This window comes from Corvus kubaryi, unplaced genomic scaffold, assembly GCF_017639235.1.
Source record: "Corvus kubaryi isolate FWS band 111438036 unplaced genomic scaffold, C.kubaryi_AGA036_p1.0 138, whole genome shotgun sequence".
Taxonomy (NCBI): domain Eukaryota; kingdom Metazoa; phylum Chordata; class Aves; order Passeriformes; family Corvidae; genus Corvus; species Corvus kubaryi.
This window is the reverse complement of record NW_024580672.1, coordinates 20279712-20564931: the sequence shown is the minus strand read 5'-3', so window position 1 is coordinate 20564931 and position 285220 is coordinate 20279712. Positions and strand designations below refer to the sequence as shown.

Here is a 285220-nt window from a genome sequence, read left to right as displayed (position 1 = left end):
GCTGTCCTGGGACCAGGCCGCAGTGCGCCCACCGGCCCCGCCGGACGCCGCCCGCCTCTACAGGGACCCCAGGCTGGCTCTGGACGGGCAGCGGATGCGTGGCAGAGATGTTTCCCCGGCGTGGTACGGCACGGAGCCCCCCGGCCCCCGGTACGCAGCAGAGCCACCCGCCTTCCCCAGCAGGCCGGGCTACAGCGATGGGGCAGAGCGGGCTCCCGAGGCGGCAGCGGCCAGGCAAGCTGCCCCCACCTGCCTGGTGGTGGATCCCACCACCAGCACCGGCACCAGCTACGGGCCAGGCAGGGAGAGCACCGGCGCTAAGGGTCCCTACGACAGCTACGAGGTGACGGGGGCGACTCCTTCCCACCCGCCGGTGCCCCCCACCTTTCCTGGGCCGGAGGGCAAGAGGAGCTTCGACCCCGAGTTTGTGGCTCTGCTGCGTGCGGAGGGCGTCTCGGAGAGCACCTTCGCTGCCCTGCTGCAGCAGGGCTTCGACTCCCCGAACCTGCTGGCCATGATGGAGGAGAACGACATCAAGTCGGTGGCGCCCAATCTGGGGCAGGCCCGCGTGCTGTCCCGCATCGCCCACAACTACAAGGCAGAGATGCAGCTGCAGAGGCAGGAGCGCAGGAGCGGGGCGCTGCGCCCCAGGACCCGCTCCAACAGCTTCAGCCACCGCAGCGAGCTCCCGGCAGAGTACGGGGTGCCCACCGTGGACGGCCCCGGCGCATCGCAGCACCCGCCGCCGCTGCAGCCGCTGTCCCCGAGAGGCGTCGAGATGCACCGCCGGCCATCCAGCGCCCCGACTCAGCACCTGCTGGAGACCACCACCTACCCAGCCCCCGCGGGGGCTCCTGCGGGGCCGCACTTCCTCCCCGGTTCGGGATACAATACCCCCCTGCCTTGCAGCACGCACCCGCGTCCCGCCTCTGCCTACTCTGCTCCGGTCGGCTTGCCCATGACGGCGGCCAACCCGCACGCCAGCCCCAAGACGGCGTACCCCACCACCTACACCGTGCCCATGGAGCTGATGAAGAGGGAGCGGACAGCGGCGGCGTCACCGGCACCCAGCCCCCACGGCAGCCCCCAGCTCCTCCGCCGGCCGGGAGCACCGGGGGACGGCGGCCTGGCACCCAGCGGACCCGCCTTCCCTGCCCAGCTCTCCCCGTACCCGAAGCTCAGCAGGCGCACGGGGCCCCCCGTCATCGTCTCCACCATGGCATCGCCTGAACCAAGTAATTACTGAAGGGGCTTAGTCCATGCAGTAGTTTAGAACCACCTTGTTGTTGCTTAACTTACCCCTCAAAAAACCCACCGTCAAGTGTCATTGGGGGTTCATGCCTAAATATTAAGACGCTGTCCTACTTAGAAAAGGAGGTGAAGGGGATTTCTGTGCAGGGCTGTGCCGGCCATATGGAGCTAAAGATGCTGGTTCTCGCTCTGTGGTTAAATTCCAAATATTTTATTTGTTTAGCCAACTTCAGTTAAACATGAGCGGTATCTCAGATAATGCTTCCAGGGTTAATCTTGCCGTTCCCGTTGTTTGTAGAGAACAGGAGATTAGACGCTGTGCTGGCTGAGCAATTAGGACTACAGGGTTTGCTGCAGATTGACTTTTTACCGCTGTTATCAGGCACAAATGTGTTCCTCCGAGGAAATGGTTAGCATTGTTTTGACTAAATTCATCAGATAGTTAATGGTGTTATTCGAGAATCGACTTACCTTTGGCCATTACCTAAGGCTTTTCTTCTTATTATTAATTTGCTGTTTTATCAGGCATACAAAATAAACCCCTTCATTTCCTTCTCGAGATGCCTGTAAGTGAAGCGATAGAGCTGTTAAAGTAATAGGGCTGTGCTTAAAACTAAAAGCCTGTCATTAAGCACTGGAACAATAAAAATGAATGGTGGCTCCTAGGCTTCCCTTCCCCTTCTAGAAACGCTCAGGCCCTTGGCTGTTTAGACGAAAAGCTGAACAATCCAAGCCGGCTCTGCTCCTCTGCTTTGGAGATGTATGTTGATGGTAGCACTCAGAGCCTGACAGAAAATTAACCCCAAAACCACCTGGAAAAGTATAAGAGAATTCATCGAATGCATTCGTTTGTGGTGTGGAAAGACACCCCTTGAAATGTTTTTGCCGGTAGTGACTCTGTGAGCAGGGAGTTTTCTCCCTGTGCAGCTCAGCTGAACTCCCATGCAAACAATTGCCGAACAATGTGCTGTACCAGCACACACACACAAAGCTTTAATGAGAGGGATACCATTTATAGGCATCGAGACGGTGCCAAGCTGGTGATGCCATTCCAGAGGAATCTAAATAAAGAATGATTTTGTGAGTGGAAATGATAAAGTTGTCAAAATGCAGACACTTGGCACACCCCTTTCCCTGCCATACCATAATTACACAGCTAGGAAGTAAGCGCCGGTCCTTTCACGCTTATGAGTCCTTTATGTAGCTGGTGTAATGTATTGATTTCTAAAAAATGCTTCAGTATTAGGCAGCATGTTCTGTGTTGACATGGATCAGATGCTAAAGTAGTACATCCAGGCAGTATTTTTAAATAAATGCAGCTAAAAAGATGAACTGGCATAATGTGGGGAACACAAATATGTTCATTTATTTGCGCTATGTCTGATTGAGCGGTCGGTGCCGACACAGCGAAAGCTCTGGGCTGAAGGACCTCCAGAGCACAGGGATTGAGAGTAATCTCCTCCACCATGGGAAACAGATCCCTCCTTGCCTGTGTCTTGTTTATTAACTGCAAACCTTGTTCTCTAAAAATCTTTAGATTATCCCTTCCCTCCACCAGAATTACTGGTTTACAGCAAGAAGAAGCCAGCAGCATTTCTGTGCTGTTGAGCTCTTTCTTGCTACTCAACCCTCTTTTTTTTCTTCTTTTGCCTACGACCATCTCATTTGCATGAGGATGACATTTGTTGCTCCAGTAATTTCATCTGATAATGGCCAGCTTGCAAAGCGGATCTGAAAACATATTCCTTAATTATGTGTTGCCAAGCAACGAGAGGGTTTGGCCATAATCACAGAAAGATTATCTTCTCATTGAAGGCCCTGAAAGGTTTAGCTGAAGTAGGACCTGTAAAATTGTCTTCATTTTTATTTATTTCCCCTTTTTCCTTTCCAAATAGCCTGAGAGGTTTTCTTCCTGTTAAACTAAATTTTAAAAGTAGAAGCCGACGTAGAAGGGTACGGATTAAAAATGAAAAAGTGCGGTGGTTTGTAGATGTTTGAGCTTTGTTGAGCAGGAGTGTTCACACTTACCCACGAGGGGATAAGCTGAGGTTAGAAATATGTTAAGATGTTTTAAAGCTTTGAGTGGATGGCAGAAACTTGACTAAATCCAGAGAAATTGTATTTGCCAGCAGGAAGAGCCAGGATTCGTTTTTAGGAGCAATGAGCCTTCTCCTGGCTGTAGCTTTGGCTGTGGATACTCAAGTCACAAGGTGAAAGCAAATTCAGTATTAAACTCCATCTCCAAATGGCTGCAAATATTTTCTGTTGGTGTAGGTTAATGTCTTCCCAGTCAGCAGAGGTTTATAAAGTGCATGTTACAGCCCAGTCATGTTTTGAAGCTTGTTATATGGATAAGACCTTAAAACAGGTAATTCTGGGTTTTTTTTAAGTCTTGTTGAGCTATGCATTGTAGTCTTTCTGCAGTGAGTTTTTCCTAAATATCCCATTTGTCATTTTGTGCTGAGTTTGACACTCCGTGTGCGTTCTGCACAGCTGTGTTCACTTTGGAGTTCAGGCAGAGGGCTTGCAGGAGGAAGGTGTCTTCTCCTGCCTGGTATTCCTGATGGTAGAGGCAGGATCCTGGGCAGGGATACAGGCACGTGCCACATGTTTATGGACATGGTCAGATAAGGGAAAACGAGGAATGAGATTTAGTGCTGCAACTGCTTTGCTTTTCATAAAATAATTATTAAGAAGTTAGATAAATTGCCCTTCCTGGGAGTTGCAGGGTTGTGTGAAGAGAAGGTGGTGAATGAGCAGCTTAAACCCTTTGCTGTGCTGGTAAAGTGACGTCTCCAGAGATGAGCCGGCTTCCCATGCCAGGAGCTCCCCTGCCACAGTTCTGGCAAAGCTGCTGCTCTCTGTGTCATTGAGACCTTGTCAGGAATAGCTGACAGGAATGCTCCTGCAGCCATCCACAGGATCACCAGTAGTGAGCACACCAAGTCAACTCAGTGGTGAGCAGGAAGAAAGCCCTGCAAGATCTGAGAGACAAACACATGTCAATAGGAGGGCTGAGCCAGAGCGGGTTTGTGGCCAGCCCCGTGCTGAGCTGGGAGGGAGTGCAGGGAAATAAATAGTCCAGGTCAGCAAAGCTGGTTAGGGCAGGCAGCATCTCACGGTCACTGATCACATTGCTGCAGCTCCGCCTCCAAATTTTGCAACTTCGATTCATGATGTTTGCTAGTATTTTTATTAGATTACTTAATTTACTTTTTCTTTTTGATCCAATGTTTTAGTAGTAAAGCAGTTGGCAGATGAGAAGTCTTGTATTTTTGTAGCTAGCCTGGACTTCTCCCAAACAGGGGCTGGTCCAGATTTCTGTTTCTGATGCTGTATTAGGGAGCTTAAATGGGAAATGGTGATTCATTGCAAATACGTGTCTTGGGTAGTTTTTCAAGCTCTTGTTTACACATGAAGATATGAAAGTGAATTATCACAAAAGGGGAGATGCTTCCCGCAGGGATGAGGAGCAGCGCTGCCCTGTAAAGTCAGGTGGGTATCATCAGGAAGCAAGAGAAAAATTACTTGGCTGTGAGATTTGGTTGAAAGCCTGACCTTTTCATGGGCAGGGAAAGCCAGGCTGAAGGCAGCTGCCCTCCTTGGACAAGTTGTTCTCTCCAGAGTGAAGGGAACTCACCCTCTCTCTTTTATCAGCTTAGAGCGCAGCTAGAAATGCTTTTCACTGATTAGCTCAGCTCTGCTTGTGCTCTTTAACACCTCGTTGTGATGCCTTTTATTGGTATTTTCTCCCCTGTGACAGATAAAAACTGCCTTAACCACACGTAATTGCAGGCTGAAACTCTTCACATGGGCAACCCCCACAGAGGAAAGGGCATAGGCAGGAACAAAAGCCTTGATGGCTGTTAAAGGATGGTTAAAAGATCCCATCAAAGATGGTTAAAAGAGCGACATTTGCCCACTCTTTTAAACTATTAATTCTTTTAACCTAATTAAAGCTATATTGCCATAACTTTCTATGGGTGGGGTTTAGCAGGATATTTCCTACACAATATAAATTTCCTGAGCATTTGTTGATGTTGTATTCTTTGCCCAGTACAGTGGAGAGCTCAGAAATCGACTTCAGGTTTTCTTGCCTGTGTTTTCTGTACAAACTACAGCACAGAATCACAACGTGTCCATGTAAGGCCGCTCAATTAACAATCTGGGCTGAAACAGCACCAAGGGAAGCTCCGTGCACTGAATAAATCTGATTTAATTTGCACATTGACCTGACAGACCATAGCATGTCCTTGGAGCCATTCCCAGCTAGTGTGTCAGTCCAGGTAAACGCTGCACTGCGCTCATTAACAAAAACGCCAAAAATGGAGTAATGTTTTTAACTGGGATCATAAGTTCCATACAAAAATACAGTTTGAAATAAGCAGATGGATCTTTCTCGTGTCTGCTGTCCCAATGGTCACAGCATCAAGACATTAATGATAAGGGAAGTACCTGGGAAACTCCCAGTGATTTTGGGAATGCCTTTGAAAGGCTCAGAAGGACCAACCTCAGCTGAGCATGTGAGTGGGTGGATCTTAAAATGGAAGGGACCCCAACTGCCCACCTTAGTAGGGTGAGTGGCTGAAGAACAAAATGTGCAAGAGATGTGCTGCTGACTATCGTGGCCAATGTGCACGTACAGTTCATTGGTGGCAGAGAATATGCTTTTAAAACACTTATTTGAAGGCTAAAATATGCTTTTTATAATGGTTTTATCAAAAGCAATATAAAGTGTCAAAGTCATTCCAGTTGCAATTCATTGACTTTAGTGCCATGGCAATAAAAATGAATTTGGCCTGTCAAAGGAGAATGTGTTGTCAGATGCACAAGTGTTGTCATCTTCAATTTACACTTTCCTTTCACCCTGTGTCTCTGGTTCTCTAGCATTGTTAGGACTCTCATATATCCAGATCATTCTCTGACTATATTTACTGACATTTTTTTAGCTTTCTCATAAGTAGTTTCCATAGCTACAAACTTTGTGTTCACAGAGGGGAAAAAAAAAATTTAAAGGTTTCTTCTTATTATTGTATTAAACATTTTTTATATTTCTTCTCCTTGTCATTCTCATATCATCACACTGCAGCCCAGTTTAATGAAAATGCTGCACAACTGAATTGCCTGTTATTTTTAAAAGCAAAGTAGGTGCTGAGCTGAATCCTTGAAAAGCAGGAGACTAACATCATTAAGCCACTGATGTAGAATAGATGTTGCAGACGTAGGACTGGTATTAGTAAGGTTTATAGATGGCAACTGGCAGGCAAGCTTTTGACTTTTACACCTAAATAAAACCTGACGTTAACAGCATTTGGCTGGCTTTTGGTAAAGAAAGGTAATCTTTAATCTCTTTTGTCTGCTGTTGGTAGTGTTTTGTTAAAGATGAAGTGTTACTTCTGGGAGTGGGACGAGCGTGGGTTGTTTTTCCAATATTTAGTTCTGCCTCTCCAGTAGGGAGGTGCTGGGCAGCCATGCCCCAGACAGGGCAGCCTGGGGGAAGGTTTTGGGCAGAGGTGTTGGGCAGCAGTGCTGGGCAGCCATGCCCTGGGCAGGACAGCCCTGGGGAAGGGTTTGGGCAGAGGTGTTGGGCAGCAGTGCTGGGTATCCATGCCCTGGGCAGGGCAGCCCTTGGGGAAGGGTTTGTGCAGAGGTGTTGGGCAGCAGTGCTGGAGCAGCTCTGTTCAGGGAAACAGGAGGCTACAAGTGGCCAGCACCATGTCCAGCACCTTGCCTTGTGCACCCACAATCCAATTAGCTGCTCCAGAGCAGATGGAGCAGATTAGTGCCCGGCTTTCCTTCCTCGACCCTCTCCCCTGGTGCAGGGGGTGTCCGGCCAACAATCGGCTTAACCGTGGGGTCCCGTGGCACAGCGTGGCACAGCCCCCACCCTGCCCGTGCAGGGCCTCCCACTGCCCCTCGGCATCCCCCAGCCTGGTGGCTCCACTTCCTTGGTAGTTTGGAAGCCCTTCACCTGAATTTGCCAGGCATACATTCCTTTTTTCGTTTGCAAAGAGTATGTGCAACATGGCCACCAGATGTGTGAGCTGTGCTCCGCTTTGGAACAGCCGCAGTGGGTCAGGGGTGGAGGACTGTGGTCCTTTCCCACCTGCAGCATTCCCTCCTGGAATCTCAGCCAGCAAATGTTGGGTGGCCAAGGGAGATGATGGCCCCTCGCCTCATCTTGTAAATGAAAGCAGTGTCAGGCAAGGAGAGGCTGGGAGAAGTGACACCACAGGACAGTTCCTGCCCTTCCCAAAAGTGTTACAGTCCCTGGGAAAAGGGTGGTTTAGGCTCTGTAATCTGACACATAAGCATGTTGTCACAATAAGAAGGAAACCAGCAGGGCTTATCTGCTGGTGGAGATCCTTGGTAAATACTGGTATGAACAGCCAAGATGGCATTCTCATGTTTTATTTATATATGCAGATATGTATAGACATGAAAATGGGGAGGAAAAAAATCTCAAAAATATAATCAGTGTCTCAGTCATTATCCATTTGGATCAGTGCTTCTTCAGTCTTCATTGTTTGCCAGAAGTGTCTTGTTTTGGTTATCGAGCAATTTATTATTTCCTAGCTTGGCAAGGAAACAAGCAGACGTGATTTTGTTTAGACAGCAAACACAGTGATAAGAAATAATTTAGGATATACTTTCCATGAAAAAACGTAGAAAAAGAGGGTCAGAACTGAGGTGTCATGGAAACATTTGGCATGTGTTTTCCAGATGTGAGGTTGGTATCTCCAGGTGGGTTCCCTCCATCCAGGGAGCATCAGGAGGTGTAGGGTGGTGGGATGCCAGAACCTGGCGATACCCCCCTAACTCTCCTGCTGGTCTTCTTAACCTTAACACGTTTCCTGACACTTGTGCTAAACACTGCAAATCCCTGAGCGATTTCAAGCTGCCTCCTACACATTCCCTTACTGACCCTATAGATTATCAGCCTTTTCTTAGGATGGCCCAGTCTCTTATTGGAGTCTGTTATGTGCAGAGTGAAAAGAAACAGGAATGGAGATGTCACCTGCATTTATTTTGTTCTCTTCCCTCTTCTGAGTGCCTTGTTAGAAAGGTTTAAATGAATATTGAAAAAGTACAGTAGTTCATGCAAGTGCATATATTTCGTTTTGTTGATGCAAGGAATCTTGATTAATATTATGAAGGATAAAAGAGAGGATTCAGTGTGGACAGCAGAGAGCTTGTCAGTATCTAGACCATCCTGCTGGGACACTGAAGTCGTCAGGAATGCTGAAATGCATCTTTAGTTATCCCACCTGGCCAGCAGTTCCTGTAATCTCCTACTGAGCTTTCCCTGCCTCTGAATTCTTCCTCATGTCGAGTGGACCTGCATGACAGTGGGAGCTGTTATCCTATCACCTGAAACATTTGGCTTAAGAGTCTTAAATTTCCATTTCATTCTTGTCTGCAGCGAATGTGGTCTTGTTTCATCTGCAGTCAGGGCTAGAAGGTCCCCAGACCAGGATTACTAATAACTAATAACATCAGGGCAATGCCAAACAACCTGTCATGCTCTGCAGTGGAAGTTTTCCCCTCAGGGCTCATTTTTATTCAGCAGGGAAGGTGTTCTCTGTATTTGCTGTTCATCCTGAAAGCCCAGGCTCCCTCGGAGCAGTGTGGCATCTCCCATGCCGTGCTCTGGCCGGAGGGAGAGCCAGGGGATCATCCACCTGGTGTGAGATAAGCAAGATACAGAGATGCATCCCATGAACCAGCAGCCCCATGCTCTGGCTCATCACTTCTTTTTCACTCCAGTTTTGTGTTTCTGAAGCTTGCATGAAAAAGGCCAACAAAATTATTATTTCTAATTTTTGTAGAATACCGTTCTGGAGGAGCAATTTCCAAAGTAGGGCAGTGAGTCAAGTTCACTTGAAAAATGGTGATTTTGTCATTGATTTCAATAGGAGAAGGATTTTTACTCTCTCGTGCAAAAGGAACCCGCTCTACATCACTGACTTTTATTGCATTTCTTAAAATTAGATCTACAAACCCAGTGGTTTCCTAAGCAGGAGAAGCTGTAGGTTTCATGCATTGGAAGCCTGTGGATTATTAAAAATAATAGGATAGATTTGTCAAATGGATAATGAGTAGGTTTCTTTCTCTGTTTTTCAGTGTTTTAATGAGTGCAGGAAATGTTTGCTATTTATTTGCTTCAGGTTTTACCAAGGAGCTTTGGAGATAATTGTCAAATTTCCAAGTGTGTATCAATATTTCATGAAGCTCTGTTTTCCCTCTGTACATTCACAAGTTGGGTCGTTAGCACTGGGACTGATATTAACAGGCTGAAGTAAGGCATGAAGAGGAATTCCACCAAACACTTGCAAGTTTGAAAACTTCTGAAACAAAATTCTAGTCAGGTCTTCTGGGTAAAATAAATATCGGTGATATTGCTTGGTTTCACATGTTAAATCTGTCAGAGAATTTCTTGTTTGATCTCAGTTTCTGTGGTTTATGGACCTGATCCAGAGAACACCAGGGCATTGTGTGTGTGTTCTGTGTGTTTGGCCTCACGCCCAGCACTTACCACAAATTGGGGTGTACCTTACAGAGATAGGATATCCATCCACGTCATCTTTTGGAAAAAAGCAAATTCCACCTTTCCTACTACCAGCAAATTAAATTGTGTTGAATTATTAAAGCTCGAATTACTTTTAGACGTGGTACCAGTCAGCACTTATGCTGACTATTTAGTTTGCTGTTGACTATTCAGTTTTGGGTTATTTTTGCATGGTCTTTGAGGTGCAGAACTGGCTGTGTGTTAACAACTTCTGTTCTGCTTTGGACATTTAAAAGAGGTTATGTTTTGCATACAGTTGAATGTTTCCTTTTTCTTAATTTCTGACATTTTTATGTAAAACCATCATATACCTGTTCTCATTCTGTTTAGGCAACTTACCCCAATTTTGGTTTGCTCAGCCTAAAACTCTGGTGTCAGGCTGGCTACTGCTCCTATTCATGATCTAGCCCAACTAGCTCAGTGCGAGGCTCTCAAGACAAAAAATAACTCAGGAAATTAAAATTACTCATAGATACAGACCCATTATGCTCTACTGTAGAGAGGGTGCGAAATTAATTGATAAATTAATGTGGCTTTTTGACCATTCTAAATGGTTGACATAACTGCTTCACCAGGCACAGCTGAGTGGTAGCTGGGAAAGAGCAAAAACTGAGACTTTAAACTTGATTGAACTACACGAAGTCTGGAGCGTTAATGTGGAAAATCTGAGCTGGAAGGTGGATGGAAGGAGCATCCAGGGCTTCTGAAACAGAAAAGTGCTTCAGAGTTACAAGTGATCAAAGCAAAAGGGGACCAAGGGTGCTTCTCTTGAGAGGGAAGGATGGACTTCTGCGGGATGTTTGACAGAGGGGTTTGAAGATCCTTGGAACTAGCAGATGTCAGAACTGGCCTGTCCATCAGTATTTTGGGATCATTTTAGGATTTGTGACACTATGGGCTGCAATGAAGCGAAGGAGGTCACTTGTGAACACAAACAGCAGCGTTAATCATGGTTAGCAGTTCAGGAAGAGACAGAGAAATGGCAGTCATGTAATATTGACACAACAGGAGTGTGTGGAGATAATGAATTCAGTCACAGCTCGGTATGACAAAGTTCCAGACTGTAAACAGAAATATTTGTCAGAGGGGAGACAGTGCTCAGGGTGAAAAACAGGTGCTTTGCTAAGTAAAAATCACCTTGTAAAGGATTTGCAGCTGTGAGGGGTTTGTAATAGAAATCCAGAGCAGATCCATTTGACTGCCTTGTCCTTCTAGGAGGGAGTTTGGAAAGTTGGAAGTTAATACGTCTTGTAACTTGTGCTTAGCTCTGAAACGGAGCTTTTCTCATGTGGTATTTCTTTTGTGGTAGTAGATGAGCTTTGTCCTGGGAAATGCAGAGGGAAGTCCCATCCTACCATAGCTTTTGGTACAGGAGGGGGACTGCCTGAGCAGAGGCTGGGGACAGCACAGCCACGGTGTTGTGTCCTCAGCAGAGGTGGCACCAGGGAGAGGAGTGGTGCTGAGGAAAGCAAACCTGACCAGTTGTCCCCATCCACGTGCTCTCCTCCTTGTGCAGCCGGCTGAGGCAGGGAGAGGGGGGTTGGATCAGCAGAGAGGGAGACTGGCCTTTCTCAGGGGAGAAGGCAAATACATCGGCACAGACTTGTGGAAAGCAGATCTCTCAGAAGGGCTGGGAGAAGCAGCACTGGCTCCTACAAGGCTTGGTGCTCAGAGGTTCTGCACTGTGCAGTCACGTTGTGCAGGCGGTTCAGCCTACGGGAACTTGCAGAGCACATGTGAGAGCCAAAGGAGAAGCTCCACTCTTCTCCCAGGGGACAACGAACTGTTCTGCTCCAGGAAGGAAGAGGGATCAGATCCAGTAAAGAAGAGCACTGCTGCTCTAACTCCTCCTGCAAAGCCTCTCGCACTCCTCCCAGAGCCCTCAGGCTCCAGAGCTGCAGCTGGACTCAACAAGACAAGAATTTGCAATGCAATTCCTATCCAGGTTTTGGTGGTTTTTTGGTTTGGTCATTGATTGCCTGTGCCAGGTGCCAGGAGGACACAATTCCTCTATGTGATGCCACTTGGGAGGATCTGGCCTTACTCTGCATAATTTCCTGGGAAATCTCCAATTTCCTTTACTCCCACTCTAGGAAGTTATTAGGCACATTGAGTTAATATGCCTTTTACCTGTTTGTTTAATCTGCTCATAAGGCACTTAGAGCCCCACGGTTCTTTGAAGAAGCACATACTAAGGGGTGCTGGACAGCCCGGGCTGCACACACTGCTGCCAGCAGGCAGGGCTGGAAACTGCGCCACTGAGACAAAGGGAGCAGCTTTCCTCCAGCACAAACACATCTGGAGAAGTGGGAAAGGAAGGAAGAAGGCAGGAGAGCAGAAGGAAGAGGAAAATACTGGAATCAGTAACTGTAATCCAACCAAAATACTGTGGCAGGACAGAGGGTGCCCTAAAGGTGGCCAGTTTCTAGGAAAGCATTCCATGCTTGGGAAAAATGGTGCTGGTAACAGTCACCAAATGTTTGTGTTCCAAATTTTTTGTACACTTCTCCTCTGAAGCTGGCGCAGTTACACGCTTTGTTTGTTTGCCTCTAGCTCCTACCCTTTGTGGAGTTAGAAATACTCTGACTCAAGTCCTTCCAAATACAGCAGTGCCATGCTTGGTAAGTGGGTCATGAGCCCTGAGCAAAGATTTTCAATCAGAATTTGGCAAAATAGCAATTTAAAATTCCTTTCAAAAAAACTCTTGGTTCAAAGGTTTTGCATTAAGGTTAATTTTCTGGTAAACTGTGTGTGACCTGTGCTTTGATGCTTTTTATTAAGCCATGTGGAGCTCCTGGGTGTCAGTGTAAGGCAATTTTGGCAATCCCCTGGAGTGATACCCATATTCTCCTGTCAAGTTTGGGATGATTCTCATCTCCTGCCTGGAAGTGGATCATGAGGGTGTGCTCTGAGATCTCTTTTTGGAGCCACACTCTGAAAACTCAGCCTTACTGCTGCCATTGCTCTGTGGTCACCTGTCTGCAGCCCACAGCTCTGCTCCTCAGCCTCCCTCACATCTGAAACTCATGTTTTGTTTCACTGTGTGGCTGGTTTGAAGCAGGAAAACCTGAACCCCCCATGCTCAGTCAGATGGGGGCTCCTATCACCCCGAGGAGCTTGCGCAGCCCTGGGAGGCCACAGCTTCATGTTCAATTACAGTGAGAGCGTCTCAAGTGTGCCCCTGGAAACAGTCCATGACCCCTGTTTCTCCTTGGCCGGAGTCCTGTGCTGAGGAGGGGCATCAGCATGTTGGTTTTCTGTTGCAGCCGAGGAGTGTTTTCCTCTGCCTTTGCCTTCCCAGTCTCCCCAGACGTTGTCTCTTCCCCAGGAGCGCTGTTTTGGCACCAGACATTGAATTTCTGTAGCGGGATGTTCAGTTGTCTCAGCACAACAGGTATCAGCTTCTTTCTGATCACAGGTGTCAGGTGCTGGTCAGATTGACAGATCCACATGTGACCAGTGCAGGGAAAAGCTGCAGTTTCTCTGCCTGTTGTTTTCTTCCCTTTTCTGTGCAGCCTCTCTGTCCCTGTGCTGGTTTGAGAGATGTGCACACTCTGAAATGTCTCTTCTTAGAGAGTTTGTTGTGCTTGGGATCTGGTCTGCTGTTTAAAAAAGCTACACAGCCTTCCTGGTTAGTATTTTCCATCACCAAACAGAGCAGAGGCTGAGAAGACCACCCACCACTGCTGCTGTACTGACAGGGATTCTTGGATGCTGTTGAGGATGGGCTGACTGATGCTGTCAGAACGTGCCAGTCCTCCCGTGGACCACGTTGGGTGGTTACAGCCCACCCTGTGAAATGCAGAGCTGCAATGGGGATGTCCAGGGGAGACAGTGACAGCTCATCACAACTAGGCAGCAGTTCTGTATTTGACATCTTGAGGTCAAAAACTGTCAGTTCCTTATTTTTTATGGTGTCTTAAATCGCCTGGAGAGTGTTTTGAGCTTTGTCAAAATGAATTAATTAAGGCCAAGTCATATTGCTTGTGCTGCTCTGATTCAGCAGCAGGACTGTGCTTGATTTTCAGCTTAATAATTACAAGTGGTTTTGGAGGATCTGAGGGCCTGATAGAGCCCGTTTGTGTTTCCTCCAGAGCTACATGTGCTACAGTTTTTACTTGCTCTTTGCCTTGGCAGTCTGCAGCATTGTTTTCCTCCTCCTTAGGAACACAGCCAATTTTCTAATTAAGGAAATCACTCTGCAGCCATTGTCGCTGTTCATTTGAGTTCTTTGTCCATACCAAAGTTTCCATCCCCCCAAAAGATTTGAAGTCACTCCTTACTACAGCTGGAGGAGGACAGGAATTTTGGCTCAGGGTAGGCTCTTCCTCTAACTCTGTTAAGAACCAGGCATCAAACACCACTGTGGGCAGCACACTCACTTCATAAGAGCTTCAAATCCACCTCTGGCTATGACAAATACTGCTGAGGTTATTTTTCTATTGGATTCTTACAGAAAAAAAAAATAGTTGTGAGAAATAAGTATCACTTTGTGCTGGGCTTTACTGGTTACTGGGCTTTGAGCCTAAAAGGATTTAAAAGTCATCATGCTCTAAGGGAAAGTTGTAGCAAGAAAGAGGAGGTGGAGGGTTGCTCCAGCCAGCTGTTGTGATTTGGGAAAAGGCTTGTCCTGACTGATGGAAAGGAGACTGGGACTGAGACGGAGAGGCAGCCAGGGCTGGCACAGCTACGCCCAGTGGGATTAGGACCAAATTAGAAACTCAGTTTGCAGGGCTTTATCATTTCCTTTATATTGTTGACATTAATAAATGCAAATCTTTATCTTTCAGTTGTTATCCTCCCTTGTATCTTTTGTTAATGAGCATTGTCCCCAGTTCAGGCTGCACTGATAACTGGATGGAGAGGATGGAGACATTCATGTGCTGGGGGTGTGAGGAAAGGATGTGGGCACTTCTCAGTGTCTGTGTGCCAGCTCCTCCTGTCAGCCTGCAGTTGGACAAGAGTCCTGGAGACAATGCCATGTTAATGCAGCACAGTGCTTTTGGTATTTCACAGTGCAGCACAATAACTTTTTTTCTCATTTTGTTTCTGAAGTACGTGAAATTCAGAACATATGCACCGTGTCAGGGCTGCTCTTGCTAGTCAACGCAAAGAAAATGCTCAGATCAGGCCTGGTTGGTCACGCAGAGGGAACTGTTGAACGGAAAGACGGTGGATTTAGATTGAATACTGGGGAGAAGTTCATTACTGTGAGGATGGTGAGGAAGCTGTGGCTGCCCCATCCCTGGAAGTGTTCAAAGCCAGGCTGGACAGGGCTTGGAGCAACCTGGTCTAGGGGAAGGTGTCCCTCAGGGTGCTGGAACTGGATGAGCATTAAGGTCCCTTCCAATCCAAGCCATTTTGTGATTCTGTGGCTCTTGCACAATTTGGCTTCACAGTGGAGGCCACGGTGGCCTGGTGCTCAGCTGGGGTTGGGCTCTCCATCCCAGTTGATGTGCTTTCCATCCCAGATAGGTCCCATATGGAAGGGAGCTCTCTACTAGCCAAAATAAAGACGCTCAGCAATCTGCCAGAGCCGATTAAAGCATATAGTCTGTTACAGGCAGAAAGAAATACAAATTGGGGTAGAGGATACAAAATACATTTGCAAGGCATCTGAGCCTGATGCTAAGACATTCTTTCTCTCAATGTTGTTGTTGCCAATAGCTTCTCTTGTGCTCAGACCAAAACTATTTAGGGTGGAACATTTGCTCCCTACTTTCTAGCAAGCCTGGTCGCAGGAATGAAGAATGGATTCTTTTAGTGGCCACAGCTGGTTTGAATGATCCCCACACTGAACCCATTGACTCCAGGCACTCCTCATGTGAATCACAAGGAAGTAGCAACTGGGATTTTGTTTTTGTGCCTGACAGGGGCAGAAACAGCGGAGCAGTCACAAGTCGATTGCTCGAACCCGGGCACATGCCAGGGATGTCCCCTGCACACTCTGTACCTCATCCTGGCAGCAGGCAGCGTTCACCAGCTCACTGAAGTCAGGAGGCAGAGGAGGGTGAGATGTGTTGCTGTCTGGGTGTCTGTGCTGCATCCTCACCCACACCTCCTGCAGGGCCCCCAGAGAGCGCAACGTGGCTGCACTTGGTGCAGATCCATCATGTTCAGTCAGTGAGAGCTGGAAGAGGAGTTCTTCACTAATTGTGACCCTTGCATTACAAACAAAACAAAAATAGTTACGAAACCCTTCAGTGTCAGTTGGCAAGACCTTGAGCAAGGCACTGAGATGGATCTGCACCTTTCTCAAGGTCTGGTTCTTCTGAGCAGCAACAAAATAGCTTGTTTTGGTAAACTTGGGGAATAATTTCCACATCCTGTGACAAATCTATGTCTCTTCTTATAGGGGATGATCTCTGTGTTGGTTTTTAAGCTGAAGGAGAGTCAGTTTAGATTAGATACTGGGAAGAAATTCTTTCCTGTGAGGGTGGTGAGGCCTTGCCCGTAGAAGACGGGGCTTGGAGCAGCCTGGGACAGTGCAAGGTGTCCCTGCCCATGGCAGGGGTGGCACTGGAGGGATTTAAGGTCCCTTCTAACCCAAACCATTCTAGAATTCGGTGATTTTATGTTGAGAGCAACTTCTAACATGTTTCTGCAGAAGAATCTCTTTCCTTTTTGCTTCCAAAGGATGAGGGCTTGAGGGAGACAAATTTTGTCTACTTGCAGAGAGAGGACAGCAGGTCAAGGAAGGCAACTCGTGTTGGGCTGAGAATTACGGAGAGATTTGGGAAGACTCTTGCTAAAAGTAATGCCACCAAATAGAAGGGGGTTTGATGGTAATTAAAAAGCCACCTCTGTATTCTTAAGTATTCTTAGGAAAGTCAGCTGGCCATGTGCTCTGTTTTTTGGGTTTTTTTCCCAATATTGGGTTTTTCTTTGTATTACCAAAGGTATTAATTAAAAGGAATAGATTACACTGAGTACTGTACAATTATCTCTTGGGTATTTGTGGAATGAACGATGAAAACTGTGTGAAATTGTACAGTGCTTATTTAGCTGGGTGTCTTGATGAGCACCATGTCTTACTTCCCCTCTTTGCCACGTCGCCTGAACCTGTTGACTACAGCCAGCAGGGTGGTTTTGTGTCAGTGGCAGCTCTTGGGGGAGCTTTGGGACCCCCTCAGACAGAGGCACAGTGTAGGATTGTCATTGCTGCAGGAGCCGCTGGAGTTTTCTCAACACTCAGTTTCATTTGGTTTGTTTTGTAATCTGTATGATCTAATCAAGTGTATAAACCTGTAGACAGGGGTGGGATGCATCAGCATCCTTCTTTGCCAACTGCTTTCTGCTGCAAGGCAGGAAATTTTGTCAACTTTCTGAAATTTCTGTGCAAGACTCCTTTCCCTCTCTTCCCCTATCTTATTCCCAACAAAGAAATTAAACCTGATCAGTTCATTTTCCCGTTCCTCACTTTGGTGGGTTTGTGGCACAATTTTAAGACTAAATAAATTACCTGAGACTCACCATACAGTCTATAACTACAGCTCTTGGGCTGATAGGTGATGGGATTCATTGAACCAATAAAATATAGAAAATGGTTAGAGGAGAAGAGCTTACTGCAGTGATGTTGTTCAGTGTGATTTACAGTTTTATAACTGTAGGCAAATGTAAAATATTTTTCACTATCTTGGGTATACATTATTAGATAAACCTATATCCTGTGCTCACCTACATCAGCACTGTGATGGTGAAGAGACATAAAAATGAAGATATTTTCAGCCCATTAGAGTTAACGTGGTTTCAAGAGCAGTCAGTTTCTCTACAGTTTGGATTTTATTTGTCTCTCAGTGTGCTGAGGAGCCTGCAGGAAATGCCTCCCAGCAGCTGTGGGAGCTGCACTGTAGCAATCCTTGGCATGCACAAGAAAATATGACACCTTAAATATGAACACTATTGACCAAAACACCAGTTCATGGAAAACGGAGAGAAAATACGAATCTCTGCAGGAATTCTTTGTTGAGCATCCTGAGCTGCCTCCTTTAGCTCTTGTTGCATTGCTGAGGTTGCCCCTGTGAGAAGAGCCATGAAGGGCAAGGACAGGGCAGCTTCAGGAGGTCCTTAAAGCCCCTCGCTGTGACCAAAGGTGTGGTGGACTTTGACGCCTCCTGGGCCACAGCCAGGAGCTGGGACAAGCTGGGGCTCCAGTGCTACAGCCCCTTCCCAAGGGATTGGGAGGGCAGGAAGGCAGGAGACACCCCTGGAGCTCCAGGGTGATGGTCAGACCCCTGTGCGTGGGGGAGAGGTGGGTGTTGGACTGCTGGAGCACAGGAATAGCTCATCATTCTTGGAACTGAAAAATAAGAATCTGCCAGTGTGTTATCTGGATTAATGAAGATGAAATGTGCTGTATGAATACATCGGGAGCGTGATCGTGCCGTTACCCCTTGGGCTACTCTGGCTCACAAGGAGAAAAGGTTGATTTGTGTTTGTAGATGATTTTGCTTGCTCTGCCAGTGCTCATTTTTGTTTTAGTACGAAAGCCAGGGAGTGTGTATTTCTTTTGCTCAAAGATGGAGCAGATTAGCAAAGATTTTTCTAGATTATCATCGTTTAAATAGCTCTGGTTTAAGATAAATGTTTCAACTACAATTACTTATTAGTGATACTATTTTAAACACTGATGATAAATTAGGGGGGTTATAAGCTCTATTATTCAAGGATCTGTGCAATATTTGGACACTGAACATGGTTTTCCATAAACCAGAAGGCGCTGGCGTGCAGCTGACCTGGCTGAGGGCTGGGGTGGGAGAGGGGGAGATGAAGCAGCTTCGGGGGTAGGATTTACAAAATGATGAGAGTTTAACCTTGCTTTGACTCCAGCCCACCCTGGGCACAGAGGAAAACCCCATGAGGAAACCCTTGGTGGGGTGAGCATCGCTTGTGCTGACAGATGGAAGGTCACAGGGTGAGGGGGCACTTTGGTGTCACAACGTTGGTGACGGTTTTCAGTCAGCGTTGCCCGGTCCCCTGTTTTAATTTAAGATGTGAAATGTGTGGTTGGGGATTATCACTAATCCACAGAATGTTTTAGGGTCAGGGATGAGAAAAAATGTTAGGTATGTTCTCACCCATTCCTAGTGCATGCTGTCCAGCCAGGCCCCAGGAACAGCCTGGCTGGACAAATCTGGAGGGGTTTGCTTCAGCTTCCAGAGCTTTGAGAAAGCTGGAATGGTGAGGTGGGGTGACCAGAGGCACCTCAGCTTCCTCCTAGGTCCTTCCTCAGAGCTTCTGTCCACTGTACCAAAAGAAATCACATCCTCAATGTCATTTGAGAATTTTTGGAAGAGCTTTGGCTGGTTCCAGCCCTGTTTGGGTCCACAGGCTCTTGTCCAGACCTACAGCCCGTGTTTTGCAGCCAGGCAGGAATGTGAGTGGCCAGGAAAAGCCTGATAAAGAGGGAAAATAGAGAATGGGAAAGTTAATAATTGAACTTTTTGCTATCTTTATTCAGCTTGGAAAGCTGAAGCCAGACAAGGTTTGCAGGGGGAGATAATATCTTTTTATTAGAGCAACTTGTATAGTTAGGAAAAACCCCACATGCTTCTGGGACCACATGCTTTTCCTCAGTTCTCCGCAACTGCACATTGCATTAAAAATAAAATTAATTTAATTTTCAAAAGGTTCAGCGGATATTTGAAAGAATTGAATTTAAAAGCAACTTACAAAAAAAAAAAAAATCTCATTTGGTTTAATTTGATTTGAACATTTCAAAAAAGATTTAATAGCCCTGAATTACAAAAGACTTTTTTTCTGGCTTGAAGTTTATTCATAGGAACATGACATCTGTGTACCAAAGGGCTGCCCAGGACAGTGGTGGAGTCCCCATCCCTAGAGGGGTTTAAGAGCCATGTGGCACTTGGGGACATGGGTCAGTGGTGGTCTTGGCAGTGCTGGGGGAATGGTTGGACTCTATGATGTTCGAGGTCTTTTCCAACCTAAATGACTCAATGATTCTATGAAGTCAAAATTTCTACATTTAGCCTCATTTTGTGCACCTGAGAATCTCCATACCTATGGTTACGCTCTCATTTCTTCCTGAAATACCTGCAAGGCCCCTTTGCACCTTCAGGATGCCCTCAGCACACAGGAGTTACTGATGAGCAGCCGGTGGGGCTCTAAGGAGGTGCAAAGTCAGAAGGGTTAAGAAGGGTGAGTTTTAATATACAGACTTTCCTGCTCTGACCACCACTTTTTTTCCCCTCAGTCTAAAAAAAACGTGATTAAATGATAATATTCTAAGATGTGGGAGTTTGTAAATAATCCGTGTATTGTTATTAATCAAGGTAATTTCTCTGTTCCAGGAGATAAGACATGATTATTAATAACATTTCCAGTGAGAGGTTTTGCTTGCTCACCCTGGCCTCATGAAATCTCCAGCCTACAATCCAGTTCTGTGTAGTCTCCTTTTTTCATTTCTGAGTGAGGGTTTTTTAGGTTTGGGTTTTGGGGTTTTTTTTTTTGATAGCCTTCTACATCATCCAGCACACCAATTTAAAATTCCCTCAATCCAGCTTAGTCTCAGCTGTATTAATGCATGGCTCAAGGGCACAGATAGCTAAAAAGGGCTCTATTGTGTGGCATCTCAAAAATCTTTTTCCTGAGAAGTTGGATAAAGAGATTGAGCTTTCTCAGTGGGGGCTTTGAGTTGGTTTTATTTTTCCACAGCTGAGTGAGCAGCCTTGCAGGTGGCTCAGAGAGAAGATGTCAGGCCAGGAGATGCTGCTGGACCTCGTGTCATCCCCCATTCCTGTTGAACTTTCCAGCAGAACCTTCTCCTCTGGGAAGGTGGCTGCAAGCACAGTGTGGGATCCGTCATCATTTTCCTGATGTATCTCGGGAGACAGCTTTACAGCAATATTGAAAATAATCAAATATATTAGTTAGGGAACATGGGTTGAAGCAGGAGTGATTTTCTCTTCAATATTTTTCCTAGGATATCACCACACACAGGGCTCTGTCTTCTTAAGGCACTCATGCTTAGGAAATCCTGCCTGAGGTGCACCCAGTCTTTTTCAATATTAGTTAAACCAGAAAATACTGGGCTTCATGGAATCATTGAATGGTTTGGGTTGGAAGGGACCTTTAAAGGTCATTTAGTCCAACCCCTTGCCATGAGCAGGGATACCTTCAGCCAGGCCAGGTGGCTCTGAGCCCCATGAGGTGATCAGCCTCCCTCCTTAAACTGTTCCTTGAAGGATACAAGGGGGAGCAGATGGGGTTTGGTGGTCACTGTCAAGCCTGGAGCTTTGTTTGCTCTGTTTTTATGGTTCTGGGCTGCTTTAAGTTCAACAGGAATGTAAAGTGTGCCCTGTTTGTTTTTTTTAAAGTGCAACCATGATAAAATCCTATGATAGACCTGTAAAGCTTTAGTTGTAAAAGTAAATCAACTTTAATAGCAAGTAGGTCATAGTTAAGTGCTTTTGAATGTTAGTATTTAGGGGGTTTTTCTCACGTAGTTATAATGCAGTGCTACAGGGAAGTGAGGGTGTTTATCTTAGGGAAATGAGTGGGATTTGCAGGCATTCAGCACCTCCCAGGACCTTCCAGGTTATTCCCCTGCTCACATATTTCACCATCCTTTCTGCACTTAGAGGAATTGGTCTCAAATTCCTCAAAGAGTGATGGGAGAGCACAGAGGAGCTCCGGGTACAAACTGGGATAGAGAAAGAAATGGGTATAAAGAGAAGCAAGAAACGAGGACAAGGAGAAGCAGGAGCCGTGTGAACCTGCTGGGAACATGGCAGTACTTGGGCTTCCTGTCTGTGCTGAGGTTCCTTCATTGGACCTTCGATGTGGAAGAGGGTGGGGATGTGAGAGAGGAGAAAGTTGCCAAAGGTCTGTCGGCCCCGGCTGACACGTTCCCGATGTGGGCTGAGCGGTGGCTGTCCCGGGCTGCAGGAGGGGTGACCTTGCAGCGGGGTCGCTGAGCAGACGGTTCCAGCTGGGCTTGTGTGCTTGGCCAGCACCCAGCAGCTATTTTAGGAGGTCTTAGGAGGGACGAGGCCTTGGCAGGACCTGTGGGTTTGGAGTGAGCTCTCGGTTCTCCCTGCAGGAGCCAGCAGGCATCAGGCAGGCTGTGGAGGAGCCCCCGGCAGCACACACGGCGTGGCTCACAGGGCTGGGGACAGCCCAGGGACAGCCCAGTGCTCCTGGTGTGGCTCACAGGGCTGGGGACAGCCCGGGGACAGCCCAGGGACAGCCCAGTGCTCCTGGTGTGGCTCACAGGGCTGGGGACAGCCCAGGGACAGCCCAGTGCTTCTGGCGTGGCTCACAGGGCTGGGGACAGCCCAGGGACAGCCCAGTGCTCCTGGTGTGGCTCACAGGGCTCAGGGACAGCCCAGGGACAGCCCAGTGCTCCTGGCGTGGCTCACAGGGCTCAGGGACAGCCCATGTGCTCCTGGCTGCTTGGCACAGCACTCACTGCTCCTGGCCTTTTATCCCTCTGAATGAAGGCACTGGAGGTGTCCAGGTGGATTTAAAGGATTGGAGCCATCCCTTGCCCCAGGCCAGGGCTTCGGCTGCTCCCTGGCACATCTGCAGCACGTGCAGGAGGAGCTGAGGCAGCGGCCAGCCCTTCTTGGCACTCTGTGCTTGGCCAAAAATTGCTTTGGGGAGACTCCTAAAGTCAAGCTGGGCTCTCACTGAAGACTCCCACATTGCCCTTATGGAAAAAGCATGAGCTAAAGCCTGGGCTGGATCCTTGGTGGGGTTGTTGTCCCTTCTGGCTGTAAACAAGTGACTTGAGATGACAACAGCTATGGATGGACATGGAAATGAGGATTTATCTTCCAAAAGGCTCTCCAGGCTCCCACCCCAGCAAAGCAGTTCTGTCTCTCCAGAGACAGAAACTCCTCCAGTGCTGTGTCAACCCTCCTGTGGGATCTAAACCTCCAGCAGATCTCAGGAATGCCAGCAGCAAAGCAGAGATGCTCAGAGGGAGCCCTGTTGCTTAAAAGACTGAGAGCACTTTCTGTCCAGCATAATGGGAAAGACTAGTGTCAGTGGTTAACAGCATCATGTAATTCCTACAGGTATCTCCCAACATGGCCTTTTCTTTGTTTTCCACTCAGAATCTCTCACTATCAATGTGCAAATACAAGTTCCAACAGTGCTGGTGGCACACAGACAGCTGGTGGGATTGAATCCTTCCCGCTTCCCAAAACTGGCTCCAAGTGCTTGCTTTGATGCTTTACCTTTTTTTTTAATTTGAGGGAATTTCCAGTCTAAACCATGGGGCTGTCAGTGGTCTGTGTGTGAGATAAAGCCAGGTTTGCACCCCACAATGCTGGTGTGTTGTGGACAGCCCTGCTGCTGGTCTGGTGGGGGTCTCAGGCAGCAGAATTCCAGGCTGTCCCCATGCCGGGGCTGTCACTGCCGGTCGACAGGCTCATCTTTAGCCTTGATTTCAGTATCTCGTGTTCCAAAACGTCTTTACAGCCTCTGAATCCCTCAGGGCAATTTGAAGTTTGAACAGCCTCCTGCCCAGATGGCCGATATCAGCAGCTCTCCCCTGGCAGCAGCATCCTTCTCCTTGGGTTTATTTAATCTTTTAAATTAAAAAACCAAAAAACCAACCAAAAACCAAAACAATGAAAGCTGTCCATTTCCTGGAGCAGCTCATTCGTTTTCTACTGCTGTAGTTTTGTTTCCACTTGGATGGAAGGGAAAAAATAAATGGATAACGAGGATGGAGAGGGACCCGAAGGAGAGCTGGCACGGGGTGTTGTCCCTGGTGCATGATGCTGTATGGCTGGAATGTGTGGCTCAGAGGTGAACGTCCCACCCATGAGAAATAAAGGATATATCCTGCAGCTGAAGTGCAGCACTGGAGAGAGTGCTGGATAATATTAGGAAAGCTGCCCACTGAGCTCTACAAGTACAGTTTGTTTCCAGCACTGGGCTTAGTAGTGGAGCATACTCAGGGAGAATTCATTGGGGGTTTTTCTGTTATCTTCTCCATATTTTTTTTTTTTAATATGGCTGCAAAGCTCAGCCCTGGGCAGTGGGACAGTTTGAGGGTCCATATGGTGTCTGAATTGTAACCACCAAACAAACCCTTACTGAGCTTTTCCAATCTTTTTCCCATCCCTCTCTTACCAAAAAAAACCTATATATATATATACAGGCATCTGAGCTGCTCTGAGCAAGCAGTTTCTCTCCCAGGTGCTTCTTTTAGCTTTCTTGGTAGCATCCCTACCTCACCACCCCATATGGCCTCTCCCATCTGCTCTGCCTCTCCCATGCCCTGGCAGCTCCCACTGCCTCCCTGGTTCTGCCGTCCCATCCACCCGTGCCCTGCTCTGCACTCCCACTTCTCAGGGTCCCTGGGTCAGCACATCCCTCAGGCGCCCCTGTCTCCCATCCCCTCGTGTGACCATTAGGAGTTTCACGTTAGCTCCTCTTGAAGTCACTCCTTGGTGTTCAGTGTTCACAGACACGGATTTACCAACCCAGCAATGTGGGAATAACCCAAACACCAACATTTTGATACGTAGCAGAGGCCATACATTACCCTTCTGTTACTCTTTCCTTGCATTAACACCAGTTCCTGTTCTTGCAGCTGTATGTGCGGTGCTCCTGGGTGAGATTTAGTTCAGCCCAGAGATCATTTCATACACCAGCACTCCGGAGTTTTGCAAAGCTTGTGTTTGGCTTTCGTGCCCCAGGGCTGCATCCCTGTGGTGTCAACAGTGTATCCCAGTGCTTTAATGGGGTACACAAAAGGAGGTGTTTCTGGTGTGTGTACCTGCAGGAATTTAAAAGAGTAAGTAAATACCATGTATATTTATATTTTAACTGAGCATTTCTCTGTGGCTCACATGTCAGTAGTTCAGCTGGGGGCTGTAACCACGGTGCTTGGATCAGCTAATAAGGACATTGTTTTATATGGGAACTTCCTATGAATTTTTAAAAATACTTTCTTCAAGGAAGCCTTGAAAAGTTATCTGGAAGGGGAACTGGCCAAAATCCAGCTCTTGTGTGCTGACTGGAGGAAATGTGCTGGAGAGGTCAGGGCTTTGCACAGGCTCTTCCCAACACCAGGTACGGGTTTTTCCCTTTCCAGCAGGGCAGGATGGCCCTTACTGCGTCTCTGCCCATCTCTGGAGTTTCTCTGAAACACAGTTTCCCTCACCAGAGGGGACTGCCATGAACCTGTGGGTTTTTCCAGTGGGCTGAAAGTTGCCTCCACTTTGCCATCATCCCCCTTGCCCACAGCAGCCCTGGCTGCAAGCCTGGAGCTCCAGCATCAGTTCAAACACCTGGGTCTCGTCTCCACTGAAGGAGAAGATGTTGCAGTCTTTCCCTGGTAGGATCCTGGCAACCTCAAAGATGCTTTGCTTTTAAAATACAAAACAATCCGTGGTTATTTATAAAAAAATATATTTGATGTCACTTTCTAAACATGCTGTGTGTCTGTGTGGCTTCTGTCTGCACAGTACCAAGTGCCTCCAGAGTATTTGTGGTTAGAAAAAACAGCGAATATGTTTGGGTTTTTTTCCCCTAAGTGTGAGATAAGACTTGTGTCCTATTTCATTTTTGCATATGCATTTATTATGAGAAGCATTTGTTAGCAGGAAAATGTAAGTGAAAGAAAGAGCATCACTGGTGATGTGGTGGAGGAGGTTGGTCCTGTGGGTCCTGCAGCATCACAGTGCTTTCCCGAAGCATCTCCATCCTCACAGAATCACTCTGGCACCTTTGCCACTCAACCTTTCTGCTTGCAGGGAGTGGGGACCCCTGGAAAGCCACCTTGGGACCTTGGCTCTCCAGCTTGTAATGCAGAGGTGATGGCAGGGACAGCAAATCTGGGGATTTTCTAGTGCTTAAGCAATGGTTTATATTCAAGAGAAAAATGTACCTAAATCCCCTTGTCCTGTACTCAGACTGGATGTTAGGGAGACTGACAGGTCTTTCAAAGTCAGTGTTACAAGTCAGTACCAACTCCAGGTAATAGACCTTTGTTCTCCTTATTCCTGCCCTGTCCTCCAGTTCCAGGATTCCCCTTGGCATCCCGAAGCTCCCGACAGGGTGAGCAGGACCCTTGTCTGTAGCGGGCTGTGCGTGCCAGTGAACTGCTGCCCATTTCTCCTGGGTGTTCCCTTGGGTCGGCTCTGTGTTGTTCAGGACCCTGCAGTCTGTGGAGGGGGGGGATGATGCTGTTGGACCCAGCAGGGTGGTGATAAAATGGGGATAGAGTAACACTATGGAAAGGCAGTGCTGATGGTATTGAACGGGACTGAGGTGCAGATTTTTTTCTTATTTCTTGGGTGGGGATTGTCTGTAGCTGCTGGTGCCGCTGGCAGTGACAAAGGCTGGAAAGAGGGAAAAACAACTGCTCCAGTGACTGCTCCCAGCCATGCTCTGGAGATGGGGCATTGCCCAGGCACAGCCTGCCCTCGTTCTCTACATCCCACAGCAGCAGTGTCCTACATACTCTGACAGTGTGGGATCGGGATTACAGTTACAAAGTCATAAAATATCCTTAGGTGGAAGGGACCCACAAGGATCATCCAGCCCAGCCCCTGGCCCTGCCCAGACACCCCAACAACCCCACCCTGGGCATCCCTGGCAGCGCTGTCCCAACGCTCCTGGAGCTCTGGCAGCCTCGGGGCCGTGCCCATTCCCTGGGGAGCCTGGGCAGTGCCCAGCACCCTCTGGGGGAAGAGCCTTTCCCTGATACCCAGCCTAAACCTCCCTGACACAGCTCCAGCCATTCCCTCAAACAGTGACGTGGGGCTGCTTTCACCTATTTGGGACAAACTGAGCAGGACCAGGAGGAGACGGACGACTCCAAGAAGATGTGAATCCTGCCAGCGATCGAGTGTCATTTCTGATGCTGAAAATCAGTTGATTCACACATCAAGAAAGAATTTGGCCCTTGGTTTCTGGGTGTAGCTGAGATCAGCACAGCCTTGCTTTCCCCAGTGCTTTGTGTTTGTTTTTGAGGTGCTGCTGCTCAAGACTATCAGCCTTTTTCTGGAGCCACGCTCTGCATGGGAAGAAAGGCATGTTTCATTTTTAAGTTGAAAAAAAAAAAAAAAGCCACATACACAAAAAAAAACCCAAACAAACATAAAACGCAGCGTGGCACAGATTAAATCCATTTGAGACAACTCAAAAAAAAACCCCCGCCGTATGTGCAAGTCAATAGGAGGAGGGGAGTGGAAGGGGGGAAAGCAACTGTGACATATACAAACCCTTTAGTGTGCATAGCATAAGATTTTTTGGCTGGCACTCACATGATTTTATTCAAGGGCTGGGAAAGAACTACGATTAGTTAAAAGCTTCGGCAAAGTCTGGAGGGAGTGCTCTGAAGAGTTGGGAGCCACGCAGAGGTGACTGTAACTCCTCTCGCAATTTCAGACCATTCTTCTGGGGCTCAGGACAAAAGCCTTTTCTTTTCCCTCCGTGTTCAAAGAGACATTTGTCTTGAGATGTTGCAGCTGTGGGCCGCGGGATCGCTTGTTTGAAGATACCCCCTCGTAGACGAAAGGAGAGGCAACGCACTGAAAAGTGGTAGTATTTTATCGTGTGTGGGTTCCCCCCCTTCCTCCTCCCTCCCTACTCCTCCACTGCCATGTGTGGTTTTTAATAAGAAGAAGAATGTGGAGGCAACATTTTCCAGGCAAGGGGAAATTTCCTGTTTCTTTTCTGTTTGTTTAATAAAGTGTGTAGTTGACTGTAAAACTGTAGCTACTTGGTTGTGAGCGGGTAATTCAGGCGAGTGTCAGGATTGCTTCTTGATGCACTTTTATATACTTCAGGGCAACATGTTTAAAGCCTTTTTTCCTCTTTTTTTCCCCCTTTTTTTGTTATTATTTTAATGCTGCATGGCACAGGCAACTGAGATTAATAAGAATTAGGCAAATGGCTTCTGCTTTTGTTTCGGTGAGATAGTACCAGCCGTCTTGCGGTCACACAAAGGCTGCCATTTAGCAGGGAGCACTCCCTAATTCTCTTGGCAGGGGTGCCATTGGGATCGGATACAAGTGGGTGGCAAAGGGGAGGAGCGGCAGGAAAGGACAAGCAGGCTTTGTGTATTAAAAATGAAACAAAAGCACTTTATGCGCGGGGCTGCGTGCAACAAGCGGCGCTGCCTGTGAGCCGGGGTGGAGTTTGAGTTCTCTGTGGCTGCAAAACCTTGCTTTTCTTGCTTTTTTTTTTTTTTTCTTTCCATAAACCCTTCCTCCTCTCCCTCTTCCTTAGCAAGCTCTCCCTGCACTGCTGGCCAGGCTCTGCAGGCAGCTGAGAACACCTAAAAAAAAAAAAAAATATGTGTTGAACAATACTTGCCCCAACTTTGCAGGAACAGCTGGGGGGGTTCTCAGCAAAAATCAGCTTGAGATGGCGTGGGAGCCACCGAATCTGAGGGGCTGCTGGGACGCAGAGCTGATCCCACCCCAGCCTCGAGGAGAGCTGGTGCCCAGCTCCGCAGGGGGGTGATGCTCATGGTTTACACAGCGTTGTATCCTCGGTGGGGCGAGCCCGTGGTTCGGCAGAGTGAAAGGGGTTAATGGCTGCGATGTTTTATCGCAATTTCGGGGGGAGTGGCTGCTGTTTAATTACTTTCTGATCCGTGGCATACCTCGTTCTTAATGAAGCAGTCGCCTGCAGAACAAACGTGCTGTATGAGCCGGGCTAGCTTGGTTTTGTCAGCCCAAATGTCTCGGTTTGAATGTGTTTGTGCAGAGGTAGGAACCAGGACGGTGAGGAATGGATGCAGGGTGGTGGAAAGGCAACGGGAGAGGCAGGCGAGGAAAACAGAGCACGGTTTAAGCTGCAAACCTGCCAATGGTTTTTATTAAAATGTAATTTCCATACATTATGTGCTTCATCCTGTATTGATTTGCTTCAAAACTTTCCTTGTCGAGCTGAAATAAATTCCCTCCTGGAAGTAGGAGAAACGAGAGCAGTTCCTGTGAGTACCTCTCGGGTTACAGCCACATTCATCCTCAGTGACTGCACTTGAATGTGTGGGCAAGGGTGACGTGCCTAAGAAGCCTGTGTCATCATGCACAATTACATCCCTAATCCCAAGCAAAGACACAGATGCTGTTGCAAAAAAAAAAAAAAAAGGAAAAAAAGCTGTGTTTTGTTTGACTTTGAAAGAAGCTTATCTAAGGGCAGCATAGTAAACCTGTTATTTTGGGGCTCGGATTAAATGTCAAAGTTTCAAATAACCTGTGGTTTCATCTTCCATGTGCCACACTCACAGGAAGCCACTCCAACCTCTGTGTGCCCCCTGCTCTGCCTTGAGGATGGTCCTGGTCCCTGGTGGGCTCTGGGCTCCGAGCTTGGGGACAGGGATGGTGGCCAGCAGGGCTGGCACCACCACAGCCACCTTGCCCCTGCATCAGATTCCTTTGTATTTGCAGTTGTGGTGTGAGGCTGGCAGGTGATGCTCTAAGCCTTGGAGATCATACACATTAGTAAGCATTTAAGTCAGTGTTATAATTCACTCGCTTGTTAACCTGAGAAAATAATCTGGCTGGGTGCAGTGCTGCCCAGAGGGATTGTGTAAGCGCTCGGAGATTTGGGCATGTTTTTATTCTTGCTTATCTGCTTATCACAAGCTTCTTTCCCTTATCCAGATCGTCTCGGCACTCTAGCCTGCCTACTGACACACTTGCACTCCCATCTGGATGAAATGCATGCAAACAGAATGTACGACTTCCAGTAATGGAGACCTCAGTAGGGAAGGGGGAGGGAAGGACCTGTTCTAAAAGCACCCACCTGTAATGCTGAAAACCTTCAGTCAGGTCTGCTGGGTTGGTTGGTTCTTCATTTCTTTAGGCAGATTCAGTGAAAAAGGAATGGAAAGCCACTGAACCCACTCAATTAAACCTGCCTGTTTCCATGGAGTTATGTTTTCCCATGTAAAATGAGTGTAGCTGTGTGAGTGTAGCAGCAGTGCTGGATCCCTCCCCAGGGCCATGCTCTTGGTGCTCGCAGGTCTGGGGTTCATCACTGTGGCCAGTAGTGCCCATGTGTGTCACACCCACATCAGCTGGGGAAGGTGCCCCCACAAAATAACCCAAAACAGTCCCATGGAGTTCCCTCAGCCAAGCCCTGGGCTTGTCCCCCTCACCAGCACAACCACTGCATTTAAAGGCCAGGCAGATGTTGGCTGGTAGCCCTGGCAGGTTCTTGTGCAGAAGTGGGGTTTGGTAAGGAGAGGCTTTGCTAGGGCTGCTTGTGTGAGCATTTGGAGACTCAAACCCAGACCCTCTAGCCCCAGCCATCTCATGGTGCAGCAGCAGAAATAAAGCACCACATTGTACCCGGAGCATCTGGTCCCCTCACCTGTGCTCTGCCCAGAAACTGCCTGGGCAGGTGAGAAAGATACCTGAGATATTTTGTAGGGTCCTAATGTCATAAACATCCTTACTGAAAAGGCAGTGTAGAAATTCCCAAGTGACTTGTCCCAAAATGAACCAGTTAATCCCCAGCAGAGCAATAAATAGGATATAAAAATCAGCCTTCTGTGGCCTTTGGTGGTGATCAATTCCTTCACCTCAGCCTGGAGAACATTGGGTTTACAAAGATGAGCTTTGCTGTTCCCATGAAACTTTTAGTAGTTGTTTGTGCATCAGAGTATAATCTTCTGTGCTAAAGAGGTCTTCAGTGTCCTGCTCTTCCCATGATTTTCCAGTAATCCTACTTTCTAAGTGATTCTCTGGACTTGTCTTTCTGAGGTGGTCAGAACCGTAAAGCCATTCCCAAAAAAAAAAAGGGGGGGCAAAGCCACAGCTGTGTTCCCAGTCCCTTGGCCAGACTTCACCCCGTGTTGCTGTTACCCTGAACCTGCTGAGCAGGGTGTCAGCAGGTGCTGCTGCCCCTCACCTGGCAGGGAGCCCCGCTCAGGGCCCGCCGTGTAAAAGCCGCACTCGCTGTGCCCGCAGGTATCCGCCCGCAGATCATGAACGGCCCCATGCACCCCCGGCCCCTGGTGGCACTGCTGGACGGCAGGGACTGCACCGTGGAGATGCCCATCCTGAAGGACCTGGCGACGGTGGCGTTCTGTGATGCACAATCAACTCAGGAGATTCACGAGAAGGTACCGGCAGAGCTGGGGCGGGTGGGGGCACCGGGATCTGCCCTTGCTCTTCCACATCTTTAAAGCACCTTCCAGTGCCTCAAAGGGCTTCAAGAGAGCTGCAGAGGGGCTTTGGACAAGGTGTGGAGGGACAGGATACAGGGAGTGCCTTCCCAGTGCCAGAGGCCAGGGTTAGATGGGATACTGGGAAGGAATTCTTCCCTGTGAATGTGGTGAGGCCCTGGCACAGGGTGCCCAGAACAGCTGTGGCTGCCCCTGGATCCCTGGCAGTGTCCAAGGCCAGGTTGGACGGGGCTTGGAGCAGCCTGGGACACTGGAAGGTGTCCCTGCCTGTGTTTGGAAAAATGAGTTCTCTTCCAACCCAAACCAGTCTGATTGATTTTTGAGCAGAAAGTGTACAAAGCTGCACTAGGAGTCAATCAGCAGATAACATCAACAGAAGCCAGTGCAGATTAAAATTAATTCAGGCTGTTTTAGAAGCCAGATGTTAGTTTGGGGGAAAAAAATGTAACTTTTTATCTCTTTGCATCAGGTTTTTCACATCAATGTTATTAACGTTTCTCATGTTTTTTGAAGTCTGTGGTGCTCTTGCTGTGGCTTTGCTGACACCATCCCACCTGCAGCTGGTGGGTGTTCACAGGTGCTGGGTGCACCTCCAGCAGCTCCTCCCTCTCCAGCGGGGAGTGGAGGAGGTTTGGGAATCATTCAGGCAGATCCATGCAGTGTGGATGAGTGTTTCTGCTTGGAAGCTCAACTTCATGTAAATACTTCTCTTAAAAGTATTATTTTAGATACCTCAAATGAAGTTTGAAGTGATCAGAAGTCACTTCCAAGATCTGGGAAAGAGGAATACGAATAGCATCAGTGCTGGTCTTGGCAGATATTAAATTTGGGAGAAGGAGAATGGGAGTTTTTTGTGAGATATTGATAGATGAGCCAGGCTTGGGGAGTTTGGATGGGTCTTGGGTTTCCAGAGCACTGAGGTAGCTTGTGGCGAGCACCAGTGAAGGTCTGGATCTTCACTGAAGGGGACAAAGCCCAGCCCTGTGTGACTGTGCAGCCTCTGCAGAGCTTCTCAGGTCCCCTTGAGAACAGCCAGGAAAGGTGGATGTGAACAGTGTGGCAGGGGTTTGGACATGCACAAGGAGGTTGAGGTGTTACCAGTGTCACACAGTCCTGTTCAGAACCAACAGACACTGCTGCAACACCTAATTCCTTCCTAAAAGCAGACTTACTGCTGCTTGGAAGCAGAGGGGTTTGCAGATAACCACCTGGAAAAGGGTCCAGGTGAGAGACAGATGTGGTTTTCATCTGCCTGGTCTGCTCAGATGTAACATCATGATTTGCAGATAATTCACCAAATCCATTCCCAAAGGTGTTGGTGGGTCACAAGCCTGCTGGTTTTGGTGACACATGGCTCAGACAGCAGGTCAGCAGTGAAAGTGTCCAACTCACTGTGTCATATTCCTGGTTCCTGAGCTGCAGGTGTCCCCCCAGGGGTGCCGGCAGCTCCTGACCCCTGTGTTGTGTTGCAGGTGTTGAACAAAGCCATGGGGCCATGGTGTACCACACCATCACCCTGACCTGACCCCTGTGTTTGTTGCAGGTGTTGAATGAAGCTGTGGGGGCCATGATGTACCACACCATCACCCTGACCCGGGAGGATCTGGAGAAGTTCAAGGCCTTGCGGGTCATCGTCCGAATAGGCAGCGGCTACGACAACATCGACATCAAAGCTGCCGGGGAGCTCGGTAGGTCCCAGCTCTGCATCCTGACTCCCTCCCCTGTCCTTCCTTTAAAGCCTTTAAAACAGGCACAAGGAGCTGCTGCTCCCACGGGACCAAGCTGGCACAGCAGAGTTCCAGGCAGGACCTCCATTCAGGCCCCAAAATTACGGGTGCAGTTTACATTTTTTGCACACAGAGAATATTATGACAAGAAAACTTGACCATGAGGTGAACAAAACAGTGCAGTTTTAGAAGGCAGCTTTTGGGTTCTTAACTGTGTTAAAACTGCCCTGTCTGAATCCCTCATTCCTACGCTGTTCCGAGTTCCAGGTGCCCCCTCATACCACTGGATATTTGCATGGTTGTTCTATTTCTGGCACAGGAGAGTTGATACAGCTTTAGAAAAATTGGAGGAAGGGTGTTTTATTATATTTTGTTAGCAAGATCAATCTCTTGATCTGAGCTGGTTCTCTGAGTCATGCCCGCTCCGCTGGGAAGGCGCTGCGTTGGATGGTGGAGCAGGAATTGTGTGTTGGGTTGTTGCCACCTCCTTTGCCATCTCATCAAAGGCGCCTCAGGAACTTGAAAAAGGCTTTTAGTGTGGATTGCCAAAAATAGGGAGGTCTCGTTGTCAGACAGTGCTGGGGCCACCCAGTTTCCAAACTGGTTTGGGTGGTCACAGAGACATTTGGCTGCACACCTCCAGCTGCAGGAGCTTGATTGTATCCCTGGTTTTAGCAGCTGAGTTAAGAGCAGGTTTTACTCATCTGATCCCAAGATTCAGTCTATGGAGCAGGCCTGCAGTAGTGTTTGGGATATGTTGTATTAAAGGTTATCTCTGGGGAAGTGAAGAATAACAGCCATTCCACCTGAGCCGTTTTACAGAGATAATTGCGATAAGAGAGTCTCAAATAGTCATTCCTAAAAAAAGCAATTCTCAATATAGTGAATTGTTTTCTTTTTTCAGGAGAAGAACAGTGTCTTCTCAGTGTAATGGTTTCTTCATGTTTTTAACTCTTATTGTTATTATCCATTATAACAATGTTCTGAGGCTTTGAACATCAGGAAAGGAAAGATATAACGAATAAAGTAATGGGATACTGCAGCATAATCCTTCTTTTTATACTTGGCAAATTGGGTGGCCAAATGATGTGGTTTCGACTAGAAAATGTAATGACTCCCCACAAATGTAGCGTAAAGTTTAATTGGTATTGCTTTCCATAAGGTAGTTTTTAAACCATGCAGTCAATCAATGACCGGTGTCTGAACACAGTGCCAGGGCCACCCACTGGCTGGGCTGGGCACCAGCTTGGAACCCGTAAAAGGGTGGGATGTTGGAGTTGAACCATCTGCCTGTGGGTGTTTAAGGGGCAGAGAGTAATACCAGCTTAAGGAGCTCGTGGGAAGGGCAGCCCGGTGTCATCCCACTCCATGAGCAGGGTCCCTCAGCCAGGGGACAGGAGCTGATTTGTGTGTGGCCTCCGCAGGGATCGCCGTCTGCAACATCCCCTCAGCCGCCGTGGAGGAGACGGCCGACTCCACCGTGTGCCACGTGCTCAACCTGTACCGGCGGAACACGTGGCTGTACCAGGCGCTGCGCGAGGGCACGCGGGTGCAGAGCGTGGAGCAGATCCGGGAGGTGGCCTCCAGAGCCGCCCGCATCCGCGGAGAGACGCTCGGCCTCATCGGCTTCGGTGCGTGGGACAAGGGGGGCAGCTCCTGAGCGGGGCTCAGCACCTCTCACTGCTCTGGGAAGAACCCACAACGAGCCTTTCCAAAACCACAGAACCACTGCAGTGGATCGGTGTGAAATAGGGAGAACATCTCACATGGTTTTTTGGGGAAGGAGCTTTTTATGAGCTGGGGTTGAGTCCTTGGAGCAGCACTGGTGGTGTTCTGGAGGGACCACATCTCTAGAGGTAGTGCTGCTGTCCTCTCCCCGACAAACCCCCATCCCTGAGCCACAGCTACACCAAGCCAGCCCTTCCTGAGCCACTCTGCCCTGCACAGTGGCAGGGCTGTGTAAAACAGTCTGTCTTAAGTTCAGCCACAGCTGTAGACAGTTTTAGCCTTAGAGGTGGGATCAGCTAATTAATGCCAAAAGCTCATATGAGTGTGTTTAAATGAGGAAACAGAGGCAAGGCAAGGGAATGTCTGGGGAGCCCAGCAGGCCCCAGGGGACAGTCCTCAGGTTCTGCTGGGGGCTCAGCCTCGTGGAGACAGGGAAGTTGGGCTCAGTTAACTGCCCCTGTCCCTTCCCTTCGGCACAGGTCGCACTGCGCAGGCGGTCGCGGTCCGAGCCAAGGCCTTCGGCTTCAACGTGATCTTCTATGACCCGTACCTGCAGGACGGCATCGAGCGCTCCCTGGGCGTCCAGCGGGTCTACACCCTGCAGGACCTGCTCTACCAGAGCGACTGCGTCTCCTTGCACTGTAACCTTAACGAACACAACCACCACCTTATCAACGACTTCACGATTAAGCAGGTAATTAATTCACCTCGCGTGCACAGCCAGAGAGCTCTTTGGTGGGCAAGCCCAGGGTGCAGGAGCTGGCCACAGATCCCTCAGCTCCCACGGTGAGCCAGCACCTCCAGAATAGCTGGTTGCACCCAGGTGTGTCTCCTCACAGTGTTTAGGGGAGCAGTATCCTGACAGGTAAATGATCCCCACCCCCGTGGTGTGGAGGTGACAGCAACAGTAGGTTTAATTTGCCAACACCAACCAGAGATGGAGTTTCCATGGAAAACCCACATGCAGCGGGATGGGGATTGCTCCGGGGCTGGAGCACAAAAAGTGGGATGCTGTCCCAGCTGGAGGCAGCATCCCGGGGTGGGGGTGAGGATTGGATGGGGTCACTGCACCCAGCTGACGGTCATCCCTCTCCGGGCCGGCGGCAGATGAGGCAGGGAGCGTTCCTGGTGAACACGGCCCGCGGGGGGCTGGTGGACGAGAAGGCCTTAACTCAAGCCCTGAAGGAGGGACGGATACGAGGGGCAGCGCTCGACGTGCACGAGTCGGAGCCATTCAGGTAAAGCTCTGGCTCTCGGGGCTGGCCCTGGGGTGGTGTTGGTGTCACCGTCTGTCGTGGCAGCCACTGAGTGTCACAGCCCTTTGTCACACAGCCCCAGCACTGAGGGACAGTCCTGCTGTTGTCACCTTGCAGCAGCCATCAGTTGTAGTCCAGCACTGGGGTTATGGGTGCTCAAAGGGACACCGGGAGCTTAGAACAAGAACCCAGCCTGTGCTTAAAAGAAAACCCAAAACACTCACTGGGCCATGAGAACAAAGTCACTGCACTCAGTGTTGGGCATTTTTGCCCGCAGCCTGGGAAGGGTTGGTTGTAACTCGGAATGCAGCTTCTCTCACCACAGAAATACTTAAGGAACAAAAAGTTTGCTCCTACACAAGAGGAACCCCAGTGTCCACCTCCTCCCATCCTGGGCTGACCCACAGCTGTCCCTGTATCCCCACACTGCTGCAGACACCCCCAAACATTATTCCCACGAGAGCATTAAGCCCAGCCACTCCATGGGTTGGTTTTTCAGCCCTGTTGGCTCTTTTTGGTGCATTTTCTGAGCCTTGCACAGAAGCTGTGCTTCCTCCCCAGCACTTCTGTGGCCATTTTGGGCTGGCAGGACTGTCAGGCCAGGGAATCATGGAATGATTTGGGCTGGAAGGCATCTTAAAGGTCATCTAGTTCCAATTCTTTGCCATGGGCAGGGACACCTTCCACTAGAGTAGGTTAATCCAAGCCCCATCCAGCCTGGCCTTGGAAGGAGTGTTGCATATGCAGAGGGCAGAGCACAAGCCTTTTGCCGTTCGTCTTTTATTCGCTGCTTTAACATTGATTAATCTCTTTGCTTGTTTTCCCCTGCTCCCAGTTTTGCTCAAGGCCCATTGAAAGATGCTCCCAACCTGATCTGCACCCCGCACACAGCCTGGTACAGCGAGCAGGCGTCCCTAGAGATGAGAGAAGCTGCTGCCACTGAAATCCGACGTGCGATCACAGGTACCCGGCCCCTGGGGACGCTGGGCTTGGCTCCCTGGGTGCCTGCAACAGGAGTCAGGAGGAGCAGAGACAGGGATTCACCCTGCCTGTGTCCCAGCAGGACACTGGGAAAGGGATCTAACCCCAGTTTGCTTCCCAGTAAAAGAGCTGAGAACCCAAACGTTCCTGTTCTGTCATTTGGGGATGTTTGTGGTTGGGTGAGGGGTTTTGTGTTGTTTTTTTAATGAATAGGGCAAAGACTGGTGACTGGGGAGAACAGGACAGGGAAGCAGTAATTGCTGCCCATGTTACTGGTGCTAACCCACACAGTGGTGCAGACACAGCCACTGTGGATGTGACCTCTGCATTCCAAAACCAAATCTGATGGTGGTGGGCACAATACTCCAGCAGAAGGGTGCTTCTTTTGTCCTAAAAGCTGCCATCCTTGTGAAGGTGGAAGGCACAGCTTCATGTCTGCCTCCAAAGCAGGGGGCTCAAGGGAACAACAGCTTCCCAAGTGTTGGGAGTGAGGGTAGGAAACTGGTCTCCAACCCTGCACCTCAGGGCAGCCAAAACATCCTCCTGAAACAAGGAACATGGAATTTTTTTTCTCCCATCCTTTACACTGACAGACACAGTGAAATTATAAACACTGCAGCTTTTTAGAGGGTGATAAAGCTGGGCCCTGCCTGACACAGACTCACCTTTCTCGCCAACTGCAGGGCGCATCCCAGAAAGCCTAAGGAACTGTGTGAATAAGGAATTCTTTGTCACGACGGCTCCGTGGTCAGTAATAGACCAGCAGGCGATTCATCCCGAGCTCAATGGTGCCACGTACAGGTGAGCGGGAGAACGGGAGCACCGGGAGAACGGGAGCACCGGGAGAACGGGAGCACCGGGAGAACGGGAGCACCGGAGCCGCTGGCACGGCAGGGCTGGGATCCAGCTGGACAGGAGGGGGGACACCTGGGTACCCCGGCTGCTGTCACTCCTCCCTGAGGACCAGCACGGGCAGTCACTGATGCTGCTTGAGCCACCCACGGGTGGGTAGAGCCTCCCTTTCCAGAGCCTGCATCCCTCTGGGCTGGGAGTCACTGGACTCTGTGCTCCTGTCCCTGACCAACTGCTGTGAGCCAGGTCCACCTCGAGGGTTAATGAGCCAGGGGAAAAGCTCCAAATATAGGGCTGTAGTCAGGTGACCCAATTTCCACCTAAATCCGAGATTAAGGATTACTTACTGCTCTGTTTAGATGGCTCCAAGCATGCTGGTAGGAGACATTAGGCTCAAGGAGCTGGAGCATGGGCTCATTCAGGGTATCACCACTGCCAAAAATACTGAGCCACAAAATACCCTGCAGGGCACATCAGGTCATGTTAGGCAGGAGTTACCCAGCAGCAGAGCCCCAGGCAGCTCCTGTGCCATGCAGGCCACAGGCAGTGAATACTCCCTCTCACCAGAACGTCCAAACCTGGAAAAAGCCTTTCCCAGTCCTGCTCTTGTTCCAAAACACGTGGGCGGTGCCATCACCTGAGGACAAGCCTTGGCTTCCCAGCTTAACCTGTCTCTGCAGGGAGCTTCATCCTGGCTAAGCTGCAGCCCTGCAGCCCCTGTAAGCTGGCTCAGCTCCCCACCTTCACAGGCAGGTGAAACTCCCTTCCTCTCCTGGCTTCCCAATCTGCCTTTCCCAAAGGCAGCAGAGCCACAGGGAGGTGGGAGCTCTCAGGCCTCATGTGGCTACAGAGCTCCAGGGTTCAGCTTCAGGGTTTTGTCCTCATTTTCCCACATCACAGCTGAAGGAATTCTTATTCTCCTTTTTCAAACTCACTGTTGTTTCTTGAAATGTGTATAATTCCTCCTGCTTTTGGAATAGATGGATTAGATCTGATCCCATCTTTCAGCTGTGCTGTTCCATGAGGAAGATGCAGCTCACCTTCCACACAGGGAAAATTTACAAACCAGGTGTCAGTGTTCAAGGTATTCACACACAGGGATGCAGTCAGCACACCAGCATCTGGGGTTTCAGAGAGCATTCCAGATGGTTCCTTACCCAGTTTCCCAAAGGAGGCGGCTTCCCCCTGGCTCAGGAGGCTGTGAGAAGGCACAGAACAAGCTGCAGTCGTGCTGTAGCGGAGGATGCTTACCCAAGGCACAGCAGTTAATGGGTAACTCTGAGCTCTCCCTTGTAACTCAACAGGAAAACCAAACCTGGCTCCGGGAGGGAAGTGGAAGCTCGTTGCTGTGTTTTCTCCACAGAGGTGGTGGGAGTGATGGGTGTGTGATGAGCTCTGCTGTGACAAACCTGCCTCTCTCTGTCCCCTCTGCCAGGTATCCCCCTGGGATGGTGAGTGTGGCACCGGGAGGAATCCCAGCAGCTATGGAGGGCATCATTCCCGGAGGCATCCCCGTTACTCACAACCTTCCCACAGTGGCACATCCTTCCCAAGCTCCATCGCCCAACCAGCCCACAAAACACGGGGACAACAGGGAACATCCCAACGAGCAATAGCAGATAATTTAAAAACCATTCAATAAACTTAGGACCAAGAGACATTGGAAAAGAAGTTATACATGAACTAAAAGAGAAGAATTTGATACGAAATTTGTAATGTTGATTTTGGACAGACGCATCATTGATGTTCCAGTGTTCCCGACAAAGCGACAGCAGCCAAGACTGGGGAGGAGCCCTGGAGAAGTCACCTGCTCCCTGCAGCGCTGAAAACTAGGATGTGATACATTAATGAGCAACTTCTGTTCTTGTGTGTTGAGTTTCCTTCATCTGTGCATCAATCACATGAATAAAAATGAATTTCTTTTCCCCCCTCAATTCCTTGGGAAGGACAGGGCTCCTGCACTGTGTCCAGGCCACTGAATTAAGCCATCTTTACAGAGTTAACGTGTCAGAGGAAACCATTGGGTGGCTTCAGCCCTTTCCTTTCTCTTGCATCTGGTGACCTCTCCTAACAGGGGGCAGCAGTCCTGGCTTAGAAGTGGAAGAAAAAAAAAGCAAACACTACTCCTCCTCCTTTTTGCAGTCTCACAGGGCCAGTGCCGTTAACAGAAGTTCCTGCCAGGTCTAAGTTCCAGCCATTCCAGCCGGGATCCGTGGGCTGGGGAGGGCAGAAAGGGCTCTTGGCACTGACCACTGCCCTCCCAGGCTAAGGAAAACCAAACTGCCAGTCTCTTCTCTGCCCAATACACTGAATAAAGTAGCTGTGCATCCACCTATGCCCTGCAATGATGCAAGAAAAAATAAAAGAAAAAAAAGAAAAAAAAAAAAAAAGGAAAAAAAAAAGAAGAAAGTATTAAGTTTCACACACTATTTGTACTCAAATATATTTTCTCAGTTTTAAATCTGCAGCTATTTTATCAAGTGGAAAAAGTCTTGAGCTGGAAAGGGTTCAAGAATAATGTTGCATTTCCTTATGTCTCAGGAAACACTTTTTATGGTAACTTGTCAGACTGTCTATGAACAAAATCCACTTTTTTAGACATTGATAAAAGTCTTCTTCACGTGATATTTTATACAAGAACACTTCAAGATGTGTTATTAGATGTGACTGATTTTAACAAATCCTATTAGATTTGTATCTAGTTACATGTTATATTCATAGTCTTTTGTGAATCATCGCCTTTTTGTTTTTAAAGATGGCCTGTTTTGAGCCTTTGTATGGGTACATTCCTGTTTCTGTGACAAAAAAAAAGAAATCTTGAGCTGTCCCAAACAGACAAAAAAGAAACCAATGGCTATCAGTATGTTTTGTTTTAGTGTGTTACCGTTACTGTATTTGTTTATTGTAAAGGTGGACATTTAGCGTTCAGTGCAGTTTTCAATAAAAAGTGATAAAATTTCTATAATTTCTGAAAGGCAAGAGCTCTCGCTGCAATCTGGGGCTTTTGGAGACACTGAGAGGTAACCATAAGGTACAGAAATGTAATTCTGGTCACACTTGGCAAACATTTACAGTCCAGTGGGAAGGGAAGGTCCCTTCCAACTCAGAGTGGTCTGTGATGAAGAGATCACTGTGGGTTTCCACTAAGGTACAAAGGCAGCTACAACTCACACAACATTTTCTGTACATTCTCAAGAGCTGAAGCGTTATCAAACCACTGGAAAATAAAGCCAAAAAAATGCTCAAGAGGTGCTGGTGGCTTTGAGCTTCACTGGGCAAAAGGCGTGTTCTTGTTTCCACCCTCCTTTCCCACTGTGTCCAAGTACCACACACATGGAGTTAGATGGGGACTAAAAAAAGCTGAAACCAAAGTGTCTAAGTTACAAAACTCTGTATTTTGTTTGCTTTAAATTAAACTGAAAACTTGGTTACCAGCTCCAAACATCCAAAATAGAGATCACCTGTTACAGAGCAACCGCTCCTTGTCAGTGCTCAGCACAGCCCAGCAGTGAATTATCCGTGACCTCTGTGAGAAACTGGGATAAAACAGGTCAGATACAGGGGAGGTGTCTGGGACACACTGAAATGACCATCAAAACCATGAGGAAAACATTTAATTGTTATTAAGGTTTAGAGTTGTTCTAAAAATAAACGAGCCCTGGTACTTTGTTTCCGAATAATCCGGTACCTCCCTGCGCCACAGGATCCCCTGTGCCAGCAGTGACTCCGCACTGGGACAGTGAGGGCCGAGCTCAGAAAATGCTGGAGCTTTCATCCAACACCCAACTTCCCTTTCAGACAAAACCAAGGACAGAAGTGCCACAAGCTCAACAGGAGCAGCGACTGAGCCATCCCAAGGGTTACAAGTGCCTGCAGTAAGAACACCAGCAAAACATGCAAAGATCAGAGCTGTGGAAGCGGAAAGGGAAGAATATCATCACAACTGGGAGATGCCAAAGCACCAGGAGCTGCAGCTCTCAAGTGGAAAGTTACTGGGCAGAGAAATGGGAAATGAACAGTTGCTGCTGAAGGTTTGTGGCTGACAGAAGAGCCATGCTGCTGCTGTTGCCCTGCTCTGGGAAGGCAGACAGGGACGCTCTCCTGGGATAATCATCTCCTCCTCCAGGGAGAACTCCAGAGATGTCACTGTAGCTTAAAACAAGCAGCTTCAAGGTTAAACACTACATAAAATCTTTTTTAAATGGTATATGGGGAAGTTACTGAATAAAAGGGGGGAAAAGGAAAAGCAGCAATTAAACAAGGTCTCCAAACACACACACCAACCTAGATAATGGAGGAAATGCAACTCGGGGGGTATTTGCCATAAGCCATGCAGCAGAACTTTGGAAGAATCCAGAATTACTAAATTTTAATATATTAAAAACAAAAGAAATACAGGGATTTTCACTGAGGAAGTCATAAATAAAACCAGAAAAAAAAAACCTGACCAGCTGTAAAGGAGGTAGCAATGAAAAGCTAAGTTCTGTGCTAGGAAAGCGTGTGCTGCTGTGAGCAATATATGAGGAAAGTAACATTGAGAAACCCAATTTTTTTATGTATTTTCATGGCTGAAAGTGCAGAACTTGCTGACAAGCTGCAAGGGAGTGTGTGCAGATTAATCTCAGTGTCTGTAAACTTTCAGGTGTGTGACTGAGGAGCCACTGACATACACTGACTGCGGTGCAAGCACGAAGCCGGGGTGTTGTACCTCTTTAATCTACAGGTACAGGAGGTTTGGAATACTCTGATTCTGGAAAAGACACTTCACCAGTTCCAAAAAGGCCTGTGAAGCATGTGAACCTGAACAGACCATTCATTGTACAACACATCAGAACAAAACAATAATGATCAAGAAAGCCAAGTGATCCAAAGTACCAGGACTGTCCTGTTGGAGCAGAACTTGAGGAATTCATCGGTGCATGCGTTTGAGAACAGCTGAACTGACCACAGGGACTCCACTGCTCTGGGAAGGGCTGGGGGACAGGGGCACAATGCAGGCTGCCCATGGACAGCAGGAGAGGAGGGCAGGAGTGCTGGGCCAGCTTGGCTCAAGGTAGACTTTCACACTGGTAATTCTCCCCCCGGGACAAGGAAGCTTTGCTTCCATGAATGGAACAGCACTGCCAAAAGCACAGGGGTGGGAGGTGAAAACTCCACAGCATCCTCAGAGTAGCCCATGGACTCAGGGGCTTATCCTTGTGTCCACAGGGCAGCTGGTCGTGGGCAGGCTGGGATCTGAAGTTACAGGTCTGGCCACTGACTGAGGGCTCCTCAAGATGGTGAATTAGGACCCCCATGGTCACAGCACGACACACAAACCACTCCAGCACACGGTGCTGGCCAGCTCAGGGCATGGAAATCCTCATCCCAGCTTACCCTGCATTGAGCTCCCCTGACAGAAAAGCTTTACATCCTCAGCTAGATGAGGTATAAAAGGATTTCACTGCAAGGTAAGGACAAAAAAAGAAATCCCAATTTAGAAAGGGAGCTTGAACCAGGACTGTGTGCTCATGAAGAAGCTCTGTAGTATCTGGGGTTGGGCACTGAATTTGGGTCACTCACTCATGGCAAAGCAGCATTCATCCTTCACCTGGAAATCTGGGCTTCCACCAATCAGAGGAGCTCTAATGGCCAAAAAGGTGAAGACATAATAAACCTCAGTGGAATCTAGAACGGGAAAATTGCAAAATTAATACAGTACTTCATTATTTCTTTACTTTCGGTGTCGTCACCAAGTTTCTGTAGGAGTTGTGCACGTTTCAACACCATCTAAGCAGCATTTGGAAGAAAAAGCAGCAAGTTCCTCAGGGTTTCCATAGCTCTGAACTACATAAAAATAGGTGCTATGGGGCTTCTTTCCAAATTCTAATTAAAACAATTTCATCTACTGCAAAATTGCTTATTCAACCACCATACCATCAAAAGTGCTTTTCAAGCCAACCTGAATTGCACTGTATATGTAAAAACTGGCATTAACCTTTAGTGTTTCAGTGAGATTTTTAGATAAACTTTATCCATTACAGGTTACATGGCTAAAGTTATCAAATATAATAAAATTTCTACTGGAGAATATACTCTGAACTTACACTCTTAGGAACTTACATAAGTTTAAGTATGGCCACATCAATCAACATGCAAGAAATTCCCAGGTTTACATACTGAGAAATATATAACAGTGCTTTTAAACAACTTGAGCATAAATTCTTCTTTTTAATTAGAACTGCCAAGTGGATTCTCACTAGATTTAGTGACCAAGGAGTAACCCTTCAAAAAGGTATTTTTTCATTTGCAGCAAAGTTTGAGTGATCAAAGAATAAATGATAAAATGATATAATTTGTAACACAGCAAGGCGGAGTTTTGACAAGATTAAATTCTCAATTGTGTTCAAGTTCTCAGATTTCACACAATTTTGCTTAGTGTATACTCACAGGAATAAAATCCCTATCTTTTAGGTCACTTCTCTGAATAAATATCCTTATGTATACTGAAAGGAATCTATTAACTATTAGAAGAAAAAAAAAAGGAAAAAAAACCAAAACACCAAAAAGCTTTTTCAGGAAACAAATAATTTCACTCAATGAAAAATTTAGCTTCTTTTCCAGTTTGTTCCATAGAGTTTAGGCTTTATTATGTGGGCACAGCAATAACTAAAATATTAGTAAAATAATGAATGTATTTTTGCTTATAACTTGCTGTGGATATCTTGTGCAAACAAAAAAAACCTCTCACAATCTGACCTGGGCACTGGTGAGATTTCACAGGAAAGGGCCTTTCAGGGAAATGTGTCAGAGTATCTAAAAGGTGATGGAGAAGACCAGGTTCTACTGTAAAAGAATCTCAGAGGGAGGAGCTATCCATCCAGCTCACATGTGCTTTCAGAAGTGCCCTTAGTTGAAAAATTTCTCTGCAATAATTAAGATGCTGGTATACGTTTCCTATTACACAACCTCTTACACAACCACATGCGGTACATTTATAGACAGATTTACAGTCAGAAAGAAAAATGGGGTTGGTTTTTGTTTTTTTTTTTTTTTCTTCCATCTTGATAATAAAATTAGCTGTTTTTTGTTTCTTTTTCGTGTTTTTATACAAACTGTAGTCCAGCCCGCTTGGCTCTCTCCAGGCAGCAGGATGAGCATCCATTCTCTCCCCGTGCTGTCGGAGAATCCTTCCCGGCATGTATCCCCTAGACCTGGGTCATTCCACACCCAACTGCTACAGCACAATGCTCACTCAGGGTCACACACTCTGCGCTGCTCATTTGCACTTTATTCCCCCTCACTCATCGTCGTCATCCTCGTCCTCCTCGCCGTCCGACAGGGACGTGCAGGGCCGGATCTGGCGGTAGCGGTCGAGCCACTTCTCCACCATCTGGGTGACCAGCGGGTGGTTGCGCCGGCGGGAGCTCTTCTGCATGGCCACGAGAACCCCTCCCTCTGTCACGCAGCAGTCCAGCCACTCCCGCAGCAGCTTCTCCTGCTGCTCCTCGTTGCCTATCTTTGGGGGACAGAAAACACCGGCAGTGAGGCTTCCCCAACGCCCAGCGCCATTCCTGCTCCGAGCGCATCGCTGCACCCAGAGACTCTGAAAGCCAAACTCAACCAAAGTTTGAAGGCTCTGGAAATACGCTCCAGCTCTTCTTCCCAATTTTTCACATGTGTATTTCCAATGCAGCCTTTCTGTATTTCAGTTATTTTAAAGCAACTATTTATTTGTGGTAGGCACCATATATAAAGGGCAGGCCCTAAAAGATTCTTCTGGCTTTACAAAGACATTTTCAGGAGTCTTAAGAGTTCCTTAGATGAAATATTTTCTCTTGTAACACATAACAAATATCGTGGCTTGCTGAAGAAACACCCCTCTCTAGACCTGAAGCCCGTATTTTTCTCCTTTTATTTATAGAATGCCCACTTTCTGCAATTACTTCAGTCTTCCAGCCCTCCCTTCATCCATGCACACCCTTTACTGAAATAGTTCCATGTCTTTATCGTAGTTATTAAAAAATGAGTTGAGTTTCATTAGAATAGAAGGTGGAACATGCTGCAACTATGGGCCAATATTTGTACTGCATCTTTTAGAAAAAAAAAAAAAACCAAAAGGCAGATTTCAGTCTTTCCTTAGTGACAGAACCCTTATTTTTGTGTCCTTTTCTAGGTATGCTGATATTCAATGTTCTCAGGCACAGGATGGGATTGTTGAGGTGTCCTGTGCAGGGCCAGGAGTTGGACTGTATGATCCCTGTGGCTCACTTCCAGCTCAGGATATTCTGTGATTCTATTCTGTGATTCTGTTTCTGTGATTTACATGGACAATGAAGTTACATTCCATTTACAGAGCTGTAAATAAGCATCATATTTATGGGAAAACACCTTTCAGAATCACCTGGAATGATGGGGAAGGGAGCAGTATTAATTAACCAGAACAGCACACTCCCTGTAATTCTGTGGACACCAAAAACCCACGGGGCTACAGAGATTGCTGAGCTTCAGCAAGCAGCTGTGACAAAGCCACCACCACACACCAGGTGTTTCTTTCTTACCTCTTGAGCAGAAAGGAAGTGAATGTGCAATAATTTCCTCTCGCTGTCCACCAAGGGTAGAAAAGTAACAGTAACATCATCGTCAGTGTTCAAATTAGCACCAGCGCCTCGATTGCCATAGCCATCATTCTCCATGGCAACCAGGGCAGAGAAATGGCCCCTCGTGTAGCCCAGAGCTATGGGACTTTTCCAACAGAAACTCTGTTCCCATAACAAAGGCAAATACACACCTGTGGGGAATTAAAGCACAGGGTAAGGCTCAGAACTGGTGTTCAACAAGGAAGGATTTTGATACAAACCTTGTGGTTTTGGCTGAACTGTAACAGAAGCACATCACTTTTAAAACATATTTGGTTTGGCCTGACACTGCCACACTCTTCAGTAGAGCTAATTGTTATTAATTAACACAAATCAAGCATCTTTGCAACTGTACAAGTTTAGACACAAAAGATTAAAATCACAACCAATACATTACTACAGCCCTAAAATTTATGGTCTATAGTGCAGTGATGAACGAAAAACAAGGTTAGAAAAGCAGCCTTTTATGTTTGGTAACTCTTAAAAAAAAAAAGAAAAGAAAAAAATCAGATTCTGCATCACAGAAATAAAGGCTACAGTCAGATGTCTATTTTTACCAGAGCAAAAATTCCACCATCTGCTCACAAAACCTATTATTAAAAGAACTCACTGCACAAAATGCTACTCAGCACTGATGTAACCCATCCCAGAGAATGGGATTGCTCATATACAGTACTCACAGATTCAATTAACACACATCAATTATTCATATCAATTTAAAAAAAAAAAGGAAAAAAGCACCAAAAAGCTTTTTTACATTTTACTACTTTGCTCAGCTACAACCAACACCTGATGCCACAGATTCTGAGAGGAACTGCACTTTTTCTCCCCACCACTTTTAGCAATAAAGACAGCAATTTGCTTGAGGTCTCAAAATAAAACTGGAACTCCTTTCTTCCAGAAACATAAATAATTCTTGGTGTGTACTGCAAGACAACTTAAGCAAAGGCACAGCTCACCTTGTGACAGGTTAAAAATAGCCCCACATAAACTCAAGTGCACATGTAGCATAGCAACCCCTCTAGTACAGCTGCTGCTGCAAACACGGCGCTCCTCCAACAGCCACGGAGAGGGAAGGGCAACGCTAAAATGGGAATCGGAGGCAGGGGGTGGCTTTGGAGGTTCTACTAAAGTTTTGAGCTCATCTTTTTGTGCTGCAGTAAAAATTAGTGGGGGCTGCCAGTAAATAATTGTCCCTTTTTCCCCCCCCTTGTTTTTGAATTAGCAATCAAGAGCTACCTAAAAGTCTTGCCATTTATTTAAAATGAAGATTCACTCAAGTTTTTACCACACCACGATTTAAGGACAGATCCTTCTAATACCTTCTTAGCCCTCCCTTCCTCCTGTCCCCATCATTAAGTCTCACTCTAATGCAACATTAAACACAGAAGGTGAAGAACACGGGATAAGCCTTCACCAGAAAGTTTCAGATCTTTGCATTAAGGGAAAGAACCAAACATCCAGTCAAAATTCCAATTTACCCTGAAGATATAACATCCAGTCAAATATAAGGAAGACAGTCCCCCAATTCCTGGGAATCAGTTCTTCATGCACACAGAGCACAGCTATGTGCCCTTTCAGGACTGAAACTCATCTGGTTGCCTCCATGCCTACACTGAAATTCAGCAAGTTTTGGAAATCTTTTTTCACCATTGTTTTATCTTGTTGAAAATTCCACATTAATCATTTCCCCAAGACAGAAGGCTGTGCTACACTTTCCATTCCTCCTCAACACTGTGATGAGCTCCACAAGAAAAGAATTTCAAGCATTGCCAGGGAGAATATCTAGTGCTCTTAGGAGTTATAAAAGTCACGCTGATATAAAGTGAGAAGGTTGTGTAACAACAGTTGACATGAGCACAAGCCACAGAAAATAAAGAGTATGGGCTAACACCTATCCTGAAGCCACCCACATAGGATTTAGTGTCTCCAGCCTGACCTGATGATCACTTCCGTCAGTTACCTTTTTTTCTGTTCAATTTTAAAAGCTGCATATTTGTGCCACTAAATACATGTGGCCAGACAAGGAGGGTCTGACCAGGGTCATAGTTAGGGCCTGAGCAAACAGGTCTTCCACCACTGAAGCTTTAGTATTTAAAGAAGCATTAACAATCAGCTGGAATCTGGGAAACAAGGAGGCTGGCAATTATGGGACTCACAGCAGCTACAGCAAGGATGCCAAGCTGGAACAAGGAATCCCTGGAGAAAAAATTCTTGTCAGGGAGAGTATTTTAGGGGTGGATAAGAGGGTGCTACAAACTGAACCGTGAGGTTGAACAAGCATTAAAAAAATTCAATTCCCCATTTCTATTATAACCCACAATTACAGAGTGGTTTGGGTTGAAAGGGACCTTAAAGCCCAACCAGTTCCACCTCCTGCCATGGGCAGGGACACCTTCCACAGGACCAGGTTGTTCCAAGCCCTGGCCAACCTAGCCTTGAACACTTCCAGGGACTTTTCTGGCGGATGTGATGTTAAACAGAGGCAGGGTGCTACCCAGATACCGAGGGACACCCCAGCACTCCCCAAAGCTCCACATGCTGAGCACAGCCCACACACAGGCCCAGAGCAGGAGCCTCCTCCTGGCAGCCCACCCCACTCGGAGCTCACGGCTGTTGGGTTTCAGCTGTGCCAATGGCATTTGATTAGCACACATTAACCACAAAAATGTGGCTGGGCAGGGAGAGGAGCAATTCCAGGTACTGCGACACAGGACTCCAAGTTCACCTGTTCCCCGTGCTGTGTGTTTCCATGTATGGCTGGATGTGGCTTGTGGCAAGCAAATCTCAAGTCATAACTATTTGGCTGCCTAAATTCCTGGAAACCCATGTGCTGTAAAAGGGTGTTCCAGGCACCCTGTTTCCCTCTGGTTCACAGAGCAAGAAACCATTTCAGCACATTTAGGCTGTGTAATACTTGTCTGCCTCAATGGCCAATCTAGGAAATAAAACTATTTGCAAACCACCAAGCCTTAGAATTAAAAGCAACACAAACCTGGCAAGTCAGATTTAAGTGAAACGAGTAACTGTTCCTTCCCAGCCTTTCATCCTCAAAAAAAAAGTTAACATGTAACTAAAAAGACTACCAAACTTTTAGACTCCACAAAAAAGTAATTAATTTCCCTAGATAAAGTTTTGTTACTGCCCCAAACTTAGAAGCCAAGACTCTAAATAGTTATAAATTAACATTAACTCCACAGTTTGGGGTTTCCTATACATCATGGGTTTGCCTCCTTCCAAAGTCACCATACTTCTTTTCTTTCAAATCACAAAGATGTTTTGGGAAGCCCTCTGCTAAGCTATAAATAAAGAGTGGGTCATCATCAAGCAGGTGTACTTGAGGCCAGGAATATGAACTGTGGGCAAAACAAATGTCCCAACCCCCTGGAACACACACAGAGCCTTCCCCACGGGTTTTATTTACAGCTCAGGATGTGAAGATGCTCCCAATCCCCTCTCATATTTTATTATCTGAATAGTAAAGTATTAGCATGTAATAGAGGGGAAAGTTGCCCACAGATTTGGTTTGCAAAGCAGAAAATGCATCTTTAGAAATCTACAGATGTTAAGTCTAAGCAAAACTGGACTGAGTCATCTTCGTATTTATGTTAAGGACAGTCAGGCTGTCTTGGAGATGAGGAGAAAAAGTCAGAAAGAACCTGATCAAACTATGCAAAATTATAATACTAATGAGAAATAAGTCAGTATTCACACCACACTTGCTGTAAAGTGTAAATTACTGAAACACAGATAAATTTTAAAAACTTCCTTTAAAGTACATCATGGAATTCACTTTTACAGGCACCATGCCTACTATAAAATGAAAAACTGCAAGTTTGGAGAGATTGTTTTGTTCTTTTTAATAGCAAATGAAAATTTACCTACAACAGAATTCCATCCTTTTCCAGACAGTCCCTTCATGTCACTATTGATTTACAGCCCAACTTTGTTTAAAACTGAATTTAAAAAAACAAATGCTTACCTTGGAAGCGGGTATATCCTAATGTTTCTCCCCGAAAACTCTTGTAATATTTTACTCCATAAACTATAATTGGTCTTCTAAGAATATGTGCAAGTACAAAAATGTGTGTCTGCTCCAAACTCGCTCCAGGCTGAACCAAACACAAAGAAAGACATCAATTGAAACACAACTTACCATCCTGTGTGTTGAAATTTAAAAAAAACAGTCTTCAAGTTGAGAGAGAAAATGCTTTTAAGAGTGATAAAGCTTTAACAGGAAAAACAAAAGACTGAAAAATTATTGGAAATAAGGAAAAACATTTCTGCTTGTCAGCTGTCAGCAATAATTCTCTGTCCTATTGCCCAGATTCAATGTAATGGATTTCATTCCCCACTTAGAAGTGAAACTCTACATAATGTTAGGTCTAAAAATAATGCACTCATCTGAGGGCACTTTAAGGCAAATACCTTTTGATGATAGGAAAAGGGCACATCCAAAACAAACCTCAAAGAAATAGCACCAAAATCATGTTTATACTTTAAAAGAGGAGCTAAAAATATTCCTATAGCTGGAAGCTTATAGGAACATAAATCTCATTTTGGAGGGGAGTTATAAAACCTCAGCTTGCTGGAGTTTGAGCAGTGTAAGCCGACAGGTTTGGAGGTGTGTTTTGGGAGGTAAAAGTGCTGCAGGAGCTGGAGGCAGGATATTAAACACATGATTATCTACTAGTTTGTTCTACAGACTTCACCTTAATACCATCATTCGTTTTTTGTGTTGCACTGCTTAATAGCAAGCTCAAAAATTTTAATTTCAAATGAACCTTTCCATACTTGCAGAATAGTTTACTCAGTAATATTTTAAGATCATTGGCTTAAGAGGGATGTTCTTCCTTCATACAGGATATTCTTATTCCCCAAAACCACTTCTAGTTCTGAAATTTCTTTCAGAAATTAAAGTATCTTTTCCAAAAGCCCTCTGACAAAGGAGTTTTCTTACCTGGCTTGCAAGAGAGAGAATGAATGCCCAATCTTCCTGCCACTGTTCCTCTCGCAAGGAGAAATGTAAACCGAAGCTTTGGGAATACCATGATTCCCACTCTTTCCAGCGTGTGTAGAACCTAAGATGTTAAGGGGGAGAGAGAGAGAGTGGCAAAGGCAAAAACATTTACTCAACCACCATAATCCTGACAGCAATATTTAACCCTTGCAATCCTTTATCCCAAGAAGGGGGAAAAAAGAGAGCAAGTATCAGGAAAACTGATTTTGTTTTGGTTTTTTTTTATCTTCAGGAGACTCCATTTATTAATCCTCATTTAAGAGCCATTTAAAAAAGAAATGCAATTTCGACAGCAAACATGATCCAAGTTCCTACCAGGCTCCTGCCCAGTTTGATACTTCTTGCAATAGGGGTTTTTTTAAGTCTTATTTAGGCTTATTTAAGTGTTGATATACAGGGAACATAAGTAAGACATTCCATTTCATACAAGAGGAGTTGCTCATTCTTCTCACACAAAAAATACAGGTATTTTTCTATTTTTAACAACATCCTGAGTTAATTAACTTCAAAGTACTTGCACATCAATTTCCAACAGCCCATGGTTAAGAGGCAGAATCTGTTTTCTACCAGATTTTGGAGCAAAGGGGTGGTAATTCCATATTATATGGAGTTGTAAAGCAGTGTGGATAAGAATCAAATATGCAATGTGGGATTTAGTTTAGTTATGATATTTTATTTAACCATTTACCAAGAGAAATGACACATTAAGAAGATGATGTTTACTTTTAAAAATTTTAAACTCTATATAATCACCACACTAAGAAAAAGCCACAGCTTCATATTAGGAATCAGGATTTAGGGAACAGTGCTAAGCCAACTTTTAACAACGGTCTTTCCTGTGAAGACAAAGAAACCATTCTGAAGTTTCAGCTTATTAAAAAAGTCACTGAAATGAACTCATTTAATTAAAACTTGAGAGTGTTAGCAGACAGTGAGTGTGTGTGGATAAGATCTTTCCTATGCTTTCAGTGAAGCTGAAATCACCCTAAAATCTTGGTGTGTAGGACAGCAGCCACCAGCCAGGCTGGCTTTCCTGAGTCCATCTAAAGCCCTTGCATGGTTTAAAATTCCTATTACTAAGATGTTTAGATAGGTCTGTGCTAATTCACAGTAATATATCCACAGGGAATCTCCTGGATCTGCATTCCAGCTTTTATCCAAACACACCAATATTTCCACCTTTGCAGCTGATAAATATTTTGCCTGTTTTCTCCCATAAATCTCTAACTGAGCACTTTGTGCTGAATGAATTCATTCCCAGGTCTCCTGAAAGACATTTAATCAGATTCTGGGTGAAAGAAAAGAAAAAACAAAGCAAAACAACAACAAAAACTCCTACATCACCAGAGTGAGAGTGAAAGCCCAGAAAATTCAAGGGAAAAAAGAAAAAAAGGAAAAACACCGAACTACTCCCCAAAAGCTTGACTGATTGTGAAAGTGTTCTCCTAAAGAAATTTCTTCCCTGAGTTAGTCAGCCATACACAAGATTTTGATCTTATTTAAAGCAAACTTTTCAGGTTAACACAAGAGAACTGAATGCATCCATTAAAGAATAAAATTCTGCAAGTCAACTTAGGGCATATGCCCATTCTCCAGCAAAAGCTAATGGTGGCATACAAAAAGGGACACATCAGAACACACTTTTGTGTAAACTAAAAAAGTGTAGCTACTGAAAGGTGAGTGGAAAAGCCTCTGGGAACTTCACTATGGAGCTTTTTCCAAGTACCACATACAAGACTGTCTCTGGTAAATAGATTTCTCTTTGTTTAGCGTCTAAACAAATAGAACAAAACAAGGTCAAGTGAGTTACATGAATGTTTTCTGTCTGACTATAAAAATACCCATTTTTAAGTGTCTTTGTGGAGGCTTTGAAGAATAATTCCACTAGATAGAAGTTTAAGCAGGGATTGTATTTAAGAGCCTGTTCCAGTGACGACATTGCTTCCAATCAGCCACGTGTCCTAGCCCGCAAAATTAAATGTATCTTCTCAAATGGAATCTATACAGCAAGTATAGAATGTACAGGATGATCAATTTACAACAAAACCTGGCTAAAAGACTTATTCTAAAGACTTGTTCCTAATAAGGAACATGACTTGTTCCTTACAGACTTGATCTTTAAAGTCTGAAGACTTGTTCCTATAAAGGAACACACCAATCAGTTAAAAATTATGCTTCTAATAAGGACAAAGATTAAGCAAATTCAGAGTAAAATGAAAATTCTGTCTAGACATAAACTAAAAAGCTTAACAAGATTTAATAGCCTCTAAATGAGTGTTACATTTATATACACCAATAAGTCAACCACAGTTAACACCAACATTTTGAGAGATTTGATCCAAAGCTCAGTAGTTTGCAGCATGTTTTTGGATACCATGCTTGGTTTTGTTACCATAAAGAGCAAAACCTGTTCTGTTTTGGCCTGATGGGAGCTGCCTGTGATGCCAAGGAAACTCCTGCATGGACAAGATGCACACTCCATGCTGAACAACACCAAAGCAGTGACAGATCCTTTCAGACACTGGTTCCTGGGAGAATTGCTACTGAGACATCACTTTCTGGAATCCAGCTCCGGAGGCTAATTTGGGCAGTTCTCTCCCAATAGCACGAAATTTACTTAGAGGTACTCCTAAATTAACCTTTGTTGTTGACCTGCACAGCACTGAGGACGGGGACAGGCTCTTTCTGCAGTATGTGCTGACAGTGTTTCTCCTGTCCTTGACTACAAGAACATCAAATAAATGATCACCTGTGTCTTGGATTATCAGTCTTTATCAGCTCATCCCTTAGTCCAGGACACCCTGGAGAGCTGCTGGACAACCACTGGGGGTCCAACTAAGATCTTCCCTCTAGCAGAAGCAAACCACACTATCCAACTAAAGAAGGTTGTCAGTGCAAAGCAACCGAAGTTGTTTTACAGAATGATGAATCAATTTTATGGCCAAATGACAGAATAAGTTAAATGCCAACACTCTGTGCTTTACTGCCATTATTTTAGCAGGCAGAACAGGGATAAAAAGAGCAGTCCTGAGTAAAGCCATAACTAAGCAGATGGAATGAAAATACTGAAAAGTTTATAAGGAATAAAAAAGGCTGTCTTCTACTAACAATCTTCTGCACAGCTCCCACCAAGCAGCAAGGCATGGCACGTGCATGATTTACATTGCAAGGACACAAATTCCAGCTGCAGTAACTGTGGTTAGTGCATGCTTGACAAGTATAAAGCATTTTAGTGTTTGAAATGCCATTTGCTGAGCATCACACGCCATCCCTGCGTTCGCAGTGCCCAAGTTTCCAGTGCTCGTATTTAAAACGTAAGATTAAGATCACAGCCGGGACCACGGTGACTCGACAGCTTCGAGGAGCACAATCCCAGGGAACTGGGGAGGGGTGGCTGTGGGGTTTTGCCACTACAGCACATGGAAAAAGCTGCCCTAACTCACCAGTGGGAGCAGTCGTGTAAACTGTCGTGCAGAGCCTTGCGCAGCACGGAGTCCTTGTCGTAGATGCCCCAGGTGGCCTGGAGCACGGAGTCGAGCAGGCAGTCGCCAGCAGTGCGGTTCCAAAGTGCGTACAGCCTGCTGTCCAGGCGTGTCCCCAGCTCCAGGGACCAGTTAATGATGGGAGACTCCTCTTCCAGCTCTGCAATGGGACAGCCAGCTCTTAAACACTCCACTTACTTATCTCAGAGAATTCAGACAGAAGAATAATGGCACAGTCTCAATAATCTGCCCCTCTGCATGAATAAAAGTGCTTTCCTTCATACTACAAGGAACAGGTGAACTACACCGGCAGAAGAAATTTCTTCTTCTGTCAATAAAATAAACCAAAAGCAAACCAAACCATAGCATGACATCATTTGTTTGAGGATTGTTACTGAAATGAAAAGATTTTTTTCAGTTTTCCTTAAAAAGCTTGTGACTCAAAACTGACTTCTAAAGATTTTTAAAGCTCTACAGAGATACACTACAAACATGATTTCTACAGACTCTATTCTCCCTCTGCTGCATAAATAGACTGGAAACGTTAAAATTAAAATAGTTTTACATGGGCATGCAGTGACAGGTTAAGGGGGGATGGCATCCTACTGCCAAAGGGCAGGGTTAGATGGGATATTGGGAAGGAATTGTTCCCTTTGACAGTGGTGAGCCCTGGCACAGGCTGCCCAGACAAGCTGTGGTTGCCTCATCTGTGGAAGTTGCTGGTTTGGAGCAACCTGGTTGAGGGGAAGGTCTTTAAGGTCCCTTCCAGCTCAAACCATTCTGTGACTTTATGAATTCCAGGGTGAAGATTAACATGAAAGCATCCAATCTCTGTTTAAAACATGCTCATGGACAAAGCCACATATATAAAGACACACGTAGTTTATTTTTAGTAAGAGAAACATTCTCTGATGAAAAGCCAGGATGATCCCAGCTGTTCTCGGTGCATTTACCTTTCTGAACATCTCTGTCAAGTACTTCATCAAATAATTTTTCCTGGACTGTGGGTGGTAAATCTTCAATATCTGGAAAAACAGACAGCAAATACAAGAGTCACTTAATGCTACTGTAAAAGAGACATCACCAGCTGCTGCTCAGGAGAACTCACAGAACAGCTTTTGCCCTATCAGGTCTAACACTTCCTCTGGAAAGCTGCTGTCATGTGTGGCCCGAGGCTTTGCAGAGCTGCTGAGGGAGGTTTGCACCTCAGCCTCACTGTCACACCTTTGATGCAGAAAGGATCATCACAGCATGCATAGGGTTAAGACTGTATTTCTCTGAAGGAGAAAGCGGAGAATCACTTTGAGGTGAGAAATTTAAAGGAGTAATTTTACTTCCAACCCTATTGTATTTAGCACAGCTGCAATCCTAAGCAATGGTTTTCCACCTATCTGAATGGCTTCTTCTCTGCAGTCTATCCCAAAGGACAGATAAAGTTTGTCAAGGAATGTGTTCTTCTCCAGAATATCCACTTCCTTAATCATCTCATTCAGACCTCAATAAAATAGTTTTGAGAACCCCAAAGGTTTGCAGATAAGTTAGAAAACAAGAAATGGGAAAACTATTGAGCCATGGAAAATGCCCCCTACTGACAACCGCTCCAAGAACTTTAGAGACAGAATTTGCAACTACCTTATAAAAAAGAAGGAAAAAAAACAACGAACACTCTCACACATTCTAAAACTCAGCATGTGCCACACAGTAAATATTTGCTCCTGGCCTGCATTCCAAAAGGATAAGCAGTAAAGGGTTGCCAGGCAGAGCAGCAACCAGAGAAACTTTGCTGGTTTCAGCACAATCATGAAACTTAAACATGTGAAAGTTAAGGCAATAAATAAAATAGGAACAGGAATATCCAGCATCCCTTCAGGCACTCTAGGGGATAAGGACTGGGGCCTAAGTGGTATTTCAAGGACACAAAGATCTCTCTTAATTGCAGTGTGGTAGCTGCCAGTCCTGCTCAGATGTCCAATACCCCAGGGCTTTTAAGTCCACATTTAGGCACATGAGTTGCTACTGAAGCACATTAATGCTTGGTGCAGGCAGGGTGATGTGGGGTGGTCCTTTTTTTGTGTGATTGATTGGGGCTTTTAAAGCTAAAACTGCTTTTAGTGGCCAGCAATCAATTTAAAAGCTTTGCACTCTAACATCCATGCATTGGCTTTTCAGGAGGATCCAATCTGTTAATTTGAAAGGTTGAGTGGAAACTGGTTCCTAAACTACATTGTTTAGGTAACATCTGAACAGAACTGTGTGATTTATACTTCTATCCTTGGAAATGCTCTCTGGAGCCAAACTGCAAAAGATGTGCAATTGGCAAAGTGTGAGGAAAGTGGAAAGTCTTGATGCTTTTGAACAGTCTTATTTTCTAATTACTTAATGGCTTAATGTGTTAAAAAGCTGCACAGTGCTTTAAGATGTGTCTCTTGAGAACACTGAACAAATCCTTCAGTTCTGGAGAGAACAACATTTCTCACGTGTGTTAGGAAATCCTTCTGTTGCCCGTTTCCCTTCTCTCCCCCAAAAAGCAATGAAGTTTTAGTCTCCTACAGACACCCTGTACACCCACCCTACCTGCCTCTCATACACAACCCACAGAGTACAACTGAATACAGCACCTCAATCAGGTACCCAAGTGGTAAATATTATCCAGACTTTTTGAAGAGGAGGAGATGAGGTAACACTCAACCAAAAGGGTTCCAAATAGAATTCTTAAAATGTTTTGTAAAACACACAACGAGATCTGCTGATCGGCACAGTTTCCAGCTGCATATTTTCTTACTGCTTGTAGCATTTCTATTAAAGGAAACAGCTACTGAAGATTAAAAGTCTTCTAATAGCTCCTTGTTAATAGATAAACATTCTCTCGATCTCAGAGTACCTCAAAAGTATTCAAAAAGTGCTATTGCTACAAGCAGGTACAACGAACAGCTCTGGGTCTCAAGAGAAAGGACTGGAAGCTAAAATAGCCATGTGAAAAGTCGTACCATGGACCAGAAATGTCTGGGCTCCAATATTCACTTTAAATACAGCCTTTCCTTAGAACACACCACTTTTCTTCCATTTCTTCATGTCTAAGTAGGACAACAGATGCTCAGCTCACAGGAGCAATGCATGGATGAAAGTGTGCAAATACTGAGCAATTAAATTCAACTATTAAATCTGATCTAATAAAATAGGTCTTAATAAATAAACCTCTTAATAAACAAATTAATAAAGCTCTTAATAAATAAAACCTGCACACACATCACCACCAGAAAGTCAAAATACATTATTTTCAACTAGTGACCAAGCAATAAAATCTTCCAGCAGGAAGAAGGGTTTTGTAGCTACCTGCAGGTAACGTAAACGTCACAAGGTCAGTCAGAAAATAGCAAGCAAAGTCTCCCTTTCGCTGATGAAGAGATGCAGCAATTTCACGGCGGATTTGTTCCGTGACCTCTGGACACACCATGGCAGGAATGCACTTGGCTGCATGCTGGGATACCTGTAACACAACACAGTTACTGCACTCAGGATTATCCCATTAAATATGAAGATTTGGGAGGGATGACCACCAGCAGAGAGTACTTGGTTAGCAAGGAATGCAAGAGACCTATAAACACTGGCACTCTGAAAGATTGAAAGTTTAGTGACTCCTAATGAACTGTCTCATTTGTCATGGAAATGATAACTGGTTAAAAACATCTTTCAATCAAAGCAGTGAATTAACAGGTGACCACTCCCAGCTGAAAAAGAGATAAAAACGGGAAAGAGCTCATAATAACGGCAATCTCAAATCTCATGCACGAGCCCAGTCTAGATTTAACAAAACTTCATTACCGCAGTACTAGACAGTTTCCTACAAACAATCTTCCCAAAAACTATTAAGCTAAGATAGTTAAATTTCTACAGTTCTAGTCATCACTGGCAGCAGAAACTAGTTCAACAAGGAAGGGCAAGTGGCACAGGGATGACACCAGATGCATATTAAAAAAACACCTTTAAGACCCACATTTTCACTCATTCATATCCTAGAAAAGGAAAGTATCACTGGGGCTCAAGCACTACTAAGCATTTTCAGAAATGGCAAGATGAGTCAGTATTCCTAGGCACCGAAATAAACCAACCACAAAAGTCTCTAAGACAGTATTTCAGTAAATTAACTTGTTTTTAAACATGTAACTCCATCCACCCAGAGTTATGCAAGCAGCACAAAGCTACTGCTATTAGTCGTATATAAATATATACTCAAGGCTTTAGCTACATTTGTCTTGCTTCATCTACTCTTTTTAATTATTCAACACTGAGCATTCCATCATCTTTATGTGCTTTGCAGGCAAATAGCAGCTTTCAGAATTGCACAAGGCATCAGGGAAGGAGGCAGAATAAAAATCTTGCCCTGATCAGGTGAGGAACCAAAAGTCTGAGTTGAAGAAAACAGACAAAAAAGGATAACAGAATTATTTACAGGGCAAAGATGGAGAACAGCAAGTCACCAGAAGTGAGGTGACAGAAGGAAATGGAACATGGAAGAGCAAAACAGAAGAACCAGTCAGTTTATAAAATGGGCAAAAAATAGAAAAAATTCAGCAATTTTGCAAAGCAAGAAAATTACTTCACTCTGGAAGAGAAGCTCCCACAAAAGCCAGGAAGGCCAGACCAGGTAGACTTACTCATTAACAAACTCAGAACAAACTACGCTGGCACTGATGTCAGTGCTTTGCTTTGAGAGCATTTCCTCTCCCCCACCCAGAGCACAGGAAGCCTCACAATAGCTCACTTCCACTGCCAGTAAGGTCACAACGTGTGCCAAGACTGTTCATTAATGAGAAAACTGAACATCCTCAGGACCATCACAACAGAGTCTCTTAAAGCAAACTCACTTCTTGAGGAGAAATCCAAGGCACAAAGCAGCAATTCACATATATTCTAACAACACCACAGGTCAAAGCTGCGTGCCTCTGGCTGCACACAGTGGTGTGGTTACATAAAATGCTGCTCCCTCTCTGCAAGGGCCAGGAGAACTCACCTCAGTGAGGAGGATGGCCAGCATGTCCTGCCTCTGGAAGCGGATGGCCAGGTGCACGAGGGTGTAGCCCACGTCGAAGGCGGACGGGCGGTTCAGCAGCCGTACCTCATCTGCCGTCAGCTGCCGGGCAATGTCCCCTCCGGACGACTTGTAGGCTTCCACAGCAGCTAAATCACCTTCCACAACTCCTGAGGGCAGAGAAACAACATACAGTTCACTTTAGACAGCAAGGGAACAAGCCACCTTATTTAACAGCTCGCCTGTAGCTACCCTGTTACAGGCTGAACAGACGAAGATCAATTGCGTAGCAAGAAACTTGACAAGTTTTAATTATTTTAAGCAGAAGATTACAAAATATTTACACTTACCTCATCTCTCAGACCATTTCTATTAACCCACACTAGCTGGAAAATGTAAGAGATCAAAAGCCAGCTCAGAACTGGACCTGTGATGAAACACTGGCAGTAACATACTCACAAGCATTTCATTTGACCAGAGAGAAAGTAATTTCTTCACATGACAGAGATTAGTTTGATTGTTTTATCTTCCCTTTTATCTCAAAAACAAACTACTAGATCATAGAAATAGGATCTATTAAAAGGTTTTTGGACTAAAAGTTTTATTTTTTCCAAACAGTACAAATGATACAGAGCACAGATTTTTCTCTTCAGCTCACCATCTCTGCTACTAGTGGAACCTGAGAGTTTCACTCGGGGTACTCTATTAAAACTGAATTAAAGAGGAATTAAATACACTGTGTGTACCTTCTAAAACAAGATGGGAGGAACAATGAATGATCCTAATGTCTTCTAGAGTCCCTGGCAATCTTTGACTTCTGCACCATGCTTCATATCAAGACCACTCATGTTGAATGTATTCCTTAGCTGCAGTTATCAGAATACACTAAGAGGTGGTGCTTATGCTAACAGTATCTGTTCCAATATAAGACTTCCTAAATTTACAAATGCCTTCAAAAATATTCTATTTAAGTGCAGTGCTGAACTGAGGAAACAGAATAGTGTCCCTGAAGCCATCTTGAATGGAGAATAGAATCTCACCACTGAGAAGCAGCCCTTGTTGCAGCAGCTCAAGCAGAGAAGAGTAAGAGCACAGATGACAAATGAGAAAACCCTCTCCCTATTTTCTGCAGCTAAACCTCCTTCCCAGCTCCTGAGAGTCAGCAGTTGAGTAGAGGCCACAAGGCTGGCGATTGAGACCAAAGTCCATCTTTTACTTCATTTGCTCACCAGAACTCAAAAAAGTTGATTGAAAAGGAAAGGTCATCAGACCCAATCAGGACAATCACTCCCACTCACGACTTAAAATAAAACAAAAAAATAAAAGGAAAAAGCCACAACATTTCCTGCCCCCTCAAACAAACTCCACATCCCAAACAAGCAAAAATCCCCAACCAAAATTAAAAAAAACTCCAACACAACAAATTGAAGCGGCTGCTAGAGAGAAGCACACTAACCACTGGCTTGCTGGTTAAGCCACGATTTAGAAAAGCATTCTTAGCTCAGTGAAAAAGTATCATTTTGAATGCTGAGATTATAAAGCTTTCAGAAGAAATGCAGGGGAGAAAAATGGGATTATCAGTTCAAGACATTTCTCTACAAAGTTATCAGCTGTGCTCTGTAAGCCTCCACTGATAAAAGCTTGATTATTCAACAGTGGTCTAAAGCAGAGAAGTTCCAAAACAACAATTCAACTGCAAATTTTAGTCATACAAGACCTACCCACTCATTCCCAAGTCCTAACAGACCAGGGCAGAAGGAAAACCATACAAGACAGTATTTTTTTAGTTTGCTGCTGCATGTGTCTGTCTCCTGTAAGGAAGACAATTCCTGTTCCCTCTCCAGCACTACTGTCTCATTCAGTGCCTGCCCGTGTATTCTCCCAAGATGAGTTTTGTCTGTCCAATTTTAGTTCTTGCTCTGTAGGAGTCAGAAGTGCCAAGTGTACAACTTTATTTCCATGCAAGCACATTTTTGCCACTGATAAGGCAATTCCTCATGGCTGCTGCAATGATCATTCCAACCAAATACTCCAAACTGACTTTTTTTTTTTGCGTGTGTGTAGATATGTATGTGTACACAGATAACAAATCAGACTAATTTCTCATGACCTGCCCTCTTAAAACAAGTTATACCACAGCTTTGCCAAACCCAAGAATCCAGGAAAGAAGAAATTTGATAGAAGAGCAGGTTCTCTGCTATCTTATGATATCCTTAATTTTTTATTATTACATTAATTTAAGAGAAGCATCTTGTTAAATACTAAAAGCCACTAAGATAAAGACTAGTCACCCCTTTTTGTATTTTAACTACTCCTACTGACGCAGGAGAGATTCCGGTTACCACATCTGCACCTTCCACCACATCCCTCAATACAAACACACCCAAGACCAGTAGGTGGCCATTCTGAGAATCCAAATACCCACAATTAATTTCAAAATTCAAACAAATATCCCTAAAATGATCTTTTGGTGACAGATGGTTAGACCCAAATCACATTCCAGCAAGCCAGCCTGTCAAGCAGTACATTTTACTACAGCCTACTACTGGGAAATTCATCATTTTAATTATTCTTCTAGTCCCCCACCCTCAGTTGCTTATTATCATCCCACTCTTCATCAAACCTCAGCAACAACTGAAGTCTAAGCTGATGCTGAGGTGGTCACGTGAGGTTTGGCAATGCCTTTTTCAAGCACTAACTACTACAAGCTGCAATAAGGATCCAAATCAGTGACATGTGCTCTATGCAGCACTGCCAGTTCTGGAAGTTTATTCCCACGTCTTGCAATTCTTGACATTCCTAAAAGCCCCATGTCCTAGAATTACTAAAATTGTTATATAAGCTGTCAGTTAAAAAACTTTGCTGATGAAGTTTAAGCCAAAGATCAATTAATACATCCAAACCAGGCAAACTGCAGATGTTTTCTGGGCCTTATTTTTTAAAAAAAATTATAAATGTATTTTTAGTGGCATTTTAGGTACAGGGTTGGCATGCTACATGACACAAACTAGCACAGCTACAGCTCACTGAGAGACCGCAATGTGACTGTGTGCATGGACTGTATCTGGTCATTCTTTACTCTGTAATCAAAACAGGTAAAAATGACTCTTTATAGCAGGGGGAAGCATCAGGAAATTTGTTTGTCTAGTCCAACTCACTACTGCAGCACCAGTATTCTGTGGGCATTACAAACCTCTTTGGCCCCTCTGAGCCACAGCAAGAAAAGTCAACGTTTCTCTTTACCTGTTCTACCAAATACCTACTCCATTGGAGCCACTGCAGAAGAAAAGGGAAAATTCCTGACCATCAGGTGCCCTCCTGCTTACAGTGCCAGAGTCCATGCAAGCCAAGGCAGCAGTGAACACAAAACACAGTGATAACAGGCAGACTGTCAGAAATATGAACCAGAAAACACAAATCTTGCCCCAGAACTATGAGGTGGACTTGCCTACATGCACCGTGCCTGCAATTCTGAAATTCAGTATCACCATTTCAGAATGAGACCTGCATATGCTTCTATTGACAATAGGAGGCACATTCCTACAAAGGCTTTGATTTCTGTGAGATAAGAGTCTCCAATTCATTAAGTCTATTTAAAAAGAGCTTGAAAACCCCACTGTTTATGAAAACTATTACAGAAATATTTACTGATGTTATAATTCCCTGCATTTCACAATGCAGAAGTGCCTCATTACTTACACAAGCAGACTCCGAATCGTGTCCTGATCCAGCACTGTGCCAGTTGGATTATTCCCCACTGACACCCACTGCATTCCCCAGACTGTTAAAATGTCAAAAGGAAGAGTGGCATTTGCCTTAAGATTGTTCCCAGAACACCCGGGAGCCTCCAGGAGCTCAGCCTCTTGTGAGGGCACAGCCCTGATCAGCTTCAAGAGCAACACAAATGCAAACACATCCCAGTGACTCAGTGCCTGCTCCTGATCCACACAATCACAGCTTTCCTTGAAAGTGGCCTCCAGAAACGTCCCTTTGCTGTTGCACCTGAATACACCAGTTTTTGCATCCCCCCAAAAAAATTTTGCTTGGCCTAACGTACAAACTCTGACTATAGTCTGACATATTAAGGGAGAGAACAGAATGCCAAGTGCTTCGCCCAAGTCATGAGAAAATACAACTGCAAGTCAGAATTCTGCATTTACAGGTTCAACTCTACTCCCATTTTGCAATTCAGGCATTTCCTCTTATTGGAAGACTTTCACAGCACCAGGAGCCAAGGCTTTTCTTCTTCTAGTAAAGCCCTGCCTCTTACAGCACAAATCAGGCATTTGCAGTCTCAGGATATATTAGATGATAGAGATTAAGAAAGGTATTTTAAAAGACTAAATTAAAAAAACTATTAATCAATTATATCTCTTTGTACCATCTTGATCCTACTACAACTTTTACAGCTTCCTTCTTTATTAGATGTCAATATTACCCTCATATTAAATAAGCCAGAATTAGCTGATAAAACCAAACTATTTCAGCTTAAGGTGCTATTAAGTTTATTCTTCAGAACATGTAAATATTTATAGGGTTTAGTGCAGTTATATAAACTTGGAAAATATGCGAGATAGGCTTACAAGCATTTCTCGAAAACCAAGTCCTGTTTTCCTTAATTGCACATTTCCAGTGGCTTCAGAACAGCCAGATAGAAAAGTTCCCAAGGAAAATACTCCAGCAGCAGCCTTTATTTACTTCAGTATCTGACAGTTGTGGAGTACAGGCTGGCACAACCTGCTCAAAATGAAGTAGGCAAATTCTTTCAAGCAGAGTGATGCAGTTGTGACTATCTGGGGATTAGGGATTTCTGGGATTCAAGGAGGCTGCAATGCCACGCAACCAATGTGTTCTCCCATCCGAGCAGATTGCAAAAGGAAACACTTCATCTTAAGGAGGTACCTTGTGTGGGACAATGCTTTGAACTGCTTGGCAAGAGAAGGCAAATTTCTCCAACAACCAAGTTACACATTTTAGAAGTCAGAAGTCAAGACAGATCCTGCTATAGCATAAAACAGATGAGAGACAGAGCTCTGTGCTGCTTCTCTTCTGCTCCAGATACAACTGCAAGTGGTCTGTCATATATATGTTCTCATTTACTTGTCTAAGGACTAATCCTAAGATTGGTTTAAGTGTCAGCAAGTGAGAGGCTGATCAACTGACCCACTAAAACCTAATTCTGACACCTGTTAACAATCTCTGCTTCTTTAACACAGAGTGCTGAGGACCTGTGGCATTCTCTGGAGCTGAGTCAGCCCTCAGGCTCTTCCAGCTCTTCACCAGGGGTACATCAGGTGGCCATAAATGAAGTTTTATTGATACTAAGTGACTCACAATTTCAGCCTGGGAAGAATTTCTCCTGAAGAAAGGACTGCTTTGCAAGCAAATATGACACACCAACTGATAAAAAAAAGAGAGGGGTTGTCTGAAAAACCTTTATGGGCCTCTAACCACACCCTTCTGTTCCTTCTCCTCTTTTTTGATTTCCAGGGCCTCCCCTGTCAGTATCAGCACACAATCAATGGTAGATCACTCTCCAGGTAATGACACTGAGACAGAAACTTCTGTCTATTACGGTTTTTTTGATTCTTCAAGCTCAGCAACTTGCATCAGCTAAAAAAAAGAAATAAATACTTCCAAGAAGACATGTACCTTAAACTTGAAGCCATCCAATGCATGAGGGGATGACTATTGGCTATTCTTTTTTCCATGCAAACAGCTCTTCTCCTTACACAGGATCCATGTTGTGTGTTTTGAATGTATCATTACAGGACAAAGCAGCACAGATGTAAGAAAAACTGTTTAAAGACATCCTTATCCCTCTCCAATCTGTCAGAGGTATTCACACCCCTTGTTGCTTGCAGGGTTGTACCCTAAGAGGAGGCTGGACAGTGGAAAATCATTAAAGTCAATTATTAAAGTTAACCATCAGAGCTTCTAAGGCAAATTGAAATAACTGGTTTTAACTTGATCATTTATTCAATTATTTTTAGCATAAAATATCAGAGTGTTTAAGAAAAGCAGTCAAGAGACCAAAGTTAAAAGTGTGTTTCAGGAGATGATTTTCTGCCAAGGAATAAGGCAGGCAGTTTTCCTCAGTCTCAAAGATATACACACACAAATGTAAGGCGTTTGTGATAGGACAGATGCACAAGGCACAGATGACAACACACCAAGATTTCTTACTCAGGTGAGAGCTATGATCTTGCATCTCTGCTACCTGGCACAGCAGCCAAGTCATGCTTCCCACTATCCCGGGGGAACAGGGAAGGAGGCCAGGCTGTACAACACACAGCAGGGACTCTTCCCCTCCCAACCATCCCTACAGGCACCATCTGCCATCCCCAGCCGCAGCCAGAGTGGCAGGTCATCACCTGGCAGTGAGTAATCCATGCTGCACTTCCCTAAACACTTCAAGCCTAGACTGACACCAGCAAGGGAAGGTGCATGACCTTTCCTGGCCTCCAGCAGCTTGTTCCCACCCATACACTTCCCACTCCCTTATCACAGCACAGACAGAACCATCAAGGTTCAGCTGGACCATGGGTATGGTGAGGAGGCCAGTGTGAGCTTACTAAACCAGCAAAAAGAAACAAAACCCCCACACTCCCCACAAAAACATCCCCTAATCAAGCTTCATTTCAAACATCCCAGGAGAACAGAAAGGGGCACCTGGGACGACTCTGGGTGGCAGTGCCAGCTGAAAGCACCTTGTTTATGTCAGTGCCTTCAGGCTGCCTTTATAAATACTCAGTGAAAAGCCAGAGGCTCTGCAGGACACAGAGCAGGAGGTGCCTCTGTGTCTCCTGGAGCTGCAGGGCAGAGTGGGACACAGCCCAGCCAACTCCATACCAATGTCTGGACAGGGACTCTCCTTGCCCACAGGGCTTCTGAAGGCCTGGGTAACACATCTGACACTAGTTCAAAAAAGTAACAGGATAAAAAAAACCCTGTAGGAGAGATAAAGCAGTTGACAAAGGAAAAACTAAGCAGACATGGTGTAGGAATACTAGGAATGAACTAACAGTCCTTTTAAGGATGTACTGCAAAACAAGATTCATGACAGATTGCTCTAAATATTTTGGATTTGTTTAAGAAACATACTCTTAGCTGTTTCTTTCACAGAGCTAAGAAGAATGTGTGCCTACTTGATTTGGGAGGCACCATCCCCACAGGAAGGTCTGGCCCATGAGAGCAGTGTCCGCCCTACTGACCTGAACCAAGAGAAGAACACACTTTTCTCACAGCAGGTGATAAACACGTGGAGGAGAAAGGAAAAGGAGAAGAAATTCAGTTTACTTTTAATCTATGGGCTGTAGTTCAAGCTCAGGAGTTGAACTCATAACTCAAGAATCCCCAGCAGTGCCCTGCAGCACACACACTCTGCCAGCATCACTGTCAAATCCAGCCCTGAAGTGCCAGGAGAGGGGAAGCTCCAGGGTAACCCCCAAGCAAACTCTGGATGCCAGAGAGGTTTTACAGGCACAGCCATTCTCATCCATTTGTACTCCTTAAATCCACAGCCAGCTGGAACCAGCTTCACCAGGCCCCACAGCAACACTTGATTGTTGCACATGACACTCCCGAAGTCCCACAGGCCACCAGGACTCCCTGACAGTGCCTGCCACAGGTACCATGAGTTATAGAAAAGATAACAGAGTTTAATTTTAAATATATATCAGTTCCCTCTCCTAAGAAATGAGTCACCTTGGACTTCACATTAACCTCATCCTAGGACACGATGGTAGAAAATGCTGGTGTCATTGCAGAAACCATTTGTAATTCTTTGTAATTTAAACTGGCATTTGCAGGAAGCCAGGTTATCCGGGCACACTTACTCCAGTTTCTGCTAGGATTTTAATAAATTTTAACCACATGAATCAGTTTAAGATCTCATCTTTTTGAGAAAGAATCACTCAACAGACACATTCACTCTGAAAAAAAGCAAGCCAGTAAAAAAAACAACATTCAAGTACATTTGCTGGTGGAGTTTGAATAGGGGAATGCCACTAATCCTTCTGATTTGGAAGGAATACCCTCCATCAAGGAAACCATGCATGCTGAAAGGCAAGAGTTGCACTCATCACATTTCTTACAGCCTGGATTTGCAAGGAATGGAAGCCTTATTGACATGTTTACTTACTGAGGTGGGAAAAGTATTAATGGATGCCTGAACAGAACAAAAATAAAAAAATCCAAATACACACGCAAGCACCTTCTTAAATCTACTTGATACACATCTCTCTTCGTGTTTCAGCTAAAAAGAACAGATGTGGAAAAGAGTAGTCTGATATACGTTTTTTAATGAAACTTGACATTAAATTTAAAAAGCATTTTGTGCTGGAGTTAAGATGTGAAGAGGGAGTTCAACCAAACAGCTGTCCTAAAGTACAAGACATTTTCCTTGGTACCTTCTGACAGATAATATCTTCGAAGAGAAAAGAAAATAACCACTCTGCCAAGAATTCCTCCTACTCCTGCTCCTTTAATCTTTATTTTTAACTTCAGGGTTAACTTTAAAAGTTAACTTTTTAACATCTCTCCTACAAAAGATGGATTCAAAGCAAATGGACTCTCCACAACTGATTGAGCTTAAACTTGAAGGTTTTCAGTCTGAAGCTCCCAAATCCTAACAAGGCACCATCTGTCAGATGGAGCAGGACAACACACAAACTCTTGGTCCATCAATGTTCACAAATTTACTTGGCATGTAACATGAACTTGTCCTACTTTATAATTTTGCTTGGCTAAGGACTGACAAGTGTTCAGCTCAGCTAGAACCTCCCAAGAGCTCCAGCTGGAGAACAAACAGAACTCACTAAGTCACAGTAACCCACTTGATTTCAATGGTAAAAACAGATGCTTTGGGCAAAGTTATTCAATTGACAGTTAAATTGGTTTAAGTATGTCACACTAAGATCACCAGCAGAAATTGAGCTTCTTGCTTTAATGATTATTGGCTAAACTGGTGTACTTTTCCACCACAGACACACTACAGATACAACAACCAGAGACAAGCACAGGAGAATCCATGCAACTTCCATCAATCTTCCTAAGGTTATTCCTGTTACAGGGAGTGTTTGGGAAAATATGACATCTGTAATATGCAAAATGAAGTTCTGAGATGAAGGACTGATAATTAACAGCTTTGTTTGCTGGTTCCTGTCCCCCCATCATCCCTCTCCCCTAGGAGTATAGTAGGTGTTTGAGAAAGAAATCCGTGAAAGCTTTCAGCAAGCAGCAGTAACAATCAGCACGCAATTCCATCTGCATTCTGCCTTTCTCACAAAGATCCCTTCAAACCAAACCATTACTGCATTACAAAACTTCTATGAACACGGTTTTGAGGTTTATGTACAACTATATAGTCACAAGCAACATTAAATACTTGCAAACCCATGTTCTTAAATATAAATACAACCCTTCCCACACAGGTTAAATCAGAAAGTGTGAAATATTTTAAGTAATATTAGAATAGTCAAAAAATACCTCTTTTGAAAAACCAAAGGGAAAAAATACCCTAATATTTAATACAATTGCTATCAGAATGCAAGATAAATATTCTTGTAAGACATAGGAACAACCTCTGACAACTGACCCTCGGTATTCAATAACTTAAAAAATACTGCACAGAATTTCGGCTGTTCATTTCAGAAGAAAAAAAGCTTGTAAGGAACTGAAGGTATCAGGAAATACTGAGGCATCTCTTTCCAAAAGGAAGTGTGAATGTCTAACTATTCACAGAACACAAAAATAAACTCGAGTATTTATTAGCTTGGAGAAACCAAACACAGCATACCCACAAAAACACTTACACGTGATCAAATATGTTAAACAAAGCAGCTCCACTAATTAGTTCTTTGATTACAACAACCATGAAGTGACTTTGTGAAACATTAAGGAACAGCATGAGACATGCTAGTAGAGCCAGAGTTTCAAATGAAGTGTTTTACTCTAATAATAGTTGCGTATTTCAAGTGTTGAACCTGCTCGTATGCTGGGGCACACGATATCTGCTTCTGGGAAGCTACAGCACAAAAGTTAACTCACAAGGTCAATAACTGAAGAAAACCTTGCTCTCACATGGCTCTGTTCTTTAACAGCACTGCGAGAATTATCCAACATTTCCTTAGGAAAGCACTAAAATACAGAACAAAATTGGTATTTGAATGTTTTTTGAAGCAGCTGACTAAAAAAATACTTTCAGAAAGCCTGTAAACATTTACAACACACTATGTGTATTAATACAACATTATTACTTTCAAGGTCAGTATTACACATGCAGTTTCTTGGAGCTACATATTTTGGTGTTATTTTTAACATCTGACAGAGCATCTTGTACTGTTGCAAGCTCTACACTGTTTACAAATACTCCCAAGCTGCAGCTGCTGACTCTACAGAGCATGTCTTCCCATAGCAAAAAGAAGAGTAATTTTAATTATCCAGTAAGGGCACTTTTTACAGTACTATATGCACTCATGTTCTGTAGATTAGCTTTGTAATTTTTCCACCTTTTAACAATTACATGGAACAAGAAGATTTGGTTACAAGAATATCCATTTCTACAAAAGGTCAAAAAAGTCCAAGTACACTTGAGAGACACGTCTAACCCTGTTCAGATTATGGATGAACTTCACAGCCTCTCTTAGCAGGTGCTATTTCAGGAACCTCTACATTTGGCTTACTTTTTAAAAAGGAAATGCAGAGATAAAAAAAGCTGGTTTGAAATTAAATGCCAAGTTTCTGTTTTAATTCTTCATTCTCCCAAAATACTTAACCATGGGCTCAAGAGCAGAATGTAGCAGTAAACAACTTACCGACACAAGCATTTAGGAACAGCCAGTCAGTCTTTTTCATTCTATTTTTTATTTGCTTTAGTTTTTTGAAGTCAACTTCAAGCTCCTCCTTGCTGCCAACAGCTCCAGCCAATTCAATTCTTTGGAAGTCCATTTTCACATCAGATTCCCGTTTGGTTGTCGGTGGAGATCTTCTTTGGCTATTACCACTACTACAGCTGCCTCTCCACCGAGCCCTGTCTTGCTCATTTATGATGGAAGAAGCCTCTTCTGTGTCTGCCAGTTCTATTGCTTCAATGTTGTTGGGTCTGGGGTGGTCACATACAACACATTTCCTGGCCTTGGCCCAGTTTTCATATGTACAAACAGAACAAGTCCAGTGCTGAGCCCTTGTGTTTAGTTTATTTCTGTCATTGTATTCCTCACATGGATCCACGGAAAAAGGGACCAGTCTGGAACCGGAGCCTGAAGACTGAGGAGACTCCGTGGGACTCCTGGTCCTGCGCTGAGACAAGCACTGGGTACACCTTATAGCTCTTGGCCAGTTCAAGTACGTGCACATGTGGCACGACCATTTATTTGCACTTTCCATACTGTAGGATGATTTAACCCTTGGTCTTGCACTAGAATCTGGGCATATCAAAGGACTGCTCCCTCCTTCAGTGCTCGTAGGATCCCAGTCCCTACCGATGTCACTGGAACCACTCTTGAAAGGATCTTCTGTGATAATTGTTCCACTGGGTCTCTGGGCACGACACATGGTGCACTTGATTGCAGAAGGCCAATTCTCATATGTACAATACTCACAGGCCCATTTAATTCCACGCTCTGTCATCGTGCACTTCTTGAAATGAACTGCGGCGGGCAGAAAGCTGACGGGTCAGAACACACCATCAGTACACAGTGCCAGCAAAGGAGCTGCTCAACACAACAAATTAATGAGATTTAACCCAGTGGATATAAAAATCAGGCTGGGCAAACAGGCAGTCTATTTTTCTCGGTATTATTACAACATCTAGGGGGAGTAAAACCACTACGAAAAGGGTAAGACTTGACCTACCAGTATTTTACATGCAGAATTCAGGATTTACTAGTGCAGAAATGAGAAAAAAACCTCAGTCCTGCATTTCTGAAACTCCTCAAATTTGCACAGAGACTTCCAAACAAATTCAGAATATGCATTAAGCACTGAGAATACTGGAGAAGAGACCAATACAGCTACAGAAACAAGTTATAAATATTAAATTATTAAAATAAAACTCAGTATGAATACAGCAGTACAAGAAAAGGAACACAAAGTCTAGGTCCTGTAACATCCTGTAATAGACCTTACAGGATTTGGAAGGAAGGAGTGTATCAAGTGGGCAGTTACACAGTGAGTAAGCAGCTCTTTCAGAAAAGGAGGGTGTTGGAATTTACATAAAATGCTTATAATTTGAATTTTGTATATAATAATTTTATAAATGACTAGGTCTTGACTGGACATCACCCATATCACTAGTGTTACAAAGTGAAAATGCCACTTGAAAGCAAGCACAAGCTGTATGTGGTGGTAGGCTAAGACGGTATTTTCAAGCTACAAATTCAGATTTCAACCCAATTCCAACTCACTTTTTCTCTAATGAAGAGGGGATTCTGTCTTCATGCTGGCTCAGACCTTTTCTTCAGATTGCCAAATATGAAGGATGAGACTAAGCAGATAACTATTCCTGTAAACAAAATGAAAACAGACTCATTATAGGTTTCCTACTGGACCTGAGTAACCAGAAAGTTAATTATTAAATGCCACACCTATTCCAATCCCAATTTACTTGGTTAAACCCAGTCATGACCTGCTGAGGCCAAGAGAGACCGGTTACAATAAACCAGTATTTATAAAAAAACAGTCACCACACAAGTGGTCAATCTGCTGAAGTAAAGTAAGTAGATCCAAGCAACAAGTTCACACCAAAACATCCATGAACACTCTTACTGCAATCAGAAACCTAGGATGGGGAAGGCAGAAAAAGCTTCGTGTAGAGAGTGTAGTAGAGGGAAAGGGTGAGGCAGGTAGATAAAGGACAAATAGACAAACATACACAGCATTTCCTCCCTTACCCCAGAAGAGTTACCCAGCTTGTAAAATTCAACAAAGTGCTGGTTTTAAGAATGCAAAACTGATTAAATACAAACTCATCACATCACTGGACCGACACTTCTTGTTTATCATATTGCAACTCTCTCAGCTAACGTAACCACCCAGAGCCTAGGAAACTGAAACTTGCAAGCTGCACAACAGGATTAAATTCAAAACTAGATACATCAACCCAAAAATTAGTTAATACCTCTTCCCCAATTAGCCAGTGTTTTACAAGTTAGTACATTCTTCACTGAAATACCTTCACCCACACCTTGCTCTGCTAAGGCACAGCTAAAACGTCTACTTAAATTTGTCACCCTTATTCCTACTATCTCCTCCTGAGGACTCCAGCACAGAACATGGGTTTTTTCCAAGAGCTCAAGTGATCTATTGACCAGATCAGGTGGCTGCATGAATGAGGGCCTATCGCATGGCCAGGACAGAGGAGAGGGCAGCACTATCCTTTTCCATAGCGATCCATATTTATGCTGCATGAAAGCAGAGGAGCAATCAGGAACACAGGAAGCTCTCTCATAAAGCTCGGGTTCCACAGGACTGGTTTGAACAGCCTGCAGAGCACTTCACTCCCACCTCTACGTTATAAAACTGTGTCAGACTGAGGAATGTGCTGAAAAGGCAATTAGATTTCCTGCTGCTTCCCCTCCACCATTCCTGACAGATGTCCATGCCCATTTATAATCGGGAAAAAAGAAGTGGGATCATACTAGGCTCCCCATATCTGTGATAAAGTGAAAAATACATACATATCTACAGGAGAACATGAAATTAATTTGATTTTACTAAAGGTGACTTTACAAAGAAGACTTTTTGGGAACTTTAAGGAAAAAAGGTTTCTCTACTTTACTAAAACACCTCCTATATGAGTACACTAGACATGAGGTTTATCTACTCCATTTGGTCAAAGCTTTGCCCCCAATTCCCAAAATAGGGTTTTTAATTACTTTCTTAATAAGCTTATTCTCTCTAGCAACAGTAGAGTTTTTTTAGGAATTAATGTTTTGTAGTTAGAAACACAGGAGAGTTGAACATGGTTTTCAGAACAGAGAAGGCAGAAGAACACTGCCTGTGCACCTGCCCACTGCCACCAAGAGATTGTGCCACCAAGGACCACCAAAAGTGGCTGTCCCAATACTCCAGTGCTTGAGAATAATTCCTACTGGAGCAGAAGCTGGTGTGGCTGGAGTAGGTGATGCTTCCCATTAAATCCATAAACAGTGTGTGATGGGTATCTGTAACTGTAAATGGTTTCTTCCCTGCCCTAGTTTGTAAAGCCTTAAACAAAGCAGTTCCCACTGCAGACAAATCCCAACCCACATTTGGGATGGGGCATGAAAACAAGGCATCATCTGTTTTAGTGATATTAAGACTGGGAAAGGAGATTGGAGCTCAAGTTGTAAAGCAGCTGGCTGCAAAAACAACCTAAACACGTACTAGATACTACTTAGAAAACTAAATAGCTCAGGACATCCCACATTACAGGAAAGCTTTCATACATATCACAAGATCAGCTTTTTAGCTGCAATTATCTTCTCTGGCCCTTAGAAAGCAGATGCTCTCAGACATAATTCTTAGAGAGGCTGAGTACCTGCAGTTTTGAAAGCCTCTGAGATATGAGCTCACCACCTCCGAACACGAGGCCTCGGGTTATTATGAAGTAAAGAATATAAAAAGGCTCAATAGAGCAATGCAATCTCTCTTCCTTGACAGCTCTGCCAACACCAAGTACAGCGAGGAAATTCAGCATTGGGAGGTTTTTTACTGTTTTACTGCTTTTTACTTGGTCTGACCTCCAATTCTACCCACCACTGTACCTACCCATGGATGGGACTGGTGTCTGGCAGGAGCACAGTTAAGAGGTCAGAGACACCAGACCAATCCAATTCTGTTTTCATCAGGGACTGCAGTGACAGGACAAGGGGAAGTGGCTTCACACTGAAAGGGAGTAGATTTAGATTAGGTATTAGAAAGAAGTTGTTCCCTGTGAGGGTGGTGAGGCCCTGGCACAGGGTGCCCAGAGAAGCTGTGGCTGCCCCTGGATCCCTGGAAGTGTCCAAGGCCAGGTTGGACAGGGCTTGGAATAACGTGGGACAGTGGAAGGTGTCCCTGCCCATGGTAGGGGATTGGAACAAGATGAGCTTTAAGGTCCCTTCCAACCCAGACCAGTCTGTGATTCCATTATTTACTGGTGATAACAGCATCACCATCCAGCCACAGCAGTTTGAAGCTTATTACATTTTTTTCCAATTACTTCTTTGACTCTGTTTTCAAGTTAACTTGTTATTTTAGATTCCTCACAGAGGAGAAGCTGAATCATGGAGTGCCTCCTCTGACAGAGAAATAGCAACACAGTGACTGTGAAGTGCAGGTACATGCCTTTATGTCCAAAAAGCATGAGCAGACAAGAAATTAAAACCCACAAAACTTCAAACAAATTCCAGCTGATCAGTTTATACAGTGTGCTGAATATCTTCTGGACACACTTGTAGAGTAAATCAATGCACTGAAGAGGAAAATATATTAAGTTCTGATAAATAAGGAACAAACAAACAAAAAACCCCAAAACCTTATCAGATAACCTTTTTACTACACAAAGTCAGAAGTAAAAGGTGAACTAGAATAATCAGAAATTTGTCTTTTGCTTTGTTTCAACTTTCAAGAATATTCTTCTTTTTAGGTGCACAAGAAAACACAAAAAAAGCTCACAGAAATTGGGAAGAAACAACAAGGTTCTCAAATACCACTCTCATGACAGGATATATTACACTCCCCTCAGTATAATTATTCGCTGTGTCCAGAAGTTGTTTTTCCACTGGCTCAAACAAGGAACAATATGGAGCTCCACTTCATTAAACGATCAAGCCCTCCCTGTAAACAGACCAGATGCTGATTTAGACCAGTCTACACTGCGGATTTTTTGCTGGGATGGTGCTGGCATCTGTGCTGGCTGAAACCTTACATAATTACACTGATCAAATCAGGGTTCCCACCTCAAACTCATTTTGTTCATGTGTACAGATTTTCAAATAAAACTGCTTCTGTATTTTCAGGGGGAAAGGGAGCTCAAGGTGCCAGCTTCAGCCTTCAGTAAGGCTTGCAAGGTAAAGCAAGAATCACCCTCCTTCCTCCCATGTAGCTGCCTCTCATAGGCTGCTCCAAAAAGAAAGGCAGGCTGGTTTCTGTATTTTAAAAACACTAAAGCAACTTTTCAGATGAACAAAATAAGCAGAAGTATCTTTTTCGGAAAACGAGGGATCTCTATAACCAAATGCAGAATCTATTAATTCAGCACTTCAGGAGTACAGAAGTAAAGCCTTTCACAAATCCTAGCCTAATTTTCCAAGGTGGATATTTACTGACTTTCTTCTCTTACCTTACCAAAATTACTTACTCTACCTTCAACTATTTGCTCTTCTTTCTCAATAATTCAGTATAAGGCTCAACAGATCAGTATATTAAAAGCAGAAAGCTTGAACTTGGGCTCCTATAATCTGATGGGAACTAACAATAAGCTCTGTTGTCATCCTTGCAAATTAATTTTAATAAAATTAAGAACCCTGACCTCGTCAATGGAACAAACAGATCACATCAGCACTGAATCTGGAAGCTTTGCAATAGTATCTACACATTATAATAAAGAATGGAAAAATTATTGCAAAGCCACAACATAGAAGCATTTTCTGTATTAGCCTGAACTCACTGAAGCAAGGAATTAATAAGCAAGCATAGTCTGCCTTGGTTGTTAGGACAGTTCTTTAAAAAGGCAAGGATTCAGTCCCAAACAGAGCAGCAAAAGGGAGAAAATACTCTGTCATCTCAGCAAAAGAGCACTGAAATAATTTTCCACAAGCTGCTCTGTGAGGTGGGGGTTTTACTTCGGAAATGTTGATTTCCTTAAAGAACACCAGCTGGCTGTTTGCAGTGCAGACCGCAGGAACTGCACCCAGACTGCAGCAGCCACAGAACGCAGAAACCCCCGTCTCACCAGACACAGATTCAAGCAGGATCGGGAGGCTTTTGTCAAACTGCACCATCCTCCCATCCTCATGCCAGCAAGAGCACTGCTCCAAAATACACATGGATCACCTCTGGCTCTCCAGAGGAATGGAGCTGTTCCTCTGCTCCCTCCAACACCGGCAGCAGGGACAAGGCTCCTGCCTCAAGAGAAGCATCACCCAGTTAAGACTGGCATAAATCTCAATTCCATTAAAGACCAAATCACTCCCATGCACATCACAACACAATCTACAAACTACGGCATTAATGGTGCATGAGAAAAGAAGAACTGAAAAGATTTTAGTTATAACTGAGTAGCTATTTACAATCTAGTATGTTAAGTGACTTCTAACATTTTCTTCACTTTTGATAGTACAGATCACCAAAAATACTCCCTTATTGCAGATTTTTCGGTACGACCTGACTCACTACCTAAAACTCTTCATCTTGTAAGTGGGCAATGAGTTAAAATCCAGGAGAACTGAGCTCTCAAAAAGAAACACAGTGCAAGAAACACAGTTCTCTTAACCAAAAAAAGCAAGAAAGTAAGAATTAACTTCTGAACATATTCAGAAGTCTGTTCATTGGTGAATTCAGATGGGTTTCATTTACATAAAATTAATAAAAAATTGTTTTCATTCTGCTTTATGGATTCGTATCTCATTTCAAAGCGTCTTAAATCTACTTTATTAGGTATTTATGGTATTCAGAAAAATTACGCTGATTTTGCTTCAGCTTTCTTTTCAATATTCTATTCACACTTCCAACCCAACTGCTGACTTTTCAAAAGCAAAAGAATTTATATGCAGCTTTAATGCAAGAGGATGTCCAATTTTGCTAATGCTCTATGCAGTAAGAAGGAAAACATTTGGGAGGTTTCACATCTTTGGAGACATCTGAAATACATGATTGACAATGAACTTTATGATTAGGTCTACAGCCTAATGTAAACGGACACTTCTGCAAAAGCTGGAAACTCATCACAGAATTAACAGATATTTGAGAATAGTAAACATTTTCTCTTTCTGCTGTTTTTTTTTTTATTTGAATGTTTATCTCTTGAAGCATTTCTGTGCTCTTAGCCACTACAGTTAACCCTCTTGTGTAACTTGCACAGTGCAAGTTTGCATTTTATTCGTTACTCATCTCAAATGGGTCAAACTCCATATAGCTCTATTAAATCTGTGACTAAAAGATAGGCAAATCTTTACTGCTGAAAACAACCTATAAAAACCCCGTGGCAGCAGCTTGCAGATCAGTTCTTTTTCTTTTCAGGGTTGCTTTTTTGTTTTATTTTAACCTCAATTAAAAGTGAACGACTGTCCAGATGAGATGTTACTGCACATTAGGATGGACTAAATACGACTGACTACTTAGAAACCAACACCATTTGGGCAGATCAACAGTTACATAATGCACAGCATCTCCCACACAATACTAATCAAAACCCAAGCAAAATGACTTAAAATAATGAGCTGTGATAGAACATTTGCATAAATACAGCCACCTGCATTTAATGAATTTGCCCACGAACAGCAACAGATGAATACTGAGTTAAGATCTACAAGAACATACACAACAACAGAACTGTTAAAACTTCAGTTTTAAAAAGACACTAGCCTTGGACAAAGTACAGAAGTTGAACAAGATGTTTCTTTATAAAAAGTGAGGTCAAATACAAAAACAGTTTATCTGTGTTTAGACTGTGCCTCAAACACCAGACCCACTTTTGTTTAGCTCTCAGCCATCCTCACACACAAGGAGGAAAACCAGATGTCACGCTCTGACTGAAAACACACTGTGGAGTCAGACATCAAAACTCTGAAACACTTAAACCTGTCCAACAGCAGGAACATTACACCAAGACTCGTACATTTTCTAGTAATTATCCCCTGGACCTCCTCAATACTGGCTGACAATAAATTAGAGGAGGGCTACACACACAGTCACCATTTGGAGGAGGAAAACCACCTGCCTCCAAATGAAGCACGGACACACACACTCAGCATCCACTACTGGGCAGTTTGCTCCAAATTAATGGCAAGCCACATTCAGATACAGCTAAGGACTGCCTTCAATACATGCATTTGCAATTGGAATACATTTAAGGCAAGTCCCAGTTCAAGTGAGCCAAACAAACCACACTCATTTTATTTATCCAGTTCTTCCTAAGATCCTGGCAAGGCAGCAAAGTATCAAAAAGAGGGAAAAAGAAAAAATAGAAGCAAAAATGCTACAATCACAGCACACAAAATCCACTAGTGCGGATGCTGCTGCTTAACACAGTGCAAAGAACTAGTGTCAAATATCACAGGGAAAACAAATCCAAACTCCTTCTAGAGACAGAGTTATACCAATTTTTTTAATAACTTTTTTTTTAACCGTATGATTAGTAATCTGTATTTTGGTCATCATCCATATCTCTGAGTTAATCACTGCAGAGTACTCTGCACTGCTGGAAAGTTTCAGAGTAACAGCTCTAAAGCAGTAATAACAGGTTCTGGGGTGGGAGTAAGTTTCTACTGAAGGCAACACTGAACAACCTTCTTTTAAGTAAACCCTTTAAAAGCCATGCGGTGACAATTCTTTTTATCCCTGCCAAGCTAAACAGTAATGGAGAGGTCAAAAATAAAAAGTAAATAGCCCAGAAGCCCATCTCAGCCCTTCAGCAAGATAAAAAGAGCTTCTCAGCAGGCACAAAGTAAGGGGAAGCCTTCCCAGGTAAAACCTAAACCCACCAGCCCATCTGTCAGACATCGTCAATGATGACCAGAAGCTGTTCGGATGCCAGGACTAAACACTCCTGACTTACCAGGGCAGTGAGAACCAGTAAAAACCAAAAGTATATACTCAACACTTCTTGAATCCAAGACCTGTAGATTGAGGCTGAAATAACAGCAAGGAATAAATATGCCAGCTGGCTCTACGGGTCCCTGCTTAGATACTGGGAAGATGAATGGAGACTCAAGGAATACTTTCAAGCCCATTAGCCTGAGAGAAGCACAAGGCAAGCTCTCACCGTGCACTTACAGTCCTCACAACCACAAAAAACAACATTCTCTCATAACATAACAAAGCAAACTTCCTAATTTTGCTGGAATTATACAGAGTTATGAGATTTATGATAGAAGCTTTTCTTCCCAGATAATCAACTGTATATGCACCAAGAGCCACACAGTTTTCAAATGAGTGCACCTATAAAAGTGGGTGTAAATTCAAAGCCACAAAAGATTACCTGATCAAAATAGTTCCAATCCAGTGAGGGGGAAAAAAAAACCAAACCAAAAAACCCCCCAGATCATGCAAGCTTATTCTTCCTTCCAGAGTCACATAAATCATGGTTCTGACAGTTTTCTTTAGCTCAGGAACACCAACTCCTGAATATCTAGAAGCTACCAATAAAATCAACATACCTTACCGAAGTTTCTTAATGCCCACAAACTCCTAAGTAACCCCAACTTTCTCTGTTTTATTAAAACCAGCTTCTCAGGACCAGATGCTAAATCCAATTGAAGTCAAAGAACCACATGGAGGATTTTTAAACCTTAATGTTAGATTACAGAAGTAATGGCAAACATAACCCAAATAAAACAGCACCACATCTTGGCTTCTGGCACAGCAGAAGGGAGGAGAGGAGGAAAGGACTGCAGCCTCCTTGCTCACAAGTCACAGTTCCAGACACAAGTCCTACTTACACACCCTATTTACACTCCCCAAAGCAGACACAGGTCCATCCTTCCAGTCTCCCATTCCCTGGACAGCAGGTTACATGTCTGGTTTTCTCTTTATACCTAGTTCACAGTACTTCGAGTATTTTCAGCTCAGTTCTGAATTTAACCTTAAATGCTGTGTCTTCTCCAGCATTTTTCTTAGAAGTAGTAACTGTCCTTAATTTAAAATTTGCAAGCCATTCTCAGCAAAAAGCAATCCAACTTAGTAGTGTTGGGGAGGATGGAACAGGAAAACCTTGGAAATATGATTGCCTGACAAAAGATTTTGGGAATATGAAAACTACAGGCAACATCGAAATGAAAGCCACTTTTGAAATACCAGGTCTTAGTTACTGAACAACTAGAAAACAATGGTATGGCCACTGAAGTAATCCCCTCTTGATGAAACAATACCCTCTGCTTGCAAACAGGTCCAAGGGTCAGAGCAGACCCTACTAGCTCAGCAGAAGGGGTCCAAAGAGTAGTTTTTAGAAGTTAAGATGTAACACTCTATGGTAATATAAGGACTCTTATAGGCTGTATGTAAATGCTATAGGATTTGTATCTTGTATTAGATTGGTTAGTGACAATTAGAATATTCAGTACAGAAGATGATTTATTGTATTGTAACCAGGACTTCAGACATTCTCACTTCTGATTCTGATTCTCACTTCTCTATTCCTCTCTTCCACTTCTACTCTTACTTCCACTCTTGCTCTTACACCCTCTCTCTCTCTCTCACCTGCTTACTCTCTTGGGCCTGCTCAGAGCTGAGTCTAGCAGCTCTGAGCAGTGCCCCAATACCCACGCCCTTTACAATAAACCGACTGTGTCCCAAGACCTGCCTATAGAGATCTCCATCCGTCTCCGTCCCGACCGAACCCACCCGTAACCTACAAGTAGACATAACAAAAAGCAAACAAGCAAGCAAACAAAAAACCCAACAACAAACCACGCAGTAGTATCCTTGTCTTAAGAACATGCAGAACAGATTACATCAGGACAAACCCAAATAACCAAAGGGAAAAATGCCAACTTAATTATATCTCCTGTACAGTAGAAAATGCAAAAGGGCTGCAAATTTGGCTGCTTCCTAGGCAAGATGCTCTGCACATACCAGTCACTACCAATCTTTCCACTGTATTACCTCCCCACATTCCTTCTAAAAAACCTACTATTCCTTCTGCTTTCTTGAACCAGGGACTCCGCATCAGCCCTCTCTTGAAGACAGCTCCCTCTTCAAACATCACTGCCCTCATTCCCTGCTCCATCCCCTCCACACCTCCCTTCTCCCTGGTCTTCACCAAAGTGAGTTGCTGCATAAATGGGACATCAGCACAGGAAAAAAAGTTGTTCTGAAAAATTCCAGGTGGACACAACTCCAGTTTGACTACAGAGCTCCTCAACACCTGCCTGTGCCACAAAAGAAGGAAATGCAAAATCATAAATATTATTATAGATTAACATGTTCTCAGAACTGCTGTTGAAGTACTACAGTTCTTCTAAAGCACGTTAACTGGTAGACCCCGAAGAGGTAATTCTTAATCTTGCACTTAAGAAAGTTCCAAAAGAATTAACTACATAGAGCAGCTGTGCTCCAGCCACTGATGATGCAAAAATGAGCACAGTCACAATCCTGTGCAAGATGAAGGAATGACAGCTACACAAGAAATGCTATGAAAAGTACCAGGAAAGTGTCTGGATTCCAAATGTTTGAAATCTTAATTTGAAGACAGACATTTTCTTTTTAAGGTGTAACAAATTCCATTCAACTGACATTACAAAGTTACAATTATCTATGTCATTAAACTGATTTTACCAAACTATGCCTTCTGACAAGGGAAATGGCAAACTCTTCATCAGCTGCGTTGGAAACAAACTCTCTTTTCAATTTTCCCTTGTTTCCCTATTCATACATAGTACTATTTAAAAAAATAAAAAATTAAGAACTCTGTTACAGCTAAGCCAGCCATTTTCAGCTGCCAAACTAAAGTTTAGTTCCATTTTAGTACCAGGAGACTGGGGATCATAATTCATGCAGTTAAACTGAGGATTACTTGTTGACATCAATTTTGAACAGCCCGAAATAACCCAGTCTTCAAATTTTGGGGGGAGGAAAGGGCATGAGATTACTAAGAGAACTGGCAGTAGCAGTTTAAATGCTTTGCTGTGATTAGCAGAGAGCACATCACGACAAAGAGTGTATTGATCTGAAGTTGTGCTAGAACTGATATGCCAAAGAGAAGCTGGAAAGAGAACCATTAACACCCAAGTTAATACCACATGAAGGAGCCGGTAAATCTCGCTTTAAAGTGCCTGAGAGAACATTTGATTATTTGATTGACTGTATTAAAAATAACTCCCCATTCAATCAGTAAAGTATTTCCAACTTACACTTTTGACTTATTTACAGATCCTTCTTGCAAAGGGCACCAAAGATGGGTGGGAATTCCCATCCCTGAGGAATTTACAGGTCAGACAACATACAATGAGAATGGCCATACACAAAGCTAAAAATGTCCTCTTGACCCATTCTGAGCTGGAATTAGTCTCTAATTAAAGTCACGCTTCTGTGATGAAACCCGTTGATGCTTTTATGCCACTCAGCATTCCAATTACATTAATATTTGTAATTATACTTCTGAGAAAATGCTAATGGACACAACTCCACAAGAACAGATCACAGCCTCACCGGTGTCACCCCCACCTGCCCGTCCTTTCTCAAAGCACCACAAGGAAAGTAAAGGTAGCAACTTCTCTTTCCTTTAAGAGAACTACACTACATAATTAGAGTTGAGTTTCAAAAACCCCACGAAATGCTTTCCCATCCAAAAGCTTTATTCTCTTTGAATGCTGTGACAGACCTAAACCAGAGGTGATCTTTTACATATGACACGCCAGACTCCACATGCTGAGACACCAACTCAGCTTAGCCTTCGGAAGAAGGCCAGCAAAAGAGCTCCAGAACACCTCCTGCTGCTCACCTGTTTCCCCCTCTCTGAGTAACCACTGAAAAAGGGGGGAGAAAAAGAAATAAGCCTTATCAATCTCTTCTGTGGTCACCACAGACCAATAAGCAGACGGAAAAACGAAACTAATTACAACAGATCTCTCCTGAACTACTGTTAAAAGGTTCTGCTCACACCAGAACAAACTCTAAGAAGAGAAAGAGGGAGTTACTACACAGAAGACATCTCACCTTTCAATTTTTGCACCAACAAACGCATCAAAGGACTAACCTCACATGCCAGCTCCACCACTTGTGACACTGCAGGCAGCTGGTGAGCAGAGACTGTTCAAGCACAGCACAAAGCCCGTCAAACAACGTTTGTTTACTACATCAACCCCCAAGAATTCCAGAAAAAGTTGTCATTATTGCCATCGCTGAAAGTCACCGTGGCAGCAGAAAGTTCTCAGCAGCCGGGCTGTGCCAGCCGTGTAGGACACCCGGATTCACCTCCTCCATCATTTCTCCCACCCGCTGCTCCCAAGGGAGCGGTGACTGCTGTGGGGACAGGCTGATTCTGTCACTCCCAAGGAAGGACTCACAGACACATCCAAAGGACTCTCAGACACATCCATGACCTCCGCAGACAAGTTTATCTCATCCTGCCAGGAAGCTGCTGCAGTCTGGGACCGTGAAGGCAGACAGAGAGGCGCGGGCAGCACGGATTACCAAAGCCTGCCTCGCTCCTTAATCCAACTTTCCTAATTTTTGTTTAGACTTCGGTTCCAAAAGACGAGCTCGATTTTGAAATACTTCTCACACTGCACTTTACTTCTGATAAAGCATCGACAATACGTGATCACAGAATGAATCACAGAATGGTTTGGGCTGGAAGGGACCTTAAAGATCATCTTGTTCCAAGCCGCTGCCATGGGAAGGGGCACCTTTCACTATCCCACGGTGCTCCAAGCTCTGTCCAACCTGGCCTTGGACACTTCCAAGGATGGGACAGGCAATATCAGGGAAGTTCTGCTACCCAAAATCCACAGACACAACCCATCACTCCCATCACCTACTCCACCACCGCTTGGAGATCGACACAGGCACATCCGAACACGAACAAAATCAAACCAGGAGGGTGGGAAGAAGTGGGAGGGAGGCAGCACAGGCATGATCTCACCCAGGCACACCGAGGCACCACAGCCCGGGGTCCGGAGCAGCAGCCACCGAAGAAAAAATCCGAGTTTCCTGCCTTTGTACCGAGGCTGTGCCAGCCTGCCTTCCCTCAGCAAACCGTTCCACGCGGGACACCGATCCCAGCGGGATCCCGGGCCGCGCCAGAGGCGTCTCCTTAGAGCCCCCACGACCCTGCAGCGGGTCCCCGGCCGGCTCTGGCTCAGCTCGCCCCCGTTCCCCCCCGCGCCCCCCAGTCCCGCAGGGCTGCCCGAGGAGGGCAGTGAGCGCCCAGGGGCTTTACCTCTCCGCCGGGATCCGTCCCTGAGGAACACGCTCGGAGCACTGGGAGCCGCCTGCGCCCCGCGCCGCCCCCCCCCCCCTCCCGCGTTCCCCCCCCCCGCTCACGACATGGTCTCTCCCGAGGCGCCGCGGCTGCCGCGACCGCGGGCACTCCCACTCGGCGCGGCGGGGGGGGGGGGGAGGCTCTGCCCGCGCTCCTCTAATGGCGGCGGCCGGAGCAGCCCAAAGCAAAATAAACCCCCGCACGGCCGAGCCGCACGTCAGCGCGGCCTGCCGCCCTGCGCGCCACCCATTGGCTGGGCCCGCTCCTGCCTTCCGCCAATCGGCGGGCGGCTCTTTGCGCAGAGCGGTGATGTCATCGCTGCCGCGGGGTGTCGCGCGCAGGGTGGGCGCCAGGGGGCGCCGCCCGGCCCGGCCCCTCAGGGCGGGTCCCGGGGGACCTTCGGGAGCGGTTCCGCGCTGCCCCTTCCCGGCCCTTCCCGGCCCTTCCCGCTCCCGTTCCCAGACATCCCGCTGGACCCTTCGGCACCCTGCGGCCCTTCCCGAGCCAAACATGCGCCTCAGTCGCCGGCGGCAACGCGCGGAGCGTGTTAGTAGCAGAGAAGAGAGCATCCTCCGCATGGCTCCATATCCACCATGGTGCGGAGTACATGGACATCGGAGTTTCCTGTGGGAATAATCCCTCAAAAAACCCCCTTGTGATGGCACGTGGCCAGGCAGCAGCCGTGGAGAACGACGCTTTGTGTTCAGTGATCTCAGAATCACTGAATCACTGAGGCTGGAAAAGACCTCCGAGATACCGAGTCCAAGCTGAACCCGATCCCCACCTTGTCGCCAGCCCAGAGCCCTGAGTGTCACATCCAGTCGTTCCTTGGACAGCTCCAGGGATGGGGACTCCAAACCTCCCTGGACAGCCCCTTCCAATGTCTAATCACCCTTTCTGTGAAGAAATTCCTTATAATGTCCAACTTGAACCTCCCCTGGTTGCAGCTTCAGACTCTGTCCTCTATTTCTTATTGACTCTCAGGAAATATTTTGCCATGGAACAACTGAAGGAATTAATGGGTGGGAATCCAAAATCCACCAGGTGCCATGGTCAGGTTGACATGGTGGTGTTGGGTTATGGGACGGATTCGATCTCAGGGGTTTTTGCAATCTAAATTGATTCTGTGAAATAAATTTTCAATATTTCCTCCGCATGTGGATATCAGCTGTTGCTGACTCAAGACAGCGAATGTGTGGGATTGGGGTTCAGGATGTCCACCCTGGCCGGAAGGATGCATCCAAGCAGCAAAGCCCATTCCTCTTCTGGGAAGGAAAGACCAGCAACAACAGCTCTGCCAGCCCTTGGGTTCAGTCCTTGTGCTGGCTACACAATATTTTTTTTGCTTTCTACTCAAAAATTGCGAGTCTGCATCTTCCTTAAGCTGCCCTTGTAGGCTCACTGACAGAAAATGTGTGTTTGTCCACATCCTTGCTTTTCCCTCATGGGTTTTACATTGTTTGATACTTGATTGGTTTTTTTCCCACTGCAGTTACTACTTTTTATTTCAGGCTTTCTCAGATATTTTAGCACTTTCTTATTTCCATGGTTTCATTCCCCATTCCCAGACTCTCTTAGATAATGCCTTGGGCTTGGTGTTGCATTGGGAAACTCATCCGGGACCAGCTGGATCCATCCCTTCTCCCTCAGTCAGCATAAAAGAAAAGCACCTGAGATGTTCCAGCAGAGCAGTGCTAGAGAAAATCCCTTTGTCCAACAGGCAAACAACCAGGACTGGAGTCAGGACAAGTAAAATGTAATTACTTATGGAGACTGAAATAGAAATTTGTCTTCATTTGTAATTAAATTAGTTCCCTATAAACATCAAGAATTGTTGCAGGGGGAGGGTAATGTGATTTCTCTCTCCCAGACTAATTATTTACTAAATTCTCTTTCTGACTCCACTGAACAAGTTGGTGCATTTCTCAAAACGCAGCAGTAGAAAAAGGGGGACAGGTTTTTTTGTTTGTTTTTTTTTTTTTGTAATAAGACTTGGATAAATCATGTAAAAGAAATACTCCTTTTCCTAAGGAATTGTACCATCTCTGTGCTTAGAAATCATCCAGAAAATGTATCCCTTGCTCTTGGCATCTAGGCCAGATGATGGAAGAGCTGTTGGGGTAAATCCTAAATGCTGCCCCAATTGTACAACGGGGGAAATTTCCAGAAATAGTTGTTATAGATTAGATTGAATAAAAATATATGAAAGTACAAGGAATAGCATAGAACCATAGACTCATAGAGGGGCTTGGATTGGAAAAACATTATGACCAACTGAAAAAAAAAATTCCAAAGAATTCTATGATTCTAAGAGATTTTAATCTCTGCACAGTTGCTCTGCAGAACAGAAGCATTCTGAGTAGTGAAATGGGTCCCTGGATAGTAGTCAAAGGAGAACACATGTTAAAATTGAATTTGAAACTATTTACCAGAGCAAAAGCAAATCCTGGGCTGCATCTCCCAATTACCTGACATTTTTGATGTTGGTGACTTTATTGTTAAGGCCATGTCCTTGGCTTTAGCTCAAAAAGCTGCTGGTATCTCCTTCCAGGTTTACCTTGCGGGAGTTTGCCATTTGTTCTAGACTTAAACAATAAAATACAAGAGGAATGACCTTTCAGCAGTTTAGAACATTGATATTTGCACATATATTTTATCCAATAAGAGCTTTCAGACTTCTAATTTGGAGACAAATCAAAATCTACATGGCTTGATAGTCCAGTCCTCAATAGATTTGGTATTTGATCTTTTTTTCTTTTTTTTTTAATGTCAGAAAGATAATTCTATTTTTGTTAGAGGTAGCAGAAGTTGTAAGCAAGTACTAATTTCCTATATCCCACCCAAAATTTTCATTTCCTTTCACCAGTTTAAGGAGAAATTTTAACTCCCTAGGAAGGAATTTGGAACAGTCATACTCATTTGACAGCTAGAGCTGTTATTTTGGGAACCTTCTTTTGCAGAGCTGGATTTGCTCAGGCCTTGCAGCTCGTGTGCCTTCACACAGAGTTGTACAACTACCACACATGCCTCACAATAAACCCACGGCAGAGCCATGATATAAAAATATCATTTGCACATATATGTCTTCCAGCTTTCTTTTTTCTGCACTTCTCAAGCATCATAAATCCCTGTTCTTGTAACTCACCATCTTCCTCAACCATCCCAACTCCAATCTCCTTTCTTCCTGTTGCTCTAGAACAAGAACTGATAGTAAATCTCCTTGTCAGAGCTCACAGATTTGATAAAACCCAAGCAACTTCCACAAATGATGTGATTTTGCAGGAATATCCAGCTGAGAACCCCCTTGGTTCCCACTCCTTGTCAGCCTGGAGCTGCCCCACCAGCCTGGAACCCTTTGTGCCTGTGAGGTGTGAGCCTTGCAGGTAGCCAGCGAGGCAGGTGGCTGGGAAGTTCCCTTCTTTTTCTACAAAGAATTTATACATTTAGGATTTTTTCGGTGCAACCCTGAGTTGCAAATTGCCGCCGTCCCCTATTAAACACGAGCGCTTTGCCTTACAAGATGCCCTGATTTTTTCTGTCCTGATGCTCACTGTTAGTAAAGGCCTTTTCCCTCAACCCTCCCTGACGTTTCTGTTCTGATTCACCCTGTTAATACCCGAGCAAATGATACCCAAAGCTATAATTAGAAGGCAAGCGTTGAAACATTCCACAGGAGCGCATTTGTTACATGTAGTAGCTGGGGGGATTCAGTGACACAAAATTGTGCTTCAGGTGAGCAAAAAAAGACAAAACCCTAATTATTGTCTGCTGGCATGAAGTGATTTTGTGCTGCAGCAGAACTACCTCAGCTTGAGTGCAAAGATTACATCTAGTTAGTGATGTCTAAGTGCAGATCTTGCTCTTATGTAATTCTCTTTACCCTGGTAACTCCTTGCTCTCAGGCAGAGCGCTGGCTCCCATTAGGAGACTCATTCTCATCCAGGAGCAGGGATGTACGTGCTCACCAGATGGTTATTTCTCACTAGCTGAACTTTGAATATGCAGAACTCCCTACTCAACCAGCTCCTCGGATCCTGCGCTTGCCGTTGCTTTATCCTGTGTTTTTAGGAGCAAGGAAGGTTTGCAACACTTAGATAAAGGGCGAGGAATAGAAATGCACAAAAATCCAAAGGAAGCACAGGTTTTGGATTGAGAACAGGATGTTTTAAATGGTTCACTGATTTGTTACCAGCTTTCCAGCCTCTGAGTCAGCCTGAGCCTTCACACCCAGTAAATCCCATCTTTGTGACTCCTTTTCTCATTTTCATTTGAATCATAAAAGTATTCAACTACAGCTAGATCACTATCCCCCCATCCAGGTAAGAATGAAGTCAGAGGAGGCTAAATCACAGAAGCATGGAATGCCTTGGGAAGGAAGGGACATGAAAGAACATCCATGGAGCCAGCAAGAGACCCCTCACAGCTCTCCAAGTAGTCAGTGTGTGGAGGTGATTGTTTCAGGGACACAACAGCCAGGAAAGATAGAGAATAAACAAATCTATCTTGGAAAAACTCTGCAGAAATATGTCTAAAGTCTGTTCTGAGTTGTTACCTCCTCACTCTGAAGTATATTTCAATAGCAAAAAGAAAAAGGTTCAAAGTGGAGAGCACTTGAATTGAAAGCTTCCACATTCTCATATTTTTCTTGCTTTCTCTCTGGTTCCACATGGAGCAGAGGAAGTGGGTGAAGGAGTAAATCCGTTGAGATGGGGCTTTCCAAATGAAGGGTTTGAGCCCTGTGATTGGGGAACCTTAGAAACTTCCCTCAGCTGGGCAGACCTTGCGTAGGTGAAGGAGTCTGTGGCCAACAGAAAGGCAGCACACGTGGAGAAAAACGGGACTCTGGGAGGCAATGGGGTGGCTGTATTCCAGCACTCAGTGTGGATCTGGAGACTCCACGAGACTGCAGGAGCTGCCCATCCCAGATGGCGAGCACAGCGTGGCTGCCGCGGCTCTGAGCATGCATCAGCAGGTCTGTCACAGCGCAGGAATGCAGGGGGGAGGACAGAGAGGAGGAAAAGAGAGAGGGAACCGAGGAAAATGTGAGACAGGGTGTTAAAAACAAACAGGAAAGGAAAATAGAACAGGAAAATGCAAAGAGCTCTTTGGATGCTCTCTGAAAGTCATCAGGGATGACAGTGACAAGTCACAACGCAACTCTAAAAGGACACAGCAGCCTGAGTCCCTTCAGGGGCATGTAAGACATTTGCAAGGACTCGAGACAAAAATTCATTATAAAAATGGACTGAAGTCCATAAACTTACTGCTGTACAGAAATGCCAGGCCTAAATAGCCTGGATGGCTCTGCACAATGGCCACTGTCTTTCTTGCCCTCACCACTGACACTTTTAACAACCACCAACCCCCTGGACCCCTCCGAAATGCTTCTGGCAGCAGAAAATGAAGTGTGGGGTCAGCATAACACTTGACTCCTCCAACTCTGGCAACTGGGGCTGGAGGAGATGAAAATACCACACTATGCTGCTACTGGTTTTGATGCTGGGTTAGGCAGCCCCCTCCTCTGACTCCTGGCTTTTGTGAGCCCCCTGATGGCATCACCCCTCCCCAAACGTATAAAAGCCGTAGATGCTAAACCCAGTGGCCGTGGAGATGAGAGGCAAAAACTCAGACATTTTTCTGCTTTAGGAGAGCCCAGTACTTCTCCTGTGCAGAAGGCAGCGTTATCAGGTGGCTTTAATATGGCCCAAATTTGAGCCCAAGCTGTTAGTGGTCGGCAAAAGTGAAAATGGGATTTATTATAAATAAGGCTGTCCAGGAGCACATGAGGCAACAGAGAAGGGACGTTCTGTGTCTGGTTTGCAGAACACAGTGCATCATGCCCAGCATAATCAGCACCAGCTAATCAGATTATTTGATGAGCCAGAGGGAGCAAAATCTATCTTTGAGTTGACGTAATCCACCAATAGACTGCTTAAGGACTCTGGATATTTTCATTCTGTGTCTCAGAAGCCTTTCCCTTACCCATTTATCGAGACTTATCCTTTTTATGAGCAAATCTGGGATTAAACACAGACAGCTCAAATAAAAACCAGAACACAAACCAGGTAAGAGTGAGATTCCAACAGAGCGGTGCCAATTGCCACACTACTGGCTCAGCAGGATGGTGAAAGAATATCAGGGTACTTTAAAGCCTTTACTGGAGATCTTGGATGGTAACTCAGGAGGATAAGGAATACACAAGTCTGGAATTAAAATGGGGAAAGGACTTTTTTTCTGGAACATTGCGAAATTTTGGATGAGATTTTTGTTTTAATTCAGGCCTGGCCTGATCCATAAATTCTTGTTACTTTAATATAATTTAATATATTTTAGAAGTGTGTTCTGTAAAAAATCTGTACCTTCTCTTAGCCTTCTTCATCACAAACAGGGAGTTTCAACAACTGCATAAAAAGTAGCTTTCCATCTTTTTCTAATTTAATCTTGCAGAAAGCTGTCTAGCAGGGTACCTCATCATGCTTTGCCTTATTTACAGATACAATGAGGGGAACAGTAAAATAAATCATTTTTAAAACAGATTACTTTTCTGGAAGGACAGTTCTTTGCTTTTATTCCTAACTTTAAAAGAAAATAATGTAGTAATTATAGCTTGAGCAACTATTGTTTACTTTTATCAGGCCTCACAAAAGCTGCTGTGCCTGCCTTCCTTGTATGTTGTGTTAAAAAGATGGGTAGAAGCAGAATAAAATAATTGCAACAGAACATTGCCTGGTATCACTGTCTCCCTCCCACTGCACAAAGAGATGCTGGAGCAAAGCTGAGACATTTATTGAGCAGCAGGAGGTCATTAGCTTGTTGTCAGTCCTCTCTCCATTGACAGCTTGACGTGGCTGTCTGGTAGGTAAGCTGCACTGTAAACAGGCTTTTTGTAACACACATTTCTGCTCTCATATGAAAAATATGTTTGCTGTCTCACAAATAATCCTTGCCACCCTGAGAAATTACAGATTTTGTGTCTCAGGAACTTGTTGCTTCAGTTTCCCAACCACACGTCTCAGCTGTGTCTGAGTTTCTCTTGCCTAAGCCCTTTGAAAAAAGTTTAAGCTTCAAAAGCTTCCACTTCTATGAGACAGTCAGCTCTGGAGCTGCCCATGTCCAGGCACAGCTGTAAATTTACAGGGCTTTAACACCAAAGGACAATTTAGAGCATATATTGGAGTTGTGTACAGCTGAAATTGCTTAAATATTACAGCGACTTAGATCTTCTGTAGAGGTCAGTGTGGAAATACAGCTTTTTACCGGCTAGGCTCGTAGTTCAATGCCTTAGAAAGCCTCGGGCAGCCTAGAGAGGTAGCACGGACAATCCAGCATTTCAGTAGCTCTGAAAGCAGCAAATGGTAGCTGCAAAGCTGATACCACCAGCAGAAGCAAAGAGGGAGAAATACAGCCTTCGGTTTGCCCAATTCCTGCAATTAGAAGCTTTTGAATAGAAACAGAGACAAGACATTCGCAGAAGGGATGCAAGCCGAAGAGGGCAGGCACCCCTTGGGCCCATCTTTTATTGGGAGAAGGGGAAAGGTGAGGACTGGGGGCGGACCCGGGGTGACCGGCCAATCAGACACTGCTAAAGAGTTTGAGTTACATTTGGTTTTGCCCGCGCTTAGAACAAAGGAGTCAGGAGCACATGGCAGAGGCAAATCCTGGCTTGTCTTGGGGAGGGGGAAGGGATGCTCGGAACAGGCAGCAACAGGTCTGAGTGAGGACTGAGGATCAGAGAATTCAGGAGGATACTTAACTGAGGAGGAAACGATTGCTGCCGTAAGCCAGCCAGATCCATGTGTAATTATTTGTCTGCACATCTTATTACTGCCCAAGCACCACGACAGCAGAGAGCCTGAGTCGCTGACTTAGCTTTGCCCAATGCAATTCAGCTTAATCAATAAAACCAATTTTACAAAATTACACAAAAGGTTGAGCTCCTGCTGAAATAATCGGAAATTGGTGAAGCTGCTCAGTCTCAGGAAGGTCACATTCCTCCACTGGAGGTGGAACCTTTGAAATCCTTGGCCGGGAAGGATCCACGTTCTTTTCTTCCTGGGTATGGCTTTCACATAGGCCAGTTTCCCCAAGACTTCCTGTGGTTCCTCTCTCTGCCAAGTCAACTTTTACAGTCAAGGGGCCTGTGCAGACACCAAAGGCCCAGGGAGAAAGTCCAGATTTGGCCCTTTGCTCACAAGCCATATTTCATTGGTATAGAAAAATCGCATTACATTGGTTATATCAGGAATGTTTATCACGCAGCTGATCATAGAATCATGGAATGGTTTGGATTGGAAAGCACTTTAAAGGTCATTTGTTCCAACCCCCTGCCATGGGCAGGAACACCTTCCACTGGACAGGTTGCTCCAAGCCCCGTCCAACTTGATGCAGATGAGAGTGCAGGCTACCCATGTTGGAAGCAGAAGGCTGTTCAAATGAATGGGGCTGATCACTTGCATCAAATTAGGGAGCTTATTTCTCAAATGGAGCCCAAATCTGTTTGGATTAGAGCTTTCCAACCACTCTGCCGAAGAAACAGAAGTTCTGCCTGTTGATTTCTCTATTTTCGTTTTGCCTCTGATTCGCGAGTTCTTTTACTCGGAGTTTGCATTAAAAGGCAGAAGACGCTGAGTTGTTCTTCTAATTTGATGTTTATTAATTCTTATCTGTAGCACAGCTGTACAGAATGTGCCTCTTAAGTTAACAAGGTGGAAATGGCCTTGAGTTCTAACTTCCAAAGCCATTTAAAGTCCAAACTATCCAATCATGGAATGCCAACTAATTTATTTTTACTTATAATCCAGTAACTAATTACTCATGTTCTGCACTGCGGGTTTTTTGAACCAATACCAGAACACCCAGATTTGTGAAGAAGAAGGAGGAAAGAAGAACTAATCCACATGCAAAATCCTCCATATTGTTACTATATCCAATAAACCTAATTTTTCTACATCTCTGCATATTCCACCCCGTGATATAACTTTAATTGCACAGCAACAATCTCAGTGCTATTACATAATCTGGTAAGCCTTTCCCAAGGCCTCAGGTCAAATGCAGTGTGCTTTTGAAGATCATTGCCTGTCAGCACTAAAAGGCTGAAGTTCTCTGAACCCAGGATTCCAACACTGCCATTTCATTTTGTTGCTGTTTCTCTTATCTTGCCATCCTGGCTTTGAATTTTCGCTCTCTTATTCTAAGTACACGTCCTGCCCGATTTGCTTAATCTTCAAGAGTTTTCACGGTGTCCTCAGGCACTCAGGGAAGAGGCCAAGTGAGCTGGGCTTCCCTCAGAGCACACGGCTCCAAAGCTGAACTGTGTTCATTTCTTGGCTGTCTTCCTCTCACATCAGAGAATATTCCAAATAAAGCCTCACTGGTGTTGCTCAGAATCAAAATAGCTTCATCTTATTTAGGTTTGATAACCCCTTGAGAAAAGTCCCTTGGACCTTGGCTTCCCCTTAGAGCTGTTGACTGCCTTGGCATATGGTCCTGTTAGATCTTCTCAGTTAAACACTGTTACATCACAGCTCTGTCAGCTGTCAGTATTTTAATGTTTTTCTTGGAATGTTTGCTTCCCGTCCTAGACCTTCTGCCTCTAGAGCCAAGTGATTAAGTTAGAATCTGAGTTTTTATTTTCAAAGGAGATTTCTAATCCTCAAAGCAGCACAGAAAATCATAAAATGTCGGCTAAATAAAGGGTTCAGAAACTAAAAGCAAAGACCAAAAAAGAACCACAAATATCGGTTCCTAAATCTCATCATTAAAAAATATAATTCCAATGTTTTGGAACGAAACAAATCAGCTGGTTAATTTTTTTTTACCAAAGTTTTTGACTGCCAGTTTCAGAGTGCAGAAGGCATTTCTATTTGTGCCAATGCTGGATCAATATCCCAGCTCAGTTCAGAGGGATGAGTAGATTTGTTCTCACCCAGAGCTCACTCAGGCTGAGTCCTTACATCTAAAACTAATCATGGACTTCCTGAAATGCACCAGGAAAAATAAGGACTATTAGCATCTTGGTTCTGGGTGACATTTTGGGTAGATATGCTCTGTTTAGCTAATTTTCCTCATCTAGCAGAATACCTACATATTCCTTTTCTTTCCATACCCTCGGGCATTGCAGTTGGACTCATGGCTGCAGCAGCTCATTCCAGAGGTGACTGTGCCAGAGCTGTGCAGGCTACAATACTTTTTTGTATTTGTAGGTGTTGCCTGCAGATTTGCAGGGTTTTGGAGCTAGATGTGTATCAGATAATGCCACAAATCACAGAGGAGCAGGCTGGAAGGGACCTTAAGAATCCTGTGGCCCAGCTTTTCTTGCCCAAAGCACAGTCTAGACAAGATCTGCTCAGATCAGGGCCTTGTACCATTGAGTCTGAATCCTCCAAGGATGGAGATCCCATGGCTTCTCTGAGCTCAGTTCCAGGGTCTGACTGATGCTGGTTATTCTTTTCCTGATAGGCAATCTAAGCTTGCCCTGATCGTCTCCAAAACATGCATGCTCTGCCTCTTTTCAAACCCAAATGAAGTTTAATTGAGTTGGTTTTCCTTGAGAGATAATGTGACTAGAGAGCATGAAGTCCCAAGTTTAGTGAGATTGTGTGAATTGAAAGAGATTATGGATTAGAAACACAAGCCATTAACCTAGAACACCAAGAACAGTTTTGGCTTCTTTTTCTGCCAGCCTAATACTGGAAGGACCATGACAAAAATAATTTAATTTATATTTCTCATCCAAGTTCATAGCTAGAGCTGATTAAAGCTTCTATTTATTTTCTGCTTCAATTTTCAAAGTTCTAAAATATTTAATTCTACAAAAGAGGTAATGAAAGTAATGAAAACTACATAATGAAAACTTGCCAGAAAAATAAAAATGGTATTTAAAACAAAAAAAATCACAGAAATTGGGGCTTTTGTAATTTATCCAGAAACCCTGAAATTTGTTCTCCAAAGCCCTGTGGGATCTCCTGAAGTCTCTGGTGTCCAAGACAGGGAGCGAGGCTGGTTTGGATGTGGACCCTGAAGTGATGGGGATGCCTCATTGTGACATGGGGCTTCTCCAGAGATGCCCTGCATCAGCTCCAGGTCATCTCCTGGTCATGCTGGCAGACTGGCAGCACTTTTAGTGTAGCTCAGAAACCTGCTGGAACTCCTGAGCTTGTGCAAACCAGCTTGGTTTCAACACACCAGCATTTACCACAACGTCTGCATTTTTGTAAGCTGTCCAGCCAGCAACATTTCCCATCTAAAAGGAAGAGTTTCACTTCTCATCCAGCATCCACCTCTCCAACAGCCACTTGCCTGCGAGCTGCTCTGAGCTGTCCTCTCTTCTAAAGGCGAGGAGAAAGCAGCACCTGCAGCTCACCACACTCGAACACATCTCGGAGCATTTCACTGCATCTGAACTAGGCTAAACAAGTTACCTCCCAGGCACACTGACCCCTCTGGGGAATACAAACACCCTAGTTCAGACTACACTCACATTACGAAGACCTAATTTAGTCCTGATGTTTTGAGATGCACATACAAGCTGCTTTTTACAAGGTCACCCCCAGCAGAGACGAGGAATTTTTTATTATTAGCGTGGAGACCTTGAGTTTTGAAAAATGCTCTTGGCTTTCATCATGATCTGCATGCTGTTTTTTTCCATCTTCCTTGCATTAAATGGTCACTAGAAAAGGCTGTAATTTATGCAGCACTCCTGACAGTTACCTCAGGGGTTCTGTGCAATGAACCCCCTTCATTTTAAAGGCTCTTTTTAAATAAATGGTCTCAAAAACACTGTGCAGTTTTAAAACTGAAAAGACAAGGGAGTTTACGTGGTATAGAGGGAAACCTGTATTTGGTGACAAATTAAAACATTCGGCCACAGAAATGATGGCTAAGAGAAGATGAAGAAAGAAATGGTAAAACAACGTTAAAGGAAGATGTTTTGCTATTTAGACACATTCTGTCTCTCTCCTTGAATAGAAAATATTTTAAAGGTGAGTCCTGACCCTGATTGTCCTCAAGTGCTAATACCAAGTGCTTAGACAGGAAAATGATGTCAATCTGCCAGTCACTAATTGCCCTTCTTTGTGGTTCCCATTTCCTTGGGTGCTCTGTTTTTCTCCATGGCTGTGACAACTCCTCCCACACCAGAGGAAATATTTAGCTCCCATCTTCCTGTGGAGTAGCAATTTCCCTATTTTCATAACTTAAGCCTTCCCCACCGAGCAGCTGCAGTGTCTGCTTGAACTGTGGAGTATTTATCTTGTGGAGGTTTTTCTAAGTCCTGATCAAATTATTTGAGGGGAAAGATACCTACAACGTCCTAAAGAACAGCTGTTCCTGACAAATCAACCCCAGGAAACATTTTGTCTGTTTATCCTATGAATTGGCAGAACATGGGCTGCTGTATCCTGAAATATTCTGTCATCTCCCATTAAATAAATAGGGAACTGAACAGTTCCTAGCTACAGATCACAAATGGAAGTGGGAGGAAAGCAAACATCCAGTTTAGCTTTCACCTCAGTGCGTTGCTGGTTCCAGTTCACCTGAAGTTTCTCAAGAATATCTGTAGGAAAATAGGCAAGTACCTAGTGGGGCTTTTCTTTTACTGCACATCAATTTTTCTGAAGTGCTCACATCCTTCCTGTCTAAACTTATACATTCTAGATGGATAAAGACATCTGTAAAATAGGGAATTATTTTCCAAGCTCTGCCTGGCCAGGGGCCAAAGGAAGCTGTGTGATGTTCAATCTTACATTTATACAGTATGGCATGAAAAGGAAATGTACAGGGGAACTCTAAGGGGCTCAATCAGCCACTCCTCAGGCTGTTTTTCAATGCTGTAACACAGAAATCTTTCCCTTCAGTTAAAAAAAAATACAAATATATGTATATATGCTTTATTTTGGCACTGTGACCTTGGGGGTTGTGAGTTTGGGGTTCGGAGGCTTTTTTTCCTATAGGATTTCTAATGATTTCTAATGGGAGCAGGGATTCCTGACTCCTGCATCCATGATTTTAGCTTCAGGCAGGGCAGCAAGGACGGGCTCTGCTCTGTCAATCTGGTAATGAACAGTAATGACAGACTCTAAGCTGTCATAAGAGGATATGACCAAGCCTTGTTTGGGAATGGAGAACTCAGCCACGTCTGGTGACAGCCAGGATGACCTGAGGGAAGGGATCTGCCCACAACAAAGAGCTTTTTGCCCAGTCACAAATAAAACTGACCCCTCCACATGATGTTCCCAGCTTCTCCTCTCCCTTCAGCATCCCTTCTCTCTCCTGTTCCAGACCAGGTGGTCAAATCTGGATTAATTTTATTTTGTCCTAAACACGTTGTTAATTCTGTGTTCTCACTAGACCACAGCTTGTGGGGGGAGGGAGAATTTTAATCCTGGTAAGATTTCCCAGCCTTTACAGATTCCCACATGGAGATTGCAGCAGCCTTTGTGCAAGTGTTGGAGCTCCTGCAGGCTGTGGCATTTTGGGGAAGCAGTGGTGATGGGTGAGCCCTGAAGGAGGAGCTTTCCTGCCCAGCCTGCCCTGGGACCAGGCTCAGTCTCTTCCCTGAGCAGCATCCCCATTTTTGTTTTGGAAGTCACACTAATTACAGAGCTACTGCCTTCCTCATTTAAGCAGGCAGTTAATCCCAGTGCTGTTAAAATCCCAACATTTCCAGCTTCCCTCAGGAACACTGAGTGGCTGTTCATGGAGCAGGCTCACACCACGCTGCTTCTTCTGTGGTGACATTGGGCAAGTGGCAAACACTGCACGGTTGCTATAAATTCATATTTTGCTGCCCTCCTTCCCTAGGAGACAGGCCACGGCAGCCTGGGACAGGATCTGTGCTCCTGCTTCCTCCTGTGACAAAGGAGGTGCCACAGGAGGGCACAAGGAAAGTGAGTCATTCCTCTGATCATTAATTAATTAGTGTCCTGCTGCTCCTCCAGGCAAACCAAACAGATTACACAGGGCAAAATTGACATAAACAAGTAGAAAAATCTGCTTATAAAGGAACTTGGGAAGACATTCAGTCCCAAACCTGCCAGAGCTCCAAAGAGCAATCCAGTCTGCTCTCTTTCCAGGATGCTCTTGGGTGCTTGCATCCATTCTCCCTAAAGAAGGTGGGGTTCCCAGATTAAAGGATGCACAGAAATTACTCTGTCTGATGAGATAAGTGTTTCTGTCTCCAGCCCGAATGGGTGAAGCTTTTGGGTCTGACTAAACCAGCCGAGGTCACCACCTCCCAGGAGGTGCTCCATGGCAATCACCACATTGCCATCCCCAGGTTTCCAAGGCGCCTACCTCCCGCTGCAGAGAACTGAGGGAATCGGGACAGTATCATTCCCATGGTCAGGAGCCTCCAAGTTTGCAGAGACCACCAGGAACAGAGCACTCTGCTCTGTCCCACTTCCCTGTGCTCGAGAACTGTGTCTTTTCAAACTAACTCCAGACGGACACAGGTGCACTTTGAAAGAAAGCCACTGATAAAAGCCAGTCTCATCTGGATTTGTGCACTTGCTTGTCTCTCAGCATTCCTTGCCTTGGACAGCAAAAGCAGCCTGTCAGAATACAGCCTTCCCTGGTGTTCCCTCTGTACCCCATCCCAGAGCCACCCCAGAGGAAAAAACTCACCAGAAAAGGCAATATTACTAAAAAAAAATAAATATTCCAGTCTCTGGAAAGAGAAAAGAGAAATTTTCCAATCCCTCTGATCAGAGAAAATCTGTCTGGGGCTGGGCTCAGCCAGAGAGTCCCTGCTTCCTGCCCTCCCAGTCTCTCCCAGCTTCCCGTGCCTCTCCCCAAAGCTGCTGGGGGGGGAGGCAGAGCAGAGCCAGTAAATGATGCTCCCCAGAGCGTGGGCTGCCTGCCAGGGAGCACTGCCAGGTGCTTGCTGTTTAAATTGCTTAATATATTGTATTAAACAAAGATCGATATCAGAATCATGGGCTCCAGCCCTGTCTTGGAGCGTGAGCTTGTCCAGAGCACACAGCATCCCACCGCAGCTGTGCCAGGCACAGTCAGGGATTCATGGACCTGTCTCCTGAGGCAGATCCTGTTGGTCACTCTCCACCTTATCCCAGCCAAAGGGCTGGAGGTGTTGAGAGCACAGAGAGCTACTGCTCCTAAAGTGACCCTCTGCAAAGTCTGGGTGTGCTTTTTACTGACCTCAGCAGTGAAACAGGTAGGGCAACCCTGTGATCTCCAGCTGCCTGACGGTGGAAAGATCTCAAACCTCAGAGAAGGGTGAGGAGCCCCAGACCCACCCCACCGAGGCTGTGGGAGGTTGGTTCATTTTGGGGCTGATGGATAAAGCCACAAACTGTGCTGTTAGTCCCCATAAAGGTGAGGTCTGTCACACTTCCAAGTGCTGCGGGCTCAGGTCCAGGCTCTAATGGCTTCATTGTTGTCGGGTTACAATGGGCTGTGATAAAATCTCCAGCTCTGCAGAGCATTTCCTGGCAGGGATTCAGAGCAGCCAGCACACCTCGATTCCCGAGCTGCAGCAGAGCACCCCGTGGCCATCCACTGTCTCAGCATCCAGAGCACAGCCACCACATTCCTGTGCCATTTCCAGGTTGGCAGTAGCCACATAGCACCAAGGATGGCAAAATCTGTTCATTAATAACTTGTCCTGGGCCTCTGAGTGAAGGATGATGTGCTCTACTTGGTAAGTAAAGTGTATGAGGTCTCACAGCTACACTGGTTTATTAATTTGCCTCATTAATCTAATTTCCTACACTCTTTTGGGAAAGATTAAATGAATCATATGTGGGCATGAAAAATCAGTGCAGGGGGAAGAAACGAGGAAGTCTGGCACAAAAAAAAAAAGAAATTCAAAATTCATTAAAAAACACTGGATAAGTGTTTGTGGTGACCAGAAGCTAAATAACAAATATTTGTTATGAGGAGGAAAATTCCTCCATCCTCTGCAGATAGGTGGGAAACCCTATGGAAACCCCATGCAGGGACTGAAAATAAGCAGAATCTAAAGAGCTGTGTGAAGCTGGGAGCCACGGATTGCTGAGGGCTTCTGTGGTACACTCACATTTGTGCTTCTGTCCTTTTGTTTTCTCAAGTATAGATATGGCTTTGCAAGGTAAAAAAAACAAAATTACAACATGTGAAAATCAAAATGCTCAAACAAACCTTGTGGGTAGGTCACCACAACCCCTGGTAAGTCAGATGTGAGATAAACTTCCCTTGTTTACCCCATCAGTTATGTGTGTGCTCAAGGCCAGACAATACTTTGATATTTTCTGGAAGTCAAACTGAGGGGAAATTGTGCTTTCAGATTTTCAGTAATAAAAATTTTCCAAAGTAGCATATTTTAGCAGAAACTCTCTGAAGTACGATGGAAGCTGTTCTCTGATGAAGAGCTTAAAGACAGGTTCCAAGTCCAATTTACCTGATTTAGAGGTGGTTGAGACACTTGAGAGAGAGAGAGTTGAGTTTCAGGATTTAACCCTTGACCACTCGGAGGCATTGGGAAGACCCAGAGCAGGGCAGGGTTTTAGGGATTCTCCCAACCAGGGGTTAACCTTTGCTTTGTGTAAACGGGAATTTCTAAAAACCTCATGCAGGACATGAGGGAATAAATTTATAGGCTGAGCCTCCCTATTTCCTTGCACAAAACAGGCTCTCTTTTAGCAGTTGTTATGTTTAGCTGTTTTGCATGACTGAATTTCCATTCCCTAGCGGCACATGATGTCCCAGCTTGGAACTGCCACCAGTTTGAGACTTTAAAAGGACTGCTCTCTCCTAGACTTCAGAGATTTCAAATTATAGCTTGTCAGATAACTCCCACCCCTGGTCCAAGTGGCAGATCAGTAGTTTTTCTCCCTTTTCTCCAATGTAAACCCTTGGAACAACCCTCTGAAAAGCACCAGGTCCTGGACTGTCCCCACAGAAGGCAATTAACCCAAGACAAGGGTCAAGACCTGGTGCCACCTTCAGGATTTAATAATCCTTTCATCATTATGACACTTTGAAAGTTGTTAACTGTTTGGTTCATCTCATTTTCAGAAAGTTTCCAGCCAGGCTATCTGTCTCATCTAAATGGAGCATCACTGTCATTTCTCACTCTGATGTCTCAGAGGTCATGGACCATGTCAGCTCCTGCTGCAGAATATCTAATCCCTGAAAATAATTGAAGGGGACCTTTCTGAGACAGTCCTTTATCATCTGGAAATGTGTGCATGGGATGAAGCACTCCTCAGACCCCATATTCCAAAGCAAATGATAGAGGATTAAACAGCTCAGGTGACCAACACAGTCCTGCCAGGAACAGAGTGGGGACACGGGGACGATAAACACTCCATAAACCAGTGAAGGCTGCAGCTCCACGTTCCTCATTCCTCTGGCTGGCAGCTGGAATGATTGCCAGCATCAGCACAGGCCGTGTGGCTTCCAGTCCTGCCCTGCCACTGCTCCATGTGGTGTCCATGTCCCCTGCCATCGTGTCCCCAAAGGCTTCCTGCCACCCTGGCACCCTTCTGCTTCGCTCTCCCTTAGCTGTCCCATTTTCTCCCCCTAGGAATAAACCACATTTTTTTCCTGGAACATTTTTAAGGCTTTTGATTTGCAGAGATCAATGTTTCCCCTGCATGAAGCCAGAAGCCTGTTTAGGGGTTGGCTGTGCCAGGCAGGAATGTGTTTATTCCCAGGTGGAACCGATGGGATCCACCACCCCCTGCCTCGTGCTCGGTGTTTCTCTGCAACTGCACCAAGCTGCAGCTTGAAACGTGGGATCTGCCTGACTCTCCCAGCCTTCTGTGAGGGATTTTAGTGTTTTCTTCTGGTTCCCTGCTGAAGCAGCAGTGGGCTGGGTTGCTGGTCTGCCCAGTGAGGGGCAGGCGTGGTGCAAGGACTTGTTCAGACTACCTGTGGAATTTGGGGACAGAGGGGATTGATGAAGGGTCTCAGGGAGATGCCTGGGAACTAACAGTGCCTGGATCCCCAAAAAGGAGGTGAGCACCAGATGCCAAATTCTAATCCCTGTCCCATGGCAGTGACTCAGTGATGAGTTTTAGGGTAATTTGTTTTTCTCTCTGCTCTTACCCACATAAAGTGATAAATGGTTCACAAACAGAGATCCCAAACTGGAGAATTTTAACAGCTTCAGCAGAAGATCCAGCCCAAAGTTTGCCTCCCCTGAATACACAGCAGTGGTCAGAAGGGTCATTTCACTGCACATCCATCCTGCTTGGGCAGCCATGCATCCCTCTGCATCCATGCCTCCCTCTCCCTGTCCCTGTTCTCCTGCTGCAATAATCAGACCTTTTCCAAAGACATTTACTAGCTCTTTCCCTGTTCAAAATCCTAAAATAGTTGTCAGGAGCTATTTAAAGCCCTTCACAGCCCAGTGCAGTGTGGTTACAAACAAAACCCTTCTGGGTGAGCCCAGCCTGGCTGTTTATAAACAGGACACAAAAAGCTCAGTCACATTGCCCCAGGGGAATCTCAGGGGCTCCTGTTCATCAAGAACATGCCCGGAGATTTGCATGGCCAAGCCCATGGATCATGAACCTGCACTTTATTAATCTGCCCTGGTCAGAGCCAGAGCAGGTTTGAGTAATGCTGGGTCACCCTGGCGGCGTTTGCAGCTTAATTGGTGAAAATGCTTCACACACAGCCAGGCAGCAGCACCAGGGGAACGTGCATCCCACAGCAGCCTGCAGGGAACAGCAGTGCTGCTCCAGGCAGCTGGTCAGGATCTGGAGAGGGAACCAGGCTTTGGAACTGGAGAGAGAACAGGAAAACAGGTGGGGAAAACAAGCAAGGGGTCTGAGTGAGCCATGGAGGAATCCAGCTGTGACATGCAGTTGTTTACTCCAGAGTTCAACAGTGAAACAGGCTGCAAAACTTTTTCAGATTGGAAGGGGAATTGGAAATACAGGGAGTTTCTTGCCACAAGTACTCTACAGTGCACAAATGTCAGCAGACGTTCTTCCAAGTGGCTGTAAGGTCATCCCTATAAATAAATCATCCCAGCCTTGAGGAGCTTCCCGGGAAATATGCATGCTGGCAAATCGGATCTGAAAGAGGAGACAGGTAATGACTGCTCCTTTCAGTGCTGCAGGAACGGAGAGTTTAAGCAGGACCAACAAAAGCTCCTCCAGTTTTTCATCTCTCTGATGAATAATGCAGCACGTCCCATGAGGGGATGGGCAATGTGTTCCAACAAACTGACACCGAACACCAGCAGCGCCAGGGCTGCCTGTTCATCCACAGAATAAAAGCAGGGGTGGAACCACTCCACAGCAGTTGTGTTTGCACACTCAGGTGTGCTGGGGTGGATGATCGCTGGCTCTTTAACCAGGTATCATCCAGTGCACACCTGCAGCTTGACCTGATCCTTACCTGGATCATTACACGATGGTGAGGAAGAAGAAAGGGCACTAAATTACTGCCACCCAGCCCTGGGGCACACCCTGCAGATGGGCCATGTGTCTGCCTGGCTGAAGGACCAGCAAAGAGGCAGCTGCTTCTTTTTTCCATGTCTGGGAATTTATCTGCAAACCAAACTCGGGTACCCACGCAGGAGGTGATGTCCAAGCCACAGAAACACGAGACAAGTTCCACGGGACAAATCCCCCAGGGCTGCGTGGGCTGGGGTTGGCTGCATGGCACACTGTGCCACTGCTGAGAGTAAAAACCATCCCTGCAAAGGAAAATATAACATGTAGGCAATCATCTGATTATACGTTTTAATATTTATGCCGCACAGAGCTTACTATAAACTCCTCTGCAAGCAGAACTTTGTGTGCTGAGGAGGGCAGGCACCAGGGCTGGTGCAGGCATTGTGAGCCATGCAGGGTTTGCATGTCTTGCAATCGACTTCCATGGCCATTCCACTAAAACTCCCTGCTGTTCTTCCAGGAAATAATTGGATTTCGAAAGAATAAACCATAATTATTTTTTAAAGTACTATCACGCCATCCTTATCCTAAAGCCTCTGCTGACCTCCCAACAGCACAGATCAGATCCATGTAACACCCTTTAACCTCAACCCACTTTAAAATATTAATCCTCATGCATGGCACAGCATTATTATCCCCTTGCTGGGGCTGGGGAACGCTTGGCAGGGAGATGGGATGAGCTGCTGGTGCTGCAGCAAGCAAGGGGAAAACAGGGTGGGAGAAAGGATGTGCTGGGCAGAGCAAGCTGAGGGCTGGGGCAAGCTGAGGGCTGGGGCAGTGCTGAGCTCCACCCCAGTGCTGAACTCCACCCCAGTGCATGGGAAGCTCAGCAAAACCATTGCAAGAAGGAAATAATACCTACCCTGTTTGGGGAAAAACAGTATGTGTGTTAAAACATTCCCCTGGTAAAATTATCTGTGCCATTTTTGAGTTAAGATTAAAAAATAGCTACGTTGGAATGCAAAACAACCTCTGATTTTAATTATTTTGCTTTGGAAAATAGAAGGGATGGAGAAGGTTTCCAAGTGAGAGAGAACTGCACTAAGAGACAGAACACGTGCTTCATGATTTTTCATAAAGGGTGGAAACTGTTGATTAACCTGAAAATATGGCAGGAAAGGCTCACTGTGGACTGAAAGGGCTTTTCTCTCAAAATGCTTTGAACAGAGAATTTATGATCAATACCAGTTTAGAGTCTCTAATGGGCTCAGCTGAAAATGGGTGGCAGACACGTTCCCATCCTACGGGAGCGGTAGATGGATGAACCAACCTCCCCCCTGCCTTCCCACGTCTCATCAAGCACTGCAACCCAGAGATGTTGCCAGTAGCAACAATGAGCCTTTCACCTGTTTGAGGCTCTCTCCCCTTTGCTTGAGCTGCTCCTGGGCCCTGCTCCTGCTGCTCGTGGCGTGTCACCAGAGACTCTGGGCCTCACTCTGTCCTTGCTTTTTCATCAGGTGTGTGGCTGGAGCTCCCTGGAACCCACGGGGCTGGCATGGACCTGGATAAGGTGTCAGGGCACTGCATTTCATGGAATCACAGAAGGTTTGAGTTGGAAGGGATCTTCAAAATATCCAGTTCCACCCCCTGCCACGGGCAGGGACACCTCCCACTGTCCCAGGCTGCTCCAAGCCCCAATGTCCAGCCTGGCCTTGGACACTTCCAGGGATCCAGGGGCAGCCACAGCTGCTCTGGGCACCCTGTGCCAGGGCCTGCCCACCCTCCCAGGGAACAATTCCTTCCCATATCCCATCTAACCCTCAGTGGGAAGCCATTCCTCCTCGCCCTGTCACTCCAGGCCCTTGTCCCAAGTCCCTCTCCAGCTCTCCTGGAGCTCTTTCAGGTACTCAGACTCCAAGGTCTCCCCAGAGCCTCTTGTTCTCCAGGCTGAACACCCCCATTGTGCTCAGCATGTCTCAGTAGGAGATGTACTGTGCTATTGGGCATCCCAGTGAAGCCAAGTCCCTGATGTCAGCATACAGGGAGCCTGTATGATCAGCTACTGCACCTGCACTGGGATAGCATGGATCAGTCCATTAAAAATCAGGAGCTCCAAGAAGAGACCGAGTGAAGCTGCCCAAGGACTCGGTAGCTCATCCATCCATCTAGTCATGAAATCAGAAAGTGTCAGGTCACACTCTGGGAACAAATGTCCATTTATCTTTCATCAGGCACAAGCCAAGTTCTGTGGGGACCTTACCTTGTCCCAGCAGCCAACCTTCAGTCCTTGTGTCTTCAAACAGATCCCACTCCCTGGGCTTCAAGTACTTGCCACTGTCACTGAGCGTTCCCTGAAGATTTTATTAAAATGTAGAAAGCCACATAAAAACTGCAGCTGGCATTTTTTAACAAATAAAGGATGCTAATAGTTTAAAACATATTCTAAAAAACCCTCATTCTTTTTTACGCGTGGGTTTTCACGAGTGTGCCCCGCACTGCTGCAGCCTCCCCCCGCGGGCAGGCAGCCAAAGCCTTGCTGCCGACAGCAGTTGTCAGGGCAGTCTCTGACTGAAGTGGGGGGTAGGTCACGCAATGCTTTACAGATGGCAACCAGCACATCACATTTCCCTGGCAGATCAGCTGGCAGATGCTGCGCCGGGCTGGCAGCCATGGCCACGGTAGCCACGGTGTGTCACGGTGTCCCACAGTGTCCCATGGTGTCCCACGGTGTCCGTGGGCACCTCTGTGCACACTCCAGGGCCAGCAGCCAGCCAGCAGCCACTGCTTCTCCTCCAGGACCTCCCCTGACATCCCAGCTCTCCATCTCCCCTGTAATTTCATTATTGGTGGAACTGTTCTGTGCCTTTCCTCTGCCCCAAGTGCAGCTCTTCCAAACACTGCTTGGTTTTCTTCAAGGTGTTACTCTTGCCTAAAACATCCTGAAATATGGATTCTGAAGGAATGATAAAAGTGCAGATCTCCTCTTCCAGCACCTGTAAAAAGTTGTGCTTAACTTTAGGACTTTTCTGTTCTCTCACCTTCCCCTGAAAAGAAACCTTTTTTTTTTTTGTTATTCTGAATCCATTTTTGAAATGACAACGCTGAAAGACTTGAGTCAGTGCCTTTTGTAACTGCAACTGGAAGAAAAAAGGTAGATTAAATATCTGCAGAGAAGTTTGATGAAGCAAAAAGAGCCTCAGCACAATAGCAGGTGTCAGTCTGCACGAGTATTTCTGGAAAAGGGAAAAGCACAGGGTGTTCGAATCAGAGACGTTGATTATCATTCCCCCCCACAATGACTGTGCAGTTACAGCTGAGAATTACCCAAAGGTGTTAAAATCATTGCCAAAAACAGTAGGAATAAAAAAAATGTAAGGCAGACCAGTGGGAGGGTCCAGCTCTGCTTGCTGCAGGTCCCCAGGAGGGAAAGTCCCAGGGGGGGAGGCCCTGGTTGCCCAGAGAAGCTGTGGCTGCCCCATCTGATTTTGTAGTGCCCTCAAATCAAGCCCAACCATGAAATGGAAAAATTAAATCACAACAGTTGTACTTAATGACAAAGACATGAACAATGAAACAGAGAAAATTATATTCCAGCCAAGTAGAGAAGCCACGTGCTGTGAATTCGTGGTTACCAGGGACTCAACACTGACCCATTTCCCTTGCTGAAAAGGGACTTCTCAGATGTGATTCCCAAGGGCCAGGATGAAATAAGCTGGTGGAGTTTCTAGGACACCTAGATAAAGGGAACCACTCAGCTTTCCATGTGATGCTGGGTATTACAAAGGTGGATTTTGGGGATACAGGCTGTAACCTTCAGCTTAAGCTGAAGATCAAATCAATCCTACTGCTCTGCCTCATCTGCCGTGGTCACTCCAGCTAGAGAGGGACTCACTGCAGGACTGGGTCTGGCACTGGGAGCTCCTGGGGTCTGGAAACCACTGTTTGAGGGATGCAAGCCTGTTGAAAGCCTGGGGGTTAATTCCACACCATCAACAAACATTTGGTTTTGAAATTACCCTTCCCACAACACTGAAGGCCGAGGCTGTTTTTAAAGCCTGGCAAAAATCAATCTCCTTCCTCGGGAACATCAGCACAGAAGAAATGCCCAGGATAAGTCCCATCCCCTGTCCCCATCGATTGTACACAGAGCATCCACACAAGCTGGAGAAATGATCTCTCACTGCTTGGTATTTGTTTAGTGCTTCACTTGCTTTGAATTGCAAGTGCTTTGATAAATGCACTGAGAAGTTCCCCAGCTTCTCTGTTCCATGGGTGAACAGCTGGGTGGGAACTGCCAGAATTACAGGGTGATTTTTCACAGCAGTGCTCACTCCCTGCGAAAGACTCAATGCCTTTTCCTGCTCCTTTATCCTTGCAAACTCCCTGCTCTTCCAGTAGCAAGGCACAGATACATTATACATTTTTGGAGATGGGCTCAACAGGCAATGTTTGAATTTGGGTATAAAAGCTTGATTTAAGGATTTTTGTCCAAAATCAACAGCTCAGCAAGCAAACATTCCCTGGTAGCAACCTGCAGGAGAGCAGTTAAAAATGGGAATAGCAGCCATGGGCTTTATGCATCCATCATAGGGAAAGGCACTGTGGTAGGTCTTGCTGGGTTAAGATCCCTTAAATGTGCCAGAGCCAATAATTCACCTGGATTTGGACAATTCACAACCACATAAAACTGGCAGAGCAAGAGCAAAGCCCCCTCAGCCACCCACACCGAGCAGCCAAGGGACTGACCAGAAACCTGCTGCTAAAATAACAGCCTTAATACCACCAAAATGCCTGGATCAGGCATTTATAAGGAAAACTGCCACATCCCCCACCTCACCCTACCAGCACTTCAACAGGATGAGGAGTGTGAAGGCTCTGGAGCTCCAGGAGTGGGCACTCCTGGGAGCTTGGTCCCTTGGTCCCCCTGCTCAGACTATCTCCTCATTCTCTGTTCAGGGATTTATTGTATGGCACTTCAAAATCCAAGGCAGGATCTAGGAGTAAAAGAGCCAGAGGTCTCCCTTGCTGGAGTGAGTAGGAGTGTTCTCCATCCTCTGTCTAATCCTGTTTGCACAGAGGAGGCAGTTCCCGCTGTGCAGCTGTGACACTGTGTTGGTGCAGCTGTCTCCAATTCCATACCATGTTCCCTGTTAAAATAACTGCCCGTGGTGTCCCTGGGCTCCCTGCAGAACCCACAGTTGCATTCCTCACGTTTTCTGGGACTGCACGAGGTCCATCAGGGATGCAGCCTGCAGTGAGCGCTTCCGATACCAAAGGGAAAGGAGGGACCTGCACAGCAGCACCTGCTGAAACAAAGGTTCCATTTCTGGGGGAATCAAAACTCCCACTTTGTGTGGCTGATGCACTCATGGGCAGTTCAGCTCTCTGTTTTTCCAAGTGTCCAGGCTGTATTAAATTTAACATCCCTGTGATAAGGGTTATTATTAGCAGGTGACAGCTACTTTAATGTGCCCAAAGTCAGCAAAGCATTTGCCTTCCTGCACACCAAAACCTTGGATTATTGCACTGACAATGAGCTTTAAGGTCCACTCCAAGACAAAACATTCCATATTCTATGGTTCAAACCTCTCTACAGGTTTAAGATAAAAACTTTGCTGAACAGCAAGCAGTGCTTTCTGTGCTGCCTCTCAGCTGGGAACTCTGACTGCTCAGGCTAGAAAGTTACAGCCACAGCATTTGGGTGATACCATCCTGTTTAATGGACTTTTTCCTGTAAGTCCTGAGTATCAACGTTTTATTTAAGATGACTCCCTTTATGGCTAAAATTGGCTATTCCTTATTAATATTACAGACCACCAATGATCCCTGCTCACAGCTACAGCAGCCTCTCGCTCTTGAAAATGTGTTAAAAATCACAAACTGGCACCAAAAAAAATTGTTGGAGCAATCCCCATGGTGGAGGCTTCTGAAGGGAAAACTTTTAGCAGTACTGTTTTTCCTCCTTTGGAAAAAAAAGCCACGTTTGCCCAAAGCAGAGTGTTGAGCAGGAAAATAAATTCAGTAAAAATTTAAAAAAATATATTGCTTATAATGGAAGAATTTCAAAACACCTGTGTGTTTATTCTGACTTGTCTCTTGTGGATTTTTAAGCTTCCCTTCCTAACACCTTTTCCAATAAAGCCAGAGGAAATAAATATATGGCACATAAATCCACCTGAGGGGATCAAACAACTCTTCTATTTAATACCAGGCGAGTACTGAGAGCCCTGGTGCTGGCAGAGCCCGGAGCAGAGCACAACAGGATCTCAGGAGAGCTGGAAATAATTAATGCAAAACCCTGCAGTGACCTGGAGTGCTGCAGAGCAGCAGCCTTCCCAGCCTTGGTGGCCTTGAGCTCCTTCTGCAGAGCTCAGCAGGCACTGCTCCCTAATAAGCCTGGAAAAGGCAATAAGGGGTTTTGTTTTCTCTGGACGATGCCCAGGGAAAAGACAAGGATGTGCAAGTTAGCATCTTGTTTAAAGGTCACAAATAGGAAAAAACTACTTTCCTAGGTGGAAAAACCTGCTAGATTTCCACTGGCACACAGCCTACTGCTGGATTTACTCCTGACCCACCCACACCACGAGCTGATGCGATTGTGATGATCCCTTCTTTCCTGAAGGCCACTCTTACCAGATCTGGCTGACCTGCTTTGACATCAATCTTCATCTGCAGGACTTGTCCTGGGAAGCTGGACCTGAAATTCTCTCACAATAAGGAGAACAATCTCCTGGGCTGGAACTTCTGTAAAGTGAGGTCTCCTGAAGCTCTGCTCTTCCTGCCTTTGAAGCCTCTGTGCTTCCATCAGTGGGAATAACACCGGCCGTTCCCAGAGGGGAATCCACGTATTTTTGTTCACACCAAGGGAATCTGCTTTTTTCTTCTTTTAGAACTTCAGCCAAGATGCTGCTACACAATTTAAGGTTATTTATAGGTAAGAGTGAAGAAAACCCCGGAGTCAAAGTTTGAACATTCTTGCACTTGGTTCCATGAGGTGTGACAGGTGTAGCGGTGAGAGCTCTGCAGGAGCCCCCCCCAGGGGGACAAATGGGAATTTGAGCCACAGGAGATTCCTGTCACTGTCCTGACCATGGGCTGGGACAGCTCACAGCATCCCAGAATGGTTTGGGTTGGAAGGAACCTTAAAGACCATCTCATTCCACCCCTGCCACGGGCAGGGACACCTCCCACTGTCCCAGGTTGCTCCAAGCCCCAATGTCCAGCCTGGCCTTGGGCACTTCCAGGGATCCAGGGGCAGCCCCAGCTGCTCTGGGCACCCTGTGCCAGGGCCTGCCCACCCTCCCAGGGAACAATTCCTGCCCAATATCCCATCTAAATCTCCCCTCCTTCAGCTTAAAGCCATTCCCTGTGTCCTGTCCCTCCAGGCCCTTGTCCAAAGCCCCTCTCCAGCTCTTTTGGAGCCCCTTCAGGCACTGAAGGTGTTCAAGTACCTACCAATTTACTAATGAAACTCTAATTAAACTTCTGCTTTCTTCCCAAATCCATAAGCTACAGAAGAGAGCACTACAAAGGTACCTGCAAATACTCCCCACAAATCTAACATGACAGAGAAATGCATGTGAAACACAGCAGTTGGAGAGAAAAGAGAAAGCCAGGGGAAGATTCTCCTCAAAGGAAGCCAGAGACCAACATCTTTCAAGCTGATCCACAGACTGTTCAGAGACAGAACCATGGAAGAACCAAGAAAAGCAAGTCTGTTATCAACAAAACCTTAAAATAAACCTTGCAGCACTGAAAAAAGCAAAGTTTCAGACTGATTCTAGTTACATTCAGTGTACTCAGAAGCATCTTCCCACTTAACAGGAGTTTTATCTGTTTGCTTATCTTATCTTGATGCTACACCAACAGTAACAGCTTCTCTTTACATTTTAACTCAGGACATGTCAGAGGCAGTGAAATGTCCCCAGAGATGCGAGACATGAACTCCAAACCTGCACAGTCATGAATATGCCAAAATTAACAATGCTCACACGTCCTTCTGCCAACACGTTCCATCCCATAAGCAAAGAGAGGACTTGGAGACTCCCAAACTGTCAATCCAAGCTAATTTCAGAAATATTTGATGATGCTTCCTTTTGTAAGCATATGTGATAGTTCTAATTCATTGAGGCTTCCCATATGGTGCACTCCTGTTCTTCTTGCTATCAACAGAGGGGGAATCAGAGTAAATTTGGAAATAGAGGAAACAGCGATTCCAGGTTTCTCACAATCACCCAGAAAATATTTCATTGTACCAGGAAAACTCCCTAATTTGGAACTGAAGGGCACAGAAGCCAATTTTCAGTAGCTTTTCCTCAATGCTGCCTTCCCTGTTAGTGAGAGGACACAGCCACAGGCCCTGCTCCTGGGAATCACCAACAGGGACTGTCCAGGAGTCAGACTGGAAACCTGGTGTTCCACAGGTGTGAAACGCCACAATTCAGGATTAAAGCTGCTCCCCGTTGCCTTCTGACAGATCACAACCCAACGTTGTTTTTAACAGGACCGTCATGAAAACTGTGAAGTCTAATCAGGTGTCTTTTTGCCAGAATATTACCTGAATTAAATTAAAAAAAAAAAAAAAAAAAATATATATATATATATAAAGCCATACCCTTTGTACTTAGGAATCAGCAGTTATGGTGAATGAAAATACCTGCAGGTAGCACTGGCTGGAGGGCACAATGACACCTGTTCCACCTACATGGTGCATGGAATACCAAGCAGAGCTTTTAATATTTTTTGTTAAACAACCCCAGAATTCAAGGATCTTGTATAAACATAAGCACAGGTGTCAGGCGTGGAACACTCCCTCTGCCACATCCCTCAGTCCCACAAACAGACCAGCCTGAACAAACCACCACTTCTGAGCTGCACTTCTGTTGGTGGAAGTGAGCTCTTCCACCAGCATGGAACCTGACAAGTATTAAAACCTATGTTAGGATTAAATAAGATTTTATTGTCACATTGAACTGCTTTGTCAGAGATGTACATTTTGCAGGTTTCTGTGCAGAATAAAAATCAAGACGGTGGCTGCCAACCTGTCAATTCTGATTCCAGCACTGATTCAGAGTTCACACCTGAGCCACAGGTGCTCACAGCTGGGGACTCCACAGCAAGGTCTCTGTTTCAAGGAACTGCAACACTCCAAGACAAAAAACCATCCAGTTAAGGCTAATGAGAACAATGTAAAATAGTTAAAACCAGAGCACTAGATGTTTAAAGGTGGAAACACTCGGTAGAAGAGCGGCAATTTTAACATCTCATTTTTTCCCAAAGTTATTTTGCTTCATTTAGTACAGGTAAGGAGAGGGTAATGAACAGACTTTTGCCTATAGATATGATCCAAAAGATTAAAATTTCAGTGTGTAAATTTGAGATATTTAACATTTTTAAGCAACTGCTTTGCTGTTCTGGGTGTAAACCGAAGAAGTGGCTATTGACACCTCCAAGTGATAAATGCTGCAGATAACCTCATCTTAAAATGTGTATTTTCTCATTTACACATCAGGGATAAAGTCCAATAATACAAACTTCTTAGTGGCACAATTTCACATATTTTGGGCAACGTCAGCATACAAGCAGTATTTAAATAAAAGTAAGTGCATCCAAACATGAAATTCTCTAAATATACCACACTTCATTTATCCCAAACGGCAGTTTTCTGACAAGAGCTGTAATTCAAATTAAAATAATCATTTACATGTTTCACCCAGAGGAAAAGAGGTAATAAACCCAGGGGACTCTCCAAACAATCTTCTCCTGCCCTATCCCCTATTTATTACATAAAATAACTCATCTAGAAGCCTAAATCCAATACTCAGATGCAAATAAAAGGCAAGAAGCAGTCTCTGATGTTTGTAATTTGCAGACTCCGAAGTCCAATCATGATGGAATTTACTACTTCTGTTGGTCATTTACTCCTGTATGTGCACTTCATATTTATGCTAAAAGAACACGAGACAATAAATGAGGCTAGTGTGGCGTAAAGTCATTGTAAACCCAGTGAAACCAGAATAATTCCATTTATGACATTCATCTGGATGATTTACCAGGCATCCCACCCCCCCCAACACCCTTTACAGGAAAAAAGGCAACCATCAGTTGAAGTGAGACACATTCTGCTAGTAAAAGGGCGAACCAAACCCCTCCTCTGATGAGGGCATGCCCACAGAAGGAGGTTGACCACATCTTTTCCAATCAGGCTTCTCAGAATTATCAAAATTTCTTTGCTTGCAAAGGCCAATTTGGCTTACCATAGAAAGCTATTCTGAAGGCGGCTGATATATTTATTCCCTTTCAAAAATTAAAATTCAAGGCATGATAGTGCAAGAGGTAAGTTTTGATTTGAGAACATTATCTGTAGACTAACTGTGCTTAGTTACTACATCCCAATTTATTGTCTTAAAGAAAATATGGCAACAAAAGCTACAAGATCTCTATAAATTTCATTTTGCCTAAATTTACCAGTACATCCATGAACCTCATCAGCATTAGTACAACTTGATTATCCTAATGATTCCATTATAAAACTTGCAAAATGTATCACAAGGTGAATAAACCATCTAGTGCAAGTCTTCTACATTTTGTGTGCACAGTAATCCTGTGTAGTTCAATTCCTCCGGGTTAAATCCCCAAAATCTCTCGGTAACAATTATGAAAAAACAGTATCATGTGGATTTGTTTTGTTTTCCCCCCTATCAAATCTGAGAAGTTTGAGTGTTCCTGGAATCACCATCGGGATGTGCTGAAGGTCGTGACTCCCTTGTCTGTGAGTATTCACTGTCAGAGGACTCTGTAGGTTCAAGCAAATTCTCATAATCACTGTCTTCTGATTCGTCACCATTGTCAGCGAGTGCTCTTTGGGAAGATGGCATGGATGCTCCATTGCCAGAATATTTCAATCCTGCAGTTGTGGAAACATAACTGGAAGAACCGACTGCCTGAGGCCGAGGCATGAAGACGCTGCTCTCCAGGAGCCCGGGGCTGACAGAACTGTCTTGAGTGGTTGTGTTGAAATCCGAGTAGGGCGGGGGAGGATCGGAGACGTCGGAATCTTCAAGTGTGCAGCCTTCCACAGCAAACCCAGTGTAGGACGTTCGTGGGACAAACATGGGTTCCAAGTTATCTGTTGGCATTTGCCTGCTTAAAATTGCCTGCTGCATTCCTACAAAGCAAAGAACAGAGGGGTACTTAATGATTTCTCGGCAACGTGCTCCACATACCCGAGCTGTGACCACCTTGCCTGTCCTCTCTTCTTTCCTTCTGCTTGTCATCAAATGTTCATCCCTGGCACTGCTTTCCAACTCCAGCACTGGCTCCTGTCCTCTCAGTCTGCTCTACTCATCTTTCATACTTCTGATTTTAGGCTTATAGAATCATCAATACACTACCCCTGACCGTCACATCAAATCTTGCTTAACACTGCATCCTGCTCTTTGAGCGTGACAAACTTCCCTAAATTTAGCAGTACAGCCATGAAGCTTATCAGGATCAGCAAAGCTCAATTATCTCAGTGATCCCATGTCAAACCCAAAATGAGTCAGAAAGCAAATAAACTATGCAAGTGCAAGCGTGCTACACTTTCATGTGCACAGTCATCCTGTACAGATCATTTCCTTCAGTTCAAGCTCCCAAAAAACACAGCTACAGGATGTTTCCACAGCCTGTTGCTGTTTCCACCTCATCTTTCCTCTGTATTTTTCAGTTCCTACTCACATCAAAAAGCACCTGCATTAGGGCTCAACCTGCCTGCTCCTCTCCACCTGAGTTCTTATTCAGTAAAACTCAACTCACTTTTCATCCATGATAATTGGTATTTGACATTATATCTTAAAAAAATCACTTTGTGCTTTCTCTTCCAATGCCCCTTGTGCCAAGGGACAATCTCATATCCCCTGCAAAGAAGTCATCACGTCTTCTTCCCTGAAGTTATTATTTTAAAAACTACACCCACATAAAAAACCTAAATGATGGAATTACAGCTGCGAGTGTTGCAGGGTATCAGAACAGGAATGTGAAAGTCATCTTGAATGAGCTGATTTGGAAAATAATTTGAGGAAGACGTGCACAGGAATAGTGAATTGCAAAAGCTGCAAAATGAGGAACACTTGCATCCTTCTGCAGAAAAGAAATGTGATTTATGCAAACTATAAATATCAATATGCATGAGGTGTGCCCAGCTGTGGAGATACAGGTATGTATCATTTCACTGTTGTTAAAAATGCAACTGGAATATATCTAATTTTGAACACCACAAAAAAATATTAATTTAAAAAATAGGGAAAACTGGAGAAACTCTACCAAAAAAAAAAAAAGGGCTCATTAGAGATCTAAAACATAGGAAAGGCTGGAATAACTGGGATCAGCAGGGAAGACTGAGGAAACAATTTTATTCTTAAATATGCCTAAGAGGCTGCTGCGGAAAGGTAAGTTAGAGTACTGTACTCTAGACACAAGGAAAGACTTCCTGGCAGGAAGTTTTGTTAAGCACTGGGAGAGACTGAGGTTTTTGACTGGTTCCTAAGAGGTTATTAACCAACAAAACTGTCAGAACTGACACTGGGATGTGTAAGGAGAGGGACACAATGGGATCAGCTCTATTTACTGTAGCACCGTGTTTGTGGACAAATGCAGGGTGAAGAGCTCCTTTAACCGAGTCAGTGAGATGTCTCTTGGGAATAAAAAGAGCATATTCCCTCAAGTGGCTACGTAACAGCACTCCATTTCTGGGCCACAACAGGAGACCTGCAGTGGGAGATTTCCTGGCATCTGGGAGGTGCACAGCACTCACCAAAGGCTGGAACATCCTGCTGCATGTACAGAACTATTTCAGTGATCTGGCAACTGAAGTCTCGACTGCCTTTTATGCTGGAGTGTGTAAGTCATAACCTGTTAACCCCAAGTTTGTAAGAACACCAAGCTCTCACACAACACTCCTGCAGGAATTGGAATCAAACACTCCCTTTTCCTCACTAAAACTGAGGAAATTCTCCCAGCATTGAGCAAGTGAGAGAACAGAAGGCCAGATTCAGTAATTAACTACTCACATCTAAAAATACTGCAGAGCTCCACGCTGCATGTTTTCTTGTTTCAGCCCTCTCACATGATTATCTGCTCTGGCATGAATTCTCAGTCCAGCATTTGCATCTTCCTGGTAGTACCTAGAGCTGAGCACTGACTGCTCTTCCTCCTCCTCCTCCTCCTCCCCCAGCTTTTCCCATCTGTGCTGGGATCAGCTCCAGTCACACTAAATACCCACCTCTGCTTCCCCATAGTAGCAGTTCCCTGCCTACTTAATCTACAGCCAAGCAGGAAACAGCAGTGACTCATTTACTTCCACCTTTTAAATGGTCCTGGGCTAATCCTGGCTCTGTTACCTTATATTTCAGGTTCAGAGAAAGAAGAACTTGGGCTGACAGATCAAACTGCTCTAAAATGCTCATGTGATAACAGTACCTTGCTGCCTGGAGAAAATTAAAATACCAGTCATAGCAGCAGCAGGCCCATTGCAGAGTTTAGGGTGTTCACTCACCTAAACCATCTTTTTGTCAGACACTGCTTCAGGTAACAGGATACAAAAATAATAAAAAACATCTTGTAGCTAAAATGACAACCTTTCCTTATTTGCTTATCATTTCAAAACATGGGTAAAGAGAGGCAGTGTTTGCTGAAATACAAAGGTTTTTTTGAGTGATTTGATTATGAATTATTTGAGTTTTAATCTTACTTCCTATTTGCCTATTCTCTGCCCCTTCTCTCTACCTTCAGTCTTCCTCTGCACTCACAAATTCAGTTAGATCAGCAATGCCTCTTTGAAAAGAACCAAGTGCTTCACAAAACTTCTCTACTGCTAACCAAAGTCTCCTGAGGCCACAGGCAGTTTTTAGGAAGGAGGGACAGTGTGGCAATCAGCCAAATCTGCTCAGACAGCAAGGCTCACTGACTCAAGAAATTATGGAGCAGCAAAATAAGATGAACAACACCTACAAAGATTTACTTCAACATTGAAAAGTGGTATTTCAGTGCTAAACATCTTTACCACTAAGTCAGCAAATGGGAGTGGGAATAAAGACTTTATAAAACCATGGATAGCTCCTGGCCTGTGAGCACAGTACCCTGTTTCTTTCCTTCAAAAGGAATCTCTCCAGTATTTAGCACTTTTTTCCACTTTTCTTTTCCTACAACTGATCTTTTCCTGTGTTATTTCCAGAACTGACTTGCTCATTCTTTCTTTACAGTGTTGTCTCTTCTGTATTTTAAGCTTGCTAACACTGGATGACTCCAGCAAAAATACCTGCAACACAAACTTTCACAGCTCAGGTGTCACCCAACATAAATCCACCATATTGCCCTTCCCAATGGGATGGTTTTTTCCCATGAGTTATCAGCAATACAACAATTATTTTAACTCCACAAAACCTTTTCTCCTCACAGCATCTGCTTGTGGAAAAAAAAAAAAAGGTAATTAAAAGGCAACTTACTTATTTCTTGTTCTTTTTCATTCTTCTTTTGTGCGATTTGCCTTTTTAACTTGTTTACATCAGCTTGAAAAGATTCAACAACACGTTCACTCTTTTCTACATCTATACATACTGCCTGGGAGAAAAACATAAGATATGCTAAGATTGGGCAAAAATACAGGAAATAGTTTCAGGACAACATTAATAAAGCTACTACCAAACAAGAAGGCATTGAAGCACAAAACTAGAAGCAGGATTTAACTGTAGCAGAGGTATTCAACCTCGAGACTTGTTTTCTTTACTGCTGTTGCTGCGTTATAGGAGAAGAATTTCCAAATAATTCACCATGACAGAAGATTTGTAATAAGATCCAAAGTTGGTCAGTGTCCCATCCTAGAAGTGTTTAGGATGGATGAGACTTGCAGCAACCTGAGATAGTGGAAGGTGTCTCTGCCCATGGCAAGGGGTGGAATGAGATGAGCTTTAAGGTCCTTTCCCACCCAAACCATGCAGTGATGCTATGAAATTAAGTATTGGTCATGATCATTAACTATGATCAGTTTTGAAGAGAGCATTTCCAGGGATGGTGACTCCACCACTGTCCTGGGCAGCCTGTTCCAATGCCTGACAGTCCTCTCAGTGAAAAAATTGTTCCTAATCTCCAATCTCAACCTCCGCTGCTGCAACTTGAGGTGGTTTCCCTCTCCTCCTGCCCCTTGTTGCCTGGGTGAAGAGAGCAACAATGTCCCCCCTCAGCCTCCTTTTCTCCAGGCTAAAGAACCCCAATTCCATTTTTCCAGGCAGTAATTGAAACAACAGCAGGAGCACAAAGGATAGCCATGCTCTTGGCAAGACCAGCATTACACAATAATGCCATTAGCTAATGGATACATCTCTGAAGATAAATTTTCCTATTCCCTGAAGCTGCCATGGAAGTATCTGCCTTACCCACCTTCCAAAGGAGGTTGGAAGTGGCAACTTCCCAGTGAGAAAGAGCAGCCGCCCCCTGTGCAGGCAGGTGCAGGGGATGGTTGGAGGGATTCCTGCCTTGTTCCCTGCTTCAGGAGCCAACCAGCAGAGCTGAGCTGGAGCAGAGACATGAATCCCCCCAGGGCAGATGAAAGGGAAAGCCTGGGAACAAGCTGTGACTCCAGCACAATTAGCAGATGTGTGAGCTCCCGGGGCAGCACAGCTCCACTGCTCTTCACACAGGACAAGCTGTGAACTGACAAGCTCACAATGAGCAGAGCTGACACTCGAGGCATTTTCAGATGCTTTGGCACATTTGGAGCAGGATTCACTCATGCTCCACACAAAACGTTCACAAGTTTTAACTAACAGATGGTGCTCTGCTCATGCTCCATACCCAGAGCCAGGAGTCATTTTTAAACCTCTGCAAATCCCTACAGCCTTCACCAGGGCTTCTCTTCACTGCAAACCCTTAAAAATGACTAACACCTCCCATAAATCACTAAGTATTAAATCATTTACTTGCAAAAATTGGTATTTGTGGTGATATTCGTACCAACCACTATCACAGCAGCCACTGCAAATGCTCACATTAAAAAAAAACCTGAAACATTTAAATTCAGACTTCTTTTCCTACAGCTCCTGATAATTGTTTATGAGCTTTAAAAATCTCCATCTCCTTCACTCCTGCTTTAACCAAAGGATGAATGCAAGATGCCACATATATACAGACCAATATGGAGTAAAGGATGTTACCTGTACTTTTTCCTGAAGTGCATTATAAACCTGATATATAGCCCTGATGTCCTTCATCACTCCATCTTTGTCAAAAAAATCAGTACTAAAAATGAAAGCAAAGCAGAAATCATTAGTGAGAAAAGACAATACAGGGTTCTAGCTCATGCTGTCTTCGAATTCCTGTTAAGCAGTCTACCACTGTATTTTTAAAATGTATTTTATTACTAAATATCCTATTTTAGCAATAGTACATACAGTCATAAACCAAAATTTAGACAGCAGCATATTCAATACCAAAATTCCTTCTGTAACAATAAAATCTCATTTGAATGAGATTAAACTTGTGTCAAAATCTTTAAGCTTGTATAATTCCATTGTTAACAGCCAGAAAAGCTACTTTGAATTTATGGCATTTGATTGAAAATACTTAAGAAAAACAACAAGACTTCAATGCTTCTGAGGCAGAGTTCAAGTTTTAAACCAAGCCTGCACACGGAATTCCTTGGGGAGGTGGGTGGTGGGTGGAAATCAAGTCAGAAGCTTCCAGCCAGAAGGGCCCCAGCATGGACTGGCCACACCAACTCTGCTTTTCTGAAGAGTGCACCGAGTTCCCTTGGTTCTTCTAAAAGATCCAGTTCTAAGCAGGAAAAAAGCACACTGGGAACTGATCACTGTCCTCCAGAACTGGTGTTTTGCTGCTCAACATGCACATTTGTAGTATTCTCTGGGAGGTACAGAGTGTAGAGCTTGACAACGACTTTATTTAAAAAGGAAAAGTCCTTACCCGTGTTCCTTAATAACTTTGGCATAATTCTGAGAAGTATTTGGCACTGAAGAAACTTTGTATTCCTGTTGACTAGTGTTGCCTAGATTAGGAATAGTAAGTGACACCCTTTGATTATACCTGCAGAGAAAGTTCAGAAAGCTTTCTTAATTAATTGGAAAAAGATTCTTTACAAAAGCCTGGATATTATCCCATCCCTCTGATGATCAGAACTCATCTAATTTAAAAGCTTCTGCTTTAGGTCTGTTATAAAAGTTGATAAATATTTCAAGTTGTGTTCAAAATAAATGCAGGATCAAAAATTCCCTTAGTATAGAGCCATCTCCACACCTCCTAGAATCTTTGAAATGTGCACTCAAACATTCAGATCCACTATAAAAAAACATGGTAGTGACATCTGATGTCTCTTAAAATAGATTTTTTGTCTGATGATTTAGAGACTGAAAAGAATTTTTGCTCACCCTAATTTTAATTTATAAATTATTTGCACAAAAAAAACCCCCAAAACCTGTCATCACTAACAAACACCCCAAGAAATCACTGGACAAACACAAAGCCTTCTTTAAGTGCAATTATACAAACTCCTAAATTGTTTAAAGGATAGCAGTAAGAAGTAGAACAAAGGATGAGGATTGGTTCGTTCACAGTTTGCTTACCTTCTGTTTGGTCTAAAAAGCACATATTCTAAAGCATGGGTTGAGTTATTTGCAGTGGAAATGAAGCTGAAGAGAAGGAAGACGAGATCAGGCACTCCAAGGATGTGTGTCAGCTGTTTATGAATGATGTGCTCTCTATATGACATCTGCTGCTGAGTGTTTCTCCTAAATCTGTACCATCCAATAACGTTCTGTAATCAAATTACATCAGAAAAAACCCCACAGTGTTACCTGAGAGACACAGATTTACCTTCTGAGAATAAAGGGGCTAAAACTGTGGTATCACCATTACCCAAAAGCTTTAGGACAATGAAACAAACTGAATTCCTAGAGACTTGAGTTTGAGAGAATCAATACAGCCTTACACTTTTGGAGACCTACACTTAAATCTTTTACATTTCTTCAGGGAAATTGGACATTGTCCCCAATTTATTCTAAGCACCACAAATCCAACAACTTCTGTACAGGACAAGCCCTGGATCAAAACAAACCACCAGATTTGTGAAGGAAAGTATTTCTTCTAGTTAACTACCTTTTTTTTTTCATTTGTTTTCCAAACCCACTCTTTCTAATGCCTGCAACAGGAGGAAAAGATAGAAAACTTACTTTTCTTCTGTCTTTAAGAATCCTGTCCAAACTCTCCTCATTAACTTTGCCTGCATAGTCATAAAAGCTTGAACAAAAAGGAAGAGAGAAAGGTAGGTACACAGTTTATACACACATATTATACATAAAGTAAATAATTTATACTTTGAGTGTTCTACAAGTAGATGGCATTCTAGACAATACAAAGCAACTTCCAGAGCCTTACTTTTACCAACAGAAATGCACTGTGCAATTTTATTTTGACCAGCATTCTGTAAAACCCTGCTTTGATAATCAGAAGCCTACCAGCCTAGAAGAAATGAAAGCAGGGCCACTTTACATGCAACTCCAAATCAATTTCTTGAGCTCCAATCTTGCAGTTACACTCACATGGTTGGACCCTTGAAGCCAAAAGAGTGAGCAATAATTCAAAGTATCATGGTCTTTCCATATGGTTCCGCTTCCACAGCTGAACCCAAACCCTGACATGTCGTTATTTCTCAGGACTTAGGAATTTATAAATCTACCTATGCAGACAGGTTTAGAAATTCAAGTAGATCATACTGCATGATAAAAGGAAAAACATTTGAAAATAGATTCCTCCCTGGTCTCTTTCAAGAGCTGATATCACTAATACCTAAAGCAGTGCAGGAAAACGCTCTGGTTTAGGGGTCTAGGATCTCAGTGTTTGTGGGGTGGGGTAAAAAACCACCAAATCCTGAGCTCAGTGCTTGGCTGGTAAATAAAGGTGGAAGTATCATTTGCTTCAAGGTGTAAGTTGTTGGGAAAACCCAGACTACAACTAATGACTAACTTGAGACAGCACGTTATATTGTCACAATCTTTTCAATTCATGTTTGCAATATTTATTTATAATCCTGGTAAGCAGTGGATATCCAACTCTGTCTCTGTCTCTTGGGGTGACTTTATGATGTTGTATCCCATATCGCTATTCTATGCCCAGAAATTAATTTTGTGCCTTTCTATGCCTTTAAACTGAGCCTGAGAGGGGGGAGACAAAAAAAATAAGGAGGGCTGGTTGTAACCTGCCTTCTATCAGAGGATATTTTCCTCCAAATTTGTCCAAACCGGCACACTGTGCTTTGCAGGAATAACCAACAGCACGCTCTGGTCCTGATAAAAAGTGTATGAGCTGTGAGAGTTCCTGGTGCTGTGCAGTAAATGAATTCATCAGCTTTCCTGAGCAGCAGCACACAGTGAGATCCTGCCTGCTCCCCCCTTCCTCCATCAGCTCCAGCACTAACAACCAATTCCTTGCCTGGGGGAAGCAGGGAACGTGATCCGTTTGGATATGTACTGCACAAAGCATCCCTGGGATCCAGGAGGAGCTGACCAGACACTGGGATATTATCTCCATGTGTGGAGTCTGCAGCATTTAAATCACTGGGTTAAGAGTACCCTCTCTGTAATTATCAGCCAGCAAGTGACTGACTGCAGCTTTTCTTTTCAATGCAACCAGTGTCAATCATAATGTCTAAGCTACTGTGTCTTCTTAATTGGCTGGAAATCTCTCAAGACAAGAGAAGATTAATTGGGAATTCCTTCTCAAAAGGAGTTCTAGACAGAGCTTTAGCAGCCATCACTGTGTAACAAGTGGAGACTATACAGAAAATCTACATGTAAATAGATGGAAGCTGTTAAATAGAATATATTAGCCCCATATTTAATGTAAATTCTGGAGTTCAGGAGATCGGAAGGCAAAAATAACTAGAAAGCTGAAAATTTTACAATAATTAGTTGGTGCAGGTTGGTACCACTAAGTACAAACCAACTTGTTAACCCAGCAAGTTACCAGGGACACAGAGGATGCTGTGACCTACCAGGCCCAGGCAGAGCCAGCCTAAGACTACAATAATTTTAATTGATTTTTGACATTCATTCCCATCATCAGTGATAGGAGCTGACCTGACTGCTGCCCTACCTCTACCAGCTACACAAGATGGAAATCCAAAGAGATAGAGAAATAAACCCCTTCCAAACTACTACTAAAGCTGTAAACTCCTACTTTGATTGTCATGGCTGGTGCCATTTCTGTGTGTTTCTGTAAAACCATTAGATGAGCAAACATTGGTAGGGACATTTGAAATGCCAATATATTGCAAGGAGCTCCCTATTTTTGTATTCTGCAGCCACCACAGCAAGACAACAAAAAAAGCTTACCTAAAGAGTTTTGAACAAGGCTCATGGTTATGGATTTCTGCAACAACAAACAAACAAAGAAAAAAGTGACATATGTCCAACTGCTCCAGGCAAAGAGAAATTACAGTGGCATATCTCGCATGAACTTTCCACATCAGAGCTACTGAGCAAGAAAACATTTGTGTCAGACCGCACACTGCCCTTAATGTCTCAACAACACTTGATGACACAGCACCATACCCAGAAAACTGCCTTCACTTTATAATTTGCCCTTTTACATAGAAAAATATTTTAATAAGCAAGGCATACACTTGTTCAGATACACAGAGATTTATCTGAGCCTCAAATACACACTTTCGATACTATTTTATAGTTGCAAATTCCTCACAAAGCATTTCTGATTCTTGTTTTCTTTTTGCTACACCTTTTCACAACAGCTTACTTGCATTCATATACGTTGTTTATTACAGCAGCAATTAATAAAAAAAGGGATGAGGAAGGGAAGCACGGAAATATCATACATTGTAGTGTTTAAAGAGGCAATGCAAACAGAATCTCTAACGAGAAAAGGGGTGAAAAGCAACTTCAAAACATTTAGCTGTACTTTACAATTCTTTTATATGAAATATTAAAAAGTCAGGACAGTGTTTTTTCATTGAAAAGGTTGTAATAAATGCTAAGATGCTTATTTAATCAGCAGAGGTTGTAACATGTCAGCAGTCTCGGAGAAGAGTGAGGAAAGAGTAAAAATCCAATCTACATTATTTTTCCAACACCAAGCGTGACTTATTTTTTCAGGGGCTTGGAGAAACCTGAGACAGTGGAAGGTGTCCCTGCCCATGGCAGGGGTGGAACAAGATGGGCTTTAAGGCCCCTTCCAACCCAAGCCATCCTGGGATTCTGTGATGACGTAGCACAAATATTTCCAGTTCCTCCACCAGAATCCCACTGGAGTGTTTAGCAATAACTTAGCTCAGGCTCTGCCTCCCTGCAGTGACTCACCACCTGCTGCTCTGGCAGCCACGGGCTGCTCAGGGTTGCCATCTCAGCAGAGGCACCAGCGGATGGATCACAATTCCCAAGAACAGCAGACAGCACACATTCACATCTCAGCACATTTGGTGTCTATCAAAACAAGGCCCTGAGCACCCATTCCAGGCACACTGCCTGAGAAACTGCACAATCTCACTGGCAAGAACTCCTCAGGATGCTGCTGTTAAGAGTTACTGACTCCCTTTATTTGATATAAAATTGTGTCAACTCTAATATTTTCACACCATCATGCACGAATCTGTGGAAACAATCTGCTAACAAAGCCTGTAAGTACAATTATTCCAGCTTAGACCAATTCCTTCCAGCAAATACATTAACTGCAACAACATTCTTGATTCTTGGGTGATGGATGTTGCTAAACAGACCTTGTGTTTTGAGAAACAGGAAGCAAGAAGCCTCCTGCTCAGACCACATGAAGCAGCCAACATTCTAAATTTAAGGTTTACACATTGATTTATTTTAATATATATATCTAGTATACATGCTATGTACACACAATACTAAGAAGACACAGAAGAAGATTAAAACTCATCTGTGACAACAGTGCCACGATTGTCAATCTCGTGAGATGAACTGGGAGTCCAAGAGTTAATTCTGTTGAATAAATATTGAAGTAAAAATGGCAAACAAAAAAAAAAATATCCAGAAGGTCTCCAGGAGTGGGTAATTTCCATTTTCATAAAGTCACTGCAACCAGTAATGTGACAAAGGGGTGATCTAAAAAGGGAGCAATTTTTAACACCACAAACACCTGGTTTAGGAAACCAGGCCAAGGCATCAGGTGGTGACATCACTGCCAACAATAACCAAGATCAGTGACCACTGAAGAGCAAGGTCTAATTTAAAAACCTAAAAATGACTGGCTCTGTCAGTTTTGTCTGAACACACAGAGCCATCAGCAACACTCTGACAGTGATTGTATGCACACACAAAAAACGCTATGCCTTTATTTTCTGTAATTTAGCTCATAACTGATACTTCAATTTACCACCCATGTTCTCTTAGGAATAACCAGAACAGGAAACTACTCAACCTTCTGGAGTCCAGACCACAAAACCATCACCACTGCAAGGTGGGAAATCTCTTGAGATGTAAGGTGGTACCACTGCACATGTTCCCAGATCACCTGTTCTGTGTCAGAACAACATCTGAGAGTCAATCCAGAGCTGTTGGTGTTTTCACTGAGCTTTATGCACACCCTGCTTTGTTATCTGGGATCACATTCACAAAGCCAGGTATGGGCATGCTTGGGTATTTAGGAAGGTTTAAGTATATTTTAACAGCTGGTTATATATCCAGAAACAAAAAGGCAGCTTCTTTCAGGGCTTTCCTATTTTCTGTAAACCAAACATGCAACAGCTTCTCACTCATGTCTAAAAAAATCTCCTTCAACCAAAACTTGACAGCAAGATCTTTGATCTTCGTTCCTTTTTCACAACAGATCAGCTGTACAGAACTCGTGCTTATCAACAAATGTCTGACAAATATTCCTTGTCCAGCCCTGCTGTGACAGTTTATGTCACGAGCTCCCAGCCATCCATCCAAACCTGCTACTGAAAATCTGCCCCTTTCAGTATCAGTAAATCAAGCAATGAATTAATTTTATTTTGAGCACATGCTGTATTTAGGCAACTGTATCAAGCAGGAGATTCCCCACAGTAATTTCTCCATCATGGAATGCAGACAAATGTCTTCAGTAAATGATCTTTCCTCCATAAAAGGAGGTGCATAAAGCCCCTGTAACTTGCAAAGATCTGTTTCCTTTCCTCACATCGTAACCACAAACACACAGACACAGTGGCAAATCTGAACCTGAAAGTCTGACACCCTGTGATAGTCTCACCAGTGAAGCAATTCTTAATGAAGCCTCCTGAAAACTTGAAACCTGAGCAGTGCCTATTTCAGAACATCTCAAAGTTACATCACTTACCTATCACTTGTAGAAATTCAGTGTTGCTGATCTGTGAATCACTAATGCTAAAAGTCTCTTCTTGTCTCACCTCTCCCAGCAGAAATCCTTCCTGCAATTTTAAAAGAAAAAAAAAAAGATTAAAAATAGGAAAAAATCCACTAAATGCAGTCATTTACTGTAGCTTTCGTAGCCGTAAATTGAAACAAAGATGAAGTTTGAAAGACACATCTGAGCTGCAGTGGGTATAAACTGCCCTGAGGTTCTACCAAAGCCAATTTTCTGCTTTGCCAACATCCTTTTACAACACTACAGGGATGGGTTGTCCAAAAGGAACATTCTACACACAACTTACACAAGGCAAACACATCACAAAAGGAGGGCTCTGCCCCAGCCCCAGCTACTGGGGGAAAAGAAGGAGGCCTGAACACAATGGTGCTCTGCTCCAGCAAAGCCAAGGGAAGAGGAGTTTAAACCTGCAGGGACTTAACACAAATTTTAGTGTGGAGACTGGGCTGGAGCCCAAACAACAGAAGGGATTGTAAAACGCAGAAAGCAATTTAAAAGTAAGGTAATTTTAAGGTAAATTAATTTATTCTCTATCCCTAATCAAAATGAGGAAGGAGACTGAGCTGGAATCAGGAGGTTTTGGCACAAGGTGCAGAGAGAAAGAGCAAGCTCAGGCTAAAAAGGTGCCAACAAAACCGAGGGATTCGGCAATAGCCCGGCTCTGCACTGCGCACGTGTCCTGCGGGAGCCCCACCCCGCGGGGAACACCCCGGACACCCCGTATGCCGCCTGGGCACCCCACATCCCGGGGAACAGCCCGGACACCCCACATCCCACATCCCGAGGGGAGCACCGCAGGCACCCCACATGCCGGGGGACCTCACATCCCGCTCCGACACCCCACACCCCGCCCAGACACCCCGCATGCCGGGGGGAGCATCCCAGACACGCCACACTCCGGGAGAAGCACCCCGGGCACGCCACCCCAAGGAGCAGCCGGGACACCCCCATTCCTACCCGGGAGGAAGCAACCCGGGCACCCCAGATTCCGGGCATCCCGCGGAGCATCCCGGCCACCCCACATGCCGGACATCCCACATCCCGCGGGGAGCCGCCCGGACGCCCCACATCCCGCCCGGACACCCCACATCCCGCCCTGCTGTGTCCGTCTGGGGCCGCCCCCGCCCGCTGTGACCCGCGGCCGGGCCCCACGGGCGGCGGCGCGGCCTGGCAGCCCCGCAGCGCAGCTGCCGGCCGGGGTGCACTGTGAGGGAGCCCCGCAAGCCCGGGGCGGCGGCGGGGGGCACGTACGTGGTCGGCGCTGCTGTTGGCGCTGCAGTAGCACACGGAGCTGAAGGTGTAGCCGGAGATGGACGCCGCCATGACGGACACACCGCCGCCGCCGCCGCCAGGGCGCACGCGCGCCGGACGCCCGCCCGCTTCCGGCGGCCCCGCAGGGCATCATGGGGAGTGTAGTCCTGGGGGGAAGTGGGGTACCCATATGGGAAGGATGGGAAACTGCGAGCGAGGCTTTGGACCATTGAGTTTGGAACAGACCTCCGAGCCCATCGAGCCCAACCTGTGACCGATCCCCAGTTTGTCACCCAGCCCAAAGCACTGAGTGACACGTCCAGTGGTTCTTTGGACACCTCCAGGCGTGAGGACTCCACCACCTCCCTGGGCAGCCCCTTCCAACATTTAACAACCTTTTCTCTGAAGAAATTTCTTCTGATGTCCAACCTAAACCTCCCCTGGCCCAGCCTGAGGCCGTTCCCTCTCTCCTGTCCCTGTTCCCTGGGAGCAGAGCCCGACCCCCCCCCGGCTGCCCCCTCCTGTCAGGGACTTGTGCAGAGCCACAAGGTCCCCCCGGAGCCTCCTTTGCTCCAGCCTGAGCCCCTTTCCCAGCTCCCTCAGCCGCTCCTGAGGCTCCAGACCCTTCCCAGTTCCATTCCCTGCCCTGGACACACTCCAGCCCCTCCATGTCTGTCTTGTCGTGAGGAACATTGATGTGCTGGAGCTTGTCCAGCGGAAGCCACGAAGATGATGAGGGAGATGGAGCCCCTCTGCTCTGGGACAGGCTGGCAGAGGTGGGGGTGTTCACCTGGAGAAGGCTCCCAGGGAGACCTCAGAGCCCCTTCCAGTGCCTAAAAGGGCTCCAGGAGAGCTGGAGAGGGAATTTGGACAAGGGATGGAGTGACAGGACAAGGGGGAAAGGCTTCCCACTGACAGAGGGCAGGGGTGGACGGGATATTGGGGAGAAATTCCGGGGTTCTATGACACACACACACACCCCCCGAGCTGTACAGGAGGCAACTGTGCAGCAGTGCTGTTTACCACTCTTATTTTTTTTTATTAAAACACCTTGCAATAAAAATTTTAACAGCAATAACGTCTGCGACATTTGCAACGAATAAATACTGAAAAGAATAAACAGCTGTTTTAAATATCGCACTGACTTTCATGGAATTACGGAACGGTTTGAGTAGGAAGGGACCTTAAAGACCATTTACTTACAACCCCTGCCATGGGCAGGAGCACCTGGCACAGACCGGGTCGCTCCACGCCTCATCCAACCCGGCCTTGGACACTCCCAGGACGGGATTTTAGCTGGCCGCAGCGATCAGAACCGCAGGGATTAGAAAACACCCCGAGTTTCGCTGAGGGCCGTGCCCCCCCTCACAGCCGGATCACCGAGCCCGGGTCCTCCCGCTCGGGAGCGGCCGCGGCCGCTCCGCCCGCAGCGCTCGCTGGTTCCGGGGCGTGCCGGGCATGGCGGTGGCCGGGGACGAGCCCTTCAGCCCCTCGGTGCTGGGCACCAGAGAGCAGTGAGTGCCGGGCACGGGCCGGGCACCCGCGGTGCCCCCGGGGCGGGGACGGGCGGGACGGGGCGCGGAGCCACCCGCTGTGGGGAAGGTGGCCCTGCCCACGGCATGGGGAGTGAAAATGAGTGGTCTTAAAGGTCCCTCCCAGCGCAAACCAGTCTCTGGTTTATGTATTGTTTATCTATTTAGAGAGTCTGTGATTCTGTAAAGTGGCGCTGCTACACAGGATGCAGCCTTCTCGCCCTTTCGTAGAATCATGGGATGGTTTGGGTTCGAAGGGACCTTAAATCCCATCCAGTCCCAGCCCCTGCCGTGGGCAGGGAACACCTTCCACTGTCCCAGGCTGCTCCAAGCCCCAATGTCCAGCCTGGCCTTGGGCACTGCCAGGGATCCAGGGGCAGCCCCAGTTGCTCTGGGCACCCTGTGCCAGGGCCTGCCCACCATCCCAGGGAACAATTCCTTCCCAATATCCCGTCTAGCCCTGCCCTCTGGCAGCGGGAAGCCATTCCCCCTTGTCCTGTTATTCCATGCCCTTGTCCCCAGTCCCCCTCCAGCTCTCCTGGAGCCCTTTTAGGCCCTGGAAGGGGCTCTGAGGTCTCAGTGGAGCCTTCTCCAGGTGAACACCCCCACCTCTGCCAGCCCAGCTCCAGCCTTTGGAACATCTCCAGGCCTTCCCTGGACTCTATTCCACATGTTCATGTTCTCCCTATGCTGAGAACCAGTGCCTCACCACCCACACAGTCAGTTTCTTCCAAATATATAGCCTTAAACTATCTTTCAATTTTTCTTCCCATCCCTCTTTAATCTAAATATTTCCCAGTATTAATTAAGATATCCTCTCCTTTCTTCCCCTGCGACTCCAGCTGGGATGCTGCGTACGAAAGAGAACTGCAAACTTTTCAAGACATTGGAGATACCGGGGAAATCTGGTAAATAAAATAATTCCTGCAGGGTGTTTCTGCTGTTTCTTTACCATGAAAGACATTGCAAAACCACAGCCAGCAATTCAGTGGGTTGCTGACAAAACGATGGGGAGTTTTACCATTGAAACCAGCAGTTCCTCTCTTGCCCAATTTCACAGTGCAGATTGCTCAGCTGCACCTGGACATGTGTCACTACACAGAAATTGAGCTGATAATTGAGGTGTATGTTACTGACAAATCTGCTTTTTATCCCTGAGCTCAGGTTTAACAACACAGCAAGTTGCCCTTGCTGCTCCCTTTTTAAATATATGGATGTTTTCACCTCCCAGAGTTGGTGTTTCAGTGAATTTTAAGGCTGTGTGATTAATTTTAATCTGAACAAAGCAAACATGGAATATGAGCTATGGCAGTTGTTACCTCAGTAACAGTAGGAGGGGCTTTGCAAAAGCTGGAGAGGGTGAGTGATGAAATAAACTTGCTGTGCCTTTTGTACATTTTTTCTGATTTAATTACCTGAGCCCTTTTTCTTTCCAGGTTTGGAGAAGAAAGCATGGTGCGCATAATCAGGTGGTTGGAAAAGCACAAGGTCCCCCTTGACAGCTCTGTGCTTGACATTGGGACTGGGAACGGTGTTTTACTGGTTGAACTGGTTGGTATTTTGCAAAGTTTGTGTATTTTTTCTACAGAATCAGAGCAGTTTAAATACAGTTCTCACAGATGGCAGTGGTAATCATGGGGAGCTGTTATCTGTGTGAAGCACAAAAAGTGTCAATACTTCAGGCTTCAAAATTTGAAGTTATTTCTCTAAATCAATCAGCCTGAGAATCCCTTGTTTTAACTTTACCTTCTTGCTTCCCCACATTTAAAACTGCATTTCTTCCCATTGTCATGTAAACTCTCCCAGATAAGGAAATTAACTTGACTAATTCACAAAGTACCCTCATGTGCAAAACCAGACCCTATCTCTGCACTCAGTTGTCATAATAACACTCTTAATTGATGTAAAAAGCAGGTAAACCCAAAGGTTTTGTGTATATGACTTCAAAAGTTGTTAACACTTCTTTTAAAGAAGTGTCTGTTTCTGTCAGGGTGGGAAATCTGATCAGGTATGTTATGATATTGTTGTGCAGAAGATGTTTAGGAGTTCTAGTATTTTTTTCCTATTTTTGATTGGGTTTTTTTGGTGTAATACTGCAGGGGAGCTGGTAAAGAAAGGGGCTGTCATACAGTCCCGGCATCTGTTCTGCATTCCCCATTGGCTCCATTAGTTCCCGTAGGAATTGGAAGGACTGGAAGTCAAAGTCAGGTTTGCACTGGAATTTTCTTTAACAAGGACTTTGATTTTAAAAGACTTTAAAGCCTTTGTGGGGACTGGCTGCTTCACCACAGCACAGGAGGATTTATGTCATCAAAAGCAGAAATGTCTCATCTCACTAAGAGAAATTAGCCTAATAATGGTGATTGTTGAGTGTAATGGTAGCTCTATCATGGTTGAAATACCCAACTGAAAATTCTCACCTCTAAGACTTCAATTTTATACTGACTCCACTTACAAATGGGAAACTGATTTTTCACACTGTAATGGGAAAATGACAGCCTGATAGCTTTTAAAAACCATTAAAAACTGCTGTGAGAGCACCCTCCTCCCTTACATTAAGCACCTCACAGTACTGTGGTTGCTTTCATAGGAAATTTTCAGTCCAGTTCCCTCTTGAAAAGTTGCTTCAAACATTACATTGGTTTTTTTTGCTAAATAATTCAGGATCTCGCTTGCTTAGTTGATGTAAATGGAATTTTTTGTGTGTTAGTGCAAGGCTTGGAAATCAAGTTGGAATTCTTTTGGCAGCTACTGTAGGACTGTCCTGCCACTGAAGTTGGACTCCATCATGGGATAGAAATGGCAATACTGGAAAAAGCTCAGTCAGAGAGGGCTTTAGCAGCACCTCTCTGCAAGGGAACTACTTGAGTGGACGGTGTTCACCCAAGTGGGGGTGTCAGCCCCAAACACAGGGCAGAGCTGATAATGTTCCAAACTCCCTTCAGCTCTTCAATCTGCCTCTTCAAGAAGCAGCAGCAGGGTGCTGTAAATGCCAGCTCCAGGGCAGCAGTCCAGCTGCAGGGTGCAGTGTGGTCACGTTTGGCACAAGGGAAGGATCCCTTCCTGTCACAGTCAGGCACTACAGGTTCTGCAGCATTTGATGTTGTTTATCTCTAAACCTTCCTTCTCTGCCCCCAAGACTAGAGGAGTGAATGGGAACTCCCTGAAGTGACTCAGGCCTTTCCTTTGCAAACAGAGGAGCTGTTGTGGGAACTACTCCTCCACCCCCAAACCTTCAGCACAGGCATCTGAGGAAGCCTGCTTTGCTCCGGGGAGGAACGTGGGCAGGAGCCTGAGCAATAAATGTTCTCCATCCCATGCAAACAACAGTGTCTTTGTGTTCAGCTGCAATTAGCCCTCGGTTCAGAACAGCTGGTTAGCACTGAGCTCAGGCCTGAGGGGCTGCTGTAAGGAGGAAGGACAGTTGTGGAAACTCCTCATAGTTTTCCTGGCTGTTGAGGTGTCAGCCTTTGGAACAAGCAGGCATGCAGCTGGTTGCTTAACACCGCTTCAATCCATGTGTTTTTCCAAACCCGAGCCTCCTCCCTGTCTCTGCTGTGACAGCCTGCAGCTGGCCAGAGAATCAGAGCTCTTCCATCAGGTTTGGATCTTTCCAGACCCACTGGTACATGGGATACCCTGAGCTGATCCTTTCAGCTCCTACCTCGAGGACGTGTGTCCCTGCTCCTCTCCCACATGCCCAGCTCCAGCTGATGCCAGGAGCCCACCTGCTTTGCCAAAGGGTTGTTGGGATCTCACAGAGTTCCTTAAGCTGAGTTATCCTTATCTGCAACAAACTTAGATTAACAAAGTCTCTGTGTGCTATTATAGGTGGTGCATAACCTGCTGGAAAATTGCTGATACAGACACCTGGCAGCATGCAAATAATTGTATTCAAATAGACATTAGCATGAATAATTAGGAAAATGTATGATTTTGCAGTGGATTTCTAGTGCAATGTATTACATCTTTTGGCTCTTAAAATTTGGGTAATAAACCAAATAATTGCTCAATCTTCAGTGTTATGTGTCAGGGAGGTTTTTTTCCTTATTTTGAAGCATCTGGCATTGTGTCACATGCCCTCATCACTGAAAATTCCTGGTTTCTAAGTTACTTTTGGTGCAGATAAGAGAGCCTGTTCCCCTCCAGGGTGTTACTTTTCACAGTTGTGCTCAGTTTTCCACTTGACATAAACCAGCTTTCAGTCACCAGTTCTTTTGCTGGGGTGTTTAGGCAGAATTATTTCAGCTCTTTCAGCTATTTAGCTCTTGTAATGGTAACAGATAGAAAAATGAGTAAAAGGTGGGTTGTGTTTTTTTCCTGTTACTAAGAGGAGGAGAGATGAGATGGATTATAGCTAGGGAATGTACTGGCTGGAGAAAAACAGTTGCTAGCACACTGATTAAGATTCTCTGCTTCTGTCTAGGCAAAGTCTGGTTACCTGAATCTCACAGGTATTGATTACTCACCTTCTGCAATACAGCTTTCAGAAAAAGTAAGAGAGAAAGAAGGGATGTCTAACATTAAATTAAAGGTAAGTCTTGAGAGAAAGGTAATTGAAGAAATAGAAAGCAATTGAGCTCAAGATTAAACGAGCTAGTTGGTATTCAGATGTACTCAGTGTACTAAATGAATGATGTCTTTTGACATTCATTTGTGAGAGAACTCTAGCCAAATAAATCTATTTACAGGAAGATTTTTGGTCTTTGTTTTTTTGTTTGTAACAGTCATTAGGGCTAACATGATTTCCCTGCTTGGAGTAGGGAGCAGAGTAGTGGTTCACCAGTTGGCAAGTTGTGTATTTTAGCTGCTACATTCTGAATTTCAGACCTGAGGTAGAGGAAGAAATCCTTAAGTGATAGAATCCCTACCAGCAGCTGAACAGCAGGAAGTTTGAGAGGCCTTGCTGGAGCAGGGGTAGGAGCAGATGACCTCCAAAGGTCCCTTCCAGCCTCAGCCACGCTGTGATTCTGTGGCTGCCTGTCATTCTGAGCTCTGCTGTGGCTGTTCTACCCTCCTGCTCTGTATCTGTGTGATGCCTCTGCTCCTGTGTATCAGCTGTAAAATCTCTGTGTGGCAGGCTCTGTCTGTTCATCTGCATTTGTGCAGTGCCTGGCACATGGCAGGCATCAAAGTACAAATAATGATTTAAAGAATGAGCTTCAAGTGTGTTAGTTTGAGCTTTAGGTTACAGCAAATAGATCATCACACAGTGTCTAGAGAAGAAAGGAGCTGCCGTGGCACCGTGAGTTACCCTTCCCTGAGCACGCCCATTGTCAGGATTGAAGCTTTGTATCCTAAAGTCTTGCTATGCATTAAAGATTCAGAAGCTGCCGAGTAGAAGATTGTTCTCACAGCTGCAGACTTCTGGTTTAGGTAGAAGACTTCCTGGCACCCTCAGCTGAGCTATCAGGCTTTGACATTTGCATTGACAAGGGGACTTTTGATGCCATAAGCCTCGACCCCAGTGACGCGGTGGGGAAGCGGAAGCTGTACGTGGGATCCCTGTGCAGGGTGTTGAAACCAGAGGGCTTTTTCCTCATCACCTCTTGCAACTGGACCAAGGAGGAGCTGCTGAACGAGTTCAGAGAAGGTAAGCAGCTGAACAGAGCCCTCTGCCAACTTGGGGTTGCTGAAGGAAGGGATGAGTGAATTTTAATGTGTGTGTTAGCATATTGACTTTCCCAGATCAGGATTAGAGGAGGTAAAGTGATTATAAATGCTCCAGCCTGTCTTCCCTCTGTTTTCCTTGGGAATTACAGCTCCTGTGTTTGCCAGCGCCAGGAGAGGACAGGTTTGCTGAGGCTTTGGAGGTTGGGAATTTTGGTCTAATTACCCTGGGGAAGTGTGCGTGGCCGGCTGATACTTTTTGGGTCTTTGATTACTAGACCCAGTTCACCCTTTGATTGTACCAAAATTGGGGTAACATTGTTACCCATGGTTAGGAGAACTGACAAGTCTGTGCCCTTTTATATCACCTCCCCAGCTGCCCTTTTGATCCATCTAGGAGTTTTTTTTACACGCCAGTCAGCTCCTGAATCTCAAGCCTGAGGCTTGAAACTCAGTGTGGATCTGAAACAACCATCCCTTCTGGGGAACCAAAATTACTGGCAAGTCCTCATCTTCTTCTGCCATTAATTTGTGCAAGTCAGCCAGCTAAGATTTTTATTATCCATGGAAGAGTTTCAGCTGTATAAAGCCGTGGTGCAGTGTAACAATACAGTCCTATAAACTCACAGATTAACTGACTTGCAAGTTTTCCAGATGAATAAAGAATGGTTTGCAAAGGGTTATCCAAGAGGCGAATAAAACTACTTCCTTCTAATAAAAGCATTTCAATTTCTGTCTGGCAGGATTTGAAATTCTGGAGGAGCTGCCAACACCCAAGTTTTGCTTTGGAGGAAGAATTGGAAACAGTGTAACAGCATTGGTTTTCCAAAGGAAGAAAGTGAGGCCATCCATTTTGGACAAATTAGATTAGATGAGAAAAGTCTGAACTTTAAACCTGACAGAAAACCTCAGACACGTGTGTAAATAAATGCTTTTTGAGTGCACAGTAAAATACTATGTATGGAGCTCAAAGGGACTATAAAACATTGCCCTAGAAACATTTCAGCTTTGCATAATTCGCCCATAAATTTTGTCCTTGCTACAACCTCACTTGTTTTAGGGAAGCTGCAAGTTTGTAAGAGAGAAGGAAATCAGATGTGCTAAATACAGAGACCAACATAACTGAATGATATTTGTGTTTGAAACATAAAGATTATCTGATATTTAATTTTTGTGCTGGTAAGCAGTGACCAATAGAGGTAAAGGTATTCTACAAAGCAAAAATCTCATTTCTCTGTTGTGCAGTGGAACAGGGAACAAGCTTTTGCAATGTAAGTGCTGGATCTTTAATTTTTTTTCTTAGGTGAACATGAAGGTAGCTGTTACAGAGGGAAATGAGTATAAAACCCACTGCACTTTCAAAAAAAAGGACCAGTTGGTACTTTAAATTCAGGCTTTCAGAGGTTCTCAGACTTAGCATAATTGTGTCTCCTCTGAAGTAGCTCAGGTCTTTTCCCACAGAAGGAGTGTTTTTAAGTCCCTTGCCTGAGTGAGTTCATGCCTGGTCAGTTCCTTTCCCTGATCTCATGAATACATAAAGGTGTGATGTGACATATGCCTCCTTCATTATTAACCTGCTATATATTAATGTCTTTAGACTCACAATGACCAGAAGTTTTCCAGGGAATTTCTCAGGATGGATTTTAGCTGCATAAATCCAAAAGAATTCAAAGCATAACTATCCATTCCTTGTTCCTTTTTTTTTAAATATATATATATAGAGTAAACTTTTGTGTGCAATCCTTTTGCTCAATTTTGTTGCCTTCATTTCTTCTGTTTTGTAACCTCAGAATATTGCTGTTGCTTGAAAGGCAGGATAATGAGATTTCTTCATGCCTTGACAAACACATTTGCAGGTGACAATAAACTTGTTCTTTCAAACATCAAGGAGGCCCTCTTAGGCATCAGGTTTTGTTTCACAGGCAAGGTCATGTTTGCTTATCGGGGAATTGCTTCTTGTACTTTCCACGCTTCTCCTCATTCCCAGGGCCCAGGAGATCTTTAAGGGTCAGTAAATACTTCCAGTCCTTTCCCAGGATAGGAATCAAGGCATTATTTGAGCAGTGGTGAGTCCTCCCTCTGTGATCCATCCATTGATGTCCTCAAGGTAGGAATCCTACTGCTACATCTTTTTGCAAAATGAAATACATTCAACTGGGAGAATGGTTTATCAGGAGAGCTGAAGAAATGTAGTCCCAGAATAATTCCTTGCATATTTGGTCAGACTTGGGTTCTAACCTGAGTGCCAAAACCGAGGGCTTGTTACCATTTGGGTCACCGTTGTAGTCCTGTATTCTGCCTCTGCCCAGCAGCCAGCTGGAATGCTAGGAAATGTAAGTGGGAATCCAAACAGGGGATTTTTTTAGCATAGTAGTACAAAGGATTCAAAGTACACTGCTGATAACAGCCTTAGTAAAAAGCCTATGACATTTTTGGCATCAGGTAGAGTTAATACAAGGAAATTTTAATTGTCAAGGACTCTGGCAGGATGTGTTTCAGGCATCTGTTTTATTCCCATGTGTAATTTTTGCTAATGAAAGCATGATGTGTATTTAATCATGGAATGAAAATAAAATCAGGACTGGCATGGATTTTCTTTTAATCAATTAGTTGGAATTTAACCACAGATTCCCACTCCACAAGATATGTAAGATTCAGGGCAAGGATTGTTTTCTCCTCTTCACAGAACTGACTATTATTAGTTTTTGTTCTCTGGGTAGTATTTTTATACAATTTGTAAAGCTAAAAAATAAGCTTCTTAAAATTGCTTGAAAATAAGTATTTCTACATCTGATGTGTAGTTTGCATATTCTGTCAGTCCCAAGCACTTCCAGGTGTCACTGGAGAGCAGAAAAATGCTTGTAAAACATGTTTTAGGAGCTTTATTTTAAGGCAACAGTAACCAAAGGCTTACTATTTAAAATCTGCTCTGTTGGAAACCTGGTATTTTCTGGATAATGGAGTCTAGGTAGCTGCTCAAATACTGACTCAGGCAGTGGGGTTTTTAATAGCTACTAGGATTTGGAAATGACTTGTCAAAGACTGTCCTTGATTTGGAGCAGTTCATCTTGGCAGGAGGTTCTTGATGGTGTGATCTCTAAATGTTGATGCATTTCAGTGAAAAAACTGTTAGAAAAAGAGGCAGAGGAATAAGCAGTGATTTAGGAGAAGCAAATCTCTGCTGGAAGTTGGGGGAGTGCTTTATGGTAGTTCCTGAAGGCTGGAATCTTCATGACTACACAGTTGTGTGACTCTGGGTTCCAGCTGCAACGCCAGACTAAATGCAGGGGAATAAATGGAGCATTTGAAACATGTTTTACTCCTATTGTTTTCCTATCTGAAAACTCTCCATGTGATTTCACTGTCAAATATGAGGTTTGTGGGTAGTAAAACTAACATCTTCCATGGATCCCAGAGGTGGCTGAGCCCACAGGCTGTTCCTGCAGGACTGAATTTAGGCTGGGTGATGCTGGTGAGCTGGCAAACCTTCCTGGAGTGCTTTTGCATAGAACGTGGGCAGAACAGAAAGGGTTTGTGTTCCCTGGTTCATTGACAGCATGCTGAAGGATGAAATTCTCTCAGGAGTGACCTTTTATTCCTGGAAGATTGAGGATGGCTTTTAGTGCCTAAGCCCAAACAAAGCACCTCCACCAACATCTGTGCTTGGCGCAGCTCAAACCTGGCTCCTGGTGTCTCCTATTGCCGAGAAAGCTGTGTTTAGGGATGCTCTTTTGAGGCATTTACTGGGAGAGGCCACTGAATTCACTGCAGGGTTTGTGCTACTGAAAGAGCTTGGAGGATTTTACACTGGAATTTTACACTGTTCACAGAAGTGAACTCTGAGGATGAAATATCTGAGAGACATGAACAAGCTATATTAATGAAATAATTATTGATTTGAGGTGTCTGTTCTAGGAGAGTTCCTACACATGGGACTTTGCTAGAGTGTGAGGTAAATGGGTTCTCAAGACAAAAAGCTTTTGCCCTTTCAACATCACAGTACTTTCTTGAAATAAATACTCCTATAACCATTTTAAAATGAATTAAAAGGTAAGAAATGCCAGACATTAAAATCATGGTACAACTGAATGAGCACAGGAAATTCAGAGGGCAAGTTAAAAGTTTCATTACTCCTTGACTTCCCTTTTGGTGACCAGCTTGTTATCTACAAGAGAGGCATGTTCATCTGATGGTCCTTAAGGAGCAGGAATAGTCACAGAGTCCCAGAATGACTTGGGTTGGAATGGACTTTAAAGACCATCTCATTCCAACTCCCTGCCGTGGGCAGGGACACCTTCCACTACACCAAGTTACTCCAAACCCTCCCCAGCCTGGCCTGCTGTGCTGTCCATAGGCTGTTTTTTAAAGGTTGATTTTTCTTTTTTGAAGGCTTAGAAGATACGGAATTAATATTCTGTTCTTGAAAATCAGTGTAATTTTGTGGTGTAACACGAAGAATTTCTGGGAGCTACAATTTTTTCTTTAAGAGCTGTTGGGTTACATCAGCAACACCAACAGAATTATGGCAGCTGCTTTTCCAGACAGGGCCAGCAGTGATGCAGCATGTGATTCCAGGCTCTTTGTCCCATCAGGAGAATATTCCTGTGAATCGTTATTGAGAGCATCAGGCTGAAATAACTGTTTGCATTATGGGCTCACCTTCTTCAATTCAAACCCAGTGTTGCAACACCATTTCTGAAATCTGGGAATAGCCAGCTGCCTTGATTGTATCATAGGATTTAACACCTACAGCTAAAGGATAGTCGGGGGTTTTTTTTACTTTATAGTTTTCCAACCAATTTTAGAAAGGAACTTTGGATATTTGGGTTTTTAAACCTGCAGTTGCTGTTTACAGCAGAGCTTGTTATACCTGGGTGAAGAAGTGCCACCACACAGATCTCAGGTGTGATTCTCTGGAGAGCAAACAACATTTTCTAGTATCATTTGTATTGAAATTATCTCAGTTCTGCACTGGCTGTGAAATCTGTGAGCCCAAAGAGTCAAATGAATGGGCAAATGAGGGGATGAACAGAAATCCCTCGCTTGGAATGGCTGGGTTTGTACCCAGGAGTGCAGGGTGAAGCCCAGTGTGCAGGGCACAGCAAACAAATACCTGTGAAGCTACAAAGCTGAGCTGACACAGCCTCTTTGGAGTTATTTTTATGTAAGGATGAGTTCTTGAATAGCTTTTCTGGTACATTAGGCACAGCATGCTTCTCTTCATCACTGACGGTGGCTTCCATGTATTTCCACATTCCAGGAATGCACTGGCAGCACTGTAGCCATTGTGAGGAAAATCTGCCTGTACATCTACTCTGCTGTGTCTGTTCTGCTGTGAGCCAGGGTGCCTGGTATAAAACTGCCAAATTTTATGTTGTTTCATACCAGACAAAATCTCTAAGTGTGGTATTTAGCAACATACAGCAAAATTTTCAGTGTTTTGGCACTGGGATTTGCTTTCCTGATCTTGGCATGCTGAGAGGTGGAGAACATGGCTTGCTGCAACAATAACTGCTTTATTTTATAGGCCCTCCAAGCATTTTAACGTATCGAATCATCTCCTGTAAAATACGTGGAGAGCACAAAGAAAATAATTGGGCCAGGGCTTTGCAAAGCCGTAAGGAGATCTGCCTTTGAATTCCTGTTGCTTGCTGCCTTTTCTGGGATAAGAGGAGGGGGAGGCTGCCCTGCACAGCGTTACCTGCTCCGTGGCTGAATGGGTGGTGCACGGCTCCATCCCATGCCTTGGCTGCAACTAGGTTGAGCATGACCTAACTAACCCTTGTGGTAGCAGCTAAATTGAGGAGCAATTAATGGCTACCAAGGGCTTTCAGTGAAAGGGGATGAGGTGTTATAGCCTCCAGACAAAGGAGGGAAAGGAACGCTGGCGTGTTTTGTTTAACACAAATAAGGGAAAAGCCCATCTGCGGCTTAATTTCCATTTGTTAGGTAACAGTATCGCTTGAAATGAGCCCATTTCTGTGTTACTGGAAATTAAACTGAGTGCTGTCAGGCAAACCAGCTGCTGCCAGGTAACATATAAATTCTGAGTAATCACAAGTGCACGAGCCCGTGCTGGAGAACCGGAGCTAATAGAGCCCAGTGAGGGAACAGACACAAACCTCAGCACAGTCACTGCAGCAGCCAGGTATCCATGGGCAGTGTCATGTGTCAGGTAGAGGTGAGGAGAGTGTACTTAGATTGAGAAATTTCAACTGTTGATAGGGTTGAGAAATGAAATTCTAGCAGAAGGATCTTCTACCCCAATTTTCAGTAGTAGTTAGCCTCTCTGGCTGCTGGCCTACCCCAGAGCTCTTCAGCTCCGTGGCTGCTGCACTGCTGCTTGTCCAATGTAGGGTGATGCTTTGGGGCATGTTTGCAGCTGCATCGGGCTTTGCGGATGAAGGACAAATAACTCCAGACTTATCTTAAGCCAGTTCAGACCCAAAGGTGGCTGACAAAGTGATAAACACATTCAGGTGAGAGAAAGGCTCACATTTGTATTTCATGGCCTATTTATTTTATCTGTCAATGTTTCCATTGCTCTCAGTCTGGGGCACCCAGATCAGGTGTCACGCCCTCTGCCAAGGCAGGGAGGGAGGCAGCAAACACAAAGCTGTTGCATGTGTGCAGCAAATGGCCTGTGACATAAAAAAGGGATTTTTAAGTTTGGTGGAAATCCCAGTGTATTCTGAGTGTAGTCAGAACTACACTCCTCATTTCAACTCTCTGCAGAGCAATGCTTCACCTGTTTAGGGCATCTGTGATTCAGGTACTTTCTGACCCAGAGTACATTGATCATATTACAGAGATATCCTCATTCCCTGGGCATGAAATACTTGCTAAAAATATTTCTTCTTGCTGTTATTTAGATTTTGTGAATCTGAGGATCTTCTCTGAAACTATAGGGTGACTTCTGAAGCTGGTCTCCATTTTGTGTTCCTGGAGACCTTTGGTGGAGCCAAGATGTCCCTGTGAGTACGTGCTACGCAGCAGAGCTGGGTGACTGGGACATCATCCAGTGGTTGGGACATCATCCAGTGGCTGGGACACTCTGACTCTGTGGCCCTGGGCAAGTCCTTTACCTGTGTTCCTTGCCTGGCAGGAGAAGTAGAAGGATAAAGCCATAAATAACTGGGACGGCTCAGGTGCTCAGAAGGACAGTGCAGAGTTGTAGGTCATTGTGAAAGGGACATACTTCTGAAATTATTTGTGACCTTGGAGCATATGACTCGAATAACAACAAACTGGAGCAGACAGAGAAGCATCGGAAAGACTGCATGGAAAGAAGGCTGTAACTGCAGCCAAATCCTGTGCACTGGAAGTGAAGGAAATGCTGTCTATCCACAGAGCTTAGCACTGCTACATCAACATGTCTTAATGACTTGGAGCCCAGAATCACTTCAGAAGGACTGTAGGGATCATTAGATTTTTTCCTATCCACGGTTTCCATTGCCATCAGGAAGGCTCCTACTCAGTGGGTAGCAAAGGCACAGCCATCTGAGACAAAAACACAAATCTCACAAATGAACAGAGTGAATTTTCTGTCCACGAAGACTAAACTATCTTGGCCAGTTCTTTAAAGCTTGAAAGTTATTTCTGTTTTTCCCCCCTTCTGACAAAGGGAAAAGGCACTGTCCAGAGCAGGGACCTATGGGCAGCCAGTTATTTAAACAACATTACTGAAAACACTGTCTGTAGAAAACAGGTTTGTGCTTCAGCACCAGGCTTTCACACGTGCTGGGAATTCTCCACAGCCAGCTCATCTGTTGGGAAAGCACAGAGGATGAGAGGCAGAAAATGCTGGGTTTGGAGCGAGCTGCAGAAGCAGACAGAAAACAACTTTCTGCTTGAGTCTTGGAGCCCAAGGCTGCCACGGGAATGGATTCAATTACACTCTGAGCTTTATTGCTGAAATATTCCACTGGGAAACCATAAAAAAACATTTTCAGACTTGATTCCCGAAGTTCTGGAAAAGGAGTTAGCAAGTGTTTTATTGCTACCAGTCTCAACACGTGATAAGAAAAGCAAATACTGAGTGGGATGAAGGAACATGATGCAAAAGCCCCTTCACATCATCAAACCCTTCTCCCTGTTCATCGCCCACTCAGACTGGCCACTCCTGCTTATTGTTATGTGTACTGAGCACGGAGCCACTTTTATTGAGATCAGCCCTCACTGTGTTGGTGGGAGATGTTCCCTCGTTAAATATCTGCCCACTACTTCTGCTTGCTTCCCTCTTACTTCTTCACTGCATTAAATACTAAATGATAAGTCTTTCTCGACAGTAATTTGTTGTCCTGGGCTGTGCAGCAGCAGGGCAGGACGCGCTGAGCACTGCTGATTTCACAGCTACAGCTTCCCTTACCATTCATGCCCTTACTTGTCCCTCACTTGTCCCTACACGCCATCCCCAGCACCGTGCCCGGCCATCCAGCCGGGTGGATGAAACTCAGCCCCAGATTAATTCCTGATGACATCTGTGTTGTCTGCTCGCATCTGTTTAAGATTAATGTTTAGGCTCTGTTTTGTAATGAGTCCTAAATCTTCCTTTTAGCTGTCATGTAGTTTCCTTGTTCGCTCGTTACGCTCGCTCTTGGAAGGAGCCCGCGTGCTGTGCGCGGTGCAGCCTGCGTGGATGGAAAATGTCACTGTGAGAGCACAGTGCTGCTAAAGGCCATTCCCACGTGAAGCCACGCAGATGTGCCTCTCAGTATTGCGGAGCACCCATGGCCCCCTCCTAAATGGGCTTCAAGGAAACTGGAGAGGGACTTGGGACAAGGGACTGGAGTCACAGGACAAGCGGGAACAGCTTCAAACTGAGAGGGCAGGGTTAGGTGGGAAATTGGGAAGAAATTGTTCCCTGTGAGGATGGTGAGGCCCTGGCACCGGTTGCCCAGAGAAGCTGTGGCTGCTCCATCTGTGGAAGTGTCCAAGGCGAAGTTGAAGAACCCGGTCTAATAGAAGGTGGCCCTAGCCAAGGCAGAGGACTGGAACTAGATGATCTTTAAAGGTCCCTTCCAACCCAAACCATTCAATGATTCTATAAAAAATGGAGAGAAAAATTTAAGTCTGGGATTTTTTTCTTTTGCCGTATCCCACCGGTGGGTGTAGGGGCGGATGGTGTCCATCTGTGATGTGCCAAAACTTGGGCGCTAGTTCTTCTTGCGGGTGGACCTTTCAATGAATTGCTGATGGAGTCCAGTTCCCCTGCTCCTCCCCGGGCCGGCCGTGCCACCAGGAGTCACTCTCGGCCTCCGAACGGGCCGCGGAGCCCCACGCGAGCCGCACCCGCAGCATCCCGGGCTGCGGGGCCGTGTGCAGGCGCTGATGCCGCGGAAGCGCTGCCTGCGCCAGCCCGCGGCTCTCCGTCGGGCAGCGCCGCATCGCTGCCCGAAGCCCCTTTTTTAATTATTTTTGGACCTTTTCCCCCTACACACGCTCTTTCTGGCGATGTTTGACCCCGGGGATGCCCGCTCGGGGCGGCAGCCGGGGGTCTCCCCCGCCTCCCTTCGCAGCGAGCGCTCCGGTGCGCGAGTCCCCGGGGCGGGCGCTCCGCAGGTGCGGGCCGGGCTCTGCCCGCGCTGGCTCCGCTCAGGAAGTGACAAGCGCATTTCCTCCTCCTCCTCCTCCTCCTCCTTCTCCTCCTCCTCCTCCTCCTCCTCCTCCTCGCTCCCTCCCTCCCTCCCGCCCCGCCCGCAGCACGGCGGCGGCGGCGGCAGCGGAGCGCGGTCGGAGCGGCGCCCACAGCCGGCCCGGCCGGGCCGCGCCGCCGCCACCGCGGGAAGCGCTCGGTAAGCGATGCCCGGAGCGCAGCGGGGCCGTGCCGCCCCGGGGGCTGCCGGGGGGTGCGGACAAAGGGCGGCGGTGCGCCCTGCCCGGGGACGGGGCGGCACGGAGGGGATGGGGTAGGAGGGTGGTACTCCCCGCCGCCACCGCATCCCCGCGGAGCGGGCTGGGGATGTCCGCCTTTGTGCCGTCGGGTCTCACCCCGCCCCGGGGTGAGCGGGGGGCACCGCGGAGGAGCCTCCTGGGCGGCCGGAGGGAGCGTGGAGCGGTGGGATGTGTGTCCGGAGCGGCGAGGGGTGCGGGATGCTGAGCCCGACGTGCGGGGATGGGCGGCTCTCCGGAGTTTGGCGAGCGGGCAGCGAGCGGTCCTCACCCGCTCGGAGTCCTCTGCCTTTGCCTCTGGAATTATTTCCTGCGAAAGGATCAACACGTGCTTTCCTTTCTCCGGGCCGAGAGTGGTGCTCAAGGGGGCTGAAACTCGGATGCCGTCGGGCTCGGTGCAAAACTCCCCAGGTTCGGGGTCTCACGGGGGGCTGCAGCCCAGGGCAGCTGTGGCTGAGCATCCCCGCAGAGATGCTCTCCAGCTCACCCAGGGCCAGCGCACACTTCCCACCGTGCCATGCCTCGGATTTCACTCCTGGCACGTGTGAGGTAGCTCAGGGCAGCAAGAGAGGGGGACAGGCCGGTCCCCGCGGGGGTCTCCAGCCCCCGACGCTGCTGCGATGGGACACGGCAGCTCCACGCTGTGTGAAGTGCCCTGGCAGTGGGGCTGTCCTAGAAAGCCTGCAAGTCTTGTTTCTCCATTCAGTGACGTCAGGTTGACCAGGTTCTAAGGTACGTGAAGGTGTCACGTACAGCTGTACGCAGAGATTTCACGAGTAAGGGGCTTTTCCTCAATAATTTTAATTTACTTGACACAGAGAGAGTTTGCAGCAGCGCGGTGCCTGTGACTGAGTTGTGCCGCTGCCTCTCGGTGCCGTGCGGTCTCCACAGATGCTCGTGTACCTTGGCAGCTTGTCCCCTCCTTAGGAAATCCTCTGGAGTGAAAAGTAAGCGTAATTTGTTATGAAATAGGCTGATAGATGAAACTTCAGTTGGCGATTGAAACCAGATGTGCATATTTTCCTTTTGAATCCTCAAGCAATAATAAAAGTCTATTTTGACAGATTAAAAACTACTTGCAAATTGCAGAGGTAGCAGTGTCTTGTGATAATCCAGTAAAAACACAGAGGGCTGTGAGCATCTCTGCCCAGTGTCTGGTATCTCCGAGCACAGGAGATGCTGCTGCTATCACAAAGCCCAGGTTCCCTTGGCCTGCCTCTGTCATGGGCAGAAATATTTACCAGGGCTTGGCTGAGGGTTGGAAAAAGAAATAAAGAAACCCCAAAACAGTGTAGATAATGTTTCTAGAGAAAATATTTGGGGTGGGTCATGAAACAGATTAATTAGAGTGATAGTAAAAAACCTGAATTTCAGAGCAGTTTGCTCTGTCCTTACCTGTCATGGCTCAGAGAGGGTTTGAAGTGAGCTTCTGATTTATTCCTTCATTTCTGAAAGTCCTCTGGAGCCTGAGGATGCTTGTGGTGGTGGGTGTGTCACACCCAGCTCTGGCACGGCCGGGCTCAGGGAGGCAGGAGGTGTGCCTGTGCCTGTGCTGGAGGCACTTTATCGGGAGAAGCACTCAGCCTTCTCGCTTTCAAAAGTGGGGGGGAAAAACCCAGCCAAAACAACCTGCCATGGAATTGCTTCCTTCTCTCCACTTCAGAGGGAAGGACACCCTGCCAAGCACGGCCACGTGGAGCACGGCCACGCGTGCTGGAGGGTTTGCAGCTGAATCCCTGGCTCCAGGCTTTCTCACTTCCAGCTTCAACCCAGAGGAGGGAGGGAAACTTCTGCTACTTCCAGCTCTGCACAGGGCCAAGGTGTCCAGGAACCACACTGGTTATAGAAAGCAGATGGCCTTTTGCTGGAAATGCAAAACTTTGCATAGAAAATCTGTGCAAATCAGTTCAGTAGATAATTGATTTGTGTGAGTGAGATCCAGATTTTTGTATATGGAGATCAAGCAGACTGTGGGACAGAGCCAGCACCAATGTAGGTTAATTTTCAGCTATGGATACCTGCATAAATAAATACATGTGTATAAATATGCACACAAGCAAATAGGCAAACATATACCAGTACAAATCCCCAAATCTGCTTTGGTTAATTATATGCAATAACATTTTTTTCTAGTAGCAAAGGCTTGCTTCACTTTCAGCAGAAGTATAGGTAGAACAAGATACACAACTTTTTGCCAAAACACCTGTATTTGTGTGCAGAACTGACACCGTGGGCTGTGTCCTCATGGGTGAGGAGGGGAATGAGCTTTATCCCATTTGCCTGTTTATTATTGCTGGTTGATTTCTGATTTCTCAAATGGCAGCTGCGTGGTTTGAGACTCCTCTTCCTTTTTTCTTTCTTTCTTAAAATGTTGAATAGCGTTTTCCATTTCTTGGTCTGGATGGAGGTGGTTTGCCCTTGCTTTGCAAAATCTCAGATGGAAAAGGGGACACCCCAAGCTGGAAGGGTGATTTTGGTTTTGTTCCCTTCCCCCTCCCATGTCACGTGGCTTGTCAAATGGTGTTGCTGGGAAATAGTCCTAATGAACATTAATCTATGGCAGGACAGACTTTGGACCAACAGGCTGGGACGGGGCAAGGTGCCAGAGATGCTCATAGCTGTTTGGAGAGCTCAGCCCAGCGGGGTCGAGGCTCCTTCTCACATCCCAGGGGAGGGAGAGGGCAAGCAGAGCCTTTGTGTCAGATCTGCACTCGCCAAAACTCACTCCTAGAATGAAAATACCTTCAGAAAGACAAGTTTTATTCCCGTGGCCATGGGGGACTAGGGCAGCAGAGGAGCTGGGAGGTTGCTCCTCTGCAGCTCCTCAAGCAAACGCTCTTCTTGGCTGACGTTTTCTGCTCCTTTCTCTCCCAAAATGGGGAGGAGGAGGAAGAGGAAGCAAGCCTGCTGACTCGGGGAAACAGAACTAAAAGAAAAGCCGGTCTGCCGAGCAGCAGAGGGCCGTGACTGCCGTGGGTCTCACGTGCCCGGTGTGGTGGTGGAGCGAGCGGTGGGAGCCACGGTTCCCATTGCAGGGGTCCCTGCGGGGCTGGGCAAAAATATCACCAAAACAACAGCTCCTGCAGCATGTCTGCTCCTCAGAGAGCTAAATATAAACTAATCGGGCGTAGAGGAGGGAATTTTCCACCATGCTACTCCTCTGTGCCTGCCAGCCTGCTGGGTCATGAAGTCTATGGGCTGCTCCCCCCGGGGGAGGCCCCTGTCCCTGATCCCCAGCATGGCACGGGATGAGTGCCACCACTTCCTTTAGGGATGAGACCTTCCATACATTCCTTGAAAGCAGTCAGGACACTGGCAGACCCGAGCCCTGGAGCTCTGGTTCTGCCCACAAGTCTCCCTACAAGCAGTGGCTGTGTTGTAATAGTGGAAAAGGGCTTCTCCAAGGTCACGCTCCGCGCCCGCAGTTGCAGCCTGGCTGCCTGTGACCCAGCTATTTCTGTAGAGCAGCAATGCAGAACGTGGCTCTGCTGCAGGGAACTGGAGAGAGCAGATCCACAGGCAGTTTTGTTTTTCCAAACTTTTCTGAGTTGGCTGCCTTTAGAGAGACAAACATTCCCAAGCAAGAGCCTGTTTCTGAAACCTCGCTGGGATGGTGCATCTCAGTACAGGCTGTGGATGTGTGAGTCTTTGGTCATCAATGGGAATTGAAAACTAAGAAGTGTGGCGGTGCAGTTGATTTCCAGCCAGAATTTCTCCTGGCTTCAGGTGGTTTATCCATGAGTTTTGTAGCCTATGGATTGGATATGTGTGATACTGCATCTCATGCATGTGGCATATGCTATGTGAGATAAGTAAGATTTGATATGTTAGAAGTTTCTCTGAAATGCAGGGAGGAGTAAACTGCATTAGACTGACCTGGAGGAGCAGCACCAAACCCTGTGTGAAGCGTGGCTGCTCCCAGCACTGCAGGCTGTGGGTCCCTGCATGGATGGGTGGGAAGTACCAGGCAAGTTTGGCTCAGTAATCACTTCATTTGAGTAATATTTTAAGAACTGGTTGAAGGAGTGCAAAAAATCTGTTCTGGTGCATTGAGTTGCTGTACCTCCCCCCTAAAAGTGTACCCAAGGGAGACTTGGTCATGGTTTTTGCTTTTAGAGGATTAAATATAGCAGCATCATTGGTGTCACTCCTCTGTAGTCCATTTGAAGCATCCCTTGGGCTACATCATTCCCTGTATTTGTGGCTCCTGGCCATAGCTTTTGCTTTCAGCAGCCAGGGCTCAGGGCTGGCTGTGCGGTAGGTACGGGACCGTGGTGAAAGAGGAGTTTGACTTCGCGGCCGTTTTGTGCTTACATATCCTTACGTCTCCTAGGGTTTGTAAAAAATGGGATCTGGCAAGCTTTGATCCAGCAGCTGGAAAACCTGCTCTCCTTCTCTCTGCTCAAAACCAGCTCCTGAAAGGAAGGACCAGGAGTCCTTTGGATGGCTGAGGAGAAGCAGGGCTTGGGGAGGTGGTGCTGCAGCAGGACGTGGCTGCCGAGGTGCATCGGTGACTGGCTTTGGTCTCAGCAACTGGTCTGGACCACGGGGTCAAGAGACTCACCCCTCATCCTGCTCCTAAAGCCAAGGGGATGAGTTAGAGTGTGTTACTTACTTGCATTTAAGATATTTTTGTCCTTTACCCCATGACAACTCTTGCAGTGACTCCAGACAAGCCTTCGTGCTCCTCTGCCCCAGTTGTACAAGTGCCATCATTACTATTCTGGACCACTGGGAAATGTTAATTATAAGTAAAAGGAATTAATGCAGACAACTGGTCTTCTCTGGTTAGGACAGCCTGGCAGCACAGTTAGGCCAGGAGGAGCTGGCCATTTCTTGTTTCAAATGATGTGGAAAAGTCACAATAACTGTCATTTTTGTTTTTCTGTGCTTTCCTTAACCTTACTGAGAACAGCCTTCTGGTGTGCTGGGAAATAGTTGTCAATGCTATGCAATTACTTCAAGTGTATATATTATTATCCCTGTTGCCACGTGCTTTGGGGTTTTTTTGTCCCAGCTGGTACAAATGAATATTGTATAATATTTTTGAAAGGACAAGTTTTAATACCATGAACTAGGTGCCAAAAGCTACAACTGTGTGCCAAAGCTGAAGAGCCATTATATTTATAAAGATACAGAACGCATTAAAAATATCCACTTTTGGTTTTGTAGCCTCTCTGTTAACTCAGAAAAACAGTTTGCCCAGAGCAGCTGTGGCTGCCCCATCCCTGGAAGTGTCCAAGGCCAGGTTGGACGCGGCTTGGAGCAACCTGGGATAGTGGAAGGTGTCCCTGCCCATGGCAGGGAGTGGGACAAGATGCTCTTTAAGTTCCCTTCCAATCCAGGCCATTTAGTGATTATTGGACCATCAGTTGTGTTATAAATGAAATAAATGCAGTGCAATGGATGGTACTTCTCAGAGTGAAAGCACTGTGGTTAATGAAGATGTACCTTGCCAAAACGTAAATGTTTCATTTAGAAACTCTCACCCGCATTTTCGGTTGTGCGTGGTTTGTGCTGTTGGTAGATTTTCCCAAGGAAGTTTCAGATGTACGTATTTGAAACTTAATTTAAAGAAAAAGTTCCAGCTCTGCAGTGTGATGGATTGTGCTGCCGATGCCCTCCCTGTGCCTGTCCTGTGAACCCCACGAAATACCATAAAGGTGGCAGCTTCAGGAGGAGCTGGACAAGAGCCAGGCCAGCCTGTGAGGAGCTGCTCTGTCAGTCCACCCTCCTGATCCCTGCACATCCCACCCTGGGACATGGGGGCTGCTGGGCACAGGGTGCAGCAGCTCACTCAGGGTGTAGGGCAGCAAGCCAGGAGAGCCCTGTATCACCATTTTTAGTGATTTTCTGAATTCTTGCTGGAGGACAGACTCGATGATCTTAAAGGTCTTTTCCAACCTAACAATTCTATGATTCAGTGTCTTTTAGAAAGGCCCCCAGTGCAGAGGTAAAGCTGGAGCACTGGCTGAGAGCCCCCTGCAGTCATTTATGGTGCTGTAGTTTATTGCAATGATTATTGTCTGTGTTGTTTAGGAAAAAGTTGCACTTTGCCCTTGCTCTGGATCTGCATGGCTCCAGCCTCCCGCCACGCTGGGAGGTGTTCCACTGCCAGTCTGCTCCCTCTGAGGGACCTGCTCCAATTCTCCTGCCCCCTCTGAGGCAGTCAGGTCATCCTCAGCAATCACCATTCCACATTCCCCCGATCTTGCACTGTACCTGTGTCTTCAAGCCTCCCAGTTACTCCTGGAGTCCCCTCCAGACCTTGGTCAGAGGTGGGAGGAGGCTCCAGGTGCCTGCTGAGGTCGTGGAGTGCAGAGCACAGAGGCTGTACCATCCCTTCTTTTCCTGGAGACCCCAAATTTATGCAGCCTGTGGACATACCCCTGCATGCCTGGGTAATCTACTGCACCATGCAGGAGCCAGGGAACATGCCCCTGCCTTTGAGGTGAGTGGCTTTTAAGCAATTTAGCTTTTTAAGGTGTATTTTAACGTCTCTGTAACCAGCTGTGCTGGTCGCTTCTCTCGGCTCTGTATTACCGAGTTGTTCTGTGTATTCAGCGCTTTGCTGGTCTCGAGTCACTTACACAGCACTGGTTTTCCTGTTTCCTTCCCGATTACTGCCAGAAATACTGCATGGCATAGGGTGACAGTGTAGTTTCTGTTGCAGCCAGTGCCACCAGTCACTTGCAGGTCTGTTTGAGATGTGCCAGTCAAGTGTTATCAGTAGCTGTCATCCACTTCTGTGCACTTCAATGACGTGTGTTACACCAGCCCTCCCTTTCACCTGCACAAAGACTTCAGGTGAGGGGAGAGCTCTTTCTTTGGTGCTGTAATTGTGATTCCTGACTCCCTGACCTTGCACTGAAACCAGAGCCTTGTTGGGCTTGAGGTCTCACCCACCCATTTACCAGGCTGGCTTGTGCCCGTCCTCGGGGACCACTGGTGGTGATGGCTCAGAAGACTTTTTGGCATGATCTTATAAAATTGAAGGTGTAAATTTATTTGGAGCTGTTGTTTAAGAAGGATCTATATTTAGTGCCTACTGTTTAATATCATCACCCCAGGTTACTCCTGACAAATGTGACTATTGTTTTACTTTCTGCTTAGGACAGAAATGTTTATATTGTCTATTTCTTCATTTTCTGCATCCCGACTAATGTTTCCACCATTCTTTCTGTTGCTGTCAGTGGGACTTCTTGCTGTCCTTAACATCTACAAAAGCCCCTGTATCTTGTTTTCCAGCAGAACCTGATGTTTAACTCGCAGTCTCATTCATTTAAGGTGTTGGCATTATTTTAGGGACTCCATAATGGTTTACAAACTCCAGGATTCATTAATTCCTTCGCTCATTAGGGTTGCAAGTTGATACATGTTTTTTCCATGTGATGAAGGTGGACATTTTTGCTGCCCTATTTGTCCTGGGCAATCATTCATGTTTGTGCACTGACAAAATACCTGGCGTGATTCCCTTCCTGGCAGCTTTGGAGCTGGTATGGGCTGCAGCATTTAGGTCAGTTCTCCTTGGGATGCCATTTCAGGAGTGGGCTTTGTGGTTCACACCACGCTGGTGCCGGGGCCAACCCCTCTGTCCTTTGGGCTTCCCCTTTCTGTGGCACGGGGAAAGCTGTTTCTCTCCTGATTTTCACCTGTGGCATGAGAGAAGCAGGGATGTATGGAGACCTGTGGGGTGGAAAATGCAGATTTTTATTTGCATTTTCCTCTTTATTACTGCATGTTCACACTGTCATAAATGAGCTCGAGGAACGCAGGGCAGGACTGTGTTCCTGCCAGCTCAAATAAAACCAGGGCCTGTTTGCATTTCCACTTACTTTTTTAAAGTTTTCCTCACCTCTGAGACAGGCTGCAAAATCTGGGCTTTTATGGCTGCTAAGCTACCGTGGAGCTCATCCTGCCTTACTCCATGGGAATCAGGGCCATCTCCAGGGACAAAACATCCCAAATCTGGGAAAATTGTCCTCTGTGGGCATTACTTCTCAGGCTGGGCAATCCCCTGGTGGGGTACCTTGCTCTGGGGCAGTGGTACCTCGGACTTGCTGGAGCTGTTCCCCATGGGAAGCATCTCACTGCTGGCCCTCAGGGTTCCCCTGATGGAGCCAAACCTGCAGAAGGTTTGGGCTCTACGTGCTGCTGACACCTCGCAGGAGCCGGGAGTGTGTTACAGCAACAGATTCTGTATTATACCAGCCTCACAAGCGTCTCCCTGCGATATTAAAAACACCAGCTAAAAGCCAAGTGCAAACTCTCAATGAATGGCTCCGTGGAAATGCTGTCAGGCACGTTTCAGTGCTGCTTTGGCTTTGATTTAGATGGGTAAACACGGTGAGTGGGTGTTTGCTTTGACTCTTCCCTCGTAGCGAAAGACTTCCTTTGAGGGAAGGCGAAGCCTCCAGTGCTGTTCCCCATCACAGCATCAGCCCGGGCTGCCTGGGCTGGCTGTTGGCAGTGCCTTCACTGCATGCCTGGGCCTCGTGCTGCCCAGCAGCAGTGGGAACTCCCCCATTTTCCCCAGGATCAGGGATGCCCCCTGCCCAGGGCTCTGCTCACGGGTGCGAATAACCCTGGATTTCTCCATCCGGATTAGGCACAGTTATCCCAGCTGGGATGATGCTGCGGGAAGGACATCCTTGGCTTTTGTAGGCATCTCCCCCTGCTTGTCCCACACTCTGCTCTGTTCCCCTTGAAGCTTCCCAAAATCACCTCCAGCTTTAGCTGCACCAGGATGGCTCTGACATCAGAGACAGCCTTTGCCATGTGGTGGGTGGCCACTGGGAGAGGCAGGGTAGGTGCAGCCCGTCCTCTCCTTGCCCTGCTGCACCAGGAAGAGCCCCCCTCTGCTCCCCACATATTCCCCCATCTCCACCAGAGCTATCAAACCCAGCTCCTTGGCAGCCCCTGCACGTAGGAACAGTCTTCTGGTAACAGATTGTTGTGTATTTAATGAACCCGAGGAAAACAAGAAATGTGAAGGCTGCGGGGCGACGCGAGTTTGCTGTTCAGTCTGCCAAATTCACGCTAATTCAGACAACTCACAGATGTTTGGCTGCTCGTTCGTTAAAGAGATTTATGGAAGATGCAGGGCTCGGAAATTTACGGAGAGATGGAGGTGGCAGTGTGGGCAAAGGTTTCCTGGCCCTGGAGGGCTCCTTCCCTCCCTCCACTGTGCCTTCCTCTTGCCGGTGTTGATGGCAATGGATGGACAAACAGCAGGGAGAAGTGCCTTTTGGTCGCTAGGAGGATTAATAAAGGCTCCAGGTTCGTCTTTCAGGAGCCCAGGAGCTCTTTGAAAGCCATTTCTCAGCTGAGGAATGAACCCCCAGAGCCTGCCCAAGAGCCAAAGTACTTTGGTCTCATGCAAACAGTGTAGGGTGTGCAGGTGACAGCAGGCACGCGTGTCACCCTGTGTGGGCACAGAGACCGTCCACTGAAAGCATCTGAAATTCTTTTAATACTGCCTGCTCAGTTCAGGGAGATAATTTCAATTTTTGGAAGGTTCTAAGTGATCATTTTGCTGGGCTTCACATGAGGATTCTGTAACCTTACAGTATTTATCCATAAAGGGGAGGTGGTAGCAGATAATGTGGAGTCTGGCAATTGATCCATACATCCAGTATTTTTCTGTTTTAAATCCAGGCATGTCCATAAGGGCTGTCAGCCTCTACCTGTTCTCCAGCTCAGCCTTGGAGAAAGGAGAAATCTGACTTAGAAGCAGCATCCAAATCTGCTCTGACAGCGATGATGGTGTTGTGGCTCTTGGCAAGTGTTCCCCAGTTACACAGGGAGATGTCCCAGATCTTGCTCCTTCTTCCTCTGGGTGGATTTTTGGTGGGCACTGATGAGCAGCAGCTTTACAGTCGATGCTGCAGCGCTGAGTTCACTTTGCATCTTCAGGATTTGCTTCTCACAGAGACCTTGAGAGCTCTGGAGCCAGCAAGGAAGCCTGGGCTGGATGAGAACCCCCACTAACTGAAGGTGGTGAGGCCCTGGCACAGGTTGCCCAGAGAAGCTGTGGCTGACCCATCCCTGGAAGTGTCCAAGACCAGGTTGGATGGGGCTTGGAGCAACCTGGACACATGGAATGAGACGAGATGAGATGAGATGAGATATGAGTTTTAAGATCCCTTCCATTCCAAACCATTCAGTGGTTCTAAACCTGAGAGCATTATTTTGTGTCTGTAAGCAGATGGGTGTTGTTTCATGGAGACAGGTATTCCGAGGGGTTCATGTGCTATTTGAAGCTGTTTATGCTTGAGAAGTGAGTCAGTAAAAGCAGAGTGGTGGGGCCATTTACTGTCTCCAGCTCAGACATCTCAGGCTGTATATGGGAAAAGAACATAAGGAAGAAACAAGAATTGTTTTTTTGTGTCTGTTTACTAGAGCAGCATGCTCTGAGCAGTAATTAAAAGTAAACCCAGATCCTGCTGCCTTGTTCAGCATCCCTGGTTGTTGAGATTAAGCAGCCAAGGCAATTCTCAGTTCAGCAATTCCTCAGCTTTTGGGAGCGTGGCCAACACTCACAGTGTCTCACAGACCACTGCAAATTCTTGTAATAAATCTCACAACTGGGGTGGCGGGGGAAACCCACAGAAAGGTGAGATGGTTTGTTGGGCCAGCAGGCTGGACTGCTGCTGCTGCTGCTTCAGCTGCTCTTCTCCACAGACACCTCTTGGTCCAGTATTTCTACTCTTCCCTGGAAATACTACTCAAAGGTAGAAGCAGTCCCCTAATGAGTGGAAAAGGCAATGATTACAGGTTTGCTCAAAGAAAACGTGTCATTTCTGTGGTCATTGGGACTGGGATCAGGCTGCAGGCTCTGTCTGCATGACCCACACTTCCAGGGATGGGGCAGCCACTTTTCTGGGTAACCTGTGCCGGGGCCTCACCACCCTCACAGGGAAGACTTTTTTCCTAATATCTAATCCAAACCTACTCTCTTTCGGTTTGAAGCCTTCCCCCTTGTCCTGTCACTTCCCACGGCTCCTCGCTTGCACCTCTCTCTTGCTGGTCGCTGTTTTGCAATGACTAATTTTGCTTTCTTCTTTTCCTTTTCAGTTGCCAGGGAGGAAAAGGCAAAGTCACTGCCAGCACCATTTCCTTCGAGCTAAAGATGTTGAGACAAAGCACCTCTGCCCCTGCCCTGTCCTTTCAGTCCTTCCGCTGCTGGTGTGTACGGGACTCATTCCCCTGCCACTCCTACTCCCTAAGAGCACGGGGGCAATAAACCTTTTACTCAAGTAGATGGTGTGTAATTTTCCTTAATTCCTCTTATTCCTTTTTTTGTGAGGGCTTGCCTGCAGTTGAGGTTCAAGCCAAGCATGTAGATCTGGGTATGAGCTTGGACTTCAGGCTGTCCCCAGAGACTAGGGGTGTTTGGAGGTGTGGTTTGGGGCTTGGAGTGCTGGGGACCCTCTGCCTTGTGTGACTTTGGTGTCAGGCTGAGGCAGTACCCAGGCATGTGGAGCAAGGGATCAGATTGAAATAACAGAGTTTTATTTGCTCAGTAATTAATTTATGGTTGTGGGCAGGACCCTGGTATGTCTGTTGTTCCTGGCAGGAGGGTTAATCTCAGGCTCCATAAGCCAGGTTGCACCTGGCCATCTGTGGCATTTTTGGTTCCTAACGTGCCCCCATGGGATGGGTGCTGTCATGGGAGACCTCAAGCTCCTTCTGGCTGCGGATTTATTAGCGTGGCTGTAGATGTCAGCTCCATCCAGGCTGTCCTGCACTGGCAGGACAGGTGAGTTCTGGGTGTGTTGGGGAGAAGCTGTGTTCCTGTGTGAAGCTGTTGGTCAGAAGCATTGCAGTGATGTGGTTCTTGAAGCTGTGCAGCCCTAGGGAGCCATGCTCACCTCAGACACTGCTTCCCCTTTGCTGTGTTACGTGCAGGCAAGTTCTTACTTATTAATTAGTGGTAAAAGCGTGTCTTTGTCTTGTTAGTCCTGGAAATGTCAGGTCTGGATGCAAGCAGGAGGCAGAGAAAGACATTTCCTTATTCCTTTTCTTTGCCTGGTAGTCTCTGAGTACCTGGAGCATGGGGTGGCACAAGTCTTTGCCAGGCAGGAGGGGAACACCATGTGGGAGCCATGGTGTCCTGGATGGTGTTTGCCTTTCCAGCAGCTGGGGAAGACCCTGTGGAGCAGGATGCACTGACTGCAGGCTCAGGGTGAGATGGGCAGGGCTGCAGCCTTTCTTCTGCCATGGCTGGGCAGCCTGGGTCAGCTCTTTCCTCTTGACAGAGTCCCAGGGGACAATCCTGAAGCGGCTGCCTCCGTGGAAATTTCGTCCTTTGAAAGTCACGTGTGCTGACTCATGATCCTGTTTACCCAGGACTAGTCCATGGGGCATTTTCAGAGAGTAAAACTTCTTCTTGGGCTCTGAATGGCATCTTTCATGTTTATTGGAGGTTTTTACCCCATAAATAAATTCAGTATTCACTAGTGACATAGAATAGTGCTCAGGCAAGGGAACAAACTGTCCGGAGCTGAGCCCACTCAGCCCTGCTGCAGAAGGCAAATTATTGCCTGAGTGAGGAAATAAACCCAGACTTAGCTACATCCAAATGATAGACTTCATGGATTTTTTCCAAATTCATAACACAATAAATCAAGAAATTGGAGATGTACTCCTTGGCATTGTCCAAAGCCCTGAGGGTGAGACAGGATGTGCAGTGAGGAGATTCAGTGTGGCCCCAAATCATTTCTAAGAAGTGGAAGGATGGGGAGAGAGGCATGATTTTTAGTTTGGGTGAATATTGCCTTGTTATGCTCGCAGAAAGCCTTAAACCCCACAAGTTTCAATTACAGTCACCAATTTTGGCTATTTCCCCAAATTCTTTGTAGGCCCCTGTGGGGTTTGGGAAGGGATGACCAGCTGTGCTGTGCCTGGTCCCCACAGTGGTCTGACTGCATGGAGAAATCAAGATGTGCACAGTGGAGAGAATTTCTGTTCCTCTGACGAGAATGGGTGGGTGGTGAAGCCCTAGAATCGTGCTCAGAGTTTGGCCCAGAGGGATTAGGTTTGGTCCTTCAGACATGTGGGTCTAACCTGCATTGGATGAACTCCAGAAATCACAGTGGCTCCTTGCTCAGCCACTTTCTTCAAGCACAGCACAGGGAATGCTGCCGGGGCAGGGGTAGGGAGTGGGGTCTTGCTTGGGTCATGGCTCCTTCACTGGAGACTTCGATCAGCATTAAAAATTCAGCAGGGGCAGGTGATTTATATTCTGAGAGAATTCACACTGTTCTGCTTGCAAGGTGTATCAGTATGCAAAATGCAGCTCCAGCTCCTCGTTCCCGTGTGCCCTTTCCACTGTAAATAGGTTTTATGTCAGTGTGTGTGTCTGGAGATGGATTATTGAGCTGGACAGGGGTTGAATGTTTTCTGTGCAAGAGGGTGGTGATGCCACAGCAAGTGGAAATCTGTGTGATGCTGGGCCTCAGTCGTCTTCACAAGGAGTATTTCTAGGGGTCAGACCATGGAATCAGGGAGTTGGTAAAGTTGGAAAACACCTCTAAGATTGTGGAGTCCAACTGTTTCCCCAGCATGGGCAAGGCCATCACTAACCCATGTCCCCAAGTGCCACACCCACAGGGCTTTTAAATCCCTCCAGGGATGGGGACTCCAGGCTTGGTAACCCTTTCTGTGAGGAAGTTTTCCATAATGTGCATGGGGGTGTGATACTGGTCACTGTTCAGGCTCCCTGCAGCCATGGCAGAGCATCTGACAGGCAGTTTGCTGAATCCTGAGGTCTTTTCCATGCAGTTCAGTGTAGCAGGTGAACAGGGCATGGCTGGGAGTGGTGCTTGTGGTAAGACCAGTTGTGGGATGGGGAATGGGACCTCCCTGCAGAGCAGGGCTGTTTGTCCCCCATGAGCATCTCTAGGGCTGTGCTTGTGCCTTGTAAGGAGCATATTTGTTCCCCAGCATTATCTTTTAAGCCCATGGATGAGAGTTGGATCATTTGACTTAATTTTTTTCCAAGCCCAACACTCCATGGCTGTGATACTGTCCAGAAAGCAGCTCTGAGAGAAACCTCTTCCTACCTCTGCCACTGCAAAGATCACACGAGGCTTCTGCTTGGTCTGTGTTTTGAACCATGTAAAAAGCCGGGTTTGCTAAAATTTGGGGGTCTCTGTGCACTAGAGCTTCTCGTGGGCATTTCATACAGCTCAGGAGATTGTGTCAATCCCAGTGGCCCTGGCTCGAGTCTAAACTTAACCTTGACATCATGATGAAGATAGTTCCTTTATCTGACTGTAAATGAGGAAATACATTTCTTAAAGTAATTAATGGTCCCTGAAGAGTATCTTTTTATTAGCCTGTGTGTGTGAAAGCATCCAGTCTATAAATACACAGCGGTTTCCTCCTCAGCATCAATAGGGTCCATCCCAGCTCTGCAGTTTGTGTCCCATGGCACTTGTTTGCATGGAAAGGATGTGACAGGGCAGGACCATGCGTCAGGAGCACTGTGAGGCAGGATGGGGAGCCAGGGATCACATTTCACTGGAAAGTTTCCTTTTTTACTGCAGTTTCTCCATGGGGATGGCTCCAAAACCCAACCAAGCAGTGGTTAAAATAGCTGATACCTGCACGTGCACCTCGGCCCCGACATTGGGGGATGGTGGTGGTAGTGGCTGCCAGCTTGCCAGCAGTTTGCTGTGTTGCCTGTCATTAGGGCTGTGTTAATTGCAGGGGATGCAGAGGAGCAGGGAGAGGGGAGGTGTGATGCTGTGTGCTGCATCCCGGCCGGCTGGGGCAGGGAGCTTCTGCCTGGACTTGCTGCTGCTCCTGCCCGGGTGTGTACCTGAGTCTGCTGCTGCAGCATTAACCATCACCTTAGGGAAGGGTAATTATTCCTGAAGAAATCATACCTGGCCAACAAAGAACTGTACTTAGCTGCTTTCAGGCTGCTCTGAACCCTTGTGTGATCTTCGTGCCCAGAGTGGCCCCAGTGTCCTCCCAGCACACAGAGTCTGTCACTGCAGCAAGCACTCCGCTCTCTGTGTAGTGGTCAGGGACAGCTTAGACTGTGACAGACAGAAATCACAGAATCACAGAATGGTGTGGTTTGGAATGCACCTTAAAGACCATCTCATTCCACCCTCTGCCGTGGACACCTTCCACTATCCCAGGTTGCTCCCAGCCCTGTCCAGCCTGGCCTTGGGCACTGCCAGGGATCCAGGGGCAGCCACAGCTGCTCTGGGCACCCTGTGCCAGGGCCTCAGCACCCTCCCAGGGAACAATTCCTTCCCAATATCCCATCTAACCCTGCTCACAAATTATGTGTCATTTTGACACTCTGAAATGTTTACTTTTCTGTTTGACAGTTTTCATTTGGTCACTGGCTTGCCCAGAGGTTTATGATGAAGGTACCAGTAAACTGTAAATTATGAGTCCACCGATATCCCACAGAAAGCTGGAGACTGTGTCAGGCACCCATGGGAACAGTAAATCTTTGGAAAATGTATTGATTCCCAATCTTGGCTTTGCACTCTGGATGAACTTTGTCCTCATAAAATAATAGAAGGTGATTTTTCTTTACCAGCCAGCTGGCCTTTAAATGAGCTACTCTTAACACCACTGCAAGCTCTAATCCGAGTAAACACGGAGAGGATGATTTAGGAGCTGGGAAGAGCAGCCATATCAGTTTGGAGTAAGGGTTAATACTTTGTGGAATATTCCTGTCTATTGTCCTTAAATATCACAATTGGCTTTGACTGGATGGTATAAGATCAGTGTTTTACGCTCTTTGGATTGTGCAAATGGTGGGTTTGGTTGTTTGCATCAACTGCACAGCAGCAAAATAGCGAAACGGGATTAGGGGAGTGATTTGGGGAAAACGCTGATTTCAGTAATCAGATTTGAGTTGCAATCTGTCTGCTTTACAAGGGAATAAGTCTGTTGGGGAGGATGCCAGGAGGTGAGGCAGGGCTCATGGTCAGGGCTGGGCAGTGCTCTATGAGCCTGGCTTGCAGTTTGTGTTTGAAGAGCCTCCTTGTTGTCCAGCCTTAGCTTTTCTTACCTAAGCAATAGGTAAGGATCAGGAGGCATGGTGTGGCCCTTAGGATTTCAGGGCAAGGAGCTGTCTCTCCTTCCTTGCAGCCAAATCTTTGCCTTGGTTTTTTTTTCCCTAAAGGGCTCTGCATAGATTGGGAATCATGGAGTAACTGGGGTGGGAGAGGGGCATCCAGGGGATTTCACAGCCGTAATGATGCTGGAGAGGCTTTTTCTGCTGGACATCTGCTCCCAGCTGGTCTGGGGGCAAGGGCTTCTGTGAGATCAACCCTGGAGCTTTAATGAGCTCTTCTTTCAATGTCTTGGTATCTTCAACATAGGGGATGTGAGTCCCCTGTTCAAATGGAGAATTCAGAGGAAACTTCATAAATTTGACTGAAATACTTGTGTCCCTGTGGATCACCTTGTGTACCTTGTGTGCTTCTGACAGCGCCCGTGAGCGCCCCATCCTGTGAAACCCCTCTGTGCTGATGAGGAGCAGAGGGGCACCGACAGTGTTTAAGATCCTAAAACAAACACTCCCCTCAAGCCACCACCATCAGGGTGTTTTTTGGGCGGTGCTTGCCCCTTGCCCAGTGCATCCACCCTCTGGGCAAGTCCCCTAAAGCTGTTCCTCTCTCTCTCTCTGTGCAGGGAATTTTCCACACCCCGAGGCTGTCCCTGCACATCCCCCGAGGAGCCGGCAGGGCCCAGCCTCTCCTGGGGGAACATGGACTGAAAGAGGAGCTTTCCCAGCCCCCAGCTGCCAGCACCCTTTGCCTGGACCCTGATGGACTCCGAGGCAGGACTGCATTACCATGGTGATGATCTTAACCAAAACTCGGGAGAACAAAGGTGCTGACTCTGTAACATGCAGGACTGAGCTGGTAAGCTTTGTGAAATCTCTGTTCAAAACTGTTTTACTGCCAAGAACTTTGCTGTAGATTTGTAATAAGGGTTTTCTTTCCTGCAGGGATGGATCTTTAGATGGTTTGCAGCACTGATTTCTACCAAGCTGCACTAATATCCAAGGAGCAGGTGATTTGTAAATGATTGGAGTGCTGTGGCTTTTGCATACGTGGATTTCAGTAAGCACCCAATGGGATAAACAGTACAAAAAACCCAAATCAGTGCTGTGAATAACACAGGTGAGAAGTTGCTTCACTGACAGCGAAGAGATGCTCATCATTAATAGGAGGATGAGCAAGTGGGAAGCAGAATTAAGTGGGAGATGCTGAAGGGCAGTGCTGTGGTAGTTAAATTGGCTGTGAGCCTGGAGAGGTGCAAATCCACCATGCTGAATGAGCAGGCAACAACAAAACAAGTGAGGGGCAGCAAACAGACTAAAGGGTGCTGTGAGGGGTGAGTGTACCTGTGGTAGGGGCAAATAAGGGATAACATTGTCTGGAGGCAGGGTCAGAGCAAATGAGGAACAGGTGCAGGGTGATGGAGAGCCATCAGAGCAAGGCTGGCTGTGGACATTTTCCCTCTATCCTCCTGGAGAGATGGGCATGGTCTGAGAAGAAACTTGACCGAGAGGCAGGGTGCACTGAGAGTCTCAGATAAGGGCATGCAGGAGCACAGCAGGAAGCATCTGGCAGGATGAGCTGTAGATGGGCATTCTGAGCATAAAAGAAATACAAACGTCTGAGTTTGCTGAGGATGGCAAACTGTCCAGCTGGGCTCCCCAGGCAGAGAGCACAGCGTGCTGGGGTAAAGGCAGGCTGCCCTGGCAGTGAACAGCAGGGGAGAAGGTGAGCAAGCCAGAAGCAGTGGAAAATCCTGCCTTAAAAGGGTGAAATTTGGGAAGGATATTGATACATTAAAAGAGTATCATTGCTGCAGTGTTGGCTCCTGCTGGGAAGGCGGCATCTCCTGTGGCTGCTGCTCGGGGTGGGAAGGGGAGAACCTGAACATTCAGCACCAGCTGTGCCCTGGGAAGTGTGTGGGACAGGTGAAGGGGAACTGGCTGCAGAGAGGCAGATGAGAGTAATTTCTTCTACTCCTAAGAGAAGGGCTGGGTGCTTAGGCTGTGTGATGGCAGGTGGCAGAGATGCAGAGCTGTAACAAAGCTTTGCCCTCGCGTGTTTGCCGAGTGCTTCCCGCAGCTCTGGGGCTGGGTCACAAGTGCAGGGATAGTCCTGGGTACACAAGGTGAATTGCTGGGTTGCCTGGACTGTTAAATTGGGACACACAATCACAAGAAGGCTGATGCACTAAAGAAAGCAAGAGTTTTTCTGGTGACTTCATGGGAAAGTGAAGAAAGCGAAACCCAAAGGAAATAAATGTCTGAGCACTGGGGCAGTATCACCTGCCAACAGCCAATGGGCTCGTTCAGTTCAGCTCCCAGTTTGGTATAAAGACAAAATTCTTACAAAATGGTAATTATACTCAATATGGGACATATGTCAGATTTCTCTCCCTCCTGCATTTGCAGACAGTGTCTGGTCTCTAGGGCTGGCACACAGATGTGCACTGGCACAGCCCCTGCCTTCTCTGGGGCTTGTCCCACTTCCATCTTTGCCCCACTTCGGCTGCTCCTTGGAGACAGCTGCCTGTCCTCTGTGCCTCCTGATTAATTCTGCTGATGCATCATAAGGTGGGGCTTGACAGATGGAGATATCCCTACTCTGCCTAGAAAAGTGGCACACGCTCCAAAGGTGACTGACCCTTATTTACCTTCTCCACATCTACACCCCAGAGTTCTTTTAAGCCTCCCTATCCCTCTATATTCAGTATTTCCAGCATTCTGTGTATGAAGTGGGATCCTTTATTGGATTGCTCAGGTGCCATCATTTGGTTGTTTGTTATTATTATTATTATTATTCTCATTATGCACTGGTGATGCTGGCACAGAGAAGCTGTGGGTGCCCCATCCCTGGAAGTGTCCAAGGCCAGGTTGGATGGGGCTTGCAACAACCTGGGATAGTGGAAGGTGTCCCTGCCCAGGTGGAACTGGATGGCTTTAAGGTCCTTTCCAACCCAAACCATTCTGAGATTCCATAGCTAATGTGAGCAGGCACATATAAAACATGGCTCAGGAGGGAAGGTGTGAGTGCAGTGGCCTAACGCCAGATAAAACACAATTATGGCAATGCAGATGAACGTGGACGCCGTGCTGGTGCTTCCCTCAGATGATATAAAGCCTCAGTCAGATGGGATGGTGTTGCCAGGATAGACACTTCAGAAGCCAGAATATGGATATTTTTAGGGATAATAAAGGAACAATTCGTATGAACGTGTGTTTTTGCAGGCATGGCTGAAATGGCATGCAGCTGTGGACAACATATTGATTTATTATATGTGAACCCATCCATGCTCATTTTTAGAAGTCTGATGGTGTCTCTTATGCTGTCAAGAGGAAAATTCTTGGGAAAAAAAGAATGTAAAAAGCAACCAGGATTATTTTGTACCCATACAGTGGCATTTCCCCCTATTTTTAGTGCAAATCAGCACAGTCTGAGCGCAGACTCCCCAGAAGTGCTGAGGTGAGGATGCCTTTGCCATAGAAACACATTATATGCTTAAAAAAGCTAAATAGCTGCTTTGTACCTAGATGGGAAGGCCTTAATGGCTTGGATGAGGTTCAGGATACCACTTTTGCTGCTTTCTTGCTCAATCCAGGATTACCACTTAATTGGAGCTCCCATTTTAGTTTCTCCAGAGTTTTGGGTCCTGGGGGATGGGGACCTTGCTGCAGCTCTTCCCTGAGGTAAGGACTGGTTGCAGGACCCTTGATCTGCAAGCTCAGGCCTTGACAAGGACTCTGCACAGCATTTAGTTAGAGGTGATTTCATTGAGGAAAGGTGACTGGGTGTGTTCCCTGGTCCCTGCCAGAACGGGGCCATGGAAGGCTCTCCTTTGCCCAGGCTGGAGGCAGGGTGGTGTCTGGTGCCCAGGTCGAGTCTGCAGGAAGTGAATAGTTTTTCTGGTTGTTTGCAGCACACTCCAAAGATGAGTCAAGGACCTACCCTCTTCTCTTGTGGCGTGATGGGTAAGTAATAGAAACTTCTCTCCGTGTTTCCTCCACCTCCGCTCCCGCTTCCTCGTGGCAATGGGTGGGAAGATGTCCTGACTTCTGGATGTCTCCAAAACCACTCCCCTGAAGATTCTGGGGTCGGCCCCCACAGCAGGGATGGAGCGACACCCACCCCACCACACCTGTGCCACTCTCCTCCCCAGAGGTGGTTGTTGTGCCCTGTTGCCATTGCTGAGTGACTTGCTTATCTCCTTTCCCCTCCCCTTTGATACATCTGCTTATTTTTAGAGTTACTCTTACAGCTGAGATTATAAACATTGGGGGTCCGGCGCTGTGTTTGAGTATCCAGCCCATGACTGTGGTTCTTGACTGTTTGCATGATGCAAGCAATAAACAACAGCATTATCACTAAGATGTTCTACCACCTGGCACAAAGTGGTTGGACAGACCTCAAACAATAAGGAAAACGTCTAATTTTTGCCGTTGACAGTAACCATGATATAAGATGTTTGAAACCTTTTATGTCAGAGCTTGCTATCAATTTTTATGCTGAACAGCCACCAAAATGGATGGAGGATTGGGGCCTTGGCCAATGATCCCAAAAAGCTGATAGTGCCAGAGGATGTGCTGCTGTGTTGTGCTCTTTGGCGTTCGTAGCGGGAAGCCACTCACTGGATGAGGCCTCAAAACCCAATTAAAATTGTAGGTCAAGTTTGAGCCAAGCTCCTTGCTGTGAAAGCCAATCCTGCACAGACAAAGAGGCTGCCCCTTTTCTTCATGGACATAACTCTCATTAGCGTTAATGAGAGCTGGGCACATGCTCTGACAGGAGATGTCTCCCAAGCTCTCTGATAGCTCCAGTCATTGGGAGCGTGGGGAGATGCAGAGCATTTGTGGGTTTTTTCAGATGAAAATCACAAGCTTCAAAGTCAAGAAGGGATAGAGACAGCCTGTTCCCTCTCTCCTGCCTTTCAAACATGAGTGAGGAACAAAGAACCCAAATCAGATGGTTTTGTCTTGCACTGTGGCACTGGCAGGCTCTTCAGCAGATATGCAGAGTCTCTGCCTAATTGAGAAGCAGCTTGTCTTTAAGAGCTTTTACAAAGCCTTCTGCATTTTTGTAACGCTGCTCTGCTGGTCTTCATGGCTGCCAAATTATCCTCCTTCTGAGGGAACTGAATGTCACCTCCTTGACCTTGGCTTGCCCTGTCATGGTCTCTGTCATGCCCAGTCAAGAGGAGCCCATCCTTCCCTTGTGTGGAGGGCATTGCTTGGCTTGGGTTTCATTTTAGGCATCTTCCCTGAGCGTTCTTCTTGATGTCCCTAAATGTGGGCCATGATCACAGACTAATCCAGTACCAAAACTTGCTTGACTTTTTAAATAAGTTACTATTGAAATGCAAAACTGGGGGAATATTTCCTGTCACAGGGCCAAGGCCCTGTTGGTGGAAAGCACTGAGATAAATAAACACAAAGAAATTTGGACTGGTAGCACAGACAACGTGAGGCAAGGACTCACAGTCCTGTGCATGCTGGAGGTCTGGAGGGAAGTTGCCTGATTTTTCTGGGGTTTTAGACAAAAGAGGATCTTAGAAAAGAATCTTTCTGGTGCCTTTGGGGCGAGGGCAGCTTTGGGCAGGAAAGCAGCTTGTTTCTGAACCCCATGGCCATGGGGCAGCAGGGGAGAGGGAAGCCCAGCCTCTGCCAGGGAGAGCATCAGCCACACCCTGGAGCTTTCCTCACAAGGTACTAAACACTGCAAGAATCTGAAAATGGATTATAGATTGTAACCAAACTCAGTATACTGAGTAAACATTATCAAAGACTTGATATATTGGATGATGCATGGTTAGGTCCAATTCTCAAGGTGACCTAAATAATCTTTTGGTTTTTAGATTTGTAAGAAATATTTCTGCCAGTGAAATGATAATATTGCTAAAAAGGTTGGGTTTTATCTTTATATAGCCCTCTGCCTGGAGGAAGATTAAAGGTGAAATGCCTAGAACTATAAATTCAACAACTTCTGCTTTCCCTTCTCCTTGATGGGTCCTTGAAACACCCAGGAGTGAAAGAATTGTCCTGTTGATGTATAGCTTGGGGTTTTTTTCCTCCTTTTTTTCCCTTTTCCTTCCTCAGCAGTCTCCATGGCAGGTCCCCAGTGAAAATACCAGTGACTGTACTAGAAAAAGTGGCATCTTAGAAAGTTGGTTCATTAGAGTGGTGAGGGTCTGGCACAGGTTGCCCACAGCAGATGTGGCTGCCCCATCCCTGGAAATGTTCAAGATCAGGTTGGATGGGGCTTGGAGCAACCTGGGATAGTGCAAGGTGTCCCTGCCCATGTCTTTTCCTATCCACCCAAAGCCAGAAAAATTCCAATACAGGAAGTCAAAAGTAACAGCATCCCAGAATGGTTTGGATTGGAAGGGACATTAAAGCCCATCTCATTCCACCTCCTGCCATGGCAGGGACACCTTCCACTATCCCAGGTTGCTCCAAGCCCTGTCCAACCTGACCTAGTAAGAGAAGCTCAGTAGGTGTGTGCTGACAGCTGTGACCTCCTGTTTTCTGTGTAAGCAAGAAATTATCTCTGAGGGAAGCTGCAGGCAGGGTTTTATTGAGGCTGTGACAAGGTGCTTGCGCATGCAGGATCCCAGTCCCAGCCCTGACTGTAAAAGGGAGGAGGAGGAGGATGGCTTTGAGCCCATCAGGGACACATCCTGCACTCATCCTCTGGGAAGAGCTCTTTCCAAAGCTCATCATTTCCATTTTCCCTTGGAGGGCTCTCTCAGAGTTTGTCTTCCTAGAGCGCTGCAGCAGAGCAGGGTGAGGGATGGAGCACGCAGGTCAGCTTGTCTGTCCTTTGGCACTCTCACGTCACTCCTCCACCATGTTTGGCAACACCATCATTCCGAGCGTGCCGGGGCACGGTTGCAGCCTCGGGCTCACTGTTGCACAGCTCTTTCTTGGAAGTGGCTTTTCACCATCCGTGGGTGACAGAGGAAAGCCAAGAAACCAGGAGAAAATTCCTCGTGGAATCATCAAGGTTGGAAAGGACCTCCAAGATCATCAAATCCAACCTTGAGCCCCTTCATGGGGGTGATGGCCCTTGACTGCATCCTGAAAGCACCTGCCAGGCTTGCATGCCTCCTCTTTCTAAACCAGGGTTTTCTGGAATTTCGGGGTTGTTTTTGGAAAGGCCGTCAGTGTAGAGCACCTTGGTGCACATTCGAACACAGTCACCCTGCAACGAGAAAAAGCTGCGTGGGGAATTCTGGTGAGGTGCAGCTGGAGCAGGGACACCCCTCCAGAGGATCCCGTTGAGGAGCTGGGTACGTTTCACTGTCGAGGTCGGGCATTTCCCTCCCCCATGCAGGCTGTTGGCACGAGGAGCCCACAGGTGTGTTTAATCTCCCGAGTAGATTTTGGGGCTGTTGTTTTCATTTCCCATTGAAGCACAGATCTGCCCATCGTATTTTCATCTTATTTCTGCACTAGGAAAGCTCCCTGGCACTGCCATCAGCTAATTACAACCATTAAATGCGTTCCACACTTAAAAATTATCTCCTGAACATAAATAGGGGGCAGTGGAAAATGCAGGCTGCCTTTTCCCCTGTGCACAGGGACTGTGAGACCAAAATTCAACTTGAACAACACGGAAAAAAATGGGAATTGGATGTGCACCTGTGCGCAGACAAATGTTTGGGTTAGGTTCCAAACAGAATTTATCTGCCAAAAAGGATAAGAAAAATTGATTGAAACCCCTAATTGCTTTACAAGTTGCCATAATAAATTATGTATTAATGTAAATTATTTCATGGGAAAAGAACATAGAGGAAACTTGAGCAGAAGGATCATGCATTATGTATAAAAAGGAACTGTAAAAATATTATAGCAGCACATTTGTGTCACTGTAGTTAAAGTTGTGTCAGCGTTTTGGTTTTACACCCTTCTCTGTGGTTATGAGTGGTCATTAAAATTTACTCTGTGTCACCAGAGGAGCACAGCAGTCATTTAAAAAGCCCGGGGCCATCGCAGAGCTGCAGAGTGCCTGACTTGTCCATGCGCTGCTCCCACAAATCCTGGAGCTCAGCGTTTGGAAACCTGGCTGTGATGCTCTGAGGGTGGATCCTGTTCTCCATGGGGCAGTGCAAAGCTCTCAAGGATGGAGGACAACACCCATCTCCCCAGTTTTGGGATGTGGTTCCAGCCCATGAGCACCACGAGGGTTCATTTGATGTGGCGAAAGTTTTTTGAGAGAACAGCTGGGTTTTGTTAAGGTGTCAGTGCTTCTTTTGCAGTTTTAAGTCAAAATCCAGAAGTAAGATGCTATTTCATCCAGGGACCCATACAGCCAAGAAGGACCTGTTTAAGCAGGGCAAGAGCCCCTCAGGCTGCACTTACACCGTGCTCTGGTTGTCTTTTTGTTTTCCAATAGGCAAAGGAGAGTTTTACAGCAGGCAGACCAAGGGGTTCTCGTGGTGGGTTTTATCCTGGAACAAATTGCTGCCTCAGGGTGAACCAGGCTGAGGTTTGTAATTTAAGAAAATGAATACATGTTTAACTGCAGCAGAATTAATGGCTCCAGTGCAATTATTGTTATCAACGTGCACAGGATGGGAATCTTAGCCTTCAAAAATTGAGCAGAAAACCAGCAGCTTTTCCTCAATAAGGCTTTCTAGAATTCTTTAATTATACCCTCGGCTCTTAGACTACCTTATTTTCAATTTGTTTCAGGGCAACCTGCCTTCTATTTGCACTGAAAACTCATTTTCTGGGCTACCTGGTATTTTGGGACTGGTCAGTGATGGCTGGGGGCCTGGAGGGGCCAGGTTGTGCCAGCTCACGTTGTGCAAGGGGAAAAGCAAGTAATTGCAAGCTGGGGCCGGGGACAGTGGTGCTTTTGCCATTTTCTTTGCCAGGTTTGGAAGATTTATAGCTGTTTGTGCTGAAGCAGGGGTGAAAGAGGAAGGTGTCCTGTATCCTCCTCACCAAGGCCTTTTGTACAGTCTCCGGCCAGAGGATTGTGGCAGCTTGCCATGAAAAATCAGCTTCTATTTCTGTTTCTTTTGTCTGCTGACCTGACCCAAGAAATCTCTCTGCTGGCAACGTAGTGCAGAGGAAAAATAATAAAGATCTAAACATAGATGGAGTTGTCTAGCACAGATTTCTCACTTTCCATTGTGTTTATTAAAATGAGGAGAGCAACAGTTGAAATGCCGTGCGGTTAGTGTGGGCAGAGCCAGGCTGCTTGTGGCTGGAGCTGTTGTGGCAGCAGCTGAAGGCAGGGAGAAATTGGAAAATAGGCCAAGGGTGGTGCAAGGGGCCCCAAATCTGACCTCCCGACTTGAAACCTTAGTCGGAAGCGTTCTGCACTGTTGCATCTTCCCTACCAGGCTGGTACCTGCAGCTGCGGGCTGGGCACGGCTTTTAATTCATCCTTCAGATGTCTGACTGGAAATACCCAAAAAAGCCCCCCAAAATATTGCATGGTTTAGATACAATCATGTGAAACTTGGCAGCGACGGTTCTCCAGCACGGCCAGGCTCTGTTTGCAGCAGCCAACGACAAAAACAGGCACTGGTGAGAGGCTGTTGGCTGATGACTTTTTTCCACTGCAGCAGCCGGTGGGGTTGTCCTGCCATGGTTTTCCTGTTGAGTGTTGAAGGTGTATCTGTGGAGAGCCCTGTCCTTTTCAGGGCAGCCCAGCCTGGAGGGTGCCTTGCTTCCTTCTTTTGTTGTCAGGGGGATGTGTGCAGGAGTGAGATCATCCTCCTTAATCCTCTCTTCAGACCTGGCTATCGGTGGGAAGCTGGGGAAGGGTCTGGAGCACAAGTCTGATGAGAACAGCTGAGGGAGCTGGGGGGACTCAGCCTGGAGAAAAGGAGGCTCAGGGGGCACCTTCTCATTCTCCACAGCTCCCTGACAGGAGGGTGCAGCCAGGTGGGGGTCTCCTTCCAGGTAAAAAAGTAATAAAACAAGAGGAAACTGCCTCAAGTTGCACCAATGGAGGTTTGGATTGGACTTCAGGGAAGATTTCTTCATGGAAAGGTTTGTCCAGCCCTGGCACAGCTGCCCAGGGCAGGGGTGGAGTCCCCATCCTCGGAGGGATTTAAAAGCCCTGTGGATGCAGCCCTTGAGGACATGGGTTAGTGGTGGCCCTGGCAGTGCTGGGTTAATGGTTGGACTTGATGATCCTAGAGGGCTTTTCCAGCCTCAACGATTCTATGTTTTTTAAACTCAGCTGTAAATTCAGGCAATTATCAGTTGTGGAGCCCAGGACAAACCGCATACATCTGAGACATGATTTAGCACAGAAATAACAAATAGCCACAACATTTTATACTGCTGAATTCCCCTTAGCTAGTGCAACCTGGAATATTCAGAGGCATGTTTTTATCTTCTTCTAGCAGTTTTGCTCCTGCTGGGACTGTCACTTTGTCTCTCTCTCCATCTACACCACGCAACCCGCTCTGCTGGCAGTTCGGGAAACCATATTCCAAGAGTTAATTAATTTGTACTGGAAAACGTCCCATATGCTACTCTTTTTGTTTATGGACGTAGAAAGCGAGTCGCAGAATTAATTAACGCTAATGCCTGTGCGTGTTGTTTTGTTGCTTATTTTTTTTTTTTTTCCTTCTTTCTGAACCAGAAAATGACAGATGGAGAGATCTCAGCAGGAAATGTCCACTTCAGCTCGAGCAGCCGGGCGCCAGCATCTGGGACTGCCTGTCGGACAAGGGCGAGGAGGGCCCGCGCTGGCCCAGGGACACGGCCGGCACCTGCTCCGTCACCAACCTGATCAAGGACCTGAGCCTCAGCGACGCCCACGGCAACCCCTCCGCCCCTCCCAGCAAGCGCCAGTGCCGCTCGCTGTCCTTCTCGGATGAGATGTCGGGCTGCGGGACCTCGTGGAGACCGCTGGGCTCCAAGGTGTGGACGCCGGTGGAGAAGCGGCGCTGCTACAGCGGCGGCAGCGTCCAGCGCTACTCCAACGGCGTGGCCACCATGCAGCGGAGCTCCAGCTTCAGCCTGCCCGCCCGCTCCAACCCGCTCTGCGGCGAGCAGCCCGCCCTGCCCGGCCGCCCGGGGGGCCAGCCCAGGAAATCGGCTGCCGGAGGGCACGGCGGAGACAGGGTGGACATGCAGAGGTCCCTGTCCTGCTCGCACGACCGCTTCTCGGAGTCCGGCGCGCCCTCGGCCAGCAGCACGCCCGCCTCCACGCCCGAGCTGGGCCGCCGCGCCGCCGGCCTCTCCCGCAGCCGCTCCCAGCCCTGCGTCCTCAACGACAAAAAGGTCGGCGTCAAGCGGCGGAGGCCGGAGGAGGTCCAGGAGCAGCGGCCCTCGCTGGACCTCGCCAAGATGACCCAGGTGAGGTGTCCCTGCGAGGGGCTCCGGTGTTCTGTGCTTTGCTCAAGAGCCTTCGGCGTCCTCCGGGGTGGGTCTGTGGCACGAGGGGTAATGTGGGTGTTACGGGGAGACACGTCCTTCTGTCCGGACAGAATCACCCGTTCCCTCCCAGATGGATTTCTTTAGCAAATTCATGCATTTCTCTTCCACACTGATTTTTGCATGCCGAGTCCACCGTGTTGTCATTTCCTTCTGCCATGGGTTTTGAGCAGGAATATGTTAAACCCCACATTTTTGAGTTCAGGGAAGATGAGCCCTGGGCCTGCCATGGTGAGATGAAGGCAGCACCCCAAGGCACCCAGCCCTGGCTCCATCAGGTGCTGAATTCTTACTGCTACGGGCTTTGCTTGCTCTTAGGCTCTGTAATTTTCCACTCTGGAGATGTTATCACGTTTCATTTTCGTTGCAAAGACAGAGCACAACCTCCCTCTTCGATCTGCTGCACAGAGCCAGATAACAGATCTGAAGCACAAATCAGCAAGGATTTTGCTCCTTGGTCCTCTCCCTGCTGGACCAAGTGACTGGACATTAGCAAGAGACAGAGCAAGAGGCTGCATTGAAGGACGTTTCCCTTCCACACTCACGAGATTTCCTGCAGTTCTATGATTTGACATTTCCCACATCAATAATTTACAGTCACAAAGTCAGTGACACCATCAGCTGAGTGTGGGATGGAGATAATGAGGGGTGTGAAGGCCCCAGGGCTCTCGCTGTGGGAGCAGGGGAAGCCTGGCCACCTCCCAGGATGGGCTGTCACCTTCTGCTGGCCTTAGAATTTCCCCCATAGTTTCAGTTCCATGTGGTTGCCTGCTGTGCTTCATCCCAGAGTCACCCGTGTTGGGAGTGTTTACCCTAAAGGTTTTGTGGCCTGTCTGGTGCAAGGCATCTCCTTGTTGTCTGCAGGGAAACTGCTGGGAGAAATTCACCAGGTGGGGATGGAGAAACAGCTGGGAAACACCCAGTGGGTGAGATCCAACACTGTGTGTGCATTTTCTCCTTACAAGAACATGATATTTTATGGTGTTCTGTGCTTGGCAGTGCAGAGGGTGTTTGAAGGAGTGCAGTGGTACTGGAGGAAGAGATCATCTTTTCCTCCCCCAGAAGAGCTTAGAGGATAAAAAGGGTGAAGGAGTCACATATTTGGTGAGATCAGGCGAAAAACATTAGGATTGCTCTTGTCTTTTCATAAATCACAGCAACAACATTTATTATGCCAAGCTTATTTTATTAGATAATAAGCTGGATGGACAGTCAAAACCACGTACATGTGTTGTTATATTTTACTAGCCACAGGGTGGAATAGCACAACTGCTGCCTCTCATTCTCTCTGTACAAGCAGACAAGCATCATTTCACTTCCCTGGAAGTGTTCAAGGCCTGGTTGGATGGGGCTTGGAACAATCCAGTCCCGTGGAAGGTGTTCCTGTCCATGGCAGGGGGTGGAATGAGATGGGCTTTAGGGATCCTTTCAGTCCAGACCATTCTGTGCTTCTCTGGTGTGATGGACAGGGAAGGAGGACAGTGTCCAGGTTCTGGCTGGACAGACCTTTGTTGCCCTCTGGGGATGTTGTGAGGCAGCTTCTCCATTGCATCAGTCCAAGGGCGAAAGTTTGTTGGCTGGGAAAAAAAGGGCTTGGCCACGGAGATCCTGAGGGTCAGCAGGAGCTTCCCTTTCCCTCCAGTGGATGCTGAGTCCAGCAATTATGTTTATAATTTGGATGGCCATGGCTTTGACATGGGTGGGTGATCCAAGGATGACAAAAGATCTAATCACTTGGATGTCCAAAAGCAGCTCAGTCCATGTTCCTGGAAAACCCTCATCTTGAGGAATAGTTGTGTTTTCTCTGGCTGCTGTCCTCCGCATCAAAACATCTTCCAAAGTGAGAAAGCAATGCCTGAACACTCACGTTGCTCAGTGTTGGGGTGGCTCATCCTCTGGGAGAAGCGATACCGCAAGGAAAGGGTCTGGAAGCTGCACACTGTGTGGCACAAGCTCTGTGGGAATGGGGAAGGGGTTGCCTGGTGCAGCGTCTCTCCTAATGCCAGGGGGCACCCCCTCTCGCAGCCCCTCCTGTCCCTCTGGTCCAGGCTGGGTGGCCGGAGCCGCTGCCGAACGCCCGGTGGTTGCTACAACCAACAACGGCATCACTAAGGAGCTCCCCAGTGGGATCCTGGCCAAGCAGGTCCCATGGATATTCTCAGTTTCCAGGCAGGAAACCCAGCCGGGCTCAGGTGCCCATGGCAATGGGTGACCCCTCAAGGCAAGGATGTGCTGCTGGGTGTGGGGTAGCAGGGCTGGAGCAGAGTGGGGAGAAAGCAAATCCGTGCAGGGGCCAGGGTTTCAGAGCTGAGGGGTTATGGAAAGCAGCGCTGGCAGGCGGCTCTCGGCGTGGGAGGACTGGCACAGAGGGACGAGCAGGATGAGGCAAGTCACGGGGAGCATTCTTGCCTTTGGTGGGGCACGGTCAGAGCCCTCCCTGGGATGGGAATGCCGGGAAAACCAACGAATTCCTCGTGGGGAATAAGTGTGCTTGAGAAAACCCTGCAGAGTTGGGTGATTTCAGAGGAAGAGCTGAAATAATGGCAAGTGTCTGTGTGAGTGCATGTGTGCTCAAGTCTGGGTTTATATGGGATAGAAACACCTTGTGTGCAATGGGCAAAGCAAAGGACACCCAAGGTGTCCAGACTGGGCTTTCCAGTTATCCACAAAGGATTTGCTTTTCAGATGGGGAAGCTGAGGCATGGGGCATTCCCTGAGTCCCTGGGTGCTTATGTCAAGGTGGGAACTGAGCTTTGAGGTGCTGGGTGCTGGGTCAGCCTCTGGCTCTGGCAGCAGATCAGTTAATTTTTCACTTGTGCTGGTAACCATATGTGTTTACGGGCCTGAAATCCGGTACCATAATCAAAATAAAAATAATTTGACCTGAAAGAAATGTTTTCTTCATACCAGGAGGGATATTTAGGCCAGGCAGGAGGGGAGGGAGCCTCTCCTGGAAGCAATTACATGGCCACATAACTGGGCTAATTAAGCTAAGTTAAGCTGGGAGGGAAAATACTTAGGAAAATATTGCCTTTAATTCCTCAAAATCCTCGTTGTGTCTCTTCTGTCTGCAATTCCCATAGCCCAGAGAGGGGAGGTGAGCCCATATCCCTCCCTCTATTATTTACTCATAAACCAGACAGGCTTCAACTTCGGGCAGAAACCAAACCATCCACGTGGTTGTCATTGAAATAGCGACAATTTTTAAAAGCCACAGGCACCATGACAATCCTTCTGCTCCTTTTAAATGCCCATGAACTCTTTGCCTGGTGCCTCTTTGCCTTCGAACAGTGGGGGCCTCAGTCAGGTGAGTGAGTGACAATGAGGTGTCATTTAATTATCCCAAATCCTGGAGGCAGGTGAGGTGGGAAGAAGCTGGTTTCTATTCTTCACCCCAGTCAGGAGGAATTTGGGTACCTGGCCTGGCATCTCTGACCTCCTTAACACAAGGACATGAACCATCCTCTCCTTTCAGGGTAGGGTTTGGGCTTGCTTTCCAGCCTCAGCTTTTATTCCTCCTTTCCATGTGAAGCACAAGCCCAAGGAGGACAACACCACTCCTCCATGATCCCAGCAGTTGTTCAGAGTGTTAATGAATCTCACAGCTTGCCCTCCTTCCTAGGCACAGTGCTCTTGGCCTCACAGCCCCAGGGACTGTGTCTGTACTGGTAGGCCATGATCAGAAATGGCTGGGATCAAATTTTTCCATGAATTGGGAGGTTTTTCAAAGAGCTGGTCTTTCTTTTTCTGATGTGGGTACATCTAAAATAAATGGGAGATGAGAAGTGTCACAAAGGTGACAGGAGGTGGCTGATTTTGGCAGGGATGAGTGGATTTACCCTTTGCAAGGCACTCGGAGAAGCATCTGGGTGAAATAGGTGAGAAAATGGATTTTCTAAAATAAAAGCACACTCTGCCGGGGATGCTGTGTGATGGAGGGACACGCACTGGGTTTTCCTCTCCCATGATCTGGTGCAGTTCTTCTCCAGAGGAACTTGCCCTGGCCCACCTCCACGTCCGCTGCTTTCTGACATCCTGGTGTGAACATTTCCTGGGATCTGGGGTGTTGTGTGCCTGAGTGCCTCGTGGCAGCACAAACATTGGCTTTGGTGGCTTGGCTGAGTCATCGACGGGAAGCCGAGCCATGGGCCAGCCCTGATGTTGGTGTGTGCAGATTGCCTTCCTTCCCACAAGCTCTGGGCAGCTGCAGGGGACACATGACACGTCCCTCACACTGACGACTGCCACCCTGAGTGGGAATTTGCAATGATGCCCGGCTGTGGCCATGCAAGCCCTCGCTATCTCTTCCCCATTTTGCTTCCTGCTGTCTAAAATTTTGATGTGGTGGTCACTGAGAGATTTCAATTTGTGTTAAGACGGTTCCAAACACAGCCATCCTTTTTACAGATGTGGTTTTTAAATGGATAATTTATTTATATATATATGTGTGTATGTATATATATATATATATAAAAATATGTATAGAAATAAATGTTTAAGGCCAGATTGGATATCGCTTGGAGCAGCCTGATCTAGTGCAAGGTGTCCCTGCCCAAGTCAGAGGTGGGAACATGATGGCCTTTGAAGTTCCTTCCAACTCAAACAATTCTATTTTTCTAATTTTATATATATATATTTATATATATATGTATTTGTTCAACCCAGCCATGTTCCCTGCAGCGCAAACCCCGAACAGGAGTAGCCCTGGCTGGAAATGGAGGGTGGTGCTGTAGTGTTTGAAAATGCAACTTTCCATGAAAAGAAAGGCACAAATATCTCAGTGGCATATAAGGCATTGCACTGCTGACAGGAATTGTCAGACATGATGAGAGATATTGGTTCCTCCCAGCTGTGGGATCTGTGCACTGGTAGCCAATGAAGGCGTGGAGGTGGCACTCCTGCCCCATTTCTGATGTCTCTACAAGGTTTTGGCTTCTCTGTGAGCCTTCAGAGCAGTTGAAGTTTGAAGAACTACATCTCTCCTAAAAATCCTGTATTCCTGGTCTTTTCCTCCTCTCTAATACCCATTTAATTTTCTACAGAGGTTGTACTCATGAGCACTGAGGGTTCCCAGGCAGCTGGCAAAGTGCTTCTCCTCCGTGAAGCTCTGTATTGTGTAATGTCTTGCAGTATATGGGACAGAGAGTAGCTACTGTAGAATAAATAAGGCAATCAAAATACAATATTCCCTTGCATCTCCATGGCTTATGGAGAGCATCCCGTGGCTATGAGTTCACAGATGGCTTCTTCCCTGTGAGGGATGGGTGTATGAGAGGGTGCTGTCAGCAGTGGACACCAGCTGAGGAGGTGGTGAGGGTGAAGCCCTGGGTGTTCCTGATGAGGGTGAGTTATAGAGAGGACTTTGTGCCTGAGGGATGCCTGGTGTGGGAAGGGTCTGGGCACAAGGGGACCATTGACGTTGCTCCCTGGCTGCCTGGACAGACAGAGCCTTTCACGGGGTGACTTCACTGCCCTGCGAGGAGCACGTGCCTTCAGAGGATGGAGTCATCTGCACCAGGAATCACAGGAGCATCCCCCTGAAATGAGCATGTGTGGTTCTTGTGGTTTTCAGGGTTAAAATCGGCTTCAGCCTGGGCTGGAGATCCTGAGGGTCTCCAGACTCAATGAAGTGTGTGATGCTCACCATGGCTGGGAGCCTGGCTGGTCCCCCTGCCTTGTTTTCCCTTCAAAACTTTGGAATAATGGCAGTTTCCATGAGGATCCGTGCACAAAAGAGTCTGTACACTCCCAGAGCTGAAGTAAACAGCCCACCAGTTTGAAATGTTTCAGGCTGGTCTTGGCACTGAATGGGAAGAAGTTCCAAACTACATGGTGGGAGAAGGGACCTCTCCTCTCTGAGCACCCAAGTCTTTCCTTGAGTGGTAAAATTCTCTAATTTTCACATAAGAAGATTTTCTGTTTGAGTTTTGGCACCTTTCAGGCTTGCTGGAGAGGGCAGGAGGGGTGGCAGTGATCTCAGTTGGCGTCAGCACCCACTCGAGCCGGTGACAAATATTTCCAAACGCAATGATAGGCGAAAAACTGGAGGTTTTAAATTCCATACGTATCCCAGGAAATAGTTTGCTATTGATGTAACTTCTGAGAGAGATTCCAGCTTCCAAGCCCCAGTGTTTTTTAAATAAACAGGAATGAGAGTCTGCAAAGGTCAGTTTGTGGCTTGGTGGGAAAAAGCCTTTGGTTCAGGATCAAAAGAAACTGGCTGGTTTGAAGGTGGGAGGGGCGCCTTCCACTATCCCAGGCTGCTCCAAGCCCCAATGTCCAACCTGGCCTTGGGCACTTCCAGGGATGGAGCAGTCACAGCTTCTCTGGGCATCCTGTGCCAGGGCCTCCCCACCCTTACAGGGAAGAATTTCTTCCCAAAATCCCATCTAACTCTGCCCTATAGGAGCATAAAGGCATTCCTTCTTATCTTGTCACTCCCTTGTCCAAAGTCCATCTCCAGCTCTAGTGCAGCACCTTCATGCACAGGAAGGGGCTCTGATGTCTCTCCCAGTTCCATCCCATTCCATCCCCTGCTCCTGGCTGTATCTCCTGCTCTTGCCTCCATCCCCTGCTCCCAGCTCCATCCCACCACGAGGCCCAGGGATGCAGGGCTGAGTGTTGCACCCGTTGTTCACACTCACATGGGAGGACAGGGCTGGGAACACAAACAAAGCTTGGCAGTGTCTGTCCCAAACATGGACAAAATCCAATTGTATCCCAAGGATGCACATCTGATTCACCACGTGCTGATTAACCCTCCTGTCCCCAGGCTTGTGTGCTGTGTGACTCCAAAAAACAGCTTGTAGAAAGCACAGAGATTCATCCTTGAAGGAGTCAGCATGCTCAAAAGTGGCATTTTGGCTCAAAAAAAGCCAAAAGGGATTTTTCATGGTTTACAAAAACCCCCCCAGAACTCTAGGAGCTACTGGGTCAGTTAGGAGCTACTGGGAGTTACCTGGAACCACTTGCCTTGCAAAACTCTCCCAAAGTGTTTCAGGAGGCAGAGCATTTCAGGAAATGGTGCTAAATAAATAATAAATAAATAAATACTTAGATAAGGGCACTTCTATTTTCCTTTCCAGAGAAAGGATGCTCAGGATTAGCCCGAGGTCGAGGCTGTGACAGATAAGTGAGGTGTATTTCAAGTCTGCATTGGATTTGCAGGATGTCTTTGTAGGTGGGGGCAGTGGGTGCAGGTGCCACAAACCGTGGATTTTCAGTCACCCACAATATGATTTTATCCCTTTACTGGCTGGTGTTCTCTTTGCAGTGCTGCTGAAACAGTGACTTGAAGTTTGGTTTTAATTTAGGCCTTGAAGTGAGAACCACAGTGGCAGAACAGAAATATTACTTCTATGCTGAAAATTATGAAGTATGAAAATGGAATAGGGCTGAGAAAAAAGAATAATTCCGTATTAGTGATGTTTCATCCTAACTTGGGACAAGTCAGATCACTGAATTTCCCCAAAGATGAGCCACTCCAAATCCCGATGTTTTGCCAGCTCTGGGGACAAGTCAGGTTCGGGCTCACCCTTTTCTACTGAAATCCATGGCATTGCAAAAGCATCACTGGGAGAGCAGCCCTGTCCCCTGCCACTGTCCCCACCAGGCTCCTGGCAGTGCTGAGTGTGTCAGCATGAGGGGCTGCAGTGCTCCAGGGATGCCCTGCCACATCCCAAGAGGATGCAGAGGAGAAGGCAGAGGTGAAAGGCTGGGAAGGGCAGCCTGTAAATAAATAAATACACAGTGATCACTTATGACCTGTCTGAGCAAATGGATTTCTCCAGCTCTCAGCAAAGGGTTCGGTGTCTGTTAGGGAAAATATTTGTTCTGGGCAGGAAATGAGGGTTTCCTCCAATTATCATTATGAATAGGAAGGGGCTGGGAGGCTGTGCTGGGACTGAGTCCCCACGTGTGGGATGCTGTGCTTGGGTGGGACAATTGAGCCACAGAGTGTTCACTGCTCTGATTCCATGCATTGCTGTATTTCTCCGTGATTTCTGGAATTTGTCTCTCCAGCATCTCCCTGGGGCTCTGTAGCACCAGAGGGATTGCCACTGGTGGGTCATACAGCAGCTTTTTCTTTTGCACTTACGGAATCTCCCTGAACATCCTCACTGTCACTGAGGCAGTCACACATCTCCAAAGACAAGAGCAGAACTGTGAGTAAACCCAAATGATCTCCACAGGCTCCAAAGGCAGCATCAATACTAATGACTTAAAGCCTCCTTCTTGCTTTTTATTTTTTGTTTTGTTTGTTTAATGCTGTGGTGTGAAGTGACTTGGGAGGATAATAGATATTTCTGAGCCTGCTCGTGAAAGCTGTTTTTCACACCAAACAGAATGAAAGCAAAATTATCTGCTAAAGCTTTGAATGCACCAAGTAAGCACTGGTGCTTATTGAAAAATGAGGATTGGGGCTGAGTAAATGTTGTTCTTTAGCGAATGAGAAGGGAAGAGCTGGGAAGGCAGACCCTGAAAGCCAAGGCAGGAATGTGGTACCCACTGGGAGCAGGGCAGGGAGCCATCCCCTGTTCTGGGGATGCTGCTGCAGGCACGTTCTGCAGCACCTTGGCCTGGTGGAGGCTGTGGGGCTGCCTGTGAACTGCTCAATGCCTCCATAGATAAAATTTTAAAGGAAAGAGAGTAGCAGATGAGTTTGAGCTCCCTGACAACACTGCATCTAACCCAGCTCTGCTCTGCACCAGGCACACAGGCTCTGTTTGCTTTTCACACCCCCCATCACTGCCTCCTGTGTTTTCCTTCCTCAGGTATTCCAGCATTTCTTTCCCAACACTTCATCGCTCAGAGGCTTCTTCTGTGGGAGATGCTGGTGAGGCCTGTTTGGGGCATCACTGAGCCTGTAATGTGCTTGTGCCAGTGCTGTAGCCTGGACCTGTTGGCAAAGCTGCTGAGATGCTCCTTGGTTATAAAGAGGAGAATTGGTTGTTGGAGCCTCAGGGTTGAGCCGTGCCTGCTGCAGCTCTCTCCTCATGTCCCTTCCATTCCCACTCACCAGGAAACCGTCCTGGGGATGGAGTTGGAGGAGATCGGGGGTGCCTTAAAGGCAATGCAGAGCTTTGAACCCAAGTGATGTGTGTGTGTGTGTGTGTGTGCATGGCCCAAATCACACCAGCTGCCATAATGAAGTTCTGCAGAGCTTAAAAACCAAATCAAACCCATTTTTCAATCTCATTTTCCAGTCTCAAGCACCTGGCCCTCCTCAGCAGCACGGGCGAGCACTTTCCCTGGCACAAATGCCAGGCAGGATTTACTGTGATGCAAATAACCAAAGCATTTCTTTATAATGATACAAAGATAACAGCTCAGGCCGAAGGTGTTTTACAGGAGATGTTTGCCTTGGAGAGTGATTTAAACCTGAGCCAGGCAGAGAATCCCCCAGTGGAGGTGACTTTGCTGGCTTGGAGGGCTGGCAGAGGCTCATCATTCCCGCATGGAGCAGCACCGCTCGCTGCCTGCTTCCCCCTTCCCTTCTGGCACCAGGTTATTTTCAGCTTTCTGAAGCAACTGTAGCCCAGTGTGCTAACAGGAGGTGATGACAGCTTGGGAGGTAGGGCTGGGGCTGCTGACAGCTTGTAGCGTTACACCTTTCCCGGGATAACTGTGGCAATCACCTGGCAGGGTGGAAAGAAAATAAAAGGTGTGTGAGCAAAAGCCGTGATCACCTCAGGGATCACAGTCCTGCTAATATTTGTTCTGGTAGACCCACTGTGTCTGCAGGGACGTGTTTTGGGGAAGAGCTCACAGCTGGGTGTTTTACCACGGGAAGAGTCAGACAGAGGAATGTTGCTGAGGGATTTCTCCAGCTTGCTGTCGGGGCTCTGCAGCCTCCAGTCCCGTCCCTGATGGGGACACGTGCCTAAGGGGCGGGAAAACCTGAGGAAAAGGATGGATGTGAGGGGTGAGTTGATTTCTGCAGCCTTCTCTGATTGTAGCCTTGGTCCCTGCACAGTGTGGAGCATCACGAGACTCGGTGGGAAAGAGAAGTAGCCTGAGCTTGGTCACCAGCACGCAAGAAGGGCTTTTCTCTGGAGCAACCCTGCAGCTTATTCCAAGTGTCCAAGCATTTCTTATTTATATTTTTAGATGATTTTTCAGGTGCTTGCATTAGCAACTCCTCATTTTCTCCCTGGGGGCTTGCCCAGCATGCTGGATTAAGGCAGCTTTGGGAAGGGTTGGGGGAAGAAAAACCAGCACCTCAGATGGTCAGAAATGGGTCTCTGTGGTCAGTAAAGGTGTTTTGGGTGTAAGGTGTGTTACAGATGCTCATGGGTGAAGTCAGGATGGCCAGAAACACCTCCCAAAAGCCATCTGTGTTGGATTCCCACAGTTTCCCTGAGACCAACAGGATTTGAGGTGCCTGATATTCCTTTTTTTCTGGCACTGGAGGCCAAGGTTGTGGAGAGGCTCAGAGGGGCCCAGGGCTGCCTGGCCATGGGGAACAAGCGCCGCATTGTGCCACCAGCCCTGCTCTTTTCTGACATCAGCGGAGGACTTGACTGCCCGGTTTGGCCAGCTCAGCACCTCAGCACGTGCTAAATTCACCCAATAAATAAAAAGTGAGCAAAGGACTCCAAAGGGTTGAAAACAGACGCTGCATTGACGGTGGTGGCTGATCCACGGCTGTTCCACAGCCAGCCCATGGAATGCTGGCTTGGTGATCGCCGTCCTGGGGGCACTTTCCCGACCCCAGCCGCCGGGAAGGTGAGCTGTGGGATTTTGGGGCAGCCAGTGCCTGTGAAAACTTGCTTTCTGAGCTGTCAAACCTGCCTCAGAGGTAGTGCCTCTGCCCAGCACCCTCCACACGTGGCCTTCCTCCACCAGCAGCTGCCGCAGTGCCGGCAGCACCGGGACCATTGGAAGGGGTTTTCTGTCTTCTTGCATTCTCTGGAATGACTCAAGGCTTGGGTTGCAGCGTGTGTGGATTTGAGCAGGGAGAAGGAGGCTGTTGGCTTGGTTGTCTTGCCAAAGTCCCATAAAATGCAAAATTTCCCTGAAAGTCAAGTAACTTCATGGCTGTTCCCTGAGACATGTCCAAGCTTGGAAACACCTTTCTTTTGGATGGGAAGAATGTGCTGTGGACCTGTTGAATTACTCTCCACGCTGCATCTTCCTTCATTCACCACCACAGGGATCACTCATCTCCTCTGAAGCACTGCAGAGCATCTCCCATCCTCTCAGGGTGCTCTGTCCCACCTGCAGCAGCCCAGCATGTCCACACCTGGGTACCAGACCCTGGGAAGTGCCTGATCCAGGAGATGAGCTCGATTAAGAAGGAGAAAAATTAACATTCCCAGAAGTGCCAGAGTTTTGTTTGTAGAAGGGATTTGCACTTCTGAGAGGGCTGTTGACTTTCAGGAGACCTAGGCTTTTCAAGTGCCTAAATCACTGTTGGAAATATGCTTGCAAATTTTGTGAAGTGCTTAGGAAATATTTCTGCTATGTCCTCGGGCCTTCTCCAGTGGTAATTATGAGTTGTCCATTAACCACAGCGTGCAGCTCTCTGCTTGAAGCTGCTGCATGCTCAGCACCCAGAAGACAGAGGCATGGCTGGGATCTAAAAAATACAACCATCATGATGTGAGGACTGGGTGCAGTTGTGTAATTAGGGAACAAATGCCCTTTTTTTCACACGGGCTTGGGGCTTGTGGGTTTTTGAAGGTTTCAGAGACTGAAGGCCATGTGTAATGTAGCTTCCCCCAGCTTGGGCAGTGGCCAACTCCTCTTGGGGCAGCAGGAACTTCTCTGTTTAGATAGAGCAGCCTCTGCAATGACTTTTTTTACTGTGTGCATGGGGTAGTGCAGCACCCAAAGCCTCTGGGCAATGGTCCATGGGTCCAACTCAGCACAAGGCCCTTTGATTTGTTAAGAACTGATTGGGGCATGATGCAGAACCCCTGCACCTCCCTTAGGGGCCGTGTAAATGGGTGATTTTCCTTCATTTACAGCCTGGAGTAAGTTATTTTGGTGGAGTTGCTCCCAGCTTACCTGGATTTGAAAGGAAAAAGCCTCAAGCAAATGTTCCTAATTCCTAGGGAATGCCAGTGGGGATGTTTTGGAGCAAGGTTGTGTCTCAGGCTGTGTGTTTGGTCCTGAATTGCACCAGCCAGAGCAGATACAGGCAGCAGCACTGTCCCTCTGTGTCACCAATGCTCTGTTGGGTACTGAAGCTCTCCTGGCTCCCTCAGCTGTTCCTGGTGCTCCAGATCCTTCCCCAGCTCTGTTCCCTTGTCTGGACATTCTCCAGCCCCTCAATGTCTTTCTTGTCATGAGGGACCCAAAACTGACCAGTAACAGGTGAACATCTCCAGCTAGCGAGGGGGCTGCCTTCCTCCCAGGTGTTTGTTGAGTTCCCATTCAGGCCCATCCCATGGGATGTGTCCAAGCCAAGTGTGTGAGAAGTGAACACACCATCACACGCTGGCTTGATGAGAGACTCCACAAGCTGCTGAGATCCTCCTCAGTCTCCTCCTGCTCAGAGCACACACTCTGCCACTGGGATGGCCTCGTTATTTCCATTGGCACTCAGGAATGAGGGTTAGTCTGCTCTTTTAAAAACCAGCCTGGGCAAAAGGCATTGCCTGGCAGGTGAGCACGCTGGTGGCCAGAACATCCCCAGGAGGTTCTGCGTGCTCTGCTCCGGGGGTTTGGAATGCCTGCGTGCTCCTTGTCATTCTCAGAGCTTGAAACTGTTCAGAAGACGTGACAGCACATAAACTAAATCAAGTTTCTGGCCAAGGTAACCAGGCGTGGAGACTATGGGAACAGAGAACTGTGCTTGCATGGTCTTTAGTGAGGGGAACAGCCCTGATCCATCACAGAGGAGGGTTTAGTAGGACACAAGCTCCAGCTACTTAAAGGAAGGGCTGAAGTTTCTCTTGGAGAAACTTGTCTCTTTCCAACAAATGGAAATGTTGTTGGAAATGTTCATTCATTTTCGGTGAGCTCTGTACTGCCCTGCGTAACTGGGTGATGCAGGGGGTGAAGATGGTGAAGGGACCGATCCAGAGTAGGCTGGGGATGGTTTTGGTGCTGTTGCCTGTTGCAGGGGCAGGAGAGGCACGGAACCTGCCGTGGATGGAGAGGTGGGGCTTTGCAGCATCTGCCCATCTCCTGGGGACCTGCTGGCTGTGAGCTGAGTGTTCCTGCTGCTCTGCTTGCTTTCTGTTGGGCTGGGGGAGCTGGGTTGGGAAGACGCTCAGCTCATCTGGCGTAACTTCCATCTCAGCTTCAGAATTCCCCCCCGTCTCTAACTCAGCTGCCTTTCTGCACTTGCCTCTGCAGAACCGCCAGACTTTCAACAGCCTCACCTGCCTTAGCACCACGGCCGAGGACGGCTCCCAGCGGCTCGCGGGCCCCCAGCCATGGACCACCGCGGCCCCGGAGGTGATGCCGGGCAGGACCCCCGCCTGCACCCCAGTCCCGGAGCCACCGCGGGCCAGGCCTGACAACCGCCGGGCCAGCAGGGATGACCTGTCCTGCGAGGAGGAGGAGGAGAGTGCCGGGAAGGAGGAGGACAGGGCGGCCTGGAGGAGTGGCGGGACGGGCAGCGAGAGCCTCTTCCAGCTGGACGGCGAGATAGACATCGAACAGATAGAAAACAACTGAGGAGGGAGCAGCTCCTCTCGCCCTGGGGTCCAGGGGCTGCCAGCAGAGCCGTGGAGGGCTCCTCGTTGCCAGCGAGTTTGTGGGATTCTGTCACTGCTCCCCTCCCGCCAGCTGGAGGGGATGAAGCAGCTTTGCCAAAATTTCATCAGGTATTTAGAGGAATTCGTGTGCATGCGTGTGTAAATCTTGAAATTCTTTGTAACTACTGTAGCCAGAGATCAGCCAGTCAGAGGAAAGTGCCTGTCCCACAGGGAAACCAGGCACGGGAATCGCCAAAAACTTGGAATCCACGAGTAAATGGCTTTTGCCAGGGTAGGGTTGGAGCTGATGGAGCTGGCCTTGCTCCCACAGGTGCCACCTGTGCTAGTTCAGAAAGGGGTGCACAAGGAGAAACCACCACCCCTGGGACTGGAGAAAGGGAGGGAAAAGCAGAATATTGAGATTTGCAAACCGAGCACTGGCTGGTGTCTGCCGGGGCGGCTGCAGCTCCTTTTCTCCGGCCGCATCCCGGGCGGCCCCAGCACCCGCCTCGCTCCCCATGTCCCTGGCAGTGCCGTGAGAAGGAAATCACAAGTGAAGTGTTTTGCTTAAATTTAATAATGGCAAGAGCTGGATTATTACTCCTTTGTTTTTAGTTTTCCTTTTCCTGATGGGGAATTAAACAGATCCCTGGCCCATGTGGGGCGGCATCCACAGCAGTGCTTGCTGGGCGCTGCTCAGGGATGCTCAAATGCCTTCCTTCCCTATTTTTTTTCTTTCCAGCCCCCTCTCTGAACCCTTTTGGGAAAAAAGCCCTACTCAGGCTTGGTGCCACCCTCATTTGGGTTCCCAACACCCTGTTTTGGGCAGGGCTGGGCTGTTTACCCATTTACCAGCAGCTGTGCCCTCTTTGCTACCCAGGGCAGGGCTGCCACCCTCTTTTTTCTGGCTTTACTGTGAAGGGCTGCACGCCCGAGGCACGTTGTGGAGGGGTTACTTGACAAAGTCAGCTGGCAAAAGGCTGAAAATCCAGGTAGCAGCACTGAAAGCTTTTCCTCTTCCTGTGCCTTTTTTAAGCACAGATAAAGTGGTGACCATTATGTTTGTACGATATGAATTCTCTTTGCTAAAAATAAGCTGTCCACTTGCTAACAGGTTTAGAAGGACACCTATGGTTCTTTTCTCCCTCTGTTTGGTGGTTTGTTTTTTTTTTTTTAAATTTGTTAGTTTGTTTAAAGCTCTAGGAAAGCTGTACAAATGGCTTCCAGCATCTTCTGGATTCCTTCTGTTGCTTCCTTCAAGCTCAGGGGTCACTTCCTGAGCTTTGCAAAAGCAAGAAGGGAAAAAAATCATTGATACCAAGAGCAGTTGAAGACATGACATTTTTAATGGGGTTCAGAACCCCTGCTGGCAATGCCTTGAGGGTCCATAACTCAGAAAGGCTGAGAGCTGCTGGTACAGGTTTCATTCATCATTTCTGGTTATGTTAGTGCACTTTTTTCCGCCGTGGTTTGGGATGCGTGCAGCATCTCCCACCACAGTGGAACCCATTGGTTGTTACCCCTGTCCTGGCACTGCAGAGGTTTTGCTGGTGGCAGTGGCTGTGTCCACTCCCTCCAGGCAGGCAGGACGAGCCCCAGATATTCGGGGAGGGGATGACAGGGATGTCTTTTCATTTTGGGGAATCCTCCAGCTCTTTTAAAGTGTCGCTTGATGCATCACTTAGAAGAAAATATATCCTGGGTTAACTTTTAGCTGTCCTGTTGTGGAAGGTGTTGCTGGGCTCAGACTCAGTTTTGGGAGGGTCCAGCCCTGCCAGTGTTTCCCAGGCTGCTGCCCCTCTGTCCGTGCCCCTGCAGTGGCACCCTCACAGCACAGTTCTTGGCTTTGAGTCTTCCTGATGCTCCATCCATCCCTCCCCACCGCTGACACATCCTGGTCTCGGGGTGCGCAGGTCCCGCTGGCCACAGGCACCTCCTCAGCTGAGCAAAAAAGGGCAAATTCACCCAAATCCACGTGGGGCTGCTGCCACAGAGCTCCAGGTGGGCTCTCACGTGGGCATCCCCAGGGCTGGAATTCCTAAGGGCTTCTGTTTTCTTTCCAAGGGCTGCTCCTGGTGCCATGCTAACCCCCCAGAGTGGGAAGGTGGCCCATGGGCCCAGCTGTCCTGGACGTAGCCGTAGCATTCAGTTTACATTCAGCACAACCCGTTTGCCTTACTAAAAATGCTTCTCCAATGAGTCATGGCCTTACACTGGGCACGTTGGCGTAGGCACAGACTACAGTTAGCGACAGTTTTGAGGCCACGGTGGTGTTCTGTTGGGTATTTCTTGTTGGGTTTGTATGATTTCATGTACTTATTCTCAGTTTAAGAAAGCCTTACTTTTAAAATTTTTTTTCCTCTCTCTCTCTCTCTCTCTCTCTCTCTCTCTCTCTGTGTGTAGAGGTAAAACATTTGTGGATTTATATATATATAAATATATATATAAATAAAGTAATTAAAAATATTAAATATAATATAGTATGTGCCTCAGATTCAGGGGACATCCTGTTGATTGTAGAGTCAGAAGTGGTGTTGCTCCCCCGGCAGCAGGAGATCCGTCTCCCATGCTGTGGGGAGAGCAGGGCATCCCCAGGGGGTCCTGCTCTTGGTTTGTAAAGGACTTCACCTATTACACAGATGCTTTGGGAACCCCCCAGATTCCCTGGCAAGTCCCTGCCGGCTGCCAGAATGTGATATTAAAGTAATATGCAGACAAGGGATGTTATTCCTTGCTAGGTAGCTAAAATAGGCTCATTATTGTGAAGAGACTAAGTGGCTGCTTGTCCAAGGTGTGACCCAGTCTGGGCAGCAGCCGTTTTGGGATGACACCAAAGCTGTGGCAGCAGCAATAAAGGTTCTTCATCCTGAAAAAAAATAGGATTTTGATACAGAAAGTCTTAGCAGGCGCACGGGGGTTTGCTGTGTGTTTTGCAGATGTAGCTCTTTGAGCCTGCCCTATGAAAGAGTACATTAAAAAAAAAAGAAACCAACGGAAAGAAGTGTTTGTAAAATAGATTGTAATTTTTCCACGTGCTAGCATAGCCTGTTTGGCCAATAAAGTCGTGTTTCAAGTGCATTGTTTAAAGCTCCTGGCTGCCCAGGCGAACAGACTGATGTAGGATGTTCTAGGATTGTAGCAGTGCTTTGCGGCGTGTGTGGGTTTGGTGTTCAAGAAAGAAAAAGAAGAGGATGGCCAAATAGAAAACAAAACAAAACAAAAAATGGGAAGAAGAATAAAAACAAAGCCTTCTGAAGCTATGACCTGTAGTAGCCAAGCCTCGCTGGCAATTGCACAAGCGCCGCGGGCCGTGCGTGTCCCGGGAGGGGCTGCCCAAGGTGTCCCCTCCGGGGCGGGCAAGAAGGCTGCTCCTGCCCCCTCCATGACTTGATTGCACTAGAGCAGCTCAATCTCAGGAAATTGCTTGTTACTTTTACTGTGTAAATAAAGCTTCCTGGTTCAATAACCCCCGGCCTGTGTCTGGCCTCTCTGTGCTGTCCCCGTGGCCGGGCGCGTCTGGGGGGTCCGGGGGGTTGGGGACATCGCTGCCCCTCGGGGATGTGGCAGTGGTTGGAGTTTGATGGGGTTGGAGGTTGATGGAGCCCTCTCCTCTCCTCTCTTGGCTGCACCTCCTTGACATCTCCATGGGTGCTGGGAAGGGCTGTCCCAAAAAATGGGTGGGGGTCGGGAAAGCCCTCAACCAGGACCCTCCCTCGGGGTGTCTGTGTTAGAAATAGGAAGGGTGTCCCAGCCATGGGTTGCACTGGAAAATGGACATTTTATGATACTCACATGCAGACAGACAGACATGCTGCACCCTCCCCATGGTGAGGGGACATCTCCCATGCCTCCTCCCCAGACTGTCATTTAGCTGTAACACAGCCAAAGATAGAAACAACAAAATGCAAACTGAAGTGCCAAGCAGCACCTCCTTCTTTGTGTTTAAGGACAGACAGAATATACTGCCTCTTAAAATAAAATCTAAACTCAAGCAAGGCCAGGGTCCACAGCAGGCCAAGGGCACATGGGGGTGCTAAGTAAGTTCTTGGGGAAACAGGGCAGTTCTCTCCCTGCAGCCTTTGTAACCCAAAAAGGAAAACGGCTGCACTTCCTCCAGCAAGCAAACAGTGTAAAAAGTTTCATGACAGATGGCAGGATGTTTATCTGCCTCAACTTAATCAGATTGAAGTGATAGGCTTAGTATAATAGCAAAAAAAAGGAAGAATTAGGGGATAAAAAAGAAATTCTCAGTGATCCATCACAGCCTGAACGTTTGACCAGGGTTTACAGCATCCTTCCATGTGTGTGGATGCTGACAGTACCATACACTTTGGCTGAACCACTACCCAGAGGACAGAAGATGCAAAAACAGACCAAAAAATTGCACTAAGGTCATTTTCCCAGATGTAGTTCATTTTATTAGAACTTAATTCGTGGCCCCCTTTCCCCTGCTGTCCCCAAGGGGTGCTGTGCAGCTCCAGGGCCAGCTGGTAGCTCTGAAAAACAAGTGTTCCAACACTCCAGAAACAGGGAGCATAATTTTGGTGTCCTTCAGTGAGCGGGGTTGTCTTCAGCTGTTGGGATTGCTGGAAACAGAGCTGGAATTATCCTTTACCTCCTGCTTGCAGAGAGCAGTGGCTGAATGCAGACAGTGGCCAGCACACACTGCCTGAGCTTATGGATATATAAATATCTGTAACATGAACATAATTACACGATTTCCATGATGCCTTGGGAGATCTGAAACAAGTTAAAGCCCAAAAAGTCTTGCCCAAAGCCCAAGAGGGTGCAGAGCTGCTGATACATTGATTAAAAGAGGACTTTTGCCTCTAAAAGGTGATCCTTGCAAACACTACCATGTGTCAGTGAGGGTGGGCAGAGGACTTGATGGAGCAACTCTTAATCTTTAATTTTTTGCCCCATTTTGAGCCCCTTCCATGCTCTTGCCAGGTGCAGCATGGCCAGATGTTACCACACACACTGCAACAGCTGCACTGCAAAACTGACAGGCAGAGAAACTAAAATCCCCAGGGAAGGGCTGCGATGCCAGGAGGCAGGGAGCAGCTCCTTTTAGAAATCCTAATTCTGATTAGGAAAGAAAAGGCAAATCTCATTCCTGTCCTAGCACTGGATGTGCTGAGCGCTGCTGGCAGCAGGAGGGGGCTGAGCTGGAGCTGAGCTGGTGCAGCAGATCCTCAGCAGGAATGCGGGGCAGGATCAGTCCCAGGGGGTGCTGAGTGAGTACAGAATCCTGGAATCCCAGAATGGTTTGGGCTGGAAGGGACCTTAAAGCTCATCCTGTTCCATCCCTGCCATGGGCAGAGACACCTTCCACTGTCCCAGGTGGCTCCAAGCCCAGTCCAGCCTGGCCTTGGACACTTCCAGGGATCCAGGGGCAGCCACAGCTTCTCTGGGCACCCTGTGCCAGGGCCTCAGCACCCTCCCAGGGAACAATTTCTTCCCAATATCCCAGCTAAACCTACCCCTCTGAAGCCATTCCCCCTTGTTCTATCACTACATGCCCTTGTGAAAAGTCAGTTTTCAGCTGGAGCTGTGTCTGACTCAGCTCTGACAGCTCCCTGGCACAGGGGAGCCCCTGACTGCACATCCAGGATTTTAATGGGGAGAGATACAGGAAACCCACATCCCCTCCCACACAGCCATGGCTGCTCACAAGACCCCCCTCCACAGAGGGAAGGCAAAGCCCATCGGCCCCATGGCCTTTTCCAGCTTTTCCAGGTAGGGAAAAGCATTTCAGGTCCTGTAAACATCCCTGCCAGTGCTGATCCCACTGAACACAACGACAAACAGGCCAGATCCAAAGGACAGGGTTTATTCCTGACAGGATGGTGCATTTAGTCACTAATGTGTTACTTGATTCCTGTGCCCTCACCCAGGGCTGTTCCAGACGGGCTAATCCTGGCAGAACCACGGTTACTGCCTTGCCAAGGCATGTGGGGCTGTTCCCCTCCCCAGGGTTTCTGTGCCACCCAAGGCACACACAGGACCCCGGGCCTTGGTGGCCTGCATCGCCCCCAAGGACATCCCCCATCCCATCTCAGGCACTCCAAAAGGTTCAGGACATGTGGGTTAAGCAGGTAAATCCATCCATGAGGGGGTGCCTGGGTTCCCCCATTTCCCACCTCCAGGCTGGGTCCCCAGTGTGAGCAAAGATAAAAAGGGGGAACAGCTCCCCAGCATCACCCCAAGGAGGCTGAGGCCCCTCACAGGCACCAAGGGGCCTCAGGACATTCAAGACCGGCCAGAGGACAGCAGGTTTGGTGCTCCCTTGGATGAGGTCAGTAGATCATTTTAGAACCACTACATGAAATGTTTCAGCAGGCGGCTGCCCACCACCCTGGGCAAGGCTGCGCTGGGCTCACTACGGTGAGGTGGAGCTGGGAGAGGATGAAGTGGTTCCACGGAGGGGCTGCCCGTGAGGGCTCATCCCTGCTCCTGCTGGGATTTACAGCTGCTGGAGGATGATGTCCACAGCCTCAGCCAGGTTGTTCACGTAGGCGTCAGGCTTCACCTCGGGGTGGTTTTCATCGGAAGGCCTGGAAGGAGACAGAGGGACACGGCTGAGCAGGGGCAGGATCCCAAACAGGCCCCAGGTCCCTGGCCATCCTGCTGCCCACAGAGCCCAGGCAGCGCCCATGGGGCACCCCTGAGGTTCACATTCCTCCCTCTTCTGTTTATTTTCCCCTTTCTCTCTCCTACACTCAGGTCTTTCCCACATGCCCAGGTAGATCCTATGTCCTTTGTGCAAATGAGCTGGGCTAAACTTTGCAAAGCCTCAACTGGAAGAGAACCCCCAATTAGTTAATTAACTAATCCAAGTCAATGCACTGCACTTCTTCATCCAGACAGGGATCGCTGTAAGGACACCTCAGTGCAAGCCTGGGACCCTACAAAATTACAAATAATTATTCTCCCATGGTTTTTGTCAAGAAATAGGTAAAGAAAAGAACAATTCCCTTCCCTCGAGACACAGAAGGTCTTCACATCCTTCCAGTGAAAAGGAAGGTTCTGTCAGGGTTTAATTTTGCAGGACCACCATCTCTTGAAGACTCACCAGTGGTGGCTGGAAACACCACCAGGAGAAGGCTCAGTCTCACCCTCCACCAAGTCACCACCCCAAAGCAGAGTGCCTTGAAGCCATTTTTTTGCCAATACTTAATTAGCAGCACTGAGCTAACGAGGTGCGGCTGCACAATCCCATTTTGCTGATTCAGCAGCAGTGCTGATGGGGAGGGGGGTAGATGTGGGAAGCAGAAGTTTTCCAAACCTCATGGTCCTGTTATGGCTCTTGGGCTGAGAAAGCCAACAGCTGCTGAAGGGAAGACATATGTACTTTATATGCTTAATGACCTTCCTTTGGGAGAGAGATGGGAGCCCAGTGTCCACCTCCCACCTCTCCTGCTCCCTGGGAAAGGCAAACCTTTATTTAGCACAGCCTCTCCGTGGGGAAGATGCATTTCCCATTGGATGCAGGGGAGGCAGAGAGATTATTATTATTAATTATTATTATTAATGATGTGCAGAATTTGGTGAGCACTTGTCTGTACAAGCACCAGATCATTTCTTCAGTCCCAGCACTGAAGCTCCCCAGGGCTGTTTCCTTCCTGCTCTTGTCTCAGCCGTGCTCCTCACATCCAAGCACATGAGCTCCTCACAAAGGCATGGCCTCTTCTGGAAGCCCACACTGTGTGCTTGAGGCTTTACTTGCTGCAAAGTTGCACTATGAACTAGGAAAAATAAAATATTTTTATGTTTTCAGCTGATGTTCATCTTTCCTTGTGTCACCTGCAAAGCCATGCCCAGCACCAGGCTCCATGAAACAGACTCTGCATCTTACTTAAAAGGTGGATGGGTCTTTCTTTAAACAGCCAAATGCTATCTTGTTACAGGCTAGGGATCAATGAGAATAACAATTATGATTTTCTGAGGCTTTTCTCAACTGAAAAAGAGTTTGCTGATGGAGAAAAACCTTCAAACATAAAGCAAGTAAAAATCCAGCATGTATCCATCCCTTCAGTGGTGATTATTGCTCACTCCTGATTTAACCAAGTGGCTTTGATGAACACAAAAAAAACTTTGGGCATACAGTAAAACATCAATTTCTTGTCACTAATCCTTCATTTGAGTGGAGAAATAAATAAAGCAAGGAACAAACCTTCTCTTTGCATTTTACACCCTGAAAAATGTTCCTTTCCTAGATTACACACTATGAGAAAATTTTAAGGGCTGCTTGAAACGAACGCTTCTACAAGAAATTTTCAATTACATAGCACTCTTTGATCTATTAAAAGGATTTTGTGATTAATATCTGTGCTGACGACACAGAAATCCATCTGTAACTCAGCTGCTAAATGCCAGTCATCAAGGAAAAGCCCTGTATACACTTAATGTGTCCTGTGAAAAGGGTTTGTGTGTATGTATATACATATATACATGAAATAAGGTATTTTTACCCATTTGCCTGAATACCCTGGGATCACAACACACTCCTGGCTCCACTGAAGTTAATATTAAAACACAATAAATAAAGTTGCCTGAACTCTGTAGGAAAGCAGACAGCTGGAATAAACACACTTCCCTGCTCTCCTGCCTTTTCCTAGGGCTGTGTGTGGAGCTTTTGTCCCTGTCAGTGCCACCCCAATTCCTGTTTCATGTGGCCCCTTCCTTTGTCTCACAGGCATTTTGTGGCTCACAAAAACAGCCGAGGGATGGGTTTGTTCCCCCTTCTGGCTCAGAGCTGCTCTTGAAGCATCTGACGAAAGGGAACTGCAAGCAATAATCCCCAAACTCTAATGCCAAGAAACAAAGCTCCAAGTGCAGCAAAACAGCTCAGGAGTCCAAATCTGGGTGCCAGAAGTGAGGCAAAGAGAGAGCTGTACCATAAAACCTCCGAGCAAACCCAAGATGCTGGAGGATGAGCCCTTATTCTGTTGTCCAGAGGGAGCAGAGACTATGGCTCTACATCAGTCTCCTCTCTGGGGAATTTGGGCTTTTTCCCAGGAAAAGCCCCAGCCACTGAGAGTCTTAAGATGCCCTGAGGTGGAGCAGTGCTCTGGAGCTTGGCCCTGATGTTCTGGGCATTGCTTTGGTACATCAGAGCCTCCCTGGACAAGGTCATTGGGTGCAGGTGGAAGCTTGAGCCAAGAGCAGATCTTGGTCTCACGGGCCCAGCTTGGCTTCTCTCTCAGTGACAACAACCCTATGGCAACTGCAGGTCACAGAACTGACAGTGGAGGTTACTTTTTAATACTTTCTTCTTTCATATTCCAGAAAGAATAAAAAAAAAAACCACCAACAAAAAACACAACCATCTAAAAATATCTTTAATTTGCTAGGTCAGTTGAAGAAGTTAGCATTGAGCTAACTTTAGGATAGGCTCCTTCCGATTTTTTTTCTCACATGGGACTCTGGCTGCAGAGAAGAGCATAAATCAAAATGACAGAAAATTATATACTGCAGCTGAACATTGAGCTGTCAGCACTGCTGGCCAGTGCACAAACTCGCCTGTGAAAAATCAGCTACAGCCCTGGGAAACACTCTCTTCCGTAGAGCAGGACTCCTTGGAGTGGCTGAGCACCACAGCCTGGATTTGCACACAGTTTTCCAGCCCAAATTGGCCGTGGCACGGTGAAATGTGGCACTTCATTCTGCACTGCCTTTGGTGGCCACCTCGCTGGCATACAAAGGGGTCAGGGAAAGGAGTGGCTTAGCACAGGATCCCTGTGAAATCCAGGGTGGTCCTTCCTGGTCCCTAAGGGGAGGGACACGGGGTAATGTCAGGATTAGGGAGAACATGTTCTTCAAAAGAAAAGCCACCCAACAGGACCGGTGCATCACAGCACATTAACAATATGAACTATTTTTAACATGATGCAACTCAGTGGTCCTGAGGCTCCAGTTACTCGTGTCCATCAAATCCTCCTCAGGAGATGACAAAACATCCTCCTCTCCCAGGGGCCATTTATCACTGTGAGGGCTGCAGCAGCTGAGCAGCTCTGTGGCCCCTTGTGCTCTGAGCCAGACCCTCAGCCCATACTGAATGTTAGTTCAGATCAATGCTGCACTTGGAGGCATCAGGAAGCAGCAGGGTGCTGCAGGAAACTGGCTCTGCAATTTTAACTCGTCACTTGGGAGGAGAAGCTCCAGCTATCAGGGAAACTCCAGTATCAGAACGATTGACTTTTAAAAAGTGATGGCTTCCTCCTGATGAAGCATAAAACCAAATTGTAAGCAGCTGATTTGAAAAATCTGTTTCTGCAAGAGTAAGAAGGTTCCCTTACTGTGGGTCAGATTTCCACTTGGATAAGTCTGTCCTGACAGGCTGGATTCCCTGGCTAGACTCAGCTGTCAGGAATTGATAGCTTGAGTTGCTCCAACTTCTGTGCAATTTTCTGGGATGGTTCAGCCAGATGCAGCTGAACATCTCTGAGGGATGAAGGGATCTGTGCTGGCTTGCCTGGTCCTTTCAGGAACTACTGGGAGTCTTTGAAGCAAATACAGGGAAGATGATACGCAGAAAGATGGCCCTAAATCCACAGACTTTGAGTTAATTCTTGTTTCCCACACCAGTTGGGATTCCAGGTGTGGTCTGTGGGTTGAAGAGAGGATTTGGATGGTGCTGTCAGCCAGTTCCAATGGCACTTTTGTGGGGAATCACTGCTGGAAAGGGGATTGGACCTGCAGAGCGTGGAATGTGGCTGGGTCCTACGAGCTGGGAGCCAACCATCCCACCAGGATGTCTGACCTCCAGGCCTGCCCCTCATGCTGTCCTAGGAAACTTCACATACTGGTTGGAATGGCCTTCTCAGAGCCTCACTTGTGCTCTTCTCCAACAAAACATGGGGAACAAAAAGGAAACAGCTGGATTACTGCATGGGCAAAATATTTAACTGCTGAAAGCCCAGGTGGAGGTAGCTGACATGGACAGTCATGGCCACAGGGATGGGAACAGGGTTGGGATCCAGCTCAATCTGAGACCTGCTGAAACTTGACTTGGGAGAGTGAGAGCAGATGGGGATTGATCAACACCTGATCGGTACCACAGGTTAAAATTAGCTCTTACACAGCCCTCTAGAAATTGGGGTGGGTAGGGAAAACACCAAGCAGGGCCTAAGCAAGGCGCCAAAGTGTATCTGAAAAACACAAATGATACCACATTCCAGTGCCACGGAGCTGCAGTCATTTGGCAAACCTGATCCCAACACTGCTGTCCCACTGAGCTCCCCAGCAGCACCACCTTCTGTCACACAGCAAACCCCACCCCACAGCTCACCCTCTGTTTGACCAAGGCATCTCTGTGTCACCATTCAGGCTTCCCACTAACTCCCTGATTAAACAGCACCAACTCCTGCTCCATAAAATGAGATAAAAAGCCTGAGACCATTTCTCCTGACAGCATATTCTTCAGGGGCTCTTACCACGGCTGTAAAACATGCGAGACTGGGTTTAACAAGGTTTTCTTTATGAGGAAGGCAAACAGACACTGTAACCTTTGCTGGTTGATTTGGACAGATGCAATAATTAGACTTGGTGCCACGAGTGAAAGTCTTTTTTTTTTTTTGGGTGAAACATGCAATTTAATCGGTTTGGCACTGAAACCCCAGATAAATCACAGTGACAGGTCACTGATGGACAGCTGAGGGATGGTTGCAAAGCACATTTCCTGAACATACAGTGAGAGACAAACCTGCACCAAAGTCAGTAACAGCACCTAGGGCTGGAGCAACTCTCAGAACTCCAGGGAACCCCATACCTGGACGCCTCTCATGTCACAGACAGCTCTCCCTGCAGTAGGAAGAGAGGCTTTTGTGGTTAAAAAACTGGATTTTGGAGAGCTCCAAGCAAAGCAAACCAGTGTCAGAGCAAACCAGCATCCTCCACCGATCTTCTCTTGCCTCCCAGAACTTCACACGCCACTAATTGTGTTTAATTGTGACTCATTTAAATTCAAGCATCCACAAAGGGGTAGAAATTACAGCCAAATTGTTTGCTAACACCTGAAGGAAGTCTTGGGCTTGTGACTTAATTGTTCCCATTTATGTTAAACTGCTGCAGTTGTAACTGAGCAGAATAAAGCGGCTTAAGTACAACACTTCTTCAGGCAATGTATCTCAACATGTAGAAAATATTGAGGGCATAGGGAGTTATCTTTCTTCATAGTTTACCTAAAAATAAAATAAAATGAAATTGCTAAATGCTAGAAATCACAGAATCACAGAATGGTTTGTCTTAGAAAGGACCTTAAAGATCATCTCGTTCCATGGGCAGGGACACCTTCCACTAGCCCAGAGTGCTCCAAGCCCCATCCAACCTGGCCTTGGACACTTCCAGGGATCCAGGGGCAGCCACAGCTTCTCTGGGCACCCTGTGCCAGGGCCCCACCGCCCTCACAGGGGAGAATTCCTTCCCAGTATCATATCCAACCCTGCCCTCTGGCTGTGGGAAGCCATTCTCTCTTGTCCTGTCACTCCATGCCCCTGTCCAAATTCCCTCTCCAGCTCTCCTGCAGCCCCTTTAGGCACTGGAAGGTTGCCATTCCCCAGATTCATTTTTTTTTGCGTTTTTTTGCGTTTCAAGATGTTTCTTGGGGCAAACACTTGTACTTTCCAAACATACACATGCTGAAAATTTAGTTGGAAGTGTTGTTTAATTGCAATTAGTTTGTTTCTAATCAGTTGGCTGCATGGAGATGCTCTAACCAAAGATCTCAGATACACAATTCCAGAAATGACTGCATAGAAGAGGCTGCTGAGAGCTCTGGAAGGGCTAGAGGAGGTGCATGAGGAGCACTTGGGGTCCCTGATGCACTCTGCTCTACCACGTTTTCCACCAGGTTTTTTTTGAACTGCCAAGATCTGGTGCAGGACATCACTTTGGGAAGCAAGGAATAGGTTGGAAATGGGGATTGTAACTGCAGATATGAAGAGGTTTAGGGAGAGCAAGTGGGACTTTGTCAAAACACAGAAGTTAAAGGAGCAGAGGTGAGAGAACAGATCAGGAGCCAGAGGCTGGCAGGAGCAAAATTCTGTGGGTATCACATACAAAGCTTGGGAGAGAGTCAGCACAAGCATTTCCCATACCACTCTCCACAGGCATGACATTTACTCGTGGTGATTGCAAATTAACCCTTGAACAACCCCAGCTCCTGGCATTTCTGCAGGATGCAGTGCACCCTCCAGCCTCTGAACACACAGTGCTGAGGAAGCCGATGACGGCAGCGTTTTCCTCCGCCCATCCCTATTTGTTTTCTCTCTCAGGAAACCCAGCACATGTGAACATGCCAGATTAAGAGCTCAGGAGATTAAAAGTCCTGAAAGTCTGTGGAGAGGACATATAGAGATCCATACAGTAAGAAACAGGCACGAAGGAAGGCAGGATGGTGATGGGGAGACGTGATGTGAACCGCTGCTGCTGGGACAGAGGGTACTCCTGGCTAAATGCTCTCATGTCATTACACCAGAGCATGAGACTTTATTAGTACTGACTTCTTTCCCCTACCTCCAAAATCCTTCATGGAAAAATGCACTTGAAAGTCAAGCTGGTTTGAACAAATATTTAAACAAGCAGAGCACTGGTGTTCTGGCATCTGGGCAGCAATTTTCCTGTCAAAACTGCAGAGCTCTCTCATCTTGCACAGCCAGAGCAGTTCAGCAGGGGCCAGGCATTAAAAGTGTGCATACCAGCGTTATGGTGGAGGAGAGGGAGCAGCACACGTACCTGATCTGGCTTTGGACTGGTTCCCAGCCTGCTTGTCCCAAAACAGCTGCACACGTGTCCTGGGAACAGCTGGTACAGCAGGGAGAGCTGGAACCTGGTGGGCACAGGATGGAGGGACACCCAACCAGCCCCTTCTGCCTCAAGGGGCTCTGGTCCCTTCTTCTCTGCCCACAATCCAGGTACCTTGTGGGATCTGAGCTGCTGTGGTCCCACCCAACCCTGAATCCAAAGGTGAAGCCACCGTGGCTCAAAAGCCTGGCTCCATGCTGGGTGATAGATACTGGATTTGATTCCTGAGAAGACAGAGGTGGAAAGGAGTTACTGCATCAGGGACTGCCATCCTCAGCCCCATGGAAACCATTTCAATCCATCTTATGCAGTGATGGAGTGCATTGGTAATATTTGTTCAACCTACTCTGTCAGGCTAACCAGAACAGCCAGAGGTGCACATTCACCCTCAGTCACCTGGGGTTTCCCATCAGGCTGGCCCAGACCCATTTCATCCAAAGCTGTCTATCCAAAACCAAGATGCTGTGCCCAGGCTGGTCACCTGAACCTCTTCAGGAGCCTCCTGCTCAGGACAGACAGGTCCCTCTGTGGGGAAAGGGAAAAGTATACACAGAACCATAGAATTGTTTAGGTTGAAAAGGTCTCTGAGATCATTGAGTCCAACTGTTCCCCCAGCACTGCCAAGGCCACCACTGACCCATATCCCCAAGTGCCACATCCACAGGTCCCTTAAATCCCTCTGGGGATGGGGACTCCACCACTGCCCTGGACTGCCCTTTCCATGAAGAAATTGCTCCTGATGTCCAACCTGACCCTCTCCTGTCCCAGCCTGAGGCCGTTCCCTCTCCTCCTGTCCCTGTTCCCTGGCAGCAGAGCCCGACCCCCCCGGCTGCCCCCTCCTGTCAGGGACTTGTGCAGAGCCACAAGGTCCCCCCTGAGCTCCTTTTCTCCAGGCTGAGCCCTTTTCCCAGCTCCCTCAGCTGCTTCTCATCGGACTCGTGCTCCAGACCCTTCATCAGCTTTTTTCCCCCCTTCTCATTCATCCCATGTTCATCCCAGTTTCTTAGATAACAAGTCTGGATAGGAAATAACCCCTGGAAGAGATGATTCTTTTCCCTACTGACTCTATTTAAACCAGATGACAAGCTCATATCCCAGAGCCAGCTCTCAGACAGCCAGAGTTAGGTGTAAAGAATCTGTCTAACTTTTAATAAAGTTTAGATAAAGTTTAGTGAGATAAATCCAACCCCTTGTGTTCCTGCAGGCTGTGAGCATATGGTGGAAATGAGCCATGGATGCCAGGCATGGTGGTGTAAGCACAAGGACCCCCAGGCTGGGCTGGGGTGCACTGGGGGACCAGAAGCTCTGACTGTACATGTGGATGCACCAAGTGCTGCAGTGCAAGCACAGCACAGCTGTTTCCAATAAAAGCAAAGCCTCCCTCTCCCCCTCAAAAGTTAAAGGCACATTTGCTTGTTTTCTGAGAAAATCTGAGAATTGCCCCTGCTCTGCCAAACTATCCAGTCTAACAGGGTGTTTGCAAGCACCCTGAGACTCAGCTCTGCCTGCTTGGATTAATTATTGATGACCTGCTCAGCTTTGCCAGATGACCTTACTCAATTCAGTAGAAAATAATTTTAAATGCCCCTGAGAAAGAATTTGGACATAAATATTTCCTTTGTGCACACACACAAACAGATGTGCATCTTAAATGGAGCTGATGCATTAGCTATTAATCAGACTTAATATTACACAGGAGTGAGAAAGATTAATTTCAAGGGTTGAATGTAAAGCTCAGTGGTGCTCAGACATCTTACTCTGTTAGATACTTTTAAAGACCTTAACCTAAGAGAATATTTCATTGCTTTCCTTTAATACATCACTTACAAAATCCCTATGAAAGGTGTAAAATGAACGCTGGCTTCTGCATTTGCAAAGCATCTCATGGAGATTTAAGTCACAGGACTCTGGCAGATGCAGATTCTAGCAAGAAAGGAGCTTTGCAGATTATAAAAGAAAGAAGTCTTAATTTAAGGTTTCAAATGCTGTTTGGAGAAGTTTGATTTTAAAAGTATTAGGCCAGATTGGCACTGATAATGCAACCCTCGAGACAAGACACTCCAAGTTACAGCTTTAAAAGACTGTTTCTCACCAAAGAAGAATTTGAGCTACCCTAAGGAGAATAATATTTGTCTCCAGATGCTGCTCACTAAATCAGCTTTAATTTTAAATGAGAATGAAACTATGAGCTATCTGTGCCACTCCCAGGAAACCCAAGCAGACAGACATGCAGCCAGTTCTCCTTCCAAAGGGCAGGAACAGCCAACTCACACACGTGTTGGGAACCAGCACCACCCTGCTCCAAAACCTTTCTCATGTGGGAAGCCAAAAAAGCACCTACACTGGAAAATTCAGGCACAATTTATATTTTTGTCTGCACAGTTGTCCAGCCTGGACAAGGCAACGGCACAGAGTCTGTCTGACTTCTCTTTCCAGACCAGATTCCAGATAGGAATATTACATCCGACTTCACTCAAGGATGTCAGGAACCCACCTGCTTCTAAATGTGCTCATGCTGAACTGATATAATAAAAGGGAATCTATATTTGGGCTAAACCCCAGGAGTTCTGCCTCCAGTGCACGATTTATGCCCTCTGGAAGGGTTCAGAGACACCTGAGCACACATGGCCCACCCAAACAACTCAGCCCTGCTCCTCAGAAACTCCTGACCTTTCTAAAGCAGAAACTTTGCTACAGTTATTCCAAATTGTGGCTCATTTGCTTAAGCCACTCTGTAAATGAGATCTTCGTAATCTTCTCTTTGGAAGTTTGCATGGCCTGAATGTCTGCCTGCTTTCCCTTCCATGACCACAGTGCCGAGGAAACGAGACTTCATTTGCTTGGGATATAGATTTACCAATATCTGGAAGTGTTCAAGGCCAGGTTGGATGGGGCTTGGAGCAACTTGGGACAGTGGAAGGTGTCCCTGCCCATGACAGGGGGTGAAACAAGATGGGCTTTGAGGTCCCTTCCAATCCAAACTATTCCATGATTCTCTGAAGTGATGGAGCTGATCAGCTTCGCTTTTTGCTTTGTTTCACAGATGAAAGGAAAAACCCAGATCTGCTGAGGTGTTGAGCAGGTAATGAAGGAACCTTGTGCCATATGCCTGCAGCCTCTAGGATACTGAATGGGGTCGCTGGGGAGTAAGATCCTAAATCCAGCAGAAAACAATGCAGTTCTGTATTGACCAGCAATAGCCAGCCCACACTGGATCCCTTTTATTTTTCAATAGGCAATGGGGACCTCAGGCCAGGCTGCCTCCCTGCAGAGGAAGGCAGGATGTCCTCTGCAGATTAGGCTCACAAAGGTGGGAAGCTGTTCAAAGGATGAGGACATGCTGCGTTTACGGGCTGCGCTTCGCCCAAGGATCCCAGGCTCCTTGGAAGCACTGCAGGAAATGTGCAGCAGCGCTGCCCTGGAAACCAGAGTGCTGCAGGGAGGCAGCAGGGATGGCTGCAGCCTCTTCCTCCTCCTCCTGGCTCTCTTCCACCCAGGCAGGACACGGGAGGGAAGCCAGTGAACACATTTTTCAAGGTGTCAAACCACATCTAGGCTCGTGCTTAGGAATGGATTACGGAAAGCGCGCTGAAGTCACATTGTTGGTGTAGGGATTAGAGCCCCGCGTTCCTGGCGCTCAGCCTTCTGCTTGGACACGGGGAACAGGCTGAGGGCTGTACCTGCTTCCTTCCAGCTCTGAGCTCCAGCTCCTCAGATGCAGGCTGCTCGTGTGTCCTGCTTGCTGCGTGCTCAGTGCAGACTCAGAGCCCACCCCCGGCTGAAGCCTTCCAAGAGTTTGGTCAAATACCAATTCCCAGTCATGTCAACGGGGATTTTGCTCTATGCTGTCAAATAGATAGTCCCAAATTTGCAACAACTGAGTGATGAATACTTGGGTTTGGGCAGTAAAGCATTTGGGATGCTTGGTTTCAGTTCAGGGAGTTGCACAGGTTCGGTCTGAGTCCTGTGCTTACTTGCACACCCTCCAGCATCATTTTCTCTGTCGGTCCCTGGCTCTCACTTTCATAAATACAATGGTTAATAAATACTATGGCCACCTCCAAATAGCTTTTATAAATTAGTTTTTGTGGGACTGACTGAACATTTCCCATGGGAGTTTATTGCTGGCTGTTATCACACGTGCAAACCACAGCCTGGAACAACAAAATCATCCAGCAGGATGAGTTTGTACCACACCTGGCACACTCAGAACAGCACCAGGCACCACTGCTGCTTTCAGACCCTGCCACATTCACCCTCGTAGGGCTGAGATGGTTTCTGAGTCAGCTCTTCATGAGCTCCAAGACCCAGAAGCCGAGGATCAGGCTCTTGCAGGGTGCCCACGTGGGCTGGGAATGAAAGGGGTGCCTAGGGGCTTCTCCACCTCCAGTGTAGTTGACAAGGCTTTCCCATTTCTTAGGATCAGGCTGAACTTGGGACATTTCTTAACCATGAAATCAACAAGAAAGACTTACAGCTTTAGAACAGAGGAGGAAAAACCCCAAACAAACAAGAGCAGTGGCATGGCAACTGCTTCACCTTCTTGGTATCTGCAGTATTTGCTTTTATCTGAGCATTGTGGCAGAGACCAGTTTCCACCCTTTGCATCAGCATCAAGTGAGGACTGATCCTTTGTAGAATGAACAGCCCATAATGAACAGCCCATAATACTGGTTTTAGCTGTGCTTCTGTAACCCAACCTGGCTTAAATGAAGTTTATTTACATACCATGCTCGATACCTTTGAGAAAATCTACTACTTAAAATACTTCAAAGGTCTACTTTGTACTGGAGGTGGGACAGCCGAGGCTGTGGTCTGCAAATATTGCTCAATTCTAAAGGCATTTCAGGGTGGAGATATTTGTCTATGGAGTTAAAAACAACCCAACAATAACCCAATCCCTTTCCAGTTGCATTCAAGGCAGCACAGAGCAATCCGTGGAGGGCTGATCAATCCTCTGCTGTTTTTTCTCAGTCCAAAACGAAGCAGTGGCTTGGGGGGTGTGTGTGTGCTATGTAAGTATAATATATATAAAGAATTTTTTTGAAACAAACCACCCAAGTCCTTGCGCGGCAAGGGCTTTACTGGATCATAAAGAGGGAGACTTCATCAAGTAAAACATTAAAGGAAATGTGCTAACTTACAGCACTATACATTAATGCTCAGCAATGTAAAGAGTTTAATTGCCTGTTGCCTTCCCACCATAAATTACTACCTGCAGCTAATGGAGAACCTTCCTCCAGACCTATTTATGCACCTCACTCACATTTCATACTTTCACATGGATGGAAAAAACAGCAAGGCAGCCTGGAGTTGTCTGAAGTCCCTGCAAATGGGCATGTCCTGAGAAAGTAATGAACATTTAAGAATACCACATGTGTTTGGTATAAGTTGCTTGAGCAGCTCATCATATATACAGTACCCTGCAGGTTTTATGATTGCTTATATCTGAATTTAATAATTAGCCAGTCCATGTTAAACCATGCTGCCGTTCACACACAGCTGTTTCCTCCCCAGGAAAGGGCACTTCCTTCTTTTGGGGGAAGAAGAATCATAGAACCATGGAATGGTTTGGGTTGGAAGGGACCTTAAAGACCACCTAGTTTCATCCTAGAGAAAGGGGCAGGTGGCTTGAAGGAGGAAGAAAAATTACCCATCAGAGGGATGCAGAAAAGCAAGGTGACATTTGGACCTGGGTTTCACTACTCTGCATCTGGGAGATGCTAGTTAGATACAAACCCGGAACAACAAGCCACAGTCCCAACCACCTTCCCAAAGGATTAATTAAGGAATCCTCCTCCCAGCCCCCATTCAAAAATCTGGCTGGAAACTAAGTAACAGCAACTGTTTACCCCATTAGAGCGCTGCAGTGAGAAAGGACAGCCTCCTACAGCTTCCCACAACTTCGGGCAAGATAAACATCTTTGTTGTAAAGCAAGAGCCTCTCCAGTTTTATTGATGGAGACAGAAAGTGCCAGAGAATGGGAGCTGCTGAATCCAGCCTCTGATTAGCAATGAAGAACTTGGAGAGGGGCAAGGCTCTGGGCACAAGGTCCTCCCCACTGACTCAGAGAAAACCTTCTCACATAAATTAGCCATCCCTGTGATTTTAGTGCTTGGCTATGCCTGTGACAAAGGAGCCTCATGGGGCTCTGTGCAGCCATCAGATTCAGCCCTTCCAGCCCGAAAATCTGGGGGAAGGTCCAGAGGGCTGCAGATAGACCTGTGCCCCACCTCACCACATGGGGACAAGCCCCAGGGTCACCCACACAGCCCCAGTGGTGCAGGGAGCCTCCAGGATGCTGCATTGGGCATGATCCCTTTGGCTTGAACTCCAACCAATACCTAGAACAGGATGGGAGACAGGCAGGCTCTGTGCATGGAGCTCCCCAGCTTTCTGCTCCAGGCCCTGGGCAACCTGGGCTAGTGAAAGGTGTCCCTGCCCGTGGCAGGGAATGAGATGAGCTTTAAGGTCCCGTGCAGGCCAAACCAATCCATGATTCCTCGTGCACCATGGGCGGGGGTCCAGCCTCATGGAAGCCTGGGGAGCAGCACCCACCTCCACAGCAATGCTGTGATTTACTCTGGCAGATGGAGGAGAGATCAGATCAGGCATTTTCTCTACAAAAGGCGTTGCATAAGCCCAAAGGCTGCTCATGGCAGCAGCCCATGTCCCTAATCGAAATCTGTGATGAGGCTCCGTGCTCGGGCTGAGCTGATGGATCCTCCCAACACGATGTGCCCAGAGAGGCTTGCAGAACTCATCTGACACTGCTGAGGGCTTTGCTTCCCCCCACATCTCGTTCCCCCATGAAAAGCTACAACTGAAAAGTCCTGCTCCTTGGAGGGAGTGCTGGTGTTTATCAGACGGTAACAATGAGTACATCATGAAATCATTTAATCGTTCTCATTAAATGCCTTGCTGGAGAGCAGCCCTGATTTATGGACACTACGCCGTGGGTATAAATAAAGCTGCACTTTGCTTCTAACACATCTGGTCAAGAAAATTAATGTTTTGTTTTCCATAACCTTTGTACTCTCCCCTTCCTCTGCTACTATGGCAAAGCTCAAGGCGTGTAACTTGATCGCTCTGGGGAAGAGGAGACACATCCAAGGGCTCGCAGGGGCTCAGCCCAGCCACAAGAGGCAGCTTCCCAAGCGCAGCCCTGCACTCCAGCCCTCCCGGAGCCACCACCCTTACACGTGGATGTACCTCCCTATTTCAAAACAAAACCCCGAGCAGCCTTGCCTCTCGTGCTGGAAGTGTTGCTGGAATGGCCTATCTTGGTAAGTTCAGGTCCAAGAAGTACTGATATATTTAGCGCCGCTGCATAACTTTCCATCCTTGGAAGCCCAGTACTCCTTTTTCTTTTGTGGCCAGGGAATAGGACAAAAGCCACTCAAACCAGATGTACGTCCGTCTCCAGAGGAGAGGAAATGTGAGGCCGCTGTGACACAGGACAGTGGCCAGAGACCTTTTTTAATGCTTATATTAACCACGCCCCTAATCCTTAGCAAACACTTCATCAGTTGCACAGTGGGTTTTTTTTCAAAAGACCTTTTAGTCCCAGCACAAGGTGTTCACTGAGCACAGGGAAAAATGCACTTCCAGGCCAGGCAGATGTTGAGGAGGCTTAGGAGAGAGTAATTTTAAACAAGGACGGGGAGCAGGGCTTTGCAATCATATGGTTTGCATCTGGAATTTACAGGCACGATAATTTTATAACCTTCTCCTTGCAGTTTTGAAGCAATGCAATTATTTTTTGCTGCTGCAGGGACAGGGCTGCAGGAAACATCCCCCTGCATCTGACAACTTTATGTGGCCCTGAGCCTGCACCCTGTGCTGTGAAACAGGCAGTGGGAAGCTGGCAGAGCCAGTGGGGTGCACACGGGCACTTGTATTTCACAGGCATTAAAACACGAAGACTTAAAATCGACCAATTTGCTTCTGCTCACAGCCAGGCCTCTTATATCTGGCTGATTTTACAGTATATATGAGCTGTTCTTCATAAAAGTCACTTTCTAGTGACTTCCCGTACTTCTTTTCTGGTTGAAACCAAGAAACCTCTTACTCAACCACCCATTTTTCATGTGTACATAACACATGAGGCTGCAAAATGGCTGCAAGAAGAGACTTTCGGGCAGGAGGGCTCAAAGCACTGAGACAGCTAAGAACAAAACATGAGAACATCACCTCTAACCATAGCAGGAAATGTGGGAAAGATTAACTTCTTTTTAAGAGTAGTATTTTTACATTTCCACAGACACAGCCCCAGCATGGTCCCAGCTGTGTGCATATTCCAGGCACTAACTGTGCATGGACTCACAATCTGCCCAAACACAAACCTTAGCTATCATCAAGTCTAGCCACAGATTTGGCCTCTAAACACGAAGAAATTAAGAGCTTTTCCTTGGGAGGCAACGCAGAGTTTGGCAACCACTATTGAGTTTCAAACATTTGAAAGTAATTGCTAATGCACAAAGAAACTGGAATTGAGGAGAATTTTCCCCAGGTTGGACATCAGTGCTGGTTTCCACTCCAACAGCTATTGAAGTCAGTCAGACTCAGTCCAACATGCCCTACACAGATGTCAGCACTATCCCCAGAACACGGATACTCACAGACACATACACGCATTTGGATGTCTATTTCTCTGTAGGTGGGGAAAATTTATATTCAATTACCTTCCTTTAAAATGATACATAAAGCAGGAAGACAACTTGTTTCAATAGGAAAAATTTATTGGACTAGTTTCTAGGGTGTATTTATTCTTAATATAAGTTTTTGCTAGGTGATGGATTCAGATGAATCTGACCTAAAGACTCTGGCTCTTCCCTCCTACTAGTTCCTGTCTTGATAATTAATAAGGATTTAATTTTTTTCTTGGAATTTAGTTATGTAAAAATACATCAGTTTTGCAGAGGTCATTAACTCCAGGGCTTCTGCTGAGCCACAGGGACTCCATGGTTGCTCTTGGGCTGCTGCAAGTCCCAATCCAATTTTTTTTGCTATGAACCTTTGTTTCATTTTATTGCTCTTTGGGTTTATGAGAGAGGCTGGGAAGGAACAGAGGACATGGAGAACCTACTTTTGCTTCTGACACTGGTGTGTGACCTCGGGTACATCACTTGGCTTTGCTTGGTTTCCACAACTGAAAAATGAGAATAACAACACCCTGCTCCTTTGTGTGAGCACCTCAAAACTTCATTAGGCGAAGAGCAGATACAGAAGAGTGAGGTATTTCCAGTCCCTCCAAGATTAGGCAGGGAGAAGGTTCGGAGTGACGGATGAATCTGTGGCCAAAAAGAGGACGGATCAGTCACAAACTGTTTGGGATGATGCCCTGGCCAGCTGGGAGCCACAAATGGATTTTGGCATTGACTTCAAGAACATCAGAGTTTGACCTTCCACACTGCAGGACCTCATCTGTAAACCAAAAATAACAGGATTTCCGTCTCCCCATTCCCTCTCGCCAACATGGATTTTGCATCCCTTAAGGACAGACTGTGTCTTACCTAAGCTGTTAAAACTCAGTTTTGGTAGGGAGCTGGAGGAAGACTGAAAGGCAGTGAAACAACCCTGCGTGGAACACAACTGTGGCGCCCTGCAGAGAGGGTGAAGCGCTGCCACCTTCCCAAAAGTGTCCCCAGCTGGAGGGAGCTGCTTTGGAGTTGAGGCCAAATGGAGGCACAGGCACACACACCCTAGGTGGTACAGCCACTCAACCACATGTCCCAAAGGTGACAATCAGTGCAAACGAGGCAAGAAGGGTCTTTTGTATGCGGTTCCAGCAACGAGAGTTTATTCCACGTGTGGATGGTCCAGGGACAAAAGACAGAATGAAGGATGAGGGTGTAGGTTTATATACGGGGCCGGTAGGGGTGGGTGAAACATCAGAACCAACGGTTTGAGGGCAGGGAGGCGGACTGAGGGTGGAACAAAGGTACAACAACCAATGGGGAAGTAGGAGGGGTGGGCAGGAGAACAGAAACCGATGGGAGAAGCAGGAGAGGGGAACTTTCTAGATGGGGACCAAACAAGGTATAAAGGGGCAGGGGCCAATGGGCCAATCCAGAACACAGAAACAGCATACAACAACATAATGATACAATGCATGGTGGGAAGGCTCCTTGTGCTCACCACAACCTTGGGGGCGGTTCAGGACTTAGGGGCTGTCCCACTAGCAGACCTGTTTTGTCCCTGGGCCAACTGGCCCACTGGTCCTGACCAGTGCAGTCTCACACACTGCAACACACAACCAGCACCACGAGGAAAGAGTGAGAGAAAGTAGGAAGGAGTTGTTTGTGAGTCAGCACTGAGCCCCGTTGGGCCGCAGCAGCCACGTGGTGGGGGCACAGCAATTTCCGTGATAAATTTGTCTGTAAAGTATGGGATAAACCCTGGTCTCTCTGAGCAGCTTCCTTTGACTTGAGTGGGAATTGCTTCCTCACAGCTGAGAGCAGAATTTGCCTGTCTATGTGTAATGATAAAAAAGAGGGAGGAAGAGCCTTGGATGATCATCACAGAAATGATCTTGGCCTTTCTAACACTGACACCAAGAATTCAACTGATAAGCCCCGCTTGTGATTGCATGTCTGCCAGCGTAAATTTAGAAATTCAGGTTGTTGGCTTGTGTGCAAGGATGTTCCCTGCACAAAGTTTCTACTAAATGTTTACAAAAAAGCAATGGCCCTGACTTCCTTCCAGCCATACCCATGGAATCACAGGATTGTTAAGACTGGAAAAGACCCTGTGCAAACTCCTGGCCCAGCAACACATTGGGTCCTTCCCCCTGGACTAGGGGGATGGCAGCAGCTACTCCTCAGAGCAGGTACTTACAGTCACTGCCCCAAGGAAGGGAGCTGCTGCCAGGAATTAAAGGTAGCCAACCATTCATTCCTTGCTTACTGTAAATATTTTGCAGCCAGTAATTACAGCCTGTTTCAATCTTCCACCCTACAAAAAGCTCCCGACTCCCAAGGCAGGGGCAATCCAACTGTGACTGCTTCTTCCAACACCTCCAGCTTCCTTTTGGAGTTCTTCTCGAGTTCTCCAGCCTCCAAGGGACCACGACCAGCAGTCTGACTGTCCCTGAGGGAGGTGGTAGCTCTGGCTTTGGCCTCAAACAGGCTGAGCCACTTCTTGCCCAAACAAGAGAATCACAACAAGCAGCCACCTCAGAAAGCGTTAAAAGGAAGAGTCCTGCTAACGCTTAAGTGTTACAAATCTTTCCAGTTAAAATAAATTATTCAGGAGATGTCAGCCTCCCATCAGCACCATCTGAGCTACATTTTTAATAGTTCTGTGCACTGAACATGTTCTGTCATCATATCAGTGATACCGAGCTGCGAGACGAGGACGGGGGAAATGCGAGCACGCCGTGAACATGAAAGATGGAGCTGCTTTCTCTGAAGGGTCATGAAACACACGTTGCTCCAGCCAGGGGAGGGAGCAGTGGAGAGGAGTCAAACAAACAGAAATAATGCACTGACTTCAGGAATCATCGCAGGAGCTTCTTTGTTTTCCCTCAAAAGCATTATCCCACCTGATGGATAATTCACCTACCACCTTCCACTGCTTTAGGTCTCATTTATTGTGAATTAATCCACTCTGTGGCTCCACCAGATTTTTCCAAACATAAGCTGGAATCAACACCTACCCTCGAGTCTGCTAACTTAACAATGAAGAGTCTTGTGCTCCATGTCTCCAGGAATAATAAAGGAAGGGAGCATTTCTCTTTGCCTCATGTTAAAATAATCACCTATTTACCCACTGACCCATGTATTCATTATTTGTCCAAATCACAATCCACTTGGCCAAACCCTTCCATCTCCCATCCCTCTTTCTGTCCCAGAAGAGAGGAAGAGGACCAGATTTCCCACAGGGAAGCTGTTTGGGGTAAGTAACCTATGAGAAGAGTCTCTTGTCCTATTGAAGGGAAATGGGCTGTTGAGGAGTGACCCCAAATTCCCACTCTTCTTGCTTCTGCATAGGAAAACAATTTTGCCTCCAGTGCTGCAGCTTCAGCTGGTTCAGCTTCTACCTGAGCGAGAAGGAGACACAACAAGCCACTGCATGGCTCTTGCAAATCAAAGGGCAGAAAAGGGATGGGGATATGGGAGATCCACAGCCTCCTCCAGCAGCACTGGGAGGTGCATCAAATCCCAACTTCTGAGGAGCAAACACCACCTGTGCCTTCTCTCTTACAAATGAGAACAGCTGCTGACACAAGCGTAGCAGCACCTCAGTGAGTCTGGTTTGCTTTTAGGCTGAACACAGTAAGGTTAATTAAGGACGTTTTACTAACTGGTTCTCCCAAGACAGACCTAGATTAAGAGATGGCTGTTCAGGCCAACAAGGCAGCATACGGAGGATGGAAGAAAGGACTAAGGTTTGGCAGGTGTTGTGGAAAAAATGCAGCCTCTCGTTCATGGCTCAGAGGTTCCGATGAGAGAGAGGCATGAAATCCCTCTGGATGCCCTCACACACTCCCACTGCTCACCTGGCACCTCCCTGGGACTTGAAAGAATTCTACAAAGCACAAAAATGCTGCGGTCAGTGCTGAGTGGGCCCGATGGCTGAGCAGCCAGCAGAGAGAACCCGTACGTGCCCAGGCTGGAACGAAGAAAATCCAAATGCAAATATGCCAAAGGATCGCTTGCAGGAGTCAAGTACCCTGAGGAGTGGCAGGATGAGCCTTTGCCAACACAGTGGTTTCTGGGAGTTAAAACTGCGCCCAGAGAAGAGCTGAGTGATGCCACCCACCCCAGAGAGTGCAGGAAGGGCACTGAAGCCTGAAGGTACAACTGAACTACAAGCTTGGGAGCAGCAATGCTCCTGCCCGTGTGAAAAAGAGAATAACAGCCCCTGCAATAAAGCCAGAACTCCATCAATTTCCCCATTTTGATTTATGCCTGCTCCCTCAGCTGTAAAACAGCTTAACTCCACTCACCTGCGGCAGATGGGTTTCATCTGCCATGGCTTTGTACCTCGTAAACTTGGATGCAAGAAGGATGAGCTGGCCCTGTGGTCAGCACGACAACACTTGATAAAGCCTGATCTGCATCCTGGAGAGAATCCATCATCCAGGCTGGAGCACACAGGATACGAGTGTGGGCTGAGAGTCAGCTACTGTGTAGATGCACCAAGCATTTGGTGGAATAAGGGTGACGAGAACAAGAAGCCTGAGCCTGCTTACCCAAGGACAGTGATTGTAACAGGGCCTGTCTTTACAGCATACAATGCACGTTCCTGCAAGACTGTCATGTGCCACGTGACGAGGGACATCTGGGAAAATGCCTTCCTTTGGATACCTGGGAGGGTGAGGAACCCTCATCCCATCAAGTGTGAGGTGAACAGAGCACCAAGATGGAGAAGCAGAGCAAAGAGGGGGATGGCAAGCTGCTGTTTTTTGGGAGCAATGCTGCCCAAGGTATCAGGGAGGTCGATTCCCTTACACGTCTCCTACTCATAGTTTATCTGACATTCACAAAAGAAACACTGATCTTTTCCAGAAGTACTGAGCAGTGGATCAGTACCAAGATCTGCCACAAAGAATTAATTCTGGGCCAGGTCCAATACTGGCTACAGTTATGGTACCTCCAACAGGAATTGTGCTCTTCTAAATGGAATTTCTGGCAAGGATAAAACAGTCCCTGCAGCACTCATCTCCCTGAGAAAAGCACATTTCTGAGTGCCCTCTGGAAAGCTGTTCCTTTTACTTTCCATCCACTCCAGCCATCCCACTCGTTCCCTGGGAGGCTGAACACAGTTCTAGGTATTTCCAGACCTGGTCTGTGTTAATAAGAAACTCAACCATAGTGCAGCAGGCAGAGGTGCAAAAATGCAGTGACCTTGTGAATAGTGAAGACAGACCCAACCCAGAGCAATTTGTGTTGTTTGGAGCCAGCCTGGCAGTGGCTGCATTAAGAAGGCATGGACTTGAATGTGGAATGTGTATTTGCTGAGAGTAATAAAGCCTGAGCAGGAAAGCTGGGGCTGTTGAGCCTCCTTCCCTCTCTTGGCAGCCTCAAAATTGCTTCTGGTTTATGACTTTGGGGGTGAGAGCATGATCAAACAGGTGGGCTGAGAGGTGAGCAAGGGTTTATCCTGCCATCTGTCCCCAGAAGTTGTGTGTAAGAAATGACCGACAGCGATGGAAGAGGTAGAATTTGGAAACATCAGCAAAGCTGGGGTCAGGTCCAAACTGGTGCCCACTCTGGCCAAGCCTTGTTTTTCATTTAAACTCCTAAAATCAGTTGCTGCTAACGCCCTGAGCAGCTTTTTTGGATTCTGTGAAACACTGATCTGCTCCAAGCACCCCATGTGATGGCTGCAGCAGTGGCTGGGCTGGGGGCCACCGAGGGTCCCCGGCAGAGAGGGCTCCCCAGGAACACCCAGACCTGGGTGACTGCTCTGCAATCCCAGGAGATTTTGGGGCAGAGCCAGCCTGGCTATACCCCAGGGAGATAACCCCAGACAAAGCCCTTCTGCTGGGGAGCAGGAGGATGCACTGGTTCAGGTCCTGCCCAGTGCATGAGGCTGCCAATGTGGGAAGGGTTAAGGTAACCACAGTTCCAGGCTTGTTTACCCCAAGCATTAGAGAGGGATAGTTTGCTGTGAACACACTGATCAATATCTCCCAGCTGCTAGTTTAATCAGGATTAAGTGAGCAGCTATTAATTTTGCTCTTTTCCAACAACCTTTAGCCACCATGTGAAAACATTTTTCCCATCACAAACAAATTAACCTTGATATCACCTATCCAGACATCTTAAAGGAACTTAATAAAGAAAACCCCAAATCAAAACACTAACAAGAAGGGCCAAGACCAATAATCTGGCTTTAATTAGAAGTTTTCCAGCTCGCAGCTCAATGAAGCAGTGGCAGGAGTGCTTGCTCAGACCCAAGGTGTGCTTGCCTGGCACATGGAGCTGGGTGTTGGGATGAGGCTGGATGGACACCTGCAAAGCCACTTCTGAAGTGTTTAGAGTCCTGAAGCCTTGTGGAGGAGCAGGGCACAGCCACCAGCTCCCCAGTGCCCCCTCCCAGGCCAATGTCAGAGCAGAGTCACCTCCCTGGAACGTGGCCAGACACAGGTGTCCCCACGGCAGGACAGGTTTGACTCCTCAGGCACGGTTTTATGGCTAACGAGGCAAATCCCGCAGCCCTGGAGCGCCCAGCAAACGCCAGGAAATATTTTAACAGCCCGACTGGTGCAGTCTGCGGCTCACCCGCAGGCGCTGAGTATTTTTATCAGTGCAAACTGCTTCTCCTCTGAAACACATCCACCTTGGGCAAGGGGTGGCAGGCGGCCACCCGGCCCAGCGTGCGGCCACGCATACAAACACGCCGGAGTAATTCAGCCTGGAGCTCCTCGGGATTGAACTCCCCGGGCTAAAGGTGACAGATGCTTCCAGCTCCACGAACAAACGGCCACGGCACAGCCGCTCTGAAGAGTCAGCTTCTGCTGTTTGGTCTTCTTTTCCCTAAAAAGTCTCTTATTCTCATCCACAGGGTGACTCATGGAGGAAGAGAACACATCTTAGGAAGAAGGGAAGCAGGACGCACAGGAGCCCAGCTCCGAGCTTTGTAAGAGCCCTTTCTCTCAGCTATTCTGCACATGGCAAAGGCACCAGAAGTTCTCTGAAAAAAAGGATGACAGACGGGGCTGGACTTTCTTTCCAAGCTTCCTCTGAAATCACACTTGGCACAGCAGCCCCGGCCTGTTGAAAGAGCATGGGAACGTGCGTGGCAAGAGCTGCTCTCAGGTTGGAGCTCTCTGGGCTTTTCTAAGCCATCTGGGCTCTGATTTAGCTTGCAAGTCTGTCAGTCCCAAATGAAAAGTCAGCTCCTAACCCAAGGGTTCAGCTCGGGGTTGACAGCAGAGGAGTGTCAGAAGAACTCACTCTTTAATCCTCCTGGTTAGCAGCCATGGGGAATGGCCTTTACTATCGCAGAGGAAAACTCACCTGATCCTTTCCCATTTCCCAACTCCACTGCCTCATCTAGCTGGAAAAATTCTGCTATTTCCCCTCTGCTGGAAAAGGAGGGAGAGACCCAGTGCAGGCAGAGCTCAGGAGCTGATGATTTTTGCAGTGCTGGGTTACAAAACGCTTCTTCCAGCCAGCAGAGCAAGGCAGTGCTTGAAATGCTGCTGCTTTCCCTCCAACCATGAACCTGAACTCCCACCTGGATTAAGTTTCCTGCTACTATTCCCAGGTAAAAACCACAATGCCCAGGTGAAAACCACCATGCCCAAGTGGTGAGCAGCCTTAGACCAAACAATTCCAGTGCAAACACCATCTGCTGCAAATCCTCATCCTTTACACAACTCCAAAGCTTTGTGAGATGCAGGGACATCTATCTCCCTCTTTTCCCCAGGTGGATCCAGAGAGATCCTCGAAGAAGGGACAAGTTCCAGCCACGACTCACCAGCTGGTGTGAATTCTGCCCTCTTGGTTACTCTGTGCAAGCCACAAAGACCTGGCCATGGGGTGGGGAAGCACGTCACAAGTGGTGACAAGTCTTTCCAGGGCAAACCTCAAAACTCTTTCATTGCAGAGCTCGGCTTCCTTCCGCACAAACCATCTCTGAATTGCAAGGTGACACCCAGCCCTGATTAACAGATGTGTGGCTCTGGGCCTCCACCCTCCCCACTTGTGTCAGGAACGATGCTGATATGAATTTAACTGAGGAGCTATTGTTCAGAGCGGGCCACGTTAAGCCGTATTTCGTCCAGAAGAGAGAGATTGGAGGGAGGTTGGCACATGGCAGAGCAGGTTCAGATAGCACTGAAGGTCAAGCCAGCTCCACCGTGGAGGGCTGGAAGCTTTCAGTGCCAGGTAGGATTGTGGATAAAATCATGCTCTCCAAGGACTGCGTATAATGCGGGTGACAGGCGTTACCCAGCGTTGCCTCTGGGAATGGTAATATAAGGCTTTGCAGTGTTTCTTTAAAGATCTCGGAGAGTTGTACAAACATCAGGGAACCAAATCTCTCGGTGCTCCCAGGGCGCAACACAAACGGGCTGGGATAACCCACCGAGGCAGGTCTGAAAGTGCCAACGACTCTTTCCTTTGTTTTACTGAAAGGGAAACTGAGGCCCCGGGGGAGTCGAGCCAGCGTTTCCTAATTTGAATGCCTGATGTTAGGCAACTCATCTGCATGAAGAAATAATTTATAATTTTTACTACAACTTCTTTTTTTTTTTTTTTAATCAGATTAAAGTATTACAAGGTTGATCCCTTCCAGACAGCTTGGTTTGGCTGCACTGTGTTTCAACACTTGGATTTTTCCCACAAAGACACCACTACTGTATTGCAGAAATTTGATCATAGGCCTGCACGTGCTTACACAGAGAGCCTTGAAAATGGCAACACCAAATAAGTATTTCTCACAAAAAAAAAATTCCCTTTGAATATTACAGCTGTTAGATAAAATATATACTTACTACTCTCTAATTAAGAAAGCCTCTGAAACTTTAATGTGTATCGCCCTTGATGATGTGGAAGCAAGGAAGAACAAAATCATTAGAAGCTGAATTATTCTAGCAGCCTATTATCATGGTGTAATCTTATTAAAGAAAATTCATGCTGGTGTAGCCTCTTACCTTCACCACTTACAGAAGAGCCATGTGGCGTAGTTCTGAGTGCACAGAGATAATGAAATTACAGTGAATTATGTGGCCTGTGTATGGCAAAAGGAGCATAATTCCATCCCTTCGAGGAGAGATGCTGATTTTTCTCAGGGAGGCGACACCAGTACTACTCAGTTACTGTGCATAAAGGGACTATTCATCATTATCTGCAGACGAGCAATTTTGGAGACGATCTCGGGGCTGCCAGTGCAGAAAGGCACAGCCTGCTGCCACGGCTCGGCCCACAGCCAATGCTGCCTTCCACAGCTTCCAAGGCCTTGCTGGCTGTGGGTGCCTGGACCGGCCCTCTCAACACCCTGGGCACTGCCAGTGTCCCCTGACACAGCCAGATGGGTGATGGAAGGTGTCCCTGCCCATGGCAGGGTGTGGAATTAGATGATCTTTAAGGTCCCTTCCAACCCAAACAATCCTGTGAGGGAGGACAGTGCCCAGCGCTCCGGCCTCCCCACGGCTCACTCACCACGGCTGTCCCTGGAGCTACATCAGGGTGCTGCACAGAGGGCAGGCAAATCCCACCTGGATCGGGGTGATGATGAGGACAAAGGATGCTACAAGAGCCCAGGCACAGCAGAAGGCCAGAACAATCTGTCAGCAGATGTGGGGGAGCTGACCTGGCCCTACAGCCCCACTTTCCACCAAAACACCACCGTGTAAAACGGGACAGATCTGAGCTGGTCCAGCCCACCACGATGCCTGTACAGCTCCATCCAGCTGAGCCAGCTATTTGGGGAGAGGATGGGTGGCACCATGGGGTTTGGGGTTTTGGGGCCAGCTGCTGTCTTTCCTAACCAAACTCTACAAAAGGAGTTTAGCTGGTCATGAGTTAGGGACACACAGCACAGGACACATGAGGACAGCTCTGCTCACACCTCCCTTCTTGCGTACCATTGTCAAGTGTGAGAAGTTTGTTGTAGGAGGCTGGGATTATCCTGCTCACTTAACTTTATGTAAACTTTTCAAAAATAACATTTCATTTCACCCTTTTACTAGAAGAAACATTAGCTCGCATTCCTGTTTCGCAGATGATCACACTTGACACTCTTGGGAACGAGGAGCTCTTTTAGCCTGTGAGATGCCTCTTGTTCTTTTGGGTCTGCACATGTGTCCAGGTTAGGTTTATCTCAGCTGAAGTGGATTTCCTTTGTTTTATTTTTCTTTTCCTTTTTTATAATATCTAGTTTATGGATCTGTGAAAACAGCCATACGTGGTTGGCTGCAGTTCTGTTAAACACTTGAAGATGTTACCCAGCTCCTCTGTTTTCAGCGCAGCTCTAATGCATTTACTCTGCTTTAACAAAGCCTTAATCTTAACCCTTACTGAATCTGTGCAGGGTTCAGTGTTCACCATGACTCCCTGAAACAGCCATAACACCAAATAAATTTGCCTGTTCCTGCCTGGTTCTCAGCACAAATTGCAATTAGTGAGCAAGGGCTTCACTCGAAATAATTTTTCTCCCATTGTCTACCCCAAAGCTGGAGCCAGGCAAGAAATTGGAAGAGATTGAGTCTGGCAGCAGAGTAGTGGAAGGCACATCCCTGCTCCCTGCTGTGCTCCTTGAGGATGTGTGTTCAGAAAGCAGGAGGCTTTAGCCACGAGAGCCATGTATTAACACCCTCTGAATAGCCTGCATTGCTGTTCTACAAAAACCCAGGGAAGGCTTTTTATCTGAAACCAGAATTGCATGAAAATTAGCTGGGGCTGATGAAGTAGCATCTGTGGTATCTTTTTTTTAACCCTGCTTTACCTCTCCTCATCTCAACATGTAAATCCTGTCGCTAACGACATTAATGATACAGGAACCTCAGGAGCAAAATCTGTGCCTTTTGGAGGAACATAGAGCTGGAGTTTTCTCAGTAAATCGCATTCAGGCTGCTCAGCTGCAGCATCCTCCTGCTCTCAGGTGTCTGCTAACTTCCCTCATTCTCCCCAGGGTTATATGTCCATGTTTGCATGCACACAGATACAGACTCATGTGCATTTGAGGCTTCTCAGTGTCCTCAAGTCCTGTCTTTATCTTGAATCAGACTGAATCACCTTAGAATTGCAGAAACATTTTTAGGTTGAAAGACATCAAAGAGTCCAGCCCCAGCACTGCCAAGCCTCACCTGAACATGTTTTAAATCCCTCCAGGGATGGTGACCCCACCACTGCCCCAGGCAGCCCATCCCATTCTTCTCCTCAGCTTGTCTTTATTTCAGGGTGTTGAGTTGTTTGGACGTGGCCTCTTCTGGCTGCAGGCTCTCTCTGTGCTGCCACATGAGTGACATTATCTTATGCTGATGAGTTCACCTTACAGCATCTTCTGTCCCTCCAGCTCCTGGCAGCCTCTTTAGCACATAATTACGTTTACTCCTTCGATGCTACCTCCTCTCTGCTCAGTGGGTTGGGTACCTCTCTTTGCAGAGGTGATGGTTGCAATGCAGCCCTCACTGGGCTCAAACCCTCTCTGCCTTGCTTGTAAACTCATACCACAGACTTGGATATCAGGCAAGCAGGATTCCTAAATCAAAATTCTCCAAATTCTAGTGTAAAATCTCCTCCCTCTATCAATGCAGGGCACATCCAGGCCTGTACAGTCAAGGACTTGATACACTGAGTAAACATCAGCTACCGACTGGGTTAACATGGCCAGTTAAGGCTCTCTAAAATGGGATTATCCTGGAACTGCAAAACTCACAGACGTTATGTCACTGCCATGGCAGGGCTCAGCAGCTGTACAGTGCTGTCAGGAGGGTTTGGGATGATCCCAGACTTACCATTCAGGCAGTGATTTGGGTAGAGGGAGGTGACCAGAGTTGCCATAAAAACACTGATATGCTGCTGTGTCACAGTCTGGGGGGAGCTGTATGGCTTGTTACAGATGTGTCATTGGAGGTGCTGTGGCACCAAGACCAGAAGGGTTTTCACTGTCAGACTTGTTGCAAGAAGTCCCACACCTCAGTCCTGAGTTGGTGTGAGGTGTTGCCGTGTGGCTGTGCTGAGCTTGCTTTGCTTCAAGTGTGACCCAGATGAGATATTGTGAAGACAGGAAGCCTTTAGTTCAGACTGGTCTAAGTGTCACCTCACACGCTGCTTGCTGACACCCTGACTCATAACCACACGCTCTTCCTGAGCTCACACATTTTCCTCCCCAGCCCTGCCCTTGAGCAACTGCTGCTCTTACAGAGCCTCTTCCCTGCTCCTCACGGCCAGGAGAGCAGAAGGGAGCTGCATATTCCCAGTTCTCCCTGCAGATCTGTTTGTCTATTGGGGGGAAGCCAGGTTAGAATGCAGATACCTTCCACCACAGGGGCTATGTGTCCAGCAGCAAGTCTGGCCTGACCATGCTGGAGCCACCTGGAACATTGACATCTGCTGGGCTTTTCCTCAAAAATCAAGCCCTGACACCAAATTTACAGAAATTATGCACCAGCTTGTCAATGCCTTAATTGCCCATGTCTCGCTGGTAGTTTTGGGATCCTGTTCCCCTTCAGAGGTAAGTTTGCATTTCCCCTGTGCCCTCCCAGGACCTCCAGGTGGTTTAGAAACAGGAGGGGTTACTGAAGACAGCTGAAGGTCACAGCTGGGAGAAAAGGGATCACAGATATTTGAAAATACTTTTTTTGGTGGTTGGAGAGGCCTCAGAAGCAGTGACTTCTTGACTTTGCAAACATGTCACTTCTGGTAGGAGCTGGGTGGAGACACCACCTACAGCAAATGGCTTTCTCCTGCCCCAGGCAGCATCCAGAGAAAAAGAAAGGGCTGTGTGCTTTGTCTTAAAGAAGAGCAGAAACAGGTGCTGCCAAAAGAGTAGAAGAAATTAAGTCCAGTGCTTTCCAGGGAGAACACCCTGTTTCCAATCCCTTCTTCATCCGGCATTAAAAACTTGGATTAAAGTAGGTCAGTTCCTCTAGAGCTGCAAAGGTGAGAGGCAGAGCTGTAGCACGGCCCAGGCAAGAGCTGTGAGCCCTTCCCTGCTTAGTCCTGACCCCCTGAATTCCTGGCATTTCAACTTGAGCTCTGCTTCACTTTTCTGATCACAGGTTTGCTTGGCCACTACTGTTATACCAACACTGAACACCTTTTCCCTGTGGCTGCTGGTAGCAAGGTGTGTTGTTTAATCTCTGTCCATCTATTGCAAGGTAGTAACAACCCCCTGGCTCTACTCTTTGTGACCAAAACAAGGCAGAAAATGGTGCAGAAAATGGTACATCTCGCTCAGCAATTAAATATGCAGAAAGTTCAGCATTAGAAGTTGTCCCCCTCTCTTCCACACGCCACAGGGTTGGAGGGGACTGAGGAAGTCAGGATTGAGGAGGGCAAAGGAGGGGTAGCATGGAAGTAACAATCCAGATCGATATTCACTCTGTTTCTGAGAGCATAAGAAAATCTTATCTGGATGCATCCTTTGAAGCAACCTGAATTCCACTTGGATGAAGAATCTAATTAAGTGCTGCAGGCTTTAGACAACACATTAATATTTTCAACAGTTTGATCCCAAACAGCCATTAAAACTCTTTCTGATATGTGCTAATATGTGTTACACGTTTTTGTTTTAATTAGAACAAGATTGTAATCCATACTTCAGTTAAGTTCATTACACTTCGAATCTTAATGCAATTAAAAGACCAATCAGTCATTAGCTAAGTCCACTGTAATTAGCATTTACAGAAAACTTTGAATTGTGTGCCTGTCCTTCACGGCAGGTGATGAGGGGAGTGAGGCCTTTCTCCCTCATGATGAATATCTCAAGCTCTATATTTTGTGTCCCTAAGTCACAACCAGCTAAACTCAGCTTGTAGAGGTTGCTTAGGAAAGACAGCAGCTGGCCCCAAACCCCCAAACCCACAGTGCCACCCATTATTCCCCATCCAGCTCCACTGGGCTGTACAGGCCTCATGGAGGGCTGGCCCAGGCCAGGATGGCATGGTCAGATCTGGCCAGTTTTATGGTGGTGTTTTGGTGGAAAGTGGAGCTGTAGGGTCAGGTCAGCTCTCTCACATCTGCTGCCAGGTTGTTCTGGTCTTCTGCTGTGCCTGGACTCTTGTGCTCTGTCCTCACATGTCCTTGTGTTCTCCACACCCCATCATGAACCATCTGGCTCTGAGTGATCACCTGCCCCTCACTGCACTCCCTGGCACAGCTACAGACGAAACCTTCCTATAAGTCTCTGCAAAATCTGAAATGTACAGGAGATTGCTCAAATCAGGTTGAAAAGCAGCATCTTCTCAATGCCCAGCACTCCAGCCAGGAAATGTGCTGCTGAAACAAGTAGATGAATTTTCCAGACTTCCCCAAAACCAGTGGCCAAATCTGTGAAGCTCAGGAAGTGAGAGCCCTGTCAGTCAGAGAACAGCAGCCAAATGTTTCTGAGAGCCCAATAAAAGAAACCTTTGGTGCCCCTTTCATGGCCTCAGCACAAACCCAAGCCCCTCTGGCCTTATATATATAGATATATATAGATATATATAGATATATATAGATATATATAGATGGGAACAGCATGGTAACTAGACAAGGATAACTCAAACTGGAGCTGCTGTGGGACAACTTCCACATGGCTTCTGTAGAGCACAGGCTCCTTTTATCTTTTCCCATCAGCCAGACTTTGCCCCACGTTTGGGACAAGGCTCCCCCCAAGAGGGGTGGAGAGGATCCCCCTCTACCCATCCCCACCTGCCCCCAGCTCTGAAAACCAGAATGCAGGATGTTGTTGCAGGACTATAAATGGTGAATTGCATGGGCTGGGAAGGATTATTTATTTATTCCTTCATTCCTCAGCGCAGGCAAAGCCAAACTCTCCCTGTCTCCTGGGACTGCTTGGAAGAGCCAAGGGCTGTGGACTGGTCCCTGGGGTGAAGTCCCCAGGTATTGCTGAGTGAGGTGTTTTATCGTGCAAACCTTCCTGAAGCTACAAACAAGGAGTATGTTGGGACAGAGGGTTTGCCATTGCACAGCAGCATTCTGAGAGCACACCCACCTGTCCCTTCTCAGCAAAATTACTAATACTGTATTTTTTTGTAGACTTCAAGGTGCCTGATAAATCTGTAAGTTATAAAGTGTCACCTGGAGAGGTCCCTCCTACCTCCCCTTTCACTCTTCTCAGCTTTCCAGTTCTTGTAACCAGGATAACACCTGAATGGCCCCAGGCACTCTGATCCCTTCCTGCAAAGCATTGAGTTGGTTTTCTTTCAGCTTCATTCCTTTATTCCCCCTTCTCCCTGTAATGCCTGTTCCTCAAGCTCTGCTCACTCATTCCCAGGGAACAGGATAACCAGTAACAAAGTGACTGGCACCTTTCATTATTTTTCCTGGGAAAGAAACTTTACCCCGGCACGGCAGCACTGTGTGACACTGGGCAGCACAGTGTACATCCCACCTGGAAAACACGGTCCAGCTTCATCCTGTGAAAGGGATTTAGCTGCTGATATTGGAAAATCTGCCAGCATTCTGGGCTGAGTTTGTGTCTTAAAAGCCATGTGCTAAATCTGTAATGATTCCCTCCCTCACCACTCTGCAGCAGGAATATTTTAAGAGCAGATGGACTGCTCATCCTGGAGGATGCTGTTTGTTCCCACCTGAGGTGGAGGCCAGGGGCACACCTGGAGGCTCCCAGCTGGCCCTGGCAGGCATCAGCCTGACTGCCCCTTGCAGCCTCAAGGGTCCACCAAGGCACCAGCACCCTCTGAAAGGTGCCACCAGTGCCAACACCACTTTCAGCACTGCAACGTGACCACGCCACAGGAGCATCCACTGGCCCGGCTGAGCTTTCTGTTTGCCACCTCAAAGCTCTCAGGAGGGCTTAATCCTGTTTTCAGATCTAATCCATTAAACAAATGCATTATGCAGATTTGCTTTTCTCCTGGAGCTCCAGCAAAGCTCTGTCACATCTACTCTGTAAGACAAGATTTTTGCAGTGGTTTTGCTCTGAGCACAGAACATACCAAAAATCTGCCTGGGACAGACCAACCATCCTTCAATTTCACAGACTTTTGCAGCAGGACCTCCAGCCACAGACAGTGCCCTGTGCCTGCCACGCTCTGCCTCCCTCAAACCTCACCCAACAGCCCAAATCCTGCCCATCCCAGCCTGAAGAAGCCAAAGTCACCTTGAGCAGGTGAAGACTGAAGTATACAGCCCAAAGTACATGTGGTACCTATGGCCTAGTAAGGAAGGGAAGGTAATTCTTTTTTCTCTTTTTGAACTTACAAATAGAGCAGAAGACAAACCCAGTGGGAAGAAATCCCAGCTCTTTCCTTTTAATTGAAAATAGATCCATAAAATCTTGCTAAGTCTACTGGCTAATGCAAGCACTGGGAGGCAGCTGAAATATACCTCCCAAGGGCAGGGTATGTTACAGCCATTACATTTAAAAGTCACAGGGGTCTAAGTTTAAAAGTAAAAACTACACTTATGTTCCCTCCTCCTGTACTCACTCACTGCTCCTGATCTCCTTCTGCTAATGCAGGGAACCTGATTTTGGAATAGTCCCAAAGAGATCAGAAATAATGGTGAGTCAGTGATCAAGTTTTAAAGATGTGATGTGGCAGTGATTGGATTTTCCAACGTGATGTGTCAGCTGAAGTCTCACGGTGTGCTAGACCTGCTGGTCGTGGGAAATCCCTACAGGCTGGAGTCAAGAAGGGATTCCTTCATGTCTGGTAGATCAATGAGCTCCAGCAACTGTGAGGTCTCTTCACAGTTTATAAATAAATAAAGAAAAAGGAAGATTTAATCTCCCTATTATGCAGGGCAGTGCATATGCAAAAATTACACATATGAATATAAAGTAAACTAAATTCAGACATCAAAACCCACACCTGAAGGTCTATAGTTAATTTTTCAATGCATTTTTCAGGTGAGATTATGGCTGAATGGCCAGAGGTGAGCAAAAAGCACCCAGTCCCTACAGCTGGGTGGAAGACTGGGCACCACACTGGTGTGTGACATGGGACATGTCACATAACCATGAAGCAAAAGAGAAGCAATGCAGAGATTATCTTTTTTAAGGAACTTGCCTTTTTCACAGGAACATCTGCTCCAGAGCTGTTGGGAAATGGGGCTGTGAGGAGTGGAACTGTGGGAAAAGAGCCCTTGGAGCCAGATCCTGCAGGGGAACGAGCTGTCTTTGATGCCATCTACTGGAATGGTGGCTCCAGGGCCTGGGACCTGCTGCTCTGCTGGAGACCACAAAATGAGGGCTTGTTTGCATTTGGAGCTGGATGCTGCAAGTGGGATACAGGCTTGGAAAGGCTGCCTGGCCAAAGTGATGCTCTGCAGGATCCATGGATGCAGTGGGACTTCCAGCAGCAGCGGTTTTCAGAGGATTTCCACACAAGGAGTGCTGGTCCTGTGAGCCCACGGATGTCCAGGAAAATCTGTCAGGGAGGCAGGGCCCAAGGAATGCTGTAAGGCCTGATCTGCAGGAGATAATGGCATCCCAGGAGTGGAGAGGAGGGAAACAGCAGCTCTTTAAAGGAGGAAGGGCTTGCCCCATTTCCAGCTACAGCCCAGGGCAGGTACCAGACTCTGAAATCACACAAGGCTGGGCTGTTGCCTGTAAATGACAGGAGAAGCAAGATTTGGATGGCATGTCAGAAATCCCTGGGATTTTCCCATGAGGATGGGCCAATCTTCATCAAGCCACAGCACAGCACCACCTAAGTCTTCCTCCTCACCCATGTGCCTTTCAGTGCACCAGCCCAGCTTATGACAGGAAAAGCAAGGCTCAGCTCTCTGCTTATCTCACTTGTGCTGGTGCTGCTGCCTCTCTGGTGCAGCATCCCAGATTGTCTGCAGTACCAAAATCACCAGATTTTGCTTTATGCAGACACTCTGTAAGACAAAGAGACAACACTTGGGTGCTTTTTGAATGCTAGCTATTTTAGAAAGATGTTAAATGCCGTATTTCACTTCCTGGGGTGATTATTTACGGGAGGTTGTGCCTTTTCTTTAAGAATCACAGCAGGTATGACCAAGACTGGCCCAGGATTGTTTTTTTCTCCTGTCCCAGTAATTATGATTTGCAGATAGGAAAACGCTGATGAGTGTCCCCTTGGATGGCAGGCCCAGCAATCTCAGGATAAAGGACATTTCTCCCACACTATCTCCCAAAACAAGCTTGACAACATAGCGACAGCCACTTGGCTTGGCTTCTCCAGGGAGGATCAGCCTGTGCTGAGCCCTCCTGTGGCTTTACAATAGTGCTGGGCCTTTGGAAAGGTCCTCCTTCATTTTGTTGTACAAAAGATCCAGGAAGCAAAGGGAGGGAAAGAATTGGCTGCCATTGGGAAGGAGGAAAGGTGGTGGCAAACAACATGTGGTCGGTGAGCAAACTGCAAACTCGGATAAACCAGAAGAGGAAACTTTTCTCCTGTCTCCTGTAACTACATGAAACTTCCCTGTTATTTGAAAGGACAGCTGGCTGAACCAGATAGAGGAGAAGCCTGAACTAACAGCAGATCTTCATCATTCCATGCTGCCAGTATCTCCAGTCCAATAAATACACAGTCCAACCAGCTGGCCCCTGCATTCCCGTGCCAATAGGTTGTTCTTTATCACTATTTGTTGCTTGTGCACAGCTTGGACAAGCAGCAGAACCGAGAGTTTTCAAAGGGAGTGAAAAACGTGCCTGAGAAAGTCACTTGTCTGGAAGTAAAACCCCTTTAAAACAACATGGATTGTTAGGATTGAATTTGGGATTTGTGTGTAACTGGTGTAACTCCAAAGCCAGGACCCACCTCCACAGCCCACTGCTGGTGGGGGGCTCATTCTGCAGCCTGTCACTTTCTCCTGAAGGGACATCACAGAGCACAGCATCCCTGGGAACCCACCAGGACCCCCAGCACATTCATCCCACACCCCACAGTGAGCAGGGCTGCAGAACATCACATCCAACTGCTTCTTGTGGCCTCCCAGCACAGAGGGAAGCAGAAGGAGGAATCAAGGCACACTTTATAAATAAAGAAACAAATAAATAAAACCAGGAGTCTGAGGCAAAGAGATAGAGAAGGGAAAAAAATGAGGAAAATGACAGGATGAGTAAAGACTAGACACACCTGAGGTGTAATAAGGGGAGGGGGTTGACTGAATCAAAAAAAGGGCAAATTCAGTATATTCTGTTCACAGGGCCACATATAGCCCTGTTTAACAGGTTTTGCTGCCTCCAGCGTTTCCTGGGCATCTGCCACGGAGATCTGGGCTGCCTCTCCATCCAAACAAATGGGATTGATTAAATCCTATCACACTCTCAAGGATTTCTACAAGCAAGCGTTCTGTACATTTGCAACGCAGCGATCTGACCAGATTCCCCAGAGAGCAATTGCTATAGAAAACTGTTGTTTTACTGCCTTGTCAATCCTCTAGGAGTTTCCTATAAAGGCAGCAGCTCCTGGATTTACTTGGCAACCAGCCTCTTTCCCGAGGATGGCCACCTGGGATGAGTGAGTTTGTTCTGCTGTCAGGACAGCCCGGACGCGATGCACTGCGCAGGGGGCTGCAGGATGGGGTTTGTTTCCAGCCCCTCCCACAGCACTGTGAAATTCTCCCTTTGGAAAACACAGCTGCACGTGAGCTGGAACGAGCACCACAGCTTTTTCTGTCTGTTCTTCCTTGAGTGCTGCTCTCTTGGATAAAACCCACCTGGCCATGTGTGTGTGTGTGGGTTTGGCTGAGAGCAGGGCCAGCACTGAGCTTCCAGCCCCGGATTCCTCTCCACCTACAGAGCCCAGCAATGGCTTGGTTTGCTCTACCCCCAAATGTCTTCCTGCTCCTTTCCCTCAACACAGCCTCATTCCTCAGGTAAAGTCAGGAGGGTGATGACAGCCCATCCCTGAGGCACTGGGGGTTCAGAGAAGAGCCTGGCTTTTCCTGGGAAGCGATGCCTGTGAGGTGTCCCCACACCACCCGAAGGGGGCTGAGTGGGAACAGCTCAGCCATCAGCAAGGGGGTCCCTCCCCAGCAATGTCACCCCGTGCAGGAGGTGGTCTGGGAAGGAGAGCAGAAGTGCACAGTGCCAGCATCAGAGAGGGGATTGAAGGAAGTTTTCGATTTTCCTGGTTTGCCCAGAGCCACAGAGAGATGATTTCTGCTCCCAGGAGAAGGGTACAGAAGTCCAAGAGCAGGCAGCCAGCATCAGGAGGCAGCTGGAGCTGCTGGCACTGGTGACGTTCCCCTTGTACACCCTCCCTGAACCCTGCAGGAACAGCCCATGCTGGGGCTGGGACAGAGATTCCACCTAGACCCCTCAACAACAGGATTTGGGCTGCTCACAAAACTGCCTCCCTGAGCGACCCACAGCCAGGCAGGGACAGTCAGTGGGACAACACCAGGGACCTGAGCTGCAGAAACTGGGAGCTGCAAAGCTGTTTATCCATTCCCATCAGATCCAGTGGCTCCTTTCAATCCAGGAAGCATCTGCCTGTACGGAACGATGCTCTGCATTATTATTCAGCCTGGGTAAGGTTTAAACGTTTATATGGCAAACTCCACCGCTTCCTTTTAATTGTCCTTTCCTTCTGGTGACAGGCTGTGCTTTGGCAGGGACAGAGCTCCTGGGAATGGCCACACAAGGGTGTGGGAGGAGGGTGCCAGCAGCAGCACTTTGGAGCTTAATAATGTTCACTGCAGCTGAAGCAGAGGGTCGAAGGCATGGATGGAAGGTAAGGAAGTTACTTCATCCACCCTCTTCAACCACCCTGTAATGCACTTCCCAAAACCTTCCAAGAGCAACTTCTAAGACACACCATGTTAACATGGCATGAAAATCCTCTACCGAGACAAAGCACAAATACTGCCACAGCATTTTGCAGCTGAAAACTATCCCAGGTCAGGATTTCAAGAACAGCCCTGCCTCTTGTGACTGTGGGGTGTGATGTTTCAAAAGAAAAAAAAAAAAAAAAAAACCAGGAAGAAAGTGATACATGTGGGAGGTGCAAGACTTTTTCCAGCTCGTCAGGAATGATGGGAAAGGCTCCCACTGGCTTCAGACAGGGAGAGACCAGAGCTGCTCATCTCTCCAGCCTGATGACACTGCCAGGTACAGAGGGCAACACTCCCTCGTCCCCAGCTGCTGCACAGCTGGCAGCATGAGCCACAGCCACTGCCAGATCCCTCACTGGTACCATTTTTGCCAAGGCTGCAGCAGGAAACTTGTGAGATACAAAGACCTCAGGAAGCTGCTTTGATTTCCTAGCCCTCAGAGCTGCTGCTGGCTCCCGGGATCAGCAACCTGCCTACAGTTAGGTAGGTTAAGGAGGGTTAAATGTGGAGCAGAGCTGGCACTGAGGGGACTTGCTCTGCTCTGGAAAAAGACAGGTACATTTCTGCTGCTGCCCCATCGTTTTCTCAAACAGAGATTCCTTCCTCTGTTTCGCTCACGCCTACTGTTTTGTAGCTCCCAGGTGGCAAAGCACAGATGTTCCCTCATAAACCACCATCCAACAGCTCACCCAAACTTTTCAGGACTTGGATGCCTGCAGAAATGTGAGTCAGGCCCCAAGGGATGGCAGCACAGGAGCTGGGAGCATGGGACTGTGAAGATACTGCTTTGGCAAAGAGGCTTCCTGATGCACCCCCAAACACATCCCAAACCCCTCCTGTCTCCCTGATTACCTGTCCCACCTGAGCTGGTGGCCTTCCCAGTGACAACACCACAATACTGGTGACAGGGCCCGCTCTGTGTGCTCCTACGGAAGGGGAAGCCAGAAAAAGCCTCCACGCTGGTTCAGTCAGGCAGCCTGAGCTAATTGTGCATTCCACTTTCAGCAGTGGCCAGTTGCTGACAGCGGTTTAGGAAAATGCAGGAGATTTTATATTAGAATTCGTGCTTCAAGACACAAGCCAAATTCTCCCTAATAAAACTCAAAAGGCATTCTTCCTTCAGGGCACAAAGGCCTAAAGTGCTACCGAACCCCTTGGACTAAACCCCTGACTCGGAAGGAGGCAAAGGAAATTTTCCTTCTGTCTTTGGACCATTATTTTCATCTTTCAGGGTCTGTTGTTTGGAGTTTTGTGCGTGCTTGCAAAAACTCTAAAATCCCAAAGTGCTTTAGAGCTGAACAGGGAATCAAGACTCTGCATTTCAGCTCTCCTGCTGCACTGGAAAAGACACTTTCATGGTAAGGAAAGAGTAAATATTCAGCCAAAAGGTAGCACAGCTCATAAAGCCACAAACGCAGACAGGCCTAGAAGTTATGAATTATTACAAAAAAGACCAGAAACAATTATTAAAACCCAGCCCAGGCATTTTCCTCTATTTTTAAATAATGGCAGCAAAAGAAGCTTCCAGGTCCAGAGCTCTGCTCCTTTACCTGCTTTTTCACAGATTCTGGACAACCTCTGTTCTTTATCAAAGCCTGTATTGTCCTAAAGGGATTTTCCCTCTTGTGCTGCTATTCCTGCATCCAGCAGAGGTTTTCAGTTTTGATAAGACTCTGTGATGGACAGGTGATACCCATGGCTTGGCACAGGGGGACTGCAGTCAGCTCTCCAAATAGCCAATACTCTGACCTTCCCTGCATGGGGAATTTCTGAATACATCTTGCCTCTCCTTACAGAGAATCATGGAACGGTTTGGGTTGGAAAGGACCTTAAAAACCATCCCATTCCAATCCCACCTACAAGCAGGGACACCTTCCGCTTCCCCAGCCATTTGGGGTTGCTCCAAACCCCATTCAGCCTGGCCTTGGACACTTGCAGGGATGGGAAAGCATGCAGGAAACAAACCACAAATATTCAGGAAAGAAAAATGGGCAGGTCCTGAAGAGGGAAAGGAAGAAACTTTGTTCCCTTCCTACCCACAGCTGAGGCTGGCCAGGTACTCCTCACCTGCAGAGTCCAGTGGAAGGAGAATGTTTTGAGTGGCTCCAGCTGATGTTTGGCCTGTGCCTCCCTGTGCTCCCAGCTGCATCCCCAGTTCCCACAGCCTCCAGGTGGTGACAGCGAAAATAACCAGAGCAGCCCACGGCCACGAAGATGAACTCCCAATATTTACATTGCCAAACTGCACCTCCATAAATCTATTGGATCCCCTGCCATAGGAAAGGGTGTTAAACAAATAGACAATAAATTTCAGAGGATTTGGTAAAATTAGGATTGTCGTTACTTTTCCATTCCAAGAAGACTAATCTGGGTTATAATTATTCCAGCTACATCCAGGCTTTTCAATAGCTCATACACTGATAAATGAAGCGTTCACTCTCACAAATGCCTCTCCTTCCCCTGATGGATACAATGTGTTCCAGATGGATGGAGAAACCTTTTTTTTTTCCCTTTTACACTTGCTAAGCTATTTCCAGGTTCCAAAGCACCACAGGTGTAAATCAGCAGAGCTCTTCCCATTTACTCCACTCCCTAGAGCAGTTGAGGATCCAGCTCAGGTTATTTCTAACCTTAAAATCATGAATTGCACATAGGTGATATAAATGTGTGCCATAAATGAGTGAGGTAAGAAAAAACCCCACCAGACAGACACAAAAGGCATTAATTGCACAAATCACTGGGCCTGCCAGCCCCTACAAAAAGCCACTTTAATTAGGCTGATTGAAATGCAGACAGGTTTTTTTTTTCCCCTTTCCACTGAGGTCTTTGTACCCACTTTGTATGAACAGGAGCCGGCCTCCACATCCTCAGCCAAAACCTGTCCTCTCGCTCCACTCCCAGGAGCCAGGAAACTGGGAAGAGCCATCTCAGCAGAGCCTCTGTGAGCCCCCAGAGGAGATCAGCACCTCTGAGTGATGCACTGATGCCTGATGGAGGGAGACAGAGATGCTTTTGTGATGAGAAAGGTCAGTGCTGCCCCACAGAGGAGCGGATTCTCCCTCTGCTCTGCCACACTGTTCCTCTGTGATTCCCAGGCTTTCCTCAGGGCACTGGGATTTTCTGAGCGCCTGCCCAGGGCCAGCTGGGAGTCCATCTGCAGCAGGGCTGAGCCCACATGATGCCCCTGAGGTGGTCACGAGTGGCATTTCCAACATATGTTTGCACAAAATGCTCGAGTCCTTTCAAAGTGAGCACGTCAGCACCCAACCCTGTGGCCAGTGCCAGCTTTAAGCTGTGCCTCTTGGCCCTGTGTGCACAGGGAAGGATCTCAAAGCTCTGCTCCAGAAATAAATGCATCAATGTTTGTATTTCACGACCAGAAAGACACGGCAGAAAAACACACGTGACTGGAGAGGGGAAATGTTGCTCTGTGAGTCCCCCCACACGTGTGCGATGGGGAGATGAGGATTCAGCGTAGGGAAGGGGATGTGAGTGTTTCATCAAGCACTGCTCCTCAGAGTAAACACACAATATGGCTCAATTCATGCTGTAATGGTCTTCTGACATGCAGCATTTTTATCTGAATGTTATTTGACAACTTGTGCTACGTGCAGCAGCGCTGGCCAGCGCCGTGTGTCTGCCAGCGCCTCTGGCCACTGTCTCACAATGCCAGAGCCCAGTCCCTCCTCCCAAGCAAGCCCCATCTCCAACTCTCCCTAAAAACCACAGGACAGACATCTAGGGGTGCACTCTCAAAGACCTCTAAAAGCTTATGCACATAAAAGTACAGCTTTGTACAAAACTACTGTATCATGAAGCTCAGGGGCTGTTGAGAACAGAGCGATCAGCCATGCCAAAAACTGCAGGAAGGGACTTTTCAAAGCAAAAGTCCATTTGTTTTGGTAAAAAGCAACTCCCCACCTCTCCACATAGTTTAAGGATGACAAGGAAGTTGAGTGTTTGCTAGAACATCTCAACCAGCAAGGAAAAATAAAAGTGCTCCGTCTGCAAGGATGAGAGCTGGCTCTTCCAGTGTGTGCTCAGTCTCACGTCTGTCAGCTCCACTAACACTCCATGAAACCAAGGGTCTGTGCTGGAGCTGCAGCAGGACTGGCACTCACTGCTGGAGTACCAGATTTATCCCAGCCGCTCAGGTTCAGGTCCCTGCCACTCACTCCACTGCTCCAGTGGGGCTGTTCCCCATAAAGAATGCCAGGGATCAAAAGCTAAGAGGTTTCACAGTCTGGCTGCAAGTAGAAATTCATCTCTGGGTCAGAGAGGCTTCAACCTTTCAGGCAGAAAAGGGGTAAACCATGGAAAAATTGTTCAAGCTCCTCTCTGGGCCATGTACTTAATGCTGGCATGGGAAGTAAATTCCTGGCCCTGCCTGGGCTATCATCTGCCTTCCACAGGCTCAGCCAATGCCAGTGTAGCACCTTTGCAACTGCAGCCACATCATTTCCTAGCAGACAACCAGAAATACCCTCATGCTTACTCAGACAAATCCTACCCAAAGGCTGCTGAAGTGAGAAGCAGCTCATCTGTGCCTGTTGCTGCGACAGTGTCTACAAAGCAGCTTGTCTGTAGGAGAAGTTTCACTGCTGTGATGATCTAAAGGTACTAAAACCCCAAGAAGGAAGGGTTGGCATGCCTGAACTCTATTCTCAGTCTCTAACCAATAAAGTGCTTTCCTATCAGATGTCTACGTTGACATGGTAAAACTCCTTCCCTCTTTTCATTATCAGAGCTGGGTGAAAATGCCCAGCAGCACACATGAAATCAGCTCTTGACACAGTGTTTACAAAGCAACAGCAGCTTTATCAGGTCCTCTGGGGACCCAGAGACCAAACAGTGCCCATGGTTGTGCTCCAGGCATCCCTGCTATAACAGCATCATAAATGTGTAATGAGAATTTAAAAGGCAGAAGAAAGAAAACAGATAAAGGAGACTGCCCATATCACACTCAGCTTTCATCATCTGAAAAGAGCTGCAGATTTCAGCATGTGTTCATCAACGCTGAGGGAAAGGTGTCCTCATTAGAGCATGAGCACAGGAGCTGCCTGGCAGCACCCAGAGGGAGAAGACATCCCGTTTCAGAGGAAAGCTGCCACCACATTTTATACCCATTGTCACTTTTAGAGAAGACAAAGCAGCTTAGCACAGAAGCACGAGGAACTGTGTTCAAGCAATTTGAAGTTAGAACAACAACAGCAAGGTCATCCATGTCACGTGAGCACAGATTTGGATCAAACTCCTGAAGGTTAGCCTGGGGAAAGCTGCTTCAAATTTCAGAGAGCTGAAACCAAGGAGTCAGTCAGTACCTGGCCATGTCAGATGCTTCCACGACCACCATGAGCAGTATCCATGCACCTGCAAGTCTAAATCATGCAGACTCAAACCACAGCTGTGGCCAATATCACCAAAACCCACTGGGTAGGTTCACAGTCTGAACCTTGAGTGCAGCACAGTAACTTTTAGCACACTTAAAGGAAAGTGTCATCTTTACAGGACAGACTCAGCCTGAATAGGACCTTATCATCTGTCCTCGAGTTATACATGGACAACACTCCCAAAACTCTTCTCCAACATGGAAATCCAATCCTGTTCCTCCCCCTTCAGGCCTTTCCTTCCCCATTCCCTCTCTCCCCTGATTCATGGCCACAGCAAATGTGCTGCTTGATTATCCGCTGACACGTGCATTTACCACTTCTCCACAGAAAGCAACGAGTTTGGAAGCTTTTCCAACTTCCCCTCTGGATGATGTCACTCTGGCTGGGCGCCAGGCTGGGTTTTGAGTGAAAATCCTTCACTTTGGGGTCAGACACCCTCCTATTTTTAGGCCTGGACCCAGTGTTGTGCAGCCAACAGCTGAGCTGAACAGTTCTCGTCATTCCACAAGTCTGCGGGCCGTGTCCTGCCCCACAGAGCCCTCTGGAAATTCACACAGTGAGAAATGTGTCCCCTCCAGTCTGCACTGGGAATGGGGATGGAGAAGAGCCCTGTGGCTGCAGCCTGTGAGCTCCCATCCACCCACTCAGCTCTGACAGCTCCATCACCTCACCCTGCCTCCCCAAATTCTTGTTAGTGCCACTAACCCATGTCCTCAAGTGCCACATCCACAGGGCTTTTAAACCCCTCCAGGGATGGGGACTCCACCACCACCCTGGGCAGCTGTTCCAGGGCTGGACAACCCTTTTTGTGAAGAAATTTCCCCTAAAAGCCAATCTAAACCTCCCCTGGCACAGCTTGAGGCCATTTCCTCTTGTCCTGTTGATTGATACCTGGGAGAAGAGACCAGCACTCACCTGGCTGCACCCTCCTTCCAAGTAGTTGTAGAGGAAGAAGGTCGCCCCTGAGCCCCCCCAGCTGCTCCTCATCCGACTCACTGCACTAATTTCCCTAATTGCAACACCTGATCAGCCAATGCCTGTGCTGTGCCCATTTAAGCAAGTGATGTGTTGCTGTGCACAAAGCACAGTTAAGCAAGAAAAAGCTTTTGAGATGAGCTGCAGATCCACGCAAAGAGCAGCCAGGCTCTCCCTGTGCTCCTCAGACACACATCCCTGGTTTTTAGGGAGGCTGATGGCTGGAGTTTAAAGGCCTGACAGGATGCAGGCCCCACACAACAGCACCAGCCTCGTGGGCTGAATGAGCTCATCTCAGCAGGGCTGAGGGGTAACTATACCCGCTGCTGACAGCGACTGAAAACCACAGACAAGTGAGAATTGTAATGGTTTTGGGGCAAAGTGTGAATGTGAGTCACATCCCGGGCCAGCTGCAGGCTGTCTGCACCCAGCCAGGAGCAGGGCAGCACTGGCAGCCCGGGGAGCCCTTCTGTGGCATGGCACTCGTGCTGCTGCTGCAGCACACGAGCACTCACACCAGACACATCCCAGGCTGCAGCAGGCCTAAAGCTGGCACTGCTGGGTGCTTTATTTTTAACTCTGGGCAAGTCCCATCACGCCTCCCAAAGGGGATGAAACCCAGCCCCGGAGGCTGCTGGAGGGCAGCAGTTCCCGTGCCTTGTGGCTGTTCCCTTGTCCTGAGCAGGCTGGCAGCCCCTGTCCCCTGCACCCCAACAAAACCTGTCTGCATCCCCTCTGCAGCTGCTGGAATCACAGAATGGTTTGGGCTGGAAAGGACCTTAAAGCTCATCCAGTGCCATCCCCTGCAATAGGCAGGGACACCTTCCACTATCCCAGGCTGCTCCAAGCCCTGTTCAACCTGGCTGTGAACACTTCCAGGGATGGAGGACAGCAACTCTGGGTTTGTTGGTTAAACTCACTCATAGAGAAAAAAATAAATGTCACTGGCTAAGCCTGCAGGGACCCTCCAGCATCTGTGGGCACACAGAACAGCATTAAAACAGGAACACTCAGGTGGTTTGTGCTCGCAGGGTGCCAGCACAAGGCACTGTTCTGGCACTGCTGCTCCTGAGCATGTTTACAGCACGAGCAAGGGCCCAAGCCAGATTAAATTCCAGATATTGAACCATTTGCTTCAAGGGAGTTACATCAGCAGCTGACTTGGCCTGTCTCTCTCTTATTTGCTTCTCCCTCCCTTTGAAAACAATGCTTTGCCTGGGTTTTATCAATCAGAGCAGTCTCTCTGAGAGGACTCCATGCACCAAAGAGCCTGGAGGATATTTAGCTACAGGAAAAAGATAAGCAGAGAAGAGGAACCTGCACTTTAAAAAAAAGGAAATCTCTAGTGAAACCCAAATTGTGCAGCTGTCCCAGCTGTGCCCTTTCTGCAGCACATTTCAGCACTCTCATTTACATTTCCACAGAAATAAAGTGATTTTCCATTGGTATGGAATTCATCAACGTTGTCAAAGGCTGGACAAGCTGATACAGCTTGGCATTCTGCAAGGGACAAGTGTTGAGAAAGGCCTCTTCCCTGAGGAATCTTTCACTGCAGCCTTGTGCAGGTGCTGAGGAAAGGCCTCTAGGGATATAAATAAGCAAGGACCATCTCCTGGACTGTGCTGCTCGGGTCACGGGTGCTGCGGTGACAGCAGGTGCTGTGCAGAGGAACACACCCTGTGGAAGGCCTGGAAAAGCCCTGAGCTGCCTCCTTTCAGACAATCCTGCCCCCAGCACCACCTCAGCTCAGGAATTGGGTCTGCAGGGAGGAGGAAAGGCAAACGCTTTGGACAAGCAGCTGCCCAGGGCTCTGGTGTTGCTCAGGCAGAGGCAGAGCGCACGTGGCTGTGCAGGGAGGGTGGCTGCCAGCCCAAGCTGGAGGAGCACGTACTGCCAAGACATCGAGGCACCAGAGCAAAAGGGAATGAAAGCAGAAAGGCCATTAGCTTTGGATGCTGTCAGAAAGGGCCTGGAAGTGGTTTAGTCCCACACATCAAGACCAACTGAGCCACGTGCCCCCCGCCAGGTCCCGCTGCCTCTGGTTTCAGGTAGCAGATACTGGCACCAGCTCCTCCTCCTCCAGCCCTTGATCAGCTTTAGAAGAGGAGAAATGGAAACCTGAGCTGTCTCTGCTGGTGCATGAGCTGGGTGGATGTGAGGCAAGAGGGAAGCAAAAGTGCAGCTGATGTGGTCACTGCTACCCTGCTTTGCAAAGTGCACATTGCCTCCCTTCCTACGTGCTGGAGATGAGAGTTGATTAGAGTGGGACTGCTGAGGAAAAGTCAGTCATTGGACAGGCAGAGAGCAGAACTGTCAGACTGATGAGTAATACCACTTTTCCTCACTCACCCAGTCCATTCCTCCTTTATTTATCCTACTCTCATTGCAGATTGATCTCTTTCCTGATATTCAGACTGATTTTTTCAGAACAGCACATTAGCACACAGCATGGCTGTGTCCTGAGCACACTCTGCTCCCTCGAGGTTTATTATGCTACCAACAAATAAATTACCTGCTAATAAACCTCCCTCAAACTCACACTTCTCTTTTAGACTGAAGATAATTAAATTTATGCATGAGCTACTAATTTCTGTGACTGGACACTGGAATATACTGGGAAGATGTAAGGCTGTGATCAGAAGAGCATGCTAAGGTACTGCAGTATTTACTCTGAGCGCTGATTGAAATATTATGGTAACCAAACTGTGGTCAGGAAATTGATAAAAACATGTGAAGATCCTCACACGGACAGAGCAAATCATGATCTGAATATGCAATAAAGGGTGACAAGGCTATGCCTTGGGACTGCCTGCAATCAGTTATCACAATCAACTTGCTGACACCAGCTTTAATAAACATTGCTTAAGACATTAACCAACATGAATTAAAATACAGCTTTTCACAGTGCAAATATGGGTTGGAACTCTTTCCATTTAATACTTGAAACAGGCTTAATTATCAGGATGTGAGGCCCTAAGAATGCCTCTGGTTGTTTCACAGGACAAAGGGAGTGCCTCTGCCTGCTCGTTCTCATTACACACTGGTGGTACCCAGGAGATGGGAAAGAACTCATAAAATTGTTCATCTTGGCTGGGTTAGTAACATGGAGCAAGAAAGGGAGGGTGGAGGGATGCTCCTTCCCTGCAGAGCAGCAAGAGGTGACTATTTCTTCACAGAAGTTGTCATGAGCTTTCAGTGAATTACACAGTGACAGCAGTGAATTTATCTATGTGTGGACATTTTTTGAAGAATACTTTTATAACTTCATTTGATGACACAACCTGTTTTTCTCAATCCTTAATCAGCTGCTGATGGCAGCCTAAAAGACTTCTCCTCTGTCCCAACTTTTGTCTTGGTCACGTCTTGATTTCTCTCCTGGCAAGCCAATTTACCACCAATTCTGTGTGTTTTCTTTAATCAGGGAAGAGGAACAGATCACAAGCCACTTTATCAAGGAAGTCAGGATAATTATTCCCAGGGGATAATTAAAAAGCAGGGATACATGAAGTAAGTTGACCCAGTTCTCCTGGAGAACAGTGGCAGAGCTGGAGGGAGATGGCAGCTCTCACAGGCCTCCATCCTTTTATCCTCCATCCCTGGAGAATCCTTGATGTCTGTAATGAGGCACCTCAGGGATGTTGACTCTGATGTCACTACCAGCCACAGCCATGAGATAAATCCCTAATCAAAGGGAGGAAAGCCCAGGTGGGCACCGAAAGGGGATGAATCCACACTGCCAGATTCCAAAGTCACCCCAGAGCTCACAGGTGAGCAGGGGCAGTGGGCAGCACTGCCATGAGTATTCCTGGCTACTGCCACACACCAGCAGTGGAAAGCTCTTTATGTACAAATCAGGGAGAATGGGGAAAGCAATTCTTACCCCCTGCCAATACCCAACCGTGAGCTGACACACTGACGCACCTGGAAGCTGTTTCCAGAGTTACAAGGAGACACTTGGAAAAGCCTCAAAGTCATTTTTCTCTGCTCCAACTTGCAGGCAAGAGGAACGAGGATATTACAGAGCATTGCAGAATCAATAGTTATTGTGGGAATCATTGGTTTGATGTCAAGGCCAATTAGCTGCAAGTGGAATTAGCACATACCCTGTGCGGGAAGACAAGAACATGTTCTTCCCTAGATGGGAAAGATGTTGGCTACAAAGGGCCAGGTGCGCACAGAAACTCTGGAACTGGCATCACATTTCCCAGTGCTGGCAAATCTCACAGCCCTCAGGAGCCTGCAGCAATGGCCTGATCCATCCTGGACATGGGACAAACTGAGAGAGGACAAAGCTGCAGCCCAGAGTGACCCTTTGCCCTCAGACTTCACACCTAGGAAAGGCTGTACTTGGCCAACAACTACTCACCCCATGTCAGGTCACCCCAGCACACCCATCTTATCCCCTCACCTTCCCATTTTGCCCTGACTTGTGCCAGCAGAAGTTTTATTCCATGCTACAAACAGGCTTTATAGCATTTCTTGGACTCATCTATGCTATGCCTGCTTTGGCTACTGAGAAAGAAGAGTTCAACACTTGAAACTGAGGAGGAACAGCCAACATGTGTCATATTAAAGCAAACAGGCTGCACAGATTTTAATTAACTTTAAGGATCCAAGAGAAGCAAGAGAAAGGAGCCAACTTGCAGGACTCCATGCAAGGTGGTGCAAAACTGAACGTTTTTGCAGCAGCTTAAACCACATTTTGAATCTCACCCTGAGAGCAGCCAGCAGTGGAGAAGACTTTGCAGAGGTCAGGAGGGTGAGAGCCTGGGGAGGGGGCAGTGCCAGGGCATATCCCTGCATAACCTGGGTTGGCACTGGGCAGGCAGCAGACCTCAAAACCCACAGAACTGTAGAATCACAGAGTATCCTGAGCTGGAAGTGACCCACAAGGATCATCCAGTCCAGCTCCTATCCCTGCACAGACACCCTGACAATCCCATCCTGTCCCTGGCAGCGCTGTCCCAACGCTCCTGGAGCTCTGGCAGCCTCGGGGCCGGGACCATTCCCTGGGGAGCCTGGGCAGTGCCCAGCACCCTCTGGGGGAAGAACCTTTTCCTAAAATGTTCATGTAAACTGCACTGAGCCCTGAAATCAGGAGAGCTGCCCCAAGCACACCTGTGCACTGGAGTTGACAATGCCTGCCAGCCGGGGACAGCCTTGGGGTGAGGATGGAGGGAGACAACAGAGCCTCTTCCAACCCAAACCATTCTGTGGCTCTGTTACCAAAACCTGTGGCAATCCCACGACACCAGTGCTCCACAGCCCAGCAAACCCCCGACACCTCTGTGCTTTAGAGCACTTCCGGACAAACAGCCTTAGCTGGTGGGGAAGCCCCAGGCTGTGGCTGACAGTGACGTGCACGAGCCAACGATGCCATCCAGAGGTGCTCGGGTGCAGCACAGAGCTCTGTGTCAGCAAGGACTAAAGGGGAAGACAGAACCTATATATGATCTTATGTATCAAACTTTAAACTAACCCCACCACCAAAAAAACATATTTTATTTATTTTTAATTTATCCTGCCAGTCACTTGGGGTTTTGTCTGTCTCTTCTCACTGTGTGTCTTGATTTTCTAAGTGTACTAAATAAGCCACTCTTAAAAATATAGATACACCTCTGACCTCTCCTGGCAAACAGGAGTTATTTCATTTTACTCCCAGTTGTTGACAGCAGGCCTGGCACCACATGGGGAATTGAGAGAGACACTCATCTGTATTTCACTGCTCTGCAATACACACGAGTTGAGAAAACACCAACCACACATTGAAACAGGAAACACAACAGTGGAAAACAATCTTTGTTCCCCATCTAGAACAGCTGCTGACTCCCCTTCAGCTGTGAAATCATGACTCACGACTTGATACAAGAAAATGTTTTTCTAGCATATGATTATACATATTTATGTGTGTGTGTACACAGAGTTTATGTCAGCTGCTTGAACAGCGTGGCTGTGGCATCACCTGGGGCATACTTTATGATGGGCAAAGTATGGAACAGGAGAGCTCTGGTCAGTAGCAAAGATCTAATTCACCTTTGTGTGCAAAGATACCTTCTTCACTGGCACCTGAATCTGTGTGGCAACGAAATGTGGATTTGCCAAGTGACCCCATTAATATCAGAATAAAATCAACCACTGAGTCCTTATTTCCTCCATTAGGAAACTAAGGGGATTAGAATCACAGAAAGTCCTGAGTTGGAAGGGATCATCAAGTCTAGGTCCTGAGACTACAAAGATTAGATACAAATAATCCCAAAAGCACAAACTATATAATTGCTTCTTTAATATTTGATATTTTCCAAGCTTTATTCAGATACATATGTGATTTTTAGATGTACTATCTTAAAATTATAGAAAATACAATACCCTTGTACCTGACTTTTTTTCCTCAGAAACCATCACTTACTGGTCCATTATAATTAAGGCACTGGGTATTATTTTATCACCTTATACAAACTAAAAAAGAAAATCGAGGAGCAGATTGACTTGAAAATGAACAAAATAACTTTTTAGACAGTTTATGGCAAGCATGACTTTCATGTGCTGTATCTCTCCCCAAAGGAGCATCCCTCTTTTACAGTCTCAGTATTTGAAAGTGAAGAAAAACTGTGAAAATACAAATGACATCAGATGACAAAGGGTGTGGCTGAACCATACTACAAGGAGGCACAGTTAAGGATAAGAGGAGATGGTTAAAGGAGATTTTGGGTGTTGGGATCAGAATGTCAAACAGTGGGACAGATGTCTGCACTGCATTTGGAGTCACCTTGAGCTGCCCTCAAACCTAACCTGGCCCAGGCACCTGCTCAGCACTGGGTCATTGCCTGGTTAGAGGTGCACTCGGGGCCCTCCTCAGCAGCTGGACTTGTGACAGCTCAGTGAGAGCTCAGGATCATGGGGACACCTGCAAGGGAAGGGTTTGCAGGGCTGTTTGGAGAGATGAGTGACCCTGCAGCAGGATCCTGCACTCTTGTGAGAGCTGGGGAAGCAGCTCTTGTGTTTCAGACACCTCAGTGCTGAATATGTGTCTGGAGGGAAGAGCAGACATATGGAGCCCTTCCTAAAGCTGTGAGAGATGACCCCCCAGGATGGCTGAGTCAACAGTCTAATTTTATAACCCTAACCCTGCCACGGGTTTCACGCACATCTTATATCAAGTGTACAACGCTTTCATGCAGCAGCAGGAAAAAAAATAAGCAAACCCCAGGAAATACACCAGTCTATGGGCTGTGATGAAAAAAATACATCAGTAATTTGGCAGAAAATATTTCTTCAAAAGATCAAAGACACTCTTGTCTTCCCCTTCCTGCCACTTTCACACAGCGTTTTCCCGAAAGAAAGTATCACCATCCACCCAAGCCTCTGCTGCACGAGGAGGTGCTTGTGCAGACAATAAATGCAAGACATTGACACCAAGGGGAAAGGATCTGGAAAAGGCATGGAAAAAACCTGGCCTTGTGGCTCTGGTTTGGATGTGCAGGGTGGGCACTGACCTGTACTTGCCGGTCCGCACCTGCAGCGCTCTCATCCCGCACTGCTGGGCTCCCCCGACATCACTCACGATGTCATCCCCGATCATGATGGCCTGTCAGGACAGTGAAATACAGGAAAAGTTCATTTCTGCCATTTGTCACCCTCCCCTGACATAACAAACAGCTTGATTTGAGGTTTAATGCTGCCATCGGACAAATTAAACAAGATAATATTGTCATCGTATTGATTAAAAGTCATCCTACCTTGAGGGTAATTCATGCCAGAGCTCCTCCAGCAATATACTGGCACAGCACACACCTGCACAATTTGTAATCAATCACAGAAATCAAAGGGATTTTGGGCACAGTTCAAAGAAAATGGTGAGTTTTATGAAGTTAGGCTTCTTCTGTTCCTAACAATCCGTTCCTGCTACGCTCCAAGCAGCTTAAATTAAGCTTAGCTTCTTAAATCTGGTGTTCTACAGGCCAGTCAAAAGCTTAAGCTTGTAATCACTGAGAGCTTGATCCCAACCTGTTCTCAGGTAGATATAGAAATTTGGGAAGTCACTGTAAAATGGAATTTCTTCATTTTTGCATAATATGACACGATGTGTACAGGCCTAGCATGGCTTGTGTTACCATCAGCTTAAGTACATGCAAATATTAATAAACAAAAGTGAGTAGATTACCAAAGAAGTAACTGCTTGTGCTAAGATTTGTCTGGTGTTTGATAAAAACAGAGTGCAAAAAGCACCTTCCTGCCTCTGATACAGATATTTATTAGATCAGAATGTATCAACCAAGGGGTCCTTTCTGTTGACAATCACATCGACAAAATTTCAAGTGCTTATCAACCTGCATCACAAATTACCACATTTATTTTATTCTTCAAACTTAAAATGCTTGGGGGATGCCATTTTATAGTTTCAACAAAACCCAGTATATGCACAAAACAGTGATTGTCCATTAATGATCAAAAAAATCAGCTTTACACCTCCCAAAGGTGTACTGGATTATTCTGCAGAGAACAGAGGCAGCACCTAAAACTGGGGAAGCACAGATCTGAAAGTCTGCAATGTGGTTTATCAATGAGATTTTTGCACCTTTCGTATCAAAGTTGAATTTTAGCCAAAACAAAATTAGTTGCATCTTTAACTATTTGATTTTCATCTTGATGAATCAGCCTTTTGCTTCATAAATTTAACTGCCTGGCTTTCACAACCACAGCACCTTCCAACTCCAGACATTCCTGCCTGAATTTCCATCGCTCCCCCAGCTCTGATCTGCTGGGCAGGGCTAAACACATACTGAGGAAGAATAAAAATACTAAACCTCCAGAACTATTTTTATGAATTTTCTAATTGCAACAGGATCTTCTCCCACATATTACTGAGCATGTAAAGGAGATCGCAGGATAGACCCAAATTTTCTGAGAGAATTCATAAACCAAACTGAGCTACAAACGTGTAGCTTCTCCTGTACATAGTTCACCTTTCCTTACTACTCTTCCAAACCAGCAATCCAGCACAAAATGGGGAGAAAATGATGGGTTACATTTAAGTAATTAGTAAATAAAGCATGTAAATGTGGATAAGGAAAAGAGAATCATCCCACCGTTGCATACAGAGAACCTGGCAACACCACCCCCAGCCAACCACCATCACCAGTTCCCCCCAAGCTGCTCCAGGATATTTAATCATTGTCAACCATTGGCTTTAAGAGATTATAACCCCCTTTTCTTCCAAAATTCCTTCCACCACCTCCCTGAGGGTGAGAGGCAACAGAGCTGCACCACCTGCATGCCCTTGCTCAGCCCGAATCCTGACATTCAGGATGAGATTTCTGAAGCAAAGACAATTTCAGTCCTGTGTCCTCATAACCCTAAAAAGAATTTCCCCTGACCAGGGGAAAGGGCAGAGCAGGGCAGCCCACTAAGCACTTTCCAGCTTGCCAGGACTGTATTTTACCCCATCCAGGGAAGTTTTCCTGCAAGACTGGTGGCTCTGGAAGTGCAGCTGCAGCTGAGCAGCGATGCCTGTCCAGGCCAGCTTGTGGCACACGCATACAGAAATGTGCTCCAGCCCCCAGGGATTTCACAGATTTACTATCGGTGAAGGGCAATAATCACTAAAGGAGGAGCAATTATTCCCAAATCATTTAGGATTTAAAAAATCATTGGCAAGAAGATAGAGGTCAAAAGGTGTGCTGTCAAGGGAAATAAAAAAACTCTACCTGTCAAACCTGGGTTTAACTTCCTCTCTGACTGCAATATGGTAAGAAGAGAGAGAAAGATATAAAACTGAAAGGTCACATACCCACTGAAAGCAGGAATTAAAAGATCTCCATTCGTGTTCACATTTTACACAGGGATCACACCATTAATCTGCTCAAGCCTTCTGCAGAAGTTTCTTTTTTAGATTGGTTACAAATTAACTAAAAAGAAGGGGAAAAATGCAGTGAGTCTCTCCGGGTTTTAAGACAAATCATCAAAGAATGAGGATGGGTGTAATTTCTATTTCCCTGAGCTGGTGAGAGGTGGTGTGTGGTTGTACACACACAGTAAATAAAGCACATGTGAAAACACTGCTCTCAAAGGTCCCCATCAGACTCAGCCCAAAGGGGCAGTGAGAACACAGGAGATGAACATGACCTCCAAGAATTTAGGGGTGGGAAGGCAAAACATAATCCCCACAGTCAGCAATGCCACTGCTGCTGCCTGTGCCACAGACCCAGAGCTGCAGTGAGGTGAGCAGCCAAAACTAATAAATCTTTAGAGATGCTCTTGGGGTGCTGAGGGGGAACCTCAGGTAGTTTTTGTCTGCAGAGTTTCAGCATTCATTAACTGATCACAGAAAAATGTCTGATCAGAAAAGGAATCACAGAGTAAGGAAATGAAGGAGGGAGAAGGATGAGAACACCCTGATTTGCCCAGCCCTGCTTGTGTTGCAGGGCAGTGTTTACCAGGACAAGCTCAGATGTTTTGGAGGCTGGAGCCCATGGAGGATGCAAACAGAGAGATGCACAGAAGGCAGTGTGCTAACTCCACCAGAATATCTAGCACAGAGAATGCTTCCAGAGTCAGACATATTTATGCCTAAACAGATTTTTTGCTACAGATTTAATAACCTTAATCAAGCTAAATGTACCAGGACTATAAAGAGATAAAGCTTATACACCAAACCTTGATTAATGTATTAAACCCCTTCACACAAGAAGTACAACAGATTTACTTTTCTCCCTGTTCTCCTTAGCCCAAGGAATAATCTCCCAGGCTTCAGGATCCCACATTACTGCTAATTTTAATCTTGTTTCTGTCTTAGAACTCCAAAGGTGCAGGGCCAGACAGCTCTCACTGAGCTTTCAGCTGGACTGAAGCTTGAAACTTCCCTTGGCCACTTTTATTTTGGGATGGAAGATCTTGCCCCATTGTGACTGGTGAGCAAGGAGGGGACATTGGCACAGGAGCAGGTCCCCTGTGCCACCCCCAGGTGACCTCCCTCTGCTCTCATGCACCACTAACTCCCACCTGAGACTTGCAGGTGGCAGGAATGGGAATTGCTGAACTACCAGTAGTTTATGGACTCCAGCACGACCTGCCATAACTCCCATTAAAACAGGATAATTTGCTACAGAGAGAACTTTTTATGATTATATAAAACTACCAGAACCTTAACATTATTTAGGTTTTATTGTAAAGCTGTAAAAATCATCCACTGTTACAGCTGCCTTAAAATACATGAATTAGGCATTTCAGTAACCTTTAAGATGTGTTATTCTTTGTCATAGTACTGAATTGTCAGATAGGTCTGGTTACCTCTAAGAGGTTTGAATTTCCAATCTATTAAAGTAATACTGGCAATCTGTTATTTCTAGGCCATTGAGGAAAGGTTAAAATGAAAATTGGACTTTGGGGAGTTCCTCTTATTCTAAGTGCAGGCTGAAAACATCTCAGCAGCAGAAGGCAAAGTCAGGGTCCCAGTAAGAAGCAGTTATCAAGGGAAACGACTGCTGATAACTTTATTGATTAAAGCAGCTTGAGGAATTTCAGAATTGCCACTGTCTCAAATTACTGTGGTGAGACAGCTTTATTAAAAAGGTATTTTTCATTAAAAGCCAAGTGAAAGAAAATTGTAATATGTTTTCAAAAGCATAGCTCATCTAAAATGGTTTAATGATGGCATGGATTAAATGCATTCCACAGGTGGAATAAATTATTGGAATAAACATTTCGTAAAAGCAAAGGCAAGTAAAACCAGCCCCTGTCATGTCACTACAAATGCAGATTAAAATGGAATGCAGTGCATTACAGGAACTTACTGAAGTGAATATACCGAGGTTTTATTACCAGGTACCATGAACTAAACCAACCTGCAAATCCTTCTCCAAAAGTACATTAAAGTTGCAAGGTCAAGCACTCAAAAGTTAGGAAAAGATGTCAGAATTAAGGCAGTTTGCTTGGCTGTAATTTGTTCCTCCTACACACGTGTAAATCATGATGCAGGCTTTAACTCCAGCAGTGTGGATTATTTTTTCCATGGTAGAAAGCATGAAGTGACTGGTGCCATTATCCAGTGATGTCTGCTGCACTCCTTGGTTTGGCACACACTTCCTTCATCTCCAATCTCTCTGAGTATAAAATACTATACCCACATTAGAAAAAAAAAGCCAAAACTCTGACAAAATACAAAGATAGGCACTAGTAGCACCATGGCAAAAGCAGAGAATGAGTAAATTATCTCTCCTGGGATAATTCCTGCTTTTCTGTACCCAAAACAAATCCTCCTGAAGCTGATGGGAACCACTCACTGGGGCTCATCCTATGGGACCATTTTTGCCAGCCTGGTGATGCATTCCATCAGATTTGTTTCCTGGGGCAAGGATTTAGAGACAGGAGTTCTGGTGTTGCATCCCTGTAATGCTGCCTTCCCTCAGTGGTCCTGGCAGTCCCTGAGCTGGGAAAAAGTGTCTGAGGAAACTGCACCTCCCTGCCTATGGAAAAGGGAAAAACTCAGCAGTAACACCTTCCCTCCTACTCCTGCACCCCAATCAACTCTGAGAGGACACACAAACCTGTATTTGTGTGATTTACACAAGGTATCCAAGGGCTGAGTTCTGTGGCTTGTGGGTTTTTTTGTTCTTTTTTTTTCTCCAGATAGTTTTTCTTCCAATGCTACTCTGAGTCTGAAAAGGATTTTGGGGTTTGCTGGTTGGATGAATGGATTGAATGACTGCTGTGGCTGCACCTGGGATATTCCAGGGATAGTCCAGACTGGGCTATCTTGTTCCTGGGAAAATATGGACAGACTGAAGGGAGTACAGAAGAAAGCAGGGGGACTGAATGAAGGGAAGCAGCAGAGCTAAACCACACAGTTTAAGTGAAAAACAACTCCTGCAATGATAACAAGTCTGGAGATAACTGGATGGAGAAAATATTCAGGAAGGCAAGCAGTTATTTTGGTTGTTAACTAGAATAAAACTAGAAATAAGGAGATGCAGTTTAGAAGGGAAATATCCTGATAAATCTCAGGAAAAGCTGCCTTCCCACAAAACCCACTGGGTTGAACACCACCCCCAGGGTGCTGACAGTTGTTCAGCTCTCTGAAAACTACTCTGGACAAAACATTAATAACCGTGGAGCAGGGAACATTCCTGCATGGGGAAGGAGATGGATTAGATGGCCCACTAGGTCTTTTCCATCTCCCCACTCTGTAATAAAGCAAAACCCAAGCACACTCTGAATTACAGGGCCATAATTTCATCTCCAGGCTCCAGGGACCTACAAGCCACCCAAACTTTGCTCCTGTTGTTTATAATGTCACCCAAACCCCCCTGATGGAATTATTGTGTTGTAATTCACTGCTGTTTGTGAGTCTTCTCATACCCATCCTTACGTGCTGTGTGACAGAACAACAAATCAATAAAGAGGAGCTGGGAACAACTAGAGAGAGGGGAAAAATGGGCTGTACTGAGGAAGCACGACACATTCAGCATGTTTCTGGAAAGGCAGGAATACAGGAGGAGGTTTGGGGTCAGTCAGTGCTTCCCATTCACCAAAATTACAAAATATTTTACTTCTGCCTTTCCCTTTTACTAAAAAAAAAAAAAGGTAGTCAGCGTGACAGCACAGGAAATAAATGACATTTTGGGATCAATCCCACCACCCTGCAGCCTCCAAGCAGACTGCCAGACACTGGGGCACCTCTGTTGCCTCTGGCAGGCATTGAGTCCTGGTCACATTCTCCTTCAGCCTCTTTTGTAACTTTTCAAAGTTATAGCAAAGCAGGAAAAAGCACCAGTGAGCACAAATACACAGCACAGCCCGTGGTCATGGCACCTCAACCTTACCTGCTCCGGTGGAACTCCCAGCTCTGCCAGGGCTGACTCAAAAAACCTTTTTGCTGGTTTCCCCACAACCTCAGCTTGGATATCACAAGCATACTGGGGAAAAAAAGAGAGAAACACAAAAAACGCTGATCAGAAAAGGATTTGTTCGACTCTATAAACTCCAGTTATAAAACCTTTGTGATTATGGATTTTTGCCCTTAAATAACACAATGGATTAGCAGGTGAAGGTAAATATCAGAGAATTTGGATAACAGAAGTGTTTGAAGTTCTCTGGCAGGGGAGAAAATGCTCTTGAAACACTTCAAGGTACAAATCTTTCACGTTCTCCATCACTGAGTAATCTTCAAACCCAGTTCCAGTACTGCTCATTTTGTTAAAAGCATCACTCTTACAGCAAATATCCTTTATATAAAACTATCAAATGCACTGGAGGGCCCTAAAAGATTTACAGGATTTCTTCAACCCCCTGATATAATTTTAATGATTCAAGTGAAAAACTGAGTTTCAAATCTGGGTTTTGAGAAGTTCCATTTGAAAAAGGAGATTTTAGAAGTTACATTTTCCTGCAACTAAATATCAGTGCTATGTTGAAAAAAATTGTTTCTGGCTTGTTCCTAGACAAGTAAGAGCTTAGCAGGTAACGTGGACCTGAAGGTTTTTCCTGGGTATCCTGCACACAATATTCCACTTTTCTCTTTTCTGATTCCTCCTTTCAAGGGCCTCACTTGCATTAAAGGCACCACAATGGAAAAAGTTCACATTTTGAGTAAAACAAATTTAAACCAAAAAAGGAACAAAGGCAGAAAATAAATGAATCCGCCCATCTTTAGAACGCAGCAAATGAGTTTCAATGTGTGGAAACTCCCTCCACCAAGGTGAGTAATTACAGAAGATGACCCATATTTATCCCAGTTGCTCTTTTAACAAGGTGCACAGGGCGAGTAAGCATAATTCAAGCTATAAAATACCTCTAATGCCTTCATATATGCTCCAACATCAAGTTTCAGACCATCGGTTTCTTTATAGTAGCGTCTGGAAATGAAAGTGATAAAGTTCCCATGAAATGAAAACGCTGGCAGTTAAAGACAAAGAAACCACATTTTATTATTTCTGGGCCTTTATAGGTGTCCATATGGCTGCATAAAAAGTCAAGTAATCAGAAAATCCCAGGCCTTGGTTTAACACCAGGAGTTAAGGAAAGGACAGGCTCAGGACCATGCAACGCTTAGGGGAAGGATCCCAGACCAGAAACCCATCTGGGAACAACTTCAGTGGTTCAAAGGGATTTCAGTGTGCTTAGACCAGGATGGACTGGGCTGCATTTTATTGCACAGTGACAGAGACCCCCTGGCAGGTAAAAGATGAGGGCTGGCACCAACCAGCAGCTGTGACCCTTCGCTGTGTCTGCAAGGAGACCCCAAACAGGATCATCACTGCTGTCTCAGCCCCCAACACAAGGAAAGCCTGTTTATCAGGGCTAAGAAAGCCCTCCAAGCTGAATTTTGTTCCTCCTAAAAATGCTCCCGTTGCCATGAAGCTCATGGAATTAGAAGGTATCTTCAGAGAGTTTTTCTGGAATAGCAATTCACATTCACACAGGTCTTCCAAGCTCCGAGCAGAGCAAAGATAGGTTTCCATACAACAGGAAAAAAAGGTAGGATGAGCAGTCAGCTAAGATTTTATGCCTTATCCTTCTGCCATTTTCGATTATTCAGCATAGCCTTCCTTTAAAATGACCACTTGACCTTTGCTAGAACAGCCATTAACCTTCTATAGTCTGGCGTAAACAGCTTAATTTTCTGACAGTGGCATGACAGAAGAAATTACAAAGCCAATTCCCACTCTCAGCCCAAAACAGATGCTAAATGTAAATCACTCCATTTCCAGGAGCAGGGCATTCTGCTTCAGTGACTCTGACACTTTTGTTTTCTATGGAATGAACTAAAACTTCTCCCAAAACCAACCTGCTGGCCCAAGGCAGGCACCTCGCTAAGGTCCACCCAGTCGTGCTGGTTCTGCAGGTTAAGAATGAAGCTGGGTTTTGTACGTGGCCCTTTGCATCAACGAGGCTTCTCCAGGCAGGAGAACAATTCTCACAATTTATAATCTCCCTCCTTTGAGTTGAAGAACTCACCAGAGAACTTGTATTCATGCTACCTCAATGATCAGCCATTAAAAAACAATATGCTCTTGGTGAAAACTGAGCTCTGAATATCCCAAAATCTTTATTTTTTTAAATGAAAAATAATATTTCATAAAAGTAACAAAAAAGAGCTGTTTATATTAATGAATGACCAAATACTTTTACATGCACAGGGTACAAAGGCATTTTTGCATTGATCACAATGCAGTTCCTAAACAAAGGTTGATTCTATATTTAGTTTTGAAATATGGTATTACACAACACAAAATTTGATTATTTTTTTTATTTTATGTACATTAGCCATTCTCCTGTTGGCTGAACATTTTCTCCTCATCCTTCTGAGAAACAGTAAGGATTTTTCAGCCCTGTTGGAGGATTAGAGCATGAGTGTCAGGTAAGGCAACACAGTGAATTTAACTGCTCCTTCCCACTGATAAGTTCTCCCCTGCTGGATCAATAACCCACAAACTAGGAAGGGTTTTCATGCCCATTACAGTCTATTGAACCACTGAGCAAAGTTGTCACTGCACTTTCCCCAAGATAAATATGCACAGTCTCCTTTAAACCCATGCATCACACAACAGATAAGAGTAACTCCTTGGAGGCTGTTGGGATTTGTCATTATTCAGCACAGGAATTAATAACTTCCTGCTTGAAATCTGTTTCTTTCACTATGAAAAATCATTTATATTCAGTTCAGAGAGGAACACGTGGCTACAGGCAGCAGTTAAACCAACAGTTCTCACCTCTGAGATACTAAATACTCACTCACTTGGGGGCCACACACCAAAACCCAAACTCTCCATTCTTATGAGGTTTTGAGGCTCTCTTAAAGCAACAAAAGTCCTCTTCATTGACAGATCCTGATCAGATCAGGCTCTCAGCAGAGGCACACAGATTAAAAACTGAAAAATTGGTACTGTGAGTGCTCACATTGTTTTTTGGCCTTCATTAAAGATATTATTAAAAAATGCAGAGACTTCAGACAGAGACAGAGCTTAACTCACCCTTTTCCAAGGGAGATCAAAACAGGCTTCTCCATCCCAATCAGAAGTTGGAAAGCCTTATTAAGGTTTGCATAGGTGAAGTTTTCTGCCGCATCTCCAAGAACCACGCAGTTCGGGTTTGTCTTATCAATCTCAGCAAACTCAGGGATAAGATCTACAGAAGGAGGAAAAAAACCACAAAATCACAAATCCCTCACCATTGCAGATCCCATGGAAGCGACGTAATTTCCCCAGATTTGTGTTTCCCTTCACTCATGACGATATATGAATAAATAAATAAATCCTGCTCTGAATCAAGCGCCCTTCAGACACCTATTCGTCCATCCTAAAGCAAAGAGGAAAACAGAGCATTTCCCCTCCCTCCCTCCCTGTGTCCCTGCAGTGCTGTCCCACCATCGTGCACCAGCAGGTGTGGCCTCAGGCCACGCTCCTTCAGCAGGCGACAGGCGGCCGGCGCGGGCGCCGTCACTTCGGCCACCGAGACGTCGAAGCCCATGGCCCGCAGCTTCCTCACGAAATTCTCCCGGGTTGCTTGGGTTTCGTTGGTGCAGAGCTGCAGCTTCAGCCCAGAGGCTTTGATCCTGTGGAGGAACAGCAGCAGAGGGGTTAAGGAGACAAAGAAAAATGAGATGAGAGTGTCAGTTCTGCGAAAAAGGTGAAGATATTCCAAACCAGCAGCAGGATCCTTTGCCGTAACCAGATGCAGCTGAAATCCTGACTCTGGGTGCTGCAGCTGCCAGGTAGTTCAATGATGTTTTATCAACACTGCGGTAGATCCCCTTACACTTATCATTAAATCTCTCACAAAACCCCTGTGCTGTTACTTGGTGGGTAATCCTGAAAAAATCTGGCACTTCAAGGGATTCATTAGTAAATGTTTACAGGTAAATGGCTTCTCAGGGGATGAAAACATGGCCACGAGTGTCCAGAAACAAGGACATGGTTCCTGTGGGTCAGTACTCCGCAAAAGTTGTGCTGTTGCCCCATTCCTTAAGTGTCCAAGGCCAGGCAGGACAAGGCTTGGAGCAACCTGGGATAGTGGAAGGTGTCCCTGCCCATGGCAGGGGCTGGAATGGGATGAGCTTTAATGTCCCTTCCAACCCAAACCATGCAGTGATTCTGTGAACCCCCTGCAAGCCCTCTGCCTCTGAGCAGCTCAGTTTCCTGATCCAAGCAGGCGACCTGCTGTGGATGTCCTCAAAAAGCCTCTTCCCCAAGGATGAGCTGTCAGCTGTTTGGAGACCCAATGTGTTTCAAAGTGGCCACAGAAAATCAGAAACACTGAAAATGTACCACAATTAAAAGAAATACACATTTGCCTAAGGGACTGTCACTCAGCTCCTCTAATATGTGAAAATGCCTACTTTTTGTCAGTATTCATGTGAATTTGTGCATAATTACCTTTGAGGATCTGAGCTCATGCAGGTTCAGATACCTAGGTAAGTCTGAAACTAGGCTTCTAAATTCTTTATAAGAATATTATGACTCTTCTTTGTATTAAAAAGAAAAAAGACTCTTCTCTTCAGGAATTCCCTGCATTGCTTCTCAAGACTACCATACATGTTGGGTGCATTTTGTAGGGAAGATGATCTCAATTGGTTGGTGCAAACACCAAAACCACTTCGAGACAACAGATCTGATGAACTTTCCATCAAAGGATTCTTGGAAATCTGGTCCTGACCCAGAGAGCCCCTTCTGCTCATTAAAACTGCATGCCAGTGTCTTCTTTAATAATGCTGGTGATTCATTTCTTTCTTATTATTTGTCTTTCCTAATCATAGATATGTGAATTATCAATTACACTTAGTGGTTAATTGCCCTTCATAAAGATAGCTTTTCTATTTTAAATTAGGCAGTTAATATATTGTAACTAATAGCATCCACTTGTACATTATAAATATATCTTCATTGATTGGAGCACTGAATGTGAGATTCACTCTCAAGTTAATGAAGCAATTGAGTGAAGAAGTGCAGGGTGTACCCAGGGAATAATTATTGTTAATGAATTATGATGTGACCTTCTCAGAACAATGAACAATTGGTGTGACAGTGGGATGACAATATTCCACATCTGTTATTCGAGACACGGTTTCAGCTGGAGTTAAAAAGCAAAGCAGTGTAATTTGGACACACAACAAACTTTAACAGAGTGTGCCGTGGTTAAAAAAAAAATTATTCTAAATGTAAAGCCTCTCTGCAAACTCTCAGGGGAAAAAAAATCCCATGATTCACAACTGCCTGGAAGTAGGCATTTGTTGAATTAGAATCTACTTTTTCTCTTCCTAAAGGTCAAAATAATGAATCCAGGGACAGCACCAACAGACAAACCAGCAGCCTCACAGGTCAGCTTGGTGAAAGCATAGATTCAGTTTTCCTGTATTACAAACTTCACTTCTTTCTCAGCATTTTAGATGAAAACCAGACTGACATTTCTGAAAGGACTGACTAAAGCAGGAGGAGTCTGGACACTTCATGCCTTTGTGGCCACCAGCAATTACCACCCCAACAAATGAGCTCAGAAAATGTTTAGGATCAGGTCTACAGTGAGTTAGGCCAAGCTGGACAGAAAATGGGAGTCATCTGGTGACACTTGAAGAGGACTTCCAAAAATATCCTGGAACACTAAATGAAAGAAAAATCCACAAAAACTCTAGACAATACTTATTTCTCTAAAAATATCTTTCTGATGAAAAGCCACCTTTTCCTTCCCAGTTAACATCTCTAAAAAGACCCCCTGTAACCTCTCTGCCCAATCCTTGCACAGAACAGGCACACTCACCTGCACATTCAGGATTACACACAGACACACACTGGGATGAATCCACCCCTGGATGCTCAGCACAGGGATGGTGACCAGAGCCTGCAGGCCAGCAAACAACTATTAAATCAGAACTTAAACAATTAGGGAGAGCTTTTACCAACAGCTCTAAGTGGGGGAAATCCTGGCTCCAATCATGTTTATAGCAAAACTCCCCCTCTGTTTCCCTGGTCAGGCAGGTTTTGTACCAGGAGAAACTAAAAGAGGTGGCTTGAAGGTCTGTGTCTGCCAGGTGAGATGCTTTGCTCGGTGAGTCTCCAGGGCTGCAAAGCTTCAAGGGAAACCTCTAGCCTCTGAACTGCTCACACTCCCAGCAAAGCAATGTACTCCAATTTCCACTGCTGGCAAATGTGGGGATGTCAGGAGAAGAATAAAGAACAAGATTTGTAATGTGATGTCCTGTAAGATAAAGAGCAGGGGATTAGGTACTTGCAAGTACACAAGAATGGGGCAGTGGGAGATGAAATACACAACACACGTTTTATCGAGATCGCCAGCGTATTACAGATTTATCAGCAGGTCTGTTACAGAAGCACAGGCACACCCAGGAAAGCCATGCAATCAGGCCTTCAGCTGACTCCCACACATCGTGGCCATGCTAAAGATCCCACTTGAACTCCATAAGCACCAGGAATTGATCCTGATTAGAGCACAAGATGAGCACACGGACAGGCAGCACTGTGCAGGGACCCAGCATGGTCCAGGTAGTTGTGGACATCCCAAAGCTGCCTCTCCCTCCCTGTTTGGGGCCATCAGCAGGCTCAGCATCAGACAAATCCACTCAATTTCCAACATCACTGCTCATACCACTCCTAATGCCCCCAAGCAGGAACGGGGGAGCTTGATGAGCTTGATTTAACCTACATGAGGGGAGAGCAGCTTCTGACCTTCCAGGGTGTGACAAATGCCAAACCCAGCTAAAGTGGCAAAAGAAACTTCTCAGAGCCCTTCTTGGAGGGGCTGGCAGAGCAGGCAGGGCAGCAGGGAGCAGATGGAAGGCTCAGTGTCCCCTCCAGCTGTGTGTCACACAGGCTGTGCTGCCAGCGCCTGCTCTGCCAGGGAGCTGCCACAGCACACAGGCACTGAAGGAAAAAGTCACAAAAAGAAACTTCCAAGCCCCCAGTTAAAAGTGGACAAATGAGCACTGAGCTACCACACCAGCCTTACCAGAAGACGGATTTAAGCCCACTCCAGATCCAAACAACCATTTGGTCACCCAAATGATCCCTAAATCTCCACCCAGGGCACCCACCTGGCTCCAGGCACGCCGTGAGCACCTGCCCAGGGGAGAGGCGGATGTGAGGGGTTTAATTTCAGCCCTGAGCTGCCCCTGATGCCTCAGCAGCTCTTTGAACTGACCTTTACCTCGTTCTGCTGGAGCAGGACACGGGGCTGAGTGACAATGTCCCACAATGCAATTACCATGCGTCAGATGAGCCGGTCCCTTACAAATCACCTCGAACTTTACACATCTGCTGGCTGTCAGCATCTGCCAGGCTCACTCACCCGAAAATAATGAAAAAACTCTCATTATTGTTCCATAACAGGTAAAGTGTTAGGACAATTATTAGACATCCTCACTGACCTTGTGCAGACTTAGCCAACTGCCCTTGCCAACCTTTATGGGCAGCCTTTGGGCACATAAAACACAAAACCTGGTTCTTTCAGATGATGTAAAGGTTGTGACACCCGTAGGAAAAGCAATGGTCCTGGAATCTGGGCTGGGAACCATCACTCCTTAAATTCACATTATCCTGCACATGGCTGAAGTGACTAAGGAAAAGGTGTAAGGCTAAACTTCAGATTTCCCATCTTTCCCCACTGTCTTTTGCAGTGAAGGTTCTTCCTAAGACAGGAGCAGGGGGAAAGCCCTGCCCACAGCCAGAGGTCCTGTGCAGATGGGCGGTGGGGCAGAAAGCAAAACCCTGGAAGAGGCAACAAGCCTGAGCTTGGAGACTGTCCAACATCAACTTCAAAGGGGCTTGGAAATGAGCTACATGAGATTTCCAGAATTGGCTTTTTATCCTGCTTTTGGTTTTTCAGAGTGCTTTGGGGTTTTTTTTAATTTCAAAGAAAGCATGTTGAGCACTTTTGCTATTTGACTCTTTGGCATCAGTGGACAAATACCAGTGTGCTTCAGTGTAAACCTGTCAGCACTCTAATACTTTGTCTGGAACACAGGGAATCAACAGCACCTGCAACCAAACCACAAAGTAAAAGCAGGACTTGTGCAGCAACACCATCCTCCCACCTGGGCAGGGCTAATATTAGTGCCCTCTGCAAGGGCCAGGGTGCTGGTGCTCCAGGTAAAACATCTAAACATCTCCTGATCTTGCAGGCTTTTCCCAGGAGAACCTACCTCCCTGGGAGCATCACACACACCTGAGGATGCAAAAGGGTTTTCTGGCTCAGCACTGGCTCAGAGCAATGACCCCTTCTGGGGTCCAGCTGTGGAAATGCCTGCTGGGGGGACAGTACATTTGCTCTGCTCAAAAAGTGTATTTTGTGGCAATCATGTGCTATCTTCTCTCTGCAAATCTGTAATCCTGCCATTCCAGTGGCAAAGTCATTATTTCAGAAGCCTGGGGGAGGCCATAAGAGCCTTTGCCCATCCTTACACGGCACAAGCCTCTCCAAATTCCATGGAAACACTGAATTCCCTGCTGTTTTTAACTCAGTGGGTTCAATGCAACCAGAGGGCTGCAGATAAAACTCCAGGTTGTTCGTTCTCTACCCCAGTGCCCAAAACTTCTCGTTCCTCTGATTTCTGCCATCACAGCACATCCAAACTGCTTAAATCGTACTGTCACGTCTCTGATGCCACTTTGGTCCCCTGATCTCTGGTGTTTCCCTTCACTGATGTCCTGTCATTGGTCCTGAGTACAGCCAGACTCATTAAAGCCCTGGTTCTCTGGTGATCCAACTTTCTGCTCCACGTAGCAAGGCTGCCCTGACAAATCCTTACACATGGCACTTTTTGGCCCCAATCCCTCTTGCATTCCTGTGCCTGAAACTCATCTCTACATCTGCTATCTCCCGAGCACAATTTCCTCTCCAGACCCATATGGCTCACCTCTCTCTAAATATAGAAGGGGATCATTTGGAGGCAATCCAAAGGAGGGATTGCAAAAGGGATTAAAAAATAGGAGGGCATTACCTTTGCACATGAATAAAAGCAGATTAATAGGCACACATGAAGGAGCCACAAGAAAGAGGCCAATGCTACTTAAGGGTGGGCAAGGGTGACATAAGGAAGGGTGCAGTTATAAAAGTAAAGACTCTGGAAGCATCACTCCGAGACAGTGTTTGACAGCAAAAACTGGAAAAAAAAAATCACTAAATTGTAGCTGAAAGCACAATTAAAAACCCACCAGCACCTTTATTTAGGTATTTTGATAATGTAGAATTTTTCAGAGGTAGAAAGAAATCCTGGAAGTTGCACACTAAAACAAACACAAAGTCTGTGCTGTCATGAATTCTCTGCAAAGGCCGTCAAGTACAGCTGGATACCAGAATTACTGCACAAATTATCCGGCACCATAAATCATAGTCCACCTCCCTGAAGAGCAGGGAGGACAACAGATCTGCAGGCAACAATGCACACAACAGAGAAATCTAGAATTCAGTATTTAATAAAAATAACATGTGCTTTTGAAGGGAATCTGCAGAAAGGAAGCACAAAGCAGAATACAAGAAAAATCTCTCTGGTCCATTAAGTTCAGTTACAAGATGCATTTAAGGCTGCAGATTACCAAATCAGCTTAATGTATTACACCTAAAAGACTTTAACCACATTGCAAGTGGTTCAATAAGTAAACTCCAGTAGACCTTAAGTAGCTGGTAAATGTCCACTTTGGGAGCTGTCAAAGAAAAAATCAGATCTTTGGGAATTCAGTCAGCATGAACCGGTCTGGAATATATTTATTTACATTAAGCAAAATCTTTTTATAGACAACATAGTGAATGCTACTCCAATAGCTTTCATTCTGTGCAAAAAGAGGGGTCCCTGCCTGTGGCAGGGGGTTGAAACTACATGATCTTTAAGGTTGCTTCCAACCCAAACTATTCCATGATTCTGTGAAGCTGCTAATTAAAAATTAAAATTTTTAATTTTTAAAACTCCATTAAAAATTAATTCAAAACCAAGTTATCTTTGACAGGGTTGAATTCTCACTTTGTACACAAACAGCGCTTGTTTGTAAAGAAGGAATTCTATTTCTGAGACCCTAAAGGTTAATGATGTGCAAGCTCCAAAAATGCAAGCACTTACTCCTGCAATTTGTGCAGATAGCAGGTGAGCACCCACAACTTCAGGGACACAGATCTTTTTAAAGAAATAATGAACACTGCTAATTAGGAAAGCAAATATGGGCTAGGAACACCCACTGCTCTCGGCACACTGAGACCACAGCTAATGTTACAAACTGGAGAGGAGCTGAGACAACTCTGCACCCACTGAGGATCAGTTCCTGGCTCCCTTTCTGGCTCTGCCAGGGAACAGCTACATGACAATAGAGAAGAGCTTCATTTTTTGTGTCTCTGCTGCTTCAGGAGGGCAGTGACACCTGGGTCACTGGGTTCCTTCGGGTAGAAAGCACAAAGAGAGTCAAGTACAAAAAACAAATGAACAGATATTTACACAAGAGTCTGTATAGTTTACTTGAAGGTCTCTTTCTAGGAGGAACAGCTCCTTTTCTATCACATGTCCCGAAGGCACAGCAAGCCTTGGAACTCTGAACATCGGCACAGCCTGTGCTAAGCCACGCTATCTGCTGTGATAACAAAGATTTCCTACTCCTTGTGGCACACACACTTCCAAAGGGCTCTTTGTGAGCTCCCAACTCGTCTGAACCCCCACACCCTGAATTGTTTTACAGTCCCAGTTCCGCTTGTTCTCCTCACAATCTTCTCCTTGTTAGACTCTCCAGGTATTTTATTTTACCAGGACTGTCCAGCTGCTCCCCAGCCTCCCTGCTCCCCAGATTTCCGCTGCCCTTTTCAAGGGCTCTGTACAAAGCTGTGCTAACAGATGCACTATCCCAGCCCAACAACAGGATGTTGTAAACGTCCAGCCACTGTGTGCTTTTCATATGGATATGCTAATGGACACACTATCAGCACACAGCTGTAAATGCAAATGCCAGAGCACAGCCTGAGCATCTTTTATGGATGTTTAACCACCTTCTGTCTTGTAAGGGACCAGCTCCCTGCTATTTGTAAGATAAAAAGCAACTAGCTCACCTCGTGTCAGTGCTGTGTAAATCGATTAAGACAATAACAGCACGGCACTGAGGCTGTTAGGGCTGGCTCCAGGAGAAGCCTTTAAGTCACCGATGGCCTTTCTGATCTTGTCCATGGGCTTTCAGATCTGCTCCAAAGCATCTGTCAGTGAACTGCACGCGCTGGGAAGAGATGGGTGGAGTTTTACTAAACTTTCTCAAAGATATGCCACAGTAAATTAAATAATCAATAAATATTATCTCTTAAAAGTTTAAAAGGATATATTATCGAGCCACTTTTGGATTTTTTTTTTGCCACCCACTGCTCTAAAATCCCCACCTAAAGATAACATCAATAGTCCCTGGAGAATTTAGAGACATTCCTGGCTCCTGGGTTAAGCCAGGGGTGTCAATACCCTTTGGCACATGGGTGCCTGGCTGCCACAGGCTGGATGAGTAGCAAGGATCCAGATTCACCTCATCCCTTGGGCACAGGATAAGCTCTGCTCTGCTCAACCAACACTCCTGGAGTTCACCTTCTCAGCCTCCAACCCACCAACCCCCTCTCAGAGTGCACTGGGTCCTACACTAGTTCACAGGTAGGATTTATCAGGGCTGCAGGTACACCAGCAATAAATAAAGCATTCCCAGCTGTTACACTTAGCGTTTCACCACAGGTTATACCAACTATTGATGCCTTCCTCACGAGGGTCTCTACAGCACTGGGAAGTTATTGAATGTCACCTTGCTCAGGGTGTTCCAGTGTCCATCAGCTTCTCTGGCCATGTTTCTGCTCCATCTGACTGTAACGTTAGCTAAAAACAAACAAACAAGAGGGAAGCACCCCTCTGCAGCCATCACAAAGAGAAACCAGGCCAAATTCTGCTGGCAGAAATTACATTGCTGCTCTCTCAAACACCAACTCAAATAACTGCACAGCAGAATTCAGCTGAAAAAAAGAGAAATAATGCAGCAAATGTAGTTTTAAGAGGTCAGAATGGCTTCAGTCACACGAAACCACTGACAAATTAGTATGTTTACTTATCATTTTTATTGGAGTGTACTATATGTTGTTACACTAAGGTAATTGCTGTAATGGGGGAGATGATGTCTGAAAATAAGAGGTCAGCTGTCATGTTGTACGAGTCCTTATCTGTACTATGAGTTATCAAAATGGTGTTTAAGATTTCTGTTGGACATACATATGCACTAAAAGATGTTAGACAGCTTTTTTAGCAGAGGACCGCAGCAATTTGAATTAGTTATAAAATTCCTTTCTATATGCAATTTTGACTCTTTAATTGATTAAAAAAAAGGAATTAATTAAAAAAGAGCTCCTTTTAGCTTTGATCCATCTGCTTGAAACGACCCAGCTGTACTGTGATGCAGACACAAATATTAATGACCAACTGGCAATAGGATAATGAGTCAATAAAGATTTTAAATGGTGTGAGCCAGAACAATTACTAACCTAATAGGCAGATAAATAAGCCTACTTGACTTTACCCAAGGAAAATGATTATTCTTCACCACTTACATTGAATGACCTGAACAAAGTGGTTTGGTGGGGTTTGTTTTCCCTTCCTGGCACTTTTCCGTTCTGCTGTCCCCAGTTCCCACAGCTACGACCACTGCTTCTCCACTGCTCACCAAATCCTGCCCAAATGAGATCAGCCTTTCCTGCACAGCATTCCAGAGACAGTTGCTGGATTGCATCTCCAAACTCTCCTCAAAGACCCCTGCAGCCCCTCCTTCCACACAGGCAGCCAGGTCAGATTAGCTGCCGAGGGTTTCCTGTGACTAAAAAGGGCTTAGACATTTCCAGGACTTCCAGAGAAAGCTCATAATTTCCTACATTTAGCCCAAGGCCAGAGTTTTACTGTTGTTTCATCAGCATATTTCTGATGCTACTGTAAGTTAGACTGCAGTTTATGTGGCCTCCATGCAGGAGGTTTCAGCAAATGCAGTGACAAAGGTTATTAAATAACAGCCTGCAACCCGGCAGAAAATGAAGTTTAAAATCTAGGAGCAAAAAAAACAATGTCAAAAGCATCTGGTGATCCACAATACAGGTATTATTGAATATGTCCTGGTTTTTAAAGGAATGATCTGATCTCTGACAGCAATAATGCAGTTGTTGTTATTTATGCTTGGTTTGGCCATGCCTGGAGGCCTTGGCTATAATCTGGGCTGTCCCAGGCTGTGCTCTGCACAAGCACAATCCCTTGAAAGAACCACGTTCCACAGGATTTCAATAGAAACAACTTTTCCCTCTGCCTAGTTTCACTGAATTCCCTTGGAATGCTACTCTCCCCTTGGCTGTCCTGGCATCTGCAGCTTCCCCTGGCCAGCTGAGCACCACAAACTGGCCAAGAGCCTCAGTAAGCCTTAAACTTACTTCAAATATTGCTCTCTGACAGCACTGGGAACTCTGATCCATCTGATAACACCTCCTGTGCCTCCTACATGTGTATCAAGAAATACGAACAAAGACACAACTATGCAAAAAAAAACCCAAAAACAAAAAACCCAAACAAACAAAAAAACCCCAAGCAGCAGAGTTCTGTTATTACCACTTCAATTGGATCATCTCCAGTTCTTCCTTTCCACGGTGGTTCCACCAACACTTAGGCACATATTTAACTAACCCATTATGATTAATTTTACTGGTTTCAGTATTTCTTCCTGCGTATTTTCCTGCCCAATAGTGCACTTGTCTCACGTCTGTGCTGAGTGACCCCGGAGGACAGAAGCTGCAGAGGTGCTCACCAAGCAGCACTGTCAGTATTTCACACGGGATCAGAATTTAGACATTTAAAACATTTTAAGTGGGGTACATGCAGCAGCACAGAATCACAGAAAGGTTTGGGTTGGAAGGAACACTCAAGTTCCAATCCCCTGAAATGGGCATGGACACCTTCCGCTATCCCAGGTTGCTCCAAGCCCCATCCCGCACTTGCCACGTGAAACAGATCTGGATTTTCTGCAGTGTGTGAGTGAAACACCATACACAGCCAAAAGGCTCTTCCAGAAATTCACAACCACACAATCAATACTTGTCTTTAAACAAAGTTCTCCCTGCGGCCACTGCTCTCCCCTGGCCCCATCCTGCTCCTCTGGTCAAGCAAGGCCAATACAGACACACTGCTGAGTCAACCTAATTAATCAAAGTTAGTTAAGTTAAAGTTACTTAGCTTGTGTTACCTTCACAGCATCACCCAGCTAAAAGTGAAGGAGTTCCCCACCTGTGGGCACTGGGAGTGGCTAACCAAGACCACGCTTTGCCTTTGAGTCACTTCCAAGCTGGGCAATCATTAACCCCAGCACAGAAATTCTCCATTACTGAGTTGCAAATTCCCTGCAAGAAGTCCCAGCTAATTTGACAGCAAAGTTAATCAATTTACAGAAGCTCTGTGTCTGTGTGGGTAATATTTAATAAACGCTTACCAGGGGATAGTGCCAGATCTCTCACCCACTGCCAGCTCCTGCCACATGTGCAGTGACAGCAGCCAACACAGAACCCCGCGCCGTGTGCCTCCTGCACCGCCCCTGCCTCCTCTCCCCATCAGCCCAGGCTCTGCGGGCTCCCTTCACCTAAATAACCCTAAAAAGCACCAAGCTAACCCCCAAAAGCTCCCTTTTCCTGTCCGGGCCTTACACAGCACAGCAGGGGCTGGACTCCAACCACCTTTAGGAGCTGCCCTTCGGTGCAGCCCCAAGCCCACGCCGCGCTTTGGGGACTCCCCCTCTCCGCGGGTCCCCCCGGCCGCCTCCCACCCTCCCACCCACCTGCGCACGGCCTCGGCCGAGCCGGCGATGGGGACGCCGCCGTCGGCACCGCTGTCGTACAGGACCCCGCTGACATCGAGCAGCAGCCCCCGCACCGCCCGGGCCCAGCCCCAGCCCGCCATGGCCGCTCCGCTCCGCCCGCCCCGCTCCGCGCCCGGCGCTGCCGGGAAATGCAGTCCCGGCCTCCGCTCCGCCCCGGGAATCCGAGCCGCTTCAAACGCCCGGGGCACGGGGAAAAGCGCGGAGCAACTGCGGCTGCGCCATCCCTGGAAGCGTTCAAGGCCAAGCTGGGTGTGGAGCAACCTGCCTTAGCGGGCTGTATCCCAGCCTATGGCAGTGGAGTGGAATTAGACGATCTTTAACGTTCCTCCCAACCCAAAGCATTCTATGATCCATATGACAACCAAGAAAAAAAACCTTCCACTGACTCATCGTATAAAGAATTTTACAAACACAGATAAGATTTTATCAGCTGTGTTCCAGCTTTACAGATAGTATTTTTTTCCCCCAAATATCTTCTCCTCGCTAATGCCATCAATAGCACACCACGACTGCCAGAATGTATAAGGAGCTGTGGGGGAATTATAGTCCATTTTGTTTTAAGAAAAGCAGAGGAGCCTTGGCAGCATTGATTTGCATCACCGCTTCTGGAATAGCCTCTGGCTTCTCCCTAAAGATAATATCTAAACTGTGAAATTCATTAAATAGACTCAGAAATGGATCAGGTTATTTAAAACAACATTACTAATGGCACAATATCTCAGCTGTCTGCAGCGATAGTGAACATTGTCTTGGATAGTGTTATCAGTCCAGGACACCCGCTATGAATATTGATCCACAGCTTGTTACAGCCATCACTTGCCGTCAGGACAGGTCAGGGTTGAAACCCACCTAGCATCAAAGCAATTTAAAGACAGCACTTGGGCTGAATTTTAATGCCTGAGCTGGGAAACGGACCAACTTCAGAGTGCTGGAACTAATCCGCGAGTGTGTGCCTTTCCACATGCATGTATGTTTGCAGGTTGTGTGTATACACATGTGAAGATGATGATATTTGAAGATGTCTGCTAACTCACAGATTAATCTCAGTGCTGCAATTTGCCTTCTCGGCTCCCACAGACCCAACAACTCAAACAGAAGTATTTATAGTCTCACATATACCAGATTTTTTGCCTAGTTCACCACTTCCTGCATCCCCAAAACCAAGCTTTAGCCACCTTTAGCCTGTGTGTGTGAAGTCCTCAGGCCAGAGCTCCCTTTTCTTCTACATTCTTGTGGTAGTCTACCCCAGAAGCCGGTGCCAAATGGGCTCTTGGATAATGAACACAATTTCAATCACATCTCCCTTGCACATCATCATCATCTCCTCTTCTTGCTCTCCCCTTATCTTAAGGCCTATGCCAAGAATTATTTGTGAGCCCAATTCTGCTGAGGCTTAGACAGCTGTGAAGAGAAGGAGGGCTGTGCTCTGCATCGTTCCATAGGAATAGAAGCAGGGGGAGTAGCGGATTCCTATTGAAGGCTGCCCGCCCTGCCTGAAGGATGCCTTTCCCTAATCTATCTAATGATTTGTGGCACTGCCAAATGCTGAACTACTAAGGAGAGGGAAAAGCATCCCCTGAACAGATACAGGTGTGCCAAAATACACTGCAAACACGTTTTCAATAAGCAGGGCTGGCTAGAAGTGGTGACGGGGCTGGTGCACGGTGGGGAGGCTTGGCCTGCTGTCACCTACCCTGTCCCAGTTATAGGTATGAACAGGCAACAGAGTGTTTCCCCCCAGGACAAGGAGGGTTGCTCAGGGGTTTGCTCAGGGGGCAGGAGCTCCTCCAGCATAGGCAGGCCTCAGTTTCCCTCCATACTAACTGGGAATAGTGTGAACACCACGGGTGAGTTGCAGGAGTTTGGCCCAGAGTCTGAACCACACTGATTCCAAGCTGTTCCCAAACAAAAAGCTGCTCGTTTCTCCCTGAGGACCAGGCAATAGCTTCACATCTCAAACAGTGGCTGCTGGCACAGGGAGCACCTGGAGCTTGGATCCTGCCCAGTGCAGCAGAGGGATGCAGGAGCCATCCCTCGTCTCTGGGTGCCTCTGAACACAGGGCTCACCCCGCTGGACTCGCACGGAGCGGGGGAGCTGCAGGTGGCTCAGCAGAGGGTGAGGGGACAGGCGCAGTCGGTGGCTCTCCGGGCCCTGGGGAACATTAGCTGCCGTCGGTGCAGCCGCATCTCTGCTCCGGCAGAGGACCCGGCTCTGGTGCCAGCTGCTCCTGGCCGCCCCCGGCCCACCTCTCTGCGCGTTTCCCCCCCAACCCGGGGCAGGTAACGGGAAAGCCCCGTCGCCGGGAGGCTGGGATGGAGGGAGGCGCCCGCTGCGCCCCCGCGGAGCCAGCGCGGCGGGGAGGGGGCGCGGGGGCGGCGTGCCAATGGCTGCGCTGCCCCCTCCTCTGCCCCCACCCCGCCGCCGGCCCCTCCGCCTCCCCGGCCGACCCTCCTCCCCGCCGCTCACTCCGCGCCGCCAGCGCCGAGCGTGCGGCTCGGGAGCGGCCCGGCTCCGCGCCCGGCGCTGCGCTCCGCCGGCTCCGCGCTGGGAGCCAGCAGGTCTCCGGGAAGCGCGGAGGGTGGGGTGGGATGCCGGAATGCCCGGACCGCGGGGCCAAGGCGGCCCCCATCCATCATAAAATCTCCTTCTCCATCTTAGACATCCTGGATCCCCAGAAATTCAGCAGAAGACGCGAACCGGCCGCGGGGAGCTGGGGCAGCACCCCCCGCTCGGGCGAGCGGGAGAAAAGTTTGGGAAGAGTTGAAGTAGGAAAGGACGCTGCTGCTCCCGGCAGCGGGAGGAATAAACTAGAGGCACATGGTAGGAACGCGCTCGAGTTTCTCCGGCCGGCGCTGGCGGGGGCGCGCAGGTGGAGGCGCCGGCAGACGGGGACCCCCGGCCCCGCGCCCGGCGGGACGCGCTCCCCGCTCGGGGTCCCGCAGAGGCGAGGGAAGGGGGGCTGGAACTGGATTTTAAGTCTTGATGATGCAAAGGGAAAAGTTCTCGATATCCGTGTGCCCTGCCCGGCTCCTGGAGTGCGGAGCATCCTCTGCCGCCCGAGCAGGAGGGCGCACATCAGGGCGCGCCGCCGTCCCATCCCGGCGCCGGACGGCTCTTACCGAGGCACCGCACGGGTTTTTCCCCCAGCAAGGGCGGCCCCCGGGCGCTCCTTTCCCCGGGGCCGCAGCGGTCGGCTGCCTCGGCCCGCGGGACGGCCGGCTGGGTAATTGCTCAGCCCGTCCCCACCGGAGGATGCCTTAGCTCCCGGTGATCGATATCCTATTACCGACTCCCGCCTATCTCCTGCCCGCAGCTTGCAGGTGCCCACTTCAAACCTCCTTCCCCCGGCCTGATCCTAATATTGTTCGATTAAAACTTACCTTTAATAGATGACATCTATCGATCTGGCCTTCGCAAATCTGAAACTCCATTAGCGCAGGGATGGGGAGGGGGGGAGGGGATTTATTTCGCTTCAGAAGGGGACTTTAATAACTTCTTTTTTAATTGGTAAGAAATCCATATCGACGGCTTCCCCCCTCCCCGCCGCGGATGCGGTGGCACAGCGGGGGACGCGGGGGGGTCTCTGGCACGACGGGCGGAATTTTTCTCCCCTTTATTTTATTTTATTTTTAATGATTACTCTTATGTTGGGGGGAGGGAGGGATGTGGGAGCAGAAGCGCGGGGTTCGGAGGGGGGCCGGGAGGAGAGTGCGCTATCCCCTGACGAGCCCCGCGATCTCACCTAGATGTGCACGCCCCGCCGGAGAGCGGCGCCGAGGACGCGGGGCAGGAGCGCGACGAGGAGGACCCGAGCGGGGACGGGACCGGCACCGGGAGCCCGCCCGGGCCGGAGGAGCCGGGCTCGCCGCGGAGCGCCCGGCGGCGGCGGGCAGAGCCGGGCTGCGGGAAGCCGCGGCGGGCGCGCACCGCCTTCACCTACGAGCAGCTGGTGGCCCTGGAGAACAAGTTCCGAGCCACGCGGTACCTGTCGGTCTGCGAGCGCCTCAGCCTGGCGCTGTCCCTCAGCCTCACCGAGACGCAGGTGAAGATCTGGTTCCAGAACCGCCGCACCAAGTGGAAGAAGCAGCACCCGGGCGCCGACGGGGCGGCCCCCGCAGCATCCCCCGCGGCGGCGGCGGGCGGCGGCAGCCCCAGCCCGCCGGGCCCCGCCGCTCTGCCCTTCCAGACTTTCCCTTCCTACGCCGCCGCCAACGTGCTGGTGCCGCCGGCCGCCCCCTTCCCGCTGGGCGCTGGCCCCGTCGCGCCCTTCCTGAGCCCCGCGTACCTCGGTCCGTTCTACGCCCCGCACCTCTGAGGCGGCAGGGCCGGGGCAGTCCCCGGGAGCCGGGAGCGCACCTCAGCCCTTCTGACCCAGCGGGGAACACCGTCATCGCTTCTGCTGCTTGCATGGCGATTAGAAGTGTAAGAAAGTTGATTTTTCCTAGGCGTCACGGCAGCATGCTTGACTTTGACACACAGAGAAAAAAAAACCCCACTGTAACCACTGGATTTTATTAGCACATTTGAGATGTAATTATAGGTGTTGGAGATGGGAAAAGTAACACTCTTACACACGCCTGACACTAATTCCCTGCAGATTCTTCTCCAAGTTCATTGTTAAGATGCTCCTCGTTGCTGTTCGGCTTGCCAGCACATGTCTGAAGCCTCGAGGGCTCGGGAGCTGTGGCACTCGTTAGCACTGCAGTGATCCTGATGCTGATGAGGGTGCAGGCGGCCGTGTCGAATCCCAGGGATGCTCGCCAGTGAAGACGTCCCCAGGCTCTGACTGTGCTCATGGGACTCTACTGAGCCCTGTCTGACCCACGTTTCATTATCGTTTCTGAAAACTGCCAGTCGTGTTCTTGGCACCCTACCTGGAGGAGAGTTTTTGTTTGGGAAGGTGCAGGAAAATGCAGCTCCGTGTCATCAAGAGACAAGAAGGAAATCTGCCTGGTCAGTGGGAAAGACTTCAACTGCTGCTCATGTCCATGGCCTCTCTTCCTTTCCCTGCAGTTCATTCCCAGTGACTTCACAGGTTTTGGATAAGAAGTCTAAAGATCATTCTTTTTGCAGAGAACAGTTGTTCTTGTAATAACACAGCATTAGTGCCAAATGAGGCAGAAAAGAAAACATAAATCAGAGAAAATTATTACATTATTCATTTCTTTAAAAATGGGGCATTTGTGGTAGAAAGTAAGTAAAACACAGAATTTCCAGCATGCTGAGACCTATTTTCCATAACAGAGAAACACACGCTTTTTCTGGTTTTGCTTTTTGGAGCATTTGTTAGAAGGAAAATCACATTTCATTTTCATCGTTACAAGCACCGGAATGAAAAGGAATTTTAGCTGGGGGCTCATCTGTCCCTGAACAGACGGGAAGTAATTGGTTTAAAAAAATCTGTTTCATGCAGTTTTACAAATTATTACAACACAGTATTCCAGACTGTATCCTCTTGGTCTCTGACAATGCTTTAAAGTACACATTGGCTCTCCAACCAAAAAACGTAGCTCATAAATCCTATCTAGCTCTTGTGATGGTCTAAATAAAAGGAGTTTTTAAATTATTCCCCGTTTAATTGTTTTTAATTGTCCTTGGATGAAGCACTGTCTTCTTTGTGGACTATTTGCCCACCTGGTGTGGATCTTGATGGTCCCTGTGTTGCATGTCAGTGACTGTGGGTGATACTTCATCTCCTCCGGGCTGGCTGTGAGGAGATGATTGATGGGACAAGCCTCTCTCGCAAAAATCACCCTCCTGACTTCCAGCTTTGCAGGGATCAAGAGTGTGAGAGCCACAGGCCTAAGCCTGGGCCAGCTGAAGTGACCTGAGGTTGTCTTTCCACAGTGAGAGGAGGAACGCAGTGTCTTCTCAGTGATTTGCAGAGCTATTAACAGAATACAAAGTTCACCTCAGGTCATGGGTTTGGAAGTCATAACTGCCGTATGAATTTGTTTACTTGCAGGTTAATTAAAGTAACCTTTTAACCTTAATTTAAGTTAGAGTTACAAAAGACGGGGTCATTTCAGCTGCTTGGGGTGCATCCAGAGCTGCCTTCCTTTCTGGCCGGGCAATCAGCAGTCCCTGGAGTCTGAGCCATCAGGTCCCCCCACTGCTGACAAACTGTGTGTCCATTTCTGTCCACCTGTGGGCAGTTAAGAGCTCAAGCCCTGCAGGAAGGGAAAGGCATTCCTGCAGGCTGGTCTAGTCTATTTTCTCTGCCTCAAGTTAGGACTAACTAGACTTAAATCCTCTTGACTATTCGTGGCCTCCTACTTGTGATTGTCATCAATGTTCATGCAAAAAAGAGGTCTTGATATCACTTTTCTGTCACTCTAAGAGGTTCCCAGAGCATGATACAGTTGGTTATCCACAGTGTACTGAGATCCCTGGTAAAAGACAGGCTTGTGCCCTGGTATGGTCATATGGTTACTTCTTTTCCTTAAGAAGTGTAAATCGTACCAAAAAAGCCAGGAAATGTTACAAGTCAAAATAAATAGTGTAAATTTTCTCTTCCTTTAAGATGTGGTTTTTGCTGTTCATAAACCTTTCAAGTCTCTGCACTGCCAGCAATTTTGCCTTTGCCAAAACTGCAACTGTACAGGAAATTTCGGTTCCTATGCAAGATGCTCTAGCCTTTCTATTTTCCTATCACCCTGTTTAGTCACTTCTAGCCCAGATTCCCAAAAAATGTTTTACGGTTATTTCCAAAGAATATAGCAGTCATGGTCTCCACTTTGCATGACTTGCACCTCTGCATAGCATTGGAAGGGGGATACAAACCAATGGGATGCAGATTTTGTGGCTCTGATCTTGGGCCACCAAAGCTTTCCTGGCTAAATGCTTCCAAGCCCTTCGGACAGACCCTTCCCTCCCTGCTTTGTTGAGTGGGGGCTGCTTGGGTCGGTGATTCTTGTTAGAGATGTGGTGACTGGGAACTTATTCCAGCTGAGGTTCCAAGCAGTCCTGGGAACAGCACTCGCTGTCAAACATTGTGTTGAACGGATGAGGCCATTTGCACTGGTAACACTTCTGGAAATGCCCCACTGAGTATCCATTATCTCTAACAATTCTGAATAAAGATTTGTGCAATATTTTCAGGCATAGACAGAAATTGACTTTACTCACAGCTGAATATAGATGTTAAAGGGAATCACATGTAAGTCCTATGTGTAAAAAGCAAAAAATGCATCTATATTAAATTAAAAGAGCTTTGAATTCAAATGATCCAGAGAGAACAGGAAAGTTAGAAGCCTCCCTCATTCCTGGGCAACCTGATCTAGTGGGTGTTGTCTCTGCCCATGGCAGGGAGCTGGAACTTGGTGATCTTTAAGACCCCTTCCAACCCAAACAATTCTGTGATTAGGCACCTGACAGTGTCTGCAGTGAGCAGGCGGCAGCAGCTGGGTGTCAAACTGCCCAAACTACTGCCAATTCTGAGTCCAAGAACTGCAAAATCACTTTGGAAACCGAATTCATTTAACCTGATAATGAAACAAGTACATGGAGGCACACTGTGACATCACAGGGAAAAGTTATAAATGTCAATTGAACCAGACTTTCAGATCCGTACTTAAGAAAAAATACCCACAACAATTTGTGCAGTTGGGTTTGCAAAGTTAGAAGAATACAATGAAAAATTAAATACATTGAGGAACTAAAGATAAAATGTATTTATTGACAGGTCAGTGACCAAGCAATTTGTTGAAGGAAATCAATGTGATTTGTTGTGTAATACATGACTGGAAAATTAAACTAAAGTCTATTCCTTCCTAGCAATCTCTCCCTTATTCTCTCTCTCATTATTATTAGGACATCTATAATAAGATATGTGCTACCTACACACAGGTTCTTGAGGTGAGAACAGACTCCTCTGTTTTCCACCTGTGGATTTTTCCTCACTGAAGTCAAATAGGACCATAGAGAGAGAGCCAGAGATGACCCAAGACAAGGAGCAGAGAGAACTCAGAGGTCTCCTACTCTTCCTGCTTCTGGCAGAACTGTTCCTTCATAAGAGAGGTGACCACTGATTTTTCTGGTCACAGTGGAGCATGTGAGTCACCTCCTGGTGGCAGCAGAGGTTGAGAAGTACATGGCAGTGACCTCTGGCAGGTGTCCTTTTGGCCATCCATGAGCCCACCAAGTGGTCAGGTGACTCAGGAATGAATGAGAAGTGTTGCTGTGGTCCTAAACACCTCTTAGGAATGAGATCAAAGTCTGATTTTCAGCAGCTTTACAACTCACAGGCAGACAAGACATCCTGCAAAATATTTGGTGGGTGAGATACTCCTGAAGAAAAATTGATAATAATGTTCTTGCACCCCTAGGCCTGAACACTGTTTTTGTTTTCCAGTATGACCCTGTATCAGCGGAAGTCACCTTGCTCAAATCTTTACAGCACTTTGTTTTCATGGCATACTCACGCTGTGGGCCCCATTTCTGGTAGTGCACTCAGTAAAAGTTTCTGGGAAGATAATGATGTACAACTAATTTATGAGCTGCCTGTTACAGGTTTGCGTTGTGCTCTCAGCTGGCATCCTCACCGTGTTGTTCACAGGAGCTGTTCTGTGGTGGCTGTGATTCATGTAGCCTGTAGCAACACCACCACTGCTTTTTACTGTAGCACAAATATTAAACTCCATTTCTCTTAGATTTTCCCCTTCAAACACGGAGTGTTTCCAAGTTATCTTCTTTCTCAAGTTGATCATGTCTTTTTCTGTGTTCTGTGTAATGCCACAGGAAAACTGTAATTAAAAATGTGGCATTCCATGGGGCTTAGGCACGCTGTAACACTGCAGAGGGATTTTAGCAGTATTCAAGATTTGTGCTTTTCCACTGAGCAGCCTCTGACAGACTGGAAACACTGAGTAGTACCAGATCTATGTACAAGATCAATAAAAATAAAAGATTTTACTCCTTTCTACACATGCTGATTTATTATAGTAGCTTTGATCATAAACAACTGCTGTTGTTTAAAGAACGATGCATTAAACATTTATTTAAAAAAAAAGAGAATATATGAAATCACATACACTTTGCAAAATGGGAACCTTAAAAGATGTCAGGTTTTGTATCTGTGGGTCTCTAAGAACCTGACACAACAAACTGAGAGTCAGCTAAGTTGAAACCTTGTCCTATCAGGTGAGGTCAGTTCTGTGATGATGTCCCAACATCCAGTACCTCCTGTGGTGTTTGTGGGTAGCTGTGGATTGACAGCATTCCTTATCATCCAGTCCCTTCCATGGAATTACCCAGCAAGTCACAAGTATTGGTGAATTCAAGAAATGCTGCAGTTCACTGAGATTGCTCCAGAAGAGCAACTAATCCTAGAACAGTTTGTGTGGGAAAGGACCTTAAAGATCATCTAGTTCCAAATCCCCTGTCATGGGCAGGGGACTCTGATAGGCAAGCTGCAGAGAGCAAAGAATGGATTCAATTCTTTACTAGTTTATTTGTCCCTTCTATGGAACAGGCACTTAATAGTTTAAGAATAGGTAATTTCTGTCAAGGTCTTCCGGAAGATTCCTTCCTTTTGGCAATATGCTTTCCATATTTCCATATCTCAAGCTGTATGGTTTTTGAAAACAATTATGATGAAAGAAATTGTCTTGAAACAATGGATAGAAAGCAAATTCCTTTGTCCTAAGATACATCAAGAAAACCTTCAATTTTCTGAATTATCTAATATTCTAGAAAAATCTAAGGATAGCTTGAAGTCCTGACTGGGGAAGTGCAGGAGTACCAGCACATCATCCTGGGGTAATGAGAAGTGGCATGTGATGCAATAGGTCACCTTGCTGATCTTTCACCTCAGTGCCGGCAGGTTAAAGCCTGACCTGGTGCAGGCATTATGTAACTTGTCCAGTGGCTGACCACAGCAGCCCTGAGGTCAGAGCTGAGTGTTCACCATTTAGCAAGGTTGGCAATCCTGGCTGCAGCAATGTCACACTCTGCAACAGCGGGGCCAGTGGGATGTGTCATGCTGGAATTTTGAGAAGTTTCCCAGCTCCTGAGATAAAGCATATCCAGATGTTCAGTGCTCAATCCTGAGATTAACCAAATTGACAAGGTATTTATTCTTATTACCCAGTTAGATGTATTTATGTTCATTTTCTGTGTGCTCTCAGAGCTGCCATCTGGGTCAGATTTTCAAAGTCAGGAGAACATGTAAAGGAGTTTTTCCAGAAATCATTGTTCTGATAAAATCCAAGAAAGAAGATTGGAATTTAGGAAGCACCAGGTCCTCAGGATCCAAATCAAAATACATTTGTTCAAGGAAGAAGCAAGATCACATACAAGGCACTTGAAAGCCTGAAATTTAAATCAAGTCTCACTCCAATTTTCTTTGGATTTTTTATTTTAACATTTCTGAGTTTTATGCTAGAAAATGCCAGTAATAAAGCTCTCTTAATCTGTCTTGGGAAGCTAAAAAAAGTTGTTTTTCCCAAGCTCTCTCCAAGTCGTGTCTTCTTGGCAGTATGATGCCCAAGGAATGTGATACTCAGAAGAAATATGTGTAGAAAGGCTCTCTTATTTAATTAACTACAAGTTCAAGGAACGAAAGAGCTTATAATTTACCTTTGGGTTTCACATGGAAATAAAATGTCTCACCTCATTTGTGGAAGGCTCTGGATGTAGGTATTGTTGAGTTGCAAAGGAAAATAACAGTGTAAGTTCAAACATGGGGAACAAAGCCTAAGTGAGGAGACAGCAATTTAAACTTCTTTGATTCTATAATGCAGTTATCTATGCTGTCATCTAAAAAAGTATAATGGAAATCTTTGTACAATAAGCCAACAGACAAATCAGGGAGGATAAGTATGAACTATAGCTCAAGGTTTATACTGCAAAAAGAACATCAGCTCTCAGGGTTGTTTGTGGTGCTTTAAGCTGGGTTAACTAACACCCATCCAATAAAACAGCATTATTCTGAGGGGGCTGTGCTATGCTTTGCCAAACTATCTTGAAAGATACGAGCTAAAAGAGAAATGTCTAAGTGGACTTGAGAGGCAGATCTGCTTTGCACACATTACAATTTGTTGCTGCACTGTTCTGACACACTGCACTGTGAAATATTCTAGCCCTGCTGCAGGAAAGACTAACGTTTCTTGTCCTGCAAGATATGTCTTAATGTAGAGTTCTACTTTCAGTAAATAACCAGAATAACACAATCATGGGCCATGGCAAGCCATTTTTCTATATAAGGCACTATGAACAATCCAATAATCCCACCCTGTGTCTGAGAGCATTGTTCAAACACGCCTGGAGCTCTGTCAGCCTGGGGGCTCTGACCACTGCTCTGGGGAGCCTGTTTAAGGCCTGACCACTCTCTTTTCCTAATATCCAGTGTAAACCTCCCCTGACACAGCCCCAGCCATTCCCTTGTTCCTGTCCCTGGTTACATAGAGCAGGGATCAGTGCTGCTTGTCCTCTGCCCCTCATGAGGAAGCTGTAGGGTGCTCTGAGGTCTCCCCTCAGTCTCTTCTTCTCCAGACTGAACAAACCAAGTGACCTCAGCTGCCACTTGTATGGTTTCCCCTCCAGACCCTTCATCATCTTGGTAGCTTCCTTTGGTCACTTTCCAGTAGCTTTCTATCTTTCATTGTCAAACTGGGACTGAAGGTTGAGCTCCCCAGGGCAATGTTAACTGCAAGGTTTGCCTTCAAACCTGCCTTTGACTCTGAAAAGTGCCTATTTCTCATTTTTGCTGAGTGGCAGCAGAGTTTCAACAGGAGAAGAAAGGGTGAAGCCTATCCCTGTGGCTTTGCTACAGGTGGGAAGAGAGGTGGGACTGTCCTTGTGCCAGCTCTGTAGATGCGTGCTGGTTTTAGGTAATGATGAACTTGGACCTCCTGGCTTGGGTGAACTCCACATCCAGCCTGTGCTCTGGGGTGAGGAACTGCCCCACGCCACTGAAGAATTGAACACTGGTGCCATGGGGCAAAACATCAGCTCTTAAAGAACCCTGGACATTTCCTGCAGCATTCCTGAGACAGTGTTTAACTCGAGTGAGGGTCCTGCAATCCTGCCAATGCTTGAGCAGCATGTGAATCCCTGGCACACGCTGAGCTTGTGCAGCCAAACCGACACACAATTCCCTTTTATTTACTCTACCTCTAAATAACCACAATAAGTGGGATGCAATTCCTCAGTCTCTTCACATGCCTAATTCCCAACGACTTCAATGAGCATTTCTGCCAGAGACAGAGCTGCGGAATTACTCCTAACAACTGGCATGACTTAACTTGTTCCTCCTTATAACTTTATGGTTTACTTACATGTCAAATTGTATTTTCTGGATTAGCAGAATGAATATAATAACCCTCCTTCTTCAAGTAGGTCAGAGTTTTCTTTTGTTCTGCAGGGCAAATTACTGTAAAATATGAACATTTCGTGTATTCTCCTTTCCACAGTTTGGTTACTGTCATGTGGAATCTTTTAGGTATCCACAGGTAACTAAATAGTACACATCAAGCTTCTGCTTTCCCTTTTTCGTTTACATGGAATACTATATCTAGCTGAGAGATATCCCTTCAAGATCTACAGTAATAGCTGCTACTGTGCACAATGTGAATGGTTTAAAATTCCAACTTGATAGCATTTAAAGAAGAAAAGCGGATATTTTCTATGTCTTGATAATAAGTACCAAAAACAAAGGAGGAAGTAAAGTGAGCCATGATGCTGGTCCTATATAAAACTCATCAGGCTTACATTAAACAGAACTTTGAAGGCACTCTCAGGTCTTGATTAACCAGATTCCACTTTGCGAGTTATTTCATATTTATACTTTTTCATCTCAGAAACAGTCTGTATCAGCTTTAAAGAATACATTTACTTATAATGTCTGTGCATTCCATATTATGGCTGTATCTTCTTCTTTCAGACCTTACAGAATCCAAAAGCAAGCAAGCCCTTTCTTGCTTGCGGGTTGCTTGTTTGTTTATTTACTTGTTGTTGAATCTCTGCCTTCCAGACAGGGCTCTGCTGTTTTCCTGCATGTCTGGCTTCTGAAATTGCCTCTTGGGGCAGTTTTCCTCCAGCTCCATGAGGTAGAGCTGAACCCGAGATTCAGCACTTCAACTGATCTTGGTTGCCTTTAGTTTGCATTCTTTATATTTTCAGATGTATATTTCCCTTATATGACAGGTGCTACTTAATCTTTTGGACAAGCTTTGTTCTTTCTATATTTTTCTGCTTATTCTGAAAAGAAAAGGCTGGATGAATCTTAACCAAGTTGGAGGTGACCTTAAGAACAATAGCATTTAAAGGCAGGTGAAAGGCAGCTCTTGAGTTGAGTCTATGGAAGATGAAAGGGATGTAGCTCCCAGCATGTTATTTTTGTGGCTAAATAGGTAGAAGGCATCATTAGCATGACTTGAGCTAACAGATAAGAGATCTGCCATGATAATGAAATGCCAAAGTAAAAAACAATCCAAACTTAAACCTACGTTTCTTATCTGGGAAAATCCCATTGATCTCATGGATTGCAAACCCTGAACCGTGTCCTATAAGGCTATTTAAGAAACGTGAGCATGCAACTAACAAAATTATGCATTTTTTTTCCTTACACCAGAGATTGTAGAATCATGTCTTGAGCTGGAAAGGACATTAAAGATCATCCAGTTCCAAACTCCCCTGCCATGGGCAGGGACATCTTCCACTATCCCAGGCTGTTCCAAGCCCTGTCCAGCCTGGCCTTGGACACTGCCAGGGATCCAGGGGCAGCCACAGCTTCCCTGGCCACCCTGTGCCAGGGTCTCCCCACCCTCACAGGGAGGAATTTCTTCCTAATATCCAATCTAAACCTACTCTCTGTCAGTGGAAAGCCATTCTCTTGTCCTGTTACTCCAGGCCCTTCTCCAAAGTCTCTCTCCATCTTTCTTGAAGGCTCCTTCAAGTACTGGAAGGCCTCAATTAGGTCACCTCAAAACTTCTCTTTTCCAGGATGAACAATCTCAATTCTCCCAGCCTTTCCTCACAGCAGAGCTGCTCCATCCCTCTGATCAACCTGGTGGTTTCCTCTGAACTCACTCCAGCAGCTCCTCATCCTTCCTGTGCTGGGATCCCAGAGCTGGATGCAGAACTCCAGGTGGGATCTCACCAGAGCAGAGTAGAGGGGCAGAATGAGCTGGGACAATGTGTAATACTCAAAGCAGAGAGGTCACCGCTTATTCTCAGCCTTAAAATGTTAGGCTTTTCACAAAAAATCATAGCTTCATCTGGAAATAAAGGGGTTTCAATTGCTCCCAGATAATAACTGCCCCCGGACTTAAGAAACTGGGCACAGTACCATTGTGTATTCATTCAGCAGTCATGACTCCGAAATGCGTTTTGCAATTTAGCACCTAAGGCACAATCTTTTGGTGCTTTATGAACTCATCTTTGGCAGCAGATGTAGGGCACTATTTGCTGGCAGAATTGGGCTAGTAGGAGACACAAACATATTAACAAATTGAGCTCTCTGCGTGTTTATAAAGAGCTCAACATCATCTGTTCTCCTCCCAGCCCTTGCTGCATCAAGCTGACTGAACATTGGGAAAATTTTCTCCGAGGGTGTTGTTCTCTAAAGGCGTAAGCGGTGCTGCTCCCTGACATCCAGGGTTTGAGCAAATCTGTTAGAAGATATGACAAGATTTGGGAATATTTTCAAATGGCTCGCTTTAGTGAGGGGAAGATATGCAAATTCTCTGTGTGTCAAGTGGGATACCGTGGATATCATGTTTTCTTTGTGGAAGAAATAAATTCTTTTCCAGCATTGATAAATTTGTCAGGGCAATTTATGGACAAAGAGCAAGAGGCACCCAGAAGTCATCACTGCTAAGACTGAGGGGTTTTGTGGTTTGGTTTTTTTGGGTTGTTTTGCTTTTTTTTTTCCCTAGTGAGGTGGGTACAATAAAAAGTGAAATATTACTTGTTTTCTTCTGTAGTCTGGTCTTGTGAGATCCAATCTGGAGTGCTGGAGCAAGCCCAGAGGAGGCCACAGTGATGATTACAAGGATGAAACACTTCTCTTATGAGTAAAGGCTGAGAGAACTGGAATTGTTCAGCCTGGAGAAGAGAAGGCTTCAGAGAGACCTTAGAACCCCTCCCAATGCCTAAAGGGGCTCCAAGAGAGCTGGAGAGAGACTGTGGACAAAGGCATGGAGGGACAGGACAAGGGGGAATGGATTCACACCACCAGAGGACACGGATAGATGGAATATTGGGAAGGAATTCTTCCCTGTGAGGGTGGTGAGGCCCTGGCACAGGTTACTCAGAGCAGCTGTGGCTGCCCCTGGATCCCTGGCAGTGTCCAAGGCCAGGCTGGACGGGGCTTGGAGCAGCCTGGGATAGTGGAAGGTGTCCCTGCTATACCTGGCAGGGGTTGGCATGGATGGGCTTTAATGTTCCTTCCAGCCAAAACCAGTCTGTGATTCTTTTGGACAAAACCAGCACGTATTTATGAAACACACCTCGCAGTTCCACTTGAACGTCCTGATCTTCTGGTTACAAAACGCTCTCCAGGTGTAATTTAGCTCGAGGAAAGGTCAGGTTTGCGCTGGTTCGTTCCAGCCTGTCCCTGCTCACCTGCTGGTCCCAGCTCAAAGCTCCTGGTCAGAGCACACTGGGTGCTCCTGGACCTCACTCCCCCCACATTCCCCCCTTTTCTTCCAAGGCAGCTGAGCCTGCAGTTCGGGGTTCCATCAATGCCCTTCCATGTGGAGAAGGGCAGGGCACGGGTTCGCTGGATGGACCGCGGCGGACTGGGGGGGGAAGATTGGTACGTGTAGGCAAAAACACCTGGCACAGGAGCTCCATGAGAAACTCCTTAGCGACCTTAGTGTATCCCTGGCTGTTATTTTGAAATGTTTTCTGTTAGCCATATGAAAAAAAAGATCGGGAAAAAGCTCATGCACATCTTTTGTGAAGAGAAAGGTCAGGGCTGGGCACACACAGAGCACTTGTCATCACATCCCTGGGGAACCTGCAGCCGCCAGCGGAGTTACCACCACCATACCACACACTTCCCATTCCCGGGAGTGTCTTTCCAATTCCTCTCAATTTTTTTCAGTGCTCGCCCTTTTCTACAGTGACTTCCCCGAGGTGCGGCTGAGCGGTGACAGCGGCGGGAGGGCGATGGGGTGGAGCGGGGGGGGGTTCATCCCGCCGGGGTGTGTGGGGGTTCTGTGACCGCAAAGATTGCTGCTTAGACTAATTCGGCAGAGGGGAGCGGAGCCCCGGTCTGAAGGACGGAGCAGCCGGTGTGAGCGATGGGGGAAGGCGGTGAAAGACCGAGCGCCGGGACGAACCCGCCCAAAGGCCGGAGCCCTCGCTCTGAGGGCCGGGGGAGCGGCGGGCGGGGCTCGCGGGCACCGCCCCTGAGGGACGCGGACGGGCAGGGCCCTGGCTCGCGCGCGCCCGCCAATGGGGAGCCCTCGCGCCAAGGGGCGGTGCCGCCGCGCGGGGGCGGTGGCTGCCAATCAGCCGCGAGAGCCAATCGGCAGCCGCGATTCCCGCGCCGTCAGGCGGGCGGGGGCGGGGCGAGGAGCGGTGACAGTGGCCCGCGGCCGCATCCGCCTCTTATCCGCGGGCCCCGGCAGCGGCAGCACCTCCGGCACCTCCGGCAGCACCAGGTACGGCCCGTCCCGCCCTCGGGGGCCATTCCTGCTTCTCGCTGGGCCATCGTGCCCTGCTTCTGTCCCGCGGCCGGGGAGGCTGTAGCCGGCCCCGTCGGCAAGGCCCCGAGAATGCTGTCGCTGTGCGGGGGGCGGGGGAGGTGACAGCCCGTCCCTCCTCTGTGCCTGTGTCAGCCCCGCTTCGCGATGCCACATCCTTGCCTCTGCAGTGTCTTTGGCCGTCGCCTTGGTGGGGGGATGGCGGGGGCGATCTGGTATTTGACCCCTGGGTTTATTGCTTTTCCTTGGTTTTTTCTTGTTTTCTGGAGAAGAGAAGGCTCACAGGGGACCTTTTCCCACTCTACAACTCCCTGAAAGGAGGCTGTAGCCAGGTAGGGATTGGGCTCTGCTCCCAGGTAACAAAGACAGGGCGAGAGGAAACGGCCTCAAGCTGTGCCAGAGGAGGTTCAGGTTGGACATTAGGAGGAATTTCTTCACAGAAAGGGTGATTTGACTTTGGAACGGGCTGCCCATGGAGTCCCCATCCCTGGAGCTGTCCAAGGAAGGACTGGACGTGGCACTCAGGGCTCTGGGCTGGTGACAAGGTGGGCATCGGGTACAGCTCGGACTCGATGATAGCAGAGGTCTTTTCGAACCTCAGTGGTTCTGGGACTCTGCAATTCTTGTCTGCCAGCCTGGGCCCTAAGCTGTTGTGCTGTGGTGCTGGTCTGCAGAGGTAGCTTGGCCTGTCCACGCTGATGTCCCCCCTGCTTCTCCCCTCGAGCGTTCACTCCTTCGATTCTGCTGGTAAAGGCTGCACTGCGATTCTCTGCTCTATCCACATGAACCTGAGTGTTTTCATGTGTTTGACAATATCCCCCATTTACCTTGGGGTGTTTTTCAGTGTCAGATACATACTATTCAAGTTACTTGTGCAGTCTGCAGGCTTCTGTCTGGATAATCTTGCTCAACAGCTGAGCAGAGCTGTTCAAGTGTTTTATAGCTGTGTTTTGAGTGGTTTTTCTGTTCTGATGCAAGACCTCTTCCAGTTGCTGTAATTCCCTGGCTTCTGATTCCAGTACTGCCTGCTGCAGTGCACGTTCATATTTCTCTTCCTCACAGTTGGTAATGAGTTTGATTTTATTTCATTTTGTTTGCTTGGGGTTTTTTCCTTATTGTGCCCCTCCCCTTTCTGAAATTTCTGTTCACCTTGTCTTGCTGATCATCAAACCCAAATTTTCCCCCTTCTTTTAACTCCAGATTAATCTGTAATTCTCAACTTTACTCAGCTCTTCTCCATGTAGTCTTCCACACCTTGGCTAAAGTGATGTGGCCTCACTAGCACAGTTCGCAGGACAATTCCCTTAGGGGAGGAAAAAGCCCTTTTAAAAAAATCTGATTAATATTTTCCAACCTGAAAGAAGTAAAACAATAACCTCAAACTGGGGATCTGTGATTCTTCATGCAGAAAGGTATAGGGCAGATGAGAGTTTAACTTCTTTGTACCTTTCATTTCAGGAATGTCTGGAAAATCTCCAAAATACAGAAGCTTGTGATAGGATTAGCTGCTCTGGTCTGCCAGGGGCCAGGATGTCACAGACCAATTACATTTTAGGAGTTAAGCAGGTTGAAATATTGAGTGGTCAGATTTTTTTTTTTCTTGCACAGAGAATTATTTGGTTTTTTGTTTGCGAAATCCTTGAATAACAATCTTGAAAAGTGCTAACACAGAGGGCTAATCTTTAACAGCAGGAAACATGCCCAGAGCTTTGCAGCATTCATCTCTTGCTGTAATAGAGAATATTGACTCTTCTTTGGATTTTGGTATACAGAGAAAACAGTCTTTTGGCTTTGGTTAGAAGAGAGGAGCAGCAAAGTAATGCCTGAGGAATCTGCTGAAAGAAATGCCTCTCTGTTCAAGGCAACACCTTCAGGGTGCAGATCTTTTCCAAAGTAAAGTAGGGATAAATCCATGACTTAATACTTCTGTCTCAGCAAGCAGCCTTGTGTAAGCCATCCTTGCATCCTCCTGTTGGTATTTCATAGCTATCTTTTGGTTAGGTTTTGCAATCTGCTTTTGTTAGGTGGTATAGGAGTGTCCAGGCTGCTCAGCTCTTCAGTTTGCTGTGGAGTGTGTTACAGAGGAGGCTGCATTTGATAAGCAGAGTACTTTTGATCTGTGATCCTCCTCTGGGGATCAAACTGTCTGCCAGTTTGTGTCATGTTCTGTGAGACCAGAAAGCTGAGCTTTGAGAACTCTTGGCTCTCTGCTGTTCCCTGCTGTGAGAGGAGCTTCCTCAAACAGCTTTTAAAGTGCCAACTCACTTCCCCTTCTCTGGGATGTGTCTTTATATTGACTGAGGTGCAGGCATGGAGAAGAAATCAAAGTGCATTTGCCCCATGACTACCCTCAGGTTATCCCTAGATGGTGACAATACAAGGTTATGTATTCAGGGGGAATTGCTGGGAAAATACAGAGTGCTCTAATGATCATTAATATCTGACACACTCTTACTTTCCATCTATTTTTTGATCGTAGAATCCCAGAATGGTTGGGGCTGGAAGGGACCTTAAAGCTCATCCAGTCCCACCCTTGCCATGGGCAGGGACACCTCCCACTGTCCCAGGCTGCTCCAAGCCCTGTCCAGCCTGGCTCTGGACACTGCCAGGGATCCAGGGGCAGCCACAGCTTCTCTGGGCACCCTGTGCCAGGGCCTCAGCACCCTCACAGGGAAGAATTTCTTCCCAATATCCCATCCACCCCTGCCCTGTGTCACTGTGAATCCATTCCCCCTTGTCCTGTCCCTCCACCCCTTGTCCAAATTCCCTCTCCAGCTCTCCTGGAGCCCCTTTAGGCACTGGAAGGGGCTTTGAGGTCTTCCTGGAGCCTCCTCTTTTCCAGGCCGAACAGAATGTTGGTCTTAAAAATGGTACCATCAGCGAGTGCTTAGGGGTAGGTGGCAACATTTTACAATCCAGAATACAATTTATAAGTCACAAATTTTGCTTCTTAAAGCAGAGATCAGTTAAAACTAATCTTTTCATCAAATTTGTTAATAGTATCAGCTAAACGTGATTTTTGTTGGGTGCTTCTTCTCAGTGTTGTATTATTTGCTTTCTGATTTTGTGACATGATTTGTCTGATGGCAATCTGGTAGAAAATGGACATTTCAATAGAACAAGAAGTTTGATGAACTTAACTTTCTTACTGTAGTTTATGTAAGTACCTTGGAATTTAGGGCGCAGCGAAAAAGGGACACTTGCAGGAAAAATGATGTAACTGATTCATAGACTTGCTGAGTCACACAGTTTAGTTTTCTTTTTCTTTCTGTAAGTGTACTTTAGAATAGAAAAAACA

At 46.7% G+C, this 285220-nt stretch overlaps 8 protein-coding genes across 14 annotated transcripts in view; 5 read left to right on the top strand and 3 right to left on the bottom strand.

The window, feature by feature from the left end:
- Positions 1-40454, top strand: part of CTBP2 (C-terminal binding protein 2) — a 41214-nt gene extending 760 nt beyond the window's left edge. Inside the window, exons 1-9 of the mRNA XM_042019553.1 lie at positions 1-1235; positions 30733-30887; positions 32494-32638; positions 34102-34308; positions 34885-35099; positions 35513-35643; positions 36497-36624; positions 37326-37443; positions 38930-40454. The exon at positions 1-1235 is cut by the window's left edge and continues 760 nt beyond it. Coding sequence (XP_041875487.1) covers positions 1-1235; positions 30733-30887; positions 32494-32638; positions 34102-34308; positions 34885-35099; positions 35513-35643; positions 36497-36624; positions 37326-37443; positions 38930-39110 — 2515 coding nt within the window. The 3' untranslated portion in view covers positions 39111-40454. The remainder of the gene's footprint in view (positions 1236-30732; positions 30888-32493; positions 32639-34101; positions 34309-34884; positions 35100-35512; positions 35644-36496; positions 36625-37325; positions 37444-38929) is intronic.
- A 3018-nt stretch (positions 40455-43472) lies between these two features.
- Positions 43473-84930, bottom strand: ZRANB1 (zinc finger RANBP2-type containing 1). 2 transcript variants are annotated; one of them, XM_042019557.1, is made up of 11 exons: positions 84707-84930; positions 72051-72148; positions 70461-71357; positions 59626-59813; positions 57948-58101; positions 55568-55639; positions 54576-54774; positions 51073-51193; positions 50095-50224; positions 46035-46264; positions 43473-44992 (listed from the first exon to the last, which is right to left on the bottom strand). In XM_042019557.1, the coding sequence occupies exons 3-11, from the start codon at positions 71272-71274 to the stop codon at positions 44774-44776; spliced, it is 2127 nt and encodes a 708-aa protein (XP_041875491.1). In that variant the 5' UTR covers positions 71275-71357; positions 72051-72148; positions 84707-84930; the 3' UTR covers positions 43473-44773. The 2 variants fall into 2 exon arrangements, with proteins under 2 accessions (XP_041875491.1, XP_041875490.1); XM_042019556.1 differs by having other exon boundaries at positions 70461-71311; positions 84707-84927.
- Positions 84931-113035: 28105 nt separating this feature from the next.
- ABRAXAS2 (abraxas 2, BRISC complex subunit) lies at positions 113036-128840 on the bottom strand. Its single transcript, XM_042019550.1, has 9 exons — positions 128734-128840; positions 127435-127525; positions 124473-124509; positions 122313-122379; positions 121707-121897; positions 121051-121170; positions 120285-120369; positions 118581-118695; positions 113036-115264 (listed from the first exon to the last, which is right to left on the bottom strand). Exons 1-9 carry the CDS (start codon positions 128803-128805, stop codon positions 114798-114800), a joined length of 1245 nt encoding a protein of 414 aa, XP_041875484.1. The 5' UTR covers positions 128806-128840; the 3' UTR covers positions 113036-114797.
- A 1301-nt stretch (positions 128841-130141) lies between these two features.
- EEF1AKMT2 (EEF1A lysine methyltransferase 2) lies at positions 130142-138466 on the top strand. Its single transcript, XM_042019549.1, has 6 exons — positions 130142-130247; positions 131108-131173; positions 131702-131816; positions 134692-134799; positions 135642-135858; positions 136619-138466. Exons 1-6 carry the CDS (start codon positions 130192-130194, stop codon positions 136744-136746), a joined length of 690 nt encoding a protein of 229 aa, XP_041875483.1. The 5' UTR covers positions 130142-130191; the 3' UTR covers positions 136747-138466.
- A 7131-nt stretch (positions 138467-145597) lies between these two features.
- On the top strand, positions 145598-190326 carry FAM53B (family with sequence similarity 53 member B). 5 transcript variants are annotated; one of them, XM_042019547.1, is made up of 7 exons: positions 145604-145669; positions 156843-157031; positions 162438-162670; positions 162757-162931; positions 165726-165777; positions 172412-173130; positions 186517-190326. In XM_042019547.1, exons 5-7 carry the CDS (start codon positions 165738-165740, stop codon positions 186838-186840), a joined length of 1083 nt encoding a protein of 360 aa, XP_041875481.1. In that variant the 5' UTR covers positions 145604-145669; positions 156843-157031; positions 162438-162670; positions 162757-162931; positions 165726-165737; the 3' UTR covers positions 186841-190326. The 5 variants fall into 5 exon arrangements, with proteins under 5 accessions (XP_041875479.1, XP_041875481.1, XP_041875482.1 ...); XM_042019548.1 differs by having other exon boundaries at positions 162740-162931; XM_042019544.1 differs by lacking the exon at positions 162757-162931 and having other exon boundaries at positions 156843-156953.
- A 2351-nt stretch (positions 190327-192677) lies between these two features.
- Positions 192678-265409, bottom strand: LOC121660275 (phospholysine phosphohistidine inorganic pyrophosphate phosphatase). 2 transcript variants are annotated; one of them, XM_042019541.1, is made up of 7 exons: positions 265225-265409; positions 253792-253979; positions 253399-253552; positions 251217-251280; positions 250249-250341; positions 243925-244016; positions 192678-193417 (listed from the first exon to the last, which is right to left on the bottom strand). In XM_042019541.1, exons 1-7 carry the CDS (start codon positions 265344-265346, stop codon positions 193327-193329), a joined length of 804 nt encoding a protein of 267 aa, XP_041875475.1. In that variant the 5' UTR covers positions 265347-265409; the 3' UTR covers positions 192678-193326. The 2 variants fall into 2 exon arrangements, with proteins under 2 accessions (XP_041875475.1, XP_041875476.1); XM_042019542.1 differs by lacking the exon at positions 192678-193417 and adding an exon at positions 226320-226863.
- Positions 265410-267579: 2170 nt separating this feature from the next.
- On the top strand, positions 267580-271783 carry NKX1-2 (NK1 homeobox 2). The gene is made up of 2 exons (XM_042018516.1): positions 267580-268087; positions 269014-271783. The coding sequence occupies exons 1-2, from the start codon at positions 267580-267582 to the stop codon at positions 269580-269582; spliced, it is 1077 nt and encodes a 358-aa protein (XP_041874450.1). The 3' UTR covers positions 269583-271783.
- A 9970-nt stretch (positions 271784-281753) lies between these two features.
- Positions 281754-285220, top strand: part of OAT (ornithine aminotransferase) — an 11598-nt gene continuing 8131 nt past the window's right edge. The window contains exon 1 of the mRNA XM_042019540.1: positions 281754-281880. The gene's annotated coding sequence lies outside the window, so the exon portion shown is untranslated. The remainder of the gene's footprint in view (positions 281881-285220) is intronic.

What these genes read in the sequence shown, in the direction of transcription:
- EEF1AKMT2 (XM_042019549.1), top strand. Translation starts at nt 130,192, where the DNA reads ATGGCGGTGGCCGGGGACGAGCCCTTCAGCCCCTCGGTGCTGGGCACC. An exon ending in GTGCTGGGCACCAGAGAGCA is followed by an intron (nt 130,248 to 131,107) that starts GTGAGTGCCGGG and finishes CTGCGACTCCAG; the next exon opens with CTGGGATGCTGCGTACGAAA. An exon ending in TGTCTAACATTAAATTAAAG is followed by an intron (nt 134,800 to 135,641) that starts GTAAGTCTTGAG and finishes CTTCTGGTTTAG; the next exon opens with GTAGAAGACTTCCTGGCACC.
- ZRANB1 (XM_042019557.1), bottom strand. Translation starts at nt 71,274, where the DNA reads ATGACAGAGCGTGGAATTAAATGGGCCTGTGAGTATTGTACATATGAG. An exon ending in TTACACGACTGCTCCCACTG is followed by an intron (nt 51,194 to 54,575) that starts GTGAGTTAGGGC and finishes TTAACATCTTAG; the next exon opens with GTTCTACACACGCTGGAAAG. An exon ending in AGGATATACCCGCTTCCAAG is followed by an intron (nt 46,265 to 50,094) that starts GTAAGCATTTGT and finishes AATTCCCCACAG; the next exon opens with GTGTGTATTTGCCTTTGTTA.
- FAM53B (XM_042019545.1), top strand. Translation starts at nt 162,602, where the DNA reads ATGGTGATGATCTTAACCAAAACTCGGGAGAACAAAGGTGCTGACTCT. An exon ending in TAACATGCAGGACTGAGCTG is followed by an intron (nt 162,671 to 165,725) that starts GTAAGCTTTGTG and finishes GGTTGTTTGCAG; the next exon opens with CACACTCCAAAGATGAGTCA. An exon ending in ACCTCGCCAAGATGACCCAG is followed by an intron (nt 173,131 to 186,516) that starts GTGAGGTGTCCC and finishes TTGCCTCTGCAG; the next exon opens with AACCGCCAGACTTTCAACAG.
- NKX1-2 (XM_042018516.1), top strand. Translation starts at nt 267,580, where the DNA reads ATGGAGGGAGGCGCCCGCTGCGCCCCCGCGGAGCCAGCGCGGCGGGGA. An exon ending in GAATAAACTAGAGGCACATG is followed by an intron (nt 268,088 to 269,013) that starts GTAGGAACGCGC and finishes GATCTCACCTAG; the next exon opens with ATGTGCACGCCCCGCCGGAG.
- LOC121660275 (XM_042019541.1), bottom strand. Translation starts at nt 265,346, where the DNA reads ATGGCGGGCTGGGGCTGGGCCCGGGCGGTGCGGGGGCTGCTGCTCGAT. An exon ending in TTGATCTCCCTTGGAAAAGG is followed by an intron (nt 251,281 to 253,398) that starts GTGAGTTAAGCT and finishes TTTCATTTCCAG; the next exon opens with ACGCTACTATAAAGAAACCG. An exon ending in TGGGAGTTCCACCGGAGCAG is followed by an intron (nt 244,017 to 250,248) that starts GTAAGGTTGAGG and finishes CTGTCCTGACAG; the next exon opens with GCCATCATGATCGGGGATGA.
- ABRAXAS2 (XM_042019550.1), bottom strand. Translation starts at nt 128,805, where the DNA reads ATGGCGGCGTCCATCTCCGGCTACACCTTCAGCTCCGTGTGCTACTGC. An exon ending in CCAACAGCAGCGCCGACCAC is followed by an intron (nt 127,526 to 128,733) that starts GTACGTGCCCCC and finishes TTAAAATTGCAG; the next exon opens with GAAGGATTTCTGCTGGGAGA. An exon ending in CACTTCAGGAAAAAGTACAG is followed by an intron (nt 118,696 to 120,284) that starts GTAACATCCTTT and finishes TTTTTCTCCCAG; the next exon opens with GCAGTATGTATAGATGTAGA.